A 272,885-nucleotide genomic window follows, 5' to 3' on the forward strand; every position below is an offset into this window, starting at 1 on the left:
AAGAAAAATTAGAAGATAGCCTATCTGGAGATAAGTGAGTCTGAAGGATGGTGGGGTTCACTGAGAGGTAGAACCTAAGGAGAGATGGGTCCTGACCCCATGAGGGCACTTCAAGGAGGGAATGGGAAGCAGGGTTCAATGCTGCTCAGAAGCTAAGTATGGTGAATACGGAGGATTCACCTTTGGATTTGGTAGCAGGAAAGGTAGAAGGAGCTTCGGCAAAAGGTGCCTTGGTGAAGTGGTGTGGACTAAAGATAGACTAGGGGCGGGGAAGGTGGCTCAGTGGTAGAGCGCTTGCCTTGCATGCATGAGGCCCTGGTTCAATTCCTCAGCACCATATAAGCAGAAAAAGCCAGAAGTGGCACTGTGGCTCAAGTGGTAGAGCGCTAGCCTTGAGCTGAAAAGCGGAGGGACAGTGCCCAGGCCCCGAGTTCAGGCCCCATGACCAACAACAACAACAACAAATACACACACACACACACACACACACACACACACACACACACACACACACACACACACACACACACACACACACATATGTTATATATATGTATGTTTATATATATATATATATATATAGTGTGTGTGTGTGTGTGTGTGTGTGTGTGTTGTGTGTGTGCATGTGGATGGGGCACACATGCTTGTGCATATTAGTACTAGGGCTTGAAGGCTTGAACCTGGCTTAGGCACTGTCCCTGAACTTTTTTTGCTCAAAGCAGGCACTCTATCACTTGAGCTACAGCTCCACTTCAAGCTTTTTGCTGGTTTATTGGGGATAAGAGTCTCACAGATTTTCCTGCCCAGTACCTCAGATGTGTCTCCTGAGTAACTAGGATTACAGATGTGAGCCATTGGAGCCCAGCCAAGAAACTATTATTTTTCAGGCTGGAGATAGTGCGGTGTTAATGTGTCCATGAAAACAATCCAGGCCAGATGGTCACTTTTCATCATCATTGTTGGTCTCCTTTATCCTACCTGCATGACTCACCCACTGTGCAGAGGGCTGTAGGAAGCAGAAGAGAAGGTTCATAAACTTTACCTGTGCACTGAACTGGTTGATATCTTTCCCTACTTAGCAGTGTGTGCTTCGTCACCAGGACCTTGGGATTCCCTGTTGACTGAGCCCAAAATGGTCAAAGGTACGGATAAGAGAATGTTCACATAGCACCTGGCTCAATAGTAGAGACTCAACATTACAGAAATTAACATCAGTCTCATTCTGGATTTCCAAAAGTCTCTACATTCAGGAAGATAACTTTTTGCAATTTCAATGTATGCTAACCACATACAGACAGTGGGCTGTCTCCGCTGTGCTCACCAAAGGCCCAATGTTTTCAATGGCAGCAGGACCAGATAAATGTATAGGATTAGATGGGCACAAGTCTCAGAGACAGGGATGATGGCAGGGTCCTGGCTGAGATGCCACTGTGATCACTTAGTTTGTGTTTGGTGAGGTATGTATAAGGATGTGTTAACAACGACTGAAACTTGCTTAGGGTGAAAAGAGTACACCCAAGGAAGCTGACAGAGGACTTGGGAGGTCACCCAGAACTGTGCCATTGCACTGCCCCAGGTACCACCTAGGTGCCGATGGAGTGTTTAGACAAAAAGACACAGAAGCTTCTAGTTCCTCCTTAAGGTGTTTTCTGTCCTCAGAGAGCCGGAAATGGCTTCTCAGGCTCCATTACTGGGAATTCCAGTATTAGGAATTCTAGACCAAGGGCTTAGCCATGCTTGGGCAGGCAGACTGGCTTGGTGTGCAGCTTTCTATCTGTGAGGCCTGAGGCAAGTCATCTTGGTCCTGAGCCTTTGGAGGTGTGGGAATCTCAGATGGAGTTGGAGTTAGTAAGAGCAGCAACTCTTGTGAACCTCCAAAGTTTCTTAGTGGCTGCAGAGAATGTGCTGAATTACTACCCAGCAATGAAGGCAGCCAGACATCTATCTCTGTCTTAGACGTGTCACTAGCAGACAGGGAAAGACATGAAGTCCTCATATGAATCAAGTCAATGATCAGTTCATACTCAGAGACCACGCCCTCCTTAGCACTGCTGGAAGTGGCCAGGAGGCCTCAGTCTAGGCAGTCTGCCACACAAGAATGAGGAGGCCCAGCCAGGGCAGTCCTTCTAGAGCAGGCCTCCTGGCATTCTGTGGTTCCAACGGCATTTCTCATCTTGTTGTTTGAGCCCTGTGATCTTCATGATTCACTCAGGGAAGTGCATCCCTTTTGAACCAAGCTGGGAAAGGCAAGGTTTTGCCTAATAACACATAGATTTCTTTTTTTCTCACATAACTTCTCAATGGCAGAGGCAAAGCCACAAGCCTTGGTTTCTTGTAGTAAGAGAAACTATTTGGGAAACTCTGATGTGTGGTACCGCAGGGCACTTCTTCCAGTCAGCTCTTATGGGAGGCCAGGGTGGGATCCTGTGCACCTTCCTTGTCTCCCTGCATGCCTGGGAGTCACTGGGTTGCAGGGCCACCAGCAGTGGGAGGTGCCTGAGGGTGGAGGGGGGAAGCTGTGCCAGGCTGGGGAGTATCACTTCAGAAGCAGGACCTGAATTCCAGAAGGCTATGAAACAGTGGTAAGGAGAGGCGGTCAGGGTAGGAAAGAAAATTTAGACAGGGTACACTCAAAACCTTAAGTAACAAAAAGACCAGAAGAGCTTCAGAGGAAGACAGGAATGCCATGGTGAGTCCCCAGTGTTGAGCTCAGGGGTATCTAGGATGGATAGGCAGACAGGCATCCTGCAGTGCTCCTGAGACTCCTGGAGCTTCCTTACAGAGAGGCCCTGGCAGGAGGCAGAAGAGGCCAAGGCCTGGCTTGTGAGAGGCCCTGGCTGCTGGAATAGCCCGTGCCCAGAAACTGCCACATGTGTTCTTCCCCTCCCATCCCCCATACCCCCATGTCACTTCCATATTGGATGCCCATTTAGAGGTAAGGACACTTGAGGCCATCCGTGTCATCAGCAGAGTCCTCTGTAGGGAGCATCTATGACAGCCTCTCTGTCCCCTTCCCTCCAGGACCAGGTGACTCCCTCCAAAAGGCAGAAAGGTGTGGGGGAGGGGCCATAGGAACCAACACCAAACATCCTGCTACTTCCCACTGGCTCACCAGGAAAGGCTGTCTTGAGTAGAAGGTTGAGTATACAGGGTGCTCACTGCCTCTCCAGAATCTTGCATTTGTATCTCCTTACCCCATATTCTCAGCTCACCATCTACTGTGCTACTGTGGCAGCAGAATTTGAACTCAGAACTCTCTGCCACTGTTCTGGACCTGATTGGCATTTGGGGATTCGCAGGCCATCGCAGGAAACAGGGCTGTGTGTACACAGACCTACACAGTTCTGACCCTCCCAGCACAGAGGACCAATGAGGGACCCAGTGTCCAGCACTGCAGGCCAACAACACCCACCCATTACCCCTTCCCTCCCCCCCTGCCCTGCACACCATTCCCCCAGCCTGGGCTGGAGCTGCAGGCCATACCAAGGGCCCACACCCTAGGCGGGCACACAGGGTTGCCATTGTCTGCCAGTGCCAGGCACCCCCTCGTTTGCATAGCCACGTGAAGAATGCCAGGGAGCAGGCTGGGAACTTGTCCCTGAGAGGGGCTGAGGCTGTGGGGGAGGAAGCTGGCTGTAACATAGCAGGACCCTGCCTTCCCCCAGTTCAATCCAAGAAAGGCCAGTGGGCTGCTGGGGATGCAGGGGCCGGCCAGGGGGCTGTGGGAGTGGGAGCAGGGGCTTGACATTCCTCCTGCACCCACGCTGAGCCCGTGGGGCTGGAATGAGCGTGAGGGGATTGCTAATGAGACTGAGGAGAGTTAAACATTCCCTGCTCCTGAGGGCAAGAGGATGGGGCAGGAGGGAGTCTAGGAGGGACAGCCTGACCCCCAGGAATGGACAGAGGCCACCACTTCCTTCAGGCTGTCCTGGAGCTGGGAGCCAGGGCCCCGCTGCCCCAGGTCTCAGCAGGAGCTGCTAAACCAGCCAGCAAGGGGATTAACAGGCTGGGCTGAGCCTTCCTTCAGGCAGTTGATAGGAAGCTGGGGCTGGTCGTCCAGCTCCTGGCCAGGCCCCAGGCTGATCTGCAGCCAGCTCTGGCCCAGACACAAAAGGGCCCCTCTCTGACCCCTCAGATGGCCAGTAGACTCCACAGAACATATTTTGTTGTCTGGCCTCCTCTATTTTTAATATACATACTCCAAGATTACCAGGACCCTTCTCCCTAACAGCCAGTATTCACACTAGTCTCTCTACATCTCACCTCAGAGCCCTTGTCAAAAAGTTTTCTCTGGTGCCCAGGCCTTGAGTTCAAGCCCCAGGATGGGCACCAAAAACAAACAAAACCCCACAGAAACAAAAAACCAAACTCTTCAAGCTGGACTTCATTTTCTTTTCTGACCTTAATCCATAGGGCAGAAACCCCAAGAGCCAGATCAGCCCTGCAAGAGCAAAGTTCGTATCACTGGGCTAGTGCCCAGAGTAGGGATTATGAGAATTTCAGGACCCTTGCATCAGCCCCTTGAAGGGAGCAGAAAGGCCTTGAGAGCCACGGGGGTCATTCTCTAGCCCCTCCTTTTCTATCAGGGGTATCCACCTGGTTTCTAGGCCCCGCCCTCTGCTCCCAGGGAGCAGGGCAGGAGCTTTGCTGGGGACCCTGCCTGGCTCAGGCGGCTGCTGTGGGCGGGCTCTTGGCCTTTTCCAGCCCTTGGGCCTCCCCCTGCATTCTAGAATCCAGAGTTAGTGCCTTTGCTGCAGCTGCTGCCATAGCCCTTTCTGGACTCCACCACTCGCTGCTTTCCAGAGCGAGCTGCTCCTCTTATCTGGCCATGACCACAGGGCTCCCCAGGATCCTGACCCAGCTCTGAGTCCTGGGACCCTCCATCCTTTCCCTTGGACCATGGCTAACTCAGGCCTCCAACTCCTGGGCTACTTCCTGGCCCTGGGTGGCTGGGTGGGCATCATTGCCAGCACAGCCCTGCCCCAGTGGAAGCAGTCCTCTTACGCAGGAGACGCCATCATCACCGCCGTGGGCCTCTACGAAGGGCTCTGGATGTCCTGCGCCTCCCAGAGCACTGGTCAGGTGCAATGCAAGCTCTACGACTCGCTGCTCGCTCTTGATGGTAGGTCTTGGGCCAGTGGGCCTGGGAGGGTTGGCAGGGGCCAAGGAGAGGTGACGGCCTAGGACGGGTGACGAGGACCTGGGAAGGGGCTCGGGGGGCTGGGGGGATCTCAAGTGGATGTTCCTGGTCTTCTATCAGTGCTGGGCTTCTATTCCAGCCCCTTATTTCCTGTTATCTTTCTGTGTGTAGCCAAAAATGTACTTGGCCCTCTCAGGAGTCCAGATCACTGTTCTGCCCCATAACCTTGTGAGTGACCAAACCGTTTGCATTCCGATGTTTTCAGTTGTTCAGGGAAGCAATAGAGGACAGAGGCGGGCCAATGAGGCGAGGCCTGGCACTCCACAATTCCTTGAGTCCTTAGTTCCTCTTTTCTCATACTTTTCACATAGACACACACATGTACACACATACCACTCCTTAGTCATGCCACGCAGACACATATGCTGGCACATAGGTGTTCACACACACACACACACACACACACACACACACACACACACACACACACACACACACACACACACACACACACACACACACACACACACACACACACACACACACACACACACACACACACACACAGAGTGGTGTCCGCACAGGCCCCTTTCTTCCTGGTTGGGGAGTTGAAACTATCAAGCTAGTACAGGCAGGCCTCCACCCTCCCTCAGGGACCCAGGTCTTCTGAGTCAGCCAGGCTCTGAAACTGACCTGCACCTCCATGGAGTGCCCAGCACACAGCTACCGTCAGTGATTCATAGGATGAAGGAAAGTGAACAATCAGAATAGCTTCTACGGGGCCAGGCTGGGCAGAACTAGGCCTCAGAAACTCTGTTCTCCCTTTGCTGAGCCTGAATGACCCCAGGAAGAGCTGCCCATTTCCTGCTGGAGGTGCCCCAGGTTCAAGACCCAAAAACAGAAAAGTAAACACTTCTGAGCACTATTCAGAGGACCCCTCAAGGGGCAGTGGAAAATGCAGTCCTTAGACACCCCCTCCCCAGCCCCCGTCACAGGCAGGCGGGCCTCCTTCCAGCACAGTTCAGACCTCATGCACTACTCAATTTCCCTCAGCCCTCCCTTTTTCTCCCCTCCCAGCCCTACTCAATACTGTCCTGCTACAGGTCACATTCAGTCAGCCCGAGCGTTGATGGTGGTAGCCGTGCTCCTGGGCTTTGTGGCCATGGTCCTCAGCGTTGTGGGTATGAAGTGCACACGGGTTGGAGACAGCAACCCTACTGCCAAGAGCCGCGTGGCCATCTCTGGTGGAGCCCTGTTCCTTCTGGCCGGTGAGTGCCCTTGCCTCCTCTATTCCCTAGGCTACACTAGCAGGTGGCCCTGTCCCGCTAGCCAGCCAGTGCCGGCTGAGATGAGCACCCCCCTGCTTTGTCCTCAGGCCTCTGCACGTTGACTGCTGTGTCATGGTATGCCACCCTGGTGACCCAGGAGTTCTTCAACCCAAGCACACCTGTCAATGCCCGGTGAGTGCTAGGGCTGGGTCTCCCACTTTTGTTCAACCATCACTTGGGGTGGGTGGGAAATGGGCCCCAGCTGCTATCTGAGAGGCTCTGGAGCCTGAGGCCAGGTGGGTGTGGCCAGGCCCTGGTCAGGGACAGGAATCCTATGGAGGGCACCCAGGTATGGCCTCCATACTTGTCTTCTTCTCTGTAAAGTGGAGCTAGAACTTGATGAGCAGCTTTCCTATGTTTGAGGGTTTGTAACATCATGTGGGTACATAATTTGAGTCAAGTGCCTGGGCCTGGAGACTCTCTAGTACACCTCAGCTGGTTTTACTTCTGCTGATTGCAGAAGCCCAAGGTGGATTTCTCCTACAACACAGCCATTTTATGAGCCAAGCAGATGACAAAGGAGAAAAAGGGCAGATGGAGTAGGAGCCAGCAGCCACATTGGACGATCTTTGCCCTTCACCCTGGCTGGAAGGCAGTGGCCCTGGAGTAGGGTGGGGATGAGAAAAGATGCCTGGGTTGTTCAGAGTGCTCCTTGAAGGAGGCAGGGGTATGGAGGGAAGAGGAAAAGACTTTAGATGTGAGGCTTGGGCCCTGGATGCAGAGCCACAGCCACAAAGACCAGCCAAGCAAGATGTAGATGGAGAGGGACTGGATACCTTTATCCCTTTGGATATCCCTGTCTCAAAGCTGCCTGTGCTGAACACTAAACACAGATCAATTTCAGCCTTTGCCCTCGTCCTCCAGGGGCCAGAAGAGGCTCCTGATAAAGGTGTGGCAAGGGGCAGGGTGAGCACTGAGGAGCATTAAGGAAAGCCCCCAGGAGGTGAACTTGGCCCTGAAGCTAGAGGCCTTCTAGGAGGGAATGCCTTGAGCTAAGACTAAGAGACAGGAAGACCCAGACTGGCCAACAAGGCCAGGTGTGGAAGAACCAAGTGCCAAGCAGAGGAGTCAGCCTTCTCAAGACAGTAGTGCTAGCCAGGAGCTCGGCAGCTGCCAGCCTCCTTGCCTAGACTGTGAGAGAAAAAGGCAGTGGTTGCTCTGCTCCACTCATCTGGGCTGCAAAGGCTCTCCCATGCCCCCTCCACTGGCCAGATGGAGAAATGAGCTCCAGTGTGCTTGGAGACAGACAGACGAAGCTTGTAGGTGAGGTGAGCCTGGAACTCCAGCTCCCATAGATTTCTCTATCCAGCTCCTGACTGAGAGGTCCAGAAAGCCCCGTGAGAGGCAAGGCCAGCAGAGGCATCATACCTGATTCCAGTCTCCCTACCCCTCACAGGTATGAATTTGGCCCGGCTCTGTTTGTAGGCTGGGCTTCAGCCGGCCTGGCCATGCTGGGGGGCTCCTTCCTTTGCTGTACCTGTCCGGAGCCTGAGAGAACCAACAGCAGCCCACAGCCCTACCGCCCTGGACCTTCAACTGCTGCCCGAGAGTACGTCTGAGCCCTGCCCAGCCTTCCTGCACAGCAGCCCTCCAGCCAGTCCCCACAGCAACCTGGCTAGGGCCAGTAGGGCACCGATGTCTGCTGAGCTCAATCTGGGGGCTCTGGGTGGCTGGTCCTCAACAAGGTGCCCACCCTGTGCCCTGACACCAAAACCCAAACACTAAGGGAGAGATCAGAGGTGAAGCCTGACTCACACCATGTGCATACCCAGGGAGGCCGAGGCCCTGCCCAGTCAGTGCAGCCTGGTGGGCACCACATACTTCCACATGCTTTCCCTGGACAAGGCCTTATACAGCAGCCCAGCGCTGGTCTCTTCACCTGCCCATCTGTTTACTGAAGGGCCACTCTGTCCACTATGTACTGGACCTGGAGAACCCACAGACACCAAGATGGACCTTAGTGCCCAGCATGTTGGGGTGGGAAAACCCTTCACCCTTCTGCATTCCTGGGCTCCTCATAGCAGCCCTTGGAAAAGGCAGTCCTTGGATAAGAAACATGCCCATGTTACCCAGGTCACTGAGGCTCGGACACCAAGAGGCTTCACTGGGCTGTCTCCAAGGCCAGCACTACCTGAATGTCCACAGGCCACTAAGTCAGACCCCTGGGAATGAGCCCCAGGCAGGGATGCTGAGGGCCAAGGTCCTACTGTGTTGGCCAGGTCCTGCACTCCAGTCTTCCCCACTGCAGCTCATCCCACTAACCAGTTCTCTCTCTTTTGACTTGCAGACCCATTGTTAAATTGCCTGCCTCCACCAAGGGCCCCCTGGGTGTGTAATGTCCAGGTTTCCAGCCAGGCTCTGTCTGACTCTCTGCCCTATCTAGACTTTGTGTATTTGATACTTTTTGGAAAGAACATTCAGCCTCAAGTGTGGTGTCATCTGTTGTGTTCTTGGTGTGGCTAGCATGCGGCCTGGCTCAGAGGTGACCCCTGAGGTGGTTGGTGTATCAGCAAACATGTGGGGCTCCTGCCTGTCTCCTAACCTTCCCACATTGGTCTTAGCATTTGCACTTCTTGAAGCCTGCACTAGGAGTAGGTCTCCACCGCTAGGGTCAGGGAATGTGTGGGAACACCTGTGGTAACAGCCCTCAGGTAACAAGCCCTGTCCTTTACAGACCTAAGGCCATCCCTATAAGGCTTCTTGCCAGGCGCAGGACCAGTCCAGTAAGAGGATAATCTATGGTAGTCCGCTGGTGAAGGGACTAGAGAATTAGCCTGTCCTTAGCCCCCAGCTCAGCTCCCACGTTGGATCCACAGTGAAGACTGGTCAGTTGGAAAGGCTTATTATGGCCTCTTAAGTCAGGTACTACCCTTCTAGAAGTAGAGACATCAGACAACCAGGCCAGACAAGGCAGGGTCAGGCAAGTGTCACCACTGTCCTTCCTCCCTTGCCTCTCTGTCAGCTGTAACCTCCCCTTACCCATCTACAACCACATCCCCACCAAGTCACCAAATCTGAGGCTTCTCCCTAAAGTTTGACTCTGGAAGGTGAAGGGATTAAAGCCAAATCAGACAAGGTGTCTGGTCCACATTGCCACTGAGGCTAGGGTGCTGCAAAGGAATCTCTTGCCCCTTGAGTTATGGCTGCACAGCTAGCTACTGCACATCCATGGGGGCTACTGGCCAGAGAATGTGACCACCCACCTCTAAAACAGGCTCCCTGGACTCCTGCCTCTTGAACGGGGATGGAGAACTATAGACAAGTCCCAAAACCTGCTGTGCCTTGGAGTCATCTAGAGGCTGATAGCAAGCTCATAGATGTGGACTTTATCAGTCTGAAGGAATGTGGACATCAGTTTATGTAAGTCCTTGGGGACTGCAGTGTTATGAACTGTGCCTCTCTAAGACCTACACTTGGACCACTGAGGGGTCCAGAGGGCAAAAGGACCTGACAAGAGGGAGGAGACGCAAAGCTGGAAAGGAAACCCACCTTCTTCCTATCTTTCCACAGTCCAAGCTGTTGGAGTGAGTTGCCGGCATTCTCTTTTGTGCTGAATGATTCGGCCTGAATCCTGTCACACAGCCAAAAGAACTCCAACTCCCTGGAACTAAGTGGTATACTGGGGCTGATAATCCTTAGTCCTTGCCATTTGGTAGTTAGGTTGGCAGGAAGACATGCATCATCTCTTAAGATGAAGACACTAGAGACTTGAGATTTAGTAAGAATGAGATAGAATGTTCTAGCGTCTTGTGGGTATCAGGGACAGGCTGTGAGACTGTCCTGAAGCTTATCTGGTTCTTCATTGAGAAGCCTCTTCTGAACTGCAGCCAGGATTGGAAAGGCCAGATAACCACACTCCTGGCTCAAGTGCACAGCCAATTAATAGTGATTTAAAATGTGTGTGGCAGGCTGGGGTATAGCTCAGTGCAAAGTGTTTGCCTAGCAAGTGCAACGTGCTGGGTTTGAAGCCCAGTATCAAAGACAAGAAAAAAATGTTTAAAAAACCCCAAAATATGTGTGGCTGTCAAGTGGAAAGGTTGTTTCTTTTTGAAGCCAAGAGTTTGGGGAACCTGACCCCACAGGCCTCTCCTGAACCCCATGCAAATGTCCACATCAAGGTCACCGAGACTGCCAACCAGAGGAAGGCCAAATTCCCAGGCCTCAGGACCAGCTTGTTGTTTTCTGTCCTCCAGGCTAAGGGATTGGGCACTCAAAAAGGAAGGACTCGAAAGCTTTTGCCACTTTTTTTTTTTTTTTTTGCCATTCCTGGGGCTTGAACTCAGGGCCTGGCACTGTCCCTGAGCTGCTTTTTGCTCAAGGCTAGCACTCTACCACTTGAGCCATGCCACTTCAGGCTTTTTGTTTATGTTGTGCTGAGGAATCAAACCCAGGGCTTCATGCATGCTAGCTAGTCTACCACTAAGCCACATTCCCAGCCCTTTGCCCTTGTTTATAAGTAGATGAAGTCCCTGAGAATGAACCTGAAAGGTTTAAGATATTTTAGGAGGACTAGAACAGTGTGCTCAGCCTCAATGGAAAGTGATAGATCCTGGGTGAGCTGAGCAGGAAACTCTACTGCCTGGGAAGATGCTTGAAAAATGTGCATCTGAGATGGCTGAAGCCTATTAGACAATTTGAAAGAATTATAGTCAATTGTGTTACATTTGTTAACTGTGATAATGACACTGTGGTTCTTCCTTTTTATCCTAACCTGGAAGAGGTGGTACACACTGAGATGATGGCTGGATTTGTTTTAAAATGCCCTGTGAACAAGAAGCTGTAAGATTGGTAAAGATCACTCTCTTTATATTTGTATGTTTGCTAATTAAAGACAAAACATTAAAAAATACCTCCAAAGTTTGCTGATTGTATCCTTTCACACTCCTCCCAACAGGAGAGTAAGAAGGAATACTCTAGAAACTTATTGCTCACAGCAAAGGCCTCAGCCAACAACAGTAAATCACCTGGAAACTTGTTAGAAATGCAGCAGTCTCACCCATCCTTCCCACCCAGACCTAGTAAGTTAACGCGATCTACAGGTAGTTTGTACATATATGTAAGTTTGGAAAACACCAAGGTGCTGCTTCTTAAAACCGAGAATTTCCATTGAGCTAATGCCGTTTTCTTCGCTTTTTGTTAGCCAGGTCAGTTAATGGGGTTGTCTGATTTTTGTCTAAAATGAATTTTTTTCTTGGTACTAGTACTGGGTCTTTAACTCTGGGCCTGGGAACTGTCCCTGAGCTTCTTTTGATCAAGGCTAGGTATCTACCATTTGAGCTACATTTCCAACTTCTTTGGTAGTTTACTGGGGATAGTCTCACAGACCTTTCTGCCCAGGCTGGCTTAGAATTGCAATCCTCAGAGCTCAGCTAGGACTACAGGTGTGAGCCATCAGTATCCAGCTAAAGTGGCAATTTGAGAGGAGCCATAAGACTCAGGCAAAATTTTTGAATAACAACCAGATTACTGCTTCCCAATATTTTCAATACATAAAATTAATATTTGGGGGGGCTGGGAAGGTAGCTCAGCGGTAGAGTGCATGCCTTACAAGCATGAGGCCCTGGGTTCGATTCCTCAGCACCACATAAACAGAAAAAGCCAGAAGTGGCGCTGTGGCTCCAGTGGTAGAGCGCTAGCCTTGAGCTGAAGAGCTGAGGAACAGCACCCAGACCCAGAGTTCAGGCCCCATGACCGGCAAAACAAAAAACAAAAAACAAAAAAAAATTAATATTTGGTTTAACTTATTCTAGCCAACCCTATTGAAAACTGAAAATTGTTGGGCAAAGCATAAAAATACCTTTAAAGTATCAAAGGGTTGACATATTAAGGGATATTCCAATCAAAGCCAGAGAAGCTGTCATCCTCCTAAGCCACACAATATCCCACAAGATCCCCAAATGCAGCAGACTCCCTAGTTGGAATGGCTGTGGGTTTGTTATGAACTTAAGTAGATGGGATTGGACACAAATGGATACTCGAGGGAGCAGAAACACAGATACTCACAGGTAAACAGATTTAGTGATGGGAAGACTAAATCCTGTAGTATTGAAGTTATCTGGAAAACTTCTTAAATGTATTTTTTGGGGGTTGGTATTAGTTTTAACTCAAGGTCTTGCAATTGCTAGATGGGCACTTTGTCACTTAAGTCCAGGCCATGGGGGCCTGCCTAAGTTCTATTCTTGAGCTTTTACTCAAGGATTGTTCTACCACTTAGAGCCAGAGTGCCACTTCGAGTTTTCTGATGGTTAACTGGAGATGAATCTCATAGATTTTCCTGCCCAGGACAGGCTGGCTTTGAACCACAATCCTCAGATCTCAGCCTGCTAAGTAGCTAGGTTAATAGGTATGAACCACCAGTGTTCAGCACAGATGTCTACTTATATGTATACATGTCTACACATGTATGTATATGGGTATATATATCTATTCTCTCCCTACAAAGGTTTAAGGTTCACAATGGCATTTCAACAGAAATGAGCACACATACTCATCTTGATTTCTGTGTCTTACTTCCCTAATACAAGTTATTAGATAGCCTTAGAAATCACAAAGGTGCAATACCCAAGTGCCTCTTCATATACACATATACACCCTGAAATGATCTCCAAAGATATGCAAATAAATTTAATTTTTTTCTGATGGCTCTGTTCTTTACCTTATATCTGGTGCATTCTCATGCACATCTGTGGGAGAGTGGGGAGAGGGTCACAGGAGGAAAAAGGGTGAAAAAGTGCAGCAGTAAAATGTACTGGAGATTGATGAAAGTGAACTGGGTAGATGGGAGGGAGGGAGGGAAGAGAATGAGAACAGATGGCCCTGAAAGAAAATGTATGGGCTGGGAATATGGCTTAGTGGTTAAGTGCTTGCCTAGCATGTATAGAAGCCCTGGGTTCAATTCTTCAGTACCACATAAGCAGAAATGGCTAGAAATGGCACTACGACTTGGGTAGAGTGCTATCCTTGAGCAAATCTCAGGGACAGTGCCAAGTTTAAGCCCCAGGACTAGCAAAAGAAAAAAAAAAAAGAAAGAAAATGTACTTATTGCCTGACATACGTAAATGTAATCCTGCTGTGTATCACTCTAACAAATTTTTTTTAAAAAGTTATCAGGGGGCTGGTAATGTGGCTTAGTGGTAGAGTGCTTGCCTAGCATGCAGGAAGCCCTGGGTTCAATTCCTCAGCACTACATAAACAGAAAAGGCCAGAAGTAGTATTGTGGCTCAAGTGGTAGAATGCTACTCTTGAGCAAATGCAATTCAGGAGCAGTGACCAGGCCCTGAGTTCAGTCCTGGGACTGGCAAAAAAAAAAAAGTTATCAGAACTCCATAAAGAAGTAGCTTTGATTCAAGGGGTAGGGTATGAAAAACACAGAATGAATTTAGAACATCTTGATGTTGCAGAAAGTAAGCAACTGCTCAGGGATTGATGAAGGCATAACTTCTGGGATAGTTAACCAGCTGTTTACCAACATTTAAAGAGACTACAATAAAGAAAAAAATGACTATATTCCCACTGGGATAGCTTAGAGGGCAAACAACCTTGTGTGTGGTCTATCTTTCCCCATCCCTATCTTCCCAACAGAAAATTAGATGGCAACCTACAATTGAATCTAATTGTTTTATACTTTATTTCCATGATAGTAGTTATCCTTTCAGTTGTAGATGTAGAACTTCCCCAAGGGAGGGAACTTTCTAAACTCATTCCGTATGACCAGCACAGAATTATGCTTATTCCCAATTCCCACCCATGCAATGCCCCCCTTACACTATAGAAGGGAGAAAAGTTACAAAACAATCTCTGATAAAGACACCAAGTCTCCACATAATACTAGTAAATCAAATCTGACAGAACTGCAGAAAGCTTACACACCATCACAAAGTATGTATTGCACAGATGGAACCATTACTCAACCTACAAATCATTAAGAGTGAAAAAACTGTAAGACAATGTCAGTAGATGAAGAAAAAGCATTCTACAAAAACCAACATCAAGCTGGAGATGTGTAGTTCAAATGGCAGAGTGCCTGACTAGCAAGCATGAGTTCCAACAGTAGCACACAAAAAAGTTTCACCTTTTCCTAATAAAACCTCATTAAACCAGGGTGCTCATGCCTATAATCCTAGCTACTCAGGAGGCTGAGATCTGAGGATCATGGCTCAAAGCCAGCCCAGGCAGGAAAGTTGGTAAAACTCTTATCTCCAATAAACCACCAGAAAACCAGAGTGGTGCGGTGGCTCAAGTGGTAGAATATTAGCCTTGAGCTGAAGAGCTGAGGGACAGTGCCCAGGCCCAGAGTTCAAGCCCCATGACTGACCAAAAAAAAAAAAAAAAAAGTTTTCAAAACTAAGTTTATAAGTTTATAAATCAAAGAAGTTAGAGAGCTGGCCTCAAACTTTATATTCTTCTGCCTCTGTCTCCTGAGTGGTTGCCTAGCATGCATAAATTCTGGGTTCATGATCCAGAATTGTCAAAACAAAACAAACCACTCAGGAGGTTAAAATCTAATGATTGCAATTCAATGCCTGTCTGGGCATTAATTAACCACCAAAACCCTGGAAGAGGAGGTGTGGCTCAAGTGGTAGAGTATTAGCCTTGAGCTGAAGAGCTGAGGGACAGTGCCCAGGCCCAGAGTTCAAGCCCCATGACTGACCAACAAACAAACAAACAAAAATCCTCTCATTAAACCAGGTGTTGGTGGCTCATGTCTGTAATCCTAAGCCACTCAATAGGCTGAGACCTCAGGATGGCTGTTTGAAGCCAGCTGGGAGGGAAAACGAAAGCCTATGATACTCTCATCTCCAATTAACCACCCCCAAAACCTAAATGTATAGCCAGGGCTCAAGTAAGCACTAAAGTAGTTCAAAAAAACAAACTCGGTTCACCCCCAGATGGAGCTAAGGCCTCAGAATCCACACACACAACAAAGAGACATCTCAAAGTCTTTTTTGCATAACCCAATTTTACTTAGAAAAACCTGAAGATCCGGGGAGGGGGAAAAAAAGAAAAAAAAATAACCAAAACCTCTGAGCCCCAGCACCACTTCCAGTTTTCTGGGGTTTAGTTGGAGATAGGAGTCTGCACACACTGTCCTGCCCAGACTTACTTTGAGTAGCTAGGATTCCAGGCATGAGACACAGCACCAGGCTTGGAATGACTTAAATTATGGCTGAGTCCTACAAATGATAAAGACCTTAGTAACTAAAAACTACAGATTTACACAAAGACAATTATTTTATTTAAGACCTTTATTAACAGGTGCTTGCAGTTTGTTGACTTTTTTGAAAAAATCAAGTTGTAAACTTTTATTACAAATTAAAAATGAAGTTCTTAAAAATCTCAACTTGACCAGATATGAAACAATTTAAAAACCTTTAAAGGTGTATTGAGAAAAACCAGGCTTTTTTTTTTTAAAAAACTCGTTTGCCATTACCAAAAAGAGACGTCTTTAGATAAAAATAATAAAAACCCCATGCTGCATAGATAATGCAGATAGTTCTAGTTATCTGGTCAACGGGCAAAAAGCAAGCACTTAAGGTCTTCAGCTCCAATCTTTTGTTCATTTCTTATTGCTGGAATTTCATATTCATTTCTTCTTGTTGGATGACTAAACTGCAGAGAAAATAAATGAATTATTATATATATGAACATTAATGATTATCATAAATATCATCACAATGCTCATTTAGCATAATAAACACTAGGATCACATCAGTAATGTGTAAAGGAGACATTAACCTAACTTAACTTGGTTTAATCTAAGTCACTTCCAAACAGGAATGGAAATAGTAAAACACTAGTTTACTGCACTAGTTCTGGAGGTCAAAGGCAATCTAGAAAATGTAAAGGGAAAAAAACCTGAAAAACTATAGCTGAAAGTACTAATTCCAGAGCCAAAAATAATTACTGCCTTATTATGTAAAAAGCCAAATGTAAGAAAGCTGTTAATTTTGGAAAAGTGTACATATGCAAAGAAAATGAAGACAATAGCCAGGGGCTGGTGGCTCACGCCTGTAATCCTAGCTACTCAGGAGGCTGAGATCTGAGGGTTGCAGTTCAAAGCAAGCCCTGGCAGGAAAGTCCATGAGATTTTTATCTCCAATTAACCATCAGAAACCCAGAAGTGGCGCTGTGGCTAAGTAGTAGAGTGTTCACCTTGAGCTGAAGAGCTCAGGGACAGTGCCTAGGACCAGAGTTCAAGCCTTGCGACTGACACCCCCCCCCCCAAAAAAAAGGGAGAAAACAAGCTATAGCAACAAAATAATACAATGTGACAGCATTTGATCAGAGAATTATTAGCTTTACAGGCACTTTTAAAAACAACTACAAATCTAGGTTTCTATTTACCATCACCTAAGTTATTAATGCCTTCTTTTTGTTTGTGCACCAATATCAAGAACTTGAACTCAGGGCCTCATTTTCTTGCGCTTGGCTTCCTTATTCATAGCTGGACTCTATTTGAGTCATAGCTCCACTTCCAGATTTTGTGATTAATCGCAGGTCAGAGTCTTACAGATTTTCCTGCCTGGGCTTGGCTTCAACTTTTGCAACTATTTCATAATGTTAATTTGTGTGCTCATAAAGTAAGCAAGTTTATCAGTTAAAAAAAAACAAAAACACATAAGATGACAAATTATACAATGTGAAAATTCTCCATGTACAAAAATAGAAAGCTTGCAGAGGTCCAAACATGGCTGTTATCCAGTATTTCTATAATGAAACATCTAAGTAATTTTAAGATTGGGTGAATGACCTTGTAAATAAAATGGTGCATTTACAACATCTAGAGTTCAGTTTCTTTCCTTGCATTAATAAAATGAGACAGGATTACCCATGACTATTTCTGCTGTTGCCAAAGGTGAAGGGACTTACCCGGATGATGGTAAAGATGGTAAGCCGGCATTTACTCAGCCCCGCCCTGCTCAGCCTCGGGAGCGGACGAATTCTCAGCTGGTGGATCGGCTGCTTTTGTCTCTTTGCCATCTTGTGGTTTAGGGTTCTCTGGGCGTCTGCGTCGGTAATTGAAATTGCGGCGGTACCGACGTTGAGGTGGCTGCTGACCTTGGGTCTCATCTCCTTGATTTTCCTTATCTTCTTCATTACCATCCTCTCTAGGCTGTCTTTGGCGAGGAGGGCCTCTGGAATGAACATTTTACTAACTTAGGAATTATACTATCTTTCTTTAACCCACCCACCAGTGTCAACACTTGATTGTTATCTGCAGGAATCCAGCAAAAACTCTTAGTGACAATACTGGCTCAAAAACAGTGTAAAGTGGGGCTGGGAAGGTGGCTCAGTGGTAGAGTGCTTGCCTTGTATGCAAGAGGCCCAGAGTTCGATTCCTCAGCACCATATACAAAGAAAAAGCTGGAAGTAGGTGCTGTGGCTCAATTGATAGAGTGCTAGCCTTGTACTAAAGAGCTCAGAGATAGCGCCCAGACCCAGAGTTCAAGCTCCATGACCAACCAAAAAAAAAAAAAAAAAGTGTAATGTGATCTGAAGCATTTAAACTTATGAGGCCCTGATTTCAAACCTCAGAACCACAAAACAAACTCTCTGGTTTTATAATTTCAAAATACAATCACTTCTTGCCAAGATAGCAACACTAAATTACTTGATAAGCCAGAAATGCCAACTACTTGAGTATATTATATATGGGCACCATAATATATAAACATGTCAAGAAAAAGTTTTCATGGATTCCCAAACTTTTGCCTGCCGTATAATCTATTACAAAATTAATCATTGGGAAGGAGACTCAGTGGTAGAATGCATGCCTCACATGCATGAGGCCCTGGGTTCAATTCCTCAGCACCACAGAAAAATCCATAAGTGGCACTGTGGGCTCAAGTGGTACAGCACTAGCCTTGAGCTGAAGAGCTGAGGGACAGTGTTCAGGCCCAGAGTTCAAGCCCAATGAAGGACAAAAAAAAACAAACAAACAAAAAACATAATAAACAAGATAGTAGCAGTAATGACACACCAGTATTTTAACATCAGGCATTCTGGTAACCATGTACTTGCAGGAAACCGAAACCAAAGATGCTCCCTTCACATGAATAAGTACATAGCAGATATTTCGACAATTTCTTCAAGTCATTTAAGGGATACACCCTAGCAACTACCTGCAAAAACTTGTGCACATAATACAAAATAATAGAGCTGGGAAGGTGGCTCTGGGAAGGTGGCTCAGTGGTAGAGTGCTTGCCTTACATGCATGAGGCCCTGGGTTCTATACCTCAGTACCACATAAGCAGAAAAAGCTGGAAGTGGCACTGTGGCTCAAGTAGAGTGCTAGCCTTAAGCAAAAGAAGCTTAGAGCCCTCAGTTCAAGCCCCAGGAACAGTTCTCTCTCTCTCTCTCACACACACACACACACACACACACACACACACACTCACACACTACTAGTAATAACAGCCAAAAGTAGAAAAATGTGCTACACGTATCCAAGAATATGATTTGTTCATAAAAAAGATCAAGTACTGATGTATATACTACATGAGAATCTTGAAAATATGTGCAAAGTAGAAGCAGAAACAGCCATATATTTCATGATTTCATTTGTATGAATATCCAAAACAAGTAAATCTAGAGACAAAACAAGACTCAAAGCCACTCACTTGGTTCAAGCCAAACACTAGTACAAGTAAATCTAGAGACAAAACAAGACTCAAAGCCACTCACTTGGTTCAAGCCAAACACTAGTAACTCAGAAGCCTGTAACCACCAAAAAGCCAGAAATGGATCTGTGGCTCAAGTGGTAGAGCACTAGCCTTGAGCAAAAAGCTCAAGGACAGTGTCCAGACCTGGAGCACACCTGTGTGTGCACATGCACGCACACATACACAAAGGCTTAATGATTTAGCCCAGCATTGGAGAGGTTGAAGTAATCTTGAAGGCATTCTCGTTTATTAAAGTGACATCCAACATCAAAAATCTCACAGCTCCAACACCAGGATCTTGACTCTTAATCTGCAATCACCTCAGCATATTCTAGCTTTTTACCTCTACATCCTTCAAATACAACAACAAACAAAACCCAACAGCAACAAAAAAACCACTCACTTTCCACTGCAACTGACCCTCCTTCTCCTAAAGCCACATTTCCACTGGTGAGTTCTTCTAACTGGATGGGTTTGTCAGTAGTCAACCTTTGGCAAACTGCTTTGGTTTTTTTTTCCCACACCAGCCCTCAACTGATGAGCTACTAACCACAGGAACAGTTCTACTCTCTTCCTGCGGCTTCTCGGTCAACTCTCCTTATCTATAGAAATTCTAGATTTTCACCTTCCAGCTACTACCCTCTTTCCTTCTGCAGTGACAAGATTATAGTTTTATTTAGAAAAACCTTACATTTCTTTTTGTACTCTTCTCATTTCTATCACTCCAAGTGTGTGGACTCTCTAATCTCTTGTATGTTCCTTTTACTTTTTTGTTCTCTCATTCCTAATTTAGATTAGGACCAGTCTTGAATGTTTCTCATCCCTTCTTTACACAAGTAAGTACATGATCAATCCTTAGCAATGTCATCAACTATATAGCCCAATGTATCCAACTCTGCTCACCCAGCCCATTGCTCAAAGGACTGGAAAAAGACAGCCAAGTGCAATGGGCTCTTGCAACCACTCTTCAACTCACTGACCAATGGCTGTAGATTGTACTTTTTAATCTTATAAACAAAAAAATCCTTTTTGTTCCCATGAAAACTCCTTAATTTTAGGATTCCTTTCTGTTTGCTTTGAGCCCACACCAAAACTCCATGCAGTCATACTTGAATTGACAAGTGATTGAGAACAAATCCCTACCTAGGTTAAAAAAAATTTTTTTTAAAGCAAAATGTGTTGCTTTAAAGTTGTAGTAATTACCTGATGTTTTCAAGTATTTGGGGACGGGGCGGGGCGGTTGTTGGTTGTGGGGCTTGAACTTTGGACCTAGGTGCTATCCCTGAACTCTTCAGCTCAAGGCAAGTGCTCCACTGCTCTAGCCACAGAGCCACTTCCGGTTTTCTGGTGGTTTATTGGAGATAAGATTCTCACGGACTGGGCTGGGCTGGCTTTGAACCATGATCCCCAGATCACAGCCTCCTGAGTAGCTAGGATTACAGATATGAGCCACTGGCACCAATATATTAAAAAATTACTGCAATAAAAAGATAAACCAAACATTCCTAGTCTACTTGGTTAATAGTCTAAGATTGGGCTTCTTTCTTCCAAATGTTACAATTTTATCACAGTGACTCACCAAATAACAAAAAAAAAGAAATGACTTATTAATAGTAAATCATGCTATTTCAATGTAAAATTTATTATGTTGGCTCTTCATATACTTACTCCATTAGGGTGTAGTTCAGATACTCCTAATGCCTAAGATGTGTATGATTTAAACCACTCTCTTACCTGGTATACAAAGACAGAATATTTGGAATTCCATACTCATTAAAAGAAAAAAAAAGTATAAAGTAGACCTCATCTATACAAGCTGTTTTTAATCAATGCCAGCAAAGAAGGTGCAAAGAATACATTCTCAAAGAAAACTGACTTCAGGTTCATCTCTTAGGCATCTGATGAAAGAAAATGTGAAGCGTTAACAGATAAGTGATTGAACAAAATCTCTAGAAGCATGATGCTTGCAGGCCCAATGTTCAGTCAAGCAACTGAATAGAAACAGGTTTATATAGGCCATACCTGCGGAATCGTGGTCTATAACCCCGATACATATTCTGTCTCACTGGTCTACCTTGTTCTCCTGCACCCTGGTTGTCAGCACCCTGTAAGAGTAACAGAAATTAAAACCTATCGGATTAGTTAACAGAGTTGAGACAAATAGGCAAATCCAAATAAACAAATTCCAAGAGTTAAAAGATAAAAATAGAGAGGTTGGGAAGGTGGCTCAGTGGTAGAGCACTTGCCTTGCATGCCTGAGGCCCTGGGTTCGATTCCTCAGCACCACAGAAGCAAAAAGAAAAAAGCCGGAAGTGGCGCTGTGGCTCAAGTGGTAGAGTGCTAGCCTTGAGCTGAAGAGCTGAGGGACAGTACCCAGGCCCAGAGGTCAAGCCCCACGATCGGATCCAAAAATAAATAAATAATTAATTAATGAATAAAAATAAAAATAGAAACCAGCCAGATGCAGTGGCTCATAGCAGTAATCCAAGCTATTTGGGATGTGAAGATCAGGAGATCAAGCACAGCTGGGGCCAAAGTTTGAGCATATTCCCATCTCACCAATCAATCTGAGTGCTATGGCAGAGACCTGTGATAGCAGCTACATGGTAAGTGTAAATACAAGGACTGTGGTCCATGCTGGCCCAGGCAAAAATACAAGTCCTTATCTCCAAAATAATCAAAACAAAAATGGCTGGGGATGTGGCTAAAGTATCTATGTCAAACATGAAGCCCCTTAGCTCAAATCATAGTACCATAGGATATAAAAAAGCAGCAGTTAAAGCTGGGTACCAGTGGCTCACGCCTGTAATCCTAGCTACTCAGGAGGCTGGGATCTGAGCCAGCCCAGGCAATAAAAGCTGTGAAACTCTTATCTTTAATAAACTACCAGAAAACCGGAAGTGGCTCTGTGTTTCAAGTGGCAGAGCGCTTGCCTTGAGCTGAAGAACTGAGGGACAGGGCTCAGGCCGAGTTCAAGCCTCATAACTGACAAAAAAAAAGGCAGTTTCAACTATTACCATAAATTATGAATTCTAATGGTTCTTATATACCAAAGGTGATGATGACAAGACACATAGCTCCAATGTTAAGTGTATAATACTCAGGAAATATAGTCCTATGAAAATACACCATAAAGGCTAGAGGAGATGCAGTTCAATGAATGGGCCCTGGGCTACAAAAATTTCTGTCCCATACTAATGGTATGGCTTACCTCCATCACTTCTCCCTGCACAGGAGGGTTGGAATACTGTGGTCGACGCCCATAGGGTCTCCGCATGTAGTAAGGTGGGAACCTTCGTCTGCGGTAGGGCCGGCGTTGTTGGGCCTGGCCTTCGGGAGCACTCTCCGATCCCTCATTCTTTTCCCCACTCTCACTATTCTGGTAATTCTGCTGGTAATTGCGTGGAGGACCCCTACGACGTGGATAGCGTCTATAATGGTTACGATCTGCTGCATATTTACTGCCTTGAACTGGAACTCCACCAGGACCTGTAACATTTGCTGCCTCCGCACCCTACAAAAGCCATTACATATTGGTAGTGATAGTGACAACAGAAATAGGAGTATCTCCAACAATTTTCACACAAATCCAAGGAAAAAACAGAAAAAAAAACAAAGAATAGAAATAAACAAAAACCCAAAGGGGTGAGGGAGTTGTCTGCATGGGCAGGGACGCATAGAAATGACTAAGTTTCAGCTCCTCACTGTTCTGAAGAGACTGCTCTCTAACTGCAGCCAGCACATTAGGCTTGATGCACCTGTGTTCATGTGGTCACCTGAACACATCATCCATCCACATTAGAGCCACCATCCTAATGGATGACATCTCCAAATTATTTCCATACTCAAGTCAAACCTTTACACAAAAAGCATCCTCACCTTTTCTCCTTCAACAACATCAAACTCCACAGTCTCTCCATCTCCTACACTGCGAAGGTACTTCCTGGGGTTATTCTTCTTTATGGCAGTCTAGTAATATCACATTCCAAAAATAGATTAACAGGGGAGAATAATGTGCTTTTTCATTTAAAATGTACCAGAGTCAATTATTATTTTAGCTTGAATATACACTTATCTTAATAATATTTGCTTTAAGTAAGATGGAACCATCAGTTTAAGTTTTTAGGGAAGCAGGGACCAATGCTACCCCCAACCACAACAAAGTCTCCAATCTTAAAAGGCCCCCGACATTTTACCACTATTTACAAAACCAATTTAACACTCAAGAACAGACACCACAATAGCATATTCATATTTTTGTTAATGCTCTTTGCAAAAGCATTACATGTAACTTGGAACAAAATGAGGCTACCATCTATTCCCCAGAGACTGCACTTAATAATAGAAGCTAGCCCCACACATGGCCAGTTTAGATGACAGGCGAGTTTAGTTTTACATGCTTCAAAGTTGACCAAACCAACTTTGTCCCTGTGTTACCATATCAACCAATGTCAACCAAGATTCCTTCCAACCTGTGATAATACTTCCAGGGAAATGCATTTCACATATATTAACTCTGTCACTGTTATTATCTGACAACATAGGGCTGTTGGTTATTATGTCCCAAAAATACAATAACACTTACAACTGGCTTTTAAATGTTAGGTGACTTGCCCAAGGTCACATAGCTAGTAAGTGGCAAAGGAGAGAACTTTTCTAAATCCAGGTCTTGGGACTCAAAATCCCCATGTTCATTCCACATCACAGCAGTATCCATTACAGGATCACCCATGCATTTCCATCCCAGAGGAGGCAGGACAACCAACCAATCTGAGGGCAATTAAGTTGCTCAGAACTGCAGTCTCCTTGATACACCACTAAGAATCGAGCAGCCAAAGTCTCTACCTAGAAACAACTACATGTTGAAACCATTTCCAAAATAAAGGAAAGCATATTGGTGACACCTTGTGGGTCAAAATCAACTGGGTGGGTTAAATCAAATTGATCTCATCTGTCATCTAAACCGTCACATAGTTTGTTTGTACCTTTCGTATATAGCAGACTCTCAATTACCTGAATCATGGGAGATAGCAGAAGTATGAATTATTAAAATCCCCAAACTCTTTCTCTCACTGTTGCCAACAGGCAAGGCAGCAAAAGCCTTGGTTGGTGTCTCGTACTTTTAAACCTGCATGTTCTTTTGAACATGCAGAAGGAACAGGTTAAGTTACCTTCACCCACATAAGAATACTAATTTTGTAAAACAAACATTTAAGGTAACATTTTGTCCCATCTGTCTTGTATCTGTACTTAGAATTTAAATACTGTCATAATTACAATTGACCCATGGATTATCTGACAGGGTTTTGGGTATACTAAATTTGATCTGGTTTACCAGACTGTTAATGAATGCTGTACAGCACACTTCAGAGTGTGCTATACACCACAAACCTATGATAGCCAGCTCTTCCTAAGAACTGAGCTGTTATCTAACCTCCCTTACGTGCCTGAACTTGAGAGTTGGAAACTGACTCTGCCTTTTGTGTTTTGCATTAGTGTATAAGAATTCTTAAAAATAATCTTAATGAGCAGACATTTCAAGAGTTTAGTGAAAAAAAAACTTCAGTATATACACATACAAATTATGTTTTTCCTATGAGCCCATACCTGTGAAAATGAACAAGTTCAATGGAACCTTTAAGTATAATTAATTTTGAGGTAGAGGTTTACTTTAGCAACAATCCTAACTACTCAATGCCTGAGCATTTTCAAAAGCTTTTTCCTTAAATGATATTTCAGGAGAAAATTCAGCACATACATATAATAATATATATGCACTTGTGCACGTGTGTGGGTGCGTGAACGAACACACACACACTACACTATGTTAAGCTTTCTCCTTCTACAACACTGGTAACCAACCTAATTATTTACTGAGTAATCCCAAACTCGCCACAATCCCTTTCACTTAAAACTACTGGTTAAATCATTCCCAAAGCCATCAACTTTGGTAAAGTAAAACAAAATACTCCTTTTTTGTTTATAAAAAATAGGAGTTAATATCAATGGCGATTATGAGTTTATTTGGAATTAGGTATAAAAACTTAGTGCACATATTTAAGCATGCTATCACTTATCAGGTAATTAAATAAATGGGTGGTTGGATTTAACCATTGGCAATGAACAATAGTGGAGAACACATTCACCCTTTTTTCTTTGTATGCCTTGAGTCAGAAGTGTAGGTATTTACGCAAGCACTCACCTGGTGTACAAATACATCTTCCTTGGTGTCATTCCTGCAATAAAGAACAAAGTAAACAGAACAAAGTTAGAAGATGGAAAACATTTCATATTCCTAAAGATGAAGAATATGCCTAGTCATTGGTGCATTTTCACCTTTTCCTTGACTGTCTGGAATAGTTTTATCTCCAATTACCACCAAAAAACTGAAAGTTGAGCTGTGTTTCAGGTGGTAGAAAACAAGCTTTGGGCAAAAAAGCTCAGTGACAGAGCCCAGTTTCTGAGTTCAAGTCCCAGGGCTGACAAAGATCCCCACACACTAATAAGCAACTGTAACAATGGTAATCCCATAAACTGTAAGAGGCTAAACAAAAGGTTCTAATAAAATCAAAGTGTGACAAGCAAAATATACTGCCACTCCTTATCCTATTAAATATTAACAATGTTCCAGTATAATCCACCTTTATCTCTAGAACACGGTAACAGAAGTAGGAAGTATTTTCCCACTTTACTCTCCATCATTTCCTTTTCACCCATTCCAATCCCAAAACTTTCCTGAAGTCATAAAACCAACAACAGAGAAAAGTCCCTAAGAATGTAGACAGAGAAGGAACCTTTACATACATTCTGAATTTAAGGTAATAATCAACAGGCCAATGTCATTCCATCCATCAATTGCAATAAATGCTAAACTCTGGTTTGGGATACACTGATGATGGGGGAGAGGAGGGATAAATAGGATCTTCTGTAAGTTTAATTTTTTTTTTTTCCTGTTGGTTGTGGGGCTAGAACTCTGGGCTTGGGCTCTATCCCTCAGCTCTTCAGCTCAAGGCAAGTGCTCTGTTGCTTGAGCCACAGCGCCACTTCTGGTTTTCTAGTGGTTTATTAGAGACAAGTCTCACAGACTTTCCTGTCTGGGCTGGCTTTGAACCGTGATTCTCAGATCTCAGCCTCCTGAGTAGCTAGGATTACAGGCGTGAGCCACCAGCACCCGGCTGGTATAAACATGGACATCCTGATATTATCCACACCACTTATGTGCCATCTATTGGTAAGAAAGCAAGGAAGAGCATTTGTTTTTGACATCTTGTGTGTGTCAGTACAGGGATTTGGAACTTAAACCTTGCACTCTCACCTGTCTTTTTCACTCACAGCCGGCTTTCCACCACCTGAGGTACAGGTCTGCTTCCATCTTTCTGCTGGTTAATTAGAGATACAGACTTTTCTGCCTGGGGAGGATTTGAGGTCCTCTGATCTCAGCCTCTTGAATAGCTAAGATTATAGGTGTGAGCCACAGGCGGGAAGATCATTTGTAATAGCAGGCATACATATCCCCTTTTGACTTTACATTAGACATCATTTTATATTAGTCATTGGTCAAGCCCAATTTGTCAAATGTATAGCTGAATTTTTTGCCTGATAAAATCCTGGACTAAGGGATCAGGCACAAATGGGTGAGACATTAATAAAGCAGAAATGCAGTTGCAAATCAATTCAGTGCACAGCTCAAGATTACCCTGTTTTAGGTCCAACTGAGGAACCTAAAGCCTTGAACCAATCTTGCTAAGAATGACTTTTGAGGGCTAGGATGTAGCTCAGTGACAAAGCGCTTTCCTTGCAAGTGTTAAGGCCCGAGTTCCATTCCTAGGACCCAAGACAGGTTAAAAAAAGAAAAGAAAAGAAAAGGTCTTAGAGCCAGGTACTAGTGGCCCACACCTGTAATCCTAGCTAGAGGTTGAGATCTGAAGATCACAGTTCAATGCCAGCCCAGGCAGAAAAATCCTGTCAGACTCATATCCACTAAACTATTCAGAAAAAGTTGGAAGTAGAACTGTGGCTCAAGTGATAGAGTGCTAGCCTTGAGAAAAAGCAGCTCAGGGACAGAACTGGGGCCCTGAGTTCAATCAAGCCCTAGGACTGGGGTAAAAAACCTGGAGAGATTAATACTAATGATGACTGCATAAAACCATCTGCCTTAGGCTATGTCCAGGGACAAGCCCTGTTTTCTAGGAATATGCCCTGAAGAGAAGTAAGCTTATCTCAGAAATCCCAGAGGGATGGCCTTACCAGATTCCCCAAGACAGATCCCTAGAAACAGGAGATGAAGGCTGGGTGGTAGAACGCTTACCTAGCATGTATGAAGCCCTAGGTTTGATTCCTCAGTACCACATACACAGAAAAAGCCACAAGTGGTGGTATGGCTCAAGTGGTAAAATGCTAGCCTTGAGCAGAGAGGCTCAGGACAGTGCCCAGGCCCTGAGTTCAAGCCCAGGATTGGCAAAAAATAAAAAAATAAAGAGAGAGAGATAAAGAGGACAACTAGAAACTACTCAAGTAAATTCCAGTATCACCTATCTTCCCCTTGAATAGTTTTAGGTCTGAAGAGGGAAGTTGTTTCTTACAAGAACTCCAAACAAAAGAAAAGCAAGGCCTGGCATCTTCCAGGTCTCAGGAAGATTCGCCGAAGGGACTTTTTTTTTTTGGTTGGTTATGGGGCTTGAACTCAGGGCCTGGGCACCGCCTGAGCTCTTCAGCTCAAGGCGAGCACTCTACTGCTAGAGCCACAGCACCACTTCTGAAGGGACCTTCTCACTGGGATGGTCCCACGGAGCTGCATTTAGGGTTTCTCTTCAGATCTTACTAGTCCTCTTCTGAGCCTGTACATATCCACTAGGGTAAAGCCACAAGTGAGGGAAACCAGGGTGTCATGCAGACAAGAAAGAAGCTTTTCATACACAGCATGTGTGATAGTCCTTCAGCCACAAAAGCAACTTGTGGGTTCATGAAAGGACAACACAGAAGAGAACCCTGTACACACTCCTTTTATCAGAATAGCTATTACCAATCAACATTCCATGCATCACTGTCATCTGAAGACCCACCAAGAAGACTGAAGTGTTTCCTCACACCAGAAGCATCTTTAACTACTGTCCTCATAATATATATGTATAGCACATAGCCATTGAGAATAATGCTATAATGAAATTTGCTAATTTTATTTTTACTACCACCCTACTCCACTAAAATGCAAGCTTAAAGTGGGAAGTTTTGTTCACTGAAGCATTTCAAATATCTGAATGGCTGATATTGAGGAATGATAAGTGGAAAGTGATCACTAGAACACCGAGGTGTGATTACACTGGAAACAGAAAAACTACTGGTAGAGAAAGACTTTCAGGTCTTCAGTGAAATGTCCCACCCTCTTAACTAACCATCACTAGGTCATAAGGCTTTAGAGAAGTAGTAGCTCAAGTATTAACTGACCAAAAATCACATGTCCCAATGAACTAGAGGGACTAGCATGCTACTGTTACTTTCTTGCATTATCTATAGAGCAATGTATGCAATTAAAGAATTCATACAAAATTCTGACCTAAGTTCATAGCTTGGACTATTAGAACCTAACTGTTGGTGTGGTGGCACATGCCTGTCAACCTAGTGAAAATGGAAAGCCCAAAACAAGTACTCACAGTCCAAGTATGCATCCACTCAGGAAATGACACCCTATCTCAAAATTAACCAGCACACCCCACAGTATAACCTCTATTTTCACTGTATTTGATATTGGTGCCCTGCATCTTGTATATACATTTTTCTAATTTAGGGAAGGGAAGGGAAATAACAAACTGCTGAAACAAGGATACAGGATGACCCATTGTAACAATGAGGTGTACAAGACACCATGTAGTAAACGAACTTCACAACTTGGGGGGAGTTGAGGGAAGGGATGGTAGGGGAAAGACAAAGGAGGAGGTAACAATGCTCAACAGGAAATGTACTCATTACCTTACTCATGTAAGGTAACCCTCTGTACATTATTTTTACAATAAAAAACATTTTAAAAATCACATTATGAACACACACACACACACACACACACACACCCAGCACATGGTTCAAATAGTAGTCCTGCCTAGTAAAAGGGATCTCAGTTCAAACCCAGTTAAAAAAAAAAACAAAAACCACCAAGGAATCAACAGATCACTTGTCCATAGTTATCACAAAACAATGCAGTTACTAGTTAGATCTGAAACCCAATGACTATTTTAATATCTAGAACTCCTAGTCAGAACATCTTCAAAAAATTTTAAAAAGGGGCACAAGGGGCTGGGAAGGTGGCTCAGTGGTAGAGCGCTTGCCTTGCATGCCTGAGGCCCTGGGTTCGATTCCACAGCACCACATAAGCAAAAAGAAAAAAGCCGGAAGTGGCGCTGTGGCTCAAGTGGTAGAGCACTAGCCTTGAGCTGAAGAGCTGAGGGACAGCGTCCAGGCCCAGAGTTCAGGCCCCACGACCAGACCAAAAAAAAAAAAAAGGGCACAAGCCTGAAAATATGCACCAGATGTTCTTGCCTTTAAAACAGCTTGTAATTATTTTGTAGGCACACAGAATCAACCTGTTTGTTAATAATGTCGTACCCCAGTATATATACCTGTAATCTCAGTACTTAGGAGGCTGCGAAAACCATTAGCTCAAGGCCAGCCTGAGCTACACATAAGGGAGATCCTATCTCAAAAAAAAGCACACAAAACTACCAGACAACACAGCACCTACAATTTTGCTGACACTGTCAGGCTAATAAAGAGCATCATGACTAAGTATTTGAATAAAAATGTACTTTCAGCCAGAATAAAATTAGATATATTGAATCTATCTAGCTGTAACTTGTTAAATGACTACCTTGAAACTTAAAATACCACTATCAACAGAAAACCTGACTTTCTGCCTTGATTTTAGCATTAACATCTATGTAAGCTAGAAAAGCTGCCTCCTTGCTGTTACCTTTTTCTGTACTGCCAAATGAAAAACTACACCTACCAAGGGCTTCAAACAGATCATTCAATGTCCACCATGTCCAGTCTAAGTACCCTTATAAAACCTCTGTCATGGGCTGGGAAGGTGACTCAGTGGTAGAGCGCTTGCCTTGCATGCTTGAGGCCCTGGGTTCGATTCCTCAGCGCCACAGAAGCAAAAAAGAAAAAAGAGGAAGTGGCACTGTGACTCAAGTGGTAGAGCGCTAGCCTTGAGCTGAAGAGCTGAGGGACAGCACCCAGGCCCAGAGCTCAGGCCCCACGACTGGACACCCCCCCCCCCAAAAAAAACCCTGTCATTTTACAAACAAGGCAACCAAAGGACAATAGTTTTTTGACTTCATGGAGCCTGGTCTTTAGTATGTTGATCATTTATAAAGGGTTAATTCTGAAATCTCTACATTGTAGCTTTAGAGGTAGATTACAGCACATAATTTCTCCAACTTTAGAATGAGTAGCAACAAGAATCCTTACATGTGTCCTTGCAGTACACAAAACTACATGTAGTATCTGTTTGGGTATGGCAGTCAGAAGGTAGGACTGAGTGTCAAGGCCAGAGTAGGCAGACTACAAAGCAAGAGACTACCTCAAAACAAACAAACAAACACACAATTACTGTTCTTTATCACTCATTTATCCAAACCAGGAAAATATTTAAACTTAACTGTTCTAATACTCTGTTCACCTAAGAAACCATTTTTACATTTTCTTGCTTTTCAAGGCACAATCCAAACTCAAGCACTGTTACATGTGCTCACACTATCTGATTACCTTCCTACCCCTAAAACACAACTATGTTATAACTATATGCATAAAAAAAAACAAGCTCAAGCTGAGCACCAGTGGCTTACGTTTGTAATCCTAGCTACTCGAGGCTGAGATCTGAATTTCAGTTTAAAGCCAGCTTAGGGCAGGAAAGTCCTTGAGACTGTTCTCTCAAATTAACCACCCAAAAATTGGAAGTGGAGTTGTGGCTCAAGTAGTAGAGCAATTAGCCTTCAGAAAAAAAAAAAAGAAAATGAAACCTACCACGAGCTTCTTCCTATGAAACGGTTATATTTTTCTATTGTTACTGTATTGCAGGTTATCACAAACTGTTCAAATACTTGAATATAATTTACAATCCAGTGCTAAGTCCAAGATTTAGTATGGTCCAAACCCTAAAACATCCACACATCACTTTCTAAGTCCTGAAGTTGGCCCTGAATTGTCTCTCAAACACAGAAGATGTATCCTGTTTCTTAGACCATAGATTTTTCAAGGGCTGTCTCCAAGGGTAGGAAAATGCACTAGTTGTTTTAAGAGGGTTTTTGGGTTTTTTTGTGGGTAGTGGGGCTTGAACTCTGGACTTGGGCTCTTTAGCTCAAAGCTAGCACTCTACCACTTGAGCCACAGAGCCACTTTGGGTTTTCTGGTAGTTAACTGGAGGTAAGAGCCTCATGGATTTTCATGCCCAGCCTTGCTTTTTTGTGTTGTTGTTGGCTGTGGGGCTTGAACTCTGGGCCTGGGCACTGTCCCTGAGCTCTTCAGCTTGAGCCACAGCGCCACTTCCCATTTGAACAGTGATCCTTACATCTTAGCCTCCTAAGTAGATAGCATTACAGGTGTGAGCCACAGGGTGCCTGGCAAAGAGGTGTGGGTTTTTTTTTTTTTTGAACACCAAACAATTTTACTTTGCAAGAATACAGCCTCCTGTCCACTATATAATGATATGAGTATTCATTCCTGTTCCAAGTCACAAATCAGTGACTTGCTGCCAGATACAATTTCTGGCTAGTTTATGCTTAGTAACTAATATAAGGTGCATATTTATCAATCTCGCACACAAATCTGTCTTAAGAGTCCCAGTGTTGAAGAACCAACTTCCTATGTGTCTTCTTAGCAGCAGACTACAAATCTCTAAGCCTCCTTTAAGGTATAGCTTTTAGTCAATTATTTTATTCACAACCTGAAATGGACCTACTTAGATAACATTTTATTAGTCTGAAGCCCAAAAGACTGTTGATAATAACCTTTCCACAGATCTAAACACCTCCCCCCCTGCAAACTAAGAACTAGACTCTTGCCAATTATTTGAAAAAAGCAATCATTAAAAAAGCTTAATACTGGGCTGGGAATGTGGCGTTAAGCCCCAGGTTGGATTCCTCAATACCACAAAAGCAGAAAAAGCCAGAAGTGGAGCTGTGGCTCAAGTGGTAGAGTGCTTGCCTTGAGCTGAAGAGCTCAGGGACAGTGCCCAGGTCCAGAGTTCAAGAGTTCACAACTGATTAAAAAAAAAAAAAAAAAGCTTAATACCCATGGCTCACAAACTATGTAAAAACAAAAGACACATACATGATATAAATGGCACTGGTCTTTTAGTTCTATAATTGCCTCTCTATACTAGGAAGTAAGCAAGAGCTTTAACTCATAATGCTGACCTGCAAGCTAAGTTCAAACTTTGAGCACTCTAAAGCTTCATGAAAAAGAACATCTGCAGAACTAAGTCAGTACACTGGGGCTCTAGTGGTTAGCATGCTAGAGATCACATAAGAAATCTCCCAATGGCTAAAAATAGCCAGCCACCTTAAGAAATCATCTCTATGTGAACAACTACCAAGTTGAAGATGACTAGGGTGTACTTTCAGAGACAGCCTAATAGTAGCTAAACCCAAATTCCATCCAGAATAGGAAAACTGAGTTCAAATCCTACTTCTGCTACTTACCAACAATACCTATATGTACATCTCTCTACCTACCTTTTTTTTTTTGTCTAACATAGGGTCAGGGTCTGGGTGCTGTCCCTGAGCTTTTCTGCTCAAGGCAAAAACTACTACTTTGGGCCACAGCTCCACTTCTGGTTTTCTGATGGTTCCTTGGTGATAGTCTCATCGGTACTTTTTTTTTTTTTTGCCCTAGCTGGCTTTGAACCATGATCCTCACATCTCAGCTAGGATTACAGGTGTGAGCCACTGGTGCCCAGCCACATAGGTCAAGTGAATTAGTTTATTCCAAGCACTTACAACAGACTCTGGGTAAATATTTGTTAGCTACATCTATTACCACTGAGTAAAGAAAATCAGCGATGATTAGTTATACATACATGGAATATCTCAAAGGGAGAACCATGAAACTGAGATTAAACTGACAAACCTCAGTTTTATTCTAATAAACTCAGATAGGTGCAAGGCCAGGCAGGAAAAGGAGTCAGCAACTCAAGGTAACAAAATGTGACAGAGTCTGACATCTAAAAGTGGTGACTAATAGTCAGCAGCTGATTTTTATTTATGTGGGAATACAGGCCCCTGTAAGTAGCTGAAGTTCGGATCTTAAAAACATAACAATCTGGATTCTTAAATCATTTAGGGGAGTATTAGGAATCAAACATAGGTAGGCACTTAAGGTTGCTAACAGGCAACATCCTGATCCATCACCCAATTTTTGCCAAGATAAAAGATGTATGCCCAGGCAAGCCAGGTGTGGTGACAGAAGCCTACACTCCCAGCAATTGGAAGGTAAAGCAAGGCCACTAAATTTGAGGCTATCTTGAGATAGTGAGAATCTTGAGACACATGTCCCACTGAAAAGTAAAGTCTTACTAGTTCGCAGAAGTCTTTTATGAGTTGAATATGGATCAATTCCCAACAGCTAATAAAACAGTAATTTGTACAGGGTAGCCAATAAACTCCTCACATGGAGTCCAATTACTTTTTTAGCCAACACATCAAACAATGGAATAATTCAATGAATTCCTTTCTCTGAATTCCTAGATTGCATTGTCTAACAAAGTGCAAGTAAGTTTTTTCATCTCTAAGGGTCCAATCTTTAGATTTTGTTGCATACTCAAAATAGGCTTGAACTATTGACTGTCCTGCTTCTGAAATGCAGGGACTATAGGCACACATAACCACACAATTATTTAAGTTTTTAAAAGTACAATAAATTCTAAAGGGGAAACTTGTTAAAAGAAATAATTCTTCTGGGCACTGGTGGCTCATGCCTGGAATCCTAGTTACTCAGATTGAGATCTGAGGATTGCAGTTCAAAGCCAATCCATGGCAGGAAAGTTGGTGAGGCTATGTCCAATTAACCACTAAAAAGCTGAAAGTGGAGCTTTGGCTCAAAGGGTAGAGAGCTAGCCTTGAGCAAAAGCAGCTCAGGGAGCTGAGTTCAAGCCCTAGGACTGGCACAAAAAAAAAAATGGTAACTTCCAACCAGGCTGTAGGACAACTGGTGATTCCAACTACCACAACAAATAAAGTTTTATATTCTAATTAAACATGAACGTAGACAACTAAATCTCCGTATCTTAACTATCAAGTTATTTCATTTAAGTCTCACAACTAAAACAGCATGTTTAGAAGTGAAATACATTAACCAGTTAACAAAATAGGCTAGTCCAAAGGATGCTCAAAAAGGAATTTACATTTAAAACTGTCCTAAAGGATGTTGATTCAAAGAGCAGAGATACTCAATGAATGGCATTTAAGGAAAATTTAGTAATTTTTCTTTACTCATGCCAGATAACTTTCTTCCATAAAATATTGAAGTGGCTGGGAAAGTGGCTCAGTGGTAGAGTGCTTGCCTCACATGCATGAGGCCCTGGGTTCAATTCCTCATACCACATAAGCAGAAAAAAGCTGGAAGTGGTGCTCTGGCTCAAGTGGTAGAGTGCTAGCTTTGAACTGAAGAGCTGAGGGACAGCTCAGAGTTCAGGCCCAGAGTTCAGACCCCACAACCAACCAAAAAATAAATTAAATAAAATAATAATAAATAAAATACAGAAAAACAAGGCAAATGTTAAACTCCCTTAAATACATTTAAAAAACTACATAACAAGACTCCAACCAATTTTATTATCAGATATGTCTAACAGCATTGGATCAAAGGTTAAAAGCAGTGGTTCATGAAGGGTACAGTGAACAGACCACTCTCACCATCAGGTGGGATTGTTAAAATGTACACAGATGTAATGAGTCCAGACCACCCAAGGCACAACTCAAGAATCTGCATTTTCAACACTCTTATATTAAACCCCATCGGGTTGGTTAAAGGTTAGGTGAATACTGAGCATATTAAGATGGAAACAGCAACTAAATCATGATTAACTCCAGAGTTTAAAAAGCAGTAAACCATCCCCATCTGTCCCTTCCTCACTAGCAACTCATCCTAAGAAATTTTGAAAAATGCAGTCAATGATACAGTTGCCTGCAGAGTTTGAAAGAAACAAAATGTTTCCTATAACTACAAATGTGAAAAAGCAGACTTTTAAACGTTTGTAATCTCGTTTGAAGTGTTTCTTCAACACTGTGTGGTTGGATCAAAGAACATTTTTTTTCATCAATTATGTCTAAAAGCCTGGCTGTCTATTTGGTAGTGTTCATTTCACAAGCATTTTATGTGACTTTTCAGTGTTCCTTTAAACATCTAGCTGCTTCTAAAAGCAAGGATGTAAGAAAGAAAAATGCTGAAATGGCGCCAAGTATCACAGCTGTACGGCCAAGATTGCTGCTGGCACTCGCGGTGCTCTACACCCATGCAAGTGCACTAGCCTTGGCAGCCATCTTGAAAAGGATGCCCGGCTCACAAGGGAGCCCAAGGAGAGTGCAGCCAGGGACGGACCGCACATTACCACTATCGCTGCGAACAATTCAAAGGGTCAATCTGGAGATAGGGACGGTGACTGTCTCCAGACAAACACGATTAAGATTCCAAGGGCAGAGGCTACTTGAATAAGCCACATGGGTCAGGGCTTTAATAAAAAAAAAATATTAAAAAGAAAAAAAAGAACGGATCTCATCAGGAGATAGAATAAGGAAGTAGAAGAAATAAAAATCGAAGCAGGAAAAGGATCATTTTCTTTCACCATTTCCTCTACGGGGAAATAAAACAGGTCTCTCTGATCACAGAAATCCTAACAGAAAATGTACTCGAGGCATTAAAAAAGACAGCATATTTGAAACGTTAAACAAAGGCAGTATGTCCCAGAAATGACAAATCCTCATGTACAACTCACGTCAAATCACGGTACTTCCAACGGGTAACAAGGTGAAAATAACCTGTACGTCAGTGATCAGAGCATATTGTCACATGCCAGTCGCAGTAAAGGATGACAAGGATACAAACGCGCTGGTCTGTACTTTGCCTCAACTGCCAGCAGGTCTGGGTCTCACGCACTCCCTCCGCTGAAAACTGCTTTGTGCCAGAGGAAGCCTTGAAGGCTAGGTTTTAGGTTGCAAAACAAAGACAATCTACAGATCCAGGAATCTCTCCGGTACTCAAAATTCTCCTTTCTGCTGGAGGCGGTGTCCGCCCTGCTGAAGGCGGCTGGGTGCCGACTCGCGCTGCCGCCAACCCGACCCCGCCGAGCCTCCGGCCCCGGCGCTCACAGGCAGGAGGCGGGACACCGGCAAGCATGCCATCTCACCTGTTGATGAAACCATATCCGTTCCTTACATTGAACCATTTTACTGTTCCCAAAACCTTCGTTGCTGGAAAACAAAGCAAAAAACAACCCTCAATTACTTACAATAGCTTGGCTTCGGTGCCTGGCCGGTTGACAGCCCTTTCTCTTCCCGGCCCAGTCGCGGCCGGGCCGCGACACCGCCCTCGCCGTACACGTGGGCGCCGGGAAGCCGCGCGCGGGGCGCCCCAGAGCAGGGCCCGGGGCGCGGGCCCAAGATGGGTGTGAGCACAGGCCGCGGGCGGGGAGCACGTGAGGGCAGGGGAAGCCGCCCGGCCCACTCCGTCCTGCGTAGGCGGCGCGCCGCGCCCTCCGGGCACTCGCGGAAGGAAAGCTGGGTGGGGGACGGAACAACGGCGTGCGGCCCCAGCGCACGAGGCCGGCGGCGGGGATCCGCCGCACACGCGGTCGGCGGCGCGCGGCCGCAGGGGGAGGGGCGCGCGGCCCGAGGGGTCCGCGGGGGGCGCGGAGGCGGCGTGCACGCGCCTGCCCGGCCCGCGCGTGGCCGAGTGGGGCCGGGGGGGAGGGGCGGCCGCGCGCCGCGGAGTCGGTCCCGCCGGCCCGCGCGCCCCGGCCCACCCCGAGTCGGCTAACGGTCCCGTGGTCTGGCTTCCCCCCCCCGCGGCCCCACCCCCGTCCCCGTCCCCTCTCACCGATGACCTTCTTGTCCCCGCCGGCAGGCGCCGCCGATGTGAGGCCGCCCGGGCCGCCGCTCCCTGCGCCGCTGCCCGTGGTGCCGGGCTTGGTGTCGACAGCGCTGAGGGCGGGGGCGGCGGGGGGGGCGGCGGGCGGCTGCTGGGTCTCGGCCTCGCTGCTCATAGTTGCGGTGATGGTGACTGGGGCCGGCTGCGGCAGCTGCGGCTCCTCCCGGGGTGTGATGGTAACTAGGCCGGCGGCGGCGGTGGGGCTGCTCAGGGCTCTCTGCGGTCCGCTCTCCGCTCCCGCTACCGATCGAACTAGCGAGAATGGCGGGACAGGCGGGATAAACCCTGCGATAGACCCGCCCTCAGCATTCCTCACTGGTCACCAGTGCTGCCAATCTCACCACCTGACCCCAATCCCTAGTTTCTATTGGGTAATCTTTTATCACTCCTCCACTCTTATTGGCCCTTTAGGCGGCTAATTCGGCCGACCTACAACCGTTCCTGCCTCCGCCGCCATAGAGACCGGAACTAGAATTAGAGTAGTCACCACGAGAACCATAGAGTACTCGAGAAGAGGAGCAGAGCGAACGTGACTTTCACGAGGCTGCAGCGTGTGTGCTGGGGCCCTGGGTTCAAGGTTGTGTTCAGGGCCTAGGGGAAGGCTTTGCCGACCACTGGGCTCGAGATTACTGTTTGACCCAAGGCTTTGACAGACAGGCAACCTCCTTCCTTGCTCCAAAGGCCTTTACCGCGGGAACACTCGGCCGTCTTTTCTGTAATGCCAGTGTCTTCGCCTCACTGCCCAGGGTTTCTGGAGCTGCCTAACATTTGCGATCGAAGAGCGGTACAGTCACCTTGGAGGGTCCCCGAAGGCGCCCGGACCCCCTGGGCTCAACGTGTGTGCAGGGCGGGGGGGGGGTGCTCTGGGGGGAACTGTCTCCCGATCCTACCTAGCAGGCATGTAAGGGCCGTGTCTGCCTTAAGCATTCACCTCGTTTTGTATTGGCCACAAATCAGATTTGGTTTCAATTCACGTTTTATTGGGCAAGGTAGTTTTTTTGTCTATCTCTTCATCAGCAATGTGAGGTAAGGATGGCTAATCCGTCTTAGACACGGCAAAATTGAGCCTGCCACCTGATGTGACTCAAGTCCTCCACCTACCTCCATTCATTATTAGGCATTTACTATTGATTGAGGATGGAATAGTTTGCGACTCAGTTACTGCCTTCTGATGGCAGGAATTAAACCACTCAACGCTCCATATCTGCATAAGCACAAAGCGTTTTGGGAGTGGAAGCAGGGAGAAAGAGGAGTGTTGATTTTTCAGGCAAAGAGAGGTTTGTTTCTCCTTTCTAGAACCAAAAAGAGACAGGGCCTTGGGAAATGCAAATAAGTTGTTGGTAACAGTGGAAGGAAACATTGGGTTATAAAAGATGGGCAGGTCAACTACGAGCTTTTAATTTGAAACTTTCGAGACTACCATTAAGGAGGCTGATTTTAGTATTGTAGGTAAGGAGTGACATTTTTCTTTAAAAAAAAATGGCTGCTGTGTGGAGAATGGATTGTGGAGAGGGAAGGAATGAAAAGAGAAATCAGTTAAGTGGCTAGTGTATCTGTTCTTGGTCCTGTCATTTCACCAAGGCTTTGCATTCCTTTTTTTTTTTTTTTCTGTAGTGCAGTCCCGGGGCTTGAACTCAGGGCTGGGATGCTGTCCCTGAGCTACTTTTTATTTTAGGTCTGAGACTGGAACTTGAACTCTGTGCCTGAGGCACTTTTACTCATTGCCTAGCACTCTACCAACAGCCACACCTGGCTAGCACTCTACCAACAGCCACACCTCCAACCCGGTCCCTGAGCTTTTATGCTCAAGACTACCAGCTTTACCATTTGAGCTGTAACTCCACTTTTGGGCTTTTTCCTTTTTTTCTTTCTTTCTTTCTCGTGTGTGTGTGTGTGTGTGTGTGTGTGTGTGTGTGTGTGTGTGTGTGTGTGTGTGTGTGTGTGTGTGTGTGTGTGTGTGTGTGTGTGTGGTTAATTGAAGATAAGAATCTCATGGACTTTCCTGCGCTGGCTGGCTTTGACCTGTGATGCTCAGAGCTCAGCCTCCTGAGTAGCTAGGATTTACAGGCATGAGCACAGCCTATTCTGTCCTGAAAAGTCTGAATGCAGTCCAGTCTCATTCTTTTGCAATGTTCTAGATCATCACCAACTTTTTTTTTTTTTTTGTCGGTCATGGGGTTCGAACCTGGGCTTGGGCGCTGTCCCTCAGCTCTTCAGCTCAAGGCGAGTGCTCTACCACTTGAGCCACAGCGCCACTTCCAGTTTTCTAATGGTTTATTGGAGATCAGAGTCTTTTAGACTTTCCTGCCTGGGCTGGCTTTGGACCTCGATCCTCAGATCTCAGCCTCCTGAGTAGCTAGGATTACAGGCTTGAGCCACTGGCCTGGTGCATCACCAACTATTTAAAGCCTGAATACAGTGTATCTTTGTTAAAAAGAAAAGTTACTATGGACACTGAAATAGGAATTTCATGTACTTTTTATATATCATAAAGTTTTCTTTTTAACTCCTTAACACTTAAAATCCATTCTTATCCTCTGGGCATATGAACCATGGAAAAGCAGGAAGATCTGCATAGCCAGCTGCAATTTCTTGATCCTTGGCTTAAAACACTGCTGGACTCTCCTGTCTCTTACTTCTTTCTCAATCTAATATTCCCCACAACAGCCAGTGTTGTTTTAAACATTAGATTTATATCTGCCAGGAACCACCATTACTCTTAGGACATACCTAACTTCCTTGATCCTGAGGTCCTTTTATGACTTTCTGGAAGCCGCTCCCCACTCTTCTTCCACATTCCTTGTCCACTTTTCCAGGAGACCTCTCCTCCCCCTCACCCATTGCTCCCTTTGGACTGTTACATACTATTCTCTGTAACATTTCCTTTCCATTCTCCTTTGTTGCTAAATTTTTTAGGTCTATCACTAGTTTATGAGTCCCTCTCATTTTCAGGCCTCTAAACCTTCCTCGTTCCTTGAACATATAGTGTGTAACATGTAATATTTCAATGCATGTGTTAAATGACAGTGCAGAAAGGTTATTTGGGAAGGTATGCTAGTAATCCCTGTGAAAAAGCTTATAGTGGTTTTATATATATAGAAAAGCAGGTAGATTCCAGTGCTGCTATTTACCTATTTAAAAAAAACTTTTTTTTTCGTTGGTCATGGGCTTGAACTCTGGGTCTGGGCTCTGTCCCTCAGCTCTTCAGGTCAAGGCTAGTGCTGTACTACCTGAGCCAGAGCATCACTTCCAGGTTTCTGGTGGTTTATTGGAGAGTAGAGTCTCACAGACTTTCCTGCCCTGGCTAGCTCTGAAGCTTGATCCTCAGATCTCAGCCTCCTGAGTAACTAGGATTACAGGCATGAACCACCAATACCCACGTCCAGTCCCCCAGATAACTTTTTAATGTTAAGATTATCTTAACAGCAGCTGGGAAGGTGGCTCAGTGGTAGAGCACTTGCCTTGCATGCTCGAGGCCCTGGGTTCGATTCCTCAGCACCACATAAGAAAAAAGCCGGAAGTGGTGCTGTAGCTCAAGTGGTAGAGTGCTAGCCTTGAGCTGAAGAGCTGAGGGACAGCGCCCAGGCCCAGAGTTCAGGCCCCACGACCGGACCCAAAAAAAAAAAAAATTATCTTAACATCCTTTTGAAGTTATTCTTGGAACAGTAAAGATGCTTCAAAAGCATGCCCTATAGAGAACCCTCCCCAACCCCAAGTTGTTACAAAGACATTTAGAAAAGATCCAGAACACTCCTAAGTACAAGCGAACAGTAACTACTTGGAAGGTGTGGCTTCTGAAATAGCAACACCAATTCTGTAACATTTGTCTTTAAAAAGTTACTTAGATTTGGGGAAATCGCAGGGGTCAGCACATCCGGAGTGCAATGGATAAGCCTCGCCCTGGGAAAACCACCTTCGTGATCATGGTATCTCCCCTGCCAGGTAAGTATTTCCCCAAATGTGGGAAACTCGACTGCATAATTTGTGGTAGTGGGGGACTGCGTTCGCGCTCTCCCCTGAGACATAAAAATAAAAAAAAAAAAAAATAAAAAAAATAAAAAAAAAAAAAAAAAAAAAAAAAAAGTTACTTAGAAAAAGTATGTAATTTACTAATCTAGATACTTCAGCTTTTTTCATGCTGAATGAAATTGCCAGGAAGATTAACTGTTAAACAAGAAACTTGTTTCTTTGTAGCCACCACCTGAGAGCCACTGTAGAGATGGCTAACTGAACCACAGAAGCAAGTTTATGTTGAAATTAATCTCTAAGTGGGAGCTCTCAAAGTTCTGCTAGTCCCTGCCTTCTTGGAAGCTCACCTTACCCACCTATCTATGACCACATTACACACAGTTCAGTTGCTGCCTTTGGGCAAGAGGATTCATCCCAAGAATCTCTTCCACTAAGTAACTTTACCCTGTCCATCTCCTACACTCTGGCCTAGAACAGTTGCCTCTTCCTCACTCAAATCTCAATCATACTTATCTTACAAAAAGGCTTTTTGATCTTTTCCTCTTACCCGATGTCTTTATTCCACATCATGTACATACCACCATCATTCACAGTACTAGGTGTTAGATGCTTACTTTTCCAGGTGCTGGGGACATAGTAGTTAGAAACAACAAAAAAAGCCCACCACACTCCATTTTCTGCACCTAAAAGGCACCCATTATAATGCTCATCACCTTGAGCTGAAACTGCTGTCTCCTGGGCCTTATTCTTGTAGCTCTACTGCAAGACTGGCTGGAATGTAGGTATCAGATATAAATGAATTCAGCTGCATAACACATCACAAGACTGTCAGCTCACAATCACAGCTGCTTACCCTCCTTCCCATCTCTTTACAATTTCACCATATCTCCTCCTGTAATGTGTCCATTGGGTTTCATAAACTCTGCTTAGCTAGGTAGAAACACACACACACACACACACACACACACACACACACACACACACACACACACACACACACACACACACACACACACACACACACACACATCTGTACTTAAAAGGCTTGCTACCTCCTGTATCCCCAGTACACTGAAGGGGCTCATAGCTCACCTGTTACTTCTGTTGCTGTAATTATGGTGTCTCTGACGTTAAGACAGAAATAAAGTAGGAATGAGAGACACAGAAAATGCCTCATTAGAGGACAATTGGGGAACTTACTTTCTTCTTTCCCTTTTTAGCATTGCACAGTGGGATTCTAACATGCTGTAAGGCACATTACTACTTAAGTGACCTTTATTCTCTTATTTGACCCTTTCAATACTGTGTGGTTGGTAGGAATAACATCCTAATTTTTTGTTGTTGGTCATGGGGCCTGAACTCTGGGCCTAGGTGCTGTCCCTCAGCTCTCCAGCTCAAGGCTAGTTAGTACTTTACCACTTGAGCCATAGTGCCATTTCTGGCCTTTTCTACTTAGGTGGTACTGAGGAATAGAACCCAGGACCTCATGCATGTAAGGCAAACACTCTACCACTGAGCCACCTTCCCAGCCCAACATCCTAATTTTTACAGGTGAGGAAGCTAGGACTCTGAAGGGGCCTCACTAAGACATTTAAAAAGATCTTCTCCTTCCCCCCCTCCTACCCCCGTTTAAGATTTGATTAAATGATTCCCATTTCATCATGATCAAGACACATTCTATCAGATGGTCTCCCATACCCAAATACCCCAAGTTAGTGGCACTTTTCCCACAGGCTCCAAACTGATTAAATTGAACCTAGTGCACCCTTGGAATAAATAGTGCTCTAAAGCCCTGGGGCATTGGCTGGTTTCCAATCAGCTTGAATCTAAGAGGGGAATGCTAAGACTGTAACTCAGAGGCATCAACTATCAATAGCAAGCTCTTGACTCTGGCCTGTACTAGCCTCCTAGGAGAGCCAGTCTTCCTAGCTGAAGCTGAGGAGTGAAGAGACAGGACAATCATTACAATCATGTGTAAACACACACCACATACAAGTAGAATAATGAAACCTGCTCAAGGCTATTGTTCTACCACTGTGAACCACAGCTCCACTTACGGTTTTCTGGTGGTTAGAGATAAGTCTCATGGACTTTCCTGCCTGGACTGACTTTGAACTGGGATCCTCAGACCTCAGCCTCCTGAGAAGCAAGGATTGCAGGTGTGAGCTCCCAGTGCCCAGATTTAAAAAAAAAATTTTTGGTACGTTGTAGGGCTTGCACTGTGGGCCTAGGTGCTGTCCCTTAGCTCTTCAAGTCAAGGCTAGCGCTCTGCCACAGCTCCACTTCCAGTTTTCTGAGTGGTTTATAGGAGATAAAGAATCTCACAGACTTTCCTGCCCAGGCTGGCTCTGAAGTGTGATCCTTAGATCTCAGCCTCCTGAGTAGGTAGGATTGTAGGCGTGAGCCACTGGCGACCAGCTTAATTTTTATTTTTTATTGTTATAAAGGTGATGTACAGAGGGGTTGCAGTTAAACAATAAGTAAGGTAATGAGTACTTTTCTTTTTGGACAACATCCCCCTTTCCCTCATTCCAGTTTGAAATTATTTTGAGAAGTAGGATGGGAAAGAATGATATGTTAATGGGGGATACATTGTATTCATGTATGGAAATGTTACAATCAAACCTCTTTTGTACAACTTAAATATGCTAATAAACACACACAAACCCACAACATATTAAAAAAAAATCCTTTATTTACAATTGAAAATTTAAACAGATAATCTTGGTTCCAGTCTGTGCACTTCCATGGTCTCTTTATCTAATGAAGTGGTGGCAGGTGGTGAAGCAAAACCAAGAGCCAGAAAATCATCCAGGGCTAGGGAAGACCTACAATGGCAGAAATGGGGAGGTCAGTAAGGGAGTAGGAATTAAGCAGCCCAAGGGAACCATGAAGGGCCATTCCCCAGCTCTCTTTTATACTCCTGATTCTTTTTTTCCCAAAGAGCAGCACCAGCTTCACTGTCAGCATAGGTCAGACCTTTGGTTCCCTAGAGCTAAGTGGAGATGTGTATTAACAAAAGAACCAAGGAGAAATAAACTTTGCCAAGTATATGGCTTCATTTATTATTTACCCTTCCCAATTCTGCAGTATATATTATCTCTATGCTAAGGAGCAAACTAGAGTCACAAGAGGTTTAGTAGCTTAACTAAGGCTACAGAGTTAGACAGAAGTGGGGTTTCCTGGTCTGCCTGGCTATCTCCAAAGCCTGTGTCCTTTGCATCAAGGCTCTGTGGAGCTCCAGAACAGGTTTTCATACAAGGAATACAACAGGAAAGTTCACACTCTCTGGTTATAGTTGCAGTTGTACTTTAAAAAAGTGGGTGAACCGACTCAAGGTACTCTTGTCCCCCTCCTTGGGCCACCCCCCAATGTGCCCACACCTTCCTCTGAGAGACAGTGAGTCCTGGCATCATACTGCAGAGAGCAACAAGAAACCAGACCACTATGATGAGGATGATAATAATGCTGCTGCTGCTTCTTCCTCCTCCTCCTCCTCCTCCTTTTTCTTTTTTTTTTTTTGTCGGTTATGGGGCTTGAACTCTGGGCCTGGGCGCTGTCCCTCAGCTCTTCAGCTCAAGGCGAGTGCTCTACCACTTGAGCTACAGCGCCACTTCCGGTTTTCTGGTGGTTTATTGGAGATAGGAGTCTCACAGTCTCTCCTGCCTGGGCTGGCTTTGAACCGCGATCCTCAGATCTCAGCCTCCTGAGTAGCTAGGATTACAGGCGTGAGCCACCAGCGCCCGGCTCAAGTTTAGTTAAAACTACATATATAGTTATATACATGAACTATAGTTAAAAGTATGTATATAAACTGGCACAACCCTGGAATGCCAGCACTTGGAAGGCTAAGGTAGGAAGATCACAAGCTTATGCTACCTAGTGAAACTGAGGCCAGCCTTGAGACATAAGAGACCCTGTCTCTTATGAGTAAGAACAAATAAAACCACCTACATATATATGATATGTATTTCTCTTCTAAGATGCTTGCTCAGTTAGGAAATTCAAACATAAATAGGACTATACAAACTAAAAAGAAAGTCTGTTACTATCTCTACTCCATAGAAGTTTCTATTAGTGGTCTGCTATTTATTGCTGAAGAAATTTCTGAAAGTTAGAAAATATAAATTGTGTCAAGTTTACACAATGTACTACATCTTGATCCACTCAGTTTACCTTGGAAATCTTGCTAAGAAGACAGATCTTCTACTTTTTCTTGTAAGGCTGAACAATATTCAGTGGAAGAGTGCATATGTTCAATACCTGATTACAATGTAGCAGCTTTGCTTTTGTACTAGATTCTACTGGAATGAGGCCAGATATTCTCCCGCTCCATCCTTTCCCCACTCCATCCTTTTCAGCTGGCAGAGCTGCTAGCTTTCAGAGCAGGGAATAGTGTCATGCAACAGATATGCAAGTAGGAGCTGCCAAATCTCACAGGTGTCGAGGACAGCCTCCTATTTTCATACAGAACCTCTTCTTTTGCCTGAACTACGCAGTGACTAGGACTGGTCTCCAGCCCAACTTTCACATTATAGCCAGAATCATCTTCTGAAAAAGGAAGTTCAACTGTAGTATTTTCATCCACAATTTTTTTCAATGAATCCTATTGGCCCAGTTCTTTTTGGAGATTCAGGACCACCTCTGAGAATCTCAGGAGCACAAAAGACTCTCCAGGGATTGAGTGATTTATTGCTTCGCGTCCAGTTCCTCCCCTCAGAATAGTATGAGCTGCTCAGCATGGTGCTGCTGGCTTTTGGAACTGGCCCTGGCCTCCCTTCTGCCTCATCTTGTTTGCTTTTCTTTTCTCCTCATATTAAATTATATAAATTCTGCTTATATTTCCTATTTTTATGCCTTTGTATATGTAGTTCCCTGTGCCTGAAATACTCTCCCAGACCTTCCTGACAAGTTTTCTTCTTTCTTGTACTCTTGTGTAGCTGTCTTTCCAAACCACTACAGGCAGACCCACACTCTCACATCTCCTTTCCCTTGTTCTACAAACCTCCAATCCAGTACTATACTGTATTGGTCAATTTCCCCAAGAGGTTACACTCTTTGAAGGGCTTCTCAAATCTGTAGCCTCATATGCTATGGGGCCCACTTTAATTAACTAGTGCTACCACTAACACATCTTTCACAATCTTCCCCTATAGTATATATCACAGCTCCAGGAATTCTAAAATGAGGTCCTAGATTTAACTCAAACAGCACCTTCAGAACTGTAATGATATCTAATCACTATTTGAATTCTAATACTGTCAGAGATGGAGGCATGTGGTACAGTATCAGCCAATGAGTGAAAGCATCAGATACTGAGTTTGAGGCCTGGTCTCAGACCAAAAAAAAAAAAAAAAAGAATTCCAATATTGCCTCCTTGTAAGCAAAATTATATACTAACTACGGATTTTTTTCCTAAGATGTAAATATTAAAAGATAATCATTGTAGTGTTTCCCATTTATCTTTGATAAGTATGGGAAGCACCCAGACATTAAGTTGATCATGTGCCCCAAATGGCTTACTTGTAGGGAAATTTGGACTACAAGGAACTGAGGAAAGCACTGCTACTTGGTACTGGTACCAGACCTGGAAGTCACAGGAAGGGTGACTAGCAGAGTGGCTTAAGATTTTATTTTTTTATTTTTTTTTTGGGTCCGGTTGTGGGCCTGAACTCTGGGCCTGGGCGCTGTCCCTCAGCTCTTCAGCTCAAGGCTAGCGCTCTACCACTTGAGCCACAGCACCACTACCGGCTTTTTTCTTTTTGCTTATGTGGTGCTGAGGAATTGAACTCAGGGCCTCAGGCATGCAAGGCAAGCGCTCTACCACTGAGCCACCTTCCCAGCCCAGCGGCTTAAGATTTTAGAGCCAGTTCTTTTTTTTTTATTGGTCCTTAAGTTCATGTAAGCAGTAAGAATCCAGTTCTGACTACAACAGACCCATTAAGATGAAACTAAGGTTCCTACAACTAGAGCTGTATAGAAAAATTCAAGGTCAGAACCTCAGACAGCAAAACTCAAAGAAGTTGTGGAAGAAATATTACATAGGGAGGTCCAGCTGACCTCACTTGTCTCCAGTCTCCTATCTAGTTTCCTCATACCATTTTCTCAGAGATAGAGCCCAGGACCTCAGCTGCATGATAAGGTAATACCTTGATATCAATACAGTGGATTCTTGCTGGCCCATCAAGATGTCTTTTCCTATGTTTGACTCTTTTTTCGAAAATGTTATGTTCTCAATGGAAAGACAATTTTTTTTTTCTCTAGACAGAGCCTTGCCATTCATCATCTACATCAATTTTACTGCGGGCTGGTTAGGAATGAGAAATTCCAGCCTCTACCCAGGTTTGTGTGGGGCAGGGTGGGAGGCTCATCATCCTGTCCCTTTTCTTCCCAGCTACGTATCTCTAATTTTACATCGATGTGTCATATTCCTCAGGTTTGTTTGGGGCAGAATAATGGTAGACAGTTATAATAGATGTTAAATTAAATTGGATAATATTTCTCATACTTTAACGTAAACATAAATCTCCAGGAAAACTTGTTAAAAAGTTGGTACTTTTGCAATAATGGAGGAAGAACTATGGCAGGTTAAGGTTAGTAAGACCCCAGGATAACACAGAAAAGTGGTGTGAAAGTAAAGAATTTCTAAACTTTATTCTTCTGGGTCTCACTATGCAGCCCAGACTGGCATGAACTCACTATATAGTCCAGGTTGACTCCAAACTGCCCATCTTTCTGCTTCAGACTCCCAAGTGCTAGGATTATAAATTGTGTCACCACATCCATCTAGTGATCAATCTACAGAAGGAAAAGGACCTGTAAGCCTCAACTTTAGTCAAAGCAAGGAAATGAGTAAAAGAGTAAGAAATGGACATCAGCTATTGATAAGAAAGGGCAGGTTTAAGTCCAAGGAGCCCTGATTGTTGGCAGAAAGGAAGAATCAGGTTATCTACTAGGTCTGGATAAAAGAAAGGTTTGTATTACTCCCAGCACACGTGTGCATTCTTTTCTCAGCATTTGTTCATTCCAGGTCTCAACCCCAAATACTTGCCATTCTGCAGTTCACTTGTGTAAACTTCTTTTTTTTTTTGGGTCCGGTCGTGGGGCCTGAACTCTGGTCCTGGGTGCTGTCCCTCAGCTCTTCAGCTCAAGGCTAGCACTCTACCACTTGAGCCACAGCACCACTTCCGGCTTTCTTCTTTTTGCTTATGTGGTGCTGAGGAATCGAACCCAGGGCCTCAGGCATGCAAGGCAAGCGCTCTACCACTGAGCCACCTTCCCAGCCCCTTGTGTAAACTTCTTAAACAAGATAGTGAAATTTACTGCTAGGTGCCAGATGCTCTGAACACAAAACATTTTACATATGAGGTATGTATAGTAATTAAAATGGTTGCTTATACTACACAGAAAAATTCTAGATAATAAACTGTAGCAATTACAAAAGAATAGAGAAGACATTAGGATCTGAGGTAATGAAATTCAAGACAAAGGAGAAAAGCCATTAAGGAAATGATATTTAACCTTATCAAACTTTAGAACAGCCACTGATTTGTGAAATGATAACTCCTTTGTACAAATACTTAAAGATATTTTAAAAAATTAGAGGGGCTTAGAATGTGGTTTAGTAGTAGAATGCTTGCCCAGAATGCATGAAGCCCTGGGTTCAATTCCTTAGTACCACAAAACAGAAAAATCCCCAAAAGTGGTGCTGTAGCTCAAGTGGTAGAGTGCTAGCCTTGAGCAAAAGAAGCTCAGGGCCAGTGCCCAGGCCCTGAGTTCAAGCCCAGGACTGAAAAAAATAAAATAAGAACTGAGTATAGTAGCACACAGCTATAGTCCCAGTGCCTGGGAAGCTATGGCATGATCACAAGTTTATTTTTATTTTTATTTTTTTTTATTTTTGGGTCCGGTCGTGGGGCCTGAACTCTGGGCCTAGGCGCTGTCCCTCAGCTCTTCAGCTCAAGGCTAGCGCTCTACCACTTGAGCCACAGCGCCACTTCCGGCTTTTTACTTATGTGGTGCTGAGGAATCGAACCCAGGGCCTCGAGCATGCAAGGCAAGTGCTCTACCACTGAGCCACCTTCCCAGCCCCCAAATAGATAATTTTTTTTTTTTTTGTCGGTCGTGGGGCTTGAACTCTGGGCCTGGGCGCTGTCCCTCAGCTCTTCAGCTCAAGGCGAGTGCTCTACCACTTGAGCTACAGCGCCACTTCCGGTTTTCTGGTGGTTTATGGGAGATAGGAGTCTCAAGGTCTCTCCTGCCTGGGCTGGCTTTGAACCGTGATCCTCAGATCTCAGCCTCCTGAGTAGCTAGGATTACAGGCGTGAGTCACCAGCACCCGGCTCCAAATAGATAAATTTTAACAGCCTACTCTTTTTTTTTTTTTTTTTTTTTGGGTCCAGTCATGGGGCCGGAACTCTGGGCCTGGGTGCTGTCCCTCAGCTCTTCAGCTCAAGGCTAGCACTCTACCACTTGAGCCACAGTGCCACTTCCGGCTTTTTTCTTATGTGGTGCTGAGGAATCGAACCCAGGGCCTCAAGCATGCAAAGCAAGCGCTCTACCACTGAGCCACCTTTCCAGCCCCTAACAGCCTACTCTTGAATTTAAACAACATAATGCCAAACTTTTTCTAAAATACATCCTGGAGAACACAGTTATAACATATAAAACAAAAATGTAATTATTCAAATCATTAAGGTAAGTTAGTATTGTACAAATGTCTTACAGAATATTTAATATTTTATTTTTAATTTGAAGTACTTTTCACATGAACTAAGAAGGAAAAGTTTTCCACACATAATAACAAATTTACATAGGGAAAAAAAATCTTTGCAAAAACTTAGATGGAAAAAGAAAAGGACCAGATGAACATACACTAAAGTGGTAAGAAAGTGGCCTTTGGACAGGGAAGGGGTTTAGGAATGGCTAACCATTTGATACTGTGTAATTAAAAATAAACAACCAAAAGAAATAAGGGAACTTTGCTTATTTATTTATTTATTTATTTATTTATTTATTTATTTATGGAAAGGGATTTCATTGTTGTCTAGGCTGTTCTTAACTTCGGAGCAAGTGATCCTCATACTTCAGGTTCCCAAATACCTGAGAACTCCAACGTGCTTGTCTAGGATCTTATCCTTTAAGCTATAAAAGTTAATGGGAAGGGGGGCTGAGAAGGTGGCTCAGTGGTAGAGGGCTCGCCTAGCAGGCATGAAACCCTGGGTTCAATTCCTCAGTACCATGTACACAGAAAAAGCCAGAAGTGGTGCTGTGGCTCAAGTCATAGCGTGCTAGCCTAGAGCAAAAAGAAGCTCAGGAACAGTGACGAGGTCCTGAGTTCAAGCTCCAGGGCTGGCAAAAACAAAAACAAAAACAAAAAAAGTTAATGGGAAGGGCTGGAATGCGTGGCTCAAATGGTACAGTGCTTGTCTTGTAAGCAAGAGACCATGAATTCAATTTCCAATACAGCAACAAAACAAAACATAACAACAACGAAAACCCAAACATTACTTTGGGGGCAACTGGAAAGTTTGAGATGCATTACATGTAAGGTCTGCCCTGGGCCAGGCAGGCCCTGTGCAGACCTCTTGGCTAAGTTTCCACCCAGTATCTGTGTTATGTAGGTAGCTGGCACACCTGGAAGCAGTTACCCACCCCTCCTGCTAGGTCACATCATGGGCCACCTCTGGTCACTCCTCCCATCTGACCATAGGAGGGTCCCAGGCCCTGAGGTCATATCCAGATTGAATGTGGCCACACCTTTCCCCCACCTGGACACACCTCTTCCTGTCCCTGGCCTAGATAAGCTCTGGCCTGGGGGTGGGTCTCCCCTTTTTGGCCAGCACCTCCACCATGCACTTCTTTTTAGGTCTGAATAAGTTTTTAGGCATGAAATGTCAAGAAGTATGTAATTTTAAAATGAGAAAGGAAAGAAGGGAAAGAATGGATGATAGGAGTACCTAATAGTGCATTGGCTACCTAATTAAACCTAGTATATTACTTTATCTTACAATTACATAATATTATTGTGGTTATATAGGAGGCATTTATTTATTTATTTATTTATTTTTGGGTCCAGTCATGGGGCCTGAACTCTGGGCCTGGACGCTGTCCCTTAGCTCTTCAGCTCAAGGCTAGCGCTCTACCACTTGAGCCACAGCGCCACTTCTGGCTTTTTTCTTTTTGCTTACGTGGTGCTGAGGAATCGAACCCAGGGCCTCATGTATGCAAGGCAAGCGCTCTACCACTGAGCCACCTTCCCCGCCCCTAGGAGGCATTTATATTTAAGAATTCCTGCCAGGCGCAGGAGGCTCACGCCTATAATCCTAGCTACTCAGGAGGCTGAGATCTGAGGATATCAGTTCTAAGCCAGCCCAGGCAGGAAACTCTGTGAGACTCTTATCTCCAATAAAGCACTAGAAAACCAGAAGTTGCACTGTTGGCTCAAGCAGTAGAGTGCTTGCCTTGAGCTGAAGAGCACAGGGACAGTGCCTAAGCTCAGAGTTCAAGCCCCATGACCGACAAAAAAAAAAAAAAAAAAGGATTCCTAAGTTTTTAGGCATGAAATGTCAAGAAGTATGTAATTTTATGGGCCTGGGAAGGTGGCTCAGTGGTAGAGCACTTGCCTTGCATGCTCGAGGCCCTGGGTTTGATTCCTCAGTATCACATAAGAAAAAAGCCGGAAGTGGCTCTGTGGCTCAAGTGGTAGAGCGCTAGCCTTGAGCTGAAGAGCTGAGGGACAGCGCCCAGGCCCAGAGTTCAGGCCTCACAACCAGACTCACCCCCAAAAAAAGTATGTACTTTTAAAATGAGAAAGGAAAGAAGGGAAAGAATGGATGATAGGAGGAAAAGGAAGGAGGGAAGGGAGTAAAGGAAGAGGACCATAAAGAATGAGAGGGTGAAGAAATGGAAAAGGAGGGAAGAAAGGAAAGCAAAAACAAACTAAGATAAAATGAACAAAAATATTATACAAATAAATGGGCATTTAAGGGCTGGGAAGGTGGCTCAGTGGTAGAGTGCTTGCCTTGAATGCATGAGGCCCTTGGTTCGATTCCTCAGCACCACAAGCAGAAAAAAACCAGAAGTGGCACTGTGGCTCAAGTGGTAGAGTGCTCAGGGACAGCACCCAGGCCCAGAGTTCAGGCCCATGACCTACAAAATAAAATAAAATTTTAAAAAATGGGTGTTTAATGCAGTATTTTTCTAACTTTTCTATAGCTTTAAGACAATCAAAAAGAAACACAAAACACCATCCCTCACATACGTTCATTTATGTGCAAGTGATCAATTCTCTTTTTTACTCTCTCAAAACTGAGCAATGTTACTCAAGATAGTATGTTTTATTTCCTGAGCTCCTGAAAGGTAGCCACACCTTTCAATTTTTTGCTAACATGCTGTCTAGCACAAAGCAGGCAATGGCAAATTATAGATAGGAAGAAAGTCTGTGCAGGTTTAGCAATGTAAAATGTGAACGTAGGAGTCTGTCAAATTAAAGTCAGGACCTGCAACTATTGTATCTTTTCGCTCATTTGTGGAATTTAGACTTTATATGTAATATAACCTATAAAGGGAAAGGAGGAGGTAGAAGATGGTAGAAAACAATTACTATCAAAATACATTATATCTATGCAAGAAGGAAACTCACTGAAAGCTGTTGAACAATAGGGTATGTGGGGATACCAGGAAAGAGAGTAATAAAAGTTTATCTGAAAATACACTCGTTACCTTGCCCATGTAATTGTAACCCCTCTGTATGGTATTTTCACAATAAAAAATATAAATAAATAAGATTCAGGCAAGAAAAATAACAGTTTACTGACGAGGAGAAGAGGGGGGAAATGCAGACAAAGATCCAAATCCAATGCATATCCTAAAAAAATTAAGAAGATTGAGGGAAGAGGTGGGGGGGGGATGGGTGAGAAAGGAGTGACATTGATCAAGCTATATTGTATTCATAAACTGCTTTGTTAAGTGGAAACTGCTTTGCACAACTCCTTTGTACCTAATGGTAACAGTCAAAAAAATAAAAAAAGAAATGGTGCTGTGGCTCAAGCGGTAGAGCGCTCATTTTGAGCTGAAGAACGCAGGGACAGTGCCCAAGCCTAGAGTTCAAGCCCCACGACTGACAAAAAATAAATAAATAAAAATACAAAAGAGTACTAGAGTACTATTTTGGGAAAAGAATGACAATTCAATATTCAGAAAGTTGTTGAAATTAAATAAAATCATAATCACAATAAAAAAGTTAATCTGATTAAATTAAAATAAATGTTCATGTAGTTACATGGCAAAACCTCTTTGTACAATTAATATATGCTGAAAAACAATGACAGGAAAGTAAAACAGGCTATGTGGGAAGTAGGTACCAGTGGGAAGGAGCTAAGCTGAGAGAGGGTGGAAATGGATACTTCATATTGCACATGTGAACACAGAACAATGGAATCTATTGAGATTGCTTGAAGAAGAGGGGAAGGTGTTAGATGAAGAGAGGTGAAGTAGATCTGGATGCATACATTGTAAGTATGTATGGAAATGTCACAATGAAACTCCCCCTATAAAATTCATGTACTTTATTTATTTATTTTATTTGGTCATAGGGCCTGAATTCTGGGCCTGGGCACTGTCCCTCAGCTCTTCAGCTCAAGGCTAGCACTCTACCACTTGAGCCACAGTGCCACTTCTGGCTTTTTCTGCTTATGTGGTACTGAGGAATCAAACCCAGGGCCTCATGCATGCAAGGCAAGCACTCTACCACTGAGCCACCTTCCCAGCCCCTCATGTATTTTAATAAAATACCTTAAAAAAAAAAAAAAAAAGTCAGGGCTTGGAACTGCAGTGTCAGTTCTTCTTTTTTTGCCAGTCATGGGACCGGAACTTTGGGCCTTGGGCCTGGGCACTGTTCCTCAGCTCTTCAGCTCAAGGCTAGTGCTCTACCATTTGAGCCATAGCGCCACTTCCGGCTTTTTCTGCTTATGTGGTGCTGAGAAATCGAATTCAGGGCCTCATGCATGCAAGGCAAGCAATCTACCACTGAGCCACCTTTCCAGCTGCAGTGTCAGTTCTGAGAACCTTTAGGACAGATGTGTCTTCTGGTTGTCCAGAGTCTCCCAGGGCTGAAGCCAGGTCCTTCTAGTAGTAGTGCTGAACAGAACTTTAATTTAACAGTGCTGTTAGAAACTATCTACGTGGTTTTCATGTTGATACTCTGTACACTGAAAAGTAATAGAAAAGTAACTCTTCCCATTTTAATCGTTAAAATGACCCTAAGAAATAAGTATTTTCATCTTGAGAGAATGAAAACAGGTTCAGAGAAGGGAGGGACTTCTTTAAGTTCACATACAGAGAAAATGGGTTCAACCGGCATCTTCAAGTCTAAAGTTCTTTCCAGTAGACCAGGATGCACTCTGCTAACCAGTAGGAAGAAGGCACACTTACCTGAATCAGTCTTCATCAGGACTACATCTCCCCACACTGTGAGATTACCACAGGCAACTTGGGCTTATTGTTGGGGCCTGTGGGAACATTCTAGAAAAGAAAATACAGTAGTACAGCATTTGCCTAGTGTGTGCAAGTCCCTGGGTTCAATTCTTATAAGTGCACAAACACAAGTAAATACACACACAGACATACACACAAGGCAAGCAAGCACAGGGAAGATTCACATACTCAGATGCTTGCTTACACTCTCACTGAATCTTTGTGATGCCTCTACATTAAGGACCCAAGATTCAGCAAGTACATGTCCTAGCTGGCAGGTAAAGCAAACAATACACCAAGGAGAACATGTAATACACTGAGAAAATATCAACCTTGTGATGCGTAAGTTAAGAGAGAGGTATACAAGGGGCAAGTAGAATAACTAAAATGATTCTTAAAGAGGTTAGGAGAAGAATTCACAGAGAAGGAAACATTTTAGACGAATAGGATGTCACCAGGAGAAAAGAAAGCCTTCCCCAAGAACAGCCCAAGCAAAGGCTCAGGACAGGAAAGAATAGCAAGCATGGAGGGATATGTATGGTATATTTAGGGAAGACCTGTTAGCCTGATATGATTGGAATAGAAGAGGCACTTACAGCAGAAGGAGCCATAGAGAGGCAAGAAGGGAACAGGTCATGAAGGATTTTGACTGCAATACCAAGTAGGTTATGGTGTCTTCAGAGGCTAAACCTCAGGGGAGGTTAACTTATGGGGCCAAGAAAACTTAAAAAAGATATGTGTCCTCTCCTCTGCTTCCTAAGAAGGTATGTATACCGAGGCAGGGACAGTAGTGAGTCCATTCATTCTTCTCTAACTGCCTGATCAAAGCAGACTGTACCAGGCTACAAAGGCTGAGAAAGAAGATACCCAAGCATGACTTACTTCAATCTTTCTCATCACTAGAAGTCCATCAATGATTTTTCCTGTAGGAAGAATATGAGCTAGACTTTATTCTCACATATACAGCACTTTGTAGCTCCCAATGCCCATTTTTACCTATCATTACATTAGATCCTCTTACTAACTTCAGGGCTTTAAGATTCAGTAAGGTGAAATGAAGTGAAAGGTCACAGACAATAAGCAGTGTAATTAAGGGCTGAAGCTCAGGTCTGAGAAAGTCCAAAGTTTTGCTGCACCAATGCTGCCTCTGGCATTACTTTTGTCCTAGCATTTGAGTTTCCTCCTAGAAAGCATATTGCCCAAGTGGTTACAAACTACATCAGATAATCCCTTGTCCTTCCTGCTAGGTTTCTAACCATACATCTTCTCTTCCTTCTGACCACTTCCATCTTCCCTACAACTGCTAAGAGCAGTTCTATCAGTGTGGAGACTAGAGCTTTTGGGAACCCCAACCTAGGGGCTGGGGACAATGGGGCCTGGAAAATAAGAAAGGAGTAGGACTTACCAAACACCACATGCTTCCCATCCAGCCAATCACATTTAGAGCAGGTGATGAAGAACTGACAGCCATTTGTACTGGGACCACTGTTTGCCTGACAGAAATCAAACATACTTGCAGTAAGTTTTCCTGGCCATATTATCTGAAGAGCAAGATTCCCCCAAAAGCCTGTAGTCTTGTCATCTCCATGCTTCTATTCAACAACTTATTGTGAGTCAGGGCCTAATTTAGGACACAAGGATAGAAAGGAAAGAACACACAAGCTCTACCCTTTAACAAATGTGTAAATCTCCTACAGTGTGAGTTTTTATAATAGACTGATTGTTTATGTGATATTACTTGGTGTAGTAAGTTGCAAACTAGTTACAACTGGATTGTAGTTACAAATTAGCAAGGAAAAGACCTGTTGCTTATGCAATAAACTGTTGTGTCTAAATGGCTTTGTACTGTATTATAAAAATAGTAACAAGGAGCAGGAAGTTGCTATGCTAGTGCTAAGCTAGGAAAAAAAAAAAGACTACCTGCAATTTATGTCTGGTGTGTGAGTATTCTTTTTTATAGCTATTGTCCCAAATCTTTTATTGCCAAACATTCCAGTAAAAAGTTTAAACTGAGAATCTGAGACTCTTTAGTTACATCTTTTCCTATTCTTTCCTTGAAATTATTTTTACATTATTATATTTAATAATGGGTTATAAAAGAATAGGCTACTGGGCTGGGAATGTGGCTTAGTGGTAGAGCGCTTGCGAATAGGCTACTGGGCTGGGAATGTGGCTTAGTGGTAGAGCGCTTGCCTAGCATGCATGAAACCCTGGGTTCAATTCCACAGTACCACATAAACAGAAAAAGCTGGAAGTAGTGCTGTGGCTTTAGTGGTAGAGTGCTAGCCTTGAGCAAAAAGCTCAGGAACGGTGCCCAGGCCTTTAGTTCAAGCCCCAAGACAGACAGACAGACAGACAGACAGACAGACAAGGAAGGAGGGAGGGAGGGAGAGAAAGAAAGGGAGAGAGGGAAAAAAATAAAAATAATAAGAAAAATAAAGAGAAAGAAAGAAAAATTAGTTTTAGATTTCAACTGTGAAGGAAAGAAATGTATATGAAATATACAAGCACATTAAAGCCATGTCTAGGGGTGATCTCTAAAACAAGGAATTTTATAATATATTTTCAAAACTCCCATGTAAGACAAAGCTATTGGTTTTTTAAGATGAAGGGAGTAAAGTGCGGCTATTTTTGGTGTGTATATATGTATTCAAGAATATCACATGTAAAGCTGGGAGCTGGTAGCTCACGCCTATAATCCTAGTTACTCAGGAAGCTGAGATCTGAGGATCATGGTTCAAAGCCAGCCTGTGCAGCAAAGTCTGTGAGACTCTTACCTCCAATCAACCACCAGAAAACTGGAAGTGGTACTGTGGCTAAGCAGTAGAGCGCTCGCCTTGAGCTGAAGAGTGCAGGGACAGCGCCCAAGCCCAGAGTTCAAGCCCCACAACTGACCAAAAAAAAAAAAAAAAAAAAACACAAAACAAAAACTCACAACTAGGCTATGTATGTGACAGTACAACTTAGCTAGGGCTGGCCTAAAGTGGGCAGAGAAGAGCTTCCCAACACATGCACAGGGCATGCACAAAGAAGGGTTCTAATCCTCATAAACAAAAAGTTGAAGAGCATACCTAAGCTACTTCTGCACATTTGTTCTTGCCCAGGTGACTTTCCTAAAAGAGGGTTCGCAAACTGTGTGCTATACTAGTCTCACCCAGTTTATTAGGGTAGCCTCCTAAATGGCTTCCTTCCCTTGGTCTTTCCATCCCCAGCAGTACTCATGCCACAGCCAAGGTTTTTATCCAAAAACGTAACACTGATCAACTCTGCTCAGAAAAAGTAGAATAAGGCTTCCAAAACCTATGAAAGAAGGCCTACTTCATACTTTTTCTGGCACTTTAGGAGCTAGGCCCATTTGTCCTTGTTGCAGCCTATATTCTCATTACTTTTGAATTCCTTGAATAAACTACCTGCTATGACATGGTCACAAAACCATGTAGAATCTATATGTTGGACCTGTAATGCTCTTTCTTCCTACGTCACCTGGCACAAAGTTTCTTTAAGAACTTGCTAGCTGGGCGCTGGTGGCTCACGCCTGTAATCCTAGCTACTCAGGAGGCTGAGATCTGAAGATTGGGGTTCAAAGCCAACCCCGGGTAGGAAAGTCAGTGAGACTCTTATCTCCAATAAACCACCAGAAAACCGGAAGTGGCACTGTAGCTCAAGTGGTAGAGCGCTCGCCTTGAGCTGAAGAGCTGAGGGACAGCACTTGGGCCCAGAGTTCAAGCCTCACGACTGACAAAAAAAAAAAAAAAAAAAAAGAACTTGCTTTCCTCTTATCTGGGTAGGTTTCTCCTACCCCTTAGCAGCAATGTTCCTTATTCCTCTGGGTCATGATCTTTTTAGGTACACTTAGATGCCTTCACCTAATGTATTAAGATACATTGGTGGCACAGATTACATCACACTGGACTAGTCATTGTGTGTAAGTTCTTCCCTTTGTAGATATTGTCAGAGTGGCAGGGATCATGTGTATAGCCTTATGCTTTACCATAAATACCTGAGGAGATGAGTAAAGCATGGGTGAACAGAGCAGCAAGAGAATGTGCATATACATCTTGGGACTGGGGGAGTGAGAATTAGGGCACTGATCAAGAGAAATTGGTAGTAGGGGTGGGAGGCAGAGAGGCAAGGAGTGGGAATAAGGGCTCCAGGACACGGGAATAGGTGTGGTGAGCAAAACCAATTGAGTAAGAGCAGGAGAGGTGTCAACAAGCAGTGTGGGTAACAGGCTGGTATGAGTGACTCAGGCTAAGCTGGAGAATGAGCAGGTGAACACCAAATCTTGAAAGCATAAGTGGGCATGCCCAGCCACATGTTCCAGCACAAATAAAGGTAACAAACACATATCAAAAATCACTTGATTTCCCCAGCCTGCTAGCAGACCCTGCCAACAATGTAACAGGTTAAGAAGGTGGGAGTGGAAGACATAAGGCCAGAGCTAAGAGGAGAAAAGCATTTGCTCCCATTCAACAGAAAAGGAATGGGCTTCAACAAGGGGCTAGAAGGCAGTTGGCTATTAATCTAACCCCAAATCTTGATTACAGCTCACTTACCATAGAAAGTAGGCCTGGAGCAGAATGTCTAAGTTTAAAATTTTCATCTGCAAATGGCCCCCGGTAAATACTGGCAACTCCTGTACCATCTCCCTGAGCAGACAGAAAGGAAGTGTTAGTGGCCTTGAGTTTTGTTTACCCTGGAAACTAGAGGAAAAACACTGCATCCATAGCCTAGTGTCTTAGTCTTATTGGTCACCTTAGTTATCACATCCCAGCCCATGGGAAGTGTCTCAGTGGTAGAGTGCTTGCCTAACATGCCTGGGGCCATGGGTTTCATCATTTCATCATTTCTGAAAACAGAAGACAAAAATAATACCCACCCCATAGACCTATGCAAGCCCACACTGTCCAGGGCATCTTACCAGTTGGATAAAAGAGAGTAACAGCTGCACCTCTAGAAAGATCAGTCACAGGCAAAGTGGAGAACAATAATACATTATTGCATATATAACCTAGTCATTCCCAAAGACAACTCTTAGACCTGCAATAACATAATAAATACTAAAGTTGGTTCTTGGCTAGCCCTATCAGAAAAATTCCCTCCATCACTACAGAGGGAAGATGGATAGGATGATGCACATCTCTCATACCAGCAATGATGAAAGCCTAAAATAGGCAGACTGCAGCCTACATGAGCACCTGGACAGGAAGTAGGACTCTTATTTCAAAAATAACAAGCACCTATCTAACAACTATGAGACCCTGAATTCAAACATTAGCTCAAAAGACAACAACAACAACAATAAAATCCCACCATCATCACCAACAAAACCCCCTAACTCATACTGGGACAGCTAGAATCAATCTTAGGAATCTAGAAATGGAATATAGATGCTGTCACTCAAGTTGTATCATAAAACTAGAAGTTGGAGGTGCCTATTTTCTGCAAGATAGACTAAAAGACAGGAAGAAAATGTAGCACAGATATATTCAGAGCAACGAAGAAAAAGTAGATAAGAAGAACCACTAGTTTTTTATCTTGTAAGGATGAAGTTATCCAATCTATAGTTGTCAGGAATATTCAATCTGATACTATGAAAAACATTTGGCAAACAATGTAGATGTAGTACTGTTGAACATGCCTAATCTGTAAATCCCAGATCCAAATACTTCAAAATCTAAAGCTTTTTTTGAGTGTCATATTGGTACTCAAAAAGTTTTAAAATACAAAATCTTTCCATTTTGGCTCACAGCTATAATCATAGCTACTCAAGAGGCTGAGATCTGAGGCTCATGGCCCAAAGCCAGCCCCAGCAGGAAAGCCTGTGAGATTCTTATCTCCAAATTAACCACCAGAAAACTGGAAGTAGCTCAGTGGCTCAAAGTGGTACAGTGCTAGCTTTGAGTGAAAGAGCTCAAGGACAGTGCTCGGGCCCTGAGTTCCAGCCCCATGACTGACAAGGAAAAAAAAGAAATTTCCATTTTGGATTAGGAATGTTCAATTGGTAAAGACTGTGCAAATACTCCAAAAGTGAAATGTTTTATCTCAAGTACTTCAGTTAAAGACATACTCAATCTGCACTGTATAAACAATCAAATATGCTAATATAACATTAACTCCCATACATAAACACAGAAGAGAAAGAAAAAAGAAGTTCATTTCCAGCTGTCTCATTTGGGACAATTTCAATATTCCAATGAGCCTATGCCATCCTCTATCATCACACTATCTATTGCCATCCAGAAGCCAGAGCAGGGAAATTAATTATTCAGAGCCAGCAATAGAAAGCAATCTATATATTATATAGATAACTATATATTATAGTTAATATAATGGACTGTTCGAATAAATTATACATTCCAATTATAACATAAGGTAGCTACTAGAAAGCATGTTTTTAAAAACATAATGACAAGACAAAGTACAGGCAATTACTCCAAACAAAATATTAAACTATAATATGTATAATGTCTGATTTAGGGTGACTATATTAAGGAATGTCTAGACAATTGGCAAAGCATTACTTCTGGGCATGTCTGTGAGGGTGTTTCTAGAGGTTGACAGGTAGGATATGGAAGTGAGAGTGAACATTAGGTAAGCATTATCCAATCAACTGGGGGCCTAGATACATAGAACAGAAAAAGCAGAAGAAAAGGAAAACACTCTCCTCCCCACTTCACTAATCCTTCCTAAGTGGGATCCCTGCATCCTGCTGCTGCCTCGCGCGCGTGTGTGTATCCTGGGGGGCTTGTAGTGTGTGTGTGTGTATATCCTGGGGGGCTTGTACTCAATACCTGGTCACTGTCTCTGAGCTTAATTTGCTCAAGGCCAGCACTCTACCACTTGGGCCACAGCATCACTTCTGGCTTTTTTATTTTTATTTTTCCCAGTCCTGGGGCTTGAACTCAGGGCCTAGACATTGTCTCTGAGCTTCTTTAGTTCAAGGCTACCACTCTACTACTAGAGCTACAGTGCCACTTCCAGCTCTTTCTGTTTATGTGGTACTGAGGAATTGAACCCAGGGCTTCATGCATGCTAGGCAAGCACTCTACCACTAAGCCACATTCCCAGACCCATTTCTGGCTTTTTCTGAGTAGTTTATTGGAGATGAGTCTCACAGACTTTCCTGCTCAGGTGGTTTCCTCAGATATTAGCCTCCAGAATAGCTAGGATTACAGGGTAAGCTACCAAGGCAGATTTTGAGATTTGTATTTAGCAACCTTCCAAGGGTTTCCAGGCCTTCAGCCCCATACTGGGGGGCTACACTTTCAGCTCCCAGTTCTGAGGCTCCTGGATGCTTTAGCTCTCTAGCTTGCAGATATCCATCATGGAAGTTTTCAGGCTCTGAGATTGTATATATCAACTAATAAACCTCCTTATGGTTACATGTACATATACACATACACACATGCATATGTACACACACACACACACACACACACACACACACACACACACACACACAACCTATTTACTCTGTTGGTTAGTTCTCTGGAGAACCCCAAATAGCCTCATATTATGTTATGATGTTAGTATGGTGTTAACTTTGAAACACACACACACACACACACACACACACACACACACACACACACACACACACACACACACACACACACACACACACACACACACACACACACACACACACACACACACACACACACACACACACACACACACCCCTCTCTCTCATGCTCTCTGTCTCTCTCAGATAAGACTGGTAACTATAAACCAAAATGTCAATAGGAGATTCCTTGAGAGGTTAGGTAGAAAAGTTTAGATTCTGGCCACAAAAGTTTGAAGTTTGGAACATGGAAGTTAATGATTCAATTTAAGTACAGATGTCTGTTATGCAATGGTACAGTCAGTAATAGACAGCAATCCTCAGAACATCTTATCTCTTGCTCATACTACTGATCTTAAGTCTCAGGACTGGGTCCCCATAGTAAAAATAGCAGCAGCAACAGAAATAGTATCAACACCTAAATCTATAGTTTTTTTTAATAACAAAGGAATACTTACACAAGTAAATACTTACATTAACAAAATCTCCACCCTGAATCATGAAATCCTTTATGACCCTGAAACAGACAGCAAAAGATCCCAAGAATTTCTATGGTTAGAAAAACACTGACTTCATCACTGAAATAGTAAGTTAATAATGATTTCAAAACAGTCTTTAATCTCTTTGGCTTGCAACATTATTATTTGTTCCAGAAGCAAGTGGGTTGAAAGTATTATTAACCATAAAATCAGCATTTAAATATAAGTTAGGGCATCTTAGAGTTAATATCAACCAGCAGGATATAATGCAGACTATTGTATTCTTTAAAAAAAAAAATCTGGGGTTGGAAATGTGGCTTAGTGGTAGAGTGCTTGCCTAGCATGCATGAAGTCCTGGGTTCAATTCCTCAGTACCACATAACAAGAAAAAGCTGGAAGTGGCACAGTGGCTCAAGTGGTAGAGTGCTAGCCTTGAGCAAAAGAAGCTCAGGGACAGTGCCCAGGGCCTGAGTTCAAGCCCCAGGACTGGCAAAAAAATAAAAAATAAAAAAATTTGCATTCACATGACAATTCAGAATTAGCCGCTGGTTTTATTTTCTTTTAAATGGCCTCATTCTCCAAGGAAGAACAGTATATCCTCCCTATCTTATACGCTCTTGAACCAACTAACTGAACATCAAAAATATTCAGAAAATATTATAATCTGTACAAACAGGTAAACTTTTCCCCACAATATATTACAAGTACTTACAAAGCACTAACATTGAATTAGGTATTATAAGTAATTTAGTGATGATTTAAATTATACAGAAGAAAGCCAGGCACTGGTGGCTCGTGCTTATAATCCTAGCTACTCAGGAGGCCGAGATCTGAGGATCATGGTGGCGCCAGTGGTAGAGCACTATCTTGAGTGCAAAAGCTCAGGGACAATACCCAGGCCCAGAGTTCAAGCCTCAAGACTAGCACACACACAAAAAATTGATACTGGGGGCTGGGAAGGTGGCTCAGTGGCAGAGTGCTTGCCTTGCATGCCTGAGGCCCTGAATTCGATTCCTCAGCACCACATAAGCAAAAAGAAAAAAGCCGGAAGTGGCGCTGTGGCTCAAGTAGTAGAGTGCTAGCCTTGAGCTGAAGAGCTGAGGGACAGTGCTCAGGCCCAGAGTTCAGGCCCCACAACTGGACCAAAAATGGATACAAAAGGATGTGTGTAGGATGCAAGAATTTTCCTTCAGTGCTAGGGATCAAAGGCAAGGTCTCACACATGCCAGGCAAAGGCTCTAAAATAAAAGAGTAAATATACCATTTTAAACAAACATCTAAATATCCACAAATTTTAGTATTTTGGGGGATCCTGGAGCCAATCCCCTATAGATACCAAAGGATGATTCTATTTCTGAAAGCCCTCAGAATGGTGTTTCATGTCTTACCTATGGAAAGTGCTCCCTTTGTATCCTATTGGAACCCCATCTTTTCTATAAACAAAAAGAAAGAGACTTAGAATGATGACAGATTAATTAAATCTTTTCAGTTCACAACATACTGGAGCCAAAGGGAGTCTCTCCTAAAGATGGCCTGGCCGGAAGAGCGACACAAAAGAAGGTAAGTGAATTAACGGCTGATCCTTGGGTATTCTCTTTTATCCCTCAAGGTCTGCCTATGGCACCCCAATACCCTTACTGCAGCCCCAGGACACCCCACTGCACTAGGCAGAAAACATGTGAGACTGACCTGAATTCTCCAGTGCAGAACTGCCTAAAAGAAAACAACAAAAGTGAACAGTTCAGTTACCATGACATCACAGCTGTGTGCCCCTCTAATCTCAGGAGGGGAGGGCTGTTCTAGACACTAGGGCCAACAAACCCACAAACAGGTCAGCTAGACGGCAAACACGCAGGTATACAGATTACATAATAACATAAATCCACATGGGAGCTATGAAACAACGGCAGAGGCAATATGGCACGGCGGGAGCATCTCCTTACCTAAAGTTCTCGGCCGTCTTAGGCACAACGTCTGCAAACAGCTCAATCTTCATGCGTCCAACCTCCTGCAGGAAACCAGACACAGACGGTTCAGTTCCCCGCCAGGTAGGGCTCACCGCGCTGGGGATGGGCCGGGCCTCTCCGGGCCTTGGACTCTCCCGCGCCACCCGCGCCTTCCCGGCCAGGCTTAACCTCAGGAAGGCCGGTGGCGGCGGGGCGGCGGTGGGGTGGGAGGATGCCCGCTCCCTCCCTTCCCCTCCCGCACCCAGCCAAGTCCACAGACTCCGGTGCAATTCTGTTTTCTGGCCTCCCGAATCCCTTCTCCCTGGGTGGGTGAGCTCCGCATTACTGCCCCACGGTGCAGTCTCCATTCGGGACAGGTCTGAGTATCCGCCTGTCGCTCACCTGACCACCAATGCTAACATCAAAGAACACGACGGGGTTGACGGGGCTTGAATTTGCCACCGCCATAGCTCCGACCCGGAAGCAGAAGCTAGAGTTCCGGTGAAGTAAAGTCAGCCCCGTGGAATTCAGGCGCAGCGCAGGCGCAGTGCAGCGGAGGCGGCCCCGCCCCTCAGGCCCCGCCCCTCAGCCCCCCCCCCCCCCAGCTTTGGCGGGCGCGCCTAAGCCTGGGGGTGGAGGGAATGGGAAGGAAAGCCTGCACGGTTTGCCCAAAGTCGAGGGCCAGTCCACTCGCGTGGCGGTCCTAGAGTTGTAGAACTTAATGCCTTCGGAACCATCACACAAGCCTGCCGCGGCTGAGACCAGCTTTGTTCATTCTCGGCTTGTTAAAACCCTTGCCCAGGAAATGCTCATCCCTTCCTGGAAGTCCTGCGTGCTAGAGTCCCACCCCGCCCCTCCCAGGTACTGAGGCTGGAATTGAGCTCCCCAGTGTTTACCCCTTCAGCGACACCCCAAGCCCTTTTTCGTTTTCCAGGAAAGGTTTAGTGTTTTACCCAGCAGCCTGCAGAGGATTCTCCTGCATGGCTTCCTACATAGCTGGGATGACAGGTTTCATTGGACTGGCCTGTGTCCTACATCCTCCCCCATCTCTTTCACTATGCTAGGAAAGACGCGGGAATTTTAATTTCATTTCTGCCCCAGGCTTCCCAGCTAGAGCTGCAAAAATAATTTTTGTGCTTATCACTCCTGGTTTCCAGACAGAGAAATCCAGTTACTTACATATAAATGCCCCAAAGCATACATCTTGTCTGGCATATGCTTGATTCATCTTGTACCATTTACCCCCAGTTACTGTCTATACTGCCTCTCTGATCATCTGGGGCATTGAGATCATTACTCTCTTTAGGACCTTGATACTGTTATGTCAGTATGAAATATTTTTGAGACGTCGCTCGCTGTGGCCCAGGGTGGCCTCCAACTTTTGTTTCTCCAGCTTCAGCTTCCCAAGTGCTGGGACAACAGGTAGGAGCCACACCCCAGCTTCTTCTTGGAGAAGGTAGATTGCTCTTGATAATTCAGGGCCCAGCTGAGCTGTCACCTCTTGAAAGACAACATTACACCTAAGCAGATGTCATCTACTGAGGTCAGTGGTTTTCTTCATACCACGAACCCCATCCAAAATTAGATGGTCTATCTGTACAGCTCATTCCCTGCCATACATACCCTCCTTTCTAACAGCACAGAAACTATAAATTCTTGTTTTGTTCATAGTTATAGCTGCACTGTGTACAACTGAATAGCACATAATGCATATTCAATAAGTGGATACAATGAAGTGACTAAGGTGACCTTGAGCAAGACTCAGAGTTAGGGTATGCATTTGATATAATAGCTATTACTTTTTGGTGTGTGTACCGGTTTGGGGACTTGAACTCAGGGCCTGAGCTGAAAGCTATCACTTTGAGCCACAGTTCCATTTCTGGCCTCTTGGTAGTTTCATAGACTTCCTGCCCTGGCTGGCTTTCAAACATGATCCCCAGCCTCCAGAGTAGCTAGGATTACCAGTGTCCCGTTAATATAATTCTTCCTAGAGGTCCAAGGAAGCAAGAGTTACATGTAAAAAATAATTTAGAGAATTGTATTTGGACTTAACTTTTTTTCTGGTCATTTCTTCTTTAGTTTTCTTCTCTTCAACTGAAGAAGAGGAGAGAAAGGAAAAGGAAGGGAAAAAAGCAGCAGCAGTCACCTTTCAGTATGTTTCACAGTGTTTAAAATTTTTAATTGATACTGTCCAAAGTTGAAGTTGTGTAATAATACATTCATAAACTGCTAGTGAAAATAACTGATAAGTATTATTAAGTAGTTACTAAGTGCTAAGAACTAAATACATTTTCATTTCAGTTGGTCATCACAACCCTATGGAATAGGTACTATTATTTCCATTTTACAGAGAAATTGAGGCTTGAAGTTGGGTGACTTGTCTGTGGCTATGTTGATTCAACCCCTCTTTTTTTCAAGCCCCAGTCTGGGGCTTGATTTCAGGACCTAGATGCTGTCCTTGAGCTTTTTTGCTCAAGCTAGCATTTGATCACTTGAGTGACAGTTCCACTTCTGATATTTTGGGGTAGTTAATTTGAGATAAGAGTCCTGAGGACTTTCCAGGCTGGCTTTGAAATGCAATCTTCAGATCTCAGTCTCCTTCATTGCTAGGATTATAGGCATAAGTCACTGTCACCTGACTTTTTTTTTTTTTTTTTTTTTTTTAATTTTTTTTATTGTAGAGATACTATACAGAGGGTTACAGTTACATGAGTGAGGTAATGAGTACACTTCCACTTCCTCTTGAACATTGTTACCCCCTCCATTGTTTTCCCCCTACCATCCCCTCCCTCCCTCCCTTCCCCAAGGTTCTTTTTTTTTTTTTTTTTTTGATCGTGATTAAGTGATTACTTAATTTCCGGAAATTCACAGTATTGTGGAATAATGATGCTCATTTAAAGTCACAAGTTCATTCTAACTTTCCTGGAGACCTGACTTTTTTTTAAATAGCATTTAAATGCAGAGTCTCATGCTTGCTAGGTAGGTGCTCTACTGCTTGAGTCATACCCTCAGACCTGAAAACTCATTTTTTTTGCTGGTTCTTGGGCTTGAACTCAGGGTCTGGGCCATGTGCCTGAGCCTCTCTGGGTTCAAGGCTAGTATGCTACTTGATCCATAGCACCTCTTGCAGATTTTTCTGGATAGCTTATTGGAGATAAGAGTCTCACAGAGTTTCTTGCCTGGGCCGGCTTTGAACTGCAATCTTCAGATCGAAACCTCCTGAGTAGCTAAGATTATAGGCATGAGCCACTGGCACTGGGGCTGAAAACTAATTTTTATAGTAATATAACAAGTGATATACCAGAACCATATTAATATTTATATCTATTGACCCTATTTTAGATAATCTTGTAAATTTGGCCATAGCCTACTATTAGTGTAATGTAAAAACAGTTTAAGTGCCAATAAATAAGTGAATGGGTAAGTGATTTTTACAATATCAATGTGATAAAATACCATACAGCTACTGAAATATTTTTATGATATAGGTTAATAATCAAAGTGTGAGAATGAATATTCAATATTATAATAACCATTAAAAATATGAATTAGGATACAGAGAAAGGAAGGAATACCTCTGAAATAAATGACTTTCAGACAGTCAGAAATGGTGGTCCATGCCTATAATTCTAGCATTCAGGAGGCTAAAGCAAGAACATCTTCAAGGCTGGCCTGGGCTTACATAGCAAGACCATGTCTCAAACAAACAAAGAATATGGGATTATAGGAGGGTTTTTTTCCCTTTAAGTTAGGCATTGTGAAACATGCCTGTAATCCCAGCACTCAGGAGACAAAAGCAGAAATATTTTGAGTTTGAAGCCAGCCTTAGCTCTATAGCAATACCTCAAAAATAAAAAAATTTCATGTAATTATTCTGTGTGTGTGTGTGTGTGTGTGTGTGTGTGTGTGTGTGTGTGTGTGTGTGTGTGTGTGTGTGTGTGTTACTAGAGCTCAGGGGCTCAAGCTCTTGCTTGGCTTTTTTGCTCAAGACTGCTGCTTTACCATTTGAACTGCACCTCAATTTTTGGCTTTTTGGTAATTCACTGGAGATAAGAGTCTCTTGGAACTGGTACCAATGGCTCACAACTGTAATCCTAGCTATTCAGGAGCCTGAGATCTGAGGATCACACCCCAAAGCCAGCCCAAGCAGGAAAGTATGAGACCTTATCTCCAATTAACCACCAGAAAACCAGAATTGGTGCTGTGGCTCAAAGTGGTAGAGTGCTAGCCCTGAGAGAAAAAGCTCAGGGACAGCGCCCAGGCCCTGAGTTCAAGCCCCACCAAAAAAGAAAAAAAATCTCTTGAATTTCTCTTTCGAGGCTCATTTGAACCACAATCTTTAGAACTAAGCCTCCTGAGTAGCTAGAATTACAGTTATGGGCCACCAGCATCCAACATGATTATACTACTAACTCAAATATAAAGATACCCATGATGCAAGAATATCATAAATGAACACGGTGTGCTCTGTAAAAAGAAATCTAATTAAGTTATGGAACTAAGTCACTCTATTGATCAATACAAAGCATTTGAGTATATCAAACAAACTTGAGAAATACACTTTTTGAAACTGTTTAATGAATTCATCAGCAATTTCAGACTCCTAGTTGATGTCCATTGGGGATCTACTGAATCACTTCTTCATGTCATATTCTACTTTACCTCCAAGATTTATTTTAGTTAGCAGGTCCGCTCAGGAAAGTTTTAGACACCACTGATGTTTTGATCTTCTTCTATGAGGTGAGTTTCTTTGAAAGAATCCACATTTGTGTATCCAGTTTCAGAATTCTGAAAACATGAAAGAGACTCAAGGGTCTTTTGGATTGCCATTGCAACTTCTGACTTCTGTTTTTCAACTTGAAAGTTTTCAACTGACTCTATAAAACCGGCTCCTGAGAAACTGAAAAAGGTCATGTGTGAGTACATTATATTTGCAGTGTTAGGATTTAATCCAGTGTTGGGATTGAATTTAGGCTTTGTGCATGGTAGACAAAAAGTCTGCCTTTTATGCACTGAGCCTTAAGTTAGTTTTAGGTGCCCTGAAACTTAGTATCGCATGCGTCACAAATTATAATTGGTTCCCAATTTATTTTATTTTATTTTTTTAATTTTTTGTCGGTTGTGGGTCTTGAACTCTGGGCCTGGGCACTGTCCCTGAGCTCCTCAGCTCAAGGTGAACACTCTACTACTTGAGCCACAGCCCCACTTCTGGGTTTCTGGTGGTTAATTGGAGATAAAAATCCCATGGACTGGGCTGGGGAGGTAGCTCAGTGGTAGAGTGCTTGCCTTGCATGCCTGAGGCCCTGGGTTTGATTCCTCAGCACCACATAAACAAAAAGAAAAAAGCCAGAAGTGGCGCTGTGGCTCAAGTGGTAGAGCGCTAGCCTTGAGCTGAAGAGCTGAGGGACAGCACCCAGGCCCAGAGTTCAGGCCCCACGACTGGACCCAAAAAAAAAAAAAAAAAATCCCATGGACTTTCTTACCTGGGCTGGCTTGGAACCATGATCCTCAGATCTCAGCCTCCTAAGAAGCTAGGATTACAGGTGTGAGCCACTGGGGCCCCTTGAGGAGATTATATTCTTGGTAGAAATTTAGAATACAGGGAATATGGTATCAGTAGGATTTCTTTTTTTTCTTTTTTTTTTTGGGTCAGGTGTGGGGGCTGAACTCTGGGCCTGGGCGCTGTCCCTCAGCTCTTCAGTTCAAGGCTAGTGCCCTCCCACTTGAGCCACAGCGCCACTTCTGGCTTTTTTTTTTCTGCTTTTGTGGTGCTGAGGAATTGAACCCAGGGCCTCATGCATGCAAGGCAAGCGCTCTACCACTGAGCCACCTTCCCAGCCCAGATTTTAGCGTCAAAGAAAACAAAATAAAGTCATTTTAAACACATGTCCATGGATTCTTTTCCTTAAGTCAGGATTTTGTGGTATGTGCAGGTAAAGGGATTGTAAGGCAAGTAGGCATTGGGAGCAGGTTCAAATATTAAATGTAGAAATATACCAACGTGTTGTGCTTTTTCAAGCCATTCCAATGACTTTCACACATTCTGATGACTATCTTGACTTTACTAACCTGGAGTTTGGTAAAGACAGTATTTTATTGAATGCTTCAAATGTAGGGATATCGCTAATTGTTGTTTCCTGAAAGGAAAGAAAAGATTAATGTAAAATATTATGATAAGCCATCAATCCTAGAAGGTATGATCTGTAGGTATACATACACAGATATATAAAACTAATACCTGGGGGGGGGGGGAGTGTAGTTGAGGAGGTGAGAGGGAAGGGATGGTAGGGGAAAAACAAAGGAGGAGGCAACAATTCTTTTTATTTTTGGGGGGGTCCGGTCATGGGGCCTGAACTCTGGGCCTGGGCACTGTCCCTTAGCTCTTCAGCTCAAGGCTATTGTGCCTGGGCTAGCTTTGAACTGCAATCCTCAGATCTCAGCCTCCTAGTAGCTAGGATTACAAGCCTGAGCCACCGGCACCTGGCTCAGTTTTGCTGTTTTAACTCAACTGTTTTCACTGTTAATTACTATTCATGGTTCTACATAGATTTTGAGATCTTTTACTAATTGAGTAAAAACTAACATGAAAGTTTTGATGGAGATTGCCCTGAATCTGCATATTTCTTTGTACAGTATGGGAATTTTTAGCAACATTAATTCTTCTAGCCATAATTCTTCAGGCAGTAATCTACTTGTGTCACCTCTGTTTCTTCATTAGAGTTTTTCAGTTTACAGATATTTTTCACTTCCCTAGCTAAATTTTTTACTAGTTATTTATTCCTCAGTTTTTCCTGTGTACTTGATTTCTTTTTTTTTTTTTTTTTTTGGTCCGGTTGTGGGGCCTGAACTCTGGGCCTGAGCACTGTCCCTCAGCTCTTCAGCTCAAGGCTAGTGCCCTACCACTTGAGCCACAGCGCCACTTCCGGCTTTTTCTTTTTGCTTATGTGGTGCTGAGGAATCAAACCCAGGGCCGCAGGCATGCAAGGCAAGCGCTCTACCACTGAGCCAACTTCCCAGCCCCTGTACTTGATTTCTTTTTCAGATAATTCATTGCAGATATAAGAAACACTATTGTTTCTGTGCATTGATTATGTATCTTTTTGTTGTTGTTGGTGGTGATAGGGCTTGCACTCTGGGACTGGATGCTGTCCCTCAGCTCTTCAGCTCAAGGCTAGCACTCTACCACTTGAGCCACAGCGCCACTTCTGGCTTTTTCTGTTGATGTGATACTGAGGAATCGAACCCAGGGCCTCATACATGCAAGGCAGGCACTCGACCACTGATTTTGTATCTTGCAACTTGGCTGTATTCTTTTTTTGGTTGGTTGTAGGGCTTGAACTCATAGCCTGGCTTTGTCCCTGAGCCACTTTGTGCTCGAGGCTAGTGCTCTACTATTTGAGTTACAGCACCCCTTCTGGCCTTTTCTGAGAAGTTTATTAGAGATAAGAGTCTCTCTGGGCTGGGGATGTGGCTTAGTGGTAGAGTGCTTGCCTAGTATGCATGAAGCCCCGGGTTCATTTCCTCAGTACCACATAAATAGAAAAAGCTGGAAGTGGCATTGTAGCTCAAGTGGTAGAGTGCTAGCCTTAAGCAAAAGAAGCTTAGGGACAGTGCCCAGGCCCTGAGTCCAAGCCCCAGAACTGGCACACACAGGCACACACACACACAAAAGTGTCACTGACTTTCCTGCTCCAGCTAGCTTCAAACTGCTTTCAGATCTTAGCCTCCCAAGTAGCTAGATTTGTAGGCATGAGCCACCAGCACCTGGTGACTGTATTCTCTTATTAGTTCTCTCTCTATATATTTTGGTCAGTCATGGTGCTTGAACTCTGGGCCTGGGCGCTGTCCCTCAGCTCTTCAGCTCAAGGCTAGCACTCTACTACTTGAGCCACAGTGCCACTTCCGGTTTTCTAGTGATTAACTGGAGATAGAGTCTCATGGACTTTCCTGCCTAGGCTGGCTTTGAACCATGATCCACAGATCTCAGCCTCCTGCACCCTGCATCTAACTGTTCTTTGGTGAAGTATTTAGAGTTTTCTACATGGATGATAAAAAATATTATACTATGTGAAAGCATGACCCCATCTGAAAAATAACTATAAAAGCCAAAAAGGCTTGGGGTGTGGCTGTAGTACAGTACCTGCTTAGTTACTTAGGGGTCCTGAGTTCAAATTCTAGTACTAAAGAAATAAACTAAAAAAGCAAAAGGACTGGGTGTATGGCTCAAGTGATTTAGTATTTTCTTCAAGGGCCTGAGTTCAAATCCTGGTACCACCATAAATAGACAATTTTAAGAGAAAAAGGCATGGCATTGGCCATTATTCAACAGCATCATCTTGAGACCAGAGGCATCCAAAAAGTATACATTTAAAAAATGTGAACTTTAGTTTTCATTAAAAATTCTTTTTAAAAATTTTTTGGGGGGGTCTGGTTGTGGGGCCTGAACTCTGGGCCTGGGCGCTGTCCCTCAGCTTGTCAGCTCGAGGCTAGCACTCTACCACTTGAGCCACAGCATCACTTCTGGCTTTTTTTTCCTGCTTATGTGGTGCTGAGGAATCGAACCCAGGGCCTCAGGCATTCAAGGCAAGCGCTCTACCACTGAGTCACCTTCCCAGCCCTCATTAAAAATTCTTATAAATCCACATCCACATTATCACTGATGGCACAACATTTGAAAGTTTCATTGATGTTATGCTCCAGGTTAGGTAGAACATTCTTTCTAGTTGTTGTTGGTCATGGGTCTTGAACTCTGGACCTGGGTGCTGTACTTCAGCTCTTCAGCTCAAGGCTAGTGCTCTACCACTTGAGCCACAGCACCACTTCCAGTTTTCTGAGTGGTTGTTTTCTTGTTGACCAAGTTCCAAGATGGTTGAAGTTATCACGTGGTGAAGAGAGGAAACAAATATGTGTGTCTTGTATTAAATGTTTGTTTCCTCCTTTTCCTTACATATATTTGGTTAAGTCATATTCTCTGAACATCTATAAAATATTTGGCAGGATGAGTGTATGTTTGAGTCCACCCTGAACTACACAGCAGGCTCCAGCATCCTCGAAGTACATAATGGCCTGCCCTTGGAAGAAAAGAAGAAGAAGAAGAAGAAGAAGAAGAAGAAGAAGAAGAAGAAGAAGAAGAAGAAGGAGAAGGAGAAGGAGAAGGAGAAGGAGAAGGAGAAGGAGAAGGAGAAGGAGAAGGAGAAGGAGAAGGAGAAGGAGAAGGAGAAGAAGGGGAGGAAAGGGAGGAAGGGGAGGAAGGGGAGGAAGGGGAGGAAGGGGAGGAAGGGGAGGAAGGGGAGGAAGGGGAGGAAGAGGAAGAAGAGGAAGAAGAGGAAGAAGAGGAAGAAGAAGAAGAAGAAGAAGAAGAAGAAGAAGAAGAAGAAGAAGAAGAAGAAGAAGAAGAAGAAGAAGAAGAAGAAGAAGAGGAAGAGGAAGAGGAAGAAGAAGAAGAAGAAGAAGAAGAAGAAGAAGAAGAAGAAGAAGAAGAGGAAGAGGAAGAGGAAGAGGAAGAAGAGGAAGAGGAAGAAGAGGAAGAGGAAGAGGAAGAAGAGGAAGAGGAAGAAGAGGAAGAAGAAGAAGAAGAAGAAGAAGAAGAAGAAGAAGAAGAAGAAGAAGAAGAAGAAGAAGAAGAGGAAGAGGAAGAAGAGGAAGAAGAAGAAGAAGAAGAAAAGAAGAAGAAGAAGAAGAAGAAGAAGAAGAGGAAGAGGAAGAAGAGGAAGAAGAGGAAGAAAAGAAGAAGAAGAAGAAGAGGAAGAAGAAGAAGAAGAGGGAGGAGGAGGAGGAGGAGGAGGAGGAGGAGGAGGAGGAGGAGGAGGAAGAGGAAGAGGAAGAGGAAGAAGAAAGAAGAAGAGGAAGAGGAAGAGGAAGAGGAAGAGGAAGAGGAAGAAGAAGAAGAAGAAGAAGAAGAAGAAGAAGAAGAAGAAGAAGAAGAAGAAGAAGAAGAAGAAGAAGAAGAAGAAGAAGAAGAAGAGGAGGAGGAGGAGGAGGAGGAGGAGGAGGAGGAGGAGGAGGAAACTGTATGTGCTTGGAGAAAACAGCTATCATTACTAAGTACCAACAGTTTACCAAAGAAATTTATGTGCATGATTCTCCTTATCTCTAACAACCATTGTTAAAAACTATTTTGTAGCCGGGCACTGGGGCTCACACCTGTAATCCTACCTACTCAGGAGGCTGAGATTTTAGGATTGTGGTTCAAAGCCAGCCCAAGCAGGAAAGTCTGTGAGACTCTTATCTCTAATAAACCACCAGAAAACCAGAAGTGGCACTGTGGCTCAAATGGTATAGTACTCTCCTTGAGCTGAAGAACTTAGGGATAGTGTCCAGACTCAGAGTTTAAGCCCCACAACCAAAACCAAAACTATTTTGTAATAAGTTTAAGGAGATATAGTTTAAGTAACACATAAACTACCCATTTTAAGTTCACATACAATGGCTTTAGGGCATTGGTAGAATTGTATAACTGTCATCCTAGTCAATTTTAGAACACTGTCATTATATCTTATAACTCCACACCCTTTAACTACATTAACTTACCCTCAAACCACAGCCCAGGAAAAACAATAATTTACTTTCTGCATCTACAGAGTAGTCTACGCTAGACAGTTTCTATCAATAGAATCATACACAGTCTTTTGTTACTGGCTTCTTGCACTTGATATAATATATAGTGCCAGTCCTGAGGTTTGAACTCAGGGACTGAGCACTGTATATGAGCTTTTGTGCTCAAGACTAGTGTTCTACCACTTGAGCCACAGCTCCACTTCTGACTTTTTGGTGGTTATTTGGAGATAAGAGTCTCAGGGACTTTCCTGTCCTGACTAGTTTTGAACCATATTCCTCAGATTTCAGCCTCCTGAGTAACTAGAATTAGAGGTAAGAGCCATTGGCAACTGGTTTCAATTGGTATATATATATATATACATATATATATTATCATCCATGCCTCAGCTAAATCAATACTTCATTCTTTTTTATGATAAAATCATAATTCCATTTCTGTAGTCTCTATCTATCTAAATTCATTAGTTGTAGACATTTGGGTTGCTTATTCCTCTTGGCTACTGTTACTTATGTTGTTATGAACATTTCACTTTTTATGTGAAGTAACCATCTTTTAAAAGTCATTACTTCAGGGCTGGGAAGGTGGCTCAGTGGTAGAGCGCTTGCCTTGCATGCCTGAGGCCTTGGGTTCGATTCCTTAGCACCACATAAGCAAAAAGAAAAAAGCCGAAGTGGTGCTGTGGCTCAAGTGGTAGAGTGCTAGCCTTGAGCTGAAGAGCTGAGGGACAGCACCCAGGCCCAGAGTTCAGGCCCCACGACTGGACCGCTCCCTCCCCCCAAAAAAGTCATTACTTCATTTTTCAGAAAAGACAATTGGCCTTCATACAGCTGATAAAATGCTGAGATAGAATTTGACACATAGGATAAAATGAGAAAAATCTATCAAGGACATCAAGTCATAATATTTTTTGTTGGTTATGAAGCTTGAACTCAGGGCCTGGGTGCTGGCCCTGAGCTTTTTCATTCAAGGCTAGCACTCTACTGTTTGAGCCATAGCATCACTTCTGGTTTTCTGGTGATTATTTAGAGATAAGGGTCTCACAGACTTTCCTTCCTGGGATGGCTTTGAACTGTGATCCTCAGATCTCAGCCTCCTGCATCACTAGGATTACAGGCATGAGCCACGGGTATCCAGCAGCCAAGTCAAATTTTAAGTGGGAAGAATTCAGAAACAAGTCTGTGAAAGAGACATTATTTAAGTTGAGTTTTAAGGGACAGTAGGAGTGAGCTAAGAGAAATTCTAGGGGAAGGAAGAATTGGGAGAGGCCCTGTCCCTGAGCTCTTTTGCTCAAGGATAGCACTCTACCATTTTGAGCCACAGGCACTGTGGTTAACTGGAGCACAGATTTTTCTGTCTGAACTGCCTTGAACTGCGAGCCTCAAATCTCAACCTACTAGCCCCTGAGCATCTGGCATGAGCCACCAATGCCAGGCCACATTTTTTTCTAAACCCTACTCTGACTGCAGATTATAAGATTGAATTGGAGGATCTTTTTTCCTTTCTTTTTTTTTTTTTTTTTGCCAGTCATGGGGCCTGAACTCTGGGCCTGGGCACTGTCCCTCAGCTATTCAGCTCAAGGCTAGTGTTCTACCACTTGAGCCTCAGCTCCACTTCCGGCTTTTTCTGCTTATGTGGTGCTGAGGAATCGAACCCAGGGCCTCATGCATGCAAGGCGAGCACTCTACCCTGAGCCACCTTCCCAGCCCTGAATTGGAGGATCTTTAAGATTCTAAATTTAGTTTGGGAGTCTGGTGCTGGTGGCTTATGCTTGTAATCTTAGTTAACCATGGGGCAGAGATCTGAGGATCATTGTTCAAAGCCAGCTATGCAAGAAAGTCTGTGAGATTCCTATTTCCAATTAGCCACCAAATGAAAGCTAGAAGTAGAGCTATGGCTCAAGTGATAGAGTGCTAACCTTGAGCAAAATAAGCCTCAGAGACAGCCCCAGGCCCTGGGTTCAAGCCCTAGGAACAGCAAAAAAAAAAATGGAGTTGTTTATCTCAATAAGTTTTAAGATGTTACAAGTTATGTATTTTTTCTAGTTTTTTTTAAAAGACAGAATCTTACTATGTAGACCAAGTTGGCCTCAAACTGTCAATACTCCTGCCTCTAAATTCTAAGCATACATCACCATATCCAGCTAGTTAGTATTTGTGACATGCAGAATTCTGAGTTTGATATACTACAGTTGTGATTAGTATGACATTTCTTATCTTCATTTGAAGGTAACATTGTGGATCTCGTAGCTATTGGTCCTAGCATATACTCCATTAAGTCTTCTACTAAAGCTTGTGATTCTATGGAACTTATGTATGTGTGGGCTGGGAAGGTGGCTCAGTGGTGGAGCACTTGCCTTGCATGCATGAGGCCCTGGGTTTGACTCCTCAGAAAAAAGAAAAAAGCCGAAAGTGGCGCTGTGGCTCAAGTGGTAGAGCTCTAGCCTTGAGCTGAAGAGCTGAGGGACAGCACCCAGGCCCAGAGTTCAGGCCCCATGACTGGACCACTCCCCCCCCCGCTCCCCAAAAAACTAACTTATATATGTGTGTTTGTCCTCTGTTGGAATGAAAGCGTATAGACACAGGGAGTCTCCTTTGTATTTCTAGGTGCTAGGCTAGTTCTTGGGATCAATGTTTGCCAAATGAATGATTGAGTAAATGGGTGGATGGTGAATGATTAGACAGTGAAGAACTATGCCTCAATCAGAAAGAATGACATTGTGCCATTTGCTAGGAAATGAAAAGACTTGGAAAAAATTATATTAAGTGAAGTAAGCCAGGCCCAAAGAGACATAGGTCCCATGGTTTCCCTTATTTGCAATAACTAGTATATGTCTGAGACAAGCAGAAATGGTCAGATAAGTTGATGTTAGGCAAAATGAACCCCAAGATAAGGACTCAATGGTTTTTCTTTCTTGCTATTGTTTCTAACATATTTATAAGATGATTTCTTTGTTGCTTTGTATGTCCCTCCCCCACGGTCTAACCCCTGTTTTCACTGTATTTGATGTCGGTGTAATTTGGGGAGGGGAAGGGAAAAAACAAATTGTTTAAATAGGAATACAGGTGGACCCATTGCAACAATGAGCTGTATTAAGACCTTATGTTGAACTTTGGTGGGGGGCAGGGGACGAGGGAGATGGGAGGGCAGGGATGGGAAGGGGAAACAAAGGAGGAGGCAACAATGCTTGATAAAAAATGTACTCATTACCTTGCTCGTGTAATTGTAACCCCTCTGTATGGTATTTTCACACACAAAAAAAACAATATAGTAACCCAAAAATAACAAAAAAAGAACAGTTGTAGTTCATACAAAGTTGAACTATTAGAAAACAGGTCATATAATCTGGCAGTTCTACTTTTGATGAAATCTGCAAAGCAACTTGTATATCATGGAAATAATTACCTTTCTGAGAACAAACTAGAAGCAGGCCTTACAAGCAATAGTGTCTGACAGGGAGGATCTACTGTAAGGTGTCTATGGATGGAATACCCTGCAGGTGACACAGACCAGGCAAGGAAGAAGCAGCCTTTACCCTGCATTCAGAACATAATTCTGCTTACTGAAGCCCCTCTTTCTGACTTGCTCACCAGCCAGACTCTGGACCTTGTTTGAACCTGTACTATTTTCTGCATCTCCCTGTACTTGGCTACCTGTCTGAATGTTTGGAATATAATTGTTCTTCTCTGACTCAGATGCTCTCTTTAGTTTTGACTCATTAGCAGACTAGACTAGCTTCTCTTTGCTTCTCTGAACTTCAAATTTGCTGAGGCTTTCTTTCCAAATGGGGCTTGAATGACATGTCATAAACAGGATTGTTGAGACTGAGGCATATATGTGAAAATGTTTAACAGCCATTCATTGTTTATTGAGTACCTATCCACAGGTACAGTGATGTACGAGCTATATAGTTCTTGTCCACCTGGGTGTCACGGATGAGTTAATGAGATAGAGAAGAAAAAAGGCAATGACAACAGAGTGGGCTAAGAAGCTTGGAGGCACAAATTGTGTTGGGATCACACAGCAGGGGAGTGATTAATAAAAGCTGACCCAGAGAAGTACAAAGCAGGGGCATACTCCATCTCATTGCAAGGCTGAGAGCAGGGCTACAGCTACATGGAAATAAACAGAAAAGAGAGCATGGCAAATTTAGCAAGTCAGCTTCAGATTAGCTGAGATCTGAGGATCATGGTTAGATGTACCTATCTTACCTCTCCTCTACGAATCTGGATGTTCCTTATAATACGCTCTAAGAGGCCAACTTGCTGCATTAGCCGGAGACAATTTTCCTGCAGTTGCTTATTTTCTTTATCCAGGAAAAATGCCCTAAGAATAGAATAAGTGAGAAGTGTAACTAAATACACATGCATGCTAAATACACACTCCACTGAGGCCCACACTCCAATAATTAGACATTTCTGTACCATTATTAAAAACCCTAAGCCTTGTCCAATTTCCTACTAACTCTGGGTCTTAAGAAAACTGCTTAACTGGGCCAGGCACCAGTGGCTCACACTTGTAATCCTCGCTACTCAGGAGGCTGAGATCTGAGGATCATGATTCAAAGCCAGCCCAGGCAGGAAAGTCCGTGAGACTCTTGTCTACAATTAACCACCAGAAAACTGGAAGTGGTGCTGTGGCTCAAGTGATAGAGTGCTGGCCTTGAGCTGAAGAGCTGAGGGATAGTGCCCAGGCCCAGAGTTCAAGCCCCACAATCGACAAAAAAACAGAAACAAAAACCCCCCAAAAAACCTTGTGATATAAGCACTGTTATAAAGCCTGTTTTATAGTTGAAGATACAGGCTCATAGAGGAGGAAGTAACATGTTCAAGAACATAAATAATTCTGTGAGTTAGCCACTGGTGGTTCATGCATGTAAGCAGAACTACTTAGGAGGCTGAGATCTAAGAATTGTGGTAGCCTATAAAACTCTTATCTCCAATTAACCAGCAAAACGTGGGAAGCAGAGGTATGGCTAAAGTTGTAGAACACCAGCCTGGAGGAGGAGTTCAAGCCCCAGAGTTCAAGTGCGCGCGCACGCACACGCACGCACGCACGCACACACGCACGCACGCACGCACGCACACAGAGCTTCTGCTTCTTAGCCACCAGGCCTCCCAACCATGATGGGCTGAAATATCGGAAAACAATGAGCCCAAATGAATTTCCTTCGCCTTGAAAAATGAACATAAAAATAGAAATTTATAAAACTGCTATGCCAAACCAGATCTTTTAAGATTTCTGAGCCTGTTTTTTTTCTACTTCTTCTTGGTACTGAAGGTTGAACCAGGGCTTCATGAAGGCTAGACAAGAACTCTACTCTGAACCCCAGACCCATCCCTAAGCTTTAGTTCTTAACCACCTATTCAAGGCCACAGTTTATTTGGAAGGTATGACATTAATTTGGATAAGGGATTTGTGTTTGAGTTCTGGTCCTGCCACAAAACTGTCAACTGCTAATTATACTAATTGTATGATCCTGAGCAAATTACAGATCTGAACCTTAGATTCCTCATCCACAAAGTGACCATCAGAAACTATGACACCATTTGAGAAAGGCAGTGTTTGATGTGGGATATATAAAAAAGGAAAAGTAAACAGCAAGTGAAAAAGAGAGACTTTCTAGGTATGGCCAGAGGAGAATGTGTCCAGAGTAGCCAACAGGTATCACATTGTGGTCTGGGACTAGGTTGCTGAGATGACGTGCTACTTGGCCACTAACCAGACTGAGTCAGTGGTCAGCTTCCCTATTCTTTTTGGATCTTTGGCTTCCTTACCCATAAACTAAGGCTAGTCATAGTTGCTACCTCTTGAGGCTGGTGTCAGGATGAAATGAATAGAGAGAACAGCCCACAATGGTGCCTAGTACTTAAGTGCTCAAATAATGTTGGTCCTTATCCTCATTGTTGGTGACGCTATCTGTTAACATCAACCTAGTCTCTTTGTCCTTATTCTCTTCTAGGAAACGTCAGTTATAATCAAAGTTTCATATGGAACAAAGACTGCTCAGTATCTAAATTCTTATCTGCTTTGAATGCTTCTCTTTAAAAATTAACGTAATGAAATCCTGCGGGGGTCTCATGAATGTAAGCGACGTCTGTGAACTTTATTCTTGGTCTACGTTGATTCCTCAGATAGCAAATGATGAAGTGGGGTGATAACACGTAGAGGAAGTGACTGGCCAGATAGAATGTGCACAGCTGGGGCCTTAGCGAGGAAACAGGGCTACGACAGAGATTATCTGCATGGCTTGCTGCCTCCCTCCAATGCCACCTTTCACCACTTGCATGATCTTCATGAAACCACAGATAGCAAGAACAGCAGCCATAAAGACAGACCACAGATCAAAAGGACAGACTCTGGAACCATTTTTTTGTGGACAGAGAAGCATCCTTTTGGTGGAGTTCATTGGCTCCCAGGCAGGACTGCACCTACTTGTTCTGGGTTGAAGAGATTATGGATTTGTTGCTGAGGATCAGTTCTTCTTGATTTGTGACTTGTTCCAGGAGCTTCCTTTTTTCTAGAAGCAGAGTATCATTCTGGGCCATGATCTGGCCCTGGAATGCCTTTTCCTAGGAAATGACACAAAAAGAGAACGAATTATACACTTAGGACCCTCAGCTTATTTCTAAACTCTTACAGTAATATTCTTTACTCTCACTTTCATGTCCTCTAATCTGTTTGCACCTTTTATGGACACTGTAATTCTTTATGAATGCCCAGATTTGTTGCACTGTGACATTAAAAGCTCTCACACTACTGGGCACCAGTGGCTCACACCTGTTATCCTAGCTACTCAGGAAGCTGATATCTAAGTGTTGTGGTTCAAAACCATCCTGGGCAGGAAAGTCCATGAGACTCATCTCCAATTAACCACCAGAAAGCCAGAAATGGCGCTGTGGCTCAAAGTGGTAGAGCACTAGCCTTGAGCAAAAGAGCGCAGGGACAATGCCCAGGCCCTGAGTTCAAGCCCCATGACTGACAAAGCAACAACACAACAACAACAATAAGCTCTCACATCAGTCTTTTCTAGGTTTAGCATTACTAATTCTGCTAATATTTTATTTTGTGAACTCTACATTCACCAGTTAATATCTTTCTCTCTCCTCTTTCCTCTCTCTCTATATATATATCAAGGAGAAAAAAGATCTATGAAAACTTTATCTGTACCATCTTAGCGAAGCTATGTTTTAATCCTCATAAAAGCCTGGTATGTGAAGTGGAAATTGTTTTGTTTTGTTTTTTCCTTTTTGCAGAGGAGGAAATATACAGAGACTTGTCTAAGAACACAAGACTATGTCTCAGGGCTAGAATTTGAATCCAAGTTGGCTAATTGAAAAGCCCAGAAACCTTTCAGTGTCAGCAAGCAAAAACATCAAATCTCTTCCTTAGCGTCTGGATATTTTCAGTCTTCAGTATATTTCCTAGAGATCTGTGATGCTTTCAGTCAATGCACTGGTTTCCTTGGGCTGGTGTATAAATTACTACAAAGTGATTTGAAACAACAGAAACATAGTTCTAGGAGCTAGAAATCTAAAATGAAGCAGTTGTCAAGATTAGTTTTTTTCCCCCGTGGGGGCTCAGGAGGAGGTTTTACCCCTCTTTTGACATTGAAGAATTGAACCCAGGGTCTTATGTACATTCAGCAAGTACTCCCCTGCTGAGCTATTTCCTCAGAGGGAGATTCTGTTCCAAGCCTGTCTTGTAGTGCTTCGTGGTTGCCAGCTATCCTCATATCCCGTAGCTTTACTTCATCATTCTAATCTCTGCCTCCATCAGCACAAAGTATTCTTCCTTGTGTTTGTCTGTGTCTTCGTCTCTTTTTATAAAGACACCAGGATGTCCTTGTTTTAAATAATTCCATCTGCAAAGATCCTATTTCCAAACAAAGCCACATTTTGAGGTGCTGGGTGAACATGAATTTTGGGGGATATAGAAGAAAGGAAATGTACTTACTAAAAGCAAGAGATTGATCTTGCACGTAAGCCTAGAGGCAAACGATAGGTGATACAAGAAAGAATTGGTAGTGCAAAGATAGATTGATATTCCTAGTGGACCTATGAACCAGGCTGCTATTTTTTTCTGTATACTTGTCTGGTGCTTAAACATCCAAGCTGGATCTGACTACTTAGAAGGTTGATAAATCCAATTTATTTTCCTCTCTCACTAGAGTTTAGAATATCCAGAGGTTTTTGTTTGTTTGTTTTGATGCTAGTACTGGGGTTTGAATCCAGGTCTCACAATCTTGCATGGCCTTCTTGCTTTTAGTAAGTGTTCTACTACTTGAGCCGTGCCTTCAGTCTAACATTTTACTGGTCCATTGAAGAATGCAATCTTGGTGAGTAATCTGTCACTGTCTTTAAATATCTTACTGTGTGTAGTCTAGACTTCTAGACCTGCAATCCCATGATAGTGGGTGGAATGTCTGCCATTATATTCATCTACTGGCAGCCTTGGCATATAGAGAGGGGAAATAAGACAATTCTTAGGTGTAAAGCATGAGTATTTTAGGAGAGAGGACAATTTTCAAAATTCTGTGAGGGCTAGAAATCCCATCAAGGAGGAATATTATAAAGTTGTCCTCCATCATAATTTACATAATTTTAGGATATTAAGACCATTCTGTTACAAGGTTCCATTCATTGGTCCCATTTCATTTTTATACATATATCAGTGATTCACAAGAGCAGTAAGACAAACAAAGATATCAGGGAAAAAGAGTCAGAATTGGTGCTAGGCACTGGTGGCCCACACCTGTAATCCTAACTACTAAGGATGCTGAGATCTGAGGATCAGGGTTCAAAGCCAGCCCAGGCGGGAATGTCCACTCTTATCTCCAGTAAACCACCAGAAAACTTGAAGTGGCGCTGTGGCTCAAGTGGTAGAGCGCTTGCCTTGGGTTGAAGAGCTCAGGGGCAGCGCCCAGGCTGAGAATTGGCAAAGAATTAAGGATTACCTGTTGACTTAGCCATTTAAAAACTAACAAGCACCTGCCTAGAAAACACAAAGCTCTGAGTTCACACCGTAGTACTGACCAAAAAGAAAAAACTCCTACCCTTTTGAGCAAGTATTTAAGGACAATAAGACAAAGAAAGAAATAAAGGCCTTCCAATTTGGACTATACAGTGAGTTTGAGGCCAGCTCGAGCTAAAGACCCTGATTTAGAAACTAAAAACAAACAATACATAAAAATGGACACTGGCGTTTGAGGCAGAATGAGAGCCACATAAAGCAGGAATGGGCTACTGAGGGTGGTTTGGAAGCCTCCGCTGAGGAGTGTTGAACACGGTCGTGTTCATTCGAAAGCAAGATGTAAATTGGCAGTGCAGACTTTTGTAAGTGTCCAGTTTGGGTTAGGAACTCTATATATCTTATACTCTGTTTGGTGGGCTTAATGAACTCCTCACATTAAATGACAGAAATGGAAACAAGGGCTATGGAGAGCCAAAGATAATGAGTGGGCTTTCTCCACCAGCACCAACAGTGCCCTTTTATATTTTTCTCACCATTTCAATCTTTTGCTGCAGTTTTCCAGTTTCATCTTCAAGTTGTTTAATTTTCCTGTTTCGTATTTCTACTTCATGAGTGTAATGATCCTTCACCTTTCGAAGCCTTGCTCTGTGGTGGTTTTGCTTCTCATTGTTGTTTCTACAAAAGTAAATCTGAGTTATCCTGAGGTCTGAACACAGTTGAAATCAATTTTACCTCCTTCACATGCACCTTTCCATGGCTCTCTAACTAGGGTGATGGGCCTGGCACTGAATGTGGGCACCTGTCCTACTTCACATCTTCCTTGCTCTATGTGGGAGGTGAACCAAAGATCACAGAACAACAGCACTACTCCTCCCCATGGAGTCAAGTTACTGGCTGGCCCTGGTTTCAACTGATGGTAGTGGTCCTCTTTTAACATCTGAGTTCAATTTAGGAAAATCTTTGACTTCTGGTCCCCAACATCTAAATCCTGAGTCCTGCTCCACTGATTAGGTCATTAATCTAAAATTCCCTACTTCCTAAGTACACTTTTTTTTTTTTTTTGCCAGTCCTGAGGCTTGAATTCAGGGCCTGAACACCATCCCTGAACTTCTGTTGCTCAAGGTTAGCATTCTACTGCTTGAGCCACAGCACTACGACTGGATTTTTCTGTTTATGTGGCACTGAGGAATTGAACCCAGGGCTTCATGCATGTAAGACAAACACTCTACCCCTAAGCCACATTCCCAGCCCTAGGAACACTTTTGAACAGTGATATAACCCTGGATATATCTTCAATGTAACTTAAATCTTGTCTCATTTCCAGATCAGTGGGATTATATTGAGTATGGACTTTTAATGCCAATTCTATATAGGGACTCCATGGCCTCAGAAGTCTTGTTCTGATTCTGACACAAATCGATTACTGTCCATAAACACATAAAAAGATGCCTAACATCATTAACCATTAAGAAATACAAAGGAAGGGAAACCAGAGAGAAGGTTTTTCTTTGAAGGGACAAAATGCTATAAAATAGGTTGGGTGATGAATGAATAACTAAAAGTCATATGATTGTTCACTTTTTTGTTTTTATTTTTTGTGCTGATATGGGGTTTGAAGAATGAGCACGTTGCCAGGCTTAGGTGTGTGTGTGTGTGTGTGTGTGTGTGTGTGTGTGTGAGAGAGAGAGAGAGAGAGAGAGGGGGGGAGAGGGAGAGAGAAACAGAGACAGAGACAGAGACACAGAGAAAGGGTTTTTAATGCAGAATTCCTAGTCTAGGAATATTAACTGAAATGAAGAGAAAGAGTGGTCCAAGATGAGGACTGAATGTGAGGGAGACATAGGCTGAAGGCTGTGAGAAAGGTTTATTTGGAGAAAAACAAGCTACACTCGAGCAGAGCTCAACAGAAGCTTAAATTCCTTCTCCCTCCCTCTTGGGAAGAAACTAGGCCCCACATCTTCCTAGGAAAAGCCTTGTGGATGGAACTTCTAGAAAGGTTGCTTCAGTGAACATCTCATTGCTTCAACTGGGGCTGGCCCAGTCAGGAACAGTTGCTTTACAGACTTTTCTCTTCTTTCTTTCTTTCTTTCTTTCTTTCTTTCTTTCTTTCTTTCTTTCTTTCTTTCTTTCTTTCTTTCTTTCTTTCTTTCTTTCTTTCCTCTTTCTTTCTTTCTTTCTTTCTTTCTTTCTTTCTTTCTTTCTTTCTTTCTTTCTTTCTTTCTTTCTTTTTCTCCCCCTTCCTTTCTTTCTCTCTCCCTTCCTTCCTTCCTTCCTTCCTTCCTTCCTTCCTTCCTTCCTTCCTTCCTTTCTTTCTTTCTTTCTTTCTTTCTCTTTCTCTCTTTTTTGCTTTCTCTCTCTCTCTTTTTCATTTTTTGTTGGTCTTGGGGTTTGAACTCAGGGCCTGGGCACTGTTCCTGAGCCCCTCTGTGCTTAGGGCTGGCGTTCTACCACTTGAGCCACAGTGCTACTTCTGGCTTTTTCTGTGTATGTGGTACTAAAGAATCTAAACTTGGGGCTTCATGTATGCAAGGCAAGCACTTTACCATTGAGCCACATTCCCAGCCCTCTCAGACTTTTCTTCCAAAGAGAACTGGTGTCACTTTACCTTACATGCTCACCAAGTTGCTCAAAAAACCTCCCAAGTGCTTCCCAGAGGGCTTCCTTCTCCTGCTGTGACTCAGTCAGCCTCTCTGACAGTAACAGGTTGCTCTTGACAGTCTGAAAAATACATACCTTTAAACAAGAAAACACTGCACTGATAAAAGGTATGATGTTGGAGGAATGTGAATTGGCAGAGTTGTTCTGCCAATTGAAAAATGCTTACAGTCATCTCAGCTGCTGAGATCACAGCATCACTTGTTGAGTTCCTGGAAGCCAGCCGCTGCTTGGTGCGGCTTTTCCTCTTGGTTTTCCTATATGACTTGTGTGTATTATTTATTTATTTATTTATTTGTTTATTTATTTATTTATTTTGCTGGTTGTGGGGCCTGAACTCTGGGCCTGGGCGCTGTCCCTCAGCTCTTCAGCTCAAGGCTAGTGCTCTACCACTTGAGCCATAGTGCCACTTCTGGCTTTTTCTGCTTATGTGATGCTGAGGAATCGAGCCCAGGACCTCATGCATACAAGACAAGAACTCTACCACTGAGCTACCTTCCCAGCCCCTTCCTATATGACTTGTAAATATCCAATTTGCTATGTTAAAACCCATTCAGGTTGAAGTGTTGTGATATTATATAATTTCTGGCTTTTTTCCTAGGGTTTTTTTCCTAGGGTTTTTGGTTTTTGTTTTTGTCAGTCTTGGGGCTTGAACTCTGGGCCTGGGCGCTGTCCCTCAGCTCTTCAGCTCAAGGCGAGCGCTCTACCACTTGAGCTACAGTGCCACTTCCGGTTTTCTGGTGGTTTTTATTAGAGATAGGAGTCTCACGGTCTTTCCTGCCCGGGCTGGCTTTGAACCGCGATCCTCAGATCTCAGCCTCCTGAGTAGCTAGGATTACAGGCGTGAGCCACCAGCGCCCGGCCTTGAATTTTTTTTAAAGAGGATGCTCATATGACGTCCATGGATACAGCATTGCTTGCTTATTGGTGGGGACTAATTCACACATGTCTGAAGTCAAAGACGTAGAAGTAGTGGTGTCAGAATAGAGGAATAAAGAGGTAGCTTGTTTTTTTCACAAGTACATAAACAATTTTCTCTTGATCTAGCCTTGTCTAATAAAGTATTTGGTTCTAGAAGTAACTGTAGTAACTAGAAATTCACAGTTAGGAATCTGACCTAAGGATTAGATTTGAAAATTCAGGTTGAATCTCTGTTATCCAAAATGCTTAAGGCCAGAAATATTTCAGATTTAGAATTTCAGATTTGGGGATGTTTGTATTTATAGGATGAGGAATCTAGAGAAGGAGAGCCAAGTCCATTCATTTATGCCTCTTATACATCATATTCACATAGCCTGAAAGTAATTTTATACAATATTTTTAGTGCCCCATGTGTGGTGTCATGTCAGTATCCAAAAAGTTTGTTTTTTTTTTTTTTTTTTTTTTTTGAGATTGGAATGGGCTGTCACTATGTTTCCCAGACTGTTGTGGAACTCCTGAACTCAAGCAATCCTCCTGCCTCAGCTTCCTGTATAGCATAGGACGTACAGATATGCGCCATCAGGCCTAGCGCCAAAATTTCCAGATTTAAGAGTTCAGATTAGTAGCATTTGACTTGTAATTTGGTTTTATTCCTACTCCTTAGTAACTCATGGCAAGAGAGTTTATTAAATTATCAACTTCTAGTTACCTAAAGTGAAGTACTTTGGGATACCATATAACTAATATTAATGTTCTGGTTTTGATATGAAGGGTCTCCCAAAAGGTGCATGTGTCTTTGGGAGGGTAAGGGAGGCACAGAAATGGAGGGTCAAAAGGGTGAACTAATGCAACAGTGGCTCTCACTAGACACTCTGAACTATATAACTTGTGGGTGGGGATGGGAGGGAAAAACTGGGAGAGATGGAGGCAAAGAGTGACATTGTCCAAAAGGCACATATGTTGGTTGCCAGCTTGTAGCCTTTTAGGGAGTGACTAAGTCTGAAGATTCTGGCCCAATCAGTGGATTAATCCCTTGGTGGATGTATAATAAGACAGCATTTTGGGGGAGGGGCCTAGTTGGAGCAAGCAGATCACGAGGAGTTTGTGCTGGAAAGATATACTGTGTACCGGACCCCTTCTTCTGTCTGTCTTTGTCTGTCCTGCTTCTGGCTGCTGTGAGATGAGCGGCTTTACCCCACCATTCACTTCCTGCCATGCTGCTCTGCCCCACTTGGAGTGTGAAAGCAATGGAGCTGACCATGAACTGCAATGACGCAAACTAGGAGCCAAAATAAGTCTTTCCCCAAGTTTTCTGTCACAGTGAAGAAGACTAACAAAACTAAAGATGTTACAATGGAATTGAGAGCCACAGGGGCTATGGAGAGAGCTAGTCACTGATGATCATGTTAATTTGCTTAACAAGAAAATACCCAACTGGGGGATTTAACTACTGGAACAAGACATTGCCAGAGAGCTTCCATGAGTGCCTTAAAATAACTTTTCTTATAGTCAGACAATATAACAACAACAACAACAACAAAACCCAGGTTCCAGATTTTTAGATTTACAGCACAGATTGATTTGATTGCCTTTCCAGGTCTATTATGTGAAAAATAGGGCTTGGGAAATGGATAGCAAAACTCAATTTGGAACAAAGGATTCTGATAGGACCTTCAATTTCAATGAGCTGATGCCAGAATAAACAGTCCTTTCTCTGTTGTCTACAGAGATACAACCAAACCTGTGCTTTAAGATATGTATGGAGCTGGGCACCAGTTCCTCACACCTGTAATCCTAGTTACTCAGGAGGCTGAGACCTAAGGATCACAGTTCAAAACCAGCCTGGGCAGGAAGGTCCATGGGAGTCTTATCTCCAATAAACCACGAGAAAAACCAGAAGTGGCACTGTGGCTCAAATAGTAGAGCGCTAGCCTTGAGCTGAAAAGCTGAGGGACAGTGCCCAGGCCCAGAATTGCCCCACAACTGACAAAAAAAAAATCTGTATGGACTTCACTTAAGGCAGATACCTTGTAAGCAGATGCCCACTGTCTCCTTACACCACTTCTCCATCATCACTCCTTCTCACACCTCCAGTCAGACCAGCACAGGTAGGAAGAGGGAGTTGAGAATAAAGCCTAAGGGACTGCCATATTAAAACAAGAGCAGGATTTTGCCAACTTTAATTGGCAGACTCCCAAGGAACATGTGTGGGAATGTCTTTGTTGGAAGTTAAAGTTGGGAAGAAGGCAAAACACGTAATAGGTCAAGTTTATTGATATCAATGAATGTGTGAACCTGAACCTCTTTTTGCTTGATTGCTTTAATGAAACTTGGGACAATACCCAACGGTGTTAAATGGCATGAAAATGCCATACTTTTTTTTCAGTTTTTAAATTTCTTTAAGTAATTATATAAATTTCACAGTATTGTGGTACAGTGATACTTAGGTAAAGTCACCAACACATTTTACACTTCACAATGCAAATTGTCATTATCTTGATCTACAAAGCTTATGAACCCTACAGACTTTATCAATAAGACTTTCTTCTGAATTGGGTGATTTGTACATTTCTTTCCTTTTGCTTAGCCTCAGCTGTTTCCTCTTTCTCTCTCATTCCTCCCTCCCATCGCCACCCTTGAGTTGCTTAGTTCATTACTTTCATCAATGTCCAGTGCAGCTGATTGGCCACTCTGCTGTATTTTTTATGTATACACCATATATGGAGTCAAGAGCATAGTCATCTAGAAACTATATAACAAATTAAGATGAGGTCCTTTGTTTCTTTGTCATATCTAAGATGTCATACTTTTTTTTTCCATAAGGGAGAGGAAGAAAACTGAAGTCTTAAGCAGACAGGAAATTTGGAGTGAATTTGTCATGGATGACTTGGTGACTTTCCTCATAACTAAGGGGTTCCAGAAGAACACAGTGGCCACTTTATCACAGTTTTATACTGGTAAGGCAGCACTAGATTACTTAAGATGCTCTTAGTGCTAACATGCTGCGAAGGAGGGCTTAGGTGCCAACTCTGGCACAGCTCCCTGATTTTAATAGAGCTGATGGATTACAGAATGTCAGAGGTCAAATGGCAGTACTCAAATCTTAGATAAGAAGTGGGCATTGATACTAATTACTAATTACTAACAGTTAATAGGGCCAGGAATATAGTCAAATAGTTCAATGCTAGCAGTCTGTTTGTGGTTAACTGTCCACAATGATAGATGGGCAGCCAACAGATTCTGAGTTGTATATTGTTTTGTTTGTTTTTTGAGACAAGGTCTCACTATAGACCAGGCTAGTCTATAACTAATGATCTTTGGGATCAGTTTCCTAAGTGTTAGGATTGTACAGGTATAGCATCAGGCTGGAATTAAGTTATGTTTTAAAATAAATGAACAAACAAACAAATAAATGTTCGTGGTTCTGGTGAACAGAACTTGTCTTTGGTGATATGGGTAAAGAGTAATGGCCTTTTCTTGATCTGTCCCTAAATCTGAGGTAGTTCATAGACCCAGAGCCCTTTGAATGTTGGGAATGCCAAGTGACATCTGTACCACTGTTACAGTATGTGGTTCTCCTTTATACTTCCCACAAGAGATCTATAGATTGTGTGTGTGTATATGTGTGTGTGTGTGTGTGTGTGTGTGTGTGTGTGTGTGTGTGTGTGTGTGTGTGTGTGTACTCAGGGCTTGAACTCAGGGCCTGGGCACTCCCTGGGGCTTTTTTTCCCCCAAATCTTGTGTCCTATCATTTGAGCTACAGCTCCACTTTAGGCTTTTTCCTTGTTAATTGGAGGTAAGAGTCTCATGGACTTTCCCACCTAGCCTAACTGGAACCATGATCCTCAGAATCTAGCCTCCTGGATAGTTAGGATTTCAGGCATAAGCAACCACAGTAAAAATAAGTAAAATATGATCTTCAGCAATTCAGTGGTTTAGCATACATTTTACAGTAGGCCTAGTGGTTTTGTAAATCTCTCCCATATTTTTTCCCTACTGTCACAACAGACTGTCTGGAATAGGTCCTCATTGGCTTTTGGACCTGAGGAGTGAAGGGTATTGATAGTAGAAAAGGCCAAGTGCTTAGCAGTGCCCCTTGAATCTGTATATGCATTTGCTCCTTCATCTCTCAAGCCATCTTCAAGGCTCCAAGTTTTAATGATGCCCAAAGGAAGATACTTCGGTTGTTTTCAGTTTTGGTAATTATAAACAAATATGCTATACACAACCATGTTCAGGGTTTGGTTAAAATCCAAGGAACATGATGATTTGGTCATGTAGTAAGAGTATATGTGTATAGATATGTATGCAGACCATTGAGCTGTTTTCCTTACCATCAGCAAGGACAGATACTTTAGGTTTACATCCCGGCTGGAATTAAATGAAGTCAATGTTGTGGAATTTGGCAGTGCAAATGGGTGGGGGAATGGGTGGGGAATTGTTATGAGTTGCAATCCCCCAAGGGCATATCATGTAGAAGTTCCCCTCTAGTACAAGTTTATTGAGTTTTTTTTATCATGAAATGATGTTGGATTTTTATCAAGTCCTTTATAAAAAAGAAAACAGAGGAGACTTATTTAAGCAAAAGCTAGATTTTATAAAGCAGAGCTGATCATAAATATCCACTTTTTTCTATAGCCTTGTGATCTCTGCTGGGATCACAGGCATGTGTCAAACCCAGTTGTCTCTACATATTTTGAGGCTTTGTTTGAAAACAAAAACAAATTAAAGATTGTTGTATCTTCCTGAAGAATTGACCTTTATTTTTCCTTCATTGCTGGGCCTCATACTTGCTCAGTTGGCTTGGCTGGCACTCTTTTACATCTAGCCCTGCATTTTGCTAGTTATTTTGGACACAAAGTCTCACAGACTTTTCTGCTTGGACTGGCCTCCAACATTGACCTTCCAGATGCCTGGCTGCTGAGTAGTTAGGATTACAGGCCACTAGTGCCCAGTAACCCTTTTGTCATTAAATAATATTACTCTACCTTATTCTGAAGTTTGCTGTCTGAAATTAACCTAACAACTCCCACTTTATTTTGATTACCTTTTAGCATATTATATCTTTATCCATTTACTCTTCATTTATATGTATATTTGTATGTAAGTAGGCTGTTTTTCCTTTTTCATGTTTTCTTGTATCTTCGGCATGCTAGACAATTGCTCTATCACACTAAGCTACATCCTGAGTCAGGGATCTGGTTATCTGTTCAACTCTGGCATTGTCTTTAGTTGGTACATTTAGACCAATGCCATCTAAAGGGGTAATTGGTATGACTAGATTAGTATTTACTAGATTTGTTATGTTTTTCTACTACTTGCCCTTGTTCTTTGTTCTTTGCTTTGTCTTCCACATTTTCCCACCATTTGTGGTTTGAGTATTTTACACAATTCTTTTTCTATCTTTTTTTTTCACTTGTAGTTGTATCAGGAAAGGTTCTGGGTTGCTGAACATGTACTTAGAGGTAGAGAAAGGGTGGTGTGTCCAGAGAGGTCATGGGAGTGCCATGTCCCTTCCCTCACACTTTCCCTACACATCTTCTTTATCTGACTGTTTCTGCATTGTATTCTTTTATAATAACCCAGTAACCTGAGTTTCATGAGCCTTTCTAACAAATGATCAGATTCAACAGAGGGTTGTAGTAGACTCAGACTTAGAACATAGAGGTAAACTCATACTGGCAATTGGCATGGGGAAATGTGGGAGGTCTTATAGGTCTGAGCCCTTACCTTGTAGGATCAAATGCCATCTCCCAGAAAGTAGTGTCAGATTGAGTTAAATGTGTTCACACCATGGGGTCCACGTGGAATTAAGAGAATTGTTTAGGATGGGAAAAGAAAACCCCACACATCTGAGCGACAGAAGTGAAGCTGTAAGAGTGGCACTAGCATAGAAAGACAAAGGAGGCTTTGTTCTCTAATGTTAGCAGCTAGAAGAATGGGCAGACAGAGCTGAGACAACCGAAGGGGCTTCAGGGAGAGTTCCTGAAGATTCCCCACTTGGGTGTTGTAGGAAATGGCTTCCCCGTAGTTTCCTAACTTATGGATTTATTGAAAACCAACTGCAGCTCCTCTAACCTTATCTCCCCTTGTCCTCCTCGCCACAGTTTCCCAAGCATCTCTTCCCACATACTAACTCTCTTCTTGCTTGCATGGATGTCAGGCACACCACCCCAAATATGGCTGTAGACCAGAATATACCATTCCAAAATATACTTCTTTAGCACAGTGCAAGCTAGTTATTCTGAGAAACCACAGATACTGGTGTAGCTATCAAAAGCTGTCCTTTTGTAAAAGAAATTTACATCTAGACAGCAAATCTAGGTCAGTAGAAGTATCTGTGTCAGGAAGAGGGCTGCTCCAGACAATTTTAATCATTGGAGAGATTTTAATTCACATATAAGACATCCTTCAGCCACAACAGTCTTCCATAATGTGTCCCCTTTATGTCCCAATGCGCTCTTCATTTCTGTAGCTGAGGATGCTACACATACTTCAGCCACATGTCCTCTCCCCCCCCTCCCCAACCTTTTTTTTTTTTTTTTTGCCAGTCCTGGGGCTTGAGCTCAGGAGCCTGGGCACTGTCCCTGAGCTCCTTTTTTTTTGGTCTGTCGTGGGGCTTGAACTCTGGGCTTGGGCGCTGTCCCTCAGCTCTTCAGCTCAAGGCTAGCACTCTACTACTTGAGCCACAGTGCCACTCTAGCTTTTTCTTGATTGAATTGTAGATAAGGGTCTGCATTCACTAGCTTTGAACCATGATCCTCAGATCTCAGCCTCCTGAGTAGCTATGATTACAGGTGTAAGCCACCGGTACCGGTCCCTGAGCTTCTTTTGCTTAAGGCTAGCACTCTACCACTTGAGCCACAGCACCACTTTTGGCTTTTTCTGTTTATGTGGTACTGAGGAATCGAACCCAGGGCTTCATGTATGCTAGGCAAGCACTCTACCACTAAGCCACATTCCCAGCCCCATGACCCTTCTTAGTTTCATACTTTGTGAGGCATTCATGGATGTGCTCATACTAAAAATGGGGTTTTCTCCTGTTAATATGTTTTGTGTCAATTTTATTTGTAGCCCAACCAAAGTAGATTCTGCTTTCTGTTTTTTTTTTTTCTTTCTAAGATCATGACTTAAAATTGATATCTGACTCTTTGACTCATTGGCTGGTGTTCTACTATCTGAGCTAAGCCTCCAAACTCTTGATTCTAATTTTTTTTTTGTTGGTTGTGGGGCTTGAACTCAGGGTTTGGGTGCTGTCCCTGAGCTCTTTTGCCCAAGGCTAGTGCTCTATCCAGTTTGAGCTATAGTTCCACTTCTAGTTATTTAGTGACTAATTGAATAAGAATCTTACAGACTTTCGTGCCCAGGCTGGCTTTGAACTGCAATCCTCAGATCTCAGCCTCCTGAGTAGCTAGGATTACAGGCATGAGCCACTAGCACCTGGGTGATTCTGCTTTCTTGATAGAACTTCTCAACCTCCTGGGTACAATGAGGCCTTCAGTTGTAATTGGTTATTATTCAGGTCTATGGGAATAGGAAAACTGTCAAGCATATCTATTTGCATGCTTACTTGTTCGTATTCTCTTTTTGTCTCTTCTAGTTGTTTAAGGACAGCTGCTTGTTGCTGAGAACTGGTCAATTCCAATTGGTTCTCTTTGTTCTGTAGGGTTTTTACTTGTTTTTGTAGCTCATTCACATTCTGATCCAGGAGTATCCTGAGGAAAATTATTCACATTAAATCACTCTGTGTATTTATTTCCACACTTTGCTAATGAAATCTAAGATTATTAGGCTTCCACAGAGGATTTTTTTGGGGGGAGGGGCATTCAGCAAAGTAGAGTACAAGGTAAAAGAACTGACACAGAGACCATCTTTGTGATAGTCGCTTTTTAAAATTCTCTCACCATCCAAACAACCCAGGAGCAAGAAACATTTTTCCTTATTTCAGAGACGAGGAAGATATGTCACAGAGCAGCCAGAACAGGGCTGATGCAGGCTCGCATCCTGAATCCCACTCCCACCTTCTTCCTCAGTACCTTATGAGGTGAGCCCTGGATCTTCAGGGCTCAACATAGGCTCCTGAATTACAATCACTGCTGATACTAATGTACACGTCAGCGCTGCTACAAGCCTGAATTTGGTGAGGAAATGCTTCCTCTGGCAAAAGAGTGTCATTAACACTTCATTCTTGCACAGAGTCACATTGGATTAGTTTCTGGAAAGAATTTCTGAGGGTTTCAAACCAAGAAACCACTCTGTACTGAAGGAGATGCACCTTGAATCTCCATTCTCAATTTCTGATCAAGGGATAAAGAGATAAACCTTGAAACTGAAAGGGAAGTATTAGTCTGCTGAAATTTAAAAAAAATGAGTTTTCTGTACTAAACAAAATCTAAGCCAGCCTGGGCAGGAAAGCCAGCTCTCTAACTAATTCCTCCTCCCCCAAGGCCAGAAGTGGAACTGTGGCTCAAGTGGTAGAGCACTAGCCTTGAGTGAAAAACTTGGGAACAGTGTCTAGTACTCCCCAGTACTCCCCCCATCTCCATCCCTGACATAAAATCAAGGATTTGAAAACTAAAAAAATAGGAAGTCAAAATTAAAAGAGTGCTGGCAACCGGTGGCTTACACCTATAATCCTAGCTACTCAGGAGGCTGAGAGCTGAGGGTCACGGTTCAAAGCCAGCCTGGGCAGGATAGTCTGTGAGACTCTTTTTTTTTTTTTGTTTCTTTCTTTTTTTGCTGGTCGTGGGGCCTGAACTCTGGGCCTGGGTGCTGTCCTTCTGTTCTTCAGCTCAAGGCTAGCATTCTACCACTTGAGCCACAGCACCACTTCCAGATTTTTCTGCTTATGTGGTGCTGAGGAATTGAACCCAGGGCCTCATGCTTGCTAGGCATGCACTCTACCACTGAGCCAACTTCCCAGCTCCTCTGTGAGTCTCTTATCTCCAATAAACCACCAGAAAAACTAGTCTAGGGCCTTGAGCTGAAGTACTGAGGGACAACACCCAGGTCTAGAGTTTAAGCCCCACAACTGACAAAAACAAAAACAAAAACACAAAATTAAAAGAGTAGACCATGAATATATCAGAAATTATTTCAACTATTATAAAGAGAATTTCAACCATCAAGTATATTGATAAGATAACTTTTTCCCCTATAGCCTGAGGCTACTTTCCCAAGTTATAAAACAATCTGTACTGTGTAGTCTCCTCTCAGTGGAAATTTTTTTTTTGGCCAGTCCTGAAGCTTGAACTCAGGGCCTGGGCACTGTTTCTGAGCTTCTTTTGCTGAAGACTAGCACTCTACCACCTACACCACAGATAGTACTCTACCACTTGAACCACAGCACCATGTCCTGCTTTTTCTGTTTATGTGGTAGTGAGGAATAGAACCCAGGGCTTCATGCATGCTAGCACTCTACCACTAAGCCACATTCCCAGCCCGGTGGAAGCCTATTCTTTCTCCTACATGTAGTTTCACAATTGATTTTATGTATTTCTTCTAAAAAAAACCCTCAGAAAATAGCATTCCAACTTTAAAGATACAAAGACCAAGTTTCAGAAAAGTTAAATATCCTTTTTCACTGTTTTAATAATTTTATTTATTTATTTTTAAAGTTTCACACAGGTATTTCCTAACCAATCCTTCATGACTCCAGTTGCTAAGACTATTGGGACAATAAATATGGTGCTTTTAGTTCCTGTTACTTTCATTCATACTAGCCAATGTTTGGCAATGTTAATGCAAGCTCATATTTTGTTAAACCTATTATATGGGCATCCCTAATAGGGTTGCTTTCTTCCAGAGATGATGATGATGATTATTATTATTATTTTGCTTATGTGGTACTGAGGAATCGAACCCAGGGCCTCAGGCATGCAAGGCAAGCACTCTACCACTGAGCCACCTTCCCAGCCCTCTTCCAGAGATTATTTGGATATGATCAGTTTACCTTGTGGCAAGTCTCCTCAACTTTTTCTGAATCCAGATGGTTATATTCTCCTTTGCTTGGCAGCTTGGGCATCATTCACCATCTGTGTGTGTGTGTGTGTGTGTGTGTGTGTGTGTGTGTGTGTGTGTGTGTGTGTGTGTGTGTGTGTGTGTGTGCGCGTGTATGTGTGTGTGTTGGTCATGGGGCTTGAACTCTGGGCCTGGGTGCTGTCCCTTAGCCCTTCAGTTCAAGGCTAGCACTCTACCACTTGAATCACAGTGCCACTTCCAGTTTTCTGGTGGTTAATTGGAGATTAAGTCTCATAGACTTTCCTGCCTGGACTAGCTAGGATTAGAGGCATGAGCCACTGGCACCTAGCTCATTCACAAATTTTATTTTAACATCTTGTGCATCTGCTCTTGTGGATTTCTCTGATTGTTACAAGTTAAGATAGCCTGACATCTTGTTAGGCATGGTGGTCGAGGTGAGTCATCTCCACAGCACCTCACTAAGTAAATTCATTATTCACAACACTCACTCAAATACCCATTCAGCCAATAAATGTTTGGCTATTGAATGTTAAGTCCTATGCTAGAATTTTCAACTACAGCTGGAAGTTTCTGGGCAGTCCTGGTACTTGGAAGTTGGCCTGGGTGAAAAACTTGTGATCCTATCTAAAAGCAAACTAAAAACAAAAAGGGCTGGGGTGTGGGGTAAAATGCTTACCTAATAAGCATTAGGTACTGAGTTCAACCCCTTGTATTATCACACAAAAAAGCAAATCCCAGAATATCAGATTTCATAGGCAATCTGGCCATTCAAGAAAATTTACCAGTATACCAGTAGGTCCCAGAATAGAGACAAATAGTGTCTGCCTTTAGGAATCCCACAGTCTGGTTCCAGAGGCAAAGAGGACAATAATCAGTTCAGAATGGTGTGACGAATGTGAGCTTACTTCTGAGCTGATAGGCACAAGCCTGGTGAGACCACAGGAAACGCAGCTCTCTGCTCCTCTTACCTCCTCTGCTGTTCTTCCTGATACTGCTGCTGCAACTTGGCTTCATTTTGTATGGTTTCTTTCATCTTTTCCTCTAGTTCCTTCTTCAAAATACAAGTGTCTGAGAGATAGGCTTGCTGAGCATGCTCTAACTTCTGCTGCAAGTCCAAAATCTTGAATGAAAAAGTTTACAAGTCAGATGTTAGGAAGAGTGTGACCTTTTCTTTTTTTCTTCTTCAATTTAGGGGAACAGCATGTAGATATCAATGACAGCAGTGCTAACATACAAATCTGATCCTAAGGAAGGAGTGTGGCAAGATGTAACTGTAAAATAAATTACTTATTTGCCATATGGGGTATATTTATAGAATTCAATATGTATACATAAAGTAAGTTATAAAATCAAAAGAATCTTTCTCATTACTATCTCTGTTTTCCTCCAGCAAATAAGTATCCACTGGTATACTTCCAGAGATTCATAAACAGATCACAGATAGCTATTTTTCACATGTACAAACATTCTATACAGTGACGTACTACAATAAGTTTATGCCTCTTGTGTGTGTGTGTGTGTGTGTGTGTGTGTGTGTGTGTGTGTGTGTGTGTGTGTGTGTGTGTGTGTGTGTGTGTGTGTGTGTGTGTGTTCTGAAGCCTGAACTCAGGGCCTGGGCTTGTCCTTGACTTTTTTGCTCAAAGCTATTATTCTACCACTTGAACCACAGCTCCACTTCTGGTTCTGGCTTTTTTTCGTGGGTAACTAGAGATAATAGTTTCATGGATTTTCCTGCCTGGTCTGGTTTTGAATCAAGATCCTCAGATCTCAGCTTCCTGAGTAGCTAGTGTTTGCAGTGTGAACTCCCTGTGCCTGGCTACACTTGGCTTTTTGTTTTTAAACAATACATTTAGTGATTTTCCTTGTATGTATGCATAAATTGTCTTCTTTACTACAGCTGCAAGTACCATTCTACTGTAAGGATATGACTGGCACCTACCGAAAGACATTCTAGTCTAATAGTTTTACAATATCTGTAGAATAAGTGTGATTTTCTAGGGCAAATTCTAGCTAATATAGCTCATAAAGATACTATCTCATCTCCATAGCTTAGTACAATCCATTGTTCAACCTCATAAATAGAATCCTAGGCTTCTATGTGATGGCTTCTTTAATTCAACATCAACTTTTTGAATCTACTTTAGATTGTAGTCATCTTATTTTTTCAGGGGTACTGGGGCTGAACTCAGGGCCTGATTCTTGCCAGGCAGGTGCTCTACTACTTGGGCCCACAACTTTTTTCTGCTTCTGTTATTCCTTGAATAAAGTCTGGCGGGTCTGCCCTGGACTTCTTCCAATTTATGCTTCCTATGTAGCTGGAATGACAGTTGTCAACTACAATACCTAACTAGTTTGCTGAGACGGGATCTCACTAACTTGTCAATGGTGGAAGGTGTGCCCAAATCATAGTCTTCCTATCTTTGCCTTCTGAATAGTTGGAAATATAGGCATGAGCCACCATGCCAGGTCTGGCATCTTGGGTTTTTTGTTTTGTTTTTGTTTTTGCCAGTCCTGGGGCTTGAACTCAGGGCCTGAGCACTGGCCCTGAGCACTCTATCCCTTGAGCCTCAGTGCCACTTCTGGCTTTTTCTGTGTATGTGGTACTGGGGAATCAAACCCAGGGCTTCATGCATACTAGGCAAGCACTCTACCACTAAGCCACATTCCCAGCCTAATGATTGCTTTAGCTTTGACTCATACAAAGTTGCACATCAAAATGTGTAGTTGAGCTGGGCACCAATGGCTCATACCTGTAATCATAGCTACTCAGGAGGCTGAGATCTGAGGATCATGGTTCAAAGCTAGTCAGTGCAGTAAAGCCTGTGAGACCCTTATCTCCAATTCAATCAAGAAAAAGCTAGAAGTGGAGCTATGGCTCAACTGATAGAGTGATAACCTTGGGCAAAGGGAGCTCAGGGACAGTGCCCAGGCCCAGAGTTCAAGCCTCAGGACTGGCAAAAATAATAGATAGATAGATAGATAGATAGAGTGCAGCTATGCACTACTGCCACCTAGTGTTAGACTATCTAAAATGCAGGGGTAATGTTTGAAAATGTTTCATTCATTTCACAACAAAAATCCCTGTAAGAATTACAAAATAGGAAGTGGCGCTGTAGTTCAAGTGGTAGAGCGCTCGCCTTGAGCTGAAGAGCTGAGGGACAAGTGCCCAGGCCCAGAGTTCAAGCCCCACAACCACCAAAAAAAAAAAAAAAAAAAGAATTACAAAATAAAAATGACATTAGCAGCTAATATAGATCAAAGGAAAATAAACCATTTAAAATGTGAAAGTGAAGGAATGTGAATATAGTCAACATACTTTATGCACATGTGTGAAGCTTCTTGAAAGTAGTTTGGGCCTGGCAAGGGTAGTTCACTTCTGAAATCCTAGCTACTCAGGAGGCTGACCCCTGGAAGAGTAAGATTCAGAACCAGCCTGGGAGGAAAGTTCATGAGATGCTATTTCCAACTAATCAGCAAAATACTAGACCAGAGGCATGATTCAATTGGTACAGTGCCATCAGTGAGCAAACAAGCCAAGTGAGAGCATGAGGTCTTTGAGTTCGAGAACTGGTACAAGAGGAAGGAAGGAAGGAAGGAAGGAAGGAAGGAAGGAAGGAAGGAAGGAAGGAAGGAAGGAAGGAAGGAAGGAAAGAAGGAAGGAAGGAAGGAGGGAAGAAGGAAGGAAGGAAGGGGAGGGAGGGAGGGAAGGAGGGGATGAGGGAGGGAGGGAAGGAGGGAAAGAGAGAAAGAAAAATAAAGGTAGATGATAGATAGATAGATAGATAGATAGATAGATAGATAGATAGATAGATAGATAGATAGATAGATAGATAGATTTGGGAACCAGGAGGCAGGGGAAAAGAGTGACAGAGGAGGTGAATATGATCAAGATAACTTGTACATCATGTAAATTTTAAACATGAGATGTACTGGAATTATAAAAGCTGGTAAAATAAAAAAAGGAAAACAAAGGAGGGAAAATAAAATATTAGAATTCTGCCAGATTTGTGCCATTTTCTAGTTCTTAAAATCCTTAAGGAAAAGGGTTTCTGTGGTGGTAATGAGTGTATACTAGGTATTAAGTGTGAGAATAATTACCCTTTCCTGTGCCTCGGCAGCTTTCAGCTTCTCCTGAGCCAGCTTTTCCTGCAGATTGCTCTGTGATTTAATGCTCTGAGCCTGCTTAAGTCCATCCAGCTCCAGCTCCTTGATTTTCTGCTGACATTGCTTCCACTCTGCTGTAAGTGAAGAATACATCTTTGTGCTGTCTAGTAATTTCTCCTGGGTCTGCTTTAGTTCAATTTTCATCTAGGGTTGGGGAATAAATACAAATGATAAAATCAACATGGAATAAGCAGGCCACAATAAGAAGCTATGAAAGAAATTACTTCCTTTAAAAACTAATAAGGCTGGGCAAGTTGGTACATACCTGTAATCCCAGAACTTGGGAGGCTGAGGAGGCAGGAGTTTAAGACCAGCCTAGTCTACACAGAGAGGCCTTGTAATCCCTTCCCCTATTCATAAAGCTGACAAATAAATACCCACACCATTGGCTCCGTGTGGCGCTCCATGCTTTAGTAAACTTTACCTAAGTCCCTCCCATCAGACTGGCTGGACAAAGGAATTTTTCTAGTACTCTCCATGTTTGCAGAGCTTAAACTTTTCCCATTCTTTCTTTAATCTCTCCAAACTGGCTTTCATGGCTATAACCCCCAGAATTGTTTTGCCAAGGGCACCAACTGATCACCCCAGTGTCACAATAAGCCCGGGGTGCAAATGACTTGTCAGGAGCACCCACTGTCTCCATCTCCTGCTTGCCACCTCTCTGCTACTCCCTCTTGCTCTCCTTTGTAGACTCTTCCACTGTTACCCAATCTCTGTATTATTGGATGAGAAAGTGGATGATTCTAGGTTCATTTCTATGATTTGAAGTGTTATTTTTATGTGAGTAACTATCAAGTTTGTTAATGAGCTCTTTGATTCTGATTTCAAGGTTGGTTTTCTCACACACATTTTGGTTTATGCAGGCTTGCCATCAATGCCCAGGTCACCCTTGAGTTTTCCTTTTCTCTTGTGATCCAGTTCCTATCACAGAACCCATGTTGCCACTCTACCTCCACAACTACTAGACATCAACCTAGCCTCGATCAAGCAAGGTGCCCCTCCCCCATCCTGTCACTTCCAGTTTTACTCCTGTGCATTCCCTATGCAGCACCCAACATATTCTCTTTTAAAAAACACTCATGAAGCCGGTTGCCGGTGACTCATGCCTGTAATCCTACCTACGCAGGAGGCTGAGATCTGAGGACTGTGGTTCAAATCCAGTCCAGGCAGAAAAGTCTGTGAGACTCTTATCTCCAATTAACAACCAGAAAACCAGAAGTGGCACTGTGGCCCAAGTGGTAGAGTGCTAACCTTGAGCTGAAGAGCTCAGGGACAGCACCCAGGCCCAGAGTTGAAGCCCCATGACCACCAAAAAACCCAAACCAAACCAGAACACACACACACACACACACACACACACACACACAAACACACACACACACACACACACATTGTACTTGACTCCTGTGCTTAAAATCTTTCAGCTGTACTGGGCACCTGGTGGCTCACATTTATAATCTTGGGTACTCTGAAGGTTGAGACATGGAGGATCATAGTTCAAAACTAGCCTGAGAAGAAAAGTTCTCAAGACTCTATCTCCAATTAACCAGCAAGAAAAGCTGGATTTGGTTGGGCAACAGTGGCTCATGACTATAATCCTACTTTCTCAGGAGACTGAGGTCTGAGGATCACAGTTCACAGCCAGCCCAGGCAGGAAAGTCTATATTAGTCTTATCTTCAATTAACCACAGAAAAGCCAGAAGTGGAAGTGTGGCTCAAGTTGTAGAGTGGCAGCCTTGAGAGAAAAAAAATCTAAGGGACAGTGTTCAGGTCCTGAATTCAAGCACCAGTGCCACCAGCACACATACACAAGGACATGGCTCACGCGGTAAAGCACCAGCTGTGGGTGAAAAAGCCAGATGAGGGCATAAGGCCCCGAGTGCAGGCCCTGGTACTGGCACACACACGGATATTTTACTAGCAAAGGAACAAATCCCAGCAACTACCTGCCCCTGTGCAATCTGGCCCTTTGTGGTCTCTTTAAAACCATGTTGGGATTCCCTCCTTTCCCACTGAACTGTCACACTGGTTTCTATTTAGAGATTCTGAACACTGAATTCTTTCCACACTTCATTCTGCCAGGAGTCCTTCACCTTTCCCCTCCTTATTATGAACTTGTTGGCCTGTTCTTCAGGTCTCTGCTCAAATATCACTTTGCTTAAATGTCACAATCCTAAAGAGGTTTCCTTACTCATGTTATGGATGCTCTAAACCACACCTATTTCATCCAACAAACTTATCAAAACTGTAATTAAACATGCCTATAGCTATTTGTTTGTCATCCTTCTTCCCCAGGGACCATGCTCTGTATTCCCCTCTCAATAATCAAGGCCTCTTAGTGCCAGAGAGTGGGTGAATGACCAGTTCCTACTGAGGAATATCAGAACATTGTAAATGTGTACACAAGGCCAAGGAATCACAGACAAAATGCTAAGACAGTGAACATGGTCCTTGTGGATAACACAATTCCATGGTCTCAGAATTTATCGTGTCGTAACTACAGTCACTCTGTATGTGTCTTTAGTAAATTAACCAATCAGATTCTACCAAGCGATTCTAAAAGTAAATAGTTTTCTTGGGCCCTGGTTGAGCATCAGATGAGCAAAACTGCACTGGAGGGATAATGACTGCTGACTTGGTATAGCTGTAAGGTTTCATTAAAGAAGGCAAAGCAACTAAAGCTTCAGGAACCAAATCCAACACACAGGAAATATCCAGTGAAAAGTAACTCCCATTATTCAAGAATCACAGAATGTCTACTGTGTGTGAAGTATGGAATGGAGGCTAATACAATTTCACGTTTGTTAGGCTTTCATGTCTGTAAAGTAGCTCAGATTGGTATTTTATTTCATTTTAAACATGCAAACCTGAATCTTAAATAGAGTTGGCAAATGAGAAAGCTGGGGTCTGAATACAGATTCTAATGCAGTAGGGTGCAGCATATTGATAAAAGCTGTTAAATGTGTGTATTTACTCTATCTCTTAGGGGAAAAAAACCCAATAGGGAAGCAGAGCAAAGGTAAAATTTGATTCTTTGAAAAGGCTAACAAAATTAATAAGCTGATCAAGGGAAAAGAAACAAAGCATAGACAATAAATACCATGAAAGTAAAAACAACAATCACGATGTTATTTTTTTAAAAAGTATTTTTGAGAGAGCATGTCACTACATTGTCCAGGATGCCTTAATATTCCTTGGCTCAAGCAATGTTCCTGCCTCTAGGTAGATGGGACTATAGGCATAGGCTAACATGCCTGGCTTTTTATTTTTAAAGTTTTAAAGCTATAAATCAAATAGTAGAAAATAAAATATACCATGATATAAGAAGAAAGTTTTAAAAATTGACTTCTTATAAGTGTTAAAGAAATGGGAGTTACCAGTTCCAAATCTTCCCCAAAAAACCTCTCAAAGTCTTTAAGTATTAATTCAAAACTCTCAAATAAAGGCCTTAGGTATGAATTCTTGTAATAATTTAAGAAGAAACCATTGCTAGTCTTCACAAACTCTTCCAGAGAACAAAAAGAGAAGGTATGTCACTCATCTTAAGAGGCTGGGAGAACTGTCAGACCAATATCCAATGAGGGGCTGGGAAGGTGGCTCAGTGGTAGAGCGCTTGCCTCGCATGCCTGAGGCCCTGGGTTTGATCCCTCAGCACCACATACACAGAAAAAGCTGCAAGTGGTGCTGTGGCTCAAGCAGTAGAGTGCTAGCCTTGAGCAAAAGTAGCTCAGGCCCTGAGTTCAAGCCTCAAGACTGGCAAAAAAAAAAAAATCCCAATGAGGACTTTTTAAGAACAGGGAAATAATAGGCTAGTTTCAGTCATGAACACACATGCCAAGATTCCAAATAAATATTAACAAGCTAAATATAGTGATATACAAATAGTAAAATCATTGATAATTTATGATGAAGAAGGATGTATCTTAGAAATACAAAGTTGGGTTAACAGGAGAAAAATCAGCCAATGTCATTCAGCATATTAATACATTTTTTAAAAAATCTCATATTTTCAAAATATTTAGCCAGGTGCCAGTGGCTCATGCCTATAATACTAGCTACTCAGAAGGCTGAGATCTGAGGATTGTGGTTTAAAGCCAGCCTGGACAGGAAAGTCTGTGAGACTTATCTCTAATAAACCATCAGAAAACCAGAAGTGGTACTGTGGTTCAAGTGATAAGAGTGCTAGCTTTAAGCTGAAGAGCTGAGAGACAGTGCTTGCGCCCAGAGTTCAAGCCCCATGACCAACAAAACAATACAAAAATTAGAAAAAATAATTTGACGAAATTCAAAATATATTTCTCATAAAACATTGAGCAAACTAACCCTAGAAAGTGAATTCCTTAATGTGGTAAAAAGATCTATCTGTCTGTCTGTCTGTCTGTCTATTTATCTATCTATCCATCTATTTACCTATCTATCTGAGACAGAGTTTAATATTAGCTGGAACTCACAATCTTTCTATCTCAGCTTAAAGTACTAGGGTTATGGTATGCACCACTATTTCTAGCCAAAAACATTACACTACTACTAATACTACTACTATTAGTGCCATTGTGGACCTTCAACTCAGGGCCTGGGCATGCTGTCCCTGATCTTTTTGTTGTTGTTCAAGGCTAGCATTTTATCACTTGAGCCAAGTTTTTTGGTAGGTTTTTTTTTTTGTTGTTTGTTTGTTTTAATTGGAGATTAGAGTCTCACAGATGTTCCTGCCCAGGCTATTCCTCAACCATCCAAACTTTAATCTCAGATCTCAGCCTCCTGAGTAGGTAGGATTACAGGTGGGGCTCACTGACCCCTGGCCAGTCTCTGGAAGCTTACTAACTGATGAAATCTTACTTTGAGATTGAGACTGAGAAAAGGATGCTCACATTCACCAATTCTTGTTACTATTACAATAGCCAGTACAGAAATAAGAAACAGTAATGAAAATCATATATTTGGAAGAGACAAAAGAAAATTATTTTTATTCTCACATGATAGATTTGCTTTTACAGAAAATGAGCGACACATAAATTATAAAATGAAAACACATGACATAAAAAGCCTTACAAAGTTTTTATTAGAAAAAAACCCTGGTATTTTTATATATTGGCAATAGTTAGAAAATGAAATTTTTGAAAGGTTACCACTTACAGAAATAAACCCACACAGCAACAGGCATCTGACAAAGATGACAAAAAATATACATTGGAGGAAAAGTGCTAGGGAAATTGGAATCTTCAACATATGAAAGACTGAAACTAGATCTCTACCTCTTTCCCTATACAAAAATAAAGTTAAAATGGATCAAAGAGTAATCTAAGACATGAAACTTTGAAACTCCTATGGGAAAGCAAACACTTGAAGATACAGGCTTACGTAACAACTTTCTGAATAGGACTCCAATAGCTGAGCAAATAGGAGCAAGAATTGACAAACAGAATACATTAAATAAGCTTCCTGCACACCAAAGGAAAAACCATAACCACAAGGAAGAGATAGTCTACAAAATGAGAAAAAGTCTCTATCAGCTACCCATCTGAAAAGGATAATATTGAAAACATAGACAGACGTCAAAATATTAAACACCAAAAGAACAAAAACCAAATCAATAAAGGGGCAAGTGAATTGAGTAACAATTCTCACAAGAAGAAATACAAATGGCTAATAGATACATAAAGAAATGCAACACTCTTAGCCATAAAGGAAATATAAATCAAAATTATCCCAAAATTCTACCTCACCCCACCCAGAGGCTAGTGAGGATGTAGAGGAGAAAGGGCCCCTGTTTGTGGGAATGTAAACTAGCCCAGCCCTCATGGAAATAAGAATGGAACTTCCTCAAAAAACTAAAAATAGTCAGGTGCTTTAATCCTAGCTATTCAGGAGGCTGAGATCTGAATGTTTCAGTTCAAAGCCAGCTCAGACAGGTAAGTCTATGGGACTCTTTTTGCCAATTAAGCACCAAAGAAGCCAGAAGTTGAGGTGTAGCTCAAGTGGTAAAGCTTTAGCCTATTTCAGCACCCAGGTCCTGAGTTCAAACCCCAGGATTAGCAAAAAGTTTTAAGAAAACTCAAAACAGAACTTCTCTATCATCCTGCTATACAACGCCTAGGCATATATACAAAGAAATGTAAGTCAGCATATTATAGAACGCCTTCATTGCTACATTTTTGTTACAGCCCTATTCACAATTGCCAAGCTATGGAAATAGCCTAGGTACCCACCAATGGATGAACGGATAAAGAAAATGTATTATATATACAATAGGATGTTGTTCAGAAACAACTTTAAAGGCTGATAGTACCAAGAAGTGGTAAGGATGCGGGGCAATGCTAACCTTCATGCGCTATTGGTGAAAGATAAAACTTGAAAAAAGCATTTAGGTAATATATAGGCTATGATGCAATCATTCCACTACCTCTCTTCCTAGAGAAATACATATTTGTGGTCATAGACAGTATTCTATGAATACTTCAAATCAACTGCTTTCATTGATCATGATATTCAAGGCAGAGTCTTACATTTGTTAACTGAGTATATCTGAAAAATGTGCTCTTATACTCAGTTCCAAGGCATGGATAGAAAGCTGCTTGGGTAAAAGCTGTTTGAGTGTCCAGTGTTCAGCTCACTTTCTCACTTTGCATTAATGTTTTCTCTTACTCAGAGAAATGTCATCTTCAAAAATGTTAACCAACATGTAAAATTGACCACTTTATTATATAGAACAGAAGTGAATGTATGTAGAAAAGAAGAAATTGTGCTCTAGGAGCAAAATGTTTCCTATCATTAGTGAGTAAAGATAGGTAAGTGTTGGAATTTTGAAGCACTGGATTGGCTCAAGATGATGAAACCTGAACTTCTTATTGTAAATAGAGAGGATTCAAAATCCTTTCACAATATATTGCCCACTGACTCCACAGAGTAAGACAGGCCAAGGCTTGAGTCTATGGTTGTTAGTGATGGAGCCAATATTCAGTATCTTGGTAATGCTGGAATGATCAAATACCGCAGCACTGGTGCAAACACTGTTATGGCTGGTGATGTGTGCTTCCAGAGTATATTCATCAGCAAGAAGAAGATCCAGTACAATGTCTCAGTGTTGGCAGAGTGACATCCAGCCTACTAAAGCTCTACTTTATGATATCACAAAGTGGGAAGCCTGTACAATGTCCACAAAACACAGGGAAAGTATATAAATAATGTATATTTTCCTACAATAGAATAGTATACTGTACAGCAAAATGAGAGAGCAATGGCTCTGCACTACAACACGGGTGGCTCTTGCACACAGAACTGATCATAAAAGGACAGGCACAAGATGAACATACTTGATATATTTGCAAAGTATTTTTAAATGGGCAGGGGTTAGGGTGTGGGCTTAGTGAAAGAGCACTTATCTAGTATGCATGAAGCTTGTGGTTTGATCCAGTACTACAGGCAATAAAACACATGGAAAAGCTAAACTATATTGTGTGGGATTTGTGCATAGGAAGCAAAACTATGAAGTAAAGCAGAGGAGCTTAATGATTGATGCCAAGGTGGCAAAGCAGTGGTATGAGATGGGAAAATGTATAGGCTGGCAGCCCTGGGTGGTGAGTGTATGAGGAGTTAAAGTTACAACTTGTTAAACTCTAGGTCTACATTTGGTGGTCCTCCTCCTCTTCCTCTTCCTTCTCCTCCTCCTCATTCCCTACCCTCCTTTTTCTTTTTTGTTGGTTGTGGGGGCTTGAACTCTGGGCCTGAGCACTGTCCTTTAGCTCTTCAGCTCAAGGCTAGCACTCTACTACTTGAGCTGCAGTGTCACTTCCAGTTTTCTGGTGGTAATTGGAGATAAGAGTCGCACAGACTTTCCTGCCTGGGCTGGCTTTGAACCGAGATCTCAGCCTCCTGAATAGCTAGGATTACAGGCGTGAGCCACTGGTGCCTGACTTGATGCTTTTTCTGAGTGTGAAATTCCATATTAGTTGTTTGGGCTTAAATTTGGATTCTATTTATTAGGTTTACAACCTTGAATCATTCCCTCATTTATAACAAGATGGCTCTTCAAGGGTGAAGGGAGGTTTATAAAAGATGGAGTCAATGAAAGGTAACTATTGTAGATCATACTGCTGACATGTCAGGCACCATCAGAAAGATTTGAACCCTGAAAGACTGTTCATTGAGTCAACAAATGTTAATAGTGTATCAATCATATGTAAGGCATCATGGTCTGTGTAAGTTTTATTTTTCAGTACTGGGGCTTCACCTCTGAATCTTATGCTTGCTAAGCAGGTGCTCTACTACATGAGCCATACCCCCAGCCATTTTTAGCTTTAGTTATTTTTAGAGTCTTGCTCCTCCTCCACAATGGTAGTCTCAATCTGCGATCCTGCAACCTATGCTTCTTGCATGGCTGGATAAAATACCATGACCGGCTTGTTGGTTGAGATGGGGTCTCATTAACTTTATGTCTGGCTTGCCTGCAAACTGAATACTGATCTGAGTAGTTCTGATAAAGTATTACTTGAATATGTTCAGAGTTAAGATGATCTAAGAAATATCTTTGAAGGAAAAGGTAAAAGGCTGTCATCTGAAGAGACATATTTAAAAATTTAAAGCTACATAACTACAAAGGTTTAGGGAATATAATCAATATTTTAAAACTTGCGAAGAAGAAGCTGGGAATATAAATCAGAGATGGTATATGTGCCTAGCATAAATGAGGACTGGGTTTGATCCCCATCAACCAAACAAATAAACTTCTGCCCCCTCCAAAAAAAGGCCCCATAAAACTCATGACTGGAGAGGGTAGGGAAGAAGTTTATTCAGATGATAATGAAATACCAGAATTTTTAAGAAGGCCTTCCTTTTAGATCGAGATAAATAAGCATTTGTTGTTTTCCTTTATACTTCCCTACAGATTATGACCAAAGAACCTTTCTCTCTGTCTCTGTCTCTGTCTCTGTCTGTCTCTGTCTCTCTCTGCCTGCTCTAGGGCTTGAACACATGGGTTAGGCACTGTCTCCGAGCTTTTCTTGCTCTAGGCTAGGCTCTACCAATTGAGTCACAGCTCCACTTATGGCTTTTTGATAGTTAATTGGAAATAAAAGTCTCATATTTTCCTGCCCAGAGTGGCTTCAAAACACAATCCTCAGATCTTTACCTTCTGAGTTAGCTAGGATTAAAGGCCTGAGTCACCAGTGCCCAGTCTTTCCTTCCCTCCCTCCCTCCCTCCCTTCCCTCCCTCCCTCCCTCCTTCTTTTCCTCTCTCTCTCCCCTCTCTTCTCTTCCCTTCCTTTCCCTTCCCTTTTCCCTTCCCTTCCACCTTTCCCTCTCTTTCTCTTCCCCTCTCCCTCTTTCCTCCCTCCTTCATGTTCTTTTTGCTGGTAGTGGGGTTTGAACTTAGGGCCTCGCTCTTGCTTGGCTTTTTCTACTCAAGATCAGCACTCTACCACTTAAGCCACATCTCCTCTTCTGTTTTTATGTCATTTTTCAAATAAGAACCATTTCCCTCAATAGATTTGTGAAGGTAAACTTCTCTCATAAAGTGCCAGGTAGTACATACTTTAGACATGAATTTTTTTCTTTTTTGTCGGTCATGGGGCTTGAACTCTGGGCTTGGGTGCTGTCCTTGTGCTCTTCAGTTCAAGGCTAGTGCTCTACCACTTGAGCCACAGTGGCACTTCCAGTTTTCTAGTGGTTTATTTGAAATAAAAGTCTCATGGTCTTTCCTGCCCTGGCTGGCTTTGAACCATAACTAGGATTATAGGCATGAGCCACTAGAGCCTGGCTATCTACATGTTTTCCAGATGGGTTTTATACTATAAAAGTAGACTTGAGTAATGACTGGAGAGGCCATAAGAACTTCAAGTCTTGCCAGGCCAGTGGCTCAGCCCTGTAATCTTAGCTACTCAGGGGGCTGAGATCTGAGGATCCAAGTTCAAAGCCAGCAAGACTCTTATTTCCAATTAACTACCAGAAAACGAAGTGGTGCTGTGGCCCAAAGTAGTAAAGCACTAGCCTGGAACAAAAGAGCTCAGAGACAGTGCCCAGACCCTGAGTTCAAGGCCCATGGCCATTAAAAAAAAAAAGAAAAAGAAGAAAAGGGAAAGAGGAGCAACCCTAGAAACAGGAGCAAAGAGGCTCAAAATGGCAGTCCTCCCCCTGGGTGCATTTACCCCTTTTAGACTAAGTGAGGAATCTGGTTGAAACCTTTCCTAGGTAAGTGGTTATATAACCTGGAAACTTCTATTCAGTTATTATTTGTAAAATGTTGAATTCCAGAACCTTTAGGGACTTCTAGAAACTAAGTCTCTAATATAGAGAGTTGAACCATAATTAAAGGAAGGTCTATTGATGCAATGGTTCATTTTGAGCCTTATGGCTCAGAAAATTTGTATATGGAAGCTCTACCTAGATTATTTTTAAAACAAACATGTTTGAGGGATTTCCTTTGTTTTTGTTTTTGTTTTTGCCAGTCCTGGGGCTTGAACTCAGGGCCTGGCACTATCCCTGAGCTTCTTTTGCTCAAGGCTAGCACTCTACCATTTGAGCCACAGTGCCACTTCTGGCTTTTTCAGTTTATGTGGTACTGAGGAATGGAACTCAGGACTTCATGCATGCTAGGCAAGCACTCTACCACTAAGCTACATTCCCAGACTGGGATTTCCTTTTAACATGTTGCTTATGTTAGGAAAACCAACTTTGTCCTCATGAAGTGAACCTTTGTACTGATAGTGACATTGATTGAACCGATTTGTTAAGGATAAATAAATCTAGTGATATACAACAAGGGCAGGACAATCAGGGTTTTAGCCTAGGTCACTGAAATTTAGTAAGTGATAAAAATTAAGATAATGATTTAAATAGATGGCATCACTTTAAACTTTTTCCTGTTTACTAATATCATGTATGCTCAAGCAGAAGAGAAATGACTGAGTTTTGTCCCTATTTATCCAGAAAAAGTTAAAGGAGGAATTTTTCCACTAATTCTTGAATCCTATGATGAATTATACTATTGAGGAATTTGTGTGTGTGTGTGTGTGTGTGTGTGTGTGTGTGTGTGTGCGCGTGCACGCACTCAGGGCTGGTGCTCTACCACTTGAGCTATGTCTCTAGTCCAGTATTTTGATAGTTAATTGGAGATGGAGTCTCACAGACTTTCCTACCAGGTTGGCTTTGACCCATGATCCTCAGATCTCAGCCTCCTAAGTAGCTAGGATTACAGGTGTGAGTCACCAGTGGCTGGCCAATGTGAAGGAACTGTAATACACATATTCCCAGGGCTGGATGAGATCTTTGGACAAAGGATGTTCCCACTTGAGTTACCTTAATGTTTTCTTCCTGCAGTAAGCTATTATGTTGCTTTAAGTCCGAGTTCTTTCCTCGCTCATACCGAAGCTCTTTTTCAGCTGAGCTGCAAAGAATTTGAAGCCGGTGCAAATTCTGACGAAGTTGTTGTACTTCATCTTGCTGCTGGTATTTTAGCTTTTCTCCAGACAATAGATACTAAAGCAAACATTATAAAAGAAACATATAATGTCAGAATGTGTTTATTCACATATATATGTTTTTGGAGCTAGCTTCCCTACCACAAATTACTTTCATATTTATGGCTAGTTAGTAATGTTAATAGAATTTAACAACTTTTTTTTTTTTTTTGGTTGGTCGTGGGGCTTGAACTCTGGGCTTAGGCACTGTCCCTCAGCTCTTCAGGTCAAGGTGAGCGCTCTACTGCTTGAGCCACAGCACCACTTCTGGTTTTCTAGTGGTTTATTGGAGATAAGAGTCTCACAGACTTTCTTGCCTGGGCTGGCTTTGAACCGTGATCCTCATATCTCAGCCTCCTGAGTAGCTAGGATTATAGGTGTGAGCCACTGGTGCCAGGCAGAATTTAACAACTTTTATATACCAAAAATACTAAAGAAATTGTGGAACAAAAGCAGAGAAGCATAAACAATCTTCTAACTTTTCATATCCACGAAAAGCAACTGAAGCATGGACAAAACTTTATTTACTTATTTAGGGCATATTTCTGTGTGTGTGTATCTGTCTGCCTGAGGGCATAAACAAAGAAAATTTAGCAATGTAGCCTTCTTCATCACTTGCCTTGTACTACCTGATGATCCTTCTCCAGTTACTAGTCAACACATCCTTTTAAGGCTGTAATATATCATTGCATATTTTGTTTTGTTTTGTTTTTGTCGGTCGTGGAGCTTAAACTCTGGGCTTGGCGCTGTCCCTGTGCTCTTCAGCTCAAGGCTAATATGCTTTACCGCTTGAGCCATAGTGCCACTTCCTCATTGCATATTATAAACAGCAGATCATACTATTACACTACGTACCATTGTATGATACCTCATTGTCTTTATCTGTTCACTGCTGTATACTTAAGTTGACTATCCTGGAAAGTGGCACAATTAGACATAAGTACAGCTATCTCTTCAAAATATTAATTTAAATTCCTGAGATACATACCAAGAAGTGGAATTGCTGGATTATTTGGTAAATTTTAAATTTTTCGAAGAATCTTCATACCATTTTCCATAATGCTAATGTACATTTCCACAAATGGTGTACAAAAGTGTCCTTTTCTCCATATGTTCACCAACAAATTTTTTTTTGAGAATAACCATTTTCAGTGGAGTGAATAGTTCATTGAAGTGATAACTCATTGTGGTTTTCCTTTGCATTTCTCTAATCATTAGTGAAGATGAAGTTTTAAAAATATGTATGCCTATTGGCTTTTTTTTTTTTTTTGCTGTTGGTCGTGGGGCTTGAACTCTGGGCCTGGGTGCTGTCCCTCAGTTCTTTAGCTCAAGGCTAGTGCTCTACCACTTGAGCCACAGAACCACTTCCAGTTTTCTGGTGGTTTTATTGGAGATAAGAGTCTTACGGACTTTCTTGCCTGGGCTGGCTTTGAGCTGCAATCCTCAGATCTCAGCCTCCTGAGTAGCTAGGATTACATGTGTGAGCCACCTGTGCCCAGCTGCCTATTGGCTTTTTACATGTCTTTTTTTGACAAGTGTCAATTTGGGTATTATGCCCATTTTTAAATCAGGTTGTTTTGTTGTTATTGAGTTCCACATTTTTTGGATATTAGTTTCTTACTTGATATAATTTGAAAATATTTTCTCCCAACTCCTAAATTCTGAATTATATTGATTGTTCCTTTGCCAAGCAGAAAGAAGCTTTAAAGTTTGATATAAAACCACTTAATAATTTTTGCTATTGTTACCTATGCTTTGGGAGGTCATAGCCAAAACAAAATCTTTGCCAAACCCCATGTTAAACTTTATTCTTCAGTGACCATCAGCTGATGGGTGGATAAAGAAAATGGGGTAAATATAAACACACGGTGCAAGCTATTCAGCTTACAGAAGAAGGTTATTCTAACACTTGCCATAACATAGATGAACTTGGAAGACACATGGCTAAGTTAAATAAGCCAGGCACAAATAAGACAAATGCTACCTGGGTCTTTGTATATGTGGAATTAAAAAAAGTCAAACCTGTAGAAGCAAGGAGTAGAACAGTTGGTGACAGGCATTGAGGACTGGGAATGGCGGGGTAATTAGGTGTGGGGGGGAGTCAGAAGACACAAGTTTCAGTTCACTGTACTGAAAAAGTACCAGAGATCTATTGTACTGCATGGTGACTACAGCTAATAATATGTGCTTGGAAACTGCTAAAAGAGTAGATCTTAAGTGTTCTCACTACTCCCGCACAAAATAAGTATGTGATAGGCAAATTACCTGAGCAATCAGTACACAGTATATACAGGCATCAAAGCATCACACTCTATACCACAAATATATTCAAGCTATTTTTTTTGTTTTGTTTTTCCTGGTCATGGGGTTTGAACTCTGGGCCTGGGCGCTGACACTGAGCTCTTCAGCTCAAGGCGAGCATTCTACCACTTGCGCTATAGTACCACTTCTGGTTTTCTGGTGGTTAATCGGAGATAAGAGCACGGACTTTCCTGCCTGCGATCCTCAGATCTCAGTCTCCTGAGTAGCTAGGATTACAGGCATGGGCCACCAGTGCCCACCTACATTCAAGTTTTTGTTGTTAGGTGCTTTTGTTTTATGAGAAGGCTTTTGTTATATGTATCAGGCTGGCCTCACTCCAGCAATCTTCCTGCTTTAGCCTCCTGTAGTTACTTTGACTGCAAACACTATGAAATGCCTTCATCACCACGCTGGCTGCTCATTTAACCTGTGTATCACCAGGCTTGGCAATTTATATATTTACTGACAGCCATAACTTAATAAGGCTGGGAATTTCTGAACATACTCTTTTATTAGTTCCCTCCATTCAGTTTAACTACTTTAACTTTTTTTTTTTTTTGCCAGTCCTGGGGTTTGAACTCAGGTCCTGGGCACTGTACCTTAGCTTCTTTTGCTCAAGGCTAGCACTCTATCACTTGAGCCACAGCACCACTTATGGCTTTTTCTGTGTATGTGGTACTAGGGAATCAAATCCAGGGCTTCATGCATGCTAGGCAAGCACTTTATCACTAAGCCACATTCCCAGCCCCTAAACTACTTTAATTAAAAGACTAGTCATTTGAATTTTTTACAAGAGGTAAGCACACAAATAATTCAAGAGATGAGATATATTTGAAATTTTCTTACTACTGCTTTAGTATATTTATGCCCATGATTTTCTGGAAAGTCTGTCATTATTCTAATTTTATCTTGCTTATATTAAAAGCAGCACAGAACTCCCCAAGTCCTGTTAGTCTTTCAATTCCTATTTTGGTTTAATCAGAAAGGCAATCTGAATCCCCTTGTTCTAGAGCTACAAATCTCTAAGATCCCTACAGAAAGTCTTTAAAGGATTAAAATCTAATTACTAGGAAACCCAGTCTTTGGAATTAGATACATCTGGGTTTCAATTCTGAGTCTACCACTTATTAGTTTGATGGTCTTAGAAAGGGTACTTAAGTATCCATTTCCTTATGAAAAAATCAGGATAATAATAATATATGGTAGATAAAGGGAAGGGTAAGTTAGCACACAGAGGGCCTTAGTAGGATGCCTGACACTGAATGTGCACTCAGTAATATTACCATTACTGTTGATACTACTTAGATTTACTCTGATTGCCTCCACTTAGATTTACTTTGACTGCAAATGCTATGAAATGCCTTCATCACCACTCTGGCTGCTCATTTAACCATTAACAGCTTTGAACAATTAATCAGTAATCAGCATTTTCAATGGTTAGAACCCATTTAACATATCAAAACAGACGTACAAGGGAAGTACCATTTCTACCAATGGACAAAGGCATATGAGTTTTGGCCTGTTTTGCAGACTGGAAAATCTTTCCAATGTACATTTTCCAGTCCAGTCACTTGCTAGTAAGTCCTCTGTCAAGGTGCTACTCAGCTAGTCAAGCAGCCAACACAAAGATTCTAGTTTCCTGCCAGTAAATTGCTTTGCTGGTAGAATGTTACTGCACAACAACTCATTACATTATGACCAGTAGCCTGTAATGCTACCAGTAAGAGAGCAGTAATTAGCCAGAGGTCTCTTTTGGATCAACCAACAGTTCATTAAACCAATTATCCTCTATGAGTATCAGTTGGCAGGTTAAGAAGACACTGAAACACCGTACTTATGGTAGGGATACAACACCAAGTAGTCTTTGAGGGGAAAAAGAAGTATGGCATTTCCTTCAAATATTAAGGATAAAATTATCATACGACCCAGAAAATGTATTCCTAGATATTAATGTAATTGAATTAAAATACATGAAAAGCTATGCATGTTTGTGGATAGTCATAGCATTATTGTTTACAATAAACAAATGTTCAACAAATGACTTGGTGAATGAAAATATTGTAAGACTTTGATACAAAGTATTCAGTCATGGAAAGGAATGATGAGATTACCCAGTACTTCGAAAACATGCAATATGCAAGGTAGTCATCATAAAGGGTCACATATGGTGTGGTTCCACACGTGTATGGCAGATCCAGAATAGACAAACCCACAGAGACAGAAAGATTGATGGTTGTGTGGGGATGCGGGGGGGGGGGGGGGAATGGAGGGATGCCTATTAGTTAATACAAAATTCCTTCCTTGCTTCCTTGCTTGCTTGCTTCCTTCCTCTCCCTCCCTCCCTCCTTCCTCCCTTCCTTCCTTCCTCCTTCCTTCCTCCTTCCTTCCTTCCTTCCTTCCTTCCTTCCTTCCTTCCTTCCTTCCTTCCTTCCTTTCTTTCTTTCTTTCTTTCTTTCTTTCTTTCTTTCTTTCTTTCTTTCTTTCTTTCTTTCTTTCTCTTTGTCAGCCAAGGGTCTTGAACTCAGGGCCTGGGAGCTGTCCCTGACCTTTATTGCTTCGGCTAGTGCTCTACCACTTTGACCAACAGCACTACTTCCAGTTTTCTGATGGTTAATTGGAGATAAGAGTCTAACAGAATTTCTTGCCTGGGCTGGCTTTGAACCACAATCCTCAGATCTCAGCCTCCTGCGTAGCTAGGATTACAGTTATGAGCCACTGGCACTTGGCATAAGATTACTTTTATGAGGTAAGAAGATGAGGAAGATGTTCTAAAATCATAGAGATGGCTATAAACGCTGTAAATTTAATAGTAACAGTTGAAGTGTACACTTTAAATGTTAATGTTGTATGGCATGCAAATTATGCCAATAATTGTATTTAAAAATGAAAAATAAGCTAATTTTATTTTCCTTCAATTTTTCAGAGATGTGTCCTTGACCCAGGATAAACAACACCATTGCACATATCCCATGGGGGAGAGAGGCTATAAGAAAGCAACCTTGGAAGACAAAGAGGAAGGATGCTGAGCACAGAGAGGCACTGCAGACTTGCCCCAGCACCCAAACCAGCAGCAGTGATATTAGACATCCTTTCATTAAGATCCTCTCTTAGAGAGACAGCAACTGCTTTAGAACTGTAGCTTGACCAGAGTCAGCATCACCATCTTCTTCAGAGGTGATGTAGCTCTCCAGCTACTCTTTAACCATTCTGAGCTCATCTGACATGTACACAAACATGCCAAACTCCATGACAGAGGACAGATTCAAGCGGATGGAAGCCACTGCAGATTCTTCACTCAAACATCCTCGGGTGAAAATTTCATCTGGCCAAGAAACCTCAGTGTTCCATGACAGTGCTCCTGCAGCTCTAGACTTTTACCTGGAATTCTGTGAAAAGTCTTGACTTGAGCAGGTGGAAAGAGACAGGCCCTATGAAAGCACAAACCATCCAGCTGGAGTCAAAGGCAGAAACCTGCCACATCTACCTTGTTCATATTGCTAAAATAGGACCTAACACATCATAGGTGATTATTATTGGCTGACTAAAGGCAGCCTCCTGAGTAGCTAGGATTACAGATATGAGCCACCAGTAACCAGCTTGATTCACTTTTCAAGTGGATGTTATCAGCCAAATGGCTGAATCACATCAGTGATTTACTTATGAGTACAATAGCCCTCTTCTGTGGATCTCAAAATAATTTCTAGAAAGTTGGATGGGAGAGAACTTATTTTGTATAATAAAGACAGACCTGTAAACATAGAGTATGGCAGATTCTCTCTCCTCTCTCTTCCTGAAAGCAAATCTATAGTAAACGCAAAAGCTGTATTTAAAATAATCCAGTTTGAAATATTTTGTACACTAAGGCCCTCAACAAGAATAGGGAATGTCCACTCTGTATATAATGTAACTATATAATAACAATAAAAAAGAATAGGGAGGGGCTGGGAATGTGGCTTAGTTGTAGAGTACTTGCCTAGCATGCATGAAGCGCTAGGTTCAATTCCTCAGTACCACATAAATAGACAAAGCTGGAAGTTGTGCTGTAACTCAGATGGCAGAATGCTAGCCTTGAGCACAGAGAGGCTTTAGGGAGAGTGCCCAGGCCCCAGGACTGGCAAAAAAGAAAAAAAAAGAATAGGGAATATGGTACCCATCCTAAGCAGAGGTGAACTGTCAATCAGCACTTTTTATATCAGAATGCTTTTATAATAAAGTGAATCAACTGTTGGGCCTGGTTCAGATGATGGTTGTTATTTTATTACTATTCAGGCTATGGTGACGATTGGTCGTGATGGTTAAAAATGATATTGATCTCTGTAACTAATTGGAGGGAATGGATCTGCAGCACAGGTTCACAGCACCTACCTGGGTGGTACTGTCATCTGAACTGTCCCCACAGCTCTGAGACTGAAGGTTCAGATCTCCTCCAAGTCTCTCAGCTTCCTCAGGCCTTGCCATCGCGTGTCCTTCATCTTTCCAGTCTGTACTGTGCTGTGATTGTGCCTCCTTCTGCCCCTCTCTTGGGAAAATGCCCTCCTCCTTCACTGATTTCTCTCCAATGTCCTTCTGCTTACTTTCTCCTGATTCAAGACTTGATGCAAATACAATAATAAAAAACTATCAAAACACTTGTTACTATAGCAGAATAGGAAGAAAAAAGCAAAACTGCAATGACATTTTGTAAAAAGAATCCTTCAGCAGAACAGTTATTCTTTTTCAGTGGTTGGAGTTGAACTCAGGGCCTGGGTTCTGTCCCTGAGCTCTTTTGCTCAAGGCTAGCACTCTACCACTTGAGCTACAGCATCACTTCCAGTTTTCTGGTGGTAAATTGGAGCTAAGAATCTCACAGGGACTTTTCTGCCCAGGCTGGCTTCAAACTGTGAACCTCAGATCTCAGTCTCCTGAGTAGCTAGTATTACAGGTGTGGGCTACTGGTGCTTATCTTGTTTTTACAAGCATTAAAAACAAATTAAGTTTTTCTTTTTCTTTTTTTAAAACTGCATTCAAGGAGTTGGTTCACCATTGATCTTTGTTTAGAAACAAATGATAAATCTGAATTTCTCAACATTTAGTGTTTTGCTGGGCAGACACAAGTGAGAAAGCTAGTTTAAAGTCACTAAGAAAGCATTAGGTACTTGGGCATTAGGTATTAGGGCTACAATAAGCTAATCTCTGACAAAGGAGATTAAATTAAAGGAGAAAGATAAATGAACAGTGATTTGACTAAGTCTGATGAATGGGCAGGCCCAAGACAGACAAAAGTAAAAGTAGTAATGTATAAATATTTGTATGTATTAATGAGTGTTGGAGGAAAGAGAGCTAGTGTATATAAGAGAATGAAAAACCCAGGTGTCTGTGGCTGTACACCTGTAACCCTAGCTACTCAGGAAGCTGAGATTTGAGAATGATGGTTCAAAGTCAGCCCAGGCGGGAAAGTCTGTGAGACTCTTTTCTACAATTAACTGCACCAAAAAGCTGGAATTGAAGCTGTGGTTAAGTGGTAGAATGCTAGCCTTGAGCACAAAAGCTAAGTGGTAGCACCTAGGCCCTGAGTTCAAGCCTAGGACTGGGATAAAAACAAGAACAACAACCACCACAAACCAAACAGGGAAAAGCAAATATGTCCCAGGACTATTTAAGCAATCAGATGTGTGAACTCCCAGAAGCTTTACAAAGACCATGTGGATGGCATGAGTCAAGGAAACCAGAGGAGAGAGTGATATCCTAACTCATATGGTAAATAACAGGGACTAGAGCAAGGATTGATTCTGGAGAGATTTATAAACCCTATGGATACCATTGTCACCTAGTAAATGTAGCAAGTAAAGAAGAACAATAACCACAGATGACACTAGTGGTTGGTGAATCAAGGTGGGGAGCAGACTAGGGACATGTCTGAAGTGAAGACTCAGCTTGAGAAAAAAGCATGAGCAATGTTGGGATTCAGTAAGAGGAACATGGAGAAGGGCAAAGGGAGACAAAGAAGATTGTGCCAAAAGGACAAGCAGAAGAGGTCAAGAAGCCAGAGGGAAGAAGAAAGCCAGGAGACTGAGAGCCACAGAAACAAGAGGAGGGAGGTACCTTGAATGAGCAAGAACACAAGCATGCCATATACACACATGCACACACACATATGAGTGCACCACACTCATTTTTCAATGTTAGGATCGAATCCAATGTTGGGATTGAACTCAGGGCTTTGCGTATGGTAGACAAAAACTCCACCTTTTATTCACTGAGCTTTAAGTTGGTTTTAGGTGCCTTGAAACCTAGTATCACATGCTTCATACATTATAATTGGTTCCTAAATTCTTTTTTTCTTTTTTTCTGTCCAACTCTGGGCCTGGGAGCTGTTCTTCAGCTCTTCAGCTCAGGCTAGTGCTCTACCACTTGAGCCACAACAGTGCCACTTCTGATTTTCTGGTGGCTAATTGGAGATAAGAAGGTGGCTCAGTGGTAGAGCGCTTGCCTTGCATGCCTGAGGCCCTGGGTTCGATTCCTCAGCACCACATAAGCAAAAAGAAAAAAACTAGAAGTGGCGCTGTGGCTCAAGTGGTAGAGAGCTAGCCTTGAGCTGAAGAGCTGAGGGACAGCGCCCAGGCCCAGAGTTCAGGCCCCACGACTGGATCAAAAAAAAAAAAAAAAAAAGAGTCTTATAGATTTTCCACCTGGTCTAGCTTTGAATTGAGATCCTCAGATCTCAGCTTCCTGAGTAGCTAGGATTACAGGCGTGAGCAACCAGTCAGTGCCTAGCTCCCCAATTCTTTAAGAAGACAATTTGGCAATGAAGATCAAATGTCATGAAAAATGTTCAGATTCTTTGAATAACTGCAAACAATTAATGAATTGTGATAATTAATAAGAACCAATCTTAAAATGCAGTAATTGTCATAACATCATTATGTGAGTGTGAGTGTGAATGTGTGTGTGAGTGTGTGGGTGTGGGTGTGGGTGTATGGGTCCTAAGGCTTGAACTCAGGGCCTGGATGCTGTTCTTTATGTTTTTCACTCAAGACTGGTGCTCTACTAGTGGGGGCCACAGCTCCACTTTTATATTTTAGTAAATTGGAGATAAGAGTCTTACGGATTTTTTTTGCCCTGGCTAGCTTTAAACGGTAATCCTCAGATCTCAGCCTCCTGAGTAGCTAGGATTACAGGCATAAACTATGGTACCTGACTATTCTTTCCTTTTATTTAATTTAACCATTGACCGACACAAACGAGTTTGGTGTATCTAGTAGTTTTTGTGGCCAAGACAGAATAGTTCATTTGACAAAAAGCCTCGTGTGTGTGTGTGTGTGTGTGTGTGTGTGTGTGTGTGTGTGTGTGTGTGTGTGTGTGAAAGATACTATCAGTGAAGAAACAGAAAGCATTAAGGGGGTAAGATTAAACAATTTAATAAAAGAAAAAGGTTAGATAAAATGTTAAATAAGAACAGCAGGGGAGAAAGCCACTAGGGTATAGTCTCAGTTATATTGTAAAAATACCTGTGTAAGCTGGGCACCGGTAGTTCATATCCTGTAATCCTAGCTACTCAGGAGGCTAAGATCTGAGGATCAGGATTCAAACCCAGCCTGGGCAGAAAAGTCCCTGAGATTCTTATCTCCAATTAACCACCAGAAAACCAGAAGTAGCACTGTGACTCAAGTGGTAGAGTGCTTGCCTTGAACTGAAGAGCTCAGGGACAGCGCCCAGGCCCAGAGTTCAAGCCCCACCACCGACACACACACACACACACACACACACACACACACACACACACACACACACACACACACACACACACAAAACCCAAAAAACTTTTTAAAAATAAAAATACATGTATATGTTCAGGAGAAAAAAAAAGAAAACTGAAGGCCTCTCTCTGGTGAGAATTATAGGTATTCATAATCTCCCCTTTTTTGTGCTTCCTGAATTTTCAATAAAAAATTAATACATTGTTCTTTCTGAAGAGGGTCTCATTGCATAGCCCAGGCTGACCTAGAACTTGCTGTGTAGCCCAGGCTGACCTAGAACTTGCTGTGTAGCCCAGGCTGGCCTACAACTTGCTGTGTAGCCCAGGCTGGCCTACAACTTGCTGTGTAGCCCAGGCTGGCCTACAACTTGCTGTGTAGCCCAGGCTGGCCTGTAGCTTATGATCCTCCTGCCTTAGCCTCCTAGCTATTGGAATTACAGGTGAGTGCAACTCTGAGTGATTCATATATTACATTTAAGAGCAACAGGGAAAGTTTCAAAATGTAATAGTAGATCAACAGAAAAACTCAAGGAATGCTTAACACTAGTTTCCAGCCACATCTCTTGGAAAAGCCAAATTGTTATAATGACCAAGCCCAATAAAATGTAACCCTCAAATTAATGTGATATAGGATTTTTCTCAATTTACCAGAGTTCCTTTCTCTCTTCTTTTGGGTTTTGAATCTCTACTTCCAAAATTGGTACACTAGACACCATATCTTCATAGGGATTTTCACTTGTAATTAAATTAGAAGTTGTAGTTTTTTCCCCTACAATGAAATGATTTAATTGTTCCACTTCTTGTGAAAACGTCAATACCTGTAAAGTTAAGCAAAAAGGCAAATATTCTGTTTTATATGCTCTACTGATTCTATTTAAGCACTTAATTATTGGCTTGAATAATTTAATTTAATTTAATTTAATTTAATTTAATTTAATTTAATGCTTTGTAGTTGTTATATAATGTAATCTTTTTTTAACCATGGGCATATGAAAGCCCATAATTTAAACAAACAAAAACAAGGTATTGTTGGTTTCTGGTATTGACATTTTTGTTCTCGACCTTTTTAACAAGCAACAAGTTGTAATCAATAGCTTTATACTACTATACTATACTACTATACTACTATAAAACACATTTTACATTATACTACCACATACTATATACATATATATATATATATATGCACCACATACTACTAGTATATTACTAGTAGTATGCAACATATTTATGTTACTATACCACATATTTTTGTTCTCACATCTTAAATGTACATCACTCATCATTCATGCAACAGTAATACAATGCTGAGAAAGCATCAAGAAGAATGTTAGATACATATTACAAAGAACACCTTTTTTTCCAGTCTATTTGAAAAACACTTAATTGAACTTTTAAAGGCTCTCAAAGTATTATAGTGGTTCTCCAATTTTAGCATACAAAAGCTGCACTCTGGGAATTTATTTAAACTGCTACCTTAGGTTTGCAGCTCCAACTTGGAAATGTGGACTCAGTGGTCACAGAAGGAAATAAGAATTTGCCCTTCCAATAAGCTTCCCAGGAAAATTTAGCGCAAGAAGAGCCACAGTCTTATAATTTAGAAAAACATGTTTTTTTTAAAAAAATTGCTTTACTTTTGGAAAGTTTTTGAAGATTTCTTCTCCTCAAAGTTTACTCTACATGTTCACATAAAGTGAGAGAAAACTCCTTCCAAAGTGGACAGCGTGGGTTGGAACAGGAAGGAAGACGGATCTCCATCACAGTATTGTGGGAAGGAAGCCTCCCTTGGAAAGAGAAAGTTGCTGTAGTAATTGCACAATGGAGTTAAACCTACAAACAACTGAAGTTGACTCTAAGGGATGCCTTTGTTTGGTTTTAAGACTTCAGTGGTCTGAAGAGAACCTACAGGGTGTGACAGACCATCATCTCATACCTCTATCTGCTCCAACCCTACGGACTGTAATTAACTTACAGCGGAGAAGGTGGGTCTTGAACTGGCCTTGGGTGGCAGGAAGATGGGGTGGGCTAAGAAGGGGCACTAGACATTTTAAGCCTGGAAGCCTTGTGTTCAACGGCAATGGTTTAGGATAGTGGTTCTGCTGGAGTAGATGCTACAAAATGAGGAGATGAGGAAACAATGCCAGAAGGAAGGAGTCAGATTATGAAAAAACTTGAGACACCTTTCCCTCCTCCCCCCTCCTTTTTTTTTTTTTTTTTTTTTTTTTGTCAGTACTGGAGTTTGAACACAGGTTCTTGTGCTTGCCAGCCTAGCCCTTTTTGCTTTAGTTATTTTTCAGACAGGATCTTGCTTGAGGTAGGTTAGCCCTCAGACCACAATCCATCTACCTTTGCCTACCACATAACTGGGATTACAGATAGATTCCACCATACTTGGCTTGTTCTTTGCGATAGGGTCTTGCTAAGTCTTTTACATACTGTGATTCTATTTCTGATTCCCATGTAGCTGGGGTTAAAGACATGAGCCATTGCATCTGGTTCCCTCACCTTATCTTCTGTATTAACTTTCCCCGTGACATTTTGGGAGACCTGGTCCTTTAGTTGTACATGCGATGGTGACTTTACTTGCTGATAAGGTTCCACAGACAAAAGCCTACGTGTAGTTTTCCCCTCTCAGGCAGTAAAAGTGTATTCTGGACCTTCCCGCCCCCCCCACCCCCACCCCCATTACATGCTGTCAAATACACTAAAAAATTAGGTTGGTGGAAAGCTGGCTCCACATAAAGCACTTTTGAATAAATACTAAGTGTCAAGTATTGGCTAAAGTTTGCATATTTATCCTGAAATATTGACTCATAACCCACACCATGTATATTTCATTTTAATAGTAATAAAATCGAATTTTCAAGTCACCTCTGACTGAAGGTGAATTTTCTTTAACATGAGTGTTAAACACTGAGATGCTAAGGCATTTAGTCTCACCTCTGTTTCTAATTCAGAATTCTCTCTTTGTAGCAGGTCATATGCTATTAAAAGTTTGTCTCTGCCCGTTGCTGCCTCTGGAAGATGCTGGATTTCCTTATAAAGGCATTTCAGTTCTGACTTTGACTTTTGGAATTCCTGATTAAGAAATAAAGATATTTTATAGAACAAGACTATTTTCCCTATGGGATACATTTCTAAAATTTAATTTTCATATTGTCATTTTTTCTTGCTGTTTTAAGTATTAATGAAACTGAGCATTCTTAATTTTCTACTATTCACAGGCTGAAAAACTTGGCTTTCTAGTCCTTCCAGTTTTAAGTAAGGCTTATACAGGTAAAATGCTTAGTAGCTTCTACACTAAAAAAGTTATATTATCCATCTTAAAATATATCTTAGTTTGCTAAAATAAAAATAGTCCTTTGTCTTAGTAATTTTAAGAAACTAAAGCAAACAATTGTGTTTTCTTGTCATGAAAATTACCTGTATGCTTGTATTTCTGGTTTTTTGTTATGTCAGTAAGACTCAAAATTTATTCAAAGCAATCAACCAAACAAAAATGCATCTTAGGCTGGACAAGTGGCTGACAACTATAATCCCAGCTACTCAGGAGGTAGAGATCTGGAAGAGTGCTGTTTGAGGCCAGCTCAAGATGAAAGTTAGTAGCACCTCTCCATTTCAACAAACACATCTTGAGGTATGGTAGTTCACACCTGTGATCCCACTGTGTCAGAGGTAGAGAAAGGAGGAGCACAGTTCAAGGCCAGCCAGATAAAACATGCCAGACCCTATGTGAGAAATAACTAGAGCAAAAAAGGCAATTGTAAAGAGCCTGCCTACCAACAAGCTACAAAGTTCTGAGTTCAAAACTCCAGTACTGCCAAAACAAATGTATCTTATTTTTTTGCCTTTCATACAATGTATTACTGTGTTGTTTACTTTTTATCTGCAAACACCCCTAGAACAGGGTTATTGAAACTAAGTTTCAGAGACTTGGTCAATCTGCCTGAAGGCACACAGCCAGGAAATTGGAAAGCTGAAATTTCAAACTCATGCCTGGTCTGACTCTAGACTCTTTGTTCTTAGGTGTAAATTGTGCTACCTTTCTTAACTATGTATAGCCAAAGACCTAAATCAACTCAGTTTTCCTCTAGCCCTCTGGTTTTTCTTTTCACATATGAGACAAAAACACTTTAGGCACAGGTTTTCCTTAAAATCCTACATTGATTACATGGAATGTGTGGCATTTGATTGGCAAACAGTCAAGAGGTGGAGTCAATCGGAAGTGTCCAATAGCCAAAAGGTTATACAAAACTTAGTTCAGGAGAGTAGCTGCTTAGTATTTCCCCACAACTCTGATATCAAAGGAGGGAAAAATACTGATCGCAATGGGCAAAAAGGAAAGAAGGTGGGGTGTGGCCTCTCCACACGACAGGAAGCAGGCTGGTGGTGTTCTGTCCCATTTTCCTGAAAATTTCTGTAAGCTCATCATATACTATCCTCTAAACTGGTCACCTTGAGTCCATGAGCTTAGTTCCAGAGGTCTTTCCTCAAAGTTGAGGCTGATTGAGTCTTCTGATAGATCTTTCCAAGGTGACATGACAGGAAGTTTAAAGGAGACAAGCCCTGATGCTACCAACACTGTAACCACCAAACATCTGCTACTTAAAGAACCCCTTGGCTAGTGCTGAGACTCAATTTGAGGAAACAACAGAACTAACCTATTATTACTAGAAATATATATTCTGGGGTGCAAGAGACTGAGCTGCTGGCTGGGAAGGTAGCTCAGTGGTAGAGTGCTTGCCTCGCATGCACGAGGCCCTGGGTTGGATTCCTCAGCACCACATAAACAGAAAAAAGCCAGAAGTGGCGCTGCGGCTCAAAGAGCTAAGGGACAGCACCCAGGCGCAGAGTTCAAGCCCCACCACCAAAAAAAAGAAAGAAAAAAAAAAGGGACTGAGCTGTATGTCCTAAAAATTCCTATGTTGAAACCATAGTTCCCTGTATTTGGAGACAAAGGCCAAGAAAGTGATGATAAAAGTCAAATGAAAATTTAAGGATGGCGGAAACTGATAAGTTTGGGGCCTGCATGGAAGAAACGGAAAAACTCCTACTCTTTTCCATCATGAGGACCCAGCAGAAGGTGCCCGCCTGCATGCCTGGAAGAAGCTCTCTCCAGGCACTGTACTGGGCATTGTACTTGCTTGTTCTGGGACTTCTCAGCCTTTAGAATGGCAAGGAAATGAATCCCTGTTGGTTAAGCCACTCCTTTTGTGATGTTTGCTTATAATACCCAAATAATTTGGTTACAGTTAGCCCAAACTAGGATACACAGTTATATTTTAAAATTAAATGATAGTATACAATTCCTAAACTAGGAAAGCAGGATGAAAACGACATCTAGAGATGGCAATACCTCACTATCAACTTCCAAAGCCTTCTGTATAGAAATAAAACTGGTTATCAGTTGCTCTCTCTTCTCTCTCTCTTCTGATAAATCATTTTCAAATATTTCAATATTTTCTTGGCTCATTTTCAATATCTGTAAAAATCATTTTACAAAATTCATTTTACATACAATAGCAGCCTTTCCCATAAGTTTTCATATTAATAATTCTAAAATCATGTGGGAGATACATAAATAGGAAAATGAGTTGTGTCACATTTTCTCCAACCTGTTTATACAAATGTAACATGTAGCAATATTTATCCTCTTATCCTATATTTATCCCCTATAGCTATTATGATAGGAACCAAACATGATTCTGAAAGTATTTTTATAAATTTTAAGCAATTTTCAAATGCAAGGTACTAGATGAAATATCCCAAAGTAACTGATGCTGCTAACTGGAACAGTAATGGTAGTGGCCCCTATTTATTGAAAGCTCATTGCATATCAGAGCCTATGGTAAATATTTGGCATGAATCATCCTACTTTGCTTTCCTAGGACTCCATGAGTGTGCCCAATCTTTTTCAGAGGAGATAGATGAGGCTCAGCTATGTTAAGTAACATGTTAGAAAATCTGCTCAAGGTCATACTGGTAGCATTGGCATTCAAACCCAAACTAAAAAGCAATTCCTTTAACTATCTACTCAACTCATTTTGTCAAAGTGCATTTTCTCTTGGGTATAGAAGCCTATGATGCAATAGGATTGAACTCCAAATGTACCTTAGTGAACACAGAGTGAGACTCAAGCCAGTTATCTTGAGACAGTGATCTCTACTGAAGGAATTCACCTGTCATGTGCATACATGCACATTTGCCCGAGCTAGGTGGGAAGCAGCAGGAGAGCCACAAACCTATACTCACACCCAGGAAGCAAGAAGTGGTAGGCTCCACCACTTCTGTTTCTTAGCTTCAGTTTCCTCTTCTGAAAAGTAGGGAGAACGATGCTTGGGCATACTTGGACCATGAGCTCATAGAAAATGCTCTGGAAATGGCAGATTAGGTTATTCTTGGATGGTTCGGAATTCTTACTTTTCATTTTTGTGTCAGTAGTAGGGCTTGAACTCAGAGCCCTGTACATCTCATTCTCCAGCCCCAACAGCTAGTATTCTACTATGTGAGCTATGCCTCTTCTTCCAACTTTTCACTGGTTGATTTGACACGAGCCTCTTGGATTTGTCTGGCTCTGAACCATGATCCTTGGATCTCAGCCTCCTGAGTAGCTAGGATTATAGGTAGGAGCCATCAGCAGTTGGCCATATTTATTCTCCAGTGAGGAAATAGCTTTAAAAGCATCTCTTTGAGATTTCAATGCACTAGTTTATTCTACAAATATTTCTTTTCTTTCTCTCTTTCTCTTTATTTTCTCTTTAATTTAAATTTTATTATTATAAATGCGATGTGCAGAGGGGTTAGTTACATAAGTCAGGTAATGAGTACATTTCTTTTTAAGCAATGTCACTCCTCCCCCCTTTCTTCTTTTCTTTTCTTTTCCTTCTCCCTCCCTCCCTCCCTCCCTTCCTGGGCTGGAACTCAGTTTTCTTAAGATCAGAACATTACCACTTAAGCTTTGCCTCCAGTTCTGATGTCTTGCTGGATAATTGGAGATAAGAGACTCACAGATTTGTCAGCCTCTGGGGTAGCTAGGATTACAGGCATGAGCCACCAGGACCCAGCTATCCTACATCTATTTCTAATAGGCTCCTTGTAGGCTGACTTCTCCTGGAAAGTTCTCTGTAACGACTGGTCACAGTCATAGGGAGCAGATTTGCCACACTTACCCATTTGCTTTCTTCTCCTGTTGGACATTTCTAATCCTTATTATCAAATGCATCTGAAGAATTATCATTGGATGTCTTACCTCATTCAGGTCTTGTACTTTAATTGTCTCTTGATCTTTCATAGTTTTATCTTCTGTCTTCCTATATTACTGATAAACCAGGTTCTAAGATGGAAATCTTAATCCAAATAAGTTACTAGTTAAAATACATGTGCATTATTTTTAATTTTTAAAATTTTTGTGCCTGTCCTGAGGCTTGAACTCAGGACCTGGGCCCTGTCCCTGAGTTTCTTTTATTCAAGACTAACACTCTAGCACTTGGGCCATGGCTCTACTTCCAGCTTTTTTGGTGATTAATTGGAGTTAAGAGTCTTCCTGCCCCAGCTAGCTTGCAACTTCAGTCCTCAGATCTCAGCCTTCTTTTTTTTTTTTTTTTTTTTTTTTTTTGTCAGTCGTGGGGCTTGAACTCTGGGCCTGGGCACTGTCCCTCAGCTCTTCAGCTCAAGGCAAGCGCTCTACCACTTGAGCTACAGCGCCACTTCCGCTTTCCTGGTGGTTTATTGGAGATAGGAGTCTCACGGTCTTTCCTGCCCGGGCTGGCTTTGAACCGCGATCCTCAGATCTCAGCCTCCTGAGTAGCTAGGATTACAGGCGTGAGCCACCAGTGCCCGGCTTCTCAGCCTTCTTAGTAGCTAGGATTACAGGTGTGAGCCACTGGCACCTGGCTATATGCATTATTTTTTTTTAATATTTAAAAATAAAATACATTTTTTTTTGCCAGTCATGAGGCTTGAACTCAGGGCCTGGGCACTGTCTCTGAGCTTCTTTTGCTCAAGGCTAGCACACTACCACCTGAGCCACCGCACCACTTCTGACTTTTTTCTGTTTATGTGGTACTGAGGAATTGAACCCAGGGCTTCATGCATGCTAGGCCAGCACTCTACCACTAAGCCACATTTCAAGCCCTAAAGTACATTTCTTAAGCATCCTTTCCTGATGCTACATCCCTGAAATCTCTTCCTACTACTAAGTTTTACTTTGTATCTGTTTGTCTTTGGTATAAGTTACTATATTATGGATTTGAACTTCAGCCACTGTTGGGCATGAGCCAAAGAGAACAAGCATTCCGTTACATAAATACACTGCCGAATCTGGATTGTGTGGAATTGTCAAACTGACTTTACCATCTACCATTCTCATGTTAAATTAAAAAAACACTAAGGGCAAAAACCGAACAGGAAAAGCAGTTTTATGTTTTAAAGAGAGTGAATGCTACTTAAAATAAATCATGCTAAAGCCCAATAATGACTTTTATAATTTCTTCTATCCAGTAACATGGACAAAAAGTCTAATCAGCATTAGTGCTGGTGGCTTAGCTACTCAGAAGCTGAGCACTGGCCTTAAGTAAAAAAGCAAAGGGACAGCACCCAGTCTCTGAATTCATGACCCTGTATTGGCATATACCCCCACAAGGGCACATGTATATGTGCGCACACGCACACACACACACACACACACACACACACACACAGAGTCAACTCAAGGAGATAAATCTACTATCCACTGCTTTTCCCCCTCTGCATGGACAGCAACATTTACCTTGGTGAACATTTTTGCAAACATACATGACCTATTGAGCATTCAAGTCTCTAGGCAAGGGTTTCCCTTTGCTCCACCTGATGCCTCAGTACAATTTTGTAGGGGAAAGAGTTCAACTCTTCAAAACAAAAATACCTTTCTTTTTTTTTTTGTGCTTTCTTGGTCTAAGGATGACATGTACTTAAGAGGGTCTGGTGGCATATTCTCACAATCCTAACTTTCTTTTCAGGAGGAGAGGCAGAGGCAAAAGTTCTGTGGTTCAGGGTGACCTTGGCAAGGCTAGTGATACTCTGTGTCAGAAACAGTAAAAACAAAAGGGCTGGGGGAATAGTTCAAGTAGCACTAGGGGCCCAGGGTTCAATCACTAGTACAAAATAAAGGACATTTATTCTAATTTTTAAAATAATAATTCTTTTTTTTCTGGTTGTGGGGCTTGAACTCAAGGCCTGGGTTCTGCTCCTGAGCTCTTTCACTGAAGGCTAGTGCTCTACCACTTTGAGTCACAGCACTTCTTCTAATTTTTTAATGATTAATTGGAGATAAGAGTCTCATGGGGACTTCTCTGCCTGGGCTGGCTTCGAACTGTGATCCTCAGATCTCAGCCTTCTAAATACTAGGCTTACAGACATGAGCCAACAGCACCCAGCTAAAATAATATTTCTAAATTATTATTTGAAATTATAATCTATACTTAATGTAAACTTGTATACTTATTTATACATTTTAGTATTATGTTTGAAAAATACTTGAAAGTATTTGAGTATATTATACAAACATATATCTGAAGTCTACCAGCATTTATGGCATATTAAATATATCTATGCATTTGGGCAACTTACGTACTTCACAAGACAGATGACCAAAATTGGGAGCAGAAAAGCACAGGACGGGGGCAGCAAATGCTGTGGAAACCAAGACTTGAGGAGAGAACCTGGCTAGCCGGGGAGGGCATCTTACCAGTCAGCCAGTAGTATGCAAAAGGAAGCTGAACACTGGTTAGCAAGTCCCCTCCTTTGCATAAGGCAGCCAACGGCTCTGGAGGAACCGTTTAACTGCTCAGAATGCTCCTCTTTCAATGTTCTCTCTGAAAGGCGGTGTGTGGGGGTGTTACTTCATGCTCTGAACGGATTGCACCTTTTGGCACTATGTGACATTTCACTGCTGTCAAATCTATGATATAGTCACATGAGATGATGAAGGCCAGCCCTGAAGAGAGGAAACAGTGCCTGCTCATCACCTCTAGGAGGAAGCCATCAATGTGCACAGCCTCTTGAGTTATAATAAATCCCCCTGTAAAGCTTTACTAGAGGTGGTGTTGCATTGAAAATGGGCTCTTGGGTAAGGTAAGCCTGACCAATTCTTGTCTGACTTACATTAGCCCAGTTCCCTTCAGCGATCACAAACAAATGGGAGTGCTCAGCTTCCCTGGAGCAGGGCAGGGCGCTTACAGAGAGGGCATGGGTAGTGATTATGGTAAGTGATAGATGCTCAGGATTGTGGCTATCATTCCTGATGGCTACCTCACATCTTAAAAAATACATTCTTTGAGAACCTGCATACCAGCAGCCAGCACTACCATGTCTTTAGTGACAAATCTGTCATATTTTGAGGAGTTAGCTCAGAGTTCTGATTTTCCACACTGTTTTTCCTTGTCAAGCTAGAAGACTACCTTTCCCTTTCATTTTCAAGGGAATTCTTGTGGGGAGACCTGCTAGTGTTTCCTGATTGGAGACATCTCTGATGGGTGTGGGGGTGGGAGATCCAGAGCTGTGCTCAAAGAACATGGCTGGCCAGGAATCACAGTGGAAACCATGATGGTGAAGACATGGGTTTTGCCGTCAGGCTGAGATTTGACATTGGGGCTTTCACATTAATAAATTGTGATGTTGGTTCTCAAGTATACCAGGGGAACAGAATTTCTGCTGACATGAATTATGTCAAGCCTTTATCAATCATTATAGCATTGTGGACAAGCAAATGATTAGTTTCCATCTGTATTTGACAGGGTTTCTCTAGAGAATCAGAAACTGTAAGAGTGATTCTGTGTGTGTACATGCACACATAGGCACTTTTGGAAAAGACGCATGAGGAACTGGCTCATTCAATTATGGAGGCTGAGAGGCCCCAAATCTGCCATGTGGAAGTGGGAGACTTGGGAAAGCTGTGGAATAGCTCTAGTCCAAGTCTAAAGGTTGAGAAAGAGAAGAACTAAAGGCATTCGTTATAACTAAAGTCCAAAGGCCTAAGGACTAGAGAGCCAGGGGTTCTAGAACATCTGAGTCTGCAGACCTAAGAGATCCAAGAGCACTGGTAGATGTCCCAAGCTGAGGGCAGCAGAAAACACATATCTCAAGCTGCCAGACAGATGAGGGGGAGAGGGAGAGAGAAGGAGAGAAAAAGAGAAAGTGTGTGTGAGAGAGAATGTTCTTCCACAGTTTTATTCACTGTGTATGCCAGCATTCTATACTTTCTCCAGTCTCCTGACTCAAATGCCAACCCCTTTTGGAAACACCCTCAGACACATGTAAGAAAGAATGTTTAAGCAGGTATCTAGACAGCTATTGCCCAATCAAGTTGACATATAAATTAACCATCACACCATCTTTTTAAATCCCTTTGCAGGAAACAGAAAATATAGTCAATGATGAAGAAAGGAGGCATCCCCATCTAAACATTGAAGATATTCGTGGTGGAGTGGGGATGGCAGGGTATGAGGTGACAATTTGAAAACGTGCAAGCTCAAGGAAAAGATTGTGTGTCTTTTCCACCTGCCTACAGTGTCAGATGACTTTATTCCTCCCCTGAGAACAGTCCCTTAGTTAATAGTTATCAATAATACCATTATGGGACTGCCAGGCATACTTAAGGAAACTTGAGGAAACTTGAGGATTTTCCTTTGTAAGAGAGCTTTGTCAGTTAAAAAAATCTATTTCTAAATGCCTTCAGGAAATAACTTTAAAAGGACATTTCACTGAAGTTGGTTACTCTTCATTAGTAATTTTTTTTCTAGTTTCAAAGGTCTCTGCTTGTTCACAACTCTGAAGAGGAGAAGCATTTTCCTGCAATGTTCCTCATTAGTCCTTTATCTGGCTCCATGAGGGATGAGGTGGGGAAAAGGCATCTCGAGAGTTGGACTCAGGCTTTATTTTATAACCTTAGAAATCTTTATTTTAAGTCTTGAGCAAAGGCAAAGAAAACTGGTTACATCACAGCCTAGAGGATTGAAATTAGACATAGAAAAAAAGAGAAAATTTTGATACTTAGTGTTAAACATTAAGGAAAAATGTGGCATCTTTTAAAATAGGATGCTCACTGATTCAGGAAAGCACAGATAGCATCAATCCTAGGGGAAAATAGGTTAACTAGACTTTCTCCAAGTGCCTTCTCCTATCTCATGAATTTCCAAATAGAGTATACTCGGACAACTTCCTTGGAGGAAGTACTTGCAATACCCTTCCTAGCATCCTCCAATGAATACATGGACAAGGTGGGAACATTGAGTATTGGCCATTTCTGCCCAATGTAGACTTCTTCTCAGGCTTTTGCTATGCCAAAACTTCCTGTTGGGCTGGGTATCAATGGCTCATGCCTATAATTCTGGTAACTCAGGAGGCTGAGTTCTGAGGATCACAGTTTAAAAATAGCCCAGGCAGGAAAGTCTATGAGACTCTTATCTCCAATTAACAACCAAAAAGCTGAAGTAGAGCTATGCTCTCAAGTGGTACAGTGCTAGCCTTGAGCAAAAATGCTCAAAGACAGTGCCCAGATCCTGAGTTCAAGCCCCAGGATTGGCACAAAAACCAAAACCAAAACAAACAAAACCAAAAAAACCCTCCTGTTGGGCTGGCTGAGACTTTCCAACAGGTATACCAAAGTCTTAGGTTCTTTCTGTCCAACCTTCTTTTATTCTCCTTCCTCTTTCTCAGATGTCAGATTTACATGGAGATCTCAGGGCTTTTCCTCTGACCCCACGCCTGCTTTTTATTTGTCCTAAAAAAAATGTTACCTCGATAACTCTCTTGTAATTCTAAGTTCATCTAGGGGCCTTCTTTCCTATGGATGATGGCTAATCACTGGTCCCCCTCATAGACAAAAGAAAGTGATGATATGAGAAGTCAAAGAATTTAAGCCATGTTCACATAGTGAAGTCTTTGGGAAAATACTCTTCTGGCAGACAAATGATCAGAGCAACTGAACCTCTCCTGTGCCCCAATCAATTTGTTCTGGACTTCACTGCCACATGAAAGTGGAGCAAATGGGGTGAAAAGATCAGATACCACACACATATACACTGTCCCAAACACCATAAGAATATCATTATTGTTTCCTCAATGTCAGAAGGAAGAAGAATCAAAGAATGAGATTTGCATGAGAGATTATTTCTTTATTTTATTTTATTTTTTAAGGTATGGGAGTTTGAGCACAAGGCTTTATGCTACTTAGCTTGTTGGCTGCTTTTTGCTAGTTATGTTGTAAATGGAGTCGAGAGAACTTTCCTGGGCTCTGATCCTCCTCCTTGTGCTTCCCCACACCATTGGGGATGACAGACATGTACCACTGTTCCAAGGCATTGGTTGAGATCCAATCTTCAAACTTAGGCCTAAGCTGGCCTCAAGCTCAATTTCCAATCTCAACTTCCCAAGTAGCTAGGTTTACAGGTATGTTAAGGGGACCATACCTGACCTATCCAGGGACAAATCAATTTGAGACAAGAACATTTTTATACTTTATAAGTCACTACTTGCATAATTATACAGCCAACTTTCAAATTGTTTTTTATCTAATGTATATAGTTAAGTGTGATTAAAGCCTCTGAAGAAAACTGCATTGAAGGATATACATATATACATATGTATCCATATATATCCATTCTTATACATATATGAATGCACATTTACATGTATCTGTTAATTCTGGTATATTTATTAAAGAAAAAATTTAAAATCACTGATTTCAAATGCTCTATAAAGCCTAAAGAATCATTCCCTCTGTTTTAGAAGAACTAACCTTGGAGATCTATATATGAAAGACAATTTCATTATTTACTAGGAACACCCAGGAAAGAGCTAAAAGCAAGAAAAGCTAGGAAAAAGCGATCAGTTAGTTGGGAACCAAACACAGTGTCTGGGATATCATTCCTATTATGTGAGTAAGCTAGGATAAGGGATTGCAAGGGATTAAAATAAAAAAACAAAGCACTTGATGGCTCATACCTGTAATCCTAGCTACTTGGGAGGTGAGATCTGAGGATAGCAGTTCAAAGCCAGCCAGGGCAGGAAAGTCTGTGAGACTCTTCTCTCCAATAAACCACCAGAAAATCAAAATGGCACTGTGGCTCAAGTGGTAGAGCACTCACCTTGAGCTGAAGAGCTAAGGGACAGTGCCCAGGCCCAGAGTTCAAGCCCATGACTGACAAAAACAAAAACCACTTGAAATACAGTAACAACAACAAAAAAATAGGCAGGGGGCCTTGAAAAACAGGCTAGAGAAAAGGAAATAGAGGCCAGGATGGGTAATGGTGAGGAGAAATCTCATCTTTGGGAGGGAAAACAAACTTCTCAGCAAACACAAATCAAAATAATATTGAGCCAGGTGCTGGTGGCTTATCCTGCAGTCACAGCAACTTAAGACACTGAGATCTGAAGATCATGGTTTGAAGCCAGCCTGTTGAGTCTCTGGGAGACTCATATACAATTAACCAACAAAAAGCAGGAAGTGGAGGTCTGGCTCAAGTGACAGAGTACCAGCCTTGAGCAAAAAAAAGCCAAACAATGGTACTTGGCCTTGAATTCAAGCCCCAGTACTGGCACATACATACACAAAATATTAAAATAACTACTTCATACTCCCTAGGATAACTATGGTAAGAAACTGACAACAAGTGTTAGTACTGATGTGGAGACGTTGGAACTCTTGAACACTGTAAAAAAATAAGATTGTAAAATGTCCATCTGTACTGGAAAACAAAAGTTTAAATATAGAAGCGGGACATGGTAGCACACATCTATAATCTCCACACCTGGAAAGCTTGAGGGACAAGGATTGAGTCCAGCTTGGCTACAAAGTGAGAACTGGTCTCAAGAAATCAAACACCCAAAACAAAAAAGGTTAAATGTAGATATGATACTGAAATTCTCCTAAGTATATTCTCCAGTATATTTTCTTACATAAAATCTGTGACTACATAAAAGTTTGTAAATGCTATTTACAGTAACATTATCCATAATAACATATTAAGCCACTAAATGTTCAACTTATGAATTACTAAAAAATGTGATATATATATATATACCTAAAGTGAAATATTTTCTATGTAAAAGGAAAATGCTACAATGTGGGTGAACCTGGAAAACACTAGGTTAAATGAGATGAGCCCAATACAAAAGCTCGTGTGTGTGTGTGTGTGTGTGTGTGTGTGTGTGTGTGTGTGTGTGTGTGTGTGTGTGTGTGTGTGTGTCTTGCTGTGGATTGAACCCAGGGCCTTGCTGATATTAGGCAAGTACTTTACTATTGAACTATACTTTCAACTCCCCCAAAAGGCTATATTTTGTATGATTTGTATTTATATTAAATGTATAGGGTAAGGGCTGGGAAGTTGGCTCAGTGGTAGAGTGCTTGTCTTGCATGCATGAGGCCCTGGGTTTGGTTAATCAGCACCACATAAGCAGAAAAAAAAGCCAGAAGTGGTGCTGTGGCTCAAGTGGTAGGGTGCTAGCCTTGAGCTGAAGAGATGAGGGACAGCGCCCAGGTCTAGAGTTTGGGTCCCATGACTGACAAAACAAAAACAAAACAAAAAACCATATAGGGTAAGTAAAGTCATAGAGACAAATTACCTTAACGGTTGCCTGGATCTGGGGGGAGAGAATATGGAATGACTGCTGCTGTTGCTACTACTAGTAGAGTTTTCTCTTGGGGTAATAAAAACCTTCAGAATTAGATATTGGTTATAGTTGCACAAGTTTCTGAATATACCAAACACCAGTACATTTTTTTTGGGGGGGGGTCTGGTTGTGGGGCCTGAACTCTGAGCCTGGGTGCTGTCCCTCAGCTCTTCAGCTCAAGGCTAGCGCTCTACCACTTGAGCCACAGCACCACCTCCAGCTTTTTTCTTTTTGCTTATGTGGTGCTGAGGAATCGAACCCAGGGCCTCATGCATGCAAGGCAAGTGCTCTACCACTGAGCCACCTTCCCAGCCCCAGCCCCAGTAAATTTTATACTTTTAAAAGGTGTACAAATGTTATGTGTATAAATTATATACTTATTTTCAGTACTGGAAATTGAAAACAGGGTCTTACCCATGCTAGGCAAGTGCTCCAATACTGAGCTATGGCCATAGTTCAATATATCTCAATTTTTAATTAAATATGTATATGATCTTTGCACTGCAAGATACAAAATACTGATGAGATAAAGAAGATAAAAGGATTCAAGGGAACAGAAAGATATAGGCTCATGGATATATGTTCATGGATCTGAGTATTCATATTGTTAAAATATAACTTCTTAAGTTGATCTGAAGAGTGTACACCATATTATTAAAGTTCTAGCATGCATATAGGTCAGAATTGGTAGTATGATTCTAAAATGTGTATGGAAACACAAAGAACAACTTTGATCAACCTCCCCCAAAGTTGAATTATTCTATTTTCTATTTTTAAGAAATGTTTAAGTTAAATATCCAAAAATGTGGTAGCAACTTCAGAATTGGGTAATAAGCAGAATTTCAATTAGCTACAGGTAATTGTCCTAAAAACAAACATATACATTAATGGAGTAGACACACACAAACTGATTTTTTAAAATAAAAAAGTCAATCTAATTCAGTAAGGAAATAGCTATCTTTCACCAATGGTTCTGGAATAACCAGATGCACATTAGGAAACTAAAATTACCCTCATCTCATAATATATACAAAATGAGCATCAATAGATCATAAATCTTAGGGGTAGGAATGTTGCTTAGTGGTAGAGTGCTTGCCTAGCATGCATGAAGCCCTGGGTTCAATTCCTCAGCACCACATTAACAGAAAAAGCCAGACATGGTGCTATAGCTCAAGCGGTTGAGTGCTAGCCTTGAGCAAATGAAGCTCAGGGACAGTGCTCAGGCCCTGAGTTCAAGCCCTAGGACTGGCAAAAAGAAAATAGATAATAAAATCTCAATATAGAACCTAAAACTATAAAATCTTTAGAACAAAGGGTAGGAAATATATTTTGAGACAGACAAAGATATGGAAATAAAACTAAAATCTTTAGAACAAAGGGTAAGAAACATATTTTGAGACTTTAAAGCAAAGATAATGCAAATAGATATTTTATATATTATTATAAAATTATAGAAGAAAATGATGAATTGGCCTGCAGCAATTCTTTTTAACTTCTGCCTTTCATAAAATCTTGTTAAGAAAATAAAAATACCTAGTATAGATTGGGAGAAAATATTTACAATACACACATCTCATAAAATTCAAATGCATAAATACATAAAATTCAAGATACATAAAGAACTCCTACAACTCAATATAAAGAACACATAGAGGGGCTGGGAAGGTGGCTCAGTGGTAGAGTGCTTGCCTTGCATGCACGAGGCCTTGGGTTTGATTCCTCAGCACCACATAAACAGAAAAAGCTGGAAGTGACGCTGTGGCTCAAGTGGTAGAGCGCTAACCTTGAGGTGAAAAGCGGAGGGACAGCGCCCAGGCCCAGAGTTCAGGCCCCATGACCTACCAAAACCAAACCAAACCAAAACAACACATAGGACCCCATTAAAATGAGGCAACAATTTGAACTCATGATTTGCAACAGAATATATACAAGTGGACAATGGGTACATAAAAATTATCCATTGTTATTAGACAACTTTTAAAGGCAATTAAAACCACACCATAACATAGGCACTAGGAGCACATTGGCACTTGCTTTCATTTCCTTATGCTTGATTACTTTTGCTACCATTTCAGAGGCTGATCATAAAGAGGGAAACCATGTGTTGTATACACTAGAGCCTACATCTTACTAGGTTTTTTTTTTTTTTGTAGTAATTTATTCAGTGAAGTTTGAGCTACTCCTAGCTTCACCATTGGTTGACTCCATAAACCCACCATTGATCATCTAAGTGCTTGGACTAGTTGTTTCTTTATGATTCTTTTTTTTATTTCTTTAAAGAAATAATCCAAGGCTAGGGGTATAGCTCAAGTGATAGAAGGCTCCTGCATAGCAAGCATAAGGCCCTGAGTTCAATCTCAATGACCATCAAAACAAAGAAACAATCCACTTAATTACCTTCACATTAATTATTCTCTTGGAGGAAGAACTGAACAGAAATATATCCTCTATATTTGTTCTTCCAATCTAATTGGTTGAGTTTTTTGGGGAAAAAACCAGCCGAGTAAGAAGATAGTAACAAATGATTAATTTGTTAATAATTTAATTTATTGCTCTAATAAATGTTGAAAGTGTAAATGACTTAACATGTTATGCATCAGAACTTTAAAATACCTGCATTCTCTGTTCATCACCCATTGTTTTTCCAGGGCTTCTAAGTTGCTTATACTTTGGAGATTCACACATCTCACTTTTAAGTTTTTCAACCTTAAATAGAAAAGCAAAAATCAGTCAGACATCTCAATTCTTGTTTGACTACAGTATTGCTTTATTTAAAAAAATTATATAAATGACATGCAAATACATTCTCCATAAAACTTCAACAAAACATAGGCATATAGAAAAAAAGGTAGACCAGATAGCTCATGCCTGAAATCCTAGCTATGCAGGAGGCTGAGATCTAAGGATCTCAGTTCAAAGCCAGCCCAGGCAGGAATATCCATGAGACTCTTAGCTCCAATAAACCACCAGAAAAACTGGAAGTGGCTCTGTGGTTCAAGTGGTAGAGCGCTTGCCTTGAGCTGAAAAGCTGAGGAATAGTGCCTAGGCCCAGAGTTCAAACCCCATGACAGAAGAAGAAGAAGAGAGGAGGAGGAGGAGGAGGAGGAGGAGGAGGAGGAGGAGGAGGAGGAGGAAGAAGAAGAAGAAGAAAAAAAAAGAAAGAGCCGGGCGCTGGTGGCTCACGCCTGTAATCCTAGCTACTCAGGAGGCTGAGATCTGAGGATCGCGGTTCAAAGCCAGCCTGGGCAGGAGAGACCGTGAGACTCCTATCTCCAATAAACCACCAGAAAACTGGAAGTGGCGCTGTAGCTCAAGTGGTAGAGCGCTTGCCTTGAGCTGAAGAGCTGAGGGACAGCGCCCAGGCCCAGAGTTCAAGTCCCACGACCGACAAAAAAAAAAAGAAAGAAAGAAAGGTAACATTTCCTTCATATCACAATTCTTCTTTTTCCATAACTGACAGTTGTTGAAATGTGCCCTGCTGGAGCTGTTTCATGTGTGTGCTTATGTGTGCATATGTACATACACACACTTTTACATTTATATTAAACATATAAATATACTTGTAAGTATTCTATACATAAACCTATAGTGATTAAGGTAATCCAGGAAAATCTCTATTTGTTTATTCCTTTTGATGATTACATTTTTATTTTGGTTGATTGTGGGGCTTGATCTCAGGGCTTGGGCACTGTCCCTCTTTGTGCTCAAGGCTAGCGCTCTACCACTTGAGCCACAGTCCCATTTCTGATTTTTGAGTGGTTAATTGGAGATAAAAATGTCACAAGGACGTTTCTGCCTGGGCTGGCTTTGAACCGAGATCCTCAGATCTCAGTCTTCTGAGTAGCTAGGATTATGGATTATAGGTGAGCCACTGGCCCCTGGCTGATGATTACATTTTTTTACTGTTACAAAACACACATAACATAAAATGTATTATGTTAATAATTGTAACTATTCAATGGCAGTAAGAACACTCAGACTGTTGTATACTATTCACCCATGTTGAGAGCTCTTTTTCCTCATTGCACTGAAAGGCTACACATATTACATAATAACTCCCATCATGCCTTCTCCTTGCTCCCTGGAAACTGTCATTCTACTTTCTGTTTCTATGATTTTCATATAAGTAGAATCCCAGGGATTGGGGTGAAGCTCAAGGGGTAGAGCACTTGATAAGTGAGTGTGTAGGCTCTGGGTTCAATCCCCACTGCCAAAACCAAAAAAGTTCAATTGTACACTGTTTCCTTTTGTAATTGGCTTATTTCATTTAGAACAATCTCTTCACAGCTTACTCATGTTATAGCATAAGTCAGAAATTCATTTCTAAGACTGGTAATATCCCATTGTATGTATATACCACACTTTTCTATTCATTTGACAATGGACACTTGAGTTACTTCATCTTGTGGCTATTGTAAATAACGTTGCTTAGAACACGAGTGTACAACAGTATGCTTGAGTCCCTGCTTTCAATTAATTTAGTGTATGAAACCACAAGTAGAATGATCAAATTACATGGTAATTCCACACTGACTTTTCTGGAGAATTTCAGTTCTGTTTCAATAGTGACCATGGTACTTGCCCCCACCAACTACAGCAATGTGCAAGGTTCCAAATCTCCTGCATCCTCACCAACATTTATTATTTCCTTGTCTTATTAATCATCATCCTAATTGGGATAGTTACTCATTTTTAAAACAAAATTTCTTGTGCACCTTGTATTATGCCAAACTTTGTGTTAGACAGTAGAGATATGACTGTGGAGTATAAACTCAAGCTGAGGAGACATAATCTATCTGGAACTTAAAAAATACATATTAAAATCAATACATTGCTAACAAATAAATTGCTTGAAAAGAATACAACATAACAATATCATGCTTATCCCAAATAATGTTTTTTCTTGGTACATGTGTTAACTGGAAATTATTACCTAGATTCATACAGTATCAATAATTGTTTAGCATAGGTAGCTCATACATAAAATATAAGCATTGAAAGAATCCATCTAGGTCAAAGCAGGGTACCTATCTGAGATGTAGCTATCAGTATCATCCCTCATTTAGCTGACCAGTATCAAGCTTCTGATAGTTATTGTACATAACAAATAAATCCCAAGAACTAAATGAAACTTACCATTTCTTCCAGCACTTTTTTTTCTGAGTCAAGTGACCGAACACGATTTCTTAGAGCCAGAACTTCCTCATCCAGTCTCTGATTATGTTCTTTTGCTTTCTGTAGGTCAACTGCATCTAAATCAGAGGGATAAACACCATTCACTCATGTAGATCACAGCTGTAGTTGTGAGGCACTAGCTCTAAAAGTTGTCATTTCTAGCCCTCTTGTCAGTCCTACCATGCACAAGTGGCTCTCTGCACAGGACAGCTACTAGATACAAGTTCAGTCACTGAAAGTGTTGTACTTCTCACATTACCTTAGTGAGTTGGACTTCTTGAGAGCAGAGTTTCCAGCAATAGAGGCTCTTCTAAGAAATAGAATTTTAATACTTATGCCTATTATTGTCTCCTTAGTGGCTAGGAGAGGGCCTGGAGGCTGGAAAGAGCTAGGATGGTCTGGGCATATGGGGATACTTGGAAGATTCAGGAAAACAGCTAGTTATACTTTAAAAAATGACTCCACCATTATCACAAGTCTGTTGCCATAATAGTGTGTGCCAGCTCACGGCAGTCCTGGGGCACACATGGGTGCATGCACACATAGCATAAATACAAAACCCAAAGAAAATATCATTACACACACCACTAGCCTACAACTTGTTTTCTTTATGTGGGAATATATCACAGATATGGATATATGTCAATGCATAAAGTTCTTGTTTTTTATGTCTTTTTTTTAATTGAAAAGGTGATGAACAGGAGGGTTACAGTTACATAAGTAAGGCAATAAGTACATTTGTTTTTAATCATTGTTACCTCATCCTTCTTTATCTCCCACTTATCCCTTCTTATCCCCTCCCCTAGTTGTAATGTTAAAATCCAACATAGTGTCAAATGAATATCAATGCTGTGGTTCATCCGTTGTTCTGCTGTTTCTGTGATTCCCTTTCCCTTTCACATATTGTGTTGTCTATTATGCAAAACATGACATACAAAAAACTAAAAGAAATGAAGAAAGAAAAAACAATAAGACACTATGTTGAAAACGAACTTTACAACTTTGGCGTGAGTGGAGGGGAGAATAGTTGTGGAGGTGGGAAGGAAGGGATGATAGGGGAAAAACAAAGAGGAGGCAACAATGCTCGATAGGAAATGTACTCATTACCTTGCTCATGTAACTATAACCCCTCTGTACAATATTTTTACAATAAAAATCATACAAAAATACAGAAAAAAGAACAAACTGTATACAGGGTCTAATGAGAACCTCTTGTTTCCATAAGTTGTAGTTCATGTTAATATGCTTCGTTATATATAGTCCTTTGCATTAGCACTTTGGTTATTGAGATTCCCTGTTAAGAATATCATATATATATATTCTAGTTCTTAACAAATGAGGGAGATCATGTAACCTGTGTTTTTTTGGGTCTGGCTTACTTCACTTAATATAATTTTTTCCAAGTCTTTCCATTTCCTTATGCATGGAACAATGTTATTCTTTCTGATGGAAGCACAGAATTCCATTGTGTATATGTGCCACATTTTCTTGATCCATTCATCTACTGAGGGGCATTTGGGTTGGTTCCATATCTTGGCTATGGTAAATAATGCTGCAATGAACATCATCGTACTGGTGGCTTTAGTGTAGCCTTGTTTGTGACATTTGGGTAAATTTCCAGAAATGGGATTGGTGGTTCATAGGGGAGCTCTATGTGTAGTCTTTTTTTTTGGGGGGGGTCCAGTCATGGGGCTTGAACTCTGGGCCTGGGCGCTGTCCCTCAGCTCTTCAGCTCAAGGCTAGCACTCTATCTACCACTTGAGCCACCGTGCCACTTCCAGCTTTTTTCTGCTTATGTGGTGCTGAGGAATCGAACCCAGGGCCTCATGCATGCTAGGCAAGCACTCTACCACTGAGCCAACTTCCCAGCCCCTATGTATAGTCTTTTAAAGAACCTCCACACTGCTTTCCAAAGTGGTTGAACAAGTTTACACTCCCACCAACAGTGTGGTAACATTCCCCTTTGGTCACATCCCTGCCAGCATCTGTTGTTAGAGTTCTTAATTATGGACATTCTAACTGGTGTAAGGTGGTCAATGTATAAAGTTCTATGACATATATTTTTTTATTCATGGGGGATTTAAGCTAGGGCCTTTGTATGGTAAGAAAGTGTTCTACTACTGAGTCACATCTGTCTATCAATCTGTCTATCCTTCCTTCCTTCCTTCCTTCCTTCCTTCCTTCCTTCCTTCCTTCCTTCCTTCCTTCCTTCCTTCCTTCCTTCTATTTTGGCACTGTTGGGATTTGACTCAGGACTTCTTTGCTTGCTAGACTAGTGTTCTAATCGCTTGAGCCATGCATCTAGCTTGCTTTTTGCTGGTTATTTTCAAGATGGAGTCTAGTAAACTTTTCTCCCTGGGCTGGCCTTGAATCATAATCCTCTGCATCTCAGTTTTTTGAGTAGTTAGAATTAAGGTGTGAGCCACTAGTATCTAGATGTTATCCTTGCTAAAAGCTGCAAGATAATCATTGTGAAGTCACTTTTTAACTAACTCTCTTCTGTGTGTGTGCATGCATGCATGCACCCTTGCACGTGTGTACATATGTGTATATACACCAGCACTAGGTCTTGGACTTACAGCCTTGAGCTCTCCCTTGACTTTTTCACTTATGACTGGTACTATACCACTTGAACCACACCCCCAATTCTGGTATTTTGCTGGCTAACTGGAAATAAGTCTTGAGATTTGTCCACTTGGGCTGGCTCTGCACTGAGATCCTCAAGTCCTAGCCTCCTGAGTGACTAGGATTATGGGTGTGAGCACTTATACATTCTAGATAAGTCTGTTTGACTATCCAACAAGCTATTTGCTTACACAGTGTACTTTCACAAGTGGGTCCCTAACTCACTGGAATTTTGGTAATGTTGTTGTCTGGTTTTGGTATCAGAGTAATGTTGATCCCTTAAGCTGAGTATTAGTGCCTCTTTTCTATTTTCTGAATGAATTTATGCGAAATTACTATTATTTACAGCTCACACATTTGTTAACATTCACTAGTGAGTCCTTCTAACTTTAGGACTTTCTTCATGCATTATTTTATTTGGTGGTAGTGTGATTTGAACTCAGGGCCTCTCATTTGCTAGGCAAGTGTTCTACCACTTCAGTCATGCTCCCACCCCATTGTTATTCTTTAGTTATTTTTCAGATGAGGTCTCATACTTTATGTCCAGGCCTGAATTCAAATTGAGATTAAGGGTATAATCTACAATGTCTAGCTTATTCCTTGAGATAGCGTCTTGTTAACTTTTGGCCAGGGCAAGCCTCAATCTATGATCTTGCTATCTTTGCCTCTGAAATAGCTGGGATTATAGGCATAAGCTATTACACTTGGTCCTTCATTGAGGATTTTTAACTACAAGTACAACTTTTAGTATAGCTGGGGCTATTCAGTTGAATTTATCTTAATATCAACTTTCTGTTCACTCTGGGTTTGTTTTACTTCTTCTGGGTTTTGGGTATACATTTAGATCACTTCGTGTCCTTTCTCAATTTTTAGGGTGAACAGTAACTTCTCTATGATTTCTTTTAAGCACAGAATTAGCTGTGTTCTACATGCTGATAGTCTCATAGTTTAATTTTCTTTATCTCAAAATATTTTCTGATATCTTTTGCCTTTTTTCTTCTGAGGACACAAGCTTTAAGAATCTTATTTTTTAAATATTTAAGGGTTTCCCAGATGGATTTCCATTACTGATTTTTTTGTTTCATTATAGTAGAAGGCAAAATTTGTATGATTTCAATTCGTGTTTTATGAACCTGTTTGGTGCTGTTCTGTAACAAGGTAGAGTTTTGATATAGTCTGATAGAGTTTTGTATAAATATCAATTAGACTATATAAGATAATAGTAGTTTTAGGTCTGTCATATCATTGCTGATTTATATTTCCTGCCTCATTGGGATTTTATTTTTAGTCCTAGCTCAGAGAGCAGTGCTGATTTTATAACTATGTTAATATATTTTGAAAAGGAGGGTATAACAATTTTGGACTTCTTTAAAACTGATGAACATATTTTACATTCTTTTTGTAGTTGTTACCATTGATAGCTGTTATTGATAGTTGGTAGCATTTTATCTAGTCAATCTATACTCATATTCTATAGTCTAACCAATTAATTCAACACTGATTCCATGCCTACTGGCCTCCAGTGAAAGGATATGTATGAAATATTGTTAAATGTACTATTGGTCCTGATGGTTCTAATAAATATGTATTTGTGCTGATCACGGTGATTTTTAATGAATTAGTTTATTAATTATCTTTAAGTAGTTGTACAGAGGAGTTTCATTTCCATATGTCAGTTTATGAGTACAATGCATCTTGATCAGTGTCCTCCCTTTCACCATTCTCTCCCAACCCTTGGCTATGAAGAATTCAAATACCTGTTCTGACATCTCATGTAGCTAATGGGTAGCACACCTGGCCCTATGTCAATTCAGTTTCCTTACCTAAGAAAGGAGGATAATAACACTCACTGAGCGGGATGGTTGTGAGGATCAGAGGTCATACATAAGAAATCCCTGCAGAGTGCCTGTACAGAGTAAGCAGGCAACAGCAACGACAGCAGGGAAGCTGATTGTTTGTATTATTATTATTTGCCAGTCTTGGGGCTTGAACTCTGGGCCTGGGGGCTGTCCCTGAGCTCCTTTTTGCTCAAGGCTAGCTATGTACCATTTGAGCCACAGTGCTACTTCTGGCTTTTTCTGTAATTAATTGGGAGATAAGAGTCACATAGACCTTCTTGCCCAGGTTGGCTTTGAACCACAGTCCTCAGATCTCAGCCTCCTGAGTAGCTAGGATTAAATAGCCATGAGCCACCAGCACCCAGCTTATTGTTTATATTATCAAGCAGCATTACTTACAGCATCATTTAACAGCTATTATTAGTGAATCCTAATTATTCTGTCTGCTAGAAGAACTTACCACTTTCTTTCAGTTTCATCAGACTTTCTTTCAGTTTCTCAATTTCTAAGTGAGCCTTCTCAAGTGCAGACTCTGGAAATAAAAAAAGAAGAAATCTTTGTGTAAGAAACAAATGATTAGGGCTGGGAAGGTGGCTCAGTGGTAGAGTACTTGCCTTGCATGCCTGAGGCCCTGGGTTCGATTCCTCAGCACCATATAAGCAAAAAGAAAAAAGCCGGAAGTGGCACTGTGGCTCAAGTGGTAGAGCGCTAGCCTTGAGCTGAAGAGCTGAGGGACAGCGCTCAGGCCCAGAGTTCAGGCCCCACTACCGGACCCCCCCCCCCAAAAAAAAAAAAGAAAAAAAAAGAAACAAATGATTAGTATAGTAAGAAAATTTCAAATGACTCTGTCACTCTTTAAAGCACTGTCTTTTGAGTTTTGGCATGAATGTCACTTCCTCTAGGAAGCTTTTAGGATTTCCCTCTTGGTGCTCCTACTGTATTCTACATTTTCCCAATCACTGAACAGCTCATTTCAGAATTGCCTCTTCCTCACTCTTCTACCACCCAATGACATGCTGAAGACTTCAGATTACTGAAAGTAATGGGCACAGCGGCAAGTTTGAAAGCATGGTTCTATTTGTGTAATAAGAAATAATTAAAAACAATCTTTGCAATCAATAGAAGTCATGCATCACTTAACAATAGGGAGATATTCAGGGAAACTGGAGATTTTATCATTGTATAAGTATCACAGAGTATATTTTACTGTACACAATGTTATTACTTAATATAATCTTGGGGACTGTTGTTGTATATGTAAGCGCTGACCCAGAAAACCACTCGGACACATAGTCACATAGAAGAAAGAAGTGTTTAACGTCAGCTAGAGGCTGACAGGCTATCTCTCCTGGGATAGAGAGAAACAAACTTCTCTCACAGCAGTAGAGGTAGATATAGTGTCAGGAGTCTGAGAGCAGAAGAAGGGGGTGGGGCAGGAAATCTTCGTAGACATAGCTGGACACTGTAAATATCAGACAGCCAGGGCAGGGCATTCTATAGCTGGCACGTAGCAAAGTCAATACACCTTACAGTTGTCATATAGCCTGGGAAAGCACCCTACAGCAGAGACAATACATTTTATAGCTGGCATCTTGCACTTATACACTAGAACCAGCATGTGACTGGGACTGGGCTTCTAGACTATGTTATTGATGCAGCAGGGGTCAGTGGGAATAGGCAACTATGGACAGGCCTGGCCTGTGGATAACCCAGGGTAAAGGCCGTCAACCCAAAATAGGAGTGAATGAGCTTATAGTATATAAAATCTGTCATTGATGTGGCATATGACTGCACTAAAAATTTTGTGAATAGTTGCTTCAAATGCCCAAAAAACAGATATTCAGTAAACAGCTTTTGGTAACAGTCAAGAATTATACAAGGGGGGCTGAGAAGGTGGCTCAGTGGTAGAGTGCTTGCCTTGCATGCATGAGGCTCTAGGTTCGATTCCTCAGCACCACATAAGTAAGAAGAAAAAAGCCGGAAGTGGCGCTGTGGCTCAAGTGGTAGAGCGCTAGCCTTGAGCTTAAGAGCTGAGGGACAGCACCCAGGTCCAGAGTTCAGACCCCACGACCGGACCCAAAAAATAATAAATAAAATAAAATAAAAAAATTGTAAGGACAGCTGAACCGTATTTAGAAAATATGTAAGGGCTGGGAAGGTGGCTGAGTGGTAGAGTGCTTGCCTTGCATGCATGATACCCTGGGTTCAATTCCTCAGCAACATGTATAAACAGAAAAAGCCAGAAGTGGAGCTAAGGCTCAAGCGGAAGAGTGCTAACCTTGAACTAAAGAGCTGAGGGACAGTGCCCAGGCCCAGAGTTCAGGCCCCATGACTGACAAAAAAAAAAAAAAAAAAAAAAAAAAAAAAAAAAAAAAAGAAAAGAAAAGAAAAGAAAAGAAAAAAAGAAGACATGTGATATTATATTACAGTCAATTGGATCTGTGTTTACTAATCGAGTATCCTTTGTCTCCTGTGATCTCCCCAGCAGCTGAGGGGCAGCATTGTCAGGATGAAAGATCTTCTAAAAGGAAAAGACACACGTGATTGATTGATTGATTGATATACCAATCATGGGGCTTGAACTCAGGGCCTGAGTACTGTCCCTGAGCTTTTTTGCTCAAGCTTAGTGTTCCACCACTTTGAGCCACAGGGCCACTTCTTGTTTTTTGGTGGTTAATTGAAGATAAGAGTTTCAAGGAGTTTCCTGCCTGGGCCAGCTCTGAACCACAGTCCTCAGATCTCAGCCTCGAGTAGCAAGCAGTACAGGCAGGAGCCATGAGCATTGGCACACATGACCTTGTAGATCATTCTGGATCACAGAATGATCTATTTTGTTTTTAGGTCTGTTTTGTTTTTATGCTCACAACAGTTGGTTCTTTTGATCAAATCCCATGATACCTATTGCATTATTTTCTGATGTTGTATAATAATTTACCATAAACATAGTTGCTCAAAATAACATCTATCTATTAGGTCACATTTCTGTAGGTCAGAAATGCAAGCATTTATGGCTGTGCTCTGGCTGGAGTCTGACAAGGCTGAAATCAAGGTACTGGCCCGCTTGTGCTCCTCTCTGTAGTCTTTGGGGGAGAATCTACTTCCAGGCTGATTTGGGTTGTTGGCCGAATCTAGTCCTTGAAGTTGTGGAGCCAGTTCCTTTTCAACCATCAGCTGACCATCTCTCTTGATTTTTAGAGGTTGACAGCTTTCTTTGCCTTATGGTCTCTTCCATCTTCAAAGTCAGCAATGGAGAATCTCCCTTGTGTTAAATTCTAATCACACTTTGACTCCCTTTTGCCTGGAAAAGCCCAGTCCTTCTTAAGGACTCACCTGGTTAGATCAGACTCACCCAGGATACTTTCCCTTTCCTAAAACCACTTGACTTTGTACTATAGCTACGCTTGCATACTTCCCAGCAATATCTAGGTTATATGTGACTGGTTAACTGGAAAGAGATGGGTGTATTCCAAGGGGAAGTGCTCTTGGGTACCACCTTAGATTTCTGCTTAATATATCTATTTTTATCTAGGTTATATGTGACTGGTTAACTGGAACGAGATGGGTGTATTCCAAGGGGAAGTGCTCTTGGGTACCACCTTAGATTTCTGCTTAATATATCTATTTTCTCCAGATTTTATGATATTTTAAGTTTTATGGCAGCATGATTTACATACAATAAAATCACCCATTTTGAATCATTGAGCAAGTTGATGGTTTTTTAAAGCATATTTGCAGGTGTGAAGCCACCACCATAATCTAATTTAAAAATATTTTCATCACCCGTAAAGAAATCTCCTGTCCAGTCGATCTCTAGTCTCACAACTAGTCCCAGGCAACTAACAATTTACTTTCTCCTCCTCTCCTCCTCTTCCTCCACCTCCTCCTCCTTCTTTTTCTTCTTCTTCTTCCTTCTTTCTTCTTCTTCTTCTTTTTCTTCTTCTTCTTCCTCTTCTTCTTCTTCTTCTTCTTCTTCTTCTTCTTCTTCTTCTTCCTCTTCTTCCTCCTCTTCTTCCTCCTCTTCTTCCTCCTCTTCTTCCTCCTCTTCTTCCTCCTCTTCTTCCTCCTCTTCTTCTTCCTTCTTCTTCCTCCTCTTCTTCCTCCTCTTCTTCCTCCTCTTCTTCCTCTTCTTCTTCCTCTTCTTCTTTCTTCTTCTTCTTCTTCTTCTTCTTCTTCTTCTTCTTCTTCTTCTTCTTCTTCTTCCTCCTCCTCCTCCTCCTCCTCCTCCTCCTCCTCCTCCTCCTCCTCCTCCTCCTCCTCCTCCTCCTCCTCCTCCTCCTCCTCCTCCTCCTCCTCCTCCTCCTCCTCCTCCTCCTCCTCCTCCTCCTCCTCCTCCTCCTCCTCCTCCTCCTCCTCCTCCTCCTCCTTCTTCTTCTTCTTCTTCTTCTTCTTCCAGTTGTGGGACTTGAACTCTGGGCTTGGGAGCTGTCCCTGCGCTCTTCAGCTCAAGGCAAGCATTCTACCACGTGAGCCACAGTTCCACTTCTGGTTTTCTAGTGGTTTATTGGAGATAAGAGTGTCATGGCCTTTCTTGCCTGGGCTGGCTTTGAACGGTGATCCTCAGATCTCAGCCTCCTGAGTAGCTAGGATTACAGGTGTGAGCCACTGGCAGAATCTACTTTCTATCTGTAGATTTGCCTTTTCTGGATGATTCAGATAAATTTTTTTACATAATACATGATATTTTGCATTTATTTCTTTGCATTTATGGCTTTGAGATTCACCCATATATTAGGTATAAAATATTTCAGTTCTTTTAACTGACAAATGTAGTATTCCATTGTATGAGTGTCAGGGGTCCCCATGATCAGCCATAGGTTTGGTGACTTATTAAAAGGATCCACATGGGCTGGGAAGTTGGCTCAGTGGTAGAGCGCTTGCCTTGCATGCCTGAGGCCCTGGGTTCAATTCCTCAGCACCACATAAGCAAAAAAAAAGGCCGGAAGTGGCGCTGTGGCTCAAGTGGTAGAGCGCTAGCCTTGAGCTGAAGAGCTGAGGGACAGCGCCCAGGCCCAGGCCCAGAGTTCAGGCCCCACGACTGGACCCAATAAAATAAATAAATAAATAAATAAATAAATAAATAAATAAATAAATAAATAAAAGGATACACAGGACTCAACATATACTCACAGGTAAAAATTACTACAGCAAAAAAATTTAAAGCCAAAATCAATTTCATAGCATGTTGTCACATATCTATAATCGCAGCTAATGGGGAGGCAGAGCAATGTAAGTGTGAGACCTACCTAAAAAACAAACTAAAAGAAAGTGCTAAGGGGCTGGGAAGGTGGCTCAGTGGTAGAGCACTTGCCTTGCATGCCTGAGGCCCTGGGTTCGATTCCTCAGCACCACAGAAGCAATAAGAAAAAAGCCGGAAGTGGCGCTGTGGCTCAAGTGGTAGAGTGCTAGCCTTGAGCTGAAGAGCTGAGGGACAGCGCCCAGGCCCAGAATTCAGGCCCCACGACCGGACCCTAAAAAAAAAAAAACCCAAAGAAAATGCTGGGGATGTGACTCAAGTTGTGAAGTGTTTACCTTAAAAGTGTGAAAAAAGAAGGCAAAATTAGCTATGGAAAAAGCACTGAGCATAGTCCAAAGGAGACCAGTAATTGTATTCTCATGCAAATTAGAAATGTATAGATAGAAATACCAAAATACATGTTCACAAATGTTCACAGCAGGAGAGTTCATGACAGACCCAAAGCTAGAAAGTACACAAATGTCCACCTTCAGTAGTGGATTGGGGGGTGAGGAGGAGAGTATAGAGCTAGGGAAGGAGTAAAGGGATGCTGGGATGCTAGGAATCCTTCCAGGTGAGTGCAGTACCTTTACAAGTCCTGCACTTTCTGTCAGGCATGTTCTAGTGCTTCAGTAGAAAGTTCTGGACTACAGAAAAGAAGGCAGTGTGTCAGACCACTCTGTATTCACGTTAAATGACTTTTCACTTCAGTGAATTCATGCTGACTCAGGAAAAACACCGCCAGAAATGGTTACTTGAAACCAGGGCATACCTAACTTCTCCACTTCTTTCTCTTTCCCTTGCAGTTCATCTGTGAGCTTCTGGATCTCCTTATTGGCCAGCCCCATCCTCTTCATTACTTCTTCCACACCTTGCTCGGGGCAGGTTTGTGATATTTTATCTTTGTCCAGGTCTCCATTATGAGTCTGAAGTAAAACTACTGTTAGTAACAACAACAACAACAACAACAAACCAGCAAATGCATTCTTGTAACATTCTGTTATTTATTATAATGCTTAAAAGATAATAAAGTAGCAAATAATATTTCACTTATATGTGATTCTTTTGTTAGGTAGAATCATATAAAATTGGTGACATGTGATTGTTGTTTACTTGTAAATGTAAATTTCATATGGTTGGCTCTAACATACTTTAGAGACATTTACATGATTATGAAAAACAAATTTAAATAGAAAAATGAATATATGGCAAAAAGAGAGATGGTACATTAACCACCATGTATAACATGTTCTCCTATTAAACATTTTGTTTAATTTCAAAGTATGTACATCATTAACAAGGCTTAACTTATGCTAGAGTTCTTTGTTCAGAAATTATTCTTAAAGATTTCAAAAGCTGAAAAACTCAACTTCAATTACATTTTGCTTTTATTTCTTTTTTGCTAGTCCTGGGGCTAGTGCTTTACCACTTGGAGCCACAGCACTTCTTCTGGCTTTTTTTGTGTGATTAATCGGAGATAAGGGTCTCATGGACTTTCCTGCCAGGCAGGGCTGGCTTTGAACTGTGATCTCAGATCTCAGCCTCCTGAGTAAGTAGGATTACAGGTATGAGTCACCAGTACCTGGCTTTTAAAAAAATTTCTTAAAGAGAACAAATATTGTACAAACCCAGGTCCTTGTGTATGGCAGGCAAATATTCTACCACTGAATCACACCTCTAACCTCCAATGTGATGCCTTAAATGATATGATATTATTATACTGCCTACATACACTTTGACATATTCAATAAAAAACAAGCTATTATGTTAAACAGATAACTTATTTTCCCCTCCAATATTTATGTGTTCATAATACTTTTATGCCCAGTTTGACCACGCTTAAGTATGCATCTACATGTTTTAATATATTCAGACAAATTCAAGGCAAAAGCCATTTGTTATTAGAAACTGTAATTAAGTAGAAGAATATAATTTTTGACCTCACTCAGACTGTTTTTACACTGCTGCCCAGGTTCTTGATGCTTCTGATGTTCTCTTTGCAGAGGCTGATATGTTTCTTCAAATTTCTCCTTATCCAAAATTAAAAAATAAAGTAAATATCAATCAATATTAAAGCTAATGTTATTTATACCCAAACCCCACGAGGCCAGCCAATACATTTTCAACAAAGCAATATTGATTTCGGAAGAGACAAAAATCTTTACTCTTTTGATAAGCCTATAGAACAAAGAGATAGGTAGTAAATCTGTAGTATTTATGTTTCATGTGAAAGTGATTTAGGAAAAAAATACCTACAAAGTTTCGTAGAGAACCTATAAAGAAAAAAATGGCTTGTATTACAACCTGACAAAGGTTAAAAAAGGTTAAAAAAGTTAAACACACTTGTCAAATGACTCTGCCACTCCATTCCTTGGGACAAGCACAAGAGAAATGAAAGCAAATGAACTTTAAAAAAAAAAGAAAGCAAATGTCCATAAACACTAATAGATGTTACAGTACCTTAGCCGAAAAATCACAGAACAATCTCACTCATAAACTGAGATCTAAAACATCTTAAACATTTTTCTTAAACCGAATACAATAATTTTTAGAAATAATACCACATCATGAACACATGGGCTGATCCCAGGGCTGACTCTTCAGATCTATAACCAAGGCAAGCATTTGTTCATTCGGAAATGTATTTATGACTCTCATATAGACCAAGGACATATACAGGTACCAAATCCAAATTCTGTGTGTGTGTGTGTGTGTGTGTGTGTGTGTGTGTGTGTGTGTGATTCAAGGGGCTTGAACTCGGCCTGGGCGCTGTCCCTGAGCTCTTTTGCTCAAGGCTAGCACTCTACCACTTTGAGGCACAGTGTCACTTCTAGTTTTTGAGTGGTTCATTGGAGATAAGAGTCTCAGGGTTTCTTTCCTGCCCTGGCTGGCTTTGAACTGTGAGCCTCAGATCTCAGCCTCCTAAGTAGTAGTAGCAGGATTACAGGAATAAGCCATTGATGATGGGGTTTCCAAATTCTTTAACTTAGCATATGAGTCTCTCTTATCAGGCTAGGGTTCCTGACAAAATATCCAGCATTTTTGAACAAATCTCCAGCATATCTCAGCATTCAGTCATATGACCCAATATGAATTAAATACTCTGTGCATTTTTCAGAATGCCTTTACTGGGTTAGCACCTAATCAGCCTTCAAAGCTCCTTGCCATTACTTTCTCTGGAAGCCTTTGCTGGTCTCCCTGCCCATCCTCTCAGCCCTTCCCTGGAGTTTCCTGGCCTTCTGTGCCTCCTCCCATAAAACTATTCATACTGAACCATAACCACTAGCTTACTTCTTTCCATTGGTTTTCAAGTTCTTGAAGGTCCAGGTCATGTCTAATTGACCTCTGTTTTTTTTTTTTTTTTTTTTTTTGTAGTATTGATGTTTAAACTTAGAGTCTTGCACTTTTCAGACAGGTGTTCTAGTCCTTGAACCATGCCCCCAGACCTTTTGGCTTTAGGTATTTTTTAGATAGGTTCTCATACTTCTGCTGAGGCACTCCACAGATTGCAACTCTACTACCACTTTCTAATTCACTGGGAGTACAGGCACGTACCAATGTGTCAAGTCCCAAATATGTATCCTGAAGCACAATTCAACTGGCTTCCTGATATTTTAATGTATAAATAAATAAATGGATGCAGGTAAAATTGGCTTTCTTCTTATTCAATTATCTAGTTATTTTTTGAATACCTGGGGAAAATATTTCTGTAGGTTACTGCTCATTGTCTTTGAGACTCTGGCTTGGAGTCCACAAGTTCCAAGTTCCCCAAGATTGTACTTCTCTCTACCAGTACATGTGCAATCTGTTCACTGGGGCTTCTCAGAGCTATTTTGTACAAATCTTCTTGATACAACATTTTCAGTTTTCTTTATTAGGACTTCTGTTAGGAAGAAATAACAAAAAAGTGTTAAAGGAAATACAGATGGATAACATAAGATATTGAAGTTCTTAGATTTTAAGAATCAATAGCAGGGTGCCAGTGGTTCATGTCTGTAATCTTAGCTACTCAGAAGGCTGAGATTGGAGAGGTTGTGATTCAAACCCAACCCAGGCAAGAAAGTCCATGAGACTCTTATCTCCAATAAACTACTCAGAAAAAGCCAGAAGTGTTTCGGTGGCTCAAGTGGTAGAGCCCTAGCCTTGTGCACAGAGAGGCTCAGAAACAATGCCCAGGCCCTGAGGATCCAAGCCAAAAAAAAAAAAAGAATAAAAATAAGCCATACTGATATTATCACCTTCTTCCTCTCTTCCTAACATGCTTGCAAACTATCAGAAACAAGCCCCAAAACAAATAGCGGTAAAAAGGCTCTCTACAGCAGTAGGCTTTCTCATGGCTATGGAGCTTTCCATCTCATAAGAGGGCAAGGAAATTTTATTAGGCACTCAAGTTTGAGTTAACTTATATTTTTATTGTTTTACTGAGCACTTGTTATGTGGCAGGTATTGTACAAAGCAGAAAATCCAGGAGCTAAGGAGCTAAATCAGAGGGTATGGGCAAGGAGACCAGAAAAGGCTTTCAGAAGAGGTAATGTTGAAGAATTTTGAAAACTGATTAGGTCCTAGCCAGGTGAACAAGCTGGGAGAGACATTTCTGGGAAAGGTTTGACACACATGTATCTCAATCTTTACTGCAACCTAAGGAGGTCAGAGCAATTCTTGTCCCTGTTTAAGCTATGAACATGCAGACAAGAAACCAAACAATATGTCCAACGTCACTCAACTAATCCTGCCTGATAATATCCAGATATCTTGACTTCTCAGCCCTTTTGCCAGTTAACCTATACTTCTACCCCACGTCAGACACTCATTCCACAGTAATTTCCTAGGCTTTGTCATGACCACTACTGGTAGTGTCTTCTCAGTCTCAAGCATCCTATCTTCTAACCATTACTTCCTGTGTACTTCTAGCTGCTCAGTATCAACAAATTTTCAACATACCATAAACTACAAGCTATTGGTCTTACACACTTTATAAAGTTCCTTATCCTGCTCCTTTTCTCATTTGCATTGCTTTGTTTTGGTTTTTTTTTTTTTTGAGACATGGTCATGCTGGCCTCAAACTTGTAGTCCTCCTGCCTCAGTTGTGCAAGGGCTGGGATTACAGGAGTGCATCACTGTGTCTGGTTCTCATTTATTTTTACCCAGCTTAAACCACATGGTCCACAATTATAATCCCTCTATTGAAAATATTCAGAATTCTCTTGTCTGTCTTTCTTTCCATTATAATTGCTTGGCAAAGTTGTAGTCTGTTTAAATACAACTCTCCAGAAACTGCAGGGCTAGAGAATACAGAACAGCCAGCAGTTTGGTATGATTTTAAATTCATGTCCACTAACCCTAAGTGACATCTTAACACTGCTCAGAAATCATCTATATATCCCTTCTTACCCTCTTTCTCTCATTCCTTATACACTTGGACTATTATTTCACTGCCTCTTTTTCCTCTAGTCTCCATCACCTCCTTTTCCATCCTCATTTTCATCTGATCAACCTACTTCCTATTTCACTGAGAAGTGAAGCTCTCCAAAGAGAACTTCCACAAGCTCACCTTATAAAATCTACCAACTCCTGCATATTCTTCCCTCTTGCAAAAAAAAAAAATAATGAACTTTCTATACTTCTAAAGCCAAGCCAGCCATTCCATCCTCCTACTTTTCAATCCCTTATTAGCTAATTTATATTTGTAGGAAGATGTTGGTAGTAGAATAATGGGATGCATTGGACCCTATTCCTTTTCATCTTTTTTTCTGGCCCTGGGGTTTAAATTCAGGGCCTGGGTGCTATCCCTGAGCTTTTTTTTTTTTTTTTGTTTAAGGCTACTGCTCTACCACTAGAGCAAAAGCTCCACCTTTTGGTGATTAATTAAAGATAAGAGTCTCAGACTTGGGGCTGGGAAGGTGGCTCATGGTAGAGTGCTTGCCTTGCATGCCTGAGGCCCTGGGCTCGATTCCTCAGCACCACATAAGCAAAAAGAAAAAAAGCTGGAAGTGGTGCTGTGGCTCAAGTGGTAGAATGCTAGCCTTGAGCTGAAGAGCTGAGGGACAGTGCCCTGGCCCAGAGTTCAGGCCCCACGACCGGACCTCTCCCCCCAACCCAACAAAAAAAAAGGGTCTCAGACTTTTCCTGCCCATACTGGCTTTGAACTGAGATGTTCAGATCTCTGCCTCCAGAGTAGCTAGGATTACAGGGATTACAGACATGAGACCCTGATGCCCGGCTCCTTTTTATCTTTATTTTTTGCCAGTCCTGGGGCTTGAACTAAAGGCCTGGGCACTGTCCCTAAGCTTCTTTTTTTTTTTATTGTGATAATACAGAGGGGTTACAATTACATGGGCAAGGTAATGAGTACATTTCTTATCAAGCATTGTTGCCTCCTCCTTTGTTTCCCCTTCCCAACCCTTTCCATCCCCCTCCCCCCACCTGCCAAAGTTGTAAAGTTCGTTTTTTGACATAACAACTTGTACATCTCATTCTTGCAATGGGTCAACCTGTATCCTTATTTAAATGATATTTTTTTGCCCTTCCCCTCCACAAATTATACCAACATCAAATACAGTGAAAGCAGGGGTTATACCGTGAGGGAGGGACATACAAAGCAACAAAGAAATCATCTTATAAATATGTTAGAAAAAATTGCATGAAAGAAAAAACATTTGAATACTTATCCTGGGGTTCATTTCACCTAACATCAACTTATCTGACCTTTTCTGCTTGTCTCAGACATCTACTAGTTATTGCAAATAAGGGAAACCATGGGACCTATGCTTCTTTGGGCCTGGCTTACTTCACCCTAGCTTCTTTTGCTCAAGTCTAGCACTCTACCACCTAAGCCAAAGTGCCATTTCTGGCTTATTCTGTTTATATGGTACTGAACCCAGGGCCTCAGGCATGCAAGTCAAGCACTCTACTACTAAGCCACATTCCTAGCTTTCCTTTTTATCTTGAAGACAGCACTTTTGGGCTAACTAGTGGAGTACTTGCCTAGCATGCAGAAGGCCCTGGGTTCAATTACTAGCAATTCAGAAAAAGAAAAGGGAGGAAAGGGGAAGATGAGGGGAGAAAAAGGGAATAGGGGAGGAGGAAGTGAAGGAGGAAGAGGATGAAAAGGAGAAAAATTAAAAGAGAAGGAGGAGGAAGAGCAGGATACTTGGAGGGGACTGCTTCCTCTATATTGCTTCATGAAGCTTTCTTCCTAATCAAGCATTATAATCATCTTAGGGACATCCTTCATCTAACAAACTTAAAACAAAATCTTTCCATCTAATGTTCCCCCTCCAGCTTCTACTCTATTTCTATATTCTTCTTTAAGAAAAACTTCAAAAAAGGATAAGCCAACCATGGTTCTCCTCTTCCTCTCCTACTATCCTTTCCATAGTCCAATCTGGATTTCTTATCTACCAAGCCACAGAAAGAGCCCAAGTTCACAATAATCTCTGCGTGGCCAAATGCAGTGATCACTCATCAGTTTCCATTCCACATACCTATCCTGGTATTTGACTCCATTGTTTATATTTTTCCTTAGTATAGTCATCATTTCTCTGCTGGGATTCCCACATTCTTCTGGGTTTCCTTTCTTACGTGCCACTCCTCAGATTCCTTCACTGACATCTCATCATTCCATTCTCTAATCACTGGAATGTTCCTGAACCCAGCCCTAGACATCTTGCTTTCTTTATATTTGCTCTCTGGGTCATTTGCTGTAAGTAATGCCAAAGCTTTAAGTATTAGCTGTATGTTGATGATTGCCAGAAATATATCTCCAGTTTGCCTTGCATTCCAGACATGTATGCATTTGTCTGCTTGGCATTTTCACATGGATGTCTAATATATGCCTCAAAACTTAAACTCTTCAAAAGCAAACCCTTCCTGTCTCACCTAGGCAAAGCATCCCATATTTCTTCTACCTGAGTAGTTAGAAATGCAAATCTAGCTGCTCAAGCCAAGAAGCTTTGGGTCAACAGTAACATCTTTTCCTTTTCTTCCATTCCACATCAAATCCACCAATAAAATAAGTAATCTCTACCTTCAAAATATATTATTTGGTAGTGAGAAAAAGTTTTATTTATAAAAATATTTAGGACACAACTCAGAAGATCTATGTAGTGACTAGGAACAAGATATATTTAACAAATTATCTCATCTTTTTCTATAAGATTTAGTAAGTATGACAGAGCATAGTAATCTTTAGAAGCAGTAAATCTTTTCTGTACTGGAAATGGGACCTAGGGCATAGTTCTTTATTACTGAATACTACTAGCCCTCTTAAATTTTGATTGGATTTGTAGTTTTATTTTAAAGTAAGCAAGAATAGAATGAGCTGTAGGACTTTACTTTCAAGAATATAGTATCATGAAATTTACATAGTGATGTGAACACGGGTATTTACAATCTTTTTTTTTTCAGAGTTACAGTATTGATGCCATAATCAAATCATTGGCCAAAGTTTTAAACTGCCAGATTTTCTAGACTAGAGGGTGAAGAAGTAGCATTTCTATTGTATCTTTACTGGAGCTTGTGGTGTAAGTAGCTGCCATCAGGTAAATGCTTTTGCCCAGAAGAACACTGTAGATCTGTTAATGTTAGAACTAAGAGGAATCCTGACATTAAAAAAAAAACTGGGCTGGGAAGGTGGCTCAGTGGTAGAGCGCTTGCCTTGCATGCCTGAGGCCCTGGGTTCCATTCCTCAGCACCACATAAGCAAAAAGAAAAAAGCCGGAAGTGGCGCTGTGGCTCAAGTGGTAGAGCACTAGCCTTGAGCTGGGACAACACCCAGGCCCAGAGTTCAGGCCCCATGACCGGACCCCCCCTCAAAAAAAAAAAACAACCCTAAGTTAATAATCTCAAGGTCCATTCTTATCAGAAAAAGGAATATACAGAGGCTTAGGTAAAAACCACTACAAAGTGTTTTTTCCAGTCCTGGGCTTAAACTCTGGGCCTGGGCACTGTCTCCTAGCTTCTTTTGCTCAAGGCCAACACTCTATGCCACAGCACCATTTCCAACTTTTTCTGAGTAGTTTTCTTGAAGATAAGAGTTCCATGGACTTTCTTGCCGGGGGGCTGGCTTCAAACTGTGATTCTCAGATCTCAGCCTCCTGAGTAGCTAGGATTACAGGCATGAGCCACCAACACACAGCAAGTTTTGAGTTTTAAGGTGATAGCATCTTTTCAGAGCTATAGAACCTGAAGAATCCATAGACAGTACATAGACAATGGACAGAGTCAACAATGAAAAAAGAGCTTCTGACTAATGAAAATGGGGGGCAGTAGAAAAATATTTACAAAAGAAAAACATGTTAGGAATGAAGGAATCTTAATCAAAGGTTAAAAAATTATTTTAACCATATTGAGGGAATGTGCTGATTGTCTGACTCATGTAAATGTTACCCCTCTGTATATCACCTCTATAATAATAATAAATTTTAAAAAATGTAATTTTTGATTAAGCATTTGTATTGAGACATATTCCTGGGAAAAGAAAACCTTGTATTGTGCAAGACTAATCACTAAAAATAATGAAGCTACCTTTAAAAAATTGGGACAAACAACTTTAAACTTTCATCATTGTATTACTAGGGTGCTGTAAAAAAATTTATGTATACAGAAATACATATTGACACTAGGTCAGAAAGAATCTTCTGTTTCTTGCAATATGATAGAGTGCAGTCCAGAAAAAACTTTCCTACTGAAAATAACTAAGAGTGCTGGGAGAAATTAAAGCAAACTCATTATATGAATAAAAGTAGATGCAAACTTTAAAATCAACAGAGGAAAACTCAATATAGTCATGAAAAGCAAGAAAGAATAACAGTGCAGAACATAAAATACATTATATGAATGACAACTTTTTCTGTACTAGAGATTGAAAACAAACAATAATAAAATTTCTGTTCCATCCACAGACCATTATAAAAGGAAGTTCTAAAAAGAAAATGATTCCAAACATCTGAGATGAAAATGCTAAGCAAAGACAATATATGTCTGGTAAATATGATCACATATAACAACATGCAAAATAAGACAACTATTCTAAAGAGATTCTATCTGTATTTTTCCTGTAGCTTTGTAGTGCTTCATAAATAGTTTATGAGTTCTTAATATACTGGTGAAAGCATTACAATGCAGCAGTCTGGCATATTGAGTATTTTGAGATAGAGCCACTTGAAAAACATCAGTTATATGATCACCTGAATCTTCTATTTCTTAAAAGCATGAGATGAAATTCCCATGGGAACGATGGCCTTCCTATATTAGAAGGAGGGCAACATTCTCCTCATTGACTATAGAAAGTTGAGGCCCAGAGAATTCTGAACTGACCTAGCTATACTAACTCCTGTATTTGGAGCCTTTTCATATATCCTGTTCAGTGATTGACTTCAATAGCTTCTTTAGGTCTTTATTTTCTTAGGAGGGTTCCTGTATCACTTAAGAATTACTTTAAATGAATCTGTATGCTTGTCTAATCAATATGTCTTATGTTAATTTCTCAGGCCCGGCAAAAATATTAGGCACTTTACAAGGTAGGTATTATGGAAGCATAGAAACAACTAAGATGAGGCATGGTCCCTGCCCCATCGGAGCTGACAAAGGTAATTATAGCACAAGATAGTAAGTGCTGGAAAAGATGCTGCAAGAAATTACTGCCTCTCACATGCACACTTCACATTATTTCAGAACACGTACTTTAAAAATGACAGGCAGAACATCACTTAAAACACTACAAGTTCTTTTCTTGGCAGTATGGGTGGAAAATCTATAGTAATTTCCCATTCCTTTTACCTTTATTCATGTTCCAAATGTTCTATTAATTGTAGAGTATTAATGTTTAAAATTAGGAAAACATTAAAATCAATGGAATGTTTTTCTTCCCTCTGTGAAGTTTCAGGTATCGTTTGTCTATTCTTCCACCTAAGAAGAAACAATGCATTTTTCTTATCCTGAATCCACAGCTCATATTTTAACCCATATTAAAGATGCAGTCCATGAAAGAGCCACTGTTGTGATTATAAGCTGAGAAATGAAGAGCCGTTCACTCTTCCTCAGTGAGGTTCTTTCTCTACGCTTGCTCATTCTCATGTTCTCAGACACTGTTTTCCATAGATAGCATCAGGACATAACAGTAAGAATGTGGATAGTCATCATCTCTCATTTTTTTCTATTAACATACCAAGTTTAGGACATATGGTTTAGGACATATGGTCATGATACCCATAAACAGAAAAGTCTACAAAATAAAGTTGCTTTATCATTATACTAGAACTGATAGATTAAGATGTCTGAAATACTAGTAGAAGATTACTTTTAAATTATGTTTCTGGTTAGTATAGCAGCCTTACAAAAGTACTTTTATGTGGCTAATAGTCTGAAAGTTAGCTATGTGCTCTAGGCACTATATTAAGAACATCATGCCAGGTAACAGTGGCTCACGCCTGTAACCCTAGCTACTAAAGAGGCTGAGATCTGAGGATCACGGTTCAAAACCAGCCACTGGAAATGGCACAGTGGCTCAAGTGGTAGAGCACTTGTCTTGAGCTGAAGAGCTCAGAGACAGTGTCCAGGCCCAGAGTCCAAGCTCCACAACGGACAATTTTTTTTTTTAAGAACATCATATATTTGTTACCAGAGTCATATGTCTTATCTTACATTTTATAGATGAGCATGCAGGCTTACTTACAGAGGCTTAAGGGACTTGTTTGCTCACATAAGTGGTAAGGAGAAACATTGAAGTTGGAACAAATACAGGTAAAGGTAGCTGAGACTACAGTTATCCTTTAATTTATTCTTTCCTTCTTCCACAGAATTAAGACATTTAGTTTTTGGACTAACCACAATACTGCCTTGCTAACTGCTAGGTATAGCTGTATGATTATGCTCTAATCAGTGGGATGTAAATATAATTCTATACTGTTTCCATCAAGGATTCTTAAAGGGCCAAGTCGCTCCTTCCTCCTTTCAACTGACTGGAATTCAGACAGCCAAAGCCTGAGCAGCCTGATGATAAATACAGAACCATGTTGGGGGAAAATATCCTTGTCTCTGACAATTCTAAGATGCTGCCTACTTGTTACAGCCTTTCTTCTTGGTATTTTTTTTTTCTTTTTGCTTATGTGGTGCTGAGGAATCGAACCCAGGGCCTCAGGCATGCAAGGCAAGCGCTCTACCACTGAGCCACCTTCCCAGCCCCTTGGTATTTTTTTTTTGTTGCCAGTCCTGGGGCTTAAACTTAGGGCCTGGGCACTGTCCCTAAGCTTGTTTTTGCACAAGGCTAGCACTCCACAACTTAAGAGCCACAGTGCCACTTCTGGCTTTTTCTGCTTATGTGTTACTGAGGAATCACATGCAGGGCTTTATGCATGTTAGGTGAGCATTCTACCACTAAAGCCACATTCCCAGCCCTCTTCTTGATTTTTATATAATAAAAATAAATTTCTTTAGGGACTGAAGGGCTTCATACCTACTAAGCAAGTGTTCTCACACAGTTAAATCTCTAGCCTGGCTTGTCAGTATTATTTTGAGCCTTCTGTCCCTCAGAGCCTGCCAATCCTAATGACTACAGGATTGTACTGAAAGTGTACAGAACCATAATAAATCCTGGGAACTAAAATGCTGCATAGAATTAGAAAAGAAGCTGGACAATCATTAACAGTCTCTTCTAAAGGACAGGTGTGGTGGCCTGCACCTGTAATCCTAACATTTAGGAGGTTGAAACAGAAGCCAGGTTTGCTCTTAGTGAGTTCTGGAGGTCAGCCTAGGCTACATAGCAAGACTCTTGCTTTAGAAAAAAAGCTCCTCTTGATCCATGAGGTCTTTTGTTTGTTGGTTTCCCTTGCTGCTTGACCTGGAAGGACTTTCTCTGCTTCTTCATCAGTAAGACTGAAAACAGCCATTTTGATCCTAATCCTATACAACATCCTAGTTAAATAAGCCCTTCTACTTTTATATCTCTTGGTTAATTTTTTTGGTGTGCCAATCCCAGGGCTTCTGTGCAGGGTTTGGGTGCTATCCTTGAGCTGTCTTGTTCAAAGCTAGTGCACTACCACTTGAGCCACAGCCTTACTTCTGGCTTTTTGGTAGTTAATTGGAGATAAGCATCTTAGAGACTTTCCTGCCTGGGATGGGTTCAAATGAACTAGAGATCTCAGCTTCTTGAGTAGCTAAGATTGCAGGTATGAACCATTGGTGCCCAACTTGATTCAATTTTTTTTTGAGACAGTTTTTCGTTACCCAATGGATTATGCCCTCCTCTGCATGTACATTTCTACACTTGTATGTAAAGTGGATTAGAAGTAGGAATACAAATAGGAAAATCCTAATCTTTGAGGACTGATGAGAAGATGCAAGTTCCAGAGACCAGCATATAGGGTAAGAGGGTAATATAAAGTGAGTTTATTTAAATCAATGCTATGTCCAGTTGAATAATAAACAACTCTGCTTGAACAATCTATTCATTTCCCCTCTTCCATAATTAAAAATCACCATCACTCTGTTGATAAATCCTGGATGTAATCTCAAGCCCTCCTCACTCCATCCTTACTCCCTTATTCCTACTATCACAAATGGTATCACAAACTATACAGCTTCTACTACCTCTCCCATCATCTTCTACTTCATCTTCTATGCCCATTGGCTTAGTTTAAGCTCTGCTGACTACCTACTCATCAGAATGCAACAGCATTCTTAACTGATATTCCTGTTGCCAGGCTGGGCCTTATCCAGTTTGCAGTCTGTGTTCTGCAAAGCTGCCACATGAATTTGCTCTGAATGCAAATTACTTGCTGCTTCACATTCTTACTGCTTTCAAACAGAGCTCAAAACCCTTAGCTTCGCTCCAGAAACTCCACAACGAAGTCCCTCCTGTCTCTCTAGTCTTCTCTTCTGCTCCACATTACCGGTAGCCTTTCAGGCCACATAATTATTCTGTCTTGCTCTTATATTTCCTTGACTTTGGACAATTAGATACCTCTGCCTACGATGGTATTATTACATTATAAAACAAGCATTTTTCCCATGGTTTGAGACTTGGTGGTTGAGAGATTTTAAAATCTAATGCAACAGACCTTGAGGTATCCTTTAACTTATAAATGCCCTGACATCTAAACTATATCTAAAATTGCCCACCCAACAAAGTACACAAGAATATTGTTCTCTACAAGGTAGAGAAAGAAGGAATGCTCACTTAGCATTGTAAGGAAGTGCATCCTGAAAGTATTTTTAGGTCTTTAAAATCTTGTAGAAGAAGGAGGTAGCAAATTGAAGTGTCCAAGCAAGCTGATATAGAAATGGAATTATGAAGGGAAAGAGAGTCAGGAGAATGGGTACAGTCATTTCTACTTGTTATTTTTTTCTCCTAGAAGGTGCCTTTCAATGACCATACTGGATCAAAACTGTACCTCATACAGCAGCAAAGACTTTACTTTGAATATAAATGGTCTCTAAATGACTCTAAGGAACATAGTAAAATAGCCTGGCCACAAAAATGGGAATATCTTGTCAAGCAAGTTTTCATCTTATCCCTTCTTTCTTCCTTCCATGTAAATACAATTTGAACGCAGCTCTCTTAAATATATTATATAGCCTTTTCTCCGTTCAAATTCCCAAGTGAGAAGTATATTTTTTAAAAGTTGAAAACAATGTAGCAATATGGCAAATATTCAACATATAAAATTAAGTGAAAAGATAAAATGTACATCCTAACTATGTAAAATTCCACACGTGAGGGGATTGACACAGATCAGAAGAATTTGTCCCTACTGTCACCTTGGGTTGGTAATTGTTTTCTGGACTGTCCTGCACACAGTAGGACATATAGCAACATCCTTAACCTCTGCTAACGAGATGCCAGAAGTACATTCCCAATTGTAGTAACTAAAACTGTTTCCATACAATGTCTCTTGGAGACATACATATGCCATGATAATAGGAAAAATTAATTTTTATTAGTTTTGTCAATGATGATTGTTCAAGAAATGGTTTATAAAATAATAGTATCTTTCTTCAAGAATTAGTTTACTTAGCTCCATTTAATGTGAAAAATTTTAAAAAGCAGAATTTCTTTTTTTCTGAATTGTCATAGAAGACAAAGCTAACTTTTTCATAATTTGGAAATATGACATGACTCTAGACATAACACAAATACTTCAATTGTCCTGAAAAAATCAAAACATACAAAATTATTACCCTCCTTATGTATCTATTCAAAATGTATACTTAGCTAGTTGCTGGTGGATGAGATCTGAGGATCCAGATTCAAAGCTAGCCCAGCAGAAAAGTCAATGAGACTCCAATAAACCAGCAAAACACTAGTCAGAATGTATGGCTCAAGTAGTAGACCACCAGCTGTGAGTGGAAAAAAAATAACCCTAAACTAGTGTTTAAGGATCTGAGTTCAAGCCTCAATGCTGGCACATAAAAAATGAGTATATATTCAAATAATTTACATTTAGCTAGGTGTGGTAGCTTACACTGTATTCTCAGCTATTTGAGAGGCAGATGGATGATTGGTTCAAGGCCAACCTGGGCAAAAAGGAAGACCCTTTTCAACAATAAACTGGGCATAGCAGTACAGGTCTGTCATCCCAGCTACAATAGGAGGCATACATAGGAGGAGTGTAGTTTAATGCCAGCCAGGGGCAATAATGTGAGACCCTATTCCAAAATAACTAAAGCAAAAAGTTCTCGGGCCATGGATACCAATTGTACAGTGCTTGTCAGAGGGAGGTCCTCAGTTCAAATGCCAGTATTGTCTCCCCGCCCCCATACTTAAACCTGAATACTGAAGAAATAATAAGAGTCAACACACAAGACAAACTAATCACACTTTCCATACTAAAATTCTTGCTCTATACTGAAGCCCTTCTGAAAAAATCTTTTTGTCCTAAGCCTGTTCCCTTGCCAAAAAATATGTTTTCAGTTTCTCCTCTTCATTGGTTTACATTGGGAAGAATTTTTTTCTTCTTCAGAAAACAGAAAGATGAAGCAGAAGCATTGTTTCAAGCATCTCTCCTCTAGAAAATTCTCAGTTTGTTGAATTTATATGGTCTGTTTTATGATTATTTTTGAATGACATTTTCACATCACTAACATTTATGCTGAACCTTGTGCTAATTAAACAGGAACCTGACATGGATCCAACACTGCCATTTTAATTTTTTTCTCCATTTTCAAATGTACTAGGTGTATATATTTAGCAATGTTCATTTCTCCAGCTAGGCTCCAATTTATCCAAGACAGAAAGCCTGCCACAGTACAGAGAGACAGAAAATCTTCACAACGACTGCAGGGCTGGAGAATGTGAAATGCTTAGCCATGCAAAACACTGCAATAGGAAAGCAGAAGAGGGGTGGTGGATGGATGACAGAGGTGCTGAGGACGATTGGCCATCAATAACATGCCGTGTGGACAGGAGAGGGTAGAAATGGTTGTGGGATGAAGAAGATGAGGAAACGTGACTGATTGGAGTGATGGGAGAATAGATGAACGTGGAAGGCAGAGGGTAACTGACTGACTTGATGATCTCCGATGCTGGAGTTACCGCAGACTTCCTGAGCTTCATTGCGATTCAAGGTTCTGCATGGCGAACAAAGACAAAAAGAGAAGAAAACGGCAACTACAAGGAGGGGAAAACTGTGCCTCCGTGGACTTGGTGGTGGCGGGTCGTCCCCTTCAAGGGCTGGATTCCGTCGGTTGCTGAAGTGAGAAAAGGAATGTTCGTCCCGCGGGTTCTAAACCCGCTCGGAACCAGCGCGGAGGTCACCGGGGACGTGGGGCAGAGATCCTTCGGCAGGACGAATTACTCCAGCCCGGGGCTGCAAAGGCCGAGCCGGACAGCGTTCTCAGGTAGTTTGGGGCCGTGCTGGGAGAGGAGCGAGAAAGACTTGGAATGTGGAAGAGGGGAGAAGCAACGCTTTCCTTCTCGGAGAGGAGTCCCGGACCTTAGGAAGCAGATCGGAAACTTTTCTCCCAGAGGCTACAGCGAGATTCCGAGGGTCGCTCGGCTCCTGGCTGCTCACAGCGGCCCACCGAGTCCCGGCGTCATAGCAACCGCGCCGGCCGTAGAGAGCACAGGCGTGCTTCCGGTGGGAACCATAGATACGACGTTTCCTCTGAAAACTTTGTTACGGCGCATACCATTGGCCTTCAGGCGAGGAGGGCGGGGTTCTCCCTGTGGTCTCATTAGCACGACTCAGTCTATTGGCTCTGGAGGTAGCAGTAACCATAGTAACTATGCAGCGTTGATGTACACACTTCTAATAGAGTCTAATTCTGATTCTGGTCAGATCTCTGGCCTACTTACCTTAGATTTAGTTACTTCCTTCTTAGGGTAGGGTGTTAGGACAGAGTTTGGGGCCTATATCTGTCATGAACCATCTAGGGTGGTCCAGATGAAACCACGTACTTTGAAACAGCTTATTGTAAAAATGAAGATGCTGGGTTTGGGAATTACTACGACTGGCACACTTAAAACCGATGAAAGTTCGGTTTGGGTGGGTTGTATCTCTTACTACTTAAGTAATGCAAAATAAAAATTTTCAGTGAGCCAGGCACCGGTGGCCCACACCTGTAATCCTAGCAACTCAGGAGGCTGAGATCTGAGGATCGTGATTCAAAGCCAGCCCAGGCAGGAAAGTCCATGAAACTCTTACCTACAGAAAACCGGAACTGACTGCTCCTCAAAGTGGTAGAGCGCTAGCCTTGGGCAAAAAGGCTCATGGGCAGCGCCCAGGCCCTGAGTTCAAGCCCCTCGACCACAAAATAAAAGTTTGACCACAAAAATACTTTTCACGGAGCCAAAATTGAACTATAACGAGTTATAATATTCAAAGATGACCTGGGGGGCGAGGAAATACCCTTTGCACGATTTCAGGTTGGGCTTGTCAAAGCTCAATTTCACTTATACTTCAGAGCCCTTTGTTTTGTCAGTACCCCAAACATGGTCTTACTGGCATTGTAAATCCAAATGTCTGCTTGTTCTATGTGCATTATCTGGATGGATCTCATCTCTTTTTTTGTGCATGTACCTTAAGACAGCCCTTGCAAGTTCTTCATTCCCCAACCCCTACACCATTCTCAAATGCTCACCACTACTACCTATTCTACTACTTAATCCTATTTACGTTTCAGCATTACCTCCTTATTCTTTGCTCCTCCAATCTAGACAGTTCCTTATTTTTGTTGATTCATGTTCCTTTCTTTAAACACTTCAACTTGCTGTTACAACACCCACACAAACCCCTATTTTTTACTGTGTAAATACTGTTTTTAAGTGTTCCAAATAGATACTAAAACTAAAGTTGAAACTATAAAAAAAAAAAAAACTCCTTGTGAAGGTTAACAAAAGAAATGAAGTGGTTCCCACAAGAAGCAATATGGTGAAAAAATTAATCACTTCAAATTTTAACTCTACTTCTGCCACTGTGCAAAGATGGCAGTCACCATACACAAGACTAGATGCAGGGAGAAAAATCAGTCTTTTACTTACTGCTTTTCAGTATGGCAACCACTGCTGAATCAGATGTTTTGACAAATGGACCTAAAGTTCATCAAAAATGTTTGTTCAAAAGGCTGCTGCTTTCAGTCTTGGCTATTTTTACACTGTTCAAGGTCACGCTTCTTGATTTAATGAAGTATTTTAGTTTACCCTGGCACTTTTGTCCAAATCTTCTCAACTAAAATTTATTGTGTGTCCTCTTTTGTAGGATATACTGGGTTATCTTCACAACTCTCTGAAATATGAACTATAGTTCAAATTCTTCTACTTTTCACAGCTGGGAATAAAACTCAGGGCCTTCTACATGCTAGGCAAGCAGTCTATCACTGGGTTACATTCCATAATCAAATATTTACATGAAATGTTTATCATCCTACATATTAATGGTAGTTTCTCAAATTGTACTGTGGATCATCTTAGGGTCTGGCATTAACAGACTTGGTAAATAATTGCAACCAGGTACAAGACTAGTGCTTTATCTTTGATGTTTTATTTACTTATCACTTGCTGAGATTTATTATCCCCATGTTATAGATAAGAAAACAGATTAAGTCATGTGCCTAAAGTTTATAAAGCTAGTGGGTGGCACAGCTGGCCATGGTGACACCAAACTATACACATCTCCACAGTGCCCAACATGGGCCCTTGCCTAGTTCCAAGTGGAAGGCTCTATGAAATTTCCCTCAAGAGCAGCTCTAAAATATATGAGAGGTAAATTGTTACTCAAATATGGAGTGAGCACAGGACAAGAAGCAAAAGTAAATGTAGTGGGAAGTTCTGCAACCTACAGGCAGTTTCTCTTCAGGGAGGTATTTTTCTTTCCTTCTACCATTTCTGGTAATTTTTTTCTAAAAAAAGAAAATCTTTTCCATGTGTTGGTTTGTGGGCATACACTTTATTGCACTTCATTTTTTATACATCCATTTCCTAAATGAGACATGTTTATTCATTTTCAATCTTCACAGCTCACCATGGGCCTGGCACATAGTAGGCACTCAACAAATACTTGCTCTTCAAAGCACGGCTACTCATGTATCCATAATCCTCCTTCTACAGTATATATTAAGCTGATCTTCAGCATTCAGCCCTCCACATATATTTTTGGTAGTGAATTCCTAACAGCCTTTTCAAAAATGTGAGATACAGTTCTAGGGTTCAATTTCCAAATCACAATGACATTCAGGTGTGTCAAGTGGCCATTAAAAGAGAAATATCAACCCATTATTAGCCTGCACACACCACTTTAACGGTTCCCTTCATTTTCTTTGTTCTTAGGAAAGCAAAGGATTTATTCGGTTCTTGACATCTGTAGAAGACCTGGTCCACTCAATAATTTTTGATCCTATAATAATTTTTGAGATTTTTAGTTCAATTTCTGTCACATATAAAAGCTGTGTGTCGAGATTGAAGATTATCTACTATTTTCTCTTCTATAGCTATGCCTTTTGCTACCTCTTCCTCTGTCAGCAATAACTTGGTTTCCGAGTCTTTGGTTACAATAACCACAGAGGAGTGTATTGACTCAAGGATATTAGCCACCACCACTTGATGCTGATAAACTTCCAAAGCGTTCCGAGCACGATTAATTATGATGGAAGGATCAGTCTCCAACTTAAAGGAAATTATAAATGCTTTGGGAGCCCAATCTTTAACCAAAGGAGAGAGCATTTTTGGCACCATCTTCATTGTTATCTGCATTGGAAAAAGAAAAGCTTAATAAGCAATGGCCACTACCTATAAGGGAAAGCAAGGAATTGGGAATTCATATTTTGCCTATATAAATTTGAGCGGGATTTCTTTGTCAAACTTCTCAAAAGCTTAAATGGTTTAAAAAGTTTTGGTGCTGTGGGTTGATAAACATGCCCTCATTCAAGCCCTCATTCATTTTCTGCAGAAATCCATTTTCTAAATCATCCCTGCTTTACCACTCATATTTTCTCAAACATTCCCTCTATTTTTTTTAAAGCTTGCCCTCATGTAGACATTCATAAATAATCTGCTCATACAAACATTGCTTTGGCAGAGGCCCCCACTGTTGTGGATTTTGTTTTATTTTTTGGTGTTGGTTCTGGGGCTTGAACTCAGGGTCTGGACACTACCCCTGAGCTTTTTTGCTCAAGGCTAGTGTTGTACTTACTGCCTGTGCCACAGCTCCACTTCCAGCTCTTTTGTAGTTAATTGGAGATAAGAGTCTCACTAACTTTCCTGTCTGGCTGGCTTCTAACCACAATTACTAGATCTCTGCCTCCTGAGTAGCTAGGCTTACAGACATGAGCCAATGGTACCTGGTGAATCTTTTTTTTTTTTTTTTGGTTAAGGAGAAAAAAAACAAACTTCTCAATCTACAATATTACTTATATTGGTAGAATGGCTATTGGATTCTCTTTATAATTCCATTCACTTGTAACTAGATTACAAATCCATGCAATTTAGCCCTGAGAAAACAAATGACTTTATTTTCACTTGATCAAAAGTTCTATCATCAATTTCCTAATCCCTGCAAAGAGGAATGGTGAATCATTTTGGGTATGTTCAAGATAAAACTAAAGAATAGGGTTAAAGATGCAGCATTCTAAAAATGTGAAATCACTATGCTAATAATGATCAGGATTTCCTTTGAGATACAGATGACATCTAGTTCCCCACTTCATTTCTGACATCCACTAGTGCCAAACATAGTATCCACTGGACTACTCTGTAGAGTATAAGTAATGCAAGTACTATGTATGGTTCTTCTCAATGATTTCATTCCCATGTCCCACAACAGTGAGTGACTATTATACAACATTACGTATTCCACAAATATCTGCTGAAGAAACAACCAAATAACTATCTTACAGATGCCCCACAAGTAGTTTCCCCTATGTAGATTCTACCTGAATCACCCAATAAGTTGCTAAAAACTCCCTTAGGTTCTAAGACACCCAATCATCTTAGCATCTTAACCACACCACTAACCTCCCATGTCTCTCCAGAAAAAAGACAATAACCTCTAACTCCTCTTCCCTCTCCAATCTCTCCCTATTTCACTTTTCAAAATAATGCCAGAATATACGTTTCAGACAAAAACTCAATTTCATTCTCCTATATACGTGCCCTCTGATTCCACAGGGCAAAGCCAAAGCTCAAGAGGGATATGAATCAAGCCATATCTTCAACCAAGCCACCTCTTCAGTGTGCTCTACACCTCACTAACGCCCACTTCCAATCTCAACTTAAAAGTCCCCACTTTTAAGACCCTCTGCATGTCTTAAAAAACGCAGTTCAAATTATCTCTTGCAGGAATCCCTTGCTCTCCCAGTTCACTCCCTCCCCTGGTCTAACTGCACTTTGTACCTACCTCCACTAGAGCATTAGCATTCTGTATTGTAATTATGTCTGTGTCCAGCTCCCTCGCTAGCTTGTGTAGTCCTTGAGGGAGGGCGGTGTCTTATTCATCTCTGTATCCCCAGTGCCTAGCGCATACAGAATGCAAGAAGGCCATCTCCAAATCAGGAGAAAATTAACCCAAGATTGGTTATAGGGGATCAGATCTCTGGAAGAGAAGTGCCCATCACCTGCAGTGGGCCCCCAGATGACTGGATCTTGTGTTCAGGCATTTCAGAGACAGGAACATAGAAATCTGACACGGCCGCAGCCAGGTAAAACATCGCAGAAGGGCCTGCAAAGAGAAGCAGAGGTATAACGAATCCAGGAGGAGTATGGGAGCAGTTCCTTTTCAACCAGTGTTCCCTGCCTGTGAGATCCCTTGGTGACAAGAGACAAGGGGGAGAATGGCTCTGCCTCCAGGAAATCAATGGATTCCTAGGGCACGCACCTAGTGGGTTGAGCGCCTGGGCCGCAGCTTGCAGCAGATGCAGATAGTCCGCCAAAGTGGTGAACTCTACCGCCAGGAAGGTGCCGGCAGTCGCTGCCTCCTGGTAGCTCCGCAGAGCCGCAGCGAAGCCCGGGAGCGCCTTCTCCTCGGCTTCTAGGCTCAGTAGGCCCGCCTGAGGTGGGCCAGCGGGCCGCAAGGCCGCCAGCCAGGTCTGAGGCGGGAAGCGATGGGCATAGGGAAAGGCTGAGCGAGCGCGATACAAGAACAGGACCCCATAGCCCGCCGCCAGGAAGGCCTCGACCGACATGGCCCCGCGCCGCCCGCTGCTGAAGTTGTCCAGAAAGCGCACCGGCCGCGCTTCCAGAGGGACCTTGGTGCCACCTGACGTGACCAGCACCACCCGCCGGCCCTGTGCGCCCAGCCTGGCCGCGAAGCGAGCCATAACTTCGGCCCAGCGCGCAGCACCCGCGGGTCGGGGGAACTCAGCCACTAGGTCCACTTCCGCCATGAGTGCCGAGACGTCTGCGCCTGCGAGCCGCCGGGCTGCCGGGGCCACGCCCCTCCCGCTGCCGGGGCCACGCCCCTCCCGCTGCCGGGGCCACGCCCCTCCCGCTACCTGGCCCGCGCGCAGCCGCAGTGGCCCAATGTTCGCCCCTTTGTGTGCTGTTCTTTCCAAGTCTGGAGAAGTCAGGTTCTCCTGCCTCAGAGCCTAGGGGAAAGGATACTGTGCTGTAGAAAATTTTTATTCTCCACCGGGTTGCGGTGGAGAGGGAGGGTAAAACACCCACAAAAGTCGCATTCCTTTCAGTTAATTTTCTAGCGGGGCAGGGGAGTGGGGAAAGACAGAGGTGTCAAAGAACTGGCTTTGTTTGGCCCTCTCCGGCTACCATACAGCCTTCCCTGAACTTGGATTCCATTGGAGGTTAAGTTCTCTGGCCGCTTCACCTTTTGGGACGGGTTAATCTTGTGCCTTTTATTTCTTACGGGCCTCAAAAATAGACTGCGGGTGTCAGTCCGGCGTCCCCCCTCCCCCCCCACCTCCCCTTGACCTTGAAATACTGGTGTGTCCCGTGGTGGTCACGTGACGCCGGCGTCCGGCAACCGTCCTAGAGACTGACACCCGGCTGCACACTGACTGACACCCGGCTGCAGGATGGACGTCATCTACCCTCTGGCGGTGCCCAAGGGGCGGCGGCTCTGCTGTGAGGTGTGCGAAGCCCCCGCCGAGCGGGTGTGCTCGGCCTGCACAGTCACGTACTACTGGTAGGCCTGGATCGTGGCACCCGGCGCCTCACCGCCCTCCTCCCCTCCTCCCCACCCCCCTCCCCACCTCGGCCCAGGCTTGTGGGCCTGCGTGGTGGTGGGCACCTCTGCCCTCCTGGGCACCTCTAAGACTCCCGTGTCCCCGAACTGATTTGTCATCAGATGGGTTTTGAGGTCTTGCTACGTGTTCTGAACCATTCTAGGTGCTGAAGTTAACGGGCCAGTTCTGTAAATGGCTCCTTCAGATACCTAACAAGGGAGACAGATTAAGTAAACACACACACACACACACACACACACACACACACACACACACACACATCACTTTAGAGAGAAATGTAAGATGGATAAAGAAACGTGTCGACAATTGGTCGACCGCTTCTGTGAGAGCAGACTATAGATCTAAAGATAAAATAAGAGCACTCGCCCTGAAAATGGCCAACGGGCAGGACTCGCGTCTTGGAGGAATAGAGAGAGGACCAGTTAAGTGTGCTGGAAACTAAGACAGTGAGGGGGTAGGAGAGTGGTAGTGCCAGAAAATTGTAAAATGTAACATTGAATTCAACGTGTTAAATCCCACGTGAATTGTTTCAACATTTTGTTTTATTTTATGAGGAGAAAATATTTCTTCTTATAAGTAGTGTTAAGGAAAAAGGTTGAAAAATCAATTGTAGTTGTTCCTGGGAGGAGTTTAAATCGATAAGATCAAAGATTAGGGATATGTGACGAGGACATGAGATCAAGGAGTTTATAAATCGTCCTCTGGCAAGCCATGGATGCTCCTACTACAGGTCTGGCACACAGGAGAGATTCAATATCTTTTTCTGGTGTGAGTGGCTCCTTACTCTCAAAACATCATTGTTTTCTTTATCCCTGTAGCCAGAGTAATTGCTCCTTCCTCCTAATTCACTTTGCAGTCACTTTGTACCTCTCCAATGACTCTTGTCTTCATTTCAGTTATTGGTAAGCATAGTGTCTCAATTTTTATTGTACTCCATTAATTTCCAATGTGTGCTATCTCTTAATCTGTATATGTTCATGGCCTTCAGCAAAGTCTTAAAATAGTTCTCACTAATATTTGATGAAGATATGAATAAATGATCACTTCCTATGCTATTCCTCTCCATCCTTTACTTGTTATTCTTCCTCAGTTCCAAGGATTGAACCTAGGACCTCACACATACTAGACAAGCATTTTACCTCTTGAGTTCTGTCCCCAGCCTCTTTCACTTGCTTTTTAATTCCCTTAAATGTTTTATTTTCTTTTCTCCCCGATTCTTTTCTCTGGATTTCTATGCTCTTATGTTCCAACATTTGATAAACACAAAACTGAGATAATTATCCTATGACTTTTGATGGTTGGTAAAACTGTGCCCAGGACTAAACTGACATATAGTAAATATTCTTTTCCATTATCTCAGATTTAGGAAGCAAAAATGATAGTAGCTAGGCATTAGAGACTGACTCTTGTAATTCTAGCTACGCAGAAGGCTGAGATCTGAGGATTGCAGTTTGAAACTAGCCTGGGCAGGAAAGTCCATGAGAGTTTTGTCTCCAATTAACCACTAAAAAGCCAAAAGTGGACCTGTGGCTCAAGTAGTAGAGTACCAGCCTTGAGCTAAAAGCCAAGGAACAATGTTCAGGTCCTGAGTTCAAACCCCAGTTCTGGGAATTAAAAGAAAAATATAGTAACTATGAATTCTTACCATTTTTTCCCCACAAGAGAATCCTTTTTCTAATTGTAAAGCCATTTCAGCTGTCTGCAGAAAACTTGTAAATGCAAAAAATAAAAGAGAAGCCAGGGGCTGGGAAGGTGGCTCAGTGCTAGAATGCTTGCCTTGCATGCATGAGGCCCTGGGTTCATTCCTCAGCACCACATAAGCCAAAAAAGTCAAAAGTGGCACTGTGGCTCAAGTGGTAGAGTGCTAGCCTTGAGCTGAAGAGCTGAGGGACAGTGCCCAGGCCCAGAGTTCAGGCCCCACGACCGTCGAGAGAGAGAGAGAGAGAGAGAGAGAGAGAGAGAGAGAGAGAGAGAGAGAGAGAGAGAGAGAGAGAGAGAGAGAGAGAGAGAGAGAGAGCACCTATACTTTCACCATTAAAAGCTTAATAACCTGACATTTTAGAGAAATTTATTCTTTTTATTCCTACATACATTTACTTTTTTCTATGTGTAAACTTATATATTTTTCACATTTGATTGTGAATATGTTCCTAGGGAATGGAAGATTTTGAAGAAGTATACAGTGAAATCTTAGTGATAGATAAAAGAGGCCTCAGTACTCTATGTGCAAACCATAGCATATAGATAACAGTATCTTACAATAAATTTTCCTTTAATGTAACTTAGGGGACACATTTAAATGCCTTCACTGGCCAGGAAGAGAAGGAAGGAAACCATTCAAGAATAAGAAATATGGGGGCTGGGATGTAGCTCAGTGGCAAAGCACTTGCCTAGCAAGTGCGACGTCCTGGGTTCGATCCCCAGTACCACACACAAAAAAAAAAGAATAAGAAATAAAAAAAAAAGAATAAGAAATACTGGGACTTATGATAAATAGTAGAATAAATGCCCCTCCTAAAGTCATTAAGATGCAATTGAACAAAACACATTAATTCCTGAATAGAACATGTCTGGCTCACAATTGTGAGCCCTGATTGAAACTTACCAGACTTACTAGTTCCTTCATTCACCCCCCCCCCCCACTCCTGTGTTGGATGTTCATATTGAGAAGGCTGAATGGAAAGGTTGGCCACAAACATAAACGTTCCCTGTGTTTAGAAAGGTGAGATGTGGTCAGGTGCTCTCAGTGGAACAAAAGTTCAAGCAGTTAAATACATTACCATTTCCATTTGTCACACAATTAATTACTCAGTACATTCCTACTTAATAAAAACCCTTGCAACTTAGCTATTTCTAAATCCTGGCTAGTAATGAATAACACCAGGATCCTGCTGTATGTAACAGACATCTCTAGAAAAATAAAAGCATAATACAGTCTTTTATGTGGTGTGTGTGTGTGTATGTGTGTGTGTGTGTGTGTGTGAGTGTGTGTATGTGTGTTTATCCTAAGGTTGGAACTTAGGGCCTGGGTGCTGTCTCTGAGCTTTTTTGCTCAAGGCTAGTGTTCTGCCACTTAAGCCAGAGCTTCATTTCTGGCTTTTTGGAGTTTAATTGGAGATAAGTCCCATGGACTTTCCTGCCTGGGCTGGCTTTCAACCATGATCCTCAGATCTCAGCCTACTTAGTAGGATTACAGGTTAAAGCCACCCATGCCAGCTAATACACATTCTTTTCAAGTGTGTACACACCATTCTTTAGAACAGTTCAAAAATTAGGTGATAAAACAAATCTCAATAAATGAATAAGGATTGATATCATACAAAGTATGCTCCCCAACTATAGTTAAGTGACATTAGCAATCAACAGAAAGGAATTTGACAAATTCACAATAATGTACAATTTTTATAAATTAGCAGGTCAAATCAGGAAGAAGTGTTAAAATACTTTGAGATGCATGAAAAGGAAAACACACTAAAACCTGAGATCCAGACAAAGCAGTGCTCAGAAAGTAGTATTTGAATTTAGTACTCATGAATTCATAGCTCTTAATACATACTTTTAAAACTTTCTATAACTTAGCATTGAAACTCTTCAGGCTGTGTTGTGAGTAGATGTTGTGGCAGAAGGAAGGAAATATTAACCATTTGAGCAGAGATAAATAAAAAGTACTGAGACAATGAACAAAATAAACAATAAACAAAAGTTGGTTACTTGAGAAGTTTGGCAAAATACTAAGATCAGAAATGAAATTAGGGACATTTCTACCAATCATGCAGAAATAGATTATAAGAGAATACTATGAACAATTGTATGGCAACAAATTAGACATACCTAAGAGAACAGGAACCAAAATTGATTAAAAAATAGGGATGTAGTTATTAATTTTAAAAAGTCAGATGGGCTCATGCCTGTATTCCTAGCTATTCAGGAGGCCGAGATCTGAAGATCACTGTTTGAAAGAGTCCACTCAGCAAAGTCCATGAAACTCTTAGCTCCAACTTACTACCAAATTGCCAGAAGGAGAGCTGTGGCTCAAACGGCAGAGCACTAGCCTTGAGTAAAAAGCTAAAGGATACCACCCAAACCCTGATTTCAAGTCCTCTATTGGCGCACGCAGATTTCCCTGATGACTATATATGTAAGACTCCTTAACATAAAGTTAACAAATCAAAGCTTCCAGCATAAAGGAAGGAATAAACTTCATGACCATGTGGGATTTGTTCTAAGAATTCTAGATTGGTTCAACATACAAGTAGCAATACAATACAACATATTAACAGAATAAGACATGAAAACCATACAATTTTCTAGAAAAATGTATTTGCCAAAAATCTAACATGTTTTATGATAAAAAAGATATATAAACTAGGATAAGAAGGGAACTTCTGTTAAAGGACAACTATCAAAAAATTCATACAGAAACATAAGGCTAAAATTACACTTAATGATCAAGGACCAAGAGCTTTCATTACTAAGAATGGAAAAGAGGTGCTGGGAAGATGGCTCAGTGGGAGCCATGCATGAGGTCCTGGATTTGATTCCTCAGCACCACATAAGCAGAAAAAGCTGGAAGTGGTGCTGTGGCTCAAGTGGTAGAGCACTAGCCTTGAGCTGAACAGCTGAGGGACAGTGCCCAAGCCCAGAGTTCAAGCCCCACGAACAACAACAACAACAACAAAAAGAATGGAAAAGAGACAAGGATGTTGCTTCCAGCACTCTGTTCAACATTATGCTAGAGATTCTAGTCAGAACAGTTAGTTAAAACAATGAAGTAACAGACACATACCTTGGAGGAACTTACCTGGATATGATGGTTAATTTAATGTATCACTCACTGAGCTAAGAAATATTCACATCGTTGGTTAAAAAAAAGTCTGGATGTGTCTGTGAGAGCATAAGTGAGAAGCAGGACTTGAATTAGTAGACAGTAAACATTACCCTCACCAGTGTAAATGGTGTCATTCAATCCTTGAAGGCCTGAACAGAAGAGAAAGTCAGGAAAGTGGATGTGCTGTCTTACTGGGTCATCCCTCTTCCCCTACCTTTGCATATAATAACTTCTGGCAGCTGGGGACTAATGGCCCACACCTGTAATCTTACCTACTCAGGAGGCTGAAATCTGAGGATCATGGTTTGAAGCCAGCCCAGGCAGGAAAGTACATGAGACTCTTATCTCCAATTAAAAAAAAAATTCTCAGAAAAGCCAGAAGTGGGGCTGTGGCTCAAGTGGTAGAGTGCTAGCTCTGAGCTAATGAAGCTCAGGGATATTGCCAAGGCCCAGAGTTCAAGCCCCAGGACTGGCAAAATAAATAGAGCTTCTGGCTTTTGTTCTTCGGACTCTGAGACCTAAAACATCAGGTACTTCAAACAGCAGACCTTCAAACTCAGTTTGTATTACAAATACTGGTTTTTCTGGCTCCCCAAGTGACATCAGATTGTAGGAATGTGTAATCTCTATAGTACATAGACCAACTCCCTAATAAATAAATATTGGTTCCATTTCCCAGGTGAATCCTAACACCCTTGTAATATAGAAAACCCCAAAAGAAAGCACCAGAATATGATTAGAACTAATAAATCAACCTAGCAAGGTTGTAGAATACAAGATTAATATGTTAAAAAGGCTCAGAAACATTGCCTAGGCCCTGAGTTTAAGCTCTGTGACTGACTAAAGAACAAGGTTAATTTGTACAAATTGGTTGTGTTCCGATACACTAGCAGTGAACAGACTGATCAAGATTCAGTATCTAGGATATATAAGTAGTTCTTAAAACTCAATAATAAAAATACTCAGTTTAGGGCTGGTAAGGTGGCTCAGTGGTAGAGTGCTTGCCTTGCATGCATGAGGTCCTGGGTTTGATTCCTCAGCACTGCATAAGCAGGAAAAAAAAAGCCGGAAATGGTGCTATGGCTCAAGTGGTAGAGTGCTAGCCTTGAGCTGAAGAGCTGAGGGACAGCGCCCAGGCCCAGAGTTCAGGCCCCATGACCGGACCCCCCCCCCAAAAAATACTCAGTTTAAAAACTGAGCAAGGAAGGTGGGCATCAGTGGCTCATGCCTGTATTCCTAGCTACTCAGGAGGCTGAGATTTGAGGATCATGGTTCAAGGCCAACCTGGGCAGGAAAGTCTGTAAGACTCTTATCTCCAATAAACCACTAGAAGACTGGAAGTTCTGCTGTGGCTCAAGTGGTAGAGCACTTGCCTTCAGCTGAAGAGCACAGGGACAGTGCCCAAGCCCAGAGTTCAAGCCTCACGACCGACAAAAAACAAACAAACAAACAAACAAAAAACAACAACAAAAATAACTGAGCAAGGATTTGACCAAATATTCCTCCAAAGAAGATATAAAGTGACCAATTTCCCATGAAATGACACTCAACATTATTAGTCATTTGGGAAATACAAATCAGAGCCACAAGTGAGATACTCCTTTTCACATTCACTAGGATGTCTATAATCAAAAGACAGAAGAAAAATGTGTTGGTGTAAGGATGTGGGGAAATTAGACTCTCATACATTGTTGGTGGAAATATAAAAGGGTGCAGCACTGTGGAAAAACATTGCCAATTCCTCAAAAAGTTAGACAGTTATAACAATTCAATTTTTAGCTATATACTCCACAAATTTAAAACTTGTTTGTACAAAAAAGTGTGCACAAAGGTCTACTGCTGCATTATCCATATTAGTAAAAAGAGTGGAAATACTCTGTCTACCAGTGAATATTCTACTACATAGATACAGTATAATACTCTACTATATGGATATACCATAGAGCATTATAATACTCTACTATATAGATGTACCATATATATTATAATACTCTACTATATGGATGCACCATAGAGTATAATATCCATATATTATATATACTATCTAGTATATATTATCTACTATATGCAATATACTATATACTATACTATATATAGTATATACTATATATCCATCGAGTATTTTTCAGTCATAGAAAGGAATAAACTATATACCATCTATCATGGATAAACCTTGCAAACAATGTTCTAAGTGAAAGAAACCAGATACTAAAGAGCATGCATCATCTGTTTCCTTTTATATGCCAAGAGACTAGGTGGTCACTGGACATCACTACCAGAAAGGAGGAATTGCAAAGAGTGCTAACAAGTGCAGAGTTTGCTTCTTGGATAATGACAATGTCCTTGAATCTTGTGACTAAATTCGAGTCTTAAAAATTGGCTTAGAGGTAGAGTGCTTGCCTAGCATGCATAAAACCCTGGGTTCATTCCTCAATACTACATAAAAAGAAAAAGCTAGGAGTGGCATTGTGGCTAGAGCACTAGCCTTGAGCAAAAGAGCTCAGAGACAGTGCCTAGGTCCTGAGTTCAAGCCCCAGGACTGGCAAAAAAATTAGGAATTTTATGAGATGTGAACATTACCATTGAAAATGAGAAATAAAACATGGTTGGAGGAAGGGTAGTAGATTAGGGATCATTTATAGAGGTAATTATATGAGGCATGGGAATGGGTATTCCACTGGACTACTGTTCAAAGTTTTCTACAGTGCTCCAAATGTCCTCTAGGTTTACTGTGTAATTGAATGTTTTGAAGTACTTAGGTACACACGTATAATAGGAATGAGGTAAGACAAATCATCTATGTTTCCTTCAGGAGCACTGAACACTCACTTGGGAATACAGGCTAGAGTAACTCTATAATCTCTCTGCAAATGCCACCTTACCTATAAAATGATAATAACAGTTATTATTTTATTTTCCAATCATCATATACTCTCATGCAAGACTACCTGCTGCAACCCCTGGGGATGGTGCTTTCCCAGTGCATTCTACATGAGTGCCCTCACAAGTTATCTTGGCATTTTGGTTATAGAAAAATGTGTTTGCTAAGCCTTTCCTAAACTCTCATCAAATGTAAAGTCCTTCCCTTTCCCAAGGGAATAAAAAAACCCTCAAATTCATCAACCTCAATATTTAGATATCTTGAAGATGATCTTAGGACAATATAAAATTGTCTCCTTTCCTTCCTTTCTTCCTTCCTTCCTTCCTTCCTTCCTTCCTTCCTTCCTTCCTTCCTTCCTTCCTTCCTTCCTTCCTTCCTTCCTCCCTTCCTCCCTTCCTCCCTCCCTCCCTCTCTCCTTTCTTTCTTCTTTCTTTCTTCTTTCTTTCTTTCTTTTCCCTTTCTTTCTTTCTCTTTCTCTCTTTCTTTCTTTTTTCTTTCTTCCTTTTGTCAGTTATGGGGTTTGAATTCAGGGTTGTCCCTGAGCTCTTTTTGCCCAAGGCCAGAGCTCTACCACGTTGAGCTACCACAGCTCCCCTTCTGGTGGTTATCTGGAGATGATAGTCTCACAGGGACTTTTCTGCCTGGGCTGGCTTGGAACTGCAATTCTCAGATCTCAGCCTCCTGAGTAGCTAAGATTACAGGTGTGAGCCACTGGTGCCCAGCTAGAGTCTCCCTTTTCTTGTGTCCAGAGCTAGTCCAGTAGGAGGGCCAAAGAGAAAGATAATGAAATCCATGTTTTTTTTATTGTTAGTAGTTTGTTGCACCAAAGAGCTGACTGGGTCAGCATCCATGAGAAGATCTGCCAGCTTCTGATTCCACTGCGCACTACCATGCCCTTCTTCAATTCAGAGGAAGAGAGGCAGCATGGCCTGCACCAGCTGCAGCAACGGCAGGTGGGTCCCCTTGGACTGTTCCTGGGTAAGCTCATGGGTGCAGTGAAGCTGCCCTACACATTCCTGGAACTACTTGTATCACTAAATTATAACCGTGGTGCAGACAGAAGCTCTGTCCCAACCAAGGCCACATGTTTCCTGAATATTCATGGTTATTACCTTGCTACAGTGATCATAGCAAGTTGCCACAGAATGGGTGGCATCTACCTCCACGTACTATGAGAAGACATATGGGACTAGAAGGTAAGGCTTTAACACATGACTTTTGTTGGAAACACAGTTCAGCCTGTCGCATCCCCATATGCCAAGCAATGTGATAAATATGACCACATAATAGGTTTAAAATGATGGATAAACTAGGTCAACTGGGTACTAGTGACTTAAGCTATAAAATCTGAGGATCATGGCTCAAAGACAGTCTGGACAGCAAACTCTGTGAGACTCTTATCTCCAAATAAGCACTAAAAAAAGCTCAAAGTGGCAGAGTGCTAGCCTTGAGCAAAAGAGCTCAGGGACAGCACCCAGGCCCTGAGTTCAAGCCCCATGACTGACAAAAAAAAAAGACAAAAACCCTAGGTAATGATAGCTCATGCCTGTTGTCTCAGCTATTCAGGAAGCAAGTATGATAGGGGATTATGGTTCTGAGGCCAGCCTAGGGGAAAAAATATAAAATATCATCTCAACCAAAAAAATCCAGGTACAATGGTGTAGGCCTATTAGCCACTCAGGAAGTATAAATAGGAGGATCATGGCCCAGGTAAAAAAATTCAAGAGCCTATGTGAAACTAAAGCAAAAAATGATGAGGGATATGGCTCGAGTGATAGCATTCTTGCTTTGAAAATGCAATGTCTTAAGTTTAAATTCTGGTACTGCTCCCTTCCCAACTTACCCCAAATAAACTGGTGAATAAATAAAGTAGATTAGAACAAGACACAGAAGTACACAGGTATAATCCCAGCACTTGGGAGTTTGAGGCAGGAGGCTCATAAATTCCAAGCCAGCCTGAGCTACAAAGATCCTATCTCAAAAAGAAAAGAAAAGAAATTAAAACAATTAAAAATAGCCCAGTGCTAGTGATTCATGCTTGTAATCCTAGCTACTCAGGGGGCTGAGATCTGAGTATTGTGGTTTGAAGCCACCCTGAGCAGTCAAGTCTGTGAGACTCTATTTTCAGTTAACCATCAAAAAAAGATGGAAGTAGAGCTGTGGCTCAAGTGGTAGGGATCTAGCTTTAAATAAAAAAAGCTCAGGGTCAGCGTCCATGCCCTGAGTTCAAGCCCCAGGACTAATACCAAAATTTAAAAAAGATTAGCAAAATTAACTCTGATTTATATTATTTACTACAAGTATTTTTTAAATACTAGCCCTTTATAGGCCATAAGTCTCTAAAGTCCAATTTGATCAACTTTAGTGTATGGCATCTTGGTAGTAGCCTGAAAAAAATATAGAGTTAAAAAAGTTGTTTCTGCTATCTTATTAGCTAAATGGAATAATCCCAGAAGGAAATAGTAGATGCTTTTTCTCAAAATTGACTTGAAAGACAGAAAATTTTAGTTCATCCTGAGACATCTTTAGCTTTGTTGAAGTTTTATTATTTATTTATTTATTTATTTTTTGGGTCCAGTTGTGGGGCCTGAACTCTGGGCCTGAGCACTGTCCCTCTGCTCTTCAGCTCAAGGCTAGTGCCCTACCACTTGAGCCACAGCGCCACTTCCGGTTTTTTCTTTTTGCTTATGTGGTGCTGAGGAATCCAACCCAGGGCCTTAGGCATGCAAGGCAAGTGCTCTACCACTGAGCCAACTTCCCAGCCCCTGAAGTTTTATTATTGCTAGGAAAATAGTGCATATTTGTTCATCTGAAACCTTTATATCTGCCAAGCACTGAACGAAGATGGAAAAACACATGTTCTTGAACCCAGGAGCTCACAGTTCATAATTGGATCTATTTGGATCTCATGCCACCTTAGTAGGTAGGCTCATTATGTGCCTTCTACCAGACCATTCAATGCTTGCCTTTATCTCCAGTTGTACTTATATCTATCTTTGCCTTTTACCTTTGGACTATCTCAGATGATTGTTTCTTTCTTCCACAGAAGCACTTGATTGAATTCTGCTACACTGTGGCCCAGAAATATCTTTTTGAAGGCAAACATGAAGATGCTGTACCTGCTGCATTACATTCACTTCGCTTCCGCAGGAATGTGCATGGCCTGAGTTCAGTAGAGCTCGTGCCTGCTTACCTGCTGTTGGCTGAGGCCAGCCTTGGTGAGTGGAAATGACTTAAGACCCCTTGGTGTCCCTAAGAAGTGCTATATTGTTGCATCTCACCAATGGCTAAAAGGATCCAGCTTTGAAAGAGGCATGAAGACACCTTTTGTAAAGGGTTGTGGTGAAATTTGGCACTAAGTGGGGGAGGAGATGACACACTTTGGCCTACAAGTGACAGAAATCCACTCTTGCCAAGCTTGTGCAAACAGAGGAAATGGATTAAGTTGCTGAAATGTCCTAAGGGAGCTGAGGCTGGAATGCGGTAAGAAAGCTAGGCTGTGCCCTCAGTCTCACTTGAACCTTGTTTCTCAACTCTTCTCTCTGGGTAGCCACCTCATTTCTCCTCTCTGCAGACCAGATTTTAATACCTATTCTCACTGCAGAAAACAACAACCCCCAGATATTTTCTGTGATGCTTGAATGTACGTATCCTCCAGCTATGAGGTGGGTAATAGAAATTAATTAACATCTGATTTCTGATTATAAATTGCTGTAGGATAGAATTCTGTTGGCTCAGCTTGAGTGTGGAATCTACCTTTGTTCCCTGGGGGCCAGGCACATAGTATATTAAGATGGGGACCCTTCATGCCTGTAATCCTAGCTACTCAAGAGGCTGAGATCTGAGGATCGAGGTTCAAAGCCAGCCTGGGCAGGAAAGTCTGTGAGACTCTTTTTTTTTTTTTTTTTGTCAGGGTTGAACTCTGGGCCTGGGCTCTGTCTCTGAGCTCTTCAGTTCCAGGCTAGTGTTCTACACTTGAGCCACAGCACCACTTCTGGTTTTCTGGTGGTTTATTGGATAAGAGTCTCATGGACTTTCCTGCTTGAGCTGGCTTTGAACCATGATCCTCAGATCTCAGCCTCCTTATTAGCTAGGATTATACGCATGAGCATGAGCCACCAGTGCCTGGCCATGAGATTCTTATCTCCAATAAACTACCAGAAAACTAGAAGTGGCGCTGTAGCTCAAGTGGTAGAGTGCTCACCTTGAGCTGAAGAGCTGAAGGACAGCACCCAGGCTCAGAGTTCAAGCTCCACAACGAAAGAAAAAGAAAGAAAGAAAGAAAGAAAGAAAGAAAGAAAGAAAGAAAGAAAGAAAGAAAGAAAGAAAGAAAGAAAGAAAGAAAGAAAGAAAGAAAAAGAAAGGAAGGAAGGAAGGAAGAAAGGGAAAAAAAAGATGTGAACCCGTATAGGGGAGGCAATTCTGAGAGGGAGAAGCATAGGTTTAGCAGACACATATGTGATGCTCACCAAATATCCATTCTTCAGCATCTACAGTTTTAGGCATGAACTACTTTATGCATTTTAAGAACTATCATTTAAAAAAATTCTCAGGCTGGGGATCCCTGGGAAAGCATTTGCTTAACATGTGAAAGGTTCCGAGTTCAATTTCTAGCACTGAAAAGAAAAAGTGAAGTAACTGTGATGGAGGAACATTTAAAGACTCTCCCTGACAGTCAGTGTCTGAATATGAGTGCAAGTTGCTTATCTGGTACCCTGTCTCTGGGATATTTCCTATAAAGACAATTTTGATTTCCTATAAAGATAATCTCCTTCATAACCACACAACAACCTCTTCTACTAAGAAAATCCCATTCAAGTTTCTCCAGTTCTTCTAATCACATCTTTATAATAACAACAACAACAAAAAGTGTCGGGGGATGGGGTGGGGGGGTGAGGGGGGGCCGGCGGGGGAAAGGAATATAATCAGAACAAGTTGCAGTGCAGAATCTCACTTTTCACTTTGTTACGGTATGCTTTTAGTTTTCATTCTGGAAGAGATTCTTAATCTTTCCTCGTCACTTATGATCTTGAAACTTTTAGTGATGATAGATCAAATATCTTATAAAGCATTTCTTAAGTTTGGTTTTTGTCTGTTGCTTGTCATGGCTGGACTCAGGTTATGGATTTGGGGCAGGAATATCACAGAGGTGATGTGTTCTCACTTCGTCCTGTAAGTTGGCATGGGATTTTACTTATCCTGTTGCTCATATTCATTTTATTTATTTTACACATAGTCAATAATGACCATAAATTTTTCATGGAAAAATCCCAGAAAGAAATAATTTATATGTTTTTAAGTAACTTTTACTAGAGTATATTGTTGCAATTGTCCTATTTTATTATTTTCTGTTTTGGTAATCTCATACTATGCCTAAATTATAAATTAAACTTTATCATAGGTATGTATGCAGAAATGATATATATGATTATTATACATAATCTAATAAGAATATTATGATTATTATTCTATCATATATATGTGTGTATATATAATGTATATAATACACATATACATGTGATTTGGTAGCTTCCAAAGTTCCAGGCATTTCTTGGGAATCTTGACAGTCATCCCCTGAAAGTAAGAGGATGCTATAATAAAATGGCTGTTGGTTTACATCATTAAGTCTTGAGCAGCAATGGCTAGCAGAGTATTTAGCCTGAAAAACTTACGCTGAGTTTTCATCAGGTTTTTCTGTAGTTATCCCTCCCCTCCTAAGCCATTTTAGTCACTTCATTTTTAAAGACAATGTAGCCCAAGCTGAACTTGGTCTTGAACTCTTTCCTTAGTCTCCCACTTTTGAGGCTTATAAGCATTCATTACCATACCACACCTGGCAACTTGCCAAAGGACATAATTACAATGTAAAGATTTTAATTGATTTTACTTGCAATTCCAAAGTCAGTCACCATAAAGCAGAAAAAGTGTTCCCAGAACTCAGCTTAATTACCTTATTAAGATGGTGTCTGCAGGCTTTTCTCTCATATTGCTCTTTTTCTCCTCTGCAATTAATAATTATAATTTTAGTCTTAGTTTTATGGAATGGCACTTTATATTTTTTTGCCAGTCCTGGGGCTTGAACTCAGGGTCTGGGCACTGTCCCTGAGCTTTTTTTTTTCTTTCCTCAAGGCTAGCACTCTATCACTTGAGCCAGAGTGCTACTTCTGGCCTTTTCTGTGTATGTGGTACTGAGGAATCAAACCCAGGGTTTCCTGCATGCTAGGTGAGCACTCTCCCACTAAGTCACATTCCCAACCCTGGAATGGCACTTTAAAGCATATAAATATCCTATTCCTTGTCAAACTTTCAATGTCACTCATTTATTTATGGCAGTACAGACTTTTGGTTTCCTGTTTTATTCAGTTGGTTAAAATCCATTCTTATTATCAATTTGATGGTCAAATTGCCCAGAGTCTGGCCAGGAAAAGCTCCCACTCAAGATGCCTTCTAACATCATCTCAGGCTTAGAAATATATCAATTTTCTTTGATCACTTTCCTGCTTTTTGAAACATACCTGTAAGGAACTATGATTTTTTTCCTCATGAAAAATAAAATTTGGAAGCCAGATTTACCCATTGCTGATGGGGTCTTGATGCTCCAAGGCCTTCTCAGTGGACAGTGTTAAAGAACATGTAAGTATCATAATGTGTGCTTATACAAATATTATATCTATTTATCCATACATGATCTGCCTGAAATGATGACATGAATTAGTGCTGGTACATCCTAGTCCACTGTAACATCACAGGCTTTTATCTAAGTTTCTCCCATTCTATATTTGTAATTCCTTTCCCCCTTGCAGAAGCCTTCCCTTTTTCCATGGGCTCTGACTCCTTATTCTAGGCCACCTCTTCTTACAAGAATCCCCTTGTCACTTGTATGGCCCTTATTCTCTTAAACCAGGCTGCTTGCCTGCAGGAATGCCCACCTCACACCCTCAGGTCTGAAGCCCTTCCTCCAAACTTGTGGGAAGATGACTAAAGAAATACAGCCCAGGCTCTGGGTACATCTGACTAGCTGTGGTTGTAGAAATATCAACTTGGCTTATTGTATCATCTCTCATCTGGACTAATAACTCACTAACTGGTCTCCCCAGGTCTTTTTTTGGCTATGCTCTAATCTTGTCTCCTAGCAAAACTGATCCAATCAAATTCCTAAAACCATCTATGAGGCTCTGCTTGTCCTATCCTTCAATTAACCCATCCCATTTCTCTTGATCTCTCCTGTATTCTTTTCTCTCGTCCTCTTCTACTGGCCTTCTCTCAGATCCTCAGAGACATAGTGATGCTTCTTTGTTTTCTGTAATAACTCTTCACCTCTCCTTCTCATCCTTTCATCTAATCAAGTCCTAGTAGAACCTTCATTGTCAGCTCAAGGGTTTTTCCCTTCCTGTCTAGAAGCTTTCCCTAATTTGCCAGGCAGGGTCAAGATAGTCTCTCTCCCTCCCTCCTTCTCTCCCTCCCTCCCTCCCTCTCTCCCTTCCTCCCTCTCTCCCTTCCTCCCTCCCTCTCTCTCCCTCTCCCTCTCCCTCTCTCCCTCTCTCTCTCTCTCCCTCCCTCCTTCTCTCTGTCTCTGTCTCTGTCTCTCTCTCCCTCCCTCCCTCTCTCCCTCCCTCTCTCTGTCTCTGTCTCTGTCTCTGTCTCTGTCTCTCTCTCTCTCTCTCTCACCTAGGCAGTAGTGGAGTTTGAACTCAAAGCTTCCTACTTGTTAGGCAGGCACTCTACCACTTGAGCAAGGCTTCTAACAGCCATTTACTCTGTTTTTTTTTAATTATTATTTTGGTCGGCTGTGGGGGCTTGAATTCTGGGCCTGGACACTGTCCCTGAGCTCTTTGGCTCAAGGCTAGCATGCTACCACTTGCGCCTCAGTGTCACTTCCATTTTCTGGTTGTTTATTGGAGATAAGAGTCTCATAGAATTTCCTGCCTGGGCTGGTTCTGAACCATGATCCTCAGATCTCAGCCTCCTGAGTAGCTAGGATAACAGGCGTGAGCCACCGGTGCCCAGCTTACTCTGGTTATTTTTGACATAGGGCCTCACATTTTTCCCAGGTTGGCCAGGTTTGCTACCCTCCCTTTTTGCTTCCCACCATAGTGGAGATGACAGGCAAGTGCCACCACTCACAGCCTTTTCTGTTGAGATGAGATCTTGTGAACTGTTTTCCAGGTACTTTGATCCTCTTAGGATTCTTTTCAATATATTCACCTGTACCATCTCCTTTCTTCTGAGCACTTACTCCATTAATAGCTACATATTCATTGACATGATTAATGAATGTCTGTCTCGTCCACTAGGTTGTAAACTCAGGGAGAACTGGATCTCTGCCTATATTTACTTCTCACAATACCTACTGCAGAGAAAGAACTCAAAAATACTTTCAAAATACTTAGGCAAGGTACCCAACACACAGACACTTCGGCAAGGTACCCAACACACAGACAGCACCATGTAAGTGCTTCATAGGGTGCACTTCACTTTGGGAATTACACGAGTTCATGTACAGCAAACAAAGTGTTATGGAAGCTGGAGAATGCTGTCAAAATGGAAGCTACCACCACAGTGCCACATCATTAATGTCCAACCAGGCTGACCTTTCTTGAAAGTCTTTGGACATGGTTACTTCTCATCTTAGACATTCCTCCAGATGGGAGTGGAAAACTAACAGTCTTCCCCTTTATCTCACACTTCCTTGTTAAAAAGTGAAATATTAGAGTTTTAATCAACGAGAAATTGTATTTTCAGTAACACTTCGGAAGAAGTTACTGTCTCATCTTCCAACACTATTGTCAGCACATTGGAAGCAGAGGGAGCTGGCTTCTAACTTTGCACTTTCTTTACTGGTTGGCTGACCGTAGGCACCAAGCTCCTTCTGATGCCAGAGTTAGTTTTCTCCATATACATGCCTGGCTTCTATTTGATCCTCAGGTATCTGCTTAAATGTCAGCTCAGAGAGATACTCCCTAATTGTTCTCTGCTCCTTGGTCATGGTTGTGTTCATTTCTTCAGAGCACTTCCTGGTTTGTTGATTGTATACCTGCTTCCCTTGACTGCAGGCTCCTTTTGGTCAGGGATCATGTCTCACTGTGCACTGAGCATCTACACAGTGATGGAAACTCAGTGAATTAGGAATAAAGCTTCTTCCCCTGTGAATGCTTCCCCTGGTCACTATTTCAGGACTGTTGGCAGACTAAATCAGAGGAGCAAGTAGACTGGCTCAGTGTGGGGCCACTAGCAGCTCCCTCCCAGTAAATTCTGGCTCTTTGTCTTCTGCTGGGCTCCTATCAGCCAAAACCTTCATTTTGTCTGTGCCTGCTTCATTCTGCGTTCCCATACTTGTGTCTGCACTGTCTCCCTGCATCTTGTCATTCAGATCTGCTTGTCGTTCAGAAGCCTGCTGCCTCGCCCTTCTCACGTGTGCCAGTGACTCCTAAGTGCCTTTCTCTATTCCATGTACATTCAGGTCCTTGATATGCACAGCCTCACTTCTTTCAGCACTGTACATCTCCACCGCCTCTCCTGCATCACTGCTTCCTCACAGCGCTGTGTGTAAGATGTGGACCTGCCCACGTGGTGGGCACCATCTGTGTTTTGACTGAAGATCTTCAGTCTGGGTGCCAGGGGGCCGGTCTCTGGCCTTGCTCTAGCCCTTTCTCTGAACTTGCACAATGCCTGTTGTATTCTCTCAAGAATGCCTTTTCCTGGAGGACTTGGTTCAGGCATTTTTCAGTGTATGCCTATTTTAGAAGTTTAGTGAGTGGGGCTGGGAAGGTGGCTCAGTGGTAGAGCTCTTGCCTGAGGCCCTGGGTTCAATTCCTCAGCACCACATAAGCAAAATGAAAAAAAAAAGCTGGAAGTGGCGTTGTGGCTCAAGTGGTAGAGCACTAGCCTTGAGCTGAAGAGCTGAGGGACAGCGCCCAGGCCCAGAATTCAGGCCCCACGACCGGACCCCCCCCCCCGCCCCCAAAAAAGAAGAAGTTTAGTGAAAGTTGCACATTCCTTCCTGTCCTCTGTTCTCTCCCTCCACATTAGTACCAGAGGATCAATCTAAATTTAAACTGGGTTCTTTCTCCCTTTCTGCAAATCCTCTCTTCTTTGTCCTCATGCAGCCAGTTCCTTGGTGTGGCTGCCTAAGCCCTCCAGGATCTGGACCCCAACCTTGTTAGCCTTATTTCTTGTCATTCTGCCTTTCACACTTCATGCTTTAATCTTGTAGACCTGTAGCTCTCCACTCATAGCACACTAATGATTTCATATTCCATGAGGCTGTGTATATTACCTTGGCCTGGGATGCCCTCCCTCCCTCTCTTGCCTAACTAGGAAACTAGTCATCTTTACAACCCAGCACAGACTCAGCTCATCATGCCTCTCCCCACTGGCCCTTTCCTTCCCCTTCACAGAATCAAACACTTTTAAACCCTATGTTTCTATATTTACCACTAACCCATGTGTCAATGCAAGGCTTGACACATAAAAGATATTGAATTATATATATTACATACCATAACATTTTTGGTACCAGTCCTGGGGCTTGAACACAGGGCCTGGGTGATATCCCTGAGTTTTTGTGCTCAAGGCTAGCATTCTACCACGTTTGAGCCACAAGGCCAATTTCTGTCCTTTTGCTGTTTAATTGGAGATAAGAGTCTCACAGCCTCCTACCCAGGCTGGTTTTGAGCCATGATTCTCAGATCTCAGCCTTTTGAATAGCTAGAATTATAGGACGAGCCACCAACGCCCAGCGCATACCATAACTTTCATCCTTTTACCCTTTTAAAATACAGTTAAGTAGTTTTTAAGTATATTCACAATGTTGTGAAAGCCATCATTACTATATAACTCCAGGATATTTTCATCAACCCTAAAAGAAATCCTGTGCCTCTTAACAGTTACTCCCTACAGGCATTCTCACCCACTTCCCCTGGGGGCCTAGCCACCACGAATCTTATTTCTTCCTTTGTAGATTTACCTATCCTGTATACTTCATGGAAATGAAATCTCAATATGTGGCCTTTGGTATCTGGCTTCTTTCACTTAGTATAGCATTTTCAAAGTTCATCTACATTGCAGCATATACCTCATTCTTTTATGACAATAATATTACACTCAGGGATATGAATATGCTACATTTGTGTATTCACTCATCCGTTGTTGAACATTTGTTTCTATTTTTCGTCTATGAATAAGCTGCTGTGGTCCACATTCATGTGCAGGATTTTTGTGTTAATAAATATTTGTGTGAACTGGTTGCCGGTGGCTTTATGTCTGTAATCATAGCTATTAGGGAGGCTCATATTGGGAGGACTCTGGTTCCAAGTTCAGCCTAAGCAGAACCATTCATAAGCCCCCTTCTTAGCCTAGAGCTTAGCTTGGTGATGTATACCATAACTCTAGCTATGATGGGAAGCCTAACCTAGGTACATGGCTCCCAGACTCACGCCCAGGAAGGAAGTGAGACAGTATGTCCAAAATGACAAGCGAAAAGTAAGAGTAGAGGTGTAGCTCAACAGTAAGAATACTTGCCCTTCTGCCTAACAAGTGAAAGGCCTTTAGTTCAAACCCCAGCATGCTCCTCTCCCAAATATTTAAGTCAATGAAGGGCTAGGCACAGTGCATCACGCATGTAATCCTAGAAACTCATGGCAAGGATCCTGGTTAGAGGCCACCCAGGCAAAATACCAGTGAGACTTCATCTCAACAAATAAGCTAGATGTGGGGCACAAAGCTACTCAGGAGGCATGGGTGGGAGAATCAGGGTCTAAATCTCGCCTTAGGCAGCCTCTGAAAAATAACTAAAAAGCAAAAGCAGCTTATTCATAGATGAAACCAGAAACAACTTAAATGTCCAACAACTGATGAGTGAATAAGCAAATGTAGCATATTCATTTCCCTGAGTGTAATATTATTGTCATAAGGGCTAGGGGCATGGCTGACACGATAGAATTGTACCTAGCACGGCAAGGAGGGTTCTGAGTTTAAATTCAAGTACCACAACAAATAAATATTTGGATAAGTAAGTGAATGTGTGATTGACTCCTATTTTATCATGTGTTATGATTATCACCTTCTTCACTGCTTCTGGGCAGGTATGGGCCGGATTGTGCAGGCTGAAGAATATCTGTCTCAAGCCCAGTGGACAGTGCTCAAGTCAACTGACTGTAGCAATGCCACCCACTCTTTACTGCATCGGAACCTGGGACTTCTCTACATAGCCAAGAAGAACGACGAGGAAGCCCGTTATCATCTGGCCAATGATGTAAACATGCTAAATTAGAACATCCAGATGCTTTTGAGGACAACTGTTTAATTTACTTTTCTTCTTCTAACTTCTCTAAAACTTTCTGTTTATAAGTGAACCTTCAGTCAAGCTATTAGCAGGAACACATCTGATGACCCGAGTTTAAGCCTTTCCACCCGGTGGCCAGGTCACAGCTTCCCCCAGGCCTCTTTGCTCTGCAGATAATAAGGGAAGGCAGAAGAGCACACAGGTTGAGAGAACATGTTACTTCAAGCCTCAGCTCTGTGGTTCATTAGCCACAGTCTGAGACCAATTATTTAACCTCTTTCCTCACCTGTAAGACAAAGAGTGTGAAACAATCTGCCACTGCAAACATTAACAATAGAAGAAAAATGTATGTATACTTGGGCTATTTAAAAAAAATCACAATGTCTCTAATTCAGAGTATGGTTATTAAATTTAAATGAAGTAGATCTATAAGAAAGCACTTACAAACTATAAAACTCTGTACAAATGTCAGATAGGATGATGAATGTGATAACTGAGCTGATCTTCCAAAATTATGAAGTTCCTATTAGAATTTCTGTATTGGGAAATATCAGATGGGAGAGTTCCTGAGTCTGAAATCAGGGTTAGGTTAGGTCACCCTGCAGTCTCCGTGTAGGTTGGCATTTTCCTTAGCTTATACACTGATCTTACCACCAAGCGATACTTCTGGTTGCTTGCAACAGTACAGTCCTAATAAATTCATTCTTATACTGTTTATTGCCCATATCTCCATAGTCCAATCTATTTCCTGCTCTGGGAGGCTAAGCACCATGGACTACAAAACTTGGACTCCACTGCTGTGTGGCTTTTGAAATTGGGAGACCTAACAAGGGAGATATTCTCTCTGCTGCCTTTGTACCCTAGCCCAGCTCTAGAAACATGGTCGGTGTTACTGTCTCACCACAGCTTCTGCTGAGTGGCTATTTTCCATAGTGCCATGTCTGGCTGCGCTCTGTCTCCTTTCCTTATTTGCTGAGCTGTGGGGATGCTAGTAGTTTCTTGTTGGTGATTGTCCTCAGTGCTTCACTAGCCCTTGTGGGTTCCTTCATACTTCTATATCTCATCATTGTTCCACTAAACTATCCTCAGGTAATCTTTTTGAGGGTGCCATGTATTTCCACCTGTGCTCTTTCACAATACAGTTCTTCATTTATGCCTCTTTTCTGTCTTCTTCATCCTGTAACATATTAAGCGGAGAAATACTGTCTCGAGCTAAACCATACAATTAGGAATTAGGTCAAGGTCATATTCCTGAATCATGCTTGTTCTCTCTGTCTGTCTGTCTGTCTGTCTGTCTGTCTGTCTGTCTGTCTGTCTGTCTCTCTCTCTCTCTCTCTCTCTCTCTCTCTCTCTCTCTCTCTCTCTCTCTCTCTCTCTCTCTCTGTTTTTCTGTACTGAGAACTAAAGTTTGAGCCTTGTGTTTGTTTGACAAGTGCTCAATCACTTGAGTGCTTTTTGCTTTTAGTTTGTGTTTCAGATAGTGTTTGTACTTTTTTCCGGGCCAGTCTTGGATGACAGTTGTCCTGTCTGCCTACAGAGTAGCATGTACCAATATACTTAGCCTTTCTTTCCCCTTTTAAATGTGGCCAAGGCTGGCCTTGAACACAGTCCTCCTGCCTCAGCCTCCCAAGTATTGGAATTACAAGTATGTGCTACTATGCCTAGACTTTTTTTCATTAATGTATGCCCTTGTCGTTACATACCACCAAATCATCCTTTAAATGTACAATTCAATGTCTTTTAGTACATTTAATGCATCCATTGGCACAGTCAAGTTTTGGGACATTACTATCACCCCCACAGATCCCTCATATCCATTTGCTGTAATTACATTCCCATCCCTACCCCAAGAAACCACTTTCTGTCTCCACAGATTTCTTTTATGGACATTTTATATAAACAGAATCATATGGAGAATTTGCATCTGACTTCTTTCACTTCTTGCATCATTACTTTGGGATTCAGCCACATCATTGCACATATTGATAATGGTTCATCCCTTTTCTGACCCACAATTTGTTTACCCGTTTGTTAGTTGTAGGACATTTCAGCTATTCCTATTTTTAGTCTGTTATAAATAATGCTACAGCAAACACATGTGTGTGCAAGTCTTTGTGTAGAGACACATTCTTATTTGTCTTGGCTAGGCACCTAGAAGAGGTTCATATAATAACTCTATGGTTAACTTTTTTTTGGCGGGGGGTCCGGTCGTGGGGCCTGAACTCTGGACCTGGGCACTGTCCCTCAGCTCCTCAGCTCAAGGCTAACACTCTACCACTTGAGCCACAGCGCCACTTCCAGCTTTTTTCTTTTTGCTTATATGGTGCTGAGGAATCAAACCCAGGGCTTCATGCATGCAAGGCAAGCGCTCTACCCCTGAGCCACCTTCCCAGCCCCTATGGTTAACTTTTTGACAACGGCCAACCTATTTCCATAAAAGCTATACCATTTTACATTCCCCTCTGCAATTTATGAGGTTTTCATTTTCCCTTCATCCTTGCCAACACTTGTCATTTTCTGTTGTTGTTTTTTTTTATGATAGCCATGCAACTGGGAGTGAGGTGGAATGAAACCATTGCAATGTCATTGTGATTCTCTAATGACTAGCATTGTTAAGCAATTCTTCATGTGTTCAATTTATATATCTCTTTGGAGAAGTGTTTGTTCAGGTCCTTAGCTCATATTTCCATTGGGTTCTTGTAAATGTTCTCTCTGTGAATTCTGGATACAAGACCTTAATCAAAGTTGTGATTTGCAAAGAGAACTCAAGCACTGTCTTTCTTCCCTCAATAGATTTATTTTTCCAGCTGTGCTTTTGGAACAGAGGATACCAGGACCTCAGGAGGTTACTTCCACCTGGCTAATATCTTCTATGGACTTAGAAAGTTGGACCTGGCAGACACATTGTACACAAAGGTGAGCTGGGCAATGTGGGACATTAGATGTGACACATATACCTGGTATCTTACAACTGGTGTAGACCATTCATGAGACATATAACATTAGAGCTCAGAGAAATGAAGTTACTTGGCCAAGGTTATACAGCCTGATACACGATATGCTTCACCTTCCTCTCCTCCTATTTATTTACTACAAAACTAGACTAATTCTTAGCACCTATAGCATGATTAGCAAATACTGAATGATGGCCAGTGAGTACCAGTACCCAGAGGGCAAGGCAGTGTGGACATATTGAATTGTGCAGCAGAGCAGGAATACTTTCTGATGGCTATCTACTGCTGCAATGTTCTGTTAAAGGATCAAAGAACATATCAGTACATTAAAAATTCCATCTTGATGTGTAAACATTTTAAAATTGTTTTGAAAATGCCAGTTATGTTCACTCAACAACACTTCACTTGACCAGAAACTATTTCTTTACAGGTTGTGACTGATTTGTGTTTTAGATCCATTTCTTAGAAAGTGCATTTTGGCAGAACTCAAAGGCAAGTCGTTTTGGAGCTAGACAGACTTGAATATAGAGTCAGAGCTGCTTAACAGTTTTTTTCCCAAAATTTGACCTAAGCCTCAGACAGTTACTATTGTACAGTTATATCATGTAAAATTGGGGTAGTAAGAAAGTACCCTGCAAATGGTAGTGATTATTACTAGATCCTTCTTGGCCTTCTCCATGTCTGCCACCTATGCTTTGCAGCCCCTGTCTTGTCATATGCCTTTTTTTTTTTTGGTTCAGTCATGAGGCTTGAACTCAGGGCCTGGGCATTGTCCCTGAGCACTTCTGCTCAAGGCTAGCACTCTACCACTTTGAGCCACAGCGCCACCTTCAGTTTTCTGGTGGTTAATTGAAGAGAAGAGTCTTGGACTTTCCTACCTGGGCTGGGTTTGAACTATGATCCTCAGATTTCAGCCTCCTGAGTAGCTAGGATTACAGACATGAGCCACCAATACCTGGCTTCATATGCACTTTTGGTGGGCCATTTAGAGGGGAGCTTCTAGGATCCTCTGCCCCCAAACACAGCAAATAAAGAAGTCTTCTACACAGAAACCCTGGCCACATATGCTGTGCTTCCATGTAGCTGGTCCAGCAGCTCTGTCTGTCCTACTTGTCTGATTTCTGTCTCTTTCCCCAACAGGTCGCAGATATTTGGTATACTTATGTGAACGATCACTATCAAATGCTCTTACAGATTCGTGCTCAAAAACCAGATTTATTGGGCAAACGACTTGTGAATGACACTGGCCTGGGTAAGTGGCAGTTCTCCATGGGAAGCAGAGTAGAGACTTGGTTCTACTGAATACACACCCATCTTCATAGGCAGATCTTGCCTCTGACAGGAAGAACAGCTATTCCCTTCATGGAGTACCTTAGTGCTACCTTCCCCTTTTTGCAGACAGGGACAATGAGGTGAGGAGTTCAAAGAGCTTTTTACCAATGATAGGAAGAATTCAGTTCTTTATCATCATGTCTAGCCCCCAGGAGCATAACACAAAAGCACATTTGGAGGAAAAAGCCCCAGTGAGAGCCTCTGTGGTTTCTGCAGAACTCTTATTTCTCGGTTACCCCTCCAGGGCTCATAAGCCATGATAGGTTCTACACAGAAGTTGTGCTGCTGATTCATTCTGGTGTCTTTTCCTTCTTTTTGGGAGCAATCAGTTCCTCAGTGGCAGGGCCAAATTTGATCTAACTTCATCCCCAGAATCAGCAAAAGGCTGAAGGGTGAGTAGCACAGTGCAGAACCTTGCCCTTTGAAAGGATTAAAAAAAAAAGGATTGGGGAATCTAGTTCCTGCTCTACAGAGACCTCTAGTACAGATGGTGATGCAGAACCCATGTGCAACAACAAAGTGGGTTTCTACAAGTACAGATTCTAGTGCAAAATGTGTCTCAGAAAGGTGAGATGAGGACAGGTGGGCAGTGGTGAAAAGGATAACGTTTTGAAGAAAAAGGTTTTAGATAAGGTTTAAAAACCTAGTAGCTTTACAGAATTTTCTCATGATAGAAATGATTCATGTTACAGCAGAAAACTAGGAAATCATAACGTCTGTGCTTTTAAGTACGTGAACCATAATAATTGCTCAATAACTAGTGCCTAATGTAGCAACAGGAATCACTGGGGACAATAGTAAACAAATTCATATGGGGAAGCAGAAGACAGTTGATCACCCAAGCATCTCTACACTTGGGGAGAGGAATTGTGGTACTACAGCTGCAGTGGAGGCTGAACAGGGTGCAGGGAATCTGGCTGTAACAGATTCCTTGTATGTAGAGTCCAGGGTCTGAAAGACTTTAGCAACTTTGGGACTTGTGGAAGAGCTCATTTTAGGTTGCTCTCACGACATGTAGGCAAAGCTGCATGGTGTCTTCAGCTGCCCTACTTCCTGCTGTGTGTGAGGAGAGTGCTCTCCTGCCTGTGGAGCTCCTGCTGACATGTGTGCTCTTTCTACTGGAGCCCCCTGTGAGGAGGCTGCTGCCTGTCAGCTGGTAGCTGAGTGCAGATGATGAAGGCAGGTTCAGCTGCCTGAGGCCTATGTTTTATTTATTGCAGGACTGGTGCTTTCACTTGGCTTTTTCACCTTTTTTTTTTTGTTGGTTGTGGGGCTTGAACTCTGGGCCTGGGTGCTGTCCCTCGGCTCTTCAGCTCAAAGTGACCGCTCTACCACTTGAGCCACAGCACCACTTCTGGTTTTCTGAATGTTTTATTGGAGATAAGAATCTCACAGGCTTTCCTGCTCGGGCTGGCTTTGAACCGTGATCTTCAGATCTCAGCCTTCTGAGCAGCTAGGATTACAGGCATGAGCCACCAGCACCCAGCTGGCTTTTTCACTTTTGACTGGCACTCTACCACTTGTGCTCTATGTCTGGCTTTATGATAATTAATTGGAGATACATGGATTTGTGTGCCCAGACTGACTTCAAACCTCTATCTTCAAATCTCACCTTCCTGAATAGCTAGGATTACAGGTATGAGCCATGAGTGCCCAGCTTAGGACCTGTGCTTCTATTTCCCCTCTCAATACAGATGAAGCCCAAGATGCAGAGGCTATCCGGATCCTGACTTCAATCTTAAACATTCGGGAATCTGCTTTCGCTAAATCTCCAAAAAAAATCATCTTGGTTCTGAAAACCCTAGCCATGCTTTGCTACCTGATGATGAAGTCTTCAAAGGCAAGTCTCCCTAGAAAAGTGGTCTGTCTGAAATGGATCTAGAAATACACTTAAGTAGTTGAATTCAGCTGTGTTTTACTCAATCCCACTGTAGGTTTGCTTTCCTCCAAACTCACACTCCAAAACAGTTCAGAAGCTCATGACATTTCCCATTTGTTGAGTTCAGCCTGCAAAATGGGAGCAGAACTTCTTTTTCTCCAGGGAGACTTCCTATGATTGTACGGGGGAACCGTGCCTTGGGCAGTGTGGGAAGCTAGCAGGACAGAAGGACTCTGGGTAGCTGCTGGGGAAATGAAGTGACCACTCTACACTCAGTTACAAAGGTCCCTGTTGCACAGGGTTTCAGGCAGGAATGAGTTGCCTAGAAATGGCTAAAAAAGTAACCATTTCTGCATGTTCATCACTTGCAGTCTCTGGCTTAAGTCCTAACCATCATGTTTAATTCTTACAACAACCTTATAAAGTTGATGTTTTATTATTCCCTAGTTCACAGATGTGGCAACAGGGCACAAAGAGGGCCAATTATCTGCCTCATGTCTTTTAGTTTGGTAGGTGGCACATTTCAGGTTTATTGGTAAGTCTACAACAGATCCTCAAACGAAGGGATCCATCTGTACATGGGGCTTCACTGCCTTCTGGTCTCTTGTTTCTACATGAAATTTTCACCTAGGGAAGCCTCTAAGACCTCCGATCCTCCTTGCTTCTTTTTATTCCTTAGTATGTATTAGTATGTTTAAGATACTGTCATGATTTACTCCTTTGTCATGGTTATTGTTGTTGTTATAACCTGGCTATATTGTAAGTTCCTTAGGGAAAGATATTTCTGCCTATAGTCACAGTAGCTGGAACACAGCAGCCATTCATTAAGGAAGGAAGGAAGGAAGGAAGCCGAGGAAGGAAGGGAGGGCAGGCAGGCCGCAGATTGTTCCAAGATATACTATGGAGTCTTTGTCCAAGTCAGTAGCCCCCAGGCCTGTCCCAGAATGATAATTTATATAAGTTACCTATTGTCTTTATGCCTCCCTATGTTGGTCCATAGGGTCCTGATTAAGATCCAACAGAGATTTCATGTTGCTGAGAGGTATACCTGTTTATACCTCTAAGTTTGTAGGGTCAGGTGGGTTTTTGGGGGGCCCACTCAGTATACATGTAATTATCTGTAAGGGGCCAGTATGGGCTCATTGGGGCCTTTCATTTTCTATCTTCCCTATAAAAAGAGGTTTTGTTCAACCATGTCAATTTGAAAATTTGGTGGAAATATTTCCCTGTTCTCTAACCATCCCTACAACCATTTCAGAGATGGGAGCTCCTAATCCTGGTTTATTAGAGAGAGCTCAGTGGCTGGTATGAGGTGATGAGTTCTCTCCATGTTTGTAGAGTTAGATACAAGTAGGACTTCCCAATGTTAGCATTTCCTGTGATAACTTCCCTTTGTCACTGCAATTGTATTACAGGCAAAGGAATATGCCGTAAGAGCCCTCACACTAGCCCAAGAAAATAACAATGTTGTTGAGCAAAACATTATTCAAGAATTTCTAAATGTCATCTCAGCTGAAGAAGATCGTCCTGCTAATTAATAGAGACCTGTGAGCATCAAGGGATAGTAAGTGGCTATCAAAGGTCTGATATGCTTCAGTCTTGTACACTGCTCTTAGGTACTCTGGATTACTGACATTCCCACCCTTTGCTCCAGCAATTGTGTACATAGCTGTGATTTAATTAGCAAATGCGAGAGGGAATAGAACTGTAGATGCAGATATGAGTAAAACTTTTGTCGTGACCTTATACTTGGTTTATCATGACTCTATGTCTTCAAGTAATGTATAATTGGATCACTCATTTGGTTCTTGTAATTAAAGTGTTAGTAGTTTGTTGTATTTCCTATAAGCCTCTCAGTGATGCATGTTTTTTAGAACTTCACCAAGTAAGAGAATAAGGACTAGAATACATTGGAGCAGAGTGAGATCTTTGTTCAGCTAGAATTAAGTCAGCATTAAGCTAAGGTAGGTTGTTGTAAAATACCTATTATAATTCCTAGATCAATCACTAAGAAAATAACTTAAAAAATAGTTTAAATTAACAAATGGACTAAAATGGAAGGCTAGAGAATGTCTACTTAAAGCAAAAGAAGACAGTAAAGGATGAACAGAGGAATAAAAAGGACATGGAACATATAGAAAACAAATAGCAAAATGTAGACATGAACAAAACAAAAAAAATCCTTCTTTATATGCCAAGGGAGCCCTAGCATGCATTGCTGAGATATCATTCTATGTTGATGTCTGGGTAAATTGAAGCAGATGTGAGCTGACTATATTGCATAAGGGAGAGATGCAACAAGTGTCCATATGATCAAAATATAGCTTTCTCTCTTGTACCATAGTCATTGGTCCCCTTCAATTTTACCCCTTCCCTTATCTAGTCTCTGTTTTCTCCAATCTGAAGTCCTATTCAGTGGCCCTTCTGCACAGACTATAATTAGAAAGTTTATTATTTACATTAAAATAATTTTATTGTTATTATTAACATGTACAGAGGGGATACAATTTCTTAAGTCAGGTAATGAGTACATTTCTATTTTTGGACAATGTCACCACTTCCTTTACTTTCCTTAGTTCCCTCTCCCATCCCTTCCCACAAGTTACATAGGTCATTTCCCACGTAGTGCATACTGAATAGCATGCTTTCATCTGTTCACCCTCCTTCTCTTCCCTTTACCCTCCTAGACAAAAAAAAATCCAAATAAAAAACAAACACCACTACCACCACCAACAACAAAAAACATGTTTCCATTTCCTGGAGTTCATTTCAATAAATGGTATTTTAAATGTTCAGAAGAGTTACATCTTTGTGTTCCTTCCCTAACGGTCTCCTCCTTTACTATGTTTGAATGTGAATGCCTAGAGAGTCCTGCATAGGTTATCATATCCAGTTATATCCCTTGTCTTCTGAGAAGTTAAATTAAGTCTTTTGAATTTATCGTTCCTGCTGACTGCATTTCTTCTTGATTATAGGCCATAGTTTTCTACTTTTCCACATGTCCAGTAATTCTATCCTTCAGTTTTTTTTCTTTTCAAACTTGCATTTTAAGGCTATATTTTCCATATTCATCCTATACATTTTGAAATACAACATTTTATTTTTGTTCTAAGAATTAATAAAAACAGGACTCATGGTCACTTAGAAGTATGATTCTTGTTGAGTTGTAGTAGCTCATGCCTGCAATCCTAGCTACTCAGGAGGCTGAGATCAAAGCCAGCCCAGGCAGGAAAATCTGACTCTTATCTTTAATAAGCCACCAGAATACTAGAAGTGATGCTGTGGATGAAAGTTGTAGAGTGCTAGCCTTGAGCAAAAGGAGCTCAGGACAGCACCCAGCCTCTGAGTTCAAGCCCTACAAGAGACATAAACAAACAAACAAATAGCATGGTTCCTAATTTCCAGAAGGCGATCTGATTTCTTTGTTGTTGATTTTTAGCTTAGTATTGTTGAAGTTATAGAACATGCTGTTCTTTAGAAATTGGTTCAGGGTTTTGTTTTTGTTTTGGGGATTTTTTTGTGCTGGTCTTGGGGCTTGAACTCTGGGCTTGGGCGCTGTCCCTGAGCGCTTTTTTTTTTTTTTTTTTTGCTCAAGGCTAGCACTCTACCACTTGAGCCACAGCACCACTTCAGCCTTTTTCTGAGTAGTTTATTGGAGATAAAGTCTCATGGACTTTCCTTCCTGGGCTGGCTTCAATCTGTGTTCCTCAGATCTCAGCCTCCTGAGTAGGTAGGATTACCAGCCTGAGCCACTGACTGGTTGAGAATTGTTTATGGCCCAAGATATAGACAGTATTTGTAAGTGTTCTGTGTATGCTGGGAAAGAATGGAGTTTTTGGGTGCAGTGTCAATATGTGCCACTGAGTCAAATTCACTCATACTTTCATACATTTTCTGATTTTTATTTATTTCTGATAAAGTCATATATAATCCATCTAATTGTAGTTTTGCATATTTCTTGTAGTTTCTGCCAAGTTTTGCTTTATATTTTAAGGCTTTGCTTTAGACATGTACAAATTCAAATATTTTCCTGATGATTTCTTTTTTTTTAATTAAGCAAACTTTTATTGAAGCTTACATTGTGGTACAGAAATACATTTCAACTGATTAAAGTCCAACACCAATGAAGAGAGAAATTATGGCACCAAAATTTTCCCTCCTCTACCATGCTAGGATAGATTTCTATTCAATCTACAGTTCTCATTTTCTAGGCTTTGTTCCACATAAACTTGTGCAATTTCCTGATGCATTCTATTACAAATTTATTCTCTATTGCTAGTAGAGTTTTCTCTGGGTTGTTTGTTGTCAGGCTTATCATCATTGCTTTCATTATTCATCTCTGCTTCAAAAGAGAAGCTTGGAACTATAGTTCCCAGTATCCCTTTTCTTTTACTAGTCTGCAAAAAATTCTGCCAGTGGGGGCCAACCACCCAAGATTTGAAAACTGCATAAGGCATAATCATTAATCTTTCTGAGAACCATCAACTGTTGTTTTCCTGAAAATAGGTTTTTCTATAAAAAGCAGCTGATTGTTGACACTTGCCCCTATTTCAAAGACTAAGTAAGCCTCTCATTCTCTGTATTAAATAAGTCTCATTATTCAAAGGATCTAGAAAGGCTTCTGTTTTTCTGACTACACTGATGTTCTTGCAACCTTTTACTTTCAATCTGTATCCTCATGCTTTAGATGTAACTTTGTAAAAAACAAAAGTGTAATTTGAATTTTTTATCTACAAATCTTACAGTATAATCTAGTCCATTTGCATTTTGTTTGCATACTAGATTATTTGGGTTTAAATCTATGATCTTATTTTATGTGTTCTTTTTGTTCTGCATGTTCTACTTTTTCCATTCTCTCTTTTGGATTGATAACATATTTTTCTCATTCCATTTTTAAAAAAAAAAATTTCTACCTGATTACTCCAGGAAGGACTCAAGATAGGGCACAGGCTTCAGGATCACCCTTCCTCTTGGGTGGCAAGAGTACTATGGCCATATCTTAGGAGGGAACAGCCCTGCAGGAGTGAACTAGAGGCACAACCCCAGGGCTCTACCTGTGCTGTTCAGGTAATGGAGCAACAATCACTTTCCCAAGCCCAGGTGAGGCAAACTGTATCTATAGATTGTGAAATAGGAGAAGTGGCACTGTGGCTCAAGTGGTAGAGCGCTCGCCTTGAGCTGAAGAGCTCAAGGGACAGCGCCCAGGCCCAGAGTTCAAGCCCCATGACCGACAAAAAAATAAAGTAGATTGTGAAATAGGGTTCAGAGTTTATCCTATTATCTCCCTCTCTATTGGGAGGTGAGGGTTCACAGTTTATTGCATTGCCCTATTCCCCCTGTAGGTCACAGATCATCCTGTAAGTATTTAACCAGAGATCATGTGGTAACCAGGGCTGGAAAGGCTGGCTAGGGGCAGCCCGGCATGTCTCCTAGCACAGACTGAGAGAGACATGCAGTGTGGATGAGAACCAGGGCCCATCTTTGAAATTGGATTTCATAGGAATGCCAGAAAAGGGGCCTCAGGATGAGGAGAAACTCAATGTTATTCGAAGATAAATGAAGCCCAGAGACAGATGTGCCTCAGTGGGATCTCAGATCCATCCCTGGCCATCCTGGGCTACTCCAAATGAGATTTTTGTTTAGAATTTAGGCTTTAGAAGATTCCTTGATGTTCCAGCCACTCCCCACCCCCCACCTCCAGTCTGATTGTCCAGTGTTTCAATACCAAAGCAGATGGTCAAAGTGTGGCCATTGTGCATATCTGCTGGGACAAGTGTGAGCTGCCTACCAAGGGCCTCTGGGAGGCAGAAGTTCCTTTGCCTTTGGGAATGAACTGTGGAGATTCTAAATACTCAGAATCAGGATCCCCCAACTTGGGCCATTGTTTAGGAACTTGGGGCTCAGCCTCTTGTTATATCTGCCACAGAACACTTTTAGGGCTTCACTAATCCTGCTTCAGGATTAGTGTAGATGATCTTAAGGCTGGCTATGAGGATAAATGTGTATACCTCAAGTGGAGAACTGTTCATACCTGTCCTTGACATATACCTGGACATGTGGTTCAAAGTAGTTCTCCAAAACTTGATCCCAAGAAAGCTTCAGGTCCCACAGGGTGCTTCACATTTTGCTGCCTGGACAGATCATTGCATTTTTTTTGCTAATTTATAAAAAAAAATCTAAAATTGTTTAAGAAACATTCATCCTGCAAAATACAGAGTCTTTACAACATTTTAGCTGTATTTACCTCCTCTCAATTTATAAACCATTAGTGTGATTTACTTCATATGCACCTTAAATTTGTAGGTCATAATTATTATTTTAGAAAGTCTTCATATTTCTTTTTGCTTCTCATGTATTCTATCTAGGATTACATTACTGATAAATCTCTTAGTATTCTCTATAATGACATCTGCCAGTAGCAAATTCTTATTATCTTTTCTTTCTTTTATTAGAAATGTTTTTATTTTGCCCTCATTTTTTACTCTTCAATAAAAATGTCTTTCATTTTCATACATGAGTCATTGATGCAGGAAACAGTCTCAGTTCCAAAAGGTTTTATAAAATGTGGTTTACTGGACCCCAAAGAGTATTTAAGTAGAGCTGGATGCAAGTAGTACATGCCTGAATCTTATTTTGGAGACTGAGATTGGGAGGACTGTAGTTAAAGATTAGATTAGCCTGGCCAGAAAATGTTGTTGAGATACCCTTTCAACCAAGAGCTTGGCCTGATGGTGTGTGCCTGTCATCCAAACTATGATGGGAAGCCTGACATAGATGGATTGCAGCCCACGCATGCACTAGGCAGGAAGCAAGACTGGATTTCAAAACCAACAGAAAGGGAGATAGGGCAAGATGCTAATTTTCACTCTGTGAATGAGTAGACTCTGATGTCCCAGAAAGGGCTAGATTCTAAAGTGAGAAAGAGAGAAAGGGAACCAGAAACCATAAAAAAGGTTGGGCAGGTTGGGGGTAGAGAGAGACCACAGAGAACCTTTCCCTATGAAAGTAAAGCAGTGAGGAGGTTCCAGCCAGCTCCCCATTTGGGAGGGGAGAAATTGTAGACAGACTTTCCCCAATAGACTGAACTCTAGCTGCAGGGAACAGCCATACAGCCCTCAAGCCTCCACCTCACTACAGGGATTTATGAGCCAGTGACTACCACAGTATGAAGGGCTGGCCTTGGTGAAGAAAAGCTTTCTGTGACTTCCCTGTCTTGGAGCTGGACAGTGAGTCACCGTCTTGATAGATTGCCTGTTGTCTGAGTTACTGTGAAAACCTTGGGATAAGGAGCAACCATGGCCCAATGACTCAGAGGACACTTTGCCATAGAATTTGGGTATAAATCAGTCATTAAGAGGTGGTTGGAGTGTGTGTGAGAGTGTGTGTGTGACTCAGAGAGGTTTACCCTGTGGGAAGGTACACTGTCAGCTTAGATGCTCGGGGCTTGGAAGCCCTGATGAACTGTGTGAAAGAGGCTTGTGGTTCACTGTGGGGTCACATAGCAGAGGCACTGGTCTGGTGGCCATTTTTGTCACCCATAAAGGAGTGGAGCAGTTAACTCCTAACACCTGGCCAAGGCCACCAATAGAGGCAGTGGAGCCAAAGGCAGCTGCTCCAGACACCTGGCAGTGAAGGAGGCCAGAGACCCCCTATCAAGCCACACCACAGAGGTGGCATTGAGGCAGCAGGGACTTTGGAGGGATAGACTTGATAGTTCTGCTAAGCAGCTTCCTCCTTCCCCAAGCTAGGAAAGAATCTCACCACCTAAGGCGAGGACGGCAACAGACCTTTGAGTCAGAGGTCTGTGAAATGCTTCTGTCCAGGGCCTGCCCCCGGCTCTATGCGCTGATCATGAGGGAGGCAGAGCCCTCCCACTCAGGTGATTTCCACAGCTTCTTCCATCCCACAAAGACACACAAGAATAAGAGAAAAATTATATTTTGCTTTATGTATCTGTCTTGCTATTTTGGTTTGATTTTTTGGCTTTTTATTCATTTAACTATGGACATTATTTCTATGTATCTAGTACAGGGCATTTGCTTTATAGTTTTTACTTTTCAGGACATTTATTCACTCCCATTTACTTTTTAGTTCTGTTTCTCCTTCCTTTGTCTCCAAAGTCATTATACCTGAACCTTTCAGTATTCAATTTTTTTTTTTTTTGGGTCCGGTCGTGGGGCCTGAACTCTGGGCCTGGATGCTGTCCCTCAGCTCTTCAGCTCAAGGCTAGCACTCTACCACTTGAGCTCTACCACTCTAGTGCTCTACCACTTGAGCCACAGTGCCACTTCCAGCTTTTTTCTTTTCGCTTATGTGGTGCTGAAGAATCGAACCCAGGGCCTCGAGCATGCAAGGCAAGCGCTCTACCACTGAGCCACCTTCCCAGCCCCAGTATTCAATTTTTAAATCATACTTCTGTCCCCTTTCTATAGCTCTTCCTCATTTATATTTTCCTTCTATCACCAAGTAAAACTATTTTCTTCTGTGCTGGTTCTCTTATCCTTTATCCTTCCTCATTATTTACACTTTACCTGGTATAACCAGAGTGTCAAAACACCATTCTCTCCCTCTCTCTCATTTCATGTTGTTTTGATTAGTTTATGTGGTACTGAGGAATCGAACCCAGGGCTATATGCATGATAAACAAGCACTCTACCTCTAAGCCACATTCCCAGCCCCTAGATTTTTTCTATTTATGTCACTGTGCTTTCTCATGAACTTCTCATATTAAGCTTAGCTCCCACTCCTTTCTTCCCTATAAAACCAAATTCTTAGTATTGTTTATTAGTTATGGTTCCAGTATCTCCTTCTTATTACCATTCTGGTTAACTAAGGTCTTCCTAGATCACAAAGATAGATTTTTGCGTCTGTGCTCATGTAAATATGTTGAATGATAGTGGTAACCAGTCCTTTTATTTATTTATTTTTTTCAGTTGTGGGGCTTGGACTCAGGGTTGAGCTCTGATTCTAATAATGGGACTATTAGGAAGATATGGAGAAGGATAAAGGGAAAGGGAAAGATGGAGGGTGAATAATTTTTAAATACATTGCTACTATGTATGAAGATGACATAAGGAAATATTAATGAAAGCTGTTGATCAATAGGAAGTTAGAGGAAATGGAAAGAGAAAGCAATAGAGAGGGTTATTCTGAGCATGTGGTGGGGCATATGTGAAATACTATGATGAATCCCTTTGTTGTAATTAATACACATTAAAAAAGGAATGACAGAAACAGTAAAACAGGTTCTGTTGGGAGTTTGGGTACCAGTGGGGGCAGAAGACTGAATAAAGGTGACTGTAATTGAAATAGTTCATTTGCATATATGAAAATAGAACAAGGAAACTTGTTGAAATTGTTTTAAGAAAGGGCAAGTGGAATAAAGAAGAATGGTAGAGGGAGGGAGGTTGGTCAGGATACATTGCACATGTGTAGAAATGTTACAATGAAACCCCTTCGGTACAACAAATGTGTGCAAGTAAAATTAAAAAATATGGCTGAAACATGGCCCTTGGGTAGAATGTCTGCCTGGAAAGCATGAAGCCCTAAATTCAAATTCCCAAACTGCAGCAAAAAGAAAGAAAACACAGGTTGAAGAGAAGCAGGAGTTCTGCAGGTTTCTCATTGAGAGTCTCAATGAGTTGTCTCAGCAGACAGCTCTTTCCTACATATCTTCAGCAGACTTTGCAAGGGTAGAGGTGGGACATTTTTTGCCTGGAAGGCCTGGTTAAATTGCTTCTGCTGCAAGCATGTGTACACTATTAGAAATTATAACATGTTGTCTATGAACTCACTTTGAGCAATCCATGTTCTACTATGATACTTATAATTGTGAAGTTACAGGCCTGTCTGGTCCATGGGTCCTCAGATGACCAGGGTTATTAGCATCAAATTGCTCTACCTCCAGCAGGCTTCACTGTGTCTCACTGGAGCTACATGTGCAAATGAGCTGTGTCTGCCTTCACAATGCCTACCCATAGGTAGTATCTCTCAGGCACAATAGGTCACACAAAATAATATTTGGCAGAATAAAAATTTCAATAAAAACATAGTGAAACATTATTTGAATGACAGAACTGTGCCATCATTTCACTGAATAGAAAAGTATACCTCTCCTGATATTCATCAAGGTCAATGACAAAGATATGGAGAAAAGTATTTTTATATATGAACATACAAACAAACATTTTCAATAACAAATGTATATAAATATGCAGTGGTGTTCTTTTTCTTATAGACAAGCTACCTAAATTTTATTTTGACTACTATGCCTCCTTCTGCTCAAATAGCAAAGTACTATCTATCCATCATCCAGACAGATATCTTTTTTGTTTGTTACTTTTGCTGGTCCTGGGGCTTGAACTCAGGGCCTGGGTTCCGGCCCTGAGCCTCTCTCTGTGCTCAAGGCTTGTGCTCTACCACTTGAGCCACAGAGTGAGATATCTTGGGGCTAGGTGACTCAATAAACTTAGGAGACATTTGAGAGAGGAAAGTTTAGAAACTGGATATGCAATCCAGCCAAGAAAAGAAAGCTTGACTTTCAGTGGGAAACTGAGAGTTTCATGATGGTCATTAATACTGTGGAAGAGGAGACCACCCAGCTATGAAATATACACAGGGAAGCAAAAATTGCAGAACACAATGCCCTAGGAAACAAAACACACGATGGAGCAAAGACAGCCCTGCAGAAGAGGCTGACATAATTTCAGACGTAGACAAATGACTCAAAACACTCCTATAGAACATTCCACCCAGATTCCCCCCATGCAGGTATCTTATCTTTTGAAAGTAAGTTGCAGACATGTCTTTTTAGCCCTTAATATTTAATGTGTAAACTCTCAATATTTAATGTATATTTTAAGGACACTGTCATATATATATATATTTTCATGAGTACAATCTTCAAAATCAAGAAATTAACAGTGATATGATACCATCAGATGATATAATACAGACCATGTTCAGATTTCAGCAGTGTAGCTGTTTGTCCATTAGAGCAAAAAGACATCAATCCTTGGGCAGGCAGTGTCTCTGTGGTAAGAGCCTATGATGTGACACAATTAGCTGCTGCTCAAATGTGTTGTAACTTTTCTAATTAATGAAGATGTGAAGCCCCTTGGGAGATCTAAAGATTTTAGAATCCTTGGAAGTACATGGACCTAAGGCTGGTGGAAGAACAGCAATCCTTGAACAAGCCTCTCTCCTGATTTAGGAAATCTCTGCAGCAGCCAATGGAAAAAGCATTGGATCCCATTGTGACAGACATCTGAGCACCAGCAACAGAGGCTGGGAGCATTCCAGAGGAAGATCATGGGCCCTGGGAACAAAAGAAAGTTTGATAGACTTAATCCTTGAGAAGAGGCAATCAAAAGCCATCAACTCAGGGAGGGCACCTCTAACAGTTTCTTTACTGGTACCCTTCCTGCATGGCTACTACCAGAGCTTCAGTCAAGGTGGTAGGGTAGCAATCCCCAATTTTCTGTCTCATCAAATCCATCAGTCTACATGGACGTATATGAAGTTTTCTGTGAGGCAATTGAGGGTTATGAATATGGACTGGGAATTAGGTGGTCTCTAGTGATCGTTCTGGGAAGTAGGTGGTCTCTAGTGATTGTTCTTAATTTTGTCATGCATGATAAAGGCCAGGACATGTCCTGGTTTGTGTTGTTGTTGTTTTTGAAAAAGAGAAGTGCATGCAAAGAATGATGTATGCAATTTGCTGTGATATTCTTAAGGAAAAACAATGGATAGATGAAGTTAAAATAGAATATTTTGGTAGTTTTAGAATCTAGGGCATTTACTAAGCCATTCAACCAGTGTTAGGGTTGAAGGATAATATGGATAGTGTGATTTAGTGCCATGCCCTAAATTCTCCTTAGCTGTAGCAATCAAACATTTTTATTCCCATTATTCTTATCTTAAGCTGGGCTTCCCAACTCTCACAAGTTGAGGAAAAGCCTTACTTTAAGCATCTAATACCTGGTACTCCCAAAGTTGGGGTTTTTTTTGTTGTTATTTTCTTTTGTGCAGGTTTTAGGGGTTGAACTCAAGGACTAGGTGCTGTCCCTGAGCTTTTGCGCTCAAGGCTAGTACACTACCACTTGAACTATAGCTTGTCTTCTAGCTTTTTGTTGATTAGTTGGAGATAAGAGTCTCATGGACTTTCCTACCTGGGCTGGCTTAGAACCACAATCTTTAGAACTCAGCCTCTTGAGTCACTAAGATTACAGATGTGAACTTCTGGCTCAAAGTTGGTTTATTTTTTATTTTTTGGGTCAATCGTGGGGTTTGAACTCTGGGTCTGGATGCTGTCCCTCAACTCTTCTGCACTTGAGCCACAGAGCCACTTCTGGTTTTCTGGTGGTTTATTGGAGATAAGAGTCCCATGTACATTCCTGTCCAGGCTGGCTTTGAAGCGCGATCCTCAGATCCTCCTCCTGAGTAGCTATAGCCACTGGTGCCCAGCTCCAAAGTTCTCTCTTGAAGTATCTGGCAACCACAAGCCTGGTAGAACTGTCAGAGTTTGAAGGTTTTTTTGGTGGGCACAGATTCCTTCAGTTCCCTGGAACTCCTGACTGCATCTCATAGCTTTTTTTTTTTTTTTTTTTTTTTTTAACAGCTTTCAGCTCTCACTTGCCATTTGAATCTAAATTCAAGTGTCAGTGAGGGAGAGCACGCTGAGCAGGTCCCTGACAAGCTCATGCCATCTGCAGCAGTATTTCCCCCCATCATCTTGACAGCTGAGAGCTGGCAATATTACAATTCAGACAGCACTCACGGTTTGAAAGGAAAATTATGGTTTTTTAGGATGCAGCTGGTGCACAAGTGAATAGGATGAAGTTTCTATGAAGCATTTCCCTCCCCTTTATGATATGAAAATAAGAAAATGGAGATTCAGCATGTGGTTCTTTAAAAGAACAAGCAAAAGGCATAGTTTGGAGAACAAAGGCAAACAAAGCGTTCCGATCCACAGTAATAATTTTAATACAAAGCCAAAATAGCAAAACAGTCATTTATACATGATTTCTTCACTGTTTGAAGAGTTAACATTGTTATTGCTGTAGAGATGACTTGGAAATGAGCTATTTTGGTGTCGAGTTAAGATCAATTCTTTACACACATTTTCATTTTGCCACTTAAGAAAAATTACAATGGACATTCCTTAGCTGCAGCTAAGCTTCCCCAGGTGAGCTCAACCTTATTTACTAATCATTCTCTAAGTTTCCCAGCAAAGGAAACATATTTCTCACCTCAGAAAAACAGAAACAAGATAAGCAAGCCAAGCACAGAGTGGTGTTTTCAAGGGCTTTTCTTAGACTTCAAAGAAGTTGGGCATATTTTACCATAGTACTTGCTTCTGAGAAAAATCTTCACTTCTTTTTTCTGGAACTAAGATGTTTTTCAATTCTTTCACATATGGATTTCTTTCCTCTGTCACCAAGTGGCACTGGAGTGCTGATAAGAACCAGTGGGAACAAACTTGACCTGGGATTGCTCATCTTTGTGATGTAAATACTCCCACCATTACTAGTGTGATGTCACTGGTATGTGGAGGTGGAAAAAGATGCATAGTGTTCTACCTTTGTATAGTATTTCACCATACAAATACAAGCAAGGCCAATGACCTCAAGTTTAGGAATAATAGGCTGGGCGCTGGTGGCTCACACCTATAATCCTAGCTATTCAAGAAGCTGAGGTTTGGGTTTGAAGCCAGCCCATGTAGACAAATCTAAGAGACTCATCTCTAATTAACTAGCAAAAAGCCAGAGCTTTTTGTGTGTGGTTCAAGTGGTAGAATGCTAGCTATGAGTGAGAAAACTGAAAGAGGGTCCTGGCTTCTGTGGACTGATTACTGGTCCCTGACTGGCCTCTGGTTTGGAAGTCTAAATAGAAGATTCTGGAGTCCCAGTATGGACAGTGCCAGGACAGCAGAATTTTAGTGTTGCATCTGATCCCAGTGACTGGCATGCCTGCCAAGTCCAGATGGTGCTGCACGACTGTTGGACTATCAGAGTTCCCATACAGCTTGTTCCACTCCCCAGCCCCTCTTCTGGCCTTCTATACTCCCTCTGTTTAACACGTTTAATTCAAGCCTTTGCCACCTCTTTCTTTCATTTGCTGCAAAGCCAGCAAGGAAAAACCCAAAAAGAAGGGAAAAAAAATTAGAGGCTAAATCTTTCAAGGTCAGGCTGCTCTTCGGTTTCCAGCCTCCCCTTTAAAGCTGCATACATCCCCTGTATCTTGAACTATAGCATCATTGAATCTCAAGGATGGATGGGACCTTCCACTCATTAAGCCTGAAGCACAGCCTGCCTGAGCAGCCGCCAGCCCTCCCCCAGAGTCTCTTCTTCCTAGCTGTAAAGTGGCTGTCTGCCGCTTTTATCCCTTGGCTCAGAGCCACAGTCATGGGAAGGCACTTCGTGTGATTGCTCACAGCAGGGAAAGCAAAAGCAAAAGAAATACAAAGAAAGCCAGGATATGGTTAAGGACTTTATATAAGATTGCGTTTATTGACCACATTTATAGGTGACAAAACTAAGATTCCGTGAGAGGAGGTGACTGCTTTAGGTTCTGGGAGTCAGGATGTGAACCCGACCTGACTAACTGGTGCCATTCATATTAGTTCCCATGTCTCCCATAGGGGCATCCCTGACAGCTACTTGGTTACAAGGATGTCAGGCTAGTGAAGTGGGAATGAAAAAATGTTATCACCTTCACAAATGGCATTAGAGTTTCCCATTGAGGAGGGAATGGTTCTTTTAGGAAAATCCTTTTTGTAAGTCAACAATGGAAAAAAGGTGAAATCCTGAAGGTAAGGTGTTAAAATGGGCAGCAAGCCTAGTATGGTGGTATATATTTTAAATTCTAGCACTTGGGAGGTAGGGACAGGAGGGTAGCAAGTTCAAGGCCAGCCTGCACTGTATAGTATGACCATGTCTTTAAAAACAAAGAGGAAGAAGAAGTAAAAAAAAAAAAAAAAAAGGAATTGCTGTACATGAGTACATAAATGGGTTTGTCTTGTCCCAAAGAAGAAAGACAGGGACCATCATGGGAAAGCAAGTGAAAATTTCTTTGCAGTGGATGAAAAGAATATTCAGGAGTGCGGTGACAAGCCTACATTGCTGCGGTGTCTGCCATTTTCTCCTATAGTACTGAGACGTGTGTACACACTCATTTGAATTTTGCTGTGTGTGGCAACAGGGGTGGGAACTAAACTTCAGATCTGAGCTGATACAGTGCCAGGATGAGATGTTGTTGCTGAAAATGAGGTAGCAGTAGTCTTGAGTCAGCAGTAGTTGCAGAAACAGAAGTCTCTTAAAAATCACAACATTCAATGGTTCAGAACAGAATTCCAGAGTTATCAGACCTGTTTGGATCTCAAGGGACAAGAGACCATGACAGGATGAATCTGTGCCTTGTGTCTGATCACATGTTATAGGATACAAAGTAGGGGGGCCAGGCACTGGTGGTTCACACCTATAATCCTAGCTACTCAGGAGGCTGAGATCTGAGGACCAAGGTTGGAAGCCAGCCTGGGCAGACAAATCTGAGAGACTTTTATTTCCAGTTAATCAGCAAAAAGCTGGACGTGGAAGTGTGACTCAAGTGGTAGAGTGTTAGCTGTGATTGAAAAAAAACAAGCAGGAGTATGAGGCCCTGAAATCAAGCCTGAGGTCCTGAGTTTAAGACTCAGTACAGGCACGCACAGGTGCGAGTGCGCGCGCACACACACACACACACACACACACACACACACACACACACACACACACACACACACACACACACACACACACACACACACACACACACACACACACACACACACACACACACACACACATGGAAAGAAATTTTGGATCTTGCTACTGACTGCAGTAGAGCATATACAGTCGACTTAGGTGTGTTTGATGGGTACCTGATGGGAGAAGTTCAGGAACTTCAAACCCTTGGCCTCTATTCTGCTTAGTATGGGTCTTTTCCCTCACATCCCATCATCATAGCATAGGGGGTAGAATGAAATGGTCTTGGCTGATCTAAAGAGCATGGAGGCCAGATTGCATCCTGGAAATTTCACATGCACCTTTGGGGTTGTCACATAGATCCTCCTGAGTACTGAAGCCCTTGGCAGCTGACACATAAACACTATCGTGATAAAAAGAGAGTCACATAAGGGGGATGGCAAAGGGATCTAGGATAGCAGTAAGTGCCAGACACATGAAAGAATAGAACCACTTGGTCCAGTCTCACTGCTAACTGGCTATGGTAAGTGTGGGCTTGGAACTCAATTCCCTATTTATAAAATGGGGACAAGACTGGTGTTCAGGTGCTGCTATTCTTGTGGCCTCTGAGCTGGCTCAGGGATGACTTTCCTAGCGTTGCCTTGGAGGTTCAGAGAACAGGAACTTTACAAAGCAAGGTTAGTGAATGAAGTTGAAAGGCCAATCCAGGGCTCCAGGGAGTGCTGCATGTTGGCCCCCAAACTGCATCTGAGGGAGGAAATTTGGAGCTGTGAAGGAATAAAGCTTGTGCTAAGCTGTAGGAATTTTAGGAGCTGAGCCATAAAATTTAGAATGGAGGTACAGCCTAGTTTTAGGAAACAGTGAAAACTATATGTCCCTAAGGATAATCTTCCAGGTAAAAACATTTTTACAGGAATGATTTGTAGTGACCTCAAGTCTCAGAGGCAATCAAAAGCAGCACCAGGTTTTCTATTAGGCTATATAGTCCAAGATCTAAGAACAATAATTTTAGGGACAGTGACAAATAACTGCTGTCAGGGCTTTTCCTAGGATATCTGCACAGACTACAGAGGCCTCACCTACAAGTTCAAAGGACAATATTCTGATGAAGTGACTTGATTGATGGGAGTTGTGTCCACTCCCTTCCACAGGCTGCAGCCCTGGGATTTGCACATGGTATTCTAGTCCATCTGACTCTCAGAGGGTCAACTGTGACCTGGGTAGTCCTGGAATCTCCCTCCCCACTTCAAAGCTGCTTCCATCTTCATGGGATTTACGTTCTGAATGTTCTCATTGGCATAGCTCAGGACTTGAAGGATGAGCATATCCTTCCCACTTCTCAAAGATAGTCAAGAGAGCAGGCATCTCAGTCTTTATAAAGAATAGTTCCAGTATATTCATGATTTTCTCATGAAAATAATCTTTAGAAGATGGAGTGACAATGACCAAAAAGCAGTCATAACCTGACTTGTGGAATTAAAACCCTTTGATACTACTACATAATAATTTTTTTTAAATCCTTAGATGGGTCATTTTTCCTCCTCTCTACTGGAGTTTCAAATGATCCTGATTTTATATTCTTCCACAAAATTATCCCAAACCTTCCCCTTTCTCTTTTCTTCTCACCTTGTCTCATTTGTCAGGGAATTCTTTAGCTGGGAGCATGGAGTCTGCCATTGTGACAGTAATGGCTTATTACCCATTTTATTATTTCTCAGGTCATCCTAAAGTCCTAAAGCACTCAGTCCCCATTCTGTCTATCCCATATCCAATCAGACAATATAGCTTGAAGACATTTTTCCCAAGTACAGATTCATATATATACATATGTGTATATATATGTATGTATGTATGCATATTCTGAGTGACTGAGCTATCAGCATTCAAGTTTTGACCAGTTTCAAGATGCAACTACTAGATAACAAGACCATATACAGACATTGAATCTATGTTACAGAAGGAAGACTTTGTTAGTTGGATTACAAGTGTCAGGTACTTTAGGTTATACCAAAGGCATCCAGAAGGCTCTGAAAACCTTAAGAGCCTTCCTCTTTTCAGGTTATGAGGCTAGAAGGAAGGCCTCCACGAAGCTGCATTCCTTATCAGGGCCCTAGCATTGATTTTTTCTTTCTTAACTCCCCTAGTGAGGTGATAAGAAACTTATTATAACACCAGGTATGGGAGGTGTCTGTTGTCACCTTCCACACAATGCACAACCCCATTTATTAACTTCCTTCACCTCAAAGTACTCCCAAGAGGTAAATGTAATAGGTCTTTCCCCTGCCTGAAGAATGGAAAAATGGAGGCACGGTGCTCATGTCATCACTTGTCTAAGGACACAGCCATGCTCTGGCTCTGTATCCCATGTTCTTTCCAGCAGGTGTGGGCAGCTGTAGCAAGTGTAGCCAGGCCACCATGCTCAGGCTAAGAGCTGTGGGGGAATCCTGGAGCGGGGCTGGGAGCCAGCTGTGACCCAGCACTCTCTCCTTCCACTCAGGGCTTGTTCCTAGCAGTGATGTCAATGATGACAGAACCCGCTACCAGCTGGAAAAAGGGCCTCCTTTGGCAAAGCAATTTGGAACCACTCTAGCTGCTCTTCCTCAGGATAGGGCCCTTTGAGTTCAAGGGGAAAGATGAGGAAATGGAAAAGTGTAAATACAGCTTCTGGGAGATCAACACTTGCTTCAGATCTGGCTAATTCCAGCAAGCAAACTAAAACACTCCAACTTCTAATGCCACCCTGAGTGGTAATAAGGTACATGTCTTATAGAAAGGTGAAGGATTATTTCTTAACTGTACAAGACACATTACCTGGTTACAGTTCAGTAGCATGCACCCTATGCTGCATCACATTTAAACTACAACTGTATAGTGTGACATTTCTATCACACCACATCAAACATTTTTTCAGTTGTACAACTGTTATTTGTGAAATCTGGTTTTAACTAGAGTATTTTAAGAGCCAGTTTCTATTGAAATGTGCTGTGGGAAAAAATGTAAGTTTGACTTGATACACATTTTTTTGTATTTACAGCAGAATAAGTAAAAAGAATTGTGCACCTTATGGGTGGTGCTGGCTTCCAAGAACTTTGGGAAAATGGATGTTTAATTTCAGTGAAACTGACCTTACTCAGAGTATTTTGAGAGCTTTCTTTGGAAGCTATCAACCAGTAAGTTTCCTCAGAGTTGGTTGGTAAATCTTTGTCCTCTAAGTGAAGATCTATTTTTTGAGGAATCTTTTTAACAGCCAAAGAGCATTATAAAATAAATCTGATAAGCCAGATAGGGTGGGTCATGCCTGTAATCTCGGCAGTTGTAGGGGGCGGAGGCAGAAGGAACATGAGTTCGAGACTTGTCTCAGAGGTAAGAAAAGGGGCTGGGAAGGTGGCTCAGTGGTAGAGTGCTTGCCTTGCATGCATGAGGCCCTGGGTTTGATTCCTCAGCACCACATAAGCAAAAATAAAAAAGCCAGAAGTAGTGCTGTGGCTCAAGTGGTAGAGTGTTAGCCTTGAGCTGAGGAGCTGAGGGACAGTGCCCAGACCCAGAGTTCAGGCCCCACGACCAGACCAAAAAAAAAAAAAGCAAATAGTGGACACTGGTGGTTCATATCTGCAATTCTAATCAGGAGGCTGAGATCTAAGGATAGAAAAGTCTGAGAAGCTCCAGCTCCATGAGTATGGACTGGAAGCCTGGCTAAAAGTAGTTAAGTGTCAGTTATAGAGCGAAAAAGTTGAGCAAGAGCACAAGGCCCGAGTTCAAGCTCCAATACCAGCACAAAAACAAATAGACAAACAAAACCAAAAATCCAACTATAAGATTTTGAGGCCTCTTTCTTTCAGGGATTCAGTGAAAACCCTACAGAGGGATTCTAAATGTTCTTGACAGATGCACATCATAGCTCAAGAGTATGGTCTCCCCAGGAAATAACTCCAATGATGGTAACCTTGAATATATATGTTCTAGTATATTTGGTCCTTGGTTGTTTTCAGTTATAGTTCATATAAACAGAGACAGGAAATTCTGTCTCCATGTTTTCTCCCAAGGGAAGGATCTCATCTATTGCTTTAAAGAGTTGAAATTAGAATCACTTGGTGTCATTTCTATTTTAGCCTCACAGAAAAAATGTGTAATGATAATTCCTGATAACTCAGGCTCCCCAGTTTGAAAAAAATAGGCAAGGACAGGTTTCTGAAGCCTGGAGTCGAAAGGCAAGGGTATGGAATGTGTTTCCAATAGCTATACCTAACTCAACAGGCCAATACCAACCCATTCAGAAAACCTCCTGCAGCTAATACAGAGTGGGGAAGAATGATTATCTTCCAGTATGTTTTTGTGGTAAAAAACCACTGGCTCTGGGTGACAAATGAACAGAGTCCATTGAAGAGAGGTCCTGAGTGCTAGATTCTAGTACACTTAGCCACTAGCTCACTGAAGTGCATTTCTAGCTGAGGTCAAAGGCAGCAAAGGTGCAAGAAGCTGCTAGAGCTTGCACTGGTTAAAGCAGGTGTATAAATTCCCAGCAGCAAAGCAATTTGTAATCAGGACATAGGCCAATGAGTGAGGTGACGGAATGCTCAATCTCATTCAATGCTGAGGAGGAAGCGCTCTAGAATGCTCTATCCTGAGTGTCAGTGAAATACAGTAGAGATGGTGATAGAAGAACAGAGACTGATTCTCTAAGAGCGCGTGATGTGTGTGGTCATTCTTGGAGCATCCCACATATACAGAGTGAAGAACGCATCACTGCAGTCATGGTCCACCTTGTCTGCACATGCCTCCATCTTGTGATACCTTCTGAGTTCAGGATTTCCAGGAGTCACTCCAAGTTTGTGTTCACTACTGCTACCATCAACAGCAGCATACCCCACAGAGTGGGGTGCCATTATACCCAAGTATTCACAGCAGACACTGGTCTCAAATCGATCAGCTGGGATGTTGTTCTTGGTGAGTATTTTTCTATTAGTCTTTGTAAAAACCACAAAGCTAGGCCATTTGCTTAAATCATCATTAGACAAAAAATGCTGAGTGCCCAGATGGGATTTCTCGTTTCTGTGCAAATGAAATCACATGAGTCCACATTTTACTCACTGGAATCTACTAGGGAAGCAGTAGGATTTGGTTTAAATGCTGCCAAAAAGCAGGAATTCACTTAAGTTTTTAATTCTGAAGCATCCTCTTGTTAATGTTGTAGCCAGGCTCGGGCAGCATGGGGGGGCGGAACCCCCATTGTGTTTGTGGAGGAATCCCGGACCTCTGCCAGTTCAGGCTCACTCTCACTGGAGGTAGACCCATTGTTGATGGTGTAGACGCTGCCTGCAACTCCCTGAGCTGAAGCACAGTCATCTGGCTCATTCTTCTCCCTGGGACTCGACAGTCCTGGGAGGACAGCCATCTTCCCAGTCTGCCTATTTGGCAGTAAGGACATAGTATAGTCAGCAATGATTCCACCCACATCTAAGTTGCATGCCTGGTCAAAAGCTAGAAAGCCAACATTGGCATTTGCCTCACACACCACGAAGGAGCCATCTTCCATAATGAGAAGATCAATGCCACAGAAGTCCATGCCCAGGATATTGGATACCTGAATAGCCAATTGCTTGCCTTGTTCTGTCAGTGGGCACTTGACACCCACACCACCTGAAGGGGAAAGCACAGTGATTTAAAGGTGATACTCATAGATGATACTCATAGATGTATTCAATGACCCAAAGATGATACAGGGAACTGAGTCCTGGTGGCTCACGCTTGTAATCCTAGCTACTTAGGAAACTGAGACCTTAAAGGTATCATGGTTCAAAGCCAGCCTGGACAGGAAAGTCTGTAAGACCCTTATTTCCATTAACCATTAACAAGGTAGACATGGCTAGGTGCTGGTAGCTCATATCTGTAATCCTAGCTACTCAGAAGACTGAGGTCTGAGGGTCACAGTTTAAAGCCAGCTAGGTAGGAAAGTCTGTGAAACTCTTATCTTTAATTAATTATGAAAAAGCCAGAAGCAGAACTGTGGCTTGAGCAGTAAAGTGCTAGCTGTGAGGGGAATAAAAAGGTTTAGGGACAGTGCCCAGGCCCTGAGATCAAGTTCCAGGACCAGCCTCCCCACTCCCCAAGCTAGAAGTGGAGCTGTGGCTCAAGCAGTAGAGTAACTACCTTGAGCAAAAAAGCAAAGGGACAGGACCCGGTGCCTGAGTTGAAGCCACAGTACCAACACACACACACACACACACACACACACACACACACACACACACACACACACACACACACACACACACACACACACACACACACACACACACACACACACACACACACACACACACACACACACACACACACACACACACACACACACACACAGAGTTCTAGATGGAAATCAGACCACATTTTGAGAAAACAATATGGTCATTTCTTTCTAGTCTTAAAAATGCTAATATCCGGAAGTGGCACTGTAGCCCAAGTGGTAGAGTGCTAGCCTTGAGCTGAAGAGTGCAGGGACAGCGCTCAGGCCCAGAGTTCAAGTCCCACGACCAAAAAAAAAAAAAAAAAAAGCTAATATCCTCTGACCCAGCCATCCTATTACTAAGGAAATAGTTTTATGTATGGAAAAAAAAAACTCATGCAAAAAGATGTTAATGTCAGCATTTTTTAAATACAGGAAACTTATGGTCCCTGGTACATAGAAGGCATTCAATAAATACTTGAATAAGGAAATGCATAATTATAATTTAAGTATCTTACAATAGAAGAAAATAGCACATTTAACAACCATGGCTACTACTGCTCATAGGAAGTTATAATCCCATAGGAAAGCACTTTGAAGCATTAAAATGGTACAGTGTGATAAGAATAATGCAAAAGGATGTTTGTTAAAGACCGGGGAAAATGATGTCAAAATGTTAATGGTGGTTATCTCTAGTTGTAATAAATAACGTTTTTTCACTTCTGCTGAATGTTCTAAACTTTCTAATTCATTTTAGGATTAGAAAAAAAAACATTGATTTTTTTTTTTTTAGAAAAAACTCAGAGCCTTACAGTCTCCCTTGGCTTTTTCAAAGGGTGGTACTCTGCCACTTGAGCCATACCTTCACTTAGCTTTTTGCTTGTTAATTAAAGATAAGAGTCTCTCAGCTTTGTCTGCCTGGTCTGATTTTGAACTTCAATCCTCACATTTAAGCCTCCTAAGTAGTTAGGATTACAGGCATGAGCCAATAGTGCCTGGCTGAACATTGATTTTTTTTTTAACAGAAAAATAGAGGATTGTGAGACAAAATGCTGTATTCAAGACAAAAGATCTGATTGTCCTCATCTGTTAAAAAGCTTGATTTTACTTTCTTTCTTTCATCTCTCTGGAAGACTTAACACTTGTATTCTTAGGTCTAGCAACTTTACCTACACACTGTCTTGTCCTGGCTATGATACTGTATAAGGAAAGGGCTATAAAACAGTTTACAAACATCTTATCAGGAAAAGCAATAGAGATACATAATAAACCCATCTGGCTAAGAACCAGTATTCATGACTATAATGCAAATGAACTGAGATTGAACGCTAATGTAGAGAGTACTGAATCTAGCACTGACTCTCCCACCATGCGGTCACATCATCTTACATATTTGCAGAATCATGTATAACCCAATGGCAAAGACTCATCTCTATACAGCAAGTCAACTGAGGAGCTTCTGTGAGACCCAAACACTAATGAAGCAGAACAGAATCAGTGTCTACGTCTCTTTCATAGTCACTGGACTTAGTATTTGCATATGGTGAGTTAAGAAATAATAACTAGGTAGTTTTCCCTTCAAGTTAACAAGGTACGAACTCAGTCAGTGAGGCTGACAATACCTCTTTATGAAGGGGCAAAGAATTTACATCCCTAGAGGGATGAGAGAGAATAAGCTTTACCAATAGCTTCAAGGGATGACATTATGCATTCAACCCTAATACAAACTGCAGCCTTTCTAATAGCATCACACATTTAAGAAAAACACAATTTTCGATTAGAATACAAAGGCAAGTTTGATGTTCTTCCTGCTATGGCTTTGGTTTTTAGACTTCTTAGAATTCTGTCCGAGCTGTTAGACAGCTTCCAACCCCACCTTCCTGCCTCTTTTTTTGCTTGTTTGTTTTTTGGAGGGATTTTTTTTTTTTTTTTGCTTTTGATCCTTCCTTTACAGATGGAATTTGTTTTCAAATGCTAGTCTCAGCACACCCTTGTTTGACTCCCACTGCTAAGCCCTAAAACCTACAGGATAGGGTTCAAACCTCAATGTCTTGCCTCTCCTCTGACCTCTGTCACAACACACTTCCCCTCTCCTGGATTGCTTGCACACATAGGAAATGCTCATTTCTCATTCTTCTCTCTGAGATCCTGGTGCCTATCAGAGAGTCTGGCAGGATCAGAAGTCCAACAGCCTAGTGAAATGCCCTGGTGGCCTTCCTTGGGAAACAGTTCCACTCCACTACCCTTGTATCTTACCGAGAGAGCAGTTGCTCTGCATCCGTCCATCTGTGGAGCAGCGCAGCATGGAGCCTATCACTTGGCCCCCTACCACCACCACCCGGATGTCCTTCCCATGGGATTCCTTCACATACTTCTGGAACAGGTAGGGCACATCATGGCGGACCAGATGGCAGATGTCTGAGAGGTGATGTTTATCTCTTGCTAGAAAAACAGCTTTTCCTTTAAGAAGAAAGATGAAGAGCAAGAGAAAGGGTTAGAGAAGCCTGGGGCTTTCATCCTTGTCACCCTGACTCCCTATGCCAAACAGGAGCCAGCTTCTTTTCACCTTGCTTTGGCCCCCTTTATTTCTCTGATGAGACTCTTGCTTCTTATAAAATAATCATTGAATCTTATTCCCTCTTGATTTTCATCATTTTAATACTATTGATCAGCCAACTTTCCTTTCTTCCTTCCTTCCTTCCTTGTCTTTGAACTCATTCCTTGTAAGCACTGGGATTACAGGTGTGTCCCATTCCCTACTCTTTTTTTTCTTTCAAAAAAGAAATAATAATGTATTCCAGAAATATACAGAACTGGCCAAAACAAAATCCTGGGGATTTAACCAGTTTAGTTCCAAAAGTAGTTAATTAGCACCTCCTATCATCCTTAGGACACTAATTAGGTAGAGTTTATGTCTAGCTCAATTTTTTTAATCCCCAAAACCTTACACTGGGCTTAATACACAGGAAAGATGCTCATCAGTGTTTGTAGAATGTAATTAATTGAACATGGTTTATAGGAATTCTAAGTATGAGTAGAGAGAGAGAGCCAAAAAAGGTAACTATACAACCACATGATAGGCCTTAAAAGGTCTAAGCAATATGTTGTAGGAGCTCAAAGGAGGGAGCTAACGACACATGCTCTTCCTTTTAAGGAGAAATTTAGTTTAGCTATACTCATCTAATTATACACCCATATTTTTGTTGCTTGATTTTAATTTTTATTGGAAGGATGCTCTCACTGGTGCTTGAACCCACAGCCTGAATGTTTTCTTTATTTTTCACTCAAGGCTGGTGCTCTACCATTTGAGCCACACCTCCATTTTCTGCTCTTTGGTGGCTAAGTAGAGAAAAGAGTCTCATGGACTTCCTTGCACAGGATGCCTTTGAACCTCAGTCTTCAGATCTCAATGTAAATCCTCAGATCTCAGCCTCTTGAGTAGTAGTTAGGATTACAGGCATGAGCCACCAGTACCTAGGAACAATTTTATTTTCTGTTTTAATCACCTATATTTTGAGTTATTCAGAATCTTTTTCCCATTTGCATATTAGATGACAGAACTGAGGAAGGGTTCCTAGTAGGTTTGCTCACAAATATGACATGGACATGTCCAGACTGGGCATTCTTTTCAGCAAAAATGGAACAATGAGATGTTTTCTCAAGTTGCCTGTTACCATTACAGAGGGAGTGAAAGGAAGTCTTCTCTGGAGTTTTAATGAAACAGCAATGGGCATCAGTCTCTAGTGGCACAGAAGACTGAAAAGTAACTTTCAAACGTGTCATATCTAGTGCAATCATTTCTGAAGTGACTGGACCCAGATACTCAATAGAATTGGAGAAGTAGGGACAAAAGAGGAGGTCCAAGTGGTGGGTTATGGGAGGATGTGTGTGCAGTCAATGGGCAGTCGGTGTCTATTGGAGAGGGTCCCACAGGGCACAGGGCAAACAGGAAAGGCTCAGTAAATGGGCACAGTGCAACATCTGACTTGTTCCAAGTCTCAACCATGAGTGGAGATGTAAGCAGTTAGGCATTTGGCACCAGATCTGGAATCTAATAGCAGATGGCTGGATCTCAGAGGCACTGGGCTTCTCTGAACAACAATAGGAGTTTCAGTAGAGATAGGCTAGGGATTGGCTCCTAGTACAGAAGTCCTGATGGAGCATAGTCAGCAGTAAAAAAAATGCATTTAAGCCAAGGAGATTTAAAAAAAAAGAAAGGAGAGGCCCTGAGATTAGTTGGTAATAATTTATGCAACAGCCACACTGTTTCCTTCTTTCCTTTCTCCCTCCCTCCCTCCTTCCTTCCTTCCTTCCTTCCTTCCTTCCTTCCTTCCTTCCTTCCTTCCTTCCTTCCTTTCTTCCTTCCCTCCTTCCTTCCTTCCTTTGCTTGCTTCATTTCTTTCTTTTTGACAGTAGACAATACTGGGACTTGAACACAGGGCCTTGCTGACAGTAGTCTTTTTTAAAAAATAAGTTTTTTATTGTGAAAATACTGTACAGAGGGGTTACAATTACATGAGCAAGGTAATGAGTGCATTTCTTATCAAGCATTGTTGCCTCCTCCTTTGTTTTCCCCTACCATCCCTTCCCTTCCAGCTCCACAACTATACTCCCCCTCAACCCCAAATTGCAAAGTTTGTTTTTTGACATAGTGTCTGTCTTGTACATCTCATTGTTGCAATGGGTCAACCTGTATCCCTATTTAACTTAAACTAATAACTTGAGGAGGTTATTTGTTTGTTTGTTTGTTTTGCTAGTCCTGGGGCTCGAACAATCCTTGAGCACTGTCCTGAGCTTCTTTTGCTCAAGGCTAGCACTCTATCGCTTGAGCCACAGTGCCACTTTCAGCTTTTTCTATGTACGTGGTACTGAAGAATGGAACCCAGGACTTTATACATGCAAAGCAAGCACTCTACCATTAAGCCACATTCCCATCCCCTGAGGAGATTATTAGTATATTATTGAAGGCTCATGCCTAATAATCCTAGCTATTCAGGAGGTTGAGCTATGGAAGGCATGCTTTGGAACCAGCTCAGTCAGACAAAACCAAGAGACTTATCTTCAATTAGCCAACACAAAGTTGGAGCAGAGGTGTGGCTGAAGTAGTAGAGCTTCAGTTGAAAGCCCAAAAGCCAAGTGAGAGCAAGAGGCCCTGAGTTCAAGCCCCAATATCAGCAAAAATATAAATAAATAAATATTAAATTAAATTTAAAAGGAAACTAATTAGTCAAGCCAGGAGTCTGTTGTAATCATCTAAGGAGAGATGGGAGGATCTAACAAAAGCAAGGACAGAGGGGGCTCAGAGAGGAGAAACATTGCTAAGTCCTTATATAGCACCCTTATTGGTTGGGTGACAGATTACCCAGGAAGCCCAGGAGCAGCACTGACCCTGGTGGCCTCGTGTGCTCTTCACCACAACGGGGTAGCCCAGGGGCTCAGCTTCATCAATCATTTTTGAGAAGTCTTCATGGCCACCTGCCAAGAGAAAACAAGAGTCAAGAAGGTATTAAAACAAGGAGATTTTAGAAAAAGAAAGAAGGAAGTGCATTGAGATTAGTTGACAATTTATGCAATAGCTACATTTTCCTTCCTTCCTTCCTTCCTTCCTTCCATCCTTCCTTCCTTCCTGTACTAGGACTTGAAGTAGGTGTTAGGTATTGCAGCAGTGGTTGGCCCAGCACTGCCCCCTCTGGAAAGTCTCCAGAGGCTGAGTGTCTCTGAGTAAATTAATGCAAAGATAATCCATTTCCTCACACAAAGGAAAGGAAATCAACTTTAAAAAAATGTTTTCAAGAGTCTAATGTGGGGCTGGGAAGGTGGCTCAGTGGTAGAGGGCTTGCCTTGCATGCGTGAGGCCCTGGGTTCAATTCCTTAGCACCACATAAGCAGAAAAGGCCGCAAGTGGCGCTGTGGCTCAAGTGGTAGAGTGATAGCCTTGAGCTGAAGAGCTGAGGGACAGTGCCCAGGCCCAGAGTTCAGGCCCCATGACTGACAAGAGAGAGAGAGAGAGAGAGAGAGAGAGAGTCTAATGTTTAGGGAAACTTAAAATGAACAGCTAAATTGTGCATCAAATAGGAACTATCCCTACATGCCCAGAGTCCCCACACATGCATACCCTACCCCATTATCAACTTTCACAACCAGGGAAGTACATTTGTCAGAACTGCATCATTATCAGCCAGAGCCTGTAGTTTATATTGGGGTTTGCTTTTGGTGTGTATTCCATGGAGTTGGACAACTACATAAAGACATGAACCCACCATCAGAGTACCATGTAGAGTTGCACTGCCCCAACAATCCTAGCTGCTCTGTTGACTCAACTCTCCCCAAGGAAACCATGCTGGGAAGACCACCATCCTGTGCCAGTACTGGGGCTTGAACTCAGTGCTCTTGCATGGCTTTTTTACTCTGGGCTGGCACTCTACCACTTGAGCCACATCTCCATTGGGAGACCACCATTTATCAAGCACTTTCTAAAGGCTGTACCTGCTCCACATCTATTAACCTTGACAACAATCATACAGGAGGCAGTTTCCTCTTCACAGTAACTAGAGGAAGTAGGGTTCTAGCCTGTTCCAATAGTCCCACTGCCTGGAAACACCTCTTGTTGCTATCCCTCTTGTAGTATAATCATTGATTATACTACAGTGACTATAATGAGGTCTCTTTCCTGTGATTATGTTAATAATCAGGTGAGCCACTTAAAAGACAATAAATCAGCCAGGTGACAGTGGATCATGCCTATAATCCTTGTTACTCAGGAGGCTGAGATCTATGGATCAGTTTGAAACTAGCTCAAGAAGAAAAGTCCATGAGACTCTTATCTCCAATTAACCACCACCAAAAAAGAAAAAGTCACTGAAGCTTGAAGGTAATTCCCAAATGACAGCCCCAGCTGACTCCTTGATTTCAACCTGACACCTTGAACAGAGAACTGAGTATGCTGTGGCTGCTTCTGACCTAGGATCTGTGAGATAATCAGTGAACATTACATTAAGCCACAATGTGTTTAATAGTTGTTAGGAAGTGGTAGGAAACCAAAACCCAAGGAGACTAAGCCTGGATATTGGCTTCTCCCAAAGTGAAAGGATCTCTCTACAGTCTAAACTGGTCCCTCTATACCTGTTGGGCCTTAATTTTATAATATGAATAATAATGTGCATGAAAGTCTTTCTAAGTTGTTCTATATGCTTCCTTGGCTTCCTGTACATACTATATTGAGCATTCCTTTTCCTTGATAACTTAATCAATACTAACACACATGTCATAATAAATGCCCTAAGGTACCACATTTGTCCTCTAACTGCACTCAACTAGCACACTTACTGGTTCTTGGATCTGTTATTGTATTATTTTGTTTTCTTTGTGCCAGTCCTAGGACTTGAACTCAAGGCCTGGGCACTGTCCTTGAGCTTTTTTGCTCAAGGCTAGGACTCTGCCTTGAGTCACAGCTCCACTTCTGGCTTTTTGCTGGTTAATTGGAGATAAGAGTCTCACAGACTCCTCTCTGGGCTAGCTTCCAACTTAAATCCTCAGACCTCCCTCCTGAGTAGCAAGAATTACAGGCGTGAGTCCAGTGTGGATCTGGTTTGAATGGTCGCCAGCCTCCTTGCTATTCAGACACTAACCAATACTTGTCACTGCTGTCAGCACAGGGAGCCTCTCTTCGTACTTCCCCTCTCAAAGGACTTATAAAGGACAGAACAGCTTGTGAGATAATTTTTCCCACACAGGGAAAAGTAGGACCTGGATCACAGTGTGAAGAGCTTTTCTACCCATTAAGTGAGTAACATTGGATCTGTGTTGGGACTTGTGACACACATTGGGGTTGCTCAGAGGCCCTTTCAGTTTGCTTCCTAGTTCTCAAAACAGTGCTGATGTTTTATAGGTGCATTAGTTGGCATATTAGTTTTCTGTTTCTGCTGTAACAAATTACAACTTGGCAGGTTAAACAACACAAACCTATCATTTTACAGTTCTATAGTTACAGGTCTGAAATGGGTTTCCCTAACATCAAGGTGCCAGCAGGCTGCAGTCCTAGGGGAGAATCTGTTTCTTTCCTTTTCCAGCTTTTACAAGCTGTGCTCATTCTTTGGCTCTTGGCCTTCTTCCATCTCCAAAGCCAACAATGACAGAGTCCTTATAGCTTATCTTTTCTTCCTTCTTACATGAGCGCATGTCCCTCTGATCCTCTTTTCTGCCTCCTCCTTCTACTTTTAAGAACATTGATAACATTGGGCCCACCTGGCTAATTCAGGATAACTTCCCGCTTGGGGTGTATATGCACACACCAGTCCTGGGACTTGAACTCAGGGCTGGGGTGCTGTCCTTGAGCAGTATTGTTCAAAGTTAGTGCTCTACCACTTGAGCTCAGATCTACTTCTGGCTTTTTGGTGGTTAATTGAAAATAGTAGTCTCATGACTTTACTGCCTGGACTAGCTTTGAACTGTGATCCTCAGATCTCAACCTCCTGAGTAGTTAGGATTATAGGTGTGACCCACTAGTGCCTGGGTAACCTGTCTATTTTGAAGTCATCTAATTAACAAACTTAACTCCATTTGCGACCATTTTTGTTGTTTGAGACAGCTTCTTACTATGGAACCCAGGCTGGCCTTGACCACATGATCTTTTTGCCTCAGCCTCCCTAGTGCTGAGATTACAGGCATGAACCACCATACCTGTGATCCCACTTGCAACCTTAATTCCTTTTTGTTTTGTAACCTAGAATACTCATAGTTCCAGGGATTAAGAAATAGGCATCTTTGGAAAGTTGTTATTCTGCCCACCACATGAATAGTAACAAGACTTGTCTTGTTCACAAAAATGCTAATGATTTATTTTGAAGTGAGGAGACACTGTAAGTGACTAGAGGCTAGAGGACTCCTCAGGAGAAGTATCCCATTGATACATTTCTTTCTTTCTTTCTTTCTTTCTTTCTTTCTTTCTTTCTTTCTTTCTTTCTTTCTTTCTTTCTTTCTTTCTTTCTTTCTTTCTTTCTTTTGTTGGTCATGGGGCTTGAACTCTGGCACTGTCCCTCAGCTCTTCAGCTCCAAGCTCTACCACTTGAGCCACAGCACCTCTTCCAGTTTTCTGGTGGTTAATTGGACATAAGAGTCTCATGGACTTTCCTGCCCGGACTGGCTTTGAACTGTGATCCTCAGATCTCAGCCTCCTCAATAGGTAGGATTACAGATGTGAGCCACCAGTACCTGGCTCATTTAATTACTTTCTAGCCATCTTTTTCCTTCTCTAACAGTGCAGTGAGAGAGGAGTCTTAATCGAAGATCAGCTCTGCCCCTGAACCTTAGATCCATTTTCTGTCATCATTTTAGGGACCTTAGAAGGTTCCCTTTCAAGCCAGGTGCTGGTGGCTCATGCCTATAATCCTAGTTACTCAGGAGGCTGAGATCTGAGGATTGCGGTTCGAAGCAGGAAAGTCCATGAGACTTATCTTCAGTTAACCACCAAAAAGGTTGAGTGAAAAAATCTAAGGAACAGCACCCAGGTCTTGAGTTCAAGTCCCAGTTCCAGCACAAAAATTCTCTCATTATTTAAATTTAAAACTATTTTTTAAAATAAATAAATAAATGAACAAGTAAAAGCTTCCCTATCTTCAACCTCCTCATTCCACTTCCATCAATATTTTACACATGCTTAGTTCTCGCCCATCTTAAACAAATGAAGTCCCCATTCCTGGGCCCTGTTCTTCTCAATAAGATGGCCCACATAAGATTCACTGTGACTCTGGCTAGCCACTCCCCTGGCTATAATCCTCTAATAACTTCCTGTTAACTTCCAGTTAACTCTTTCTCCTTCACATACTGTATATGGCACCTTCTTATCTTTGCCATCTTACATCTCTCAGTTCTCTCTCCCTCTCTTTTTCTCTCCTTGTCTTCCCCTCTACCCCCTTTTTCTTCTTTCTTCTCTCCCCTGCCTTTCTCCATTCTACAGCTACTGGCAACACTATCAGGTCATGTTTCCTCTTACTGTTAGGCCTTTCTGTAATCTGTTCCCTGTTTCAGGAACCCTTCTTTCATTGAGATAATTTCAGCTTAGTTGATGATATTATATCTTTTAGGAAGTGTTTTAAACTGCATTAGGAGTTCTCCTATGTACTCCTGCACTAGCCAGGACCATCACCTCTTCTATGACGTTGACCACACCACACTAAGGTTTCCTGGGAATGCCTTGGGGACAAGACTCTGATAGCCCCAGGGTATCACTGATTGCTGGCATGTAGTGAATGACTTATAGAAAGAAGCCAAGACATTTCAAACAGAAGGCATGGCTAGCATATAGCTTCAAGACATTGTATCACTTTATTGATAAACAACAAGAGATATTGAAAGATTTCTAGGGGGGAAAAAGCTCAGAGATGCAGGTAGTTTGGACACAGAAGTTCCAACTGTATTTCAAGGGGACTCACCATAGGAGAAAGTATCTGGCATGGGGACCCCATGTCCAGCCAGCTCTTGAAATGTCCAGAACTTATTGATGCAGTTTAAGATGCTCTGAGAGCGGTTGACCAAGCGGCAGCCCAGCTTTTCTAGGTGTCTCAGGACGGTGATGTCGCTGTCTGACTGTATAGAGGGGGTGGACACTCGCACAACCACCACATCTGGAAAGGTGGTGAGGGCCTTCTGGTTCAGCTGCAGGCCTGCAATCAAGGACTAAAGTGAGCTCCGCACTTGCCAGTGTTCAGTCCAGCTGAAGACCTGCTTCCACGGGTCCTCAGTCTGCATCTGGCAGGGACAGAGTCTCAAGAGCAGCCATCTGAACATCCCAGGGTGTCACCAAAGAGTTCTACAGTCAGCCTATTCTCCAAACAAGTAGCAGAGCATGGTTATGAGGAAGCACAAAAAGATGGAAGAAAGAAAAACGAAAGCTGCATACCGAGAACAATACAAGTTAAAAGAATCCAGAGGAGGGAGGCAACCTGCTCCCCTCTCCCATACAGAACCAAACATAAAGTCTGAAGACTCTATGGAAAGGCAACAGTGTCACTTACTTTGAGAATCCCTGCCACTTTTTTAGGATTTAACATCTAGAGAAAAAGTGTGATGACTGGATGGAGGATTATACAACCATGTAAATGATTTTATTTTATTCTTGTTTTTTTTTCTTTTTCTGTCAGTTGTGGGACTTGAACTCAGGGCCTTGGCACTATTCTTGAGTTTTTCTGCTCAAGACTAGTGTTCTACCACTTTGAGCCATAGCACCACCTCTGGTTTTCTGGTGGTTCATTGGAGATAAGAGTCTCAGGGACTTTCTTGCCTAGGCTGGATTCGAACTGCAGTTCTCAGATCTCAGCTTCCTGTGTAGCTAGGATTACAGGCATGAGCCACCAGGGCCTACTGATGATTTTATTTTAAAGTGGGGGTCTCATGATGAAGCCCAGGCTGGCCTCGAACTTGATGTCCCTCTTGCCTCAGTGTTCCAAGTACTCAGATTATAAGCATGCACCACTACACCAGCTAAAGGATCTTAGGAATATATTCTTCTATATCTAATGTACAAATGTCAATATTAAGTGGAAAAATAGGATTCCAAATGACAAATAATGCATTATCATCTCAACTATATAGACAGATGCAAGTTGGAAAAGGCTAGAAAAAAATATTTTAATAGTGGGTAAGGAGATTACAGTAATTGCTTCTTTATATTTTATATTCATTTGTATTTTCCAGAATTTTTCCAAGTTCATATTCCCTTTAGAACAAAAACAAACTTAAAAAAATCCAATCTACTAAAAATCAATTCAGTAGTCAACAAACTCAATATTCAAAATTAAATAAGATTAATTGAAGGCTAAAACAATATGTACAGCAAAAAGAAGCTGTTTTACCCTGGATTCAGTGGAGGTATTAGGATAATGTAAAGACTCAGATGAAGCTGAGTCCAGTCTTCAAGCTACTGAAGGACTTCTGTGTAGAAGAATTATTTGGCTTGTCTTCAACGACTTCAAGAGGTAGGGCTAGCCGCAAGAGCATTATTTTGTCTGTGTGTTCTCTGCTGAATCCAGCCTTTGGAACAATGCCTGGTGCATGGTAGACACTCAGTGTTTGTTGAGTTGAACAGAAGCTGTAGGGATATAGGCGTGGGCTCAATAAAAGGGACATTCTTCCACTGCCTAAGAATGGAATGGCCAAGGCTTACTGGTCACTCAACAATGGTACAGCAGGAAGCAATGACTGGAGACGCCCATGCAGCCTGCTTGGGGTCACACAGGCCTCACATCCTCTGGGGTGCCTAATCCTAAAGTAATCACCTGGGGATGGAAAGATGGAGAGAGGACATGGGTTACATTGGGTCATAAAATGTGAGTTCAAGAAATTCTTTGGTTTCTCTTCATGAACCTTAAGGGAGTTTCCAAAATGTTTTGAAGTCTTTGAAGTCTTTTTTTTCCTCCTTTCTCTCTTCAATTCTGGAGTTTAAAATCAGGGCCTACTAGGCAAGGATCCTACCATTCTGCTAACTTGTAAAACAATTGACAAAATTCTGTTATAGGCTTTGTGTCTTCTATTTCATGAAGGGTATTTTGCACACTCAGGTTAATGAAGTTAATAATTTCTCCATCAGAAATGAATAATATCAACACCAAAGCTCTCAGTTGAGCAAAAAGAGAAAAACTCTATGCATACAAATAAAAACAAAGAACAAAACACTCATAAAACAACAAATTAGTATCCGAGGTACAGAGATGGGGGTATTAAGATATATTTTTCATAGTCACTTGCTGATAGTGTAAACTATGGGAAGGAAGTGCAACCGAATTCTTAGGCATGATTTATAAAGAATATTCAGGCCATCTTTACTTTGCCATCAGACAGTATCATTTATGCTTGCTTTTGTTGTCTTGAAAAACTCTTGTACTGTTTACAAGCCTTTGGGGGAAATTATAAAAGTGGTGAGGTGTGGGGGAAGTTGATTCTATGTAGTCTCCTCAAAATTGGTAGAAAAAAAAGAAAAGTAGCCAGGTTGATGCACACGATGAATCAATACAGAATACCCAGGACAGTATCACACAGTGAATAATATATGCAGAGATGCTTTGAAAACCATAAACCACTATACATATGCAAGGCACTGCCATTATTATTACATACATTCTACTAAAGCAAGGTAGGACAATTTTATGGAGTTTTTTTTTTAAACCACCTAATGAGTAAAAACAGCTTTGCAACGGAAAAGTGACCTTGAGAAGCAAGAAGCGGCAAAAAACATCTAGCTTTCAAATCCCAACACGAGGCCACAGACAAACAGACTTCTACAGGGGAGGAAAAAAAGTTCAATCCACTTCTAGAATACCAACCACAAGTGCACAGAGACAGCTCAGCCTCAACAAGCAAGTTCACGTACACCTAGGAAGTCTTACCAGGACTTTGTCTCTCTTCTCCAAAGGTATATCTTTGGGCCTGGCTCATTCCAACTGAAGCCTTTAATAAATGAAGAATGGAATGGGTTAAAGTGGAGCCCAAAAGGCTCTACCATGCAGTAAGACATGTCTGGTGTCTGACTCTGTGCTGTTGGCTAGTCCTATGCAGAGGAACCTGACAGGTATAGGGTTCATCTGCAAAGCTAATTACACCAACCTTCAAGGTGCCTTCAGTGAGAGCACTAGCTACACATGGCTAAGAATCATGTGGATTAAAGATTGATCCTTAGAGAGGCCTATCTCTGGATTATGAGATATTAAACAGCTTAAGTAATCTCTGCCCTCTCTCCACAGTAGCAACTCCTTTCAGGGAAGGGCCGATTAGTTCAAGATGGAGCTTATTTAACACATCACTTTTCCCAGAATTCTTTACAACCCCACTGTGACCTGCAGTCTGCAAGCCAAGAAAATGAAGAGCTGGCTACAGGACATGAGGATAGGGCTCTGTTTGACTGCAGTGAATCAAATGAGAACTCCAGCAATGAGTAGTTCTTGCCTTCAACCACCAAGACTCTTCACTTTAACCTGGGGAAGTGAAAAGAAGCTGAGCTGCTTCTGGGATATTTGCTTCTTGAGGATTTGACCGTCAATGTCATGGCATTTACATAAAACTGATACGTGATGGGTCACCACCAAACTCCTGGATTGGGTCTGAGATTTATTATGTTTAGCCTCAAACTATTTTGGTTTTGAAAACAGACAAGTGAAAACCTGGAAATGATCACTCTATACCCAAAAAGGTCAGATAGTGGGGGAGGGAAAGATCAGACCTCAAATGAGTCAATAAAATGGCCAATCTAGTCTAAACTCTTTTAAAAAAAAAAAGAAAAGAAAAATCAATATTTTTTGCATATTACTTCTAACAAGAACAATCTACTTTTATGAGTAATTTTGTTCTGATTTCTTTCTGAATGCACTACTTGATTATGGCTTTCTCTTTTATTTGGAAACAAGATAGAAATATGCCTAGGCCTGGTGGCACATATCCAGCATGCAGGAGACAGAGGTAAGTGAATTGCAAGTTTGACACCAACCTGGGCTACAGAGTAAGATTCTGTCTCAAAAAAGTGGGAGAGGGGGTGATTTTTTTTCCCTAAAGAGTTGGGTCTGTTTGCTTTTTATTTATGTTTAGTTTTAGTATTTTGTCAGTGAGGCTTGAACTCAGGGCCTGGGCACTGTCCCCAATCCTCTTTGTGCTCAAGGATAGTGCTCTACCACTTGCACCATAGCACCACTTCATCTTTGAGTGGCTAACTAGAGGGGAGTCTCACGGGGACTTTTCTGCCTGGGCTGCCTTTGAACTGTGATCCTCAGATCTCAGCCTCCTGAGTAGCTAAAATTACAAGCATGTCTGGCTACTTTTTTTTTAACGTGGTCCTGAGGAATTGAACCCAGGGCCTCATGCATGCTAGGCAAGCACTCTACCACTAACCCACCTTCCCAGCCCCTACTTTTTGTTTTTTATAACTCATATATTAGGATAAATTAAGTTATGTAAAATCAGACTTTGCATTTGTAGCTATAATAGCAGAGAAATGCACTTTATAGCAAAGAGAAATAGCTTTAGTGTGATATAAGTCATTTTTAGAAAACAGAGCTCTAAAACTTAAAAAAAAAACCTCAATCATTTGATAGTATTTTCGAAATAGCACATAGTAATAAAAGGTGCTGTGATTCAGATTTCATCCTGGCCAGGATTTTTCTTGAGCATCTGTTATATTTTAGGTACTTTGATAAGAACTTACACATCTTTTCTCATTTAGAGGCCTCTTCTAATACAGATCATTAGGATAGGTTTGACTGTAAATGCCTTGGTATTTATATAAAACTGATGCATGATGAACTATTGCCCTCCCAAACCTGTGCACATATCACTCATTTGCAGACATACAAACATCCTTCGCTTTACAGAAGAAAGCATCAAAACTATACTGGTTTCCTATACACTAGGGGGAAAAAAGCCTTCATGTACACAGTAAGTACAATGTAAGGAAGTGGCAGGAGAGTGCAAATGCAGCATGAGAATAAACAAGGATCTACTTCACTACCTCACAGGACTCTTACATTTTTAGCAGAATCATGGCCATTGTGGATTCTCCCAGAGATGATCAAAAATGGATCCCTTCATCTTTTCACTGTGTCCCACTCCCTTTTTAATCTTATCTAGTGTAAAAGCCCAGATCCTTCAGTGACCCACAAAGCCCTACAAATGTGCTCACCTCTCCACCCTCCTCTCTGACTTCTCCCCTACTTTCTGCCCCTCTGCTTACTCTGCTTACAAAGAAACCATGTTGGTTTCTTTGCTCTCTTCTCCAGCCTAAACAGCTCTATCCCCAGCAGCTGGAAGGCATGCTTTCTTAATTCCTTCAGGTCTTCTGTAGAATATTACCTTTGGGTGAGGACAACCTCAGCCACCCTAAAGTTGCCACCCCCTTCTTTTCTCTCTTCCCTTAGCTTTTCTCACCAATATATTATATGCCTTACTTGTCTTATTTATATTCTAACCACCTAGAATGTAATCTGGACAGGGGGACATTTCTGGATCTTTTCTTCTGTCATATAGAACAGTATGCAGTCAGTGGACTTTTGTTGACAGCTAACAAACAAATTATAAAATTATAATAATGTGGCAAGACCACATCTATTCTTTCTGCCTCTACATTTCCACTGCCTCTCACACTGCCTGAGTAGATTCTCAATGAGTAACTGTTGAATGAAATAAATTAATGGAATGAAGAAACAGGATTGTTAGTAACACAAAGTAATTGAAATTTATCACTTATTCATAATAGTCTTGAGTTAACTTTTTTTTAATGCCAGTACTAGTACTTGAACTCAGGGTCTTGGTGCTATACCTTAGCTTTTTCTCTCAAGGCTGTGCTCTACCACTTGAGCCACAGCTCTGCTTGTGGCTTTTTGTTGGTTAATTGGAGATAAGTCTTACAGAGTTTCCTGCCATGCTGCAAACCTCAATCCTGACATCTTAGCCTCTTAAGTAGCTAGGATTATAGGCATGAGCCACTGGCATCCAGCTGAGTTAACTTTTGGATAGTGAAAGATCAAATAGAAATAGGTCAAGAGCTTTAGATCATTATGGGGGTTTGTGTTGATCAATATAAACCTTGAATAAGAAAAATCATTCTGGGACAGTGGGAGGGGTTAGCCAGGGAAGTAACTGGAGTAAGGAGAGGAGACCAGCACTGATGCAGCTGGATGTTGATGGATTTCCTGCTAGTGAGGGAAGTGACAAGGAGCTGTGATGAGTAAGGATGACAGGACATCTCTGAGTTATGGGTATAGCGCTTCCACCAGGCAAACCTAAGAAATATGGTGAAATGTTATGGGGGCATCAACAGGTGGTTTGGAAATCTATGAGTAGGGCTTTGAGAACCACAAATTTACCAGCTCTAAAACACGTCTCCAAAGTACTGTTAGAAACATAATATGAACATTCAATCTATCCTCCATTCTTGAGGTCAACCTGCAGATGTTAACTGTGGGCCTTGGGGTAAAGAAATCTATGCAGAGCCCACATCATTTTGGGGGATTTTAGATGGTAGATGTTTCACCCCCTTTTTGATTTTCTACTAGTGCTATACAGTAGTGTTTCTGGGATTAGCAGGTGTCAAACACAGGCCTTTAGTAGAACTCACAGCTAAAGGTTAAGCACTCCTGCCCAATTACTTGACACGCTGAAGCACAGATCTCAAGTTTGAGGCCAGCCCGGGCAACTTAGACTCTGTCTCAAAAGAAAAAATAAAAAGGACAAGGAATATAGTTTGGCAATAGGAGTACTTGTCTTGCATATATGAGGAGCTGGATTCAATCCTCAATACTTCAGAAGGGGGAAAAAAAAAGAATCTGACTTAGGAATTGTTGTATGGGACTGGGGTTATAACCCAGTGGTAGAGCGTTTGCCTATGACATTCAAGGCCCTTGGTTTTAATCCCTAGCACTACTGGGTGGGCGGGAGGGGGGAATCCATATAGAACACTAAAGTTTTAGCTCTGAAAGTAAGAGCAGGAATGCTGAGTCATCTACTCTAAAGCAAAAAGTGTAACACAACCTCATTTCTTGGGTCAGACTCATTTTATATCTTCTATCTGTCCCTGGGTTTGTGACTGGACTTATTTCTGGAGCCAGGTAATGATTCAGACCTGTGCAAGGTCAAAGAACTTAATTCTCACTAGTGAACCTGTCCTCGTATAATGGCTCATCACAAACACATTTACACACACAATCATGATCTCCCAAACACAGATGCTAACTACTTGGTAAATAAAAGTCTCATATGCCCCAAATTAGCTTTTATGACTCTTTACTCGGTCATCAACAAACATGAAGATCTACTATGTACAAAGGAATCCTGTTGTTCAAGGGGAGAAGAGATATAAACTTTGCAGGCAGATAAAAATTCCAATAAATTATGCTGAGTGCTATTTTAAAAGTAATAACAATATTATTTGGCAGCAGATGACAGAGATGACAGAGATTGACTACCTGGGGACAAAGAAGGGAGCTCGAAAAGGCTTTATGGAGATGATTGACTTATGTGAAGTTTTTTTTTTTATTTTGTTTTGTTTTGGTTAGCCACAGGGCCTGAACTCTGGGCCTGGGCACTGTCCCTCAGCTCTTCAGCTCAAGGCTAGTGCTCTAACACTTGAGGCACAGCACCACTTCTGGCTTTTTCTGCTTATGTGGTACTAAGGAATCGATCCCAGGGCCTCATGCATGCAAGGCAAGCGCTCTACCACTGAGCCACCTTCCCAGACCCTTGTGTGAAGTTTTAAGAGGAAATAAGCTAGGTGTTATAATCCTAGCTACCTAGGAGGCTGAGATCTGAAGATCATGGTTCAAAGTTAGCCCAGACAGAAAAATACATCAGACTTTTATCCCTAATTAACCACCTAAAAGCTAGAAGTGATAGAGCACTAGCATTGAGCAAGAAAGCTAAGGGATAATGCCCAGGCCCTGAGTTCAAACCCCAGTTTCCCTCTCTCTCTCTCTCTCTCTCTCTCTCTCTCTCTCTCTCTCTCTCTCTCTCTCTCTCTCTCTCTCTCTCTCTCTCTCTCTTCTCTCTCTCTCTCTCTCTCTCTCTCTCTCTCTCTCTCTCTCTCTCTCTCTCTCTCTCTCTCTCTCTCTGTTTGGCTCATGCAGAAGGCAGAACAGAAGAGATGAGATTTAGTGCTTAGACTACAATGATTGAGTATTGGTTCTAACTTCAACCAATACTATAAATCCAATGACTCTTATTGGTGTTCATTGGTTGCCATGACTATCATTATTATTATTGGTGCATTTTGATCACATCCACCACTTATCCCTAGAGTTCAGGATAGTTGATAAATATTTTGTTGGATGAATGAGTGATCAAGTGAGTGGAGAATATGAAGTTTCTGAAAGCAGATGGAGATAAACATGATTTTGCTAATGTCATACCCTGAAGAGTGAAAGGAGGATGTTTTCTAGAGGAGCACTTCAGTTACCTGAAGGTCATTCCCCATTCTCTAATGAGCTGGCCCCTCCAAATCTGTATTGGATAGGGTAGCCTACTGGATTAAAAATAATCACAGAACTTTGCATTTGTATAGAATTCTCAGTTTATATGTATAGTAATTTTAAAAATAATTGCAATCTTTGAATTCAAAACTTTCAAGCTCCCATTTGAATATTTCCAGATGTACCCTGAAGTTGTAATCCCTGGTTTTAGGCTCCCATTACCTTCCAAGAAGAAAGGTTCAGGAATGAAATTAAGCAAGTGGCTGAGGCAGAGTCTGCCCATACCTTCCCCATACTACTTCCTTCAAGACAGTCCCACGCTGATATAAAGAAGTGATGGAAATGAGTGAAGGCACAAAGGCTTGGTAAAGGTAGTGCCTTAATTTCTTAAGCTGTAAAATTACTTTGCAAAGTCACTGTTTAGCCTCAGTTTGATTGGATACAGTTCAATTCAACATCTACTCAGACAGCTACTATGGGCTGCCAAGGTCCTAGAGCATGTTTGTCTCCTATGAGTGGGCTGTGAGTGAGGAGATCAGGGAACTGAACTTGGGTTTGCTACAAAGTGCCTGGATGCCATTGACAAAGTCATTTCATCTTTTTGAACCTCAGGTTCATCTTCATAAAATAAAGTAGTTAGAAAACATGATCTCAAAATCCTCTCTAGTCCTCACATCTATAATTCTCAAATAGGGGAATTGTATCATTACAACTCTACATTTCTGAATTTCAAAGCTAGTGAATTCTGTGATTTTTATTTTCCCCCAGAGGAATGCTTTGACTCAGCAAATTGCCAAGAATTTGCTATAGTTTGACTCTAGACAAATCTTGGAAATAGACCTATCTTCGCGAAGTGTTTACTAGGTGTCTATTCTGTGCCACTCATTCAGAAGTATTTGCTAAGCACCTACTATGTGCCAGTTATTCAGAAGTATTTACTGAGTGCCTGCTACATGTCATTAATTATTTCAGTCACAGCACTGAAAAGATCAAGCAGTCACACTTCTCACAGAACTCATTTTCTTGTACTTTAATTCATCCATCCTCATAACAAACAAATCTTTTGACAGCTTCAGACAACAGCAATGGTGATCTAATAGGTTTGTTTTATGTGCTATGATTTGGGCATGGCTACCTCTGAATTAACAACAAAAAAAACTGCGTCAAAAATGCCTATCTTTAATGTCTATTTGTCAAGCAAATAGCTGTGTAGATCTTCTTGAAGTTAAAAAAGAAGTAACTCCTGGTTTGTGAATAGACTGAGATATTTTCACACTTGAATGAATTTCAGTCAACTTTGAGACACTAAAAAGTGATGAAATGTTTTCTGCAGTATTAACTAGAATTTAATTTTTTTCTAGAACTGAGTTTTTAAAGTGAGGTTTTATGCACAGAGAGCATTTGCCCATTCTTATAGAATCCATAATAGGTAAGATTTATAAGGGGGTCTACAAAACAAATATGATGTGATTTCTGGTTACTGTAACTCAAAAAGACAGACATCTTTACAAGCTGTAAAATGAGTAAGCACGCATTCTATGGGTGAAAAAAATTAGATAGCTACTTAACCAGAATCAAGAAAATATAACATTATCCTATTTAAGTATGACACAAATGGAACTTTCAATCTGGAAGACTCTCAACTCTTAGTATCATAAATGAAAACCTTGAACTTCAAAGACTGATCCAGAATGAAGCCAAAGCACTCATGAACAGAAACACTAATAACAATCCAGAACAACTGCAGAGTCTCTGTTCTGGAATCTATTGTACATTAATTAATTGGGAGAGTTTTAGCAAATCAAAGATTGAGAAAATATTCCCTTTGCATGTGAAAGACAACACTTTAGATTAAGTGTAAGGCCCCAGATGTTTGTAGTATATTTCTCCAACAGGCTATACAATCTGATAGCAACATATTGAAGGTTTAGACAAACATACAGATGAAAAATCTACAGCAGATATAGTCCACATAAAAGCAGGTCACATTCAAATTCTCACTTGTTAGTAGCCAGTTCCAAATTTGGAATCCCTTGCCAAAGAAAATTCACAAAGTATGTACCCATTTAACCATATATGGCTGGAATAATATGAATAGTATAGTATGCCAAGAAGTACTTTGACCTGGGAAACTCCTTTTGGTCCTGGACTCTTTGATGGCTGTATACTTTGGAGTGTCCAAACAGCAAGCCAGGGATTGTGAAAAGTTCAAGTCATGGATTCTTTCTTGTGTTAGAAATAATTAAGGCTATCTGAAAACAACCTTTTCAGGTCTAGGTCATACCCCCAAAAAGTCTCTTGGACATAGCAGTAAAGAGATGAGTAAGGTCAGAATGGTGTGTACCTGAAATCCTGGCTGTTCTGGAATCAGGATTCAATACTTGAAGGGAGGAAGATGAGTAAAAGAAAACCCCACCTAAGATCTCCTCTTACATATTACACTGGCAGGTGGCAGATATTCCCATCCACCTTCGGGAATAATCTTCTATGCATACCATTGCTGATGCACCAGATTGCTGGAAAAGTTTCCAAAAGCATCCATCATAATAACAATTTTGCCAACACAGGGCTGGTTTCTTACATCTCATAGTCGAAGCTGACAGGTTATCAGTGCAAGTACAATTTGCAAATCTGGGGTTTATAGCTTTGATTTTTCCTCTGACACCTCCTCTGGCTTTAGGTTGAATTTGTTTTCCCCAGAAAGCAAAGTCCTCTAAGTAAATTGAAACGAGTTCGCAAACCTTGGCCTCAGGGCAGATGGTGGTGATTGAAAGAGTGACCTCTTTAACGGGGTGAGGGGCTTTCTCCACCCCAAGGGGTCTCGCAGGGAGACAGACACAGTCTTGTGGACCCGGTATTGGGGGGCGGGAGGGGAAGAAGGGGTGAAGGCGACTTGGCTGAGCGAGGCCCTGGAGAGCATGCCCACCCTGCCCACCCTCGGGGACCCGGGGGTGGGCTTTGCTCACCGAGGTGGCCACCGATGACGGTGACGGCGATCTGGTCCATGAACACCGCCCGGAAGCGCACGTCCTGCTCGGAGCAGCGCTGCCGGAGGGCGCGCAGGATCTGCACCTGCGGGTAGTCCTCGCGGATGCGCCGGTCCGTGAGGAACCAGATCTGGGAGCACATGGCGGCCAGGGCGGCGGCGGCGCCGGCGCGGCGCAGACCCCTAGACGTCCCCCCTAGACAACCCTTCTGGCAAGACAGGCGTTGGGAGTCCCGGGCGAGCCACCACGGCTCCGCTCCCGCCAGTGCGCCAGGCGCCTCTGCAGCCCTGACCCAGCGAATCTGCCCCGCCGCTCAGCGCCGCCGCCGGCGCGACAGCCAATCAGCGCGCGCCGGTGGGCGCGGGCCGCGCGGCCAGCTGCAGAGGATGCCCCGGCGGGCGGGCGGTGCCCGGGAGAAGCGGGCGGAGGGCCTGGGTCCTGCGGCGGCAGGGGCAGCGGAGCCGGGTGGGGAATCACGGCCGGGTGAGCCGAGCTGCAGCGGCGGCCGGGACGGCGAGGTTGATAGGGGGTGACCAGAGGGGGACAGCCCCCTCCCCCCGGGGGCGTGGCGCTGCTGGCTGGGCTGGGCTGGGCTGGGGCGACCCGGGCGGGAGGGATGGGGCGGCGGCCGAGGGGGAGCAGGGAGGGTGTCTGAGCTCACGAACTTGCGGAGCGCCGCGCGCAGTGCACGCGTGCCCAAGGCGATCCTGAGCGCTCCGGGCGGGGACCACAGCTGCAGACTCCCCCGCCTGGCCTCAGGGGTTTCCCAAATAAGACTCCCAGGCCTGGCGAAGGTCACGCAAGGCTAGGCCCCCGTTTAGACAAGGGAGGTTTCTCTGCCCAAATTCCTGGCCTCAAGACAGAGGCGGGTGTATATGTGGGGGGAGGGGGGCTTAGCAGCCTCTCCTTGAGATAATTTGAAGGTGCACTTCTCAGAGTCTCAGATTTTTTTTATATTAGACACCTTCTCTTAATTTGCATAAGCTCTAGGTCTAGTAACCCCCATATCATCCTCCTCCTCCCCCTCCTCCTCCCCCTCCTCCTCCTCCTCCCCCTCCCTCTCCCCCTCCTCCTCCTCCTCCTCCTCCCCTCCTTCCCCCCCCCCCCTTAGCTAGAAGGTCTACTGACTTGTGTCCCCTCTCTCACTTCCGATCTCACCTCCGTAGGCCACACAACTGAGTCATGTTGAAACACTGTCCTTGATCCGGAGCCATTCGCAAACTCTGCCTGCCAAACAACGGTGTTGGAAGCCTGTTATTCTCTTCTACACAACTGTAGGACTGAAACTGGAGTTGATTTTGGCCGCTCATTTAAAATAGACCTTTTGTTTTGTTTTGTTTTGTTGCTTAACAAAGCAAAGGTAGTTTTTTAGTGTATAGGGAAGTCCAGCGTTGACAACTGAATTGGAGATGTCTTAGGGAACTCACTAAGATGAGCTTTTGGAAAAGCTCTGTATAGATAGAATTTCGAAAATTAACTCCTGTTTTTTTCAGTACTAGAGTTTGAACTCAGAGCCCACACCTGCACTCTATCACTTGAGCCCCACCCCTAGCCTTTTATGTTTTAGATATTGTTTTTTGATAGGGTCTCGTGTTTATATCTGAGCCAGACCGCAGCACAATCTCCTATTTCTGCCTCAGAGTAGCTGGGATGACAGTTTTACACAACTATGCTCAGCTTTACTGGTTGAGATGGGAGGAGAGGCCTTGCTTGGGTCATCTTTTCAATTCCTGCTTCCCAAATAGTTGGGATCTCAGGAGTTAAAAAAAAATTGTTTTTCAAGCAGTCAATAAGTAAATCTTTTTGTGTCACAAAATATCTTCCAGTCCCTGAAATGTATCTTCTTAAAAGTTCATAATTGTAACTGAGTGCCCCCCCATGTATTAGTAACCTCCAAAACCACTTCCTAACCATATCTGCCTGTGAGTGTATAGCCTCTAATGATGTTATAAATAACCAAAATGGCCTTAGAAAGGAAAAAAAAAGGTTCCCCACCCCTAACAGCCCAATAACTCCAGACTTTTGCCATTTCTTCACTCTGAAATCCTTAGCATAGTTCTCCCCTTATAAGACAGAACGGCTGCCACAGTGCCAGTTGACACAAACACACAACATGCAGCACAAGTAAAGACTTTCTTCCCTATGTCTCTTTATCAGCAAGAAAGACCTATCTCATGGAAAGTCCAGAATGGTGTGCAAAACATGACCCTCTCAGATTGAAAAATAATGTAACTGCTATCAGCAAATGTATAGTACAATGTGACATTATGGGAGAATAAAACAATATTCATATTCTTTAAAAAAAAAAAAAGAAAGAACTATCTCAGAAGCCACTGAGTAGATTTCCTAGTCTTTTATATCCATATCTAAACCAGTCAATATAAAGTAACAATTCTGCTTTAAAGGGGAAAAAAAAAGAAAATTATTTTGAGCCAAATCTGAATGATCATGGCCCAGAAACACAGATTCAATTGACTCTGAATAACATGCTCTGCTGTAGATAGAAGAGATTACACAAACTTTTATAGCCACAGAACAAAGAATGTAATAAATCACAATATGTAACCAACTTCATCGGTCAGATCCTATGTAGGCAGGCTCAGATCCTATGTAGGCAGGCTATAAGAAAGTAGAGAGATCTCTTTTCGTAGATTTCAATGATTATAACAGTCTTAGATTTAGGGTTAGGGAGGCTAGAAACCTACAGCTTTACCTAATACTGATGAAGATTTTAGGTCAGGTGCAAATGTTTAAAGCAAATGATTGCCAGGTGCCCATGGGCTCACTCCTATAATCCTAGCTATTGAGAAAGCTGAAATCTGAGAATTGCAGTTCAAAGCCAGTCCAGGTAGGGAAGTCTGTAAGACTCTTGTTTCTAGTTAATCACCAAAAAGCTGGAAGTGGTGTTGTGGCTCAAGTGGTAAAGCACCAGCTTTGAGCAAAAAAAGGTCAGACTGCCCAGGCCCAGAGTTCAAGCCCCAGGACTGGAAAAAAAAAGTAAATGGTTATTTTTTTCTATAGGAACCAATATAACCCAATGTAATTTTGGCTCTCAACCTACAACAGTCCATTGCTCAACAATCACAATATTTTGAAGGTCAGTTTGTAGAATCTTTAATCTAGATGAGGCTTCTTCAGACAACTTCAGCTCACACTAGCAAAGAAGAAGAAAATCTCATGAATGACTTAATTATTATTCATCCTATGGCTTGATAGCCACATGCTCTCCCTGAGCATGTGGCCATGAAGAAGTGAGTGAACACCTGGACAAAGTTGGGCTTGCCTTGGGAACAATAAATGAAGAACAGATACTGGGAGAACAAACAATGGTGTTGGATAGTGATGTCAATATGGTAAGTATATCAGTTACTATGGGCAAAGTTCAGCTATTATAATAAGTGATCATAGGACTATCAGTGTCCCTGGCAGGATGGCCTGGCTCTCTTCTAGGTTTTCTTCACACAAGAACCCAGACTGATAGGGCAATCTGCTGGGACAACATTGGCCTCTCAGGGAAGAAGAAAAAAGAGGTCATGGTGAGCCATATACTGGCTCTTAATACTTCAGGCTGGAACTTAACACCTGTTGGATCTTCTCACATTTTCTAGAACAAGTGTCCCAAACTCAGTATGTACTCAGTGGGGAAGGGAAGTATGAGCCTTCACTTAGAAGAGCAGCAAGATTTGTGCAAAAGTAGTTTGCTATGAGCAAAGACAAGAATTAGGCAAATCCCACTCTACTAATGATCTCTCCTCTCCTTAGGATTCCCCAGGGAACTCGATGCAAGAGAAGAACTGGAATGGAAAACAAAAGGTCATTTTATTCCTAGCTGAGTGAGCACCCAATAACCTCCAGAGCAGAATTCTGCCAAAAGACTGAGTCCAATCACCTGGCATAGGTTTAAGGCTGCCACTGCTGGGAAGCTTTCTAACTCCCCACTCCCTACTCCTCCACTGCATACATTAAGACCAATATGTTTTGGTATGTTGCAGAAAAAGAGATGATCAGATCGGCAAAGCACACCAGCTTCTTTGTTTTTGAGATTCATGCCATGCTATGTTTGCCCAGGGTGGCCTCAAACTCCAAGAAATCCTCCTGCCTCTGTCTCCTGAGTAACTGGGACTCCAGGAGTGCAGCATACCCAGATGGAAAGGACCCACTTGGCTCACTTTTTTTTTTTTTTTTTTTTTGGATCGTGGGGCTTGAACTCTGGGCTTGGGCGCTATCCCTGCGCTCTTCAGCTCAAGGCGAGTGCTCTACTGCTTGAGCCACAGTGTCACTTCCAAACTTTTTTTTTTTTTGTCGGTTGTGGGGCCTGAACTCTGGGCCTGGCCACTGTCCCTGTGCTCTTCAGCTCAAGACCAGTGCTCTACTGCTTGAGCCACAGCACCACTTCCCCTTGGCTCACTTAAGTTTGTGTTGGATAGATACAACGTTGATCCTACACAGGAGGAAGTGAGGAACAATCTTTTAATGGAGTGACCCCAACTACTAGTAAAATGTGGACTAGTTAATGTCTTAATGTGATGTGCTGTAACAAGAGAAACATATATTAAAGTTTGCCCCCAGCTCCTTGATGCATATCCTAAACCTCTTGTATTCCTAAGTGGCAGAAGTATTTTTGGCTAAAAGATTTGATTTTTATCTCCAGCCTGTAAAAGAGCTGGGGAGTGACAGGGTGAACATTTTTGTGACTTGTCATGAGGGCCCTTCAACCACATCTCAATTTATATTAGTGAGATGACTTTGGAAAGACCCTATGGGAGGATGACTGGTTACCAGGGAAACCAATCATTCATTTTCCAGGGTCAGAACTTTTGGCCCCACCCCTACCTCTGGAAGTACAAGGGCTGAAGGTTGAGTTATCACCAGGGACCCATCATGCCTATGTAAAGAAGTCTCTGCACATAGTGTGTACTGAGTTTTTACACCCTATAAGACCACCTAAGCAATGTTCCCAGAGTTCTGGACTAGTGAGTACAATAAGGTGCTGGGAGAGGGGTTACACCTGGACAGGGGATAGAAGTTTCATGTCCCTCACTTTATACCTAGGCAGCTTTTCCTCTTGGTCATTCCTGCATTGGATCCTTTAAATAAACCATTTAACCTAAGTAAAGTGTTAGAGTTCTGTGATCTCTTCTAGCAAATTTTGGAACCTGAGCACAGGGTCAGAAGTGAGTAGTAGTACTGGAGGCCCACACCTGTGATTGGACAGTCTTAGGAACTGAGTCCTTAATATAGGCCTGTTGATAATTCCAAATAGATGGTGTCAGAACAGAATTGAATTGGAGGATACCCAGTTAATGGCCATGGAGAATTTCATCATTACTTGGGATGAAAAGGACCCACGTATTTGGTGTTACATGTGTGTGAATAGAGAAAAAGGTTTTTTTACTCTACCTCTAACCAATCAGATTAATAACTTCCTTCTAATGATAAAATGTTTGCTAAGCAGGTGTAAGACCCAGAGTTTGATCCCAAGCATGCCAAACACACACACACACACACACACACACACACACACACACACACACACACACACACACACACACACACACACACACCACTTAAGACAGGCATAGTGGTGCATGCCTGTGATCCCAACCCTTAGGATGCTGAAGTAGGAGGATCACAAGTTGAAAGCTAGTCTGAGATACAGAATGAGGTCCTGTCTTAAAACAGACAAAACCAAAAGACAACAAAAACCTTTGCTCTCCTTTCTGAAGACAGTAAGAGGATAAGGCAGAGGAGGAAAGAATTACTTCCTATTGAAATCTGGGAAGTCCTGGACACACTGAAGTATAAATCCCTTAAACAATAAAGTTCTTAAGTTGTCTTTCAGGAAAAAGCCTCCAAAATCCACTTAAGCAAGAGTTGAGGCCATCTTTTCAAGAATGGTCATATACAGAAGAATGGAGCCCATCCATTCAATGACCTTAAGATGGGGCAGGCTCAGCATCGTCCATGCCAAACATGAAAACTCCCACCTCCTACCCACAGCCATCTGGGAAAGACCTCAGCAAAAGAGCCTTAAAATCTCCCTTTCTTTCCATTCATCAACATGCCACTTCTTCCCCAACTTTTCTTGTAAATTCCCCCAAAACCAACTAATAAGGGAGATTGAACTCTTCTTCTACCATCACCATGGTCTGAACTCCTTATAGTCAACCTATAAACTTTTCCTTTCTGAAAAATCTCAGAGCGATAATGTTGGCTTCTATGTATGCTGAATGGCAGAGGAACCCTCTCTATATTCTCACATCATTACTTTTGTTCCCTCTTAGTTCATTGGAAAAGGAACAAATGAATATGGGTGCCTTGTCTGTTTGTCTTCCCATTTTGACTAGCCTGCTCAAGGATAGGAGCCAGAGCATCATGAATACTGTTGCTCCAGTATTAAGATATCTGTGGATAAATGATGTCTGTCATTTGAAACTGTCATGGCAATTGAAATCGACAAAGCTGTAGTCCAGAGATTCATAATTACCCCTTGGTATCTAAAGAAGTTTGGTTCTAGGGCCTACCTCAAGATCTATAGATACTCATGTCCCTTGTATGAAATGGTGTAGTATTTATACATAACCTGTGCACATCTTCCCATATCTTTTTTCTGCTACTGGGATTTGAATTCAAGGTCTTGCACTTGCTGGGCAGGTACGCTATCACTTCAGCCATTTCTTCTACTTCTCTTTGCCTTAGTTGTTTTTCAGATAGGTTCTTAAATTTTTGCCTGAGGAAGGCTTGGACTCTCTTCTCCTACCTATACTTCCTGAGTAGCTGGAATAGGAATGTCCCACCACACCCATATTGCTTTGTTGAATGGGAAGGATGTCTTTGATGTTTGCCTTGGCTAGTCTTGAACTTGGAACCTCCAAATCTCTGCTTCTTGAGTAGCTTGAATAACAGATATGCACTGTCATACCTAGCTCCTCCTCTATAATTTAAACCATACTCTAGGTTACTTACAATACATAATACAATGTAAATGCTATATAAAGTGTTGTTATTCTGTATTGTTTAAAGAATAATTATAAAAAGGGTCCGTACGTGTTTAGCACAGACAAAAATATTCTCCAAATATTTTCAATGTCCAGTTGGTTGAATCCATGGGTCCAGAATCCACCAATACAGAGGGCCAATGCTACCAGGTGTTTGTAATCTGAGATTCTTAGGGCTAGATTTTTTTCTCTAACTTGCAACCATCACTAAATTTTGAGCACAGAAGGGTATTGAGATATAGATCTGGACAGAACAAACATATTGAGTCTTCATAAATATTACAAACAACCTCAAGCAGATGGATTTGCCAAGAATAGTATGAATCAAAATTCAATCGACCTCGATAAATTAGGGAAATAGTTATCAATAACAAGTCACACTGCAGTAGAATAACTGGAAAGTAATACATTTTATTAGTATATATTAATTGGACAGGGGGTTTCATTGCAGTACCTCTATACATGCATACAACCAAGAAAGTACATTTAAAGGAGCTAAAATGCATTACACACACACACACACACACACACACACACACACACACACAAACACACAGAGATACAGACACAGACACACACACATATTCAAGAGAGGAAAAAATGTGACCAAGAAGAGGCATGGCTCAAGTGCTAGGGTGTTTGTCTAGCAAACACTGAGGCCCTGAGTTCAAAACCTCATACCAGCTGGTAAGGTGGCTCAGTGGTAGAGTGCTTGCCTCGCATCTATGAGGCCTGGGTTCGATTCCTCAGCACCACATAAGCAGAAAACGCTGGAAGTGACACTGTGGCTCAAGTGGTAGAGCTCTATCCTTGAGTTGAAGAGCTGAGGGACAGTGCCCAGGCCCTGAGTTCAGGCCCCACCACCGGCCAAAACAAAACAAAACAAAACAAAACCTCATACCAACAAAGATAGATGGGGGGCCCGGGAGGGAGGAAGGAAGGAAGGAAGAGAGGAAGATTTGTTCCTCATAGCAAACTAATAGTGGAATATATAGAAAAATGAAGGGTTATATTAAAAGAAGCCTGGGAAGTTGAATTAATCTTCCTTTTCCTTAGAATGAGCAGCCAGTATTTGTCCCCAGTGAACAGTGATACACATTTACTAAAAAAATAATCTGTAAATTTGACTGTATCCTTCCTCTGAAAAGCCTTCACATGACTGTTTCCTACCCATTCTTTAAGATACAGCTCACAAGTAACTTCTTCCACGGTGCTTTGCTTCTAGGTAGAAGAAAGGTCTCTATTTCTGAATTCTCAGCAGCAGTTAATAATTGCATGCAATTGTTATTCCAGAAGTGAGCACTTGATAATTGTTTTGTGGGGGAAAGATAATATTTGGATTATGTTAATGCAATATATACAATTCAAAATTGTTACATTACTAATTTTAAAAATGTATCTGAAATTCTACCATAGATGGAACAATCCTGGCCCTGTCTTGACTTCCCTTTCTGTGGCGTTTCTCTCTTCAGATGACATATGTAGGATGATATCTCATCTTCTTATTCCAACTTATACCCCCCTTCTGCCCTCTCATACCAGCATGGCATGAAATCCCATGGGGTCATCTTAACACTTTAATGTTCAAAAACATTTGCTAGTAACATCTCAGGAATTGATTTCTATCTCTATTCTTTCCTCCTCTTCCTCCTCTACCTCATCATCCTTCTCCTCTTCCTCCTTCTAACATTTTTAGTCTATTTTCTGTATAACTTTACATAACCACAGACCTCAGGAAGGTAGAAGCTACAGGAAAATCTCTCTTCTCACCCCTCCCCCCCATTCCCCAAATGCAAAATTTGGTAAGTATGTCCTAGAGGGGAAAATCAAAATTTATGCTTGCAATGCTGTGCAAGATTCTTACACAAATCAAGACCTAAACCAGCCTGCAGTGGAGGTTTTTAGGCCTCTGTTTCTATCCCTGGGCCAAAGCCCTAAGCTGTTGAACATGATGGACAGCCATGGAGACAGATGGCAGGCAACTAGCAGGAAGGGAAGAATGTGATTCCTTGAATGGCATGATTCCCGCCCCTCCCCCACCTTTTTTTCTTATTCTTAAAACTCATCTCTGTAGGAAGTTGATGGGCAGGGATAGCGGAGGAAAGAAAGGACACAAGACCCAGGGCAACAACTGCAGTTGGGACCTGGCAACCTAGTGTGTCGTGGTTGATGTGGACTTGGGATGGAATGCAGAATATTGGAATGCTGCTAGGAGTCAAGTCTACTTGGAAGGAATGCTAGATGGCCAAGCTTCAGCTTTTGGTCCAGGAAACCCTCCCCTCTCTTGTCAACATGAAGTTAGTATGATTGGAAGAACCATCTGAAATCACACTAGCTTCTGCTACCTCCATGTTCAGTGTTAGAAAAAGATTCACCAATGTGCATATTTTGATGTTAATTCCTGGAATTACTATTCATCCCAAAGAATAGTTTGTTGGTAGAGTAACCACCCCCCCAAAAAAAAAATCTAGGAAGAACTTTGATTGGCCAGGCTAATGGCATGCTCCTGCCCCTTGACCAGTCTCTTGCTTGCCTGATCTCTGGAATTGGAAAGCAAGGGTGGTATAATTTGTTATCTCACCAGACTGACATAATTCTTGTGTATCTGGTCAGACAAAACAGGACATTCTCATCACATTCTTCTTTCTAATGCCTGTGGGTCCCCAGTAAATATTTCACATGCTCTACCAAATAGCCTAGGCATCACTTCATGTTCTGCATTGACCATTGCATTGACCATGAGCTCTGCTCATGGTTCGCCTGGACTGCACCTGAATCCTGACACTATTTGGCTATTCTGTTGCTCTGGCCACTGCTTGTACAAACTTTCATTCCTGGACCTTGGCTTAATGGTCTATTTGGAGTCATGCCCATGAGCTCAGATGCTCTGACAGGGATTTGTGTGTGTAGTTGGGCAATTATGAACCATGTGTAGGCTGTTTGATGTGTAATGACTTCCTATGAGGGCACAAATAGGGACTAATGTCAGGCATGAAAAGTAGCTTACCGCTCAGTGTACTTGCTCTCCTATGTCTCTAGGAGGAAGATGCATTTTTTTTCTAGTCACACAGGTTACCATATCATGTACTTCAGAGATGAGACTGCCTTCAGGAAATGACTTACTTTAAAATTCAGACAAAGGTTCCCTGTGGGCTAGCATCAGCACAGCTCTGTGTTTCTTCTGGAAGGTTAGGAATGGCTCCCCTCTTCTGTTTGCTATGGTATCAGATAAATACTGCTAACATAACATGAAGTTAAGAGGGCATAAGCCCAATTCAGGCTGCTATAACAAATACTATAAACTCAGTGAATTATAAGCTATCCAGCTCTGGAAGTTGGGAAGTCCAAGATCAAGGCATAGCTGGTATTTAATGAGAGTCTATTTCCTGGTCTGTAAATGGGGCTTTCTTGTATGTCTTTATATGGTGGAAGCAAGCAGGGAAGCAGTTTCCAGATGCCTCTTTATAAAGCACTAATCTCATTCATGAGGCTCCAATCACCATGACTTAATCACAGCATTAAGAACCACCTCCAAGTACTATCCAATGGGATGTTTTCATATATCCTCTCAATATGCTAAAATAAAAAATAATAAAAATATCTCAAATTTGACACAAACACACACACACAAATCAGTTGTGTAAACTGTGAAGCATCCTGGGTTCCATCCTAGATTCTGAAATTGGCCTTTTTCCCATCAGGACAGAAAATAAAAGTTAAGTCAACAACATGAAGATGAAGTAATACTAACCATTACTACATCCAAGTAACTCACATCACCATTAATCACACAGTTGGGTTGTGATGGCTCTCAAAGGCAAGCCTCCTAGTATTGCATGCAACCTAAACCTGTCCCTCTTCCCAGTGCATTTGCAAGATATTCCTGGGTAGGAGTTGGATCTGGACAGGTTTAGTTTCCAGAACCACAGGACTTAACCAACCATCCAGCCCTGATGCTCACAGCCTCCACACACACTCCAGTCTGGCAGGTCATACCACATAACCCTTACTCTCTTCCTATTAACACTGTTGTAAGAATACATAGGAATCTGTTTGTGACTTTTCTCCTCAGCCCTTTCTCTGTCTATGTATCAAAATTCCTCAGACAAGCCCACATATGATCATGGCCATAGTATGAATTCTTTTTCCTAGAAGGCTCCAATAGGATCAGGCAAAACAGAGTGGGTGCCAACAGAAAGATGGGAGGGGTATCATCTCACTATCTCCAGCAACATTCATATCCTAGTTTTATCCCAGTGGGGATCTTGTCCCTATAGGGATAGAAGAAAATGTGTCTGCTGTTGTCACTTGTGTCCTCTGAAGTGAGGATGACTCTGAGAGGTCAAAGCTGGAAAAATGTGTGCCCATTTCTCCGTGTCTCATTCTACTGCCTTAAGGCTTTATTTTTCCACCGAGGGGCACACCGTTGAGACAGTCTTTTGTATTCTTGTATTACCTTCAGTAAAATCAGATGGGATAAAGTTCTTGCCAAAGTCAGAGAGAATAAGAGGAAAGGGTGGAAGGGACATATCCTAAGGTGGTGAGTGAATCCATCAAAGATTGGAAGACCCTAATTCACAGACAGTATGAGGACAATGTGGCAGGTGGCTCTTAACCACAGGACATTAGATCAAATTGCTCAGATGAAAGGAAATCAAAAATTATAAAAATAATAAATAAATAAATAATAGGGCAAATTCAACTATGGGAGTTAAAGTACTTTGAATAATTGACTTTCATACTGATTTGCCAATCGAGAATCAGCTTTGCATCTACTCACTCAATCTGTGGTGAAAGCAAGAATTAGGTGAGTCATGCTCATTGGAAAAATTAATAGGAAATGGGCTTTGTCCCTTCTTGCTTCAGAAGCTGATAAGCAGTGTTGGTATTTGTTTTGTCTGGCTGAAGTCTTCAGTAGTGTGTGTGTGTGTGTGTGTGTGTGTGTGTGTGTGTGTGTGTGTGTGTGTGTGTGTGTGTGTGTGTGTGTGTGTGTGTGTGTTTGTCCTCAAAGCCTGGGTGCTGTCCCTGAGCTTTTTTTTTTGCTCAAGGTTAGCATTTTAACACTCAAGCCACATCTCCACTTCTGGCTTTTTTGGGTGGTCAAATGGAGATAGTTTCATGGGCTTTCCTGCCTGGGCTAGTCTTGAATCATGATCCTAAGATCTCAGCTTCTTGAGTAGCTAGTATTACTGGTGTAAACCACCAGCACTCAGATTTTTTTCCCTCCTTAAGTCCTGAAGCTAACTAAAGGCTCCTAGTAGTGATTGTTACTTGACTACAATAGCTATTTGAATTATGATCCACAGAAGAGTGTTTACCATATACAGCATAGATTAGGTGGCACATAGAGGAGGCAGGTCAGGAACAGGAAAAAGACTATTGAAATAGGAAACACAAATTTTTGCTCTGCCTGGCCTAAGAGTCTCTAGGGTACTTTAAATTATAGTTCTAATGCACTATAGGATGTATCATTAGTGCCAGATGGACACCAGTGGTCAAGAACAAACTAGCTGACCTGAGCCAAATAACAAGAGATAAGCCCAAGCTAGTGAAAGCCAGAGGCACAGCTTCAAAATGTACCACTGGGGGCTGGGAAGGTGGCTCAGTGCTAGAGTGCTTGCCTCACTTGCATGAGGCACCACATAACAGAAAAGGCAGGAAGTGGCTGCTGTGGCTCAGGTGGTAGAGCGCTAGCCTTGAGCTGAACAGCTGAGGTACAGCGCCCAGGCCCAGAGTTCAAGCACGATTGCTGACCAAAAAAAAAAAAAAAAAGTACCACTGTTTTCAAGGTGTGTGTGTGTGTGTGTGTGTGTGTGTGTGTGTGTGTGTGTGTGTGTGTGTGTGTGTGTGTGTGTGTGTGTGTGTGTGCGCGCGCGCGCAGGAGTGATTGGCTGGTCATAGAGGCGCTGAAAGATTAAAGCTGGGAAAATAAGTTAATGGGTTTATTAACTGGTCTTTTAAATCTAGGTTTAAAATGCATTTAAATGTTTCCCATGACTTGTTTTGTTTGTTTGTATGTGTGGAAAATGATCATATTTCTAGGGAAATAGATCCCAAAAAGATTCAGTCACACATATTGTAAGTTCTCTATGGGACCTACAGAGGCTATACAGATCTTAACAGAACAGTATAATATTAACAGAAAGAAGTATAGTTTTTGCTTATGGTACCAAAAATGGAATTCAAGGGCCTCATGCATGCATTCATTCTACCCCTACGCTACATATGATTTTGTATATGTGAGGCCTCCTCTAGCCTAGTAAATGTAACAAGAAGTTGAATCAAAAGGCATGTGAATTTTTATTTTGTCAAATCTCTCTCACTCCTTCCCTCCCTCCCTCCCTTTCTTTCCTTCATCCCTTCTACCTTTACTCCTTTCCTCCCTCCCTCTCATTACCCCTCTCTTCCTCCCTTCCTTTTTTGTTTCTGACAATGTCTTGCTAAAAGACACAAGCAAATCTCAAACTTGTGATCTTCCCATCTCACCCATCTGAGCAGCTGGAATTATTATTTTATGGCAGTACTGGGGCTTGAACTCAGAGCTTGGGCACTGTCCCTGAGCTTTTCTGCTCCAAGATGATGCTCTCCCACTTGATCCACAGCTCCACTTTTATCTTTTTGGTGGTTAATTGGAGATAATCTTATGAACTTTCCTGCCCAGGCTGGCTTTGAACTATGATCCTCAGATGTAGCCTCCTGAGTGGCTAGGATTGCACGCATGAGCCACCAACACCCAGCTGAATTATTTTCTAATGTGGTTTTTACCAATTTACACTCTTATAGCAACATACAAGAGTTCATTACTCCATAACCAATACTTGTAGGAGGGAAGAAAGGAAGGAGGAAAGGAAGGAAACTAAAGAAGAGGAAGAAAGGAAATAAGGGGAGGAAAGAAGGAAGGATATCTTGCTAAGGAGTGATTAGGAAAGAAGTTTTAAAGAGGGTAGATTTTGCAGTGAACTATGACGTCCATTAATGTCCCGACAAACTGCCCCTTTTAGTCCTTCTCTATCTGTCATCTTTCACTTTGAAAGTAATGAGAACTTCATAGGGAGCTGCACTGGTTTGCAGCTCCTAGAAGCTGGAAGAAGCCAGGAAACATTCTTAGAACTTTCAGAGAACCACCGTCTGATGACACCTTGTTTTTATGCCAAACAATGACATTCATTTCAAACTTCAGACCTTCAGACTATAAGACAATAGTTTTGTTTTGTTTTAGCTTTGTGTTAGTTTTGTAGCAATTTGTTATAACAACAATATGAGTGAATACAAAGGTTAATAAAGTCAATCAGGAAAAAGAATACATCTTAAGGGAAAATCCATAGTTTCTTGTTCGTGGTGTCTTGAGGAACCGGTATGAAAGTTTATAGGAAAGTGTCAGCAGATCATTGGAAATATAGTTTGAATTTTAGAAGAGAGGGTATCCTTTGAAACATTAGAATCATTTCATGGAGGGAATACTTGGCACCTAGAATGTAGGTGAGATGGCGTCAGTAAATAAGTTTAAAGCAGTGCTGTCCCACAGAAATATAACTTAATCTGTGAATGTAAGCCATGGAAGCAACTTACAATTTTCAGCAGGCACTCTAAAAATAAAAAAGCAAGTAAAATTAAAATTTAATAGTATGGTTTATTATGTGCAGTATATCCAATTATGATCATTTCACTATGTAATGAAAACAAAAATTACTGAGATAGCTTACCTCAATTTTTTGTTACATCTCAAATTCATTATACATCTTACAATACATCTCAGTTCAACACATCTATAATAAATTTCAAGGGCTCAATAGCCTTCATGTGTCTAGTGCTACCATATTGAGCAGTGTAGTTTAGAAGCAGAGGCACAAAGGGTGAGACGTGGAGAGGCACTTGCATTTCGCAGATGAAAGAAGCCAGCAAAGGAACTAGCAGAGGCAGGAGGATGATGAGGATAGCACAATTTCTCAATATCCAAATAATATCTTTAGGGAAATGTGGAGAATGGGCATAACATGCTCTTCAGTGGTAAGAATCATTCAACTCTTACATTTGAGAGAATCTTCTCCCATTTTCAGGGCAGCTACATCTAAACGTATGTAGCTAGACATAAGAGGGTGACCAAGGTTAAGAAGAAAGGAGTACCAAAGTGTATAAGGTTGTTGAAGGATGTGATGATTTAGAACAGGTGCCTTGTGGGAGTAAGATGGAGATCATGTTGCCATGACAACTGATTATTTTGTTGGTCCAATGACCAGTTACCATGGTGATGAAATCTTTGTGTCAGTGTGACATGGATCCCAAGGGAGAGGAAGGATGCTTGTGCAAAGGACCCTTTGCTCATTGGCAAAGCTTTTCATATTTGTGATAATTTCTGCACTGCTTGATGAAGCCTCCCTCAAGAATTTCAATCAACATGGATATCCCTCCTCCTCCCAACTGTTTATTTATAGCAGCTATCACTTGTAAAATTCACACATTTTTGCTGTTCATTTTCTACCTGGTGATTTCTCATCTGAGATTCTCTAGTTGTTTCAGTCATTCATCTTCCCCTTAAACAGATGTAACCTCATTAAAGACAGGGATCTTACAATTCTTACAGTTTAGTTGTGTTTTTAAAGGTGTCGGTATACTGGTACTCAACAGTAAGCTAGTGGAAAAAAAAAAAAAAAAGACCTTGGGAGCCACCAGATCTGGGTTATTATCACAACAATGTTTATTGCTTGCTAGGTGTGGGAATTAGGAAAACAACTACCTTTTTAGTTTTCTTCTATAAAATGGGGATCACAAAACTTGTTCCATGGGGTGGTTATGATTTTTAGGGATAAGTGGATTAGCTAACATACGTTAGGAAATCAATAAATGATCCCAGTGATTTAACATGGTTCCTAATCTAGTCCTGGATGTAATGATTGGTACTTAGTAACACTTGGTGCACAAGAAAATAATGATACTATGATACAAAGATAATAAGACTAGGTTGAATTTTTCAGTTCCTTACAGATCACTTGTAATTCTTTTTTTTTTTTGGGTCCGGTCGTGGGGCCTGAATTCTGGGCCTGGGTGCTGTCCCTCAGCTCTTCAGCTCAAGGCTAGTGCTCTACCACTTGAGCCACAGCGCCACTTCTGGCTTTTTTCTTTTTGCTTATGTGGTGCTGAGGAATCGAACCCAGGGCCTTAGGCATGCAAGGCAAGTGCTCTACCACTGAGCCACCTTCCCAGCCCTCCCTTGTAATTCTTAACTTGCAATCGAAGTTATGCTGACGATAATTTATTGGGAGGAAATGATTCAAGTATTCAGTTAAGGAAATAAAAGGAACAATATCCAAATATTTGTGCTTCCTTGGTAAAAGAACATACTATTAAGTGCTTATTCCAAAAAGAAATATAAAGGAAGAAAACAAAACAACATATGTATCCGATCCTTCATCTGGATCCAAAACTAATTTACAGGAAATAAAGCTTACCACAAAAACCAGGTGTTAGAATGTATGACTATAGTCCCAATTCTTGAGAGGGAATGCTGAGTGGGGAAGATGACTTAGAACAACCTGGTTGTAAATCCTTGTCTCAGAAAACAACACAAAACAGTACTAAATAAACAGAAAATAAACATAACAGAAAATAAACAAAACCCAAACAACAAAGCAACCAGAAGAAAAAAGTAAAGAAAAAAATCCTGAAAGGGATGACATTGAGCCAGATGTGTTGTTACTTATAAATTAGCATGTTGAAGCCGAGCACTGGTGGCTCACACTTGTAATCCTAGCTACTCAGGAGGCTGAGATCTGAGGATCTCAGTTCAAAGCCAGTCCAGGCAGGAAAGTCTGTGAGACTCTAATCTCCAATAAATCACCAGAAAACTGGAAGTGGTGCTGTGGCTGAAGTGGTAGAGTACTTGCCTTGAGCTGAATAGCTCAGGGACAGTGTGCAGGCCCAGAGTTCAAGCCCCACGACCAACAGAAAAAAAAAAATGTTAAGTTGAAACCCCTTTATACAATTACCTAAAGATTATTTTCTTAAAAATAAAAAACTTGTTATCATCTTAGGTAAGCAAGCAGCAAAATCAGATTGTGAAAATACTACTGGGAAAAAGGCCTCATTTCTTCAACAAACCCATTGCTGGGTAAAAAAGAGTGGAGATAAAAATTACAATATTAAAAAAAAGTATTTCAGTTCCCACATTAGGTCTTATTTGAGTTTGGACTCAAACAAAATTTGAAATAATTCATAAGGTATCTAGAAATTAAAATACCCCCAAAATGAATCAAATATCTACCTAAACACCAGTGACTTCACTGATTTTTAGATAATATTGTTCCAGGATTAGAGCTGCTAAAACAAGAATTTTTACCTTCTGTAGATATATTTTCACAATATGTATGCATTGATGTAGTATGATGCAGATGAAACAAGATTGTTTCCTACTTAATAATTGTTGAAGTTGGTTGATGGGTCTATAGGGACTCTAATATTTCTTTTTTGTTGTTGTGTCAGTACAGGGGCATGAACTCAGGGCCGGGCACTCTTCCTTAACTTTTTCTTAAAACTGGTGCTCTACCACTTGAGCCATAGCTTCTTTTCTAGCTTTTTAGTGGTTAATTGGAAATAAGAGTCTCATGAGCTTTCCTGCCTGGACTGACTTTGAACTGTTATCCTCAAATCTCAGACTCCTGAGTAGCTAGGATTACAGGCAGGAGCCACGGGCACCAGTTAAAAATTATATATTTAAAACATTAAGTATAGCTAAGATTATATATTCAGTAAAGACTTAGATATATTTATCCTTGCTGGACAAATCCATTGTGTGTGTGTGTGTGTGTGTGTGTGTGTGTGTGTGTGTGTGTGTGTGTGTGGTATATGGTATATATAGCATAGAAAGTATATATATTGTATATATGTTTTCCCTAGCTAGTCTTTGGTAATAAGGTTTTTACATGGCAAACATGAATCAATCTTTTACTTAAAATTATTCTTTATGTCATTCATTATGCCTCACACTAGATTCCTTAAAAACAAGACTGAGAGAAAATTTTATGACCAAGAAATATTTTGGGAGGGGGTTGTTTTTGTGATCCACCCTAGTGAGGTAGTAAAGGAAGTAAAAAATAAAGGAAGAGGGAGAAATTTGACTATGTTACAATTACCATACATATCTCATCTGGCACTCCTCTAAAACTGCGGCAGCTTAAGAGATAGAAGAGCTTTTCAATTATGTCTGGTCTTAAAGACTAGGATCTGGATCTTTATACTTGGAATCACTCTCAGGCTCATCTTGCCTCAACAAACTTGAAATCATTTTTTAAGGCTGAGTTTGAATGTTTCTATACCTGCAAACTTTTTCTTAGACCATTCATCCCAAGTCAGATCAAATTTCTCTCTCCCGCCTCCGCCCCCAACCTTTTTATGTGAATCATACAGGGAACAGGAAGTGTTAACATTTGTAACTCTTTAGATGTACCAAGTTCTGGGTATGGTATTCTGTGCATGGGTTCAGTTAACTCACAACATACTTACTCAGTAGCTATTATTCCATTTACAGATGAAGAAACTGAGGCTCAGAGAAATTAATCAATTTATCCAAGTAAAATCATTGAGCTTGTGAGGAGTGAGGCTGGCTAGATAACCATAGTCTTGATCACTACTGTGCTATACTGCCCCCTAGCAACTATTTTTATCTTTGTAATATCAAAACTTTTTAAGGGGAATAGCTCTTTCTACTTTTGAAAGACTGGACAATCTTAATTATTTTAGAGGGCTCTGATTAAATATTAAATGATTAATTAATTGAATGATTAAATGATTAAATTCAATGATCAAATCAGATATTCTATGGACTTCTTTTTCTGGTGCTGAAGATTGAACTGAGGTCTTCATATGTTCTAGATAACCACTCTACCACTGATCTACACCCAGCCTGCCAAGAAGAGGTTTTAAAAATTAGTATGCTATACTCTTTGGAGATACATAGAACATTTTAGGCCTTAGAACCCTGCATCTATGTTTGTGTTGAGTTCAGCCTCCACTACATGTTCTCTTCATCTGATCCCATTAAAAGCAGATCCACATATACTTCAAGCTAGACTTTCTCATTGCCATGTTCTCTGGTGTGTTCAGTGTTTTTCATGCATCACAATTTCTTCAGGGATGTTTTTGTGTCTTTACTCAATATGCTCTAGGCTCTGTAGATCCTAATATTTCAGAAAGTCTTCATTTATGTAGCATTTCAAACAACTGAGGTATAACATACACATAAATATTAGCTAGTAGTAATTTCTTAACTGAAGTGAGCCAGCCCCACATGATACAGGAAGAGTCACTATGGCAAGTGAGGAAATGCTAGTTACAGTTCTAGATAATCTACTTCATTAATTTGACAAATGTATTGAAGTTATTCAGTGGATACCAGGTACAGTGTTGGGTGCTAGGTTAGGAAATGGGCATGGCTTTTGTTTTAAGAACAGGGACTGAATCTTAACTCTCTTTGTAACTTCCCCAGGTTCTGGGCCATGATGTAGCCCATGGCATCTAGCTTCTAAAGGCCTATCTGAGCCCATAGACCAAGATTAAGTTTCTAGTCCTACATTTAATAGAATGTAGTGTAGAATGCTACACTGATTTAATCATCCTAGTCGATGTAACCTCCATACTTCCTCACCAATCTCAGAAATCTGGATCATCAATGATAAGGTTTCAGTAAATGTCTGCACTAATCCGCAGAGATTCTGTTCTATTATGATAACAATCCCCAGATCTCAGTAGTCCAATCAGCAATGGTTGTTTTCCTCACTAATACTGTGGTTAGCCATAGCTTTTTTGCACATTGTTTTCACTCTTGGACTGAGGCTGGCAGAGAAGGTTCTGTCCTAAACATGGCTGGTCTTTAGGATACAGGGAAGAAAACCATGGCACAGCACACAGCCTGAGGTCTTGGCTTACACTCATTCTCATTCCTTTAGCTGATGCAAACAAGTCAAACAAGCAAGCTTGCTATTCATGAGGAAATGTAACTCACCCCTGAAAAGCACAAGTGTTTGGAAACAAGATAGTTTACCAAAGGTCTTGAGTAGACCTTTAGTAGAGATTGTATAGGTTGAATCTGTTCCTTCTTGGGAAGGATTAAATCATAGATTGAGCAGTCCTAGTTTCTAGGACTCTTTGCAAAGGATGTAAGGCCATCAAGGATGGCCTCCCTCAACCCTAATACTGGAGATCAAACCCAGAAACATTAGCAATATGTTACTCAAGCACTCTACTACTGTAGCCTAGCCCATCATGGAAAATTTTTAAATTACTTTTTGAGTGGCTAGAACACAGGAGATTATATTGATTCTTATATTAATCTCTGATGGTTTGGGACAATTCTGCATTGAAATCCTGTTTCCGCCTCTCTCAAACTACTCAGTCTGCTTTCTTTTTTTTACAAAAAGGAGATTACTATCTCTTAGTTTTGCTGTTAAGGATTAAATAAAACCCTATGTCAAGGACCTATCATGATGTCAGTCACAAAAGGAATACTTAATAAATCATAGCCACTCCTTTGACAGGCTCCTCTAGCACTGGAGTTTCTTGATGGTTCTTTAGCTCATTAGGTACTAAGTAAGCTAATAACATCACTAGTTGAAATTAATCATTTCTTACCTACCAAATTTGTATCCAGAGTTTCAGACTGCTTTGGGCTGCAAATCTTGGCTACTTTTCCTCCTAAATTCTTTCATTCTAATATTTCCAAAAGATACTGCTAACTAACTGATAGCAAGGAGATTTCCCCTGGTTCCACTCTATCTGAACATCCACTGACTCACTCTTCCTAGCACCACCCTTTTCATCTGCACCATTGCTTACACATAACATAAATACTTTATTTAATCTACTCATTTGATAGTGTTTGCTCAGCTGTCTTGGTGCCTTTGTGGCTTTCATTACTTTTAATTGGCTCAGTTGATTCTGAGAATGGAGGTGAGTCAAGGTTTGAGTCAGGTAGTTGCAAGGACTAGGGATAGCTTAATGGTTGAGGGTGGCATTATTTGCCAGATTGCTTTTTCTTTTTCGCTTTCTACTGGGGTGGGGAGTAATTCTAGCTTCACTTTTCTACAGAGAATGATTTGGCCATATAGTCTTTGTTGGGAAAGACCACATTTTGCCTTATTGACATAATCCAAAGTGAATACCAAGCTCCCAGAGGGCAGGAAGTCAGTTTAAAGATGCTTGATATATATGTATATATATGTGTGTGTATATATACATACATACATACATACATACATACATACATACATACATACATACATACACACATACTTGTGGAGCTCCACGAATTGGTTGTTTTCATCAGCCAGTAGTATTTAATAACTGTTCATGAGACTATAACTTCTGTGGCCTCTACTTTTCTTGTATCCACCTAACTTCTTTGACTTTGCACAGGCTGTTCTCTGTTGCCTGTTCCCTCCATTTTTTAAATGTGACTTCCAACCTAGCTTCTGTCTCTATATGGAAAACTCCTGTTCATTTATTAAGACTTAGCCTTCCCCTTCCCCTTTAAGGGTGAAGCTTTCTTTGCCTTCCATGTCAGCTTCACAACCCTCATCCAACTGAGCAGAGTTAAGAATTGCTTTTCTCTGTTTCCATGGCATAAATACAAATTTCAACCAGTCTGCATTGGGATGAATTGTTTACATGTCTCCTTTCTTTATTTATTCTTGTTTGACTCCTAAGTATTTAGCACAATGCCTGGTAAAGAGTAGGTGCTTGATAAATGATTATCGAATGCTATTTAAGTATGCATTGTGACTAACACCCAGATGTTGTCATTAAATAGCAGTAAAGTGGAGCTGAGAGCTTCTTCATGGGCTTCATACAGCCCCTTCCCAGAATTTCATATATAAAATCTAGATTATATAAACATACTCAGGGAATGGGAAGGCTCTTCCAAGGTTAGAAATGATATGAGGTGTTGCTTTGCATTTTTCTTTTTTCTTCTTTCAAGTCTTGGCTACTCTTAAGTTCATTCCACATTTTCTCCTTTATTCTTAAAACAAATACAGAAGGAGTAGCGGATTGGGAAGAACCCCATTTGTCTAAGTGGCTGTGGGTCATTGCTGAAGTACTGCTAATGCCCAACCAAGGGTTTTGTAGGGATCTTACTGTTCATCTCTGGGCAAGGTCCTTTTCAGTGAATTTACAACCCACAAGAAGCTGGAAAAAGATTGCAGACAATTCAAATAATAAAATTTCGATCTCACTGTCTCAAGGTTTTGTCCTGGGTTAAATACCATCGCCTCTTGGAATGCTCCCCTGCTCTGTATCCCCGGCCTCCCCACTCCCATCTCCTAAGACAGAAACTATTCTATGCTGACACTACATGCTGTCATAATAATGACAGATGTTTTGCGGGGCTTTTATTTTATGATAGCCTATATATGATCTTGTTGGCTTTGGATAGCTATTGATTGGTGTTCACAATTTATAGGCAGGGCAAAAGAGAATAGGAGAACCCAAAACCAAGTATGGCCTTCTAAACTGGGTTTTAAACTTTTCCTCCATTGGTGGAGGTACCAGGATCTTTCCAGCTGCTATGGTCAATATACGTTTTTTTTTTAAGGGGAGGGGATGCTTCTTCATCACCTTTTAAAAATTATCTTTTAATGATAATTTTTTTTGTGCCAGTCCTGGGCCTTGAACTCAGGGTCTGGGTGCTGTCCCTGAGCCTCTTAAAGAGAATTTTTAAATTTACTGTGCACGTTTAAGGTACAACATAATGTTATAGGATGAGAATCAATAGTAAACAGGATACTAGAGTCAAATGAACAAATCTACCATCTCCTACCTTTTTTTTGTGTGGCAAGAGCAGCTAAACTCTGCTCACTGAGCATGAAGCACAGCTTAATTCTTCTTCCTTTTTTTCCCTCAGTAGCTCCTAGTTCTTTTCTTCCCCAAAGCAGCAGATATTCCAACTTTGCCATCCTACTATGGCAACTATCCTAGTTAAATTCTGTCTCTGATCCTATGGCCAGCTAGCCCACAGCAAGTACTTTAGGGAAACACTTAGGAATCCCAGACAAAGTGGGAGGCAAAGAACTGTCCATGACTTAAAAGAGGTAGTGGCAATGTAAACCTGAACCTCCAGCCTTGGAGCCAGTCCAAACATTCATCTTCCTACTCTTACTCTGTCTTCTGGCAGACTCTACTTAAGTGGCTCAGGGAAATTCCCAGCTCGGGACTTTTATGACCCTAAACTGAGTTTCAGGGTAAAGCTTGGTGACTATTGGCCTCAGTTTCTTCTCCTGACATGTGGAGGTAATATTAGCTGTGCCCATCTCCTTAAATACATGGCTCAGGGTATTTCTTTAGCACCCTTCTGCTTTTGTCCCCACTCAAGAGGAAGGTGGGCTATGAGGCCTGAAAGGCTGAGAAGTAAGCTAGTGTTAATTATGCTACCAAGAATCTACCCAATGGAGTAATGAACAACCAAGAGCTTACATATATACACACATATATGTGTGTGTGTGTGTGTGTATATATATATATATATATAGATATATATATATATATCTATATATATATATATATTACTCTTAAGTTAACATGTATTTTTTTACATTGAATTTTTGGTGTTAGAGTTTGAACTCATGACTTTTTATTTTCTGGGCCAATGTTCTACCACTTGAGCCACAACTCCAGCCCACTTGCTTGCTCCTTTCTTCCTTTCTTCCTTCCTTCCTTCTTCTTTCTCCGTCTCTTCTTCCCTCCCTCCCTTCCTTTTGGTGGAACCAGGGTTTGAATTCAGGGTTTTGTGCTCACTTGTTTTCTCACCTAGCTTGGCCCTCTGCCACTTGTCTTGATTTTTGCCTTCCATCCCTGCTTTCTGAATTATTTTGGAGATGGAATATTTTGGACTTTTCTGCCTGGGCTGGTTTTGAAGAGCAATCCTCTGGATCTCAGCCTCTTGAGGAGCTAGGATTATAGTTATCAGCCACCAATTCTGGTTATTTTTGAGATTGGGGCTCACTTTCTGGTCTGGCTGGCCTAGACCATGATACTGGTATTTGTGCTTCCTGCTGAAGCTGGTGTAAGAGGCATGTACCACCATACCCAAATTTTTCTGGTGAGACTGGGTCTTTAGAACTGCCTCCTCTGCCCAGACTGGCCTGAAACTACTATCCTAATCTTAGCCTTCTGTGTAGCTGACAGGTATTTAACATTGTGCCCAGGTATTGATTGAGATGGTATATGGAAGTTAATTTTCCCCAGGCTGGGCATGAACCAACATCTTCCAGATCTCTAACTCTTAACTAGCTAGGATTATGGCATGGAGCCACCATCTTCCAGTAAGAATCAGGAACTTCTAATTTTCTTGGCAATTTGGAACTGTGGGAACTATCACTTTTCAGGAAAGCTGGATGGGGCATACTATTTTCCTTATCACAGTGTATTGTAATTTTTTTTAACCTACTTGCTTCCTCAGTACTAGGATTAAGTTCTTTTTTTTTTTTTTGGTTGTGGGGCTTGAACTTTGGGCCTGGGCGCTGTCCTTCAGCTCTTCAGCTCAAGGCTAGCTCTCTACCACTTGAGCCACAGCGCTACTTCCGTTTTTTTCTGCTTATGTGGTGCTGAGGAATCGAACCCAGGGCCTCATGCAACAAGGCAAGCCCTCTACCCCTGAGCCACCTTCCCAGCCCTAGGATTAAGTTCTTTTTTTTTTTTTTTGGGTCCGGTCGTGGGGCTTGAACTCTGGGCCTGAGCGCTGTCCTTCAGCTCTTCAGCTCAAGGCTAGAGCTCTACCACTTGAGCCACAGTGCCACTTCTGGCTTTTTTCTTTTTGCTTATGTGGTGCTGAGGATCGAACCCAGGGCCTCGAGCATGCAAGGCAAGCGCTCTACCACTGAGCCACCTTCCCAGCCCCAGGATTAAGTTCTTAAAAGCATAGCACATCTATTTTATTTTTCCTGTTCATTACTACCATTCTGGTCTAAGCCATTATCCTGCAAGTAAACACTGGATACTAGGTTCCATTATATATTCTTAATAGAGCAAGAGTGATCTTCTTCTGTTCAAAACCCTGTAGAGGTTCTGTTATAACCAAAAACCTTTCAGTGGTCAACAAGACCCCACTCTGTTCTTACCTTCCAACTCTCCTGGCTTTCTCACTATTTCCAATAACTTCAGGACCACTTTTGCCACAACTGACTGGCACCTCCCTTCACTGTATTCAAATATTTAATTAAATATTTGAATGGTGTTTATTTATATTCAAAGTGCCTCTTCCATTGTTCTTGATAG

At 41.8% G+C, this 272,885-nt stretch overlaps 7 protein-coding genes and 1 non-coding gene across 24 annotated transcripts; 2 read left to right on the top strand and 6 right to left on the bottom strand.

Annotated features, from left to right (window-relative positions):
• Positions 1-4,734: 4,734 nt before the first annotated feature.
• On the top strand, positions 4,735-11,285 carry Cldn19 (claudin 19). The gene is made up of 5 exons (XM_070017000.1): positions 4,735-5,122; positions 6,244-6,408; positions 6,516-6,600; positions 7,865-8,017; positions 8,756-11,285. Exons 1-5 carry the CDS (start codon positions 4,900-4,902, stop codon positions 8,802-8,804), a joined length of 675 nt encoding a protein of 224 aa, XP_069873101.1. The 5' UTR covers positions 4,735-4,899; the 3' UTR covers positions 8,805-11,285.
• A 4,410-nt stretch (positions 11,286-15,695) lies between these two features.
• Ybx1 (Y-box binding protein 1) lies at positions 15,696-37,533 on the bottom strand. 2 transcript variants are annotated; one of them, XM_070017149.1, is made up of 8 exons: positions 37,215-37,533; positions 36,526-36,589; positions 25,333-25,366; positions 23,010-23,099; positions 22,342-22,644; positions 21,153-21,235; positions 17,338-17,603; positions 15,696-16,077 (listed from the first exon to the last, which is right to left on the bottom strand). In XM_070017149.1, exons 1-7 carry the CDS (start codon positions 37,378-37,380, stop codon positions 17,369-17,371), a joined length of 975 nt encoding a protein of 324 aa, XP_069873250.1. In that variant the 5' UTR covers positions 37,381-37,533; the 3' UTR covers positions 15,696-16,077; positions 17,338-17,368. The 2 variants fall into 2 exon arrangements, with proteins under 2 accessions (XP_069873250.1, XP_069873251.1); XM_070017150.1 differs by lacking the exon at positions 23,010-23,099 and having other exon boundaries at positions 37,215-37,523.
• Positions 37,534-41,047: 3,514 nt separating this feature from the next.
• Positions 41,048-41,215, bottom strand: LOC138823680 (U1 spliceosomal RNA). Its single transcript, XR_011370866.1, has one exon. It is a non-coding gene; the product is annotated as a U1 spliceosomal RNA (small nuclear RNA).
• A 2,694-nt stretch (positions 41,216-43,909) lies between these two features.
• On the bottom strand, positions 43,910-65,208 carry Ppih (peptidylprolyl isomerase H). 6 transcript variants are annotated; one of them, XM_070017151.1, is made up of 10 exons: positions 65,105-65,208; positions 64,700-64,764; positions 64,446-64,469; positions 64,145-64,189; positions 62,752-62,794; positions 59,267-59,359; positions 56,116-56,203; positions 55,593-55,633; positions 54,669-54,758; positions 43,910-44,062 (listed from the first exon to the last, which is right to left on the bottom strand). In XM_070017151.1, exons 1-9 carry the CDS (start codon positions 65,168-65,170, stop codon positions 54,690-54,692), a joined length of 534 nt encoding a protein of 177 aa, XP_069873252.1. In that variant the 5' UTR covers positions 65,171-65,208; the 3' UTR covers positions 43,910-44,062; positions 54,669-54,689. The 6 variants fall into 6 exon arrangements, with proteins under 6 accessions (XP_069873252.1, XP_069873257.1, XP_069873258.1 ...); XM_070017155.1 differs by lacking the exon at positions 43,910-44,062 and adding an exon at positions 50,047-50,378; XM_070017154.1 differs by lacking the exon at positions 43,910-44,062 and adding an exon at positions 52,001-52,385.
• A 1,647-nt stretch (positions 65,209-66,855) lies between these two features.
• On the bottom strand, positions 66,856-170,549 carry Ccdc30 (coiled-coil domain containing 30). Of its 6 annotated transcripts, XM_070017169.1 has the most exons (22): positions 170,462-170,549; positions 157,649-157,839; positions 155,897-155,986; positions 154,729-154,882; positions 149,184-149,255; positions 144,222-144,337; positions 141,699-141,791; positions 128,794-128,919; positions 126,378-126,515; positions 124,086-124,255; positions 120,068-120,293; positions 113,241-113,420; positions 101,886-102,095; positions 98,756-98,907; positions 95,377-95,521; positions 86,836-86,948; positions 84,764-84,905; positions 81,693-81,829; positions 79,469-79,583; positions 70,772-70,839; positions 67,633-69,602; positions 66,856-67,337 (listed from the first exon to the last, which is right to left on the bottom strand). In XM_070017169.1, exons 2-21 carry the CDS (start codon positions 157,679-157,681, stop codon positions 69,407-69,409), a joined length of 2,676 nt encoding a protein of 891 aa, XP_069873270.1. In that variant the 5' UTR covers positions 157,682-157,839; positions 170,462-170,549; the 3' UTR covers positions 66,856-67,337; positions 67,633-69,406. The 6 variants fall into 6 exon arrangements, with proteins under 6 accessions (XP_069873270.1, XP_069873269.1, XP_069873268.1 ...); XM_070017168.1 differs by lacking the exons at positions 120,068-120,293; positions 124,086-124,255; positions 126,378-126,515; positions 128,794-128,919; XM_070017167.1 differs by lacking the exons at positions 120,068-120,293; positions 124,086-124,255; positions 126,378-126,515; positions 128,794-128,919 and having other exon boundaries at positions 86,836-86,963.
• Positions 170,550-173,318: 2,769 nt separating this feature from the next.
• Ppcs (phosphopantothenoylcysteine synthetase) lies at positions 173,319-176,948 on the bottom strand. 5 transcript variants are annotated; one of them, XM_070017176.1, is made up of 3 exons: positions 176,877-176,948; positions 176,001-176,104; positions 173,319-174,135 (listed from the first exon to the last, which is right to left on the bottom strand). In XM_070017176.1, the coding sequence occupies exons 2-3, from the start codon at positions 176,091-176,093 to the stop codon at positions 173,812-173,814; spliced, it is 417 nt and encodes a 138-aa protein (XP_069873277.1). In that variant the 5' UTR covers positions 176,094-176,104; positions 176,877-176,948; the 3' UTR covers positions 173,319-173,811. The 5 variants fall into 5 exon arrangements, with proteins under 5 accessions (XP_069873277.1, XP_069873274.1, XP_069873275.1 ...); XM_070017173.1 differs by lacking the exon at positions 176,877-176,948 and adding an exon at positions 176,261-176,775; XM_070017174.1 differs by lacking the exon at positions 176,877-176,948 and adding an exon at positions 176,610-176,692.
• A 245-nt stretch (positions 176,949-177,193) lies between these two features.
• On the top strand, positions 177,194-206,505 carry LOC138823672 (zinc finger MYND domain-containing protein 12-like). 2 transcript variants are annotated; one of them, XM_070017170.1, is made up of 8 exons: positions 177,194-177,523; positions 186,105-186,246; positions 188,340-188,511; positions 197,377-197,546; positions 200,370-200,492; positions 201,671-201,782; positions 203,557-203,702; positions 205,157-206,505. In XM_070017170.1, the coding sequence occupies exons 1-8, from the start codon at positions 177,414-177,416 to the stop codon at positions 205,277-205,279; spliced, it is 1,098 nt and encodes a 365-aa protein (XP_069873271.1). In that variant the 5' UTR covers positions 177,194-177,413; the 3' UTR covers positions 205,280-206,505. The 2 variants fall into 2 exon arrangements, with proteins under 2 accessions (XP_069873271.1, XP_069873272.1); XM_070017171.1 differs by having other exon boundaries at positions 186,108-186,246.
• A 16,677-nt stretch (positions 206,506-223,182) lies between these two features.
• Rimkla (ribosomal modification protein rimK like family member A) lies at positions 223,183-247,771 on the bottom strand. Its single transcript, XM_070017002.1, has 5 exons — positions 247,609-247,771; positions 236,135-236,365; positions 231,093-231,179; positions 227,961-228,164; positions 223,183-225,121 (listed from the first exon to the last, which is right to left on the bottom strand). The coding sequence occupies exons 1-5, from the start codon at positions 247,769-247,771 to the stop codon at positions 224,664-224,666; spliced, it is 1,143 nt and encodes a 380-aa protein (XP_069873103.1). The 3' UTR covers positions 223,183-224,663.
• Positions 247,772-272,885: the final 25,114 nt, after the last annotated feature.

Source organism: Dipodomys merriami, unplaced genomic scaffold (genome assembly GCF_024711535.1).
Source record: "Dipodomys merriami isolate MVZ:Mamm:240054 unplaced genomic scaffold, mDipMer1.0.p SCAF_121, whole genome shotgun sequence".
In the NCBI taxonomy this organism is placed as follows: Eukaryota; Metazoa; Chordata; class Mammalia; order Rodentia; family Heteromyidae; genus Dipodomys; species Dipodomys merriami.

Excerpts from the sequence above, each read along its gene's own strand:
- Ccdc30 (XM_070017169.1), bottom strand. The coding sequence starts at position 157,681 with ATGAGCAGTAACCTACAGAAATATTTTCCCCAG. Across the intron at positions 126,516-128,793 it reads CTTTGGAAGTTGATAGTGAG|GAATTCCAAAAGTCAAAGTC; the intron begins GTATTGCCATCT and ends TTTCTTAATCAG. Across the intron at positions 69,603-70,771 it reads CTGTCTTTACCAAACTCCAG|TTTCTCAGGAGCCGGTTTTA; the intron begins GTTAGTAAAGTC and ends GACCTTTTTCAG.
- Ppcs (XM_070017173.1), bottom strand. The coding sequence starts at position 176,768 with ATGGCGGAAGTGGACCTAGTGGCTGAGTTCCCCCGACCCGCGGGTGCT. Across the intron at positions 176,105-176,260 it reads CCAGGCGCTCAACCCACTAG|GCCCTTCTGCGATGTTTTAC; the intron begins GTGCGTGCCCTA and ends TTCTCTTTGCAG. Across the intron at positions 174,136-176,000 it reads CATCTGGGGGCCCACTGCAG|ATAACAATGAAGATGGTGCC; the intron begins GTGATGGGCACT and ends TTTCCAATGCAG.
- Cldn19 (XM_070017000.1), top strand. The coding sequence starts at position 4,900 with ATGGCTAACTCAGGCCTCCAACTCCTGGGCTACTTCCTGGCCCTGGGT. Across the intron at positions 6,409-6,515 it reads AGCCCTGTTCCTTCTGGCCG|GCCTCTGCACGTTGACTGCT; the intron begins GTGAGTGCCCTT and ends CTTTGTCCTCAG. Across the intron at positions 8,018-8,755 it reads CCTTCAACTGCTGCCCGAGA|ACCCATTGTTAAATTGCCTG; the intron begins GTACGTCTGAGC and ends TTTGACTTGCAG.
- Ppih (XM_070017151.1), bottom strand. The coding sequence starts at position 65,170 with ATGGCGGTGGCAAATTCAAGCCCCGTCAACCCCGTCGTGTTCTTTGAT. Across the intron at positions 64,190-64,445 it reads TTCTGCACTGGAGAATTCAG|AAAAGATGGGGTTCCAATAG; the intron begins GTCAGTCTCACA and ends TTTTGTTTATAG. Across the intron at positions 54,759-55,592 it reads TAGTGATGAGAAAGATTGAA|AATGTTCCCACAGGCCCCAA; the intron begins GTAAGTCATGCT and ends TTTCTTTTCTAG.
- LOC138823672 (XM_070017170.1), top strand. The coding sequence starts at position 177,414 with ATGGACGTCATCTACCCTCTGGCGGTGCCCAAGGGGCGGCGGCTCTGC. Across the intron at positions 177,524-186,104 it reads TGCACAGTCACGTACTACTG|TAGTTTGTTGCACCAAAGAG; the intron begins GTAGGCCTGGAT and ends TTTTATTGTTAG. Across the intron at positions 197,547-200,369 it reads GTTATCATCTGGCCAATGAT|ATTTATTTTTCCAGCTGTGC; the intron begins GTAAACATGCTA and ends TTCCCTCAATAG.
- Ybx1 (XM_070017149.1), bottom strand. The coding sequence starts at position 37,380 with ATGAGCAGCGAGGCCGAGACCCAGCAGCCGCCCGCCGCCCCCCCCGCC. Across the intron at positions 25,367-36,525 it reads GGATATGGTTTCATCAACAG|GAATGACACCAAGGAAGATG; the intron begins GTGAGATGGCAT and ends TCTTTATTGCAG. Across the intron at positions 23,100-25,332 it reads AAGATGTATTTGTACACCAG|ACTGCCATAAAGAAGAATAA; the intron begins GTGAGTGCTTGC and ends TGATATTACTAG.
- Rimkla (XM_070017002.1), bottom strand. The coding sequence starts at position 247,771 with ATGTGCTCCCAGATCTGGTTCCTCACGGACCGGCGCATCCGCGAGGAC. Across the intron at positions 231,180-236,134 it reads GCCAGATACTTTCTCCTATG|GTGGCCATGAAGACTTCTCA; the intron begins GTGAGTCCCCTT and ends TTCTCTTGGCAG. Across the intron at positions 225,122-227,960 it reads GCAGAGCAACTGCTCTCTCG|GTGGTGTGGGTGTCAAGTGC; the intron begins GTAAGATACAAG and ends TTTCCCCTTCAG.